Source organism: Notamacropus eugenii, chromosome 1 (assembly GCF_028372415.1).
Source record: "Notamacropus eugenii isolate mMacEug1 chromosome 1, mMacEug1.pri_v2, whole genome shotgun sequence".
Lineage (NCBI taxonomy): Eukaryota > Metazoa > Chordata > Mammalia > Diprotodontia > Macropodidae > Notamacropus > Notamacropus eugenii.
Genome location: NC_092872.1, coordinates 427,893,219 through 428,181,576, shown reverse-complemented (window position 1 = coordinate 428,181,576; position 288,358 = coordinate 427,893,219). Strand labels below are relative to the sequence as shown.

The following is a 288,358-nucleotide window of genomic DNA, read 5'->3' as shown; positions in this document are numbered from 1 at the left end:
AAGCCAGCATAGGGGCACATTAGGTTGAGTGTGTCAGGAAGGTGATAGAGACCTCTGGATACAAAATAGAGAATCACCCCAGTCTAATTCCTTAGGAATCTGCCAGAGCTACTGTCTAAAAACCCAGGAGCTCTGGAAAGTTCCTGAGGTTCTGAGGAGAAAGAAGAAGAGACATCTGGGCTTTGGAGAGGTATGAGACTGGGAAATATTCTGAACAGAGATCCAGGTGCTACGTGAGTAGAGCCAGCCAATCTCATTCTGGTTATACCAGAAACTTTGCCAAAACTCTCCTCACACTGGAGCAAGAGTTTTTCAGGGGAAATCAATAATTTTCATTGATTCCCCAGCAGATAGGCCAAGATGAATAGAGCAAGCTTTAAGCTCAAGACTTTGAACTGTTTCCTCAGTTTGCCTGGTGAAAAGGAGAAAAGGAATGTGAGGATTTGGGGAATGAGTATTAAAAATGTCTAGTTAATTTTCATTTCTTTTCCATACCAATTAAATTTTTGTACTTATTTTATGTTCTTACCTAGTTTAAGTAGCTAAGTGGCTCAGTGGATAGAGGCAGGAAGATTGAGTTCAAATACTGACTGTGTGGTCCTGGACCAATCACTTAACCTTTCTCAGCCTCAGTTTCCTTATCTGTAAAATAAGGATAATAATAGCACCTGCCTCACAAGGGAGTTGTGAGGATCAGATGAGATAATATTTGCAAAGCACTTTGCAAACCTTAAAGTGCTATGTAAATGCTATGCTATTAGTAGTAGTTTTCTGTTAGCATAATAACTGAATATTCAAATCCATGCTGAATTTAAAAGTTCCCTGTTTTGTAGAGAGCTCAAACCATGTAAGGTTTAATTACCATAAGATACTCTACACCCCCTCCTTCTATCCTTCTCCTCCAAATCTATGAAGGACTAGTGCTAAAAAGGGCAGAAAAACAAAATTCATTTCTTCACATTCTCCTTTTTCCATTTCCTATAGCACTTACAGACCTAGCAGGATCATAAATGTTGAGCTGAACAGGATACTAGAACCTGTATCATTAAACATGAAAGGGGTCCTTAAAGACTTAGAAGAACTGATACAAAGTGAAGTGGGCAGAACCAAGAAAACAGTATACAGTAAATAGCAACATTGTAACCATCATCAACTTTGAAAGCCGTAGCTATTCTCATCAATACAACGATCTAAGACAATTCCAAAGAACTCACAACAAAAAATGCTCACCTCCAGAGAAAGAACTGATGAACTCTGAGTGTAGATTGAAATATATTTTTTTCATTTTGCTTGTCTTTTTTTTTTGCAACATGGCTAACAAGGAAATATATCTTGTATGACTTCACATTACTTGCCTCTTAATGAGTGGGGGAGAGGCTAGAGGAATAAAGAGAATTTAGAACTCAAAATTTTAAAACATGAATGTTAAAGTACATGCATACATATATACATACATATACATACAAATGCATATGTATGAAAAAAGAAAAGGTCCTTAGAATATCCACAGGATATCAGAACTTGGAGGGACTTCTGAACATAGAATGTCACCGCTAGATGGCACTTTACAAAGAGGGTATGTGAACGTGGGCGTTAAGTGGGAGTAAAGTGACTTGGTCTAGGTTACAAAAGTTCATTGGATCATAGGTTTAAAGCTTTATAGGACTTTAGAGATCATCTGGTCCATGCTCTTTATTTTACATATGAGAAATCTAAGGCTGAGATAGACTAAGTAACTTACCTAAGGTCACACAGGTAGGAAGCTGATGAGCCAGGATTCAACCCAAGTCCTCTGACTACAAAGCTGGTGTTCTTTTCGCTACACTGCTGCCTCCCACACCATTTAGCTCATTATCATATGTTGTCTTGTTTAGCTTCCTAATTACTTTGTATCGTTAGTGAGATTGTAAGCAGGGACCATGTCTTTTCCTCTCTTGTATCTTCCACAGGGCCTAGGGCAGGGCTTGGCACATAATTGCTGAACTCAATTAAAATCCCTTTGTCTATGCATCAGCCCCTCTGAATTCCCAGGAGTATTTCTGTAGCACCAAGACAACTTTAGTGCGTACACTTGCTGCTTTTTGAACAGCTGTACCCAATACGGACAAGATCTGCTGTGATTCTTTCCTTTTCTTAGGGAATATCCTCAGGAAATGGTACTTGATTGCTTTATGAGCCCACTTGACATCCCAGGTTATTTAGTTGGTTCTAGTGTGGGATATGTGTAAAATATGCTGTAAAAGACATTTCTAACAATAAATATGACAAGAAAAAAGGAAGGCCATTCCTGTAGCCAGAATAAAAAACAATATAAATATAGTCTGAAGACTTACACTGGAACTTTTAAAGGAATAAGAAGAAGGTCTCCTGAATAAATCCCTATGGAGAACTTATGAGGAAATGGAAATGAGAAATATACAGAATAAAATAATAAGGAAAGACTGTGATCTCATAGAAAGACTACTGAAGCACGAGTCAGAAAAGCTAGACTCAGGTGTCAGACTTTATACCTACTAGCTACGTGACTCTGGGTAAGACACTTGATTTTCATAGATCTCTGTTTCCCATTTGTAAAATGGGACAATAATATTTGCACTACCTACTTCACAGGGTTAGTGTGAGGGAAGTGCTTACCAAAGCATCAGTGAAATCTTGATTCTTTGGTATCTGGAGAGAAGAAAGACAAACATGGAATGGCAAGGTGTGAAACAACAGAAAACTTTGTCAACCTCAGAAGTGGGTGCTGGACCAGTCCCACTCCCTAAATCTACTCCTCAAGAACCATGGAAGCTTTAGATGGTGCTGTATTTGAATACCATGAGGATCAAAGAAGCATACCCTCTGGAACTAGAAGAGACATTAAAAGGCATCTAATATCATCCTTGCCTTTTGCAAGTTCGAAAGCTGAGTGCCAGAGGAGATAAGTAACTTTGGCAAGATTGCAGAGGTAATATTAATAATTCACATTTAATATTTTAAGGTAATCAACATGCATTCAAATAATTTTATTTTTAATTTTTACTTTCAGTCCCACATTCTCTCCTCTCTATTCCCTCTCCAACTCACTGAGAAGGCAAGAAATACAATATTCATTTTATATATATATATATATATATATATATGAAGTCATGCAAAAAATATTTCCACATTAGCCATGTTGAAAAGAAGAAGGAGGTAGAGGAGGAAGAAGAGGAGAGAAAATTATGCTTCAATCTGCACTTGGAGTCTATTAGTTCTCTCTCTGGAGGTGGATAGAATTTTTTATCCTGAGTGCTTTGGATTATAGAAGATCATTGTATTGAACAAAGTTGTTAAGATTTTCATAGCTGGTTATTCTTAGAATATTAATATTACTGTATACAATGATCTCCTTTTTCTTCTCACTTCACTTTGTATCAGTTCATAAAAAGTCTTCCTGGGTTTTTTCTGAAACCATCCCCTTCATCATTTCTTATGGCACAATAGTATTGTATAATATTCATATACAGTAACTTTTCCAGCCATTCCCCCAACGGATGAACATCAGCTCAGTTTGCAGTTCTTTGCCCTCCCAAAAAAAGAGCTGCTATAAATATATTTGTACATGTAAGTCCTTTTCCTTTTTCTTTGATCTCTTTGGGGTATAGACCTAGTAACAGTATTGCTGGGTCAAAAGATATATACACCTTTGTAACCCATCAATAAGCATTTATAAAGAGCTTATTATGTGCCAAGTACTGGGTTAGCATTAGGGATACAAATACAAAGAATGAAATAGTCCTTACTTGCAAGGAACTTATTTTCTAATGGGGCAGACAACAAGGATTTATATAAATTTATATAGAATATGTATAAAGAGAATGAATACAAAGTAGTTTGAAAGAGAACACTAGTAGTTGAAAACATATTTTTGCGATGATGTTGTTATTGTATAATCCAAAGGACTCATGAGAAAAAATGCTATCCACCTCCCGAGAGAGAGAACCATTAGACTCTAAGTGCAAACTGAAGCATAATTTTCTCTCTTTCTTCTTCTCCTTCTCCTCCTCCTTCTTCCAAGGTCAATGCCCTTTCCACTATATCATAGTTCCCCCAAACCTCATATTTAAAAACAAATGATTAAAAAGATATGTTTAAAATGTTCAGTAGGAAAAAGCTTTGATCTCCCTTAATTCTGAACTTAAATATCAAATTAAAAAGATCATTTTCATACCATATAGACTACAAGACACAAAAAGAATTCTATATGAAACTGTGAATCTCCATTTCATACTGCTTAATAAATGCCACTTTTCTTTCAAAATTTTCTGCTTTTCTGCACTTCCTTCTAAACTTCTGTTTTCTTCTGAGAATTTTTGGAAATGTTTCAATGGCCCTCTTTTTTTAAATCTCTATTTCTAACCTCGTTCTCCCCACCAAAGTTCCACCCTTAACAATTAAAAAAATTCTTGTGACATATAAACACAATCAAACAAAGTGAATTCCCAGAGTGTCCATGTCCAAAAATGTATGTTTCCTTCTGCGCCTCGAGTCCATCACCTGTCTGACAGAAAGTGAGTAGATTGTTCTTCATGGAAACATGGTTGGTGATTGCATTGACTAGAGTTCTTAAGTCTTTCCAAGTTGGTTGTCTTTGCAACGATGTTGTTATTGTATAAATTGTTCTCTTGGTTCTGCTCTCTTCACTATCTAAAATAATTTCATGTTATTTCTTACCATGCAATAATATTCTGTTATATTCATATACTATAATTTGTTCAGTCATTTCCCAATTGACAGGTATTCCCTTAGATTCTACTTCTTTTCTTTGGTTTCCCCTTTTAATCTCCCCTTTAAGATCATGAAATTTGTTTTTCTTCTGTTTTCTCCCTAGAATTATCCTTGCTCTTAACCCCACCCCACACCCTAACTGCTTGTTTTCCTACTGAGTTAGATATACTTCTGCAGCAAATTGTATGCGTGCATGTTTATCCCTTCTTTGTCTCTTTCAAAGTTAGATTCCTATGATGCACCTTTCTCCACTTTTTTTTCTCATCCACTCCAATTATCAGAAATAATAACTTGTATCCCTTTTTCTCCTTTCCAAATTGGTGTATTTGGCTAGAGTCGAGATGGAAGAGTAAAGGCAGGGAGTCATCTGGGCTTTCCCAAATTCCCTTCCAAACAACTTTAAAATCATGCCTTAAATTGATTTCTGGAGTGGCAGAACTAACAAAACATCTGAGTGAAAATTTTTCCAACCTAGTACAACATAAGAGGTCAGCAAGAAAGGTCTGTCTCAGTAGGTTGGTGGTTGGACCTGGAGCTCAGTGCACACTGAGAAGTGAAGGCCTTGGAGGCAGCTTCAGCAGCAGCAGCTTCAGGAACTCTCAACCCATAGACAGCAAAGTGATTGAACCGGTCAAAAGTAGATTACAAAGGATACTTTGCTGGCATTGGGGCAGGACCCTGTTGCATTGCCTGTACGCAGTTCCAGATCACAGTCCAAGTGTGAAGAGGAGCATTAGTTCACTAGCGCATGACCACAGGGGTGCAGGGGCCCTGGTCACAGTTCCAGGATGGAGAAGAGTGTGGTTGCTTGCAGACTAGAGGACAGATCAGGAGAATAGTGATCATACTCCTCCCTAGATCATACCACCTTGGAAGAACCAAAAACCTATAAACTCTCAGAACTAGCAGCATGGAAAACCTGAAGCTTGCAACAGTAGCCCCTCAACCCCACAAACAGAGTCCAACTCTAACATAAAGCTAAAAGTCAAGAAATAGGCTAGAAAAATAAGCAAAACAACAAAAAAAGAGCCCAACTATGAAAAGCTACTATGCTGACAGGGAATATCAAAATACAAACTCAGAAGAAAACTACAAAGTCAAAACAACAAAATGCAGAACCTTAAAGAAAAATGTGAATTGGTCACCGACTCAAAAAGAATTTCTAGAAGAGCTCAAAAAGGATTTAAAAATCAGATGGGAGAGATAAAGGAAAAATTAGGAAAAGAAATGAGTGACCTAAAAATAATTATTAGAAGAGAGTCAACAGTTTGGTAAAGGAGACACATTCTCTCTCTCTCTCTCTCTCTCTCTCTCTCTCTCTCTCTCTCTCTCTCTCTCTCCCTCCTTCCCTCCCTCCCTCCCTCCCTCCCATAAAAAGACACAAAAATGCACTGAAAAGAAGAACTCCTTAAAAAGTAGAAATGGCCAAATGGAAAAGGAAGTACAAAAGCTCACTGAAGAAGATAATTTCTAAAAAACTAAACTAGTGCATTCCTTCTACCCTAGCTTCTGTTTCCATACTTAAAACCCTCAGAACAGAATAAATATGTCCCCAAATCTTTTGTTTTTTCCTGTTTAAATCCCTCAATACCCTTTAAAAACAAGGTTCTGAAGGGATATTTGTTTCTTCTTCCACTATTAAAATTTTAGCCCTACATCATCACACTGTTCCTTAGAATTGCTCAAATAAATATCTCTCTAGCTTTCTTTTGACTCTTCTGTTTGTATTTCAAAGTTCTTACTCTTGTTCTTTTATCAAAAATGCTTGCAAGTTCTCTATTCCAAGGCTTCTTAAATTTTTTTCCACTTGCTATCCCTTCAGTACTTCTTAAACTGTGGGTCATGATCCCATGGGGGTCTCAATCCACAGTTTAAGAAGTGCTGCTCTATTCCAATAAAAGTACATTTTGTTTTCTTTATGAGACTATACATAGCTTGTATTTTTGGTTCTAACCCTATGTTTTTTGCCTTTTTGAATATTGTATTCAAAAATCTCCTTGATTATAGTGAAAACTTCCAGGTTTTATGGAATCCTGACTATGGTTCATTAGTACTTGAACTTATTTCTGGATACTTGCAGTATTTTTTCTTTGACATATGAGCTCTGGATTTTGGCTTCATCTTTATACTACTTTTTTCCTTTTGGAGTGTCTTTTAGCAGTAATAGGTAGATTGTTCTATCTTCACTTGACTCTCTGGTTCTAAGCAGTTTTCACTTGTGATTTCTTCAAATATAGTGTGTAGGAATTCTTTATCTTTTTTTTATTTTAGAGAATCCAATGATTCTTAAATTCTGTTTCCTTGACTTGTTTTCCAGATCAGCTGTTTGTGATATTACAGCTTCCATTTTCTTCCATTTTTTCAGTCTTTTGATTTTGTTAAAACATTTCTTATGATGGAGCCACTGATTTCTGTTTGATTAACTCTAGTTTCTAACCAGTCCATTATTTGCATAAAGTCTACCTTATTTTCTAAACTATTCTCCTTCCAATTCTTTCCTCTAGATCTTTTAGCTTTGTAATCTATTTCACTTTTTCTAGGCATTTGTGTAGTTCGTATTTATATGGAAAAATCCATTTTTCCTTTGAGTCTTTACTCACAGTTATTATAGAATTACACTCTTCTTTGGGGGGGGGGGATCTCTGGATCTATAAATATTTTTAATACTGCCTGGTATTTTTCTACTTTGTTTTATTCATCTCTCCATCCATATTTTCTGAATTGGAGTACTATACCTTCTACTTCACTTTTGCCTGGGGTGGTCAACCTTGCTTGGTCTTGCCCTGGCTTACCTGCGTTTCTGTCCTGATTTCATCCTCTCAAGATTAGGCCTTCTTCAGAGAGATCCAAAAAGAGAAATTCCTAGGAACATTGTAGCCAAATTCCAGAGTTACCAAGTCAAGGACAAAATATTGCAAGCAGCTAGAAAGAAACAATTTGAGTATTGTGGAAGTACAATCAGGATAACACAAGATCTAGCAGCTTCTACATTAAGCGATCAAAGGGCGTGGAATATGATTTTCCAGAAGTCAAAAGAACTAGGACTAAAACCAAGAATCACCTACCCAGCAACACTGGGTATAATACTTCAGGGGGGAAAATGATCTTTCAATGAAATAGAGGACTTTCAAGCATACTTGATGAAAAGACCAGAGCTGAAAAGAAAATTTGACTTTCAAACACAAGAATCAACAGAAGCATGAAAAGGTAAACAGGAAAGAGAAATCATAAGGGACTTACTAAAGTTGAATTGTTTACATTCCTACATGGAAAGACAATATTTGTAACTCTTGAAACTTTTTTCAGTATCTAGGTAGTTGGTGGGATTATACACACACACACACACACACACACACACACACACAGAAAGAGACAGAGAGCACAGGGTGAGTTGAATAGGAAGGGATCATATCTAAAAAAATGAAATTAAGGGGTGAGAGAGGAATATATTGGGAGGAAAAAGGGAGAAATGGAATGGGGCAAATTATCTCTCATAAAAGAGGCAAGAAAAAGACTTTTCAATGGAGGGGAAAAGGGGAGAGATGAGAGGAAAAACATGAAGCTTACTCTCATCACATTTGACTCAAGGAAGGAATAAAATGCACACTCATTTTGGTATGAAAACCTATCTTACAAAATAGGAAAGTTGGGGAGAAGGGGATAAGCGGGGTGGGGGGGATGATGGAAGGGAGGGCAGTGGGAGGAAGAAGCAATTAGAAGTCAACACTCTTGGGGAGAGACAAGGTCAAAGGAGAGAATAGAAAAAATGAGGGGTAGGATAGGATGGAGGGAAATATAGTTAGTCTTACACAACTTGACTATTATGGAAGTCCTTTGCAAAGCTACACATATATAACCTATATTGAATTGCTTGCCTTCCCAGTGGGGATGGGTGGGGAGGGAGGAAGGAGGAGAAGTTGGAACTCAAAGTTTACTGTTGAGTATTGTTCTTGCATACAACTGGGAAACAAGAAATACAGCTAATGGAGTATAGAAATTTGTCTTACCCTACAGGACAAAAGAGAAGATGGGGATAAGGGAAGGGAGGAATGTTAGAAGGGAGGTCAGATTGGTGGTAGGAGTAATTAGAATGCTTGGCATTTTGGGGTAGGGGGAGGGGAGAGATGGGGAGAAAATTTGGAACTCAAAATTTTGTGGAAATGAATGTTGAAAACTTAAAACAAATAAATTTTTAAAAAAATTAGGCCTTCTTCAATCTTTGAGGTTCAGGGCATTAGATTTTTCAAAACCCTCTTTGGCATCTCAGGGCAGAATTTTAGGTACCTATGAGGCCCTAAGCCTGGGCTAAACTGAGCAACATTAGTCACTGGGATTTTCTACCACTTTCAAGGTCCCTACCCTTGGACTTTCTGAACACCCTAGGACTGTCGTAATGAAACCTTCTGCCTTTTGAGACAGTATTTTGCAGTTTCCACACATCTCTGGCCCTTTTCTGGTAATGCTGGGAAGCTGCAGGTTTGTTTGCCTGTCTACACTAACTTTGCTGATGGCCCCCTTTTATATTGCCTGTAGGGTTCTGTGTGTGTGTGTGTGTGTGTGTGTGTGTGTGTGTGTGTGCACTCACAGTTTTGAAATTAAGGAAGTCACTCATTATAGCTTATCACTGGATTTATTGATAACTATTATGTCTGGTGTAATTTCCAGGTGCTTTTTAGAGTAGGTAAATGAGATCTGACTACTCTTCCTCTATCCAGGCAGCCATCTTGGCCAGGAGTCCCAAGGATTTCCTTTGAAACAGCTTCATGCAGAGGTTAAAAGAAGCAAAGATGTGTTTTAAAATCCTTTCTATGTTAATGAGTCATTAATCAGGAGGGGCAGTTATAAATGAGAATATTAAGACTTATTGAACTTATACTACCTGAAAGGTACCACTATTCTCCTGGTGGTGGATATTTGAATTGTACGGAGAGTACCTAGGAGGAACTAGCCCACTTCTAGGGTGCATGCCTTACAGAACCAACCCCATTCCAAGTGAGCATGTCACAGGTACCATGGGACCCTGGCTCATTCTCTATTGTCTTTGAGCCCAGGTGCAAGAGGGTTCCAGAGACTCCAGTCCAAAGAGTAACTTCAGACCTGGCTATACCCACCAAAGCCATCTCCATGTCTCCTGCCTCTTCTCATTCCAGGGTTTGATTTTTAATTCCGTTTCGCTTGTCTGGCTTTGCCTTCATTATCCCCTGGTTGTAGTGGAGGGGTTAGTTAAAGTGTCTGGAGCGATATCATTTACAGCCTATGGTTGCTAAGCAACAGGCCCAGGTGAGCTCTTGAACTTTATCGTCAATGCTGAAATTTACCAAGGAAGAAGGATCAGGGCCGGAACCAAAATATTCAGGTACTCAGGGCAAAAAGCCAAAACAGCACTCCCTACTATTTAGCAGGGACCCTAATAATTTGTTTCAGCTAAATATTTGGGTAATCTTGGAGCCAAATTGTGAAGCAGGTAATCCTCCCCTCTGCTATACCCTCCAATGCCCACATGTAAGCACCAATGCCCAAGGCTTTCTCCTTTCTTCTTATCAAAACTTTGTTCTCAGGAAAGGATGTGATAAATTTATTCAGACTGGGGACTAGCCATCAATGACTGATAACAGTTTAAAGTCCTATCCCTCCCAGGGGAATCTGCATTTTGGCAGTGGACAAGATCTTAAGCCAAAGTAATATAAGATAAAATTTCAGCTAACTGGGGGAGGCATATTTTGGGGCAGAGGACCTTGCCTGTGCCTACAAATCAGCTTGCCTCAGGCATTGCTCGCAACCAACCTATATATTTGTTCCCCTAATTCTCAAAATCCCCTGGAAAGGGATGTTACATGGAGTCAACAGTGTGACATCATGGCCAGAAGAATTAACAAGATCAAAGCCTATGTTGAAGAGGAATAATGTCCAGAAAGGAGGAGATGATATACCCATTGTATGCTACCCTCTTCAGAGCCCATTTGGAGAACAGTGCTCAATTCTGGATTTAATTGAATAGTGAGAAGGTTGCAAACTATGTCATGAGACAATCAGTTAAAGAAATTAATGCTGATTAGCCTGGACAAGAGAAGACTTCCTGGAAGACAGGCTAGCTGTCTTCAAATATTTGAAGGACTGTCATGTGGCAGAGGAACAAAACTGCTTCTCTGAAGCCCCAGAAGGAAGAATAAGGAGCAATGTTTGAAAGATAATAAGGCAGAGTTTAGCTCTCTGAAAGGGAAAGAATATCTGACCAGTTGAACTAACTGAAGGTGCATTACCTAGGGTGCTCATAGAACTTTCTCTGATCCTGGAAGTTTTCAAGTAGGGACTAGCTTCCCCTTATCAGAAATGTGGGAGATAGGATTTCTATTCAGGCATGGGTTGCATTAGATGACCTCAGATATCTCTTCTAACCTTCAGATTCTGTGGTTCTGCCATACCCTCCTCAATGGCATAACATTGTATAGCTCAACAAGCAGCTTTCTAAGCTCTCCCAACCAGAGAAATCTATCATCTCAATTTCTCCTCACACAAAACTTGGGGGAACCTAGTTCCTTCAGGACAGGAACTTTGGGAAACCTAGGAGATCACTGTCAAATCTCTGAGCTTGAAAGGACATTCAGGAGTCATTCATTCCAGTCCCCTAGTCCAATACTAGAATCAAAATAGACAGTTAGCCATCTTTTTCTGAAAATTTCCTAGACAAAGATGCTTTCAGTTTTCCTTCTATGTCCAAAGACAAAAAGAAGAAGAGGAAATATATTTAAATTAAACTAGGAAATTTTTGTTGGGCATGAAGAAGAAGCACCAGAGTTCAGGATCCAGGCTTCTGAGACTATGAAGAATTTTGACATCTATAAAGATAATTGTTATCAGCCCCACTTCATAGATGGGGAAACCAAGTCAGAGCAATCCAGTAACTTGCTCAAGGCAACCCAATTAAGACCAAGGAATGAGTAGCAATGTGATATAATAATATCTAATTTATTTACGGGACTTGGTTTACAAAGCACTTTCCTTACAACCCCACCAGTTATCACAGAATCAATCAGTCAATAAGCATTTATTAAGCACCTACTATGTACCAGGTACTAGGCTATATGATAGGCAAAAGACAGTTATAAAATATCCATTTTGGATGGAACTTCAGAGATTCCATATAGCCCAAGCTATGCCTGAATAGGCATCTCCTCTAAAATACCCCCAGCAAGCCATCATAAGGTCTCTGCTTGAAGATCTCCAATGATGAGGAAGTCACTACTTCTTTTGGAGAGCTCAGATGATTAGGAAGTTTTTCATGACAAAGAGCTGAAATCTGCCCCTCTGCAGTTTCCACTCAATACTCCCACTTCTGCCCTTTGGTCCTAGGCTTATAATTATTATCCCTACTTTTCAGGTGAAGAAACTGAGGTTCAGGATAATTATGTGTCTTGCCTATAGTCACACAGATAGTAAGCAGTTGGTCTGTGACTCAAAACCAGGGCTCCTGACTCTAGGATTCCATTCCACTATACCATGTTACCTTAACAAATGGAAGAGGAAGACTCAGGGAAATGATTCCAGAACATAGTACAATATGAGTTCAATGAGATGACTTCTCTCCTTCAGAGGGAAATGAGAGCAGGTACCTTATCCAGATTTGTAGCCTCCTTAGTGCTAAGTATAGGCCTCAACACAAAGCAGATTTAATAAATGTTGAATGAATGGATGAATATCTGGCAGAGTCAACTCAATGATGAGACAGAGGCCATGGGTTGAATGAATACATATGAGAGACAATTAATTTCATTCTAGGAAACCACAGCCCACACCCTGGACCCTAGCCTGCTGGGTCACAAATACACATACAGGAGAGTAGGGATGGCTTACTGCTGTATATCCCTACTGCTAGAAACAGCTCAGAGTTCATGCTGGGTGTCAGTAATATCCTCCTCTTGAACAAAGAATGGCCTATTGCTAATGACAAAAGATCTGTCAAGACGCAAAACCGAGTCTGAGTTATTAGCGGGTGGAGTTTTCATTTGAACTGATCTCTTTTCAAGGGACTAATTATAGATTTATTAATATTTATGGGCCTCATGTTACTGCTGATAGCTCCTGTTTTGAGGGCATTAAAGAGGGCATTAAACCTTATCTCCCATAGTCCAGGATTTGGGTATTTGAAGGCAACTCTAATTGGGTGACATAATCAAGATAGAACTGAAAAATGACAATGGCCTGGGTGTTGCCATACATTTAAATACTATTCGATGACTTAATGAGCATCTTTAGAATTAATAATCTTGCTAGACCAGATTTCCTGCCTTAATAGAAGGAAATCGTATTAACTACTTTAGAAAGAGCAATTGGCTTTCTGATAAGGCGAATGGGTTTTTCTGGGCTGAGTTGTTTTCTTCTGCAGAAGGTTTCTCACAAAAGTTTCCAGCATCAACACCATTGTCATCTTGGTAGAGTGTGGAACACCTGAGCTAGATAACACCCAGAGAAACTGACATAGACTCCTAGAACCTATGGCTGTTGTGGTAAATGGACTTGAGTTCAAGTCTCAATTTTACCACTTACTGTCTTTATGGCCATAGACAAGTCATTTTAATCAATCAATAAACATTTATTAAAGGCTTACTATAGACCAGACACTGTGCTAAGCTCTGAGGATACAAAAAGAGGTACAAGGTAGTACCTGCACTTGAGGAGGGGCAGTTAGGGGGCTCAGTGGATAGAGCAACATAGCTTAGAGTCAGAAGGACTTATCTTCCTGAGTCCAAATCTGGCCTTAGACATTTACTAACTGTGTGACCCTGGGCAAGTCACTTAACCCTATTTGCCTCAGTGTCCTCATCTGTAAAATGAGTTGGAGAAGAAAATGGCAAACCACTCCAGTATCTCTGTTAAGAAAATCCCAAAAGAGTTTACAAAAAGTTGGACACAACTAAAACAACTGAACAGCAAGTCACTTAATATCCACATATACATACACTAACTAATATTTAAAGTTCTTGAGTGCAAGGATAATTTGGGGGTAATTGATATCTCTTGTGCCTAGCACAGTGTCCTGTACACAGTAGGTGTTTAATTTTTTGTGACAGGACTTGAGATTTCCAATGTAGGTAGCTATTGGTAAGAGATTTCCTTGACCAACCATAGATTCCCTCCTCTGCAATTTCTAGTCTTAAGGCAGCAAGAAATTAAGTGAGTTGTCTAACAAGCTCAAAGACAGGATTTGAACCTGGGTCACCCTGCCTCCAAGGCGAATCCCAGTACTTCCTTCAAATCCCAGTAAAAATTCCATCTTCTACAGCAAGGCTTTCTCAATCTTTTTAAATTCTATTTTCCTCCTTCTGCTGACTATTTCCTATTTATCCTGTACATAACTTATTTGTATGTAATTTTTTACATGTTGTCATCCCCCATCAAACTGTGGGCACCTCAAGAATAGGGCATGTCTTTCACCTTTCTTTGTATCCCCAGAACTTAGCAATACCTGGCACATAGCAAGCACTTTATAAATGCTTATTGACTTATTGGCCTCATTAATTAATGTCCTTTGAGTTTATTTTCAAAGGCTCTAATAGATATACAATAAAGTGCTCGTTCAAGTGTACAATGCTACAACTATTTTGAAATGGTGGTGCTAACACTAAAATTCAACAACTTGATTCTATGAAATCTGGTCTCTGTCCCCTAGCAGCTTATACTCTAAAAACTATACCATCCATTTGTTCAGAGCTTTTAACTTTCCCAAAGTGCTTTTACAGGTTGTCTCATCTTATCCTCCCAACACCCTGCTGTTTACCTGAAAGGAAAACTGGCTACAGTCTGCTGGTGCACAGAGGATGATTTGGAGGGGAGGCGGTGGCTTCAGGGAGATTTTCAGAAGGGCACAATGACATCTCAATGTCTCCCAGAGAGAAAGTGTAAGAAATGATGAGAAGAGGGAATGTGATGTATGAGCCCTGGACTAGGCATTTAAAGATTGGAATTCTTTTAAAAATGTTTCTATCTCATGTTTGTATGTCTCTTTCATTTTCAAATATGTCCCTTATCCTTCCCCTCCCCATCAAGTCATCCCTTGTAATACATAATTAAAAAGTTAAAAGGGAGGAAAAGAGCAGTCTAGTGAAACCAACAAGCACATCAACCATGACTGACAAGACATGATATTCCATACCCTTACTAAGATTGAGTGCCAGCCCTGTTCTTGCCATTAACTCACTAAGTGACAGGAAAGGGGGTAGCCTAGTGATCCGATGACTTGTCCCTACCACTCTACAAAAAAGGATGTCTCCAAAGTTAGTGCCCTTATTGCTAGATTCAGTTTTTTCCCACCTTCATTTTCTTTGACTTTGTCAACTACTTCCCTCATCTTGATAATTTGTTTCCTTGGCTTCCACTCTCTCTTGACTCTCCTCTGTCTCCCCTACTATTCCTTCTTGATGTTCAGTCATTTTTCAGTTGTGTCTGACTCTTCATGATCCCATCTTGGCAAAAATACTGGAGTGTTTTTCCATTTGCTTCTCTAGCTTATTTTACAGATGAGGAAACTGAGACAAACAGGGTTAAGTGACTTGCCTAGAATCACACAGTTAGTAAGTGTCTGAGGCTGTATCTGAGCTCATGTCTTCCTGACTCCAGACCAGATGTACTATTTCCTGTGCCACCTACCTGCCCTATTCCTTCTCTGCCTCTTGCTAGTTCCTCATTCTATTCCCACAACTTAAACCTGGGAACTCTCCATGGTTTCTCCTTAGCCTTCTTCTCTTTTTTTCACTATACTTTTTCCCTTGGTGATCTCATCCACTTGCATGGCTTCAACTGTCACTTCTATGAAGATGACTCCAAAATCTATATTTTACTCCTAACTCTCCTCAGCGCTGCAGACCAGTATTTGATTTCCTCTTTTTAAATAACTCTTAACTGGGTTTCCAAATAGGATGTCTAACTCAACGTGTTCAAAACCAAATTCCTCATTTCCACCTTTCTGCTAGTCTGTCGTTTTTCAAATGTTTCGACTTCTACCAATGGTACCTGCTTCCTCCAGAGCACCCAGATTCATTGTCTTAGAGATATCTTTGTGTTTTCTCTCTCATCCTTCATTTGTGATCATTTCCAAATCCTGTCATTCCTCTATCAGAATTCTCTCTCATATCTGCCCCTTCTTTTTCATTCCCACTACCAATTCCCTAGTTCAGACCCTCTCTGCCTTCTTTCCTGCACTGCTCTGTTAGTCTCCCAACTGGTTTTGTTTCCTTGAGTCTATGTTCTCCTTAAACTTCTTCAATACAGTTATTCGATATACTAATTTATGCTAATGATGCTCCAGTACTAAAAATTTTCAGTAGCTCCCAAAATCAAGTATAGATTCCTCGTCTTAGTATTCCTTCCACATTCTGGCTCCAACCAATCTCTTCAGCCATATCTCATATTATTCCCTTTTACATATTCTATAATCCTACAAAATGCACAGATCCATCCTCTAACCACTCACTTACTGGATTACAAAACTGAGACCCAGAGAAGAGGAATGACTTAGCCAAAGTCATCCAGCTAGTTAGTGACAGAGCTGGGACTCTAAATGGGTTTTCTAACTCCTAGACCAGGTTGCTCCTTCAATGAGCTGCATATAGTAGGTATTTAATGAATGTTTGTTGATTCAAATTGAATGTTTCTTCTCTTTCTAACTTCTATGACCTGGAAACATCTCCATGGAAACCTCATCATAAAGAGCTGCTGTCTGTCTGATTGAGGCTGGGGAGAACTTGGGTCCTTCGTGAGCCCAGCAAATAGTGGCATCAGTCTATTGAGCTGGACCTCCCCACTGGTAGGCCATCAGTTGGACAGTTGATTACATTCTGTAGACAGGCGAAGCAGCGTCTCTCGCTATCTCCGATGAGAGCATTTGGCAGCCAGCGCTCTGGCTGTCTCCCCGTCAGGCTGTACACACCATCTGAAATTAGACTGATGATGTTGTCTGCAGACAGGCAGGTGGGCAGTAGAGACAGGCAGGCTATTAAAATGAACACCTAGTGCCCATGGGCACACCAGATATGAGACGCTGAGTCACACTGGTACCACTAACGGGCATCCTGAGTTTTCTTGAGACACATGTATGCATCAGTACATTTACACATATATAAATGTATATGCACATTTTCAGAAACACACACCTGATGTATATATTTCAAGAAGCAACCTGGTGCAGTGAAAGGAATATATGATGGAGGGGAAGGACATGGGTTCTTATCCCACAATGGAAGGGGAAGGGAAAGAACATTTATTAAGCATCTACTGTGTGCCAAGCAATGTACTAAACTGAACTTTTTATGTCATTTGATCCTTACAACAACCCTAGCAGGCAGACACTACTATTATTCCCATTTTAAAGTTGAAGAAACCGAAGCAGACAGTAATTAAATGACTTGCCCAGGATCACACAGTCAGTGGGTGTCTAAGTCTGGATTTGAATTAAGGTCTTTCTGACTGCAGGTACCTTCTATTGATTGTACCACTCAGCTGCCATAGGGACCCGAACTACATGAGTCACCAAATATTTATTAAATGCCTACTATGTGAAAAGTCTGCTGCTGGATTCTAGAAAGACAAAGATAGAAAGGTATGATACAGACCCTGGCCTCATGGTATTTTCAGTCTAGTGGAAAGAAAGATAGAAACACAAATAACTGTGCTAGGAGGAAGAGGGAGATAAGTAACAGTACAAGAGAAAGGTATAGACAAGATGCTGTAAGAAATTTTAGGCAGGATACATAAATCTGACCCTGAGGAGACAAACAAGACTTAATTCATGATCTCTAAGGTCCTCTCAGCTCTGAGATCATAGATGGCATGAGAATGCCGTGACCTCACTGTGTGACCTTGAGTCATACTGTCTCCTCACCTGTAAATTTGAGGGTTAGAAGAGATGAGGTTCCCATCATCATTAACATTATATGAGCCAATGAATCTAAAATTTCATGAAAATCATTATGTGTACTTTCTGCCTCTCTCTCCCCCTGCTGTCCTGAGACACTCACCTCTTTGTCTCCCGGAGCTCCATGCTTCACCCTCCCCGGACCAATTCAGATATGTGGCAAAATGGAGGAAGGACCAAGCTTGGACATCCCAGCTGTTTCCCTGCAGCAAAGCCTAGGTAAAGGGTAACTGCTTGTCCTTTCCAATGAAATGAGTCTCTCCCCAACCCTGCCCCACTACCTCTACCAGAGGTAGCATCGTCTGCTAGTGGAAAGAGTGCTGAACCTGGTATCAGAAGACCTGGGTCCAAATCCCAGTCCTACCATTTATTATCTGTGCCATGGGCAAGCCACTGTACCACTCTGAACCTCAGTCTCCTCATCTGAAAATTAGAGATAATGATATCTGTATTATGTGCCTCACAAGATTGTGGTAAGGAAAGTATTTTATAAACCTTAAATGCTAGAGAAATAGGAATTGTTGTGGGAAAGGTAAGGCTTTTTTTTCTTATGAGAATAGTAGTACTTATGATGGCTATGCTGTTATTATCTAGTCTTGCTCTCATTGAATGCTGACAAGACATCACCATCGAGCCTCAGCCAGATAATATAGGAATGGAATAGAATAGGATTTTATATAGAAGGGACCTTTAAAAGAAATGATGAATGCAGCGATACAGAGAAGCAAGCTTGACATGAACTAGTTCATGATGAAGCAAATAGATCCAAGAAAACAATATACACAGTGACCATAACAATATAAATGGAAAGAACCATAAAAAAATAAAAAATCTACGTTTCAAAATTGTATTTAAAAAATATAGCTCAAAGGATAAGATATGAGAAGATATCCCAACCTCAACCCTTCGCAAAAGTGAGAAGTCCACAAAAGTATACTGCAAATATTTTGAGACTTTTTCAATGTATTGATCAATTATGCTGGGTTTTCCTCTTTTTCTTTTCTATTTTTTTTGTCTTAAAAATCCTCTTTGTTTTATATAGGATGGCCCTCTGGGAGAGGTAGGTAGAGAAGGAATACTTGGGGAAATTATAGCGATAAAAAAAGACATCAATAAAAATTATTAAATTTTTAAAAAACATTTTAAATTAAAATGAGTGCTGAGCTTAGAATCAGTAGACCTGGCTCTACTATTTATACTATCTGTGTGGTTTGGGACAAGTCACTTAATCTCTTTGGTCTCTGTTTCCCCAGCTGTCAAATGAAGGCATTGAACTAGATGGCCTTTAAAGTCCCTTCCAACACTAGATCTCTGTCTCAAATGAGGTAAGATCAGACTAGATGATCCCGCAATCACTTTCTAAGGTGAATCTCTCTCCCCATACAACACTCTTCCTTCAGTGGATATTTAATAAACATTTGACAAATGAATGGCCTTTAATGCTAAAAAATCCTGTTGAGTTGGGCAATGGGAAACACTGAGGGGGTTTTGAGCATGAGTGAAAATTGTGCTGTAACTCTGCTAGTGTAGGAGTCACATCTGATAGTTTTCCTCACCACATATGGTTTAACAGCAATAGACTTCATAGCAGGTGCTCAGAAAACTTATTATTATATTAGTTCACATTTACATACCCTGTTATAGAGCACTCTCTTTAGTACAACTCTGTGAGGTAGGTAGTCCAAGTGTGATCATCCCCATTTTATAGAAGAAGCCAGAGCTCAGAAAGGAAGTAACTTGTTCCATGTCATATAACTAATTATGGCAGAACCAGAACTCAGGTCCAGGTCTCCTGATCTCCCCAGAGTAGGGCTCTTTCTATTGCACTATCCTCTTACTAATGAGGATGTATCTGCTATAGAGAGAACCTGGCCAGGGAGGTAGGAGACCTTTAAGAAGGCTAGTTTCTGCCACTGACTTGCTGTATGATTGAGACGAGGGACTTCTTCTTCTAGGGCTTTAAATTCCTCCCCTATAAGTGAGGGTTTGATGATCAGTCTCTCAGATCCATTCCTGCCCTAATAGTCTAGGAATGTATGATTTGCTTATTGAGTGTGCCCAAATGTGAAATCCCCTGTGTAAAATTCCTTATTTACCCACAGACGAGCGTTCAGAGTATTAATGATATCTCCTTGATGAGGTAAGGATTACTTACATTATGCCAGATGCCCCACTGGCATCACATTGAGGAGAGTTGATCCCTACCAGGTCCTGCATGTGGGCTACAGTTTTGGTTTTGTTCTTTTAAAAGAGAAATGGAAAAGTAGACAAGGTTTAATAGCTGGAAGGTCAGACAGAGAGAATCTGATTGGACCCATATATGCTCAGTTCCCTCAGTTTCCTGGGACAGTAAGATGCCAAGAAACCATGGCAGTGGTAATCCAAGGGATGGCAGTAGATAGAGACAGTGACTGAGAGATAGAAGAGTTCTTGGAACAAACTTCCTGAACTTATCATAGGAGTTGCTGGACTGAGTGGAAGAGCTGCTGGACAAATCAAGAACTGGAAGTAAAGAGCAATAAGAGACAGAAACACAGCAGGAAGAGTAAACTAAGACCTTGCCTTTCAGCATTATGGTGAGCCTAAGGTGTGAATTGTGTGGATTCAGAGAAGTCAGTCTGAGGATCCTGAATGTTGTTCTGTTGAGGAGCCCACTTTGAATAGTTCTATAAATCTAGGCAAACACAGGTACTTGGGAGGTAGAGCTCACTGTAGGGGGTAGGTAACTTGATTCTTTAGTAACACAGAATTCTGTTCCCCTTAAATTCAATCCAACAGAAATTTATTAAGCTTTCATTATATGTGGGGCTCTATGGAAGAAAATACAAAATGAAATCGTCTCTACCTTCAAGAAGTTTACATTGTACTGGAATGCAAGGAAAGGGACTCCAACACCAGGATATTACTCTAAGTTTTGAGCACTGTAGAGATCCCCGGGCTAGGTGGAATTCCCTAGGGAAGAGAGTTACTTGACCTTCTAAAAATGATGAGTGACAGTCCCTTTTGGAGCCTCCATTCCAGGATAACACTATTAAATTTAGAGGGTCATAGGAATGCCTAGAGAAGTGAGGTTCAACAGAGGAAAGAGAATTATACTCATAAGATTGATGATAAGCTTTTTAATATTTAGGTCAGATTAAATAGGACCTTACCTATATGTGATATCTTATTAGCTTTGAAAGGAGCTGCAACCATTTTCTGATGTTCTGAGGGGGAAACCATGGTTGGGGGCATGAACCAGAAAATACGATTACTGAGGAGCCTCCATAGACCCACGTGGGCTGTATAAACTCAAAGTTCTGGTTCTGTGCCATAGAGCATACTTGCAGTAGGGTAAGAATACTGATGTGCAGAGATTCACTAACTTCAGTTTGCCACTCCCTCTGAATGGCCAGATACTCCTAACACCCTTGAGAGGGGAGAAACATCTTCAGATTTTTTCTCAGCTGCTCCTCCCACCTCCACAAGGCTTTTTACCTCCTTTTCTGTAGAGGAGGAAAGGACTGATATTAACCCTGGTGAATGAGTCCCATTTTCCTCCTGTTGGTGGAGAATCTGCCCTGGATGGGGAAAATAGGGGGGAAAAGGAGAGGAGAAGAAGAAGAGATGGAGAGAGGAGGAGGCAGAAGGAGGAGGAGGGACTCATGGCAAGATTCAAGGAAGGAGAGAAAGGAGAAAGAGAGGGAGGAGAGAAGAAGGGGGAAAGGGAAGCAGAAAGAGATGGGTGGGAAAGAGATTGAGAAAAGAATTTTTTTAAAGGAGAGAAGAAAAAAAGAGATATAAGAGATAGAGAGAAGAGAAGGAAAGAAGGGGAAAGAAAAAAGAGAGGGAAGACAAGAGAAAGGGGATAAAGAGAAAGCAGAGGAGGTAGAGAGGAGACAAAAGGAGAAAGAAGAGAAAGGAAGGGAAGGCAGAAGAAAAAAGAAAAGAAAGGGAGAGAAGAGATAAGATGAGAGAGGGTGGAAGGGGGGAGGAGGGAGGGGGTGGGCAGAGCGAAGAGGGGAGAGAGAGAAGTACAATCCCTCCTCAGCTCCCCAGTCTGCTCTTGCAGAGACTTTCATCTCTGATACAAAAGAGTAACTTCAGCTCCCACTTGAGGGGAGGTGGGAGGCGGGAGAGTGACGGGAGTGCGGTGCAGTGTGGGGAGTTTAGAAGCTCAACTGAATAATGCATTTCACTTTGCAAGCAGGTGTTTCATCTTTCTCTTTTTAAGTCAGGGCTTGAGGCCCTCATGGAGTCAGAGGTAGGGGCAGCAGCAACTAATGCTGTGAGAAGAGAGTAGGCACCTCCTGCTGGCTACACCTCGGGGAGAGGGCAAGAAGATGAATTCTCCTTCCCTTTCCCCAACCCCCCAAGCAGCCTCCCTCTGTCCCTAGCCTGGGCACTTAGGGAAATGGCCATCAGGGCAGACTGGCGATATTATGAAGTGGGTACCCTGTCACTTTCCCTGCAGTGACCCATTCCCTCCTGAATGCCCACCCTGTGTTTGCTTTTTGGCTCTTGATTGACTGTTAACGAATTCCCTCCATTCCGGAGGCAGAAGATTTGGGCTCAAATCCTGTGTCTGCCCATTTGCCTCCTTGATCATTACTTCCTGATCATTTACTAACCTTGGTCATCACAACTTCCCTGGGCCTCAATTTCTTTCTCTTTAATATAAAGAGTCTGGACTAGATGACTTTTGGGGTCCCTTCCAACCTTATCTAGGATCCTGTTCTCTGAATTCCAGTTAAAATGCAGTAGCTTCCCAGGATGTATTAGCAGATGACTGTGATATTAATAGGCATGTAAGATATTAGCAAGTGACAAAGTACTGATAACATTCATTCAATATACATTAATATTCAAAAGCCTGTGCAGGCCCTGGGTATAAAATGACACAATCTCTGCCCACAAGGAGCCAAAGAGCTCGAAATCTAGTATGGTTGAGAGGCATAGTCACATTTACTTAAAATGAGAAAGATGCCTGAGTCAAGTTGGGGTGGGGAGAGAGATGAGGGACTTTGGTATGGTTACCCTCTCTCTGGAAGCCTTCAGGGATTCTCACCCACCCTCCTCCTACACTCTGCTAAAAGTAATCTTTTCCTCCTCAAATTTCTCTAAAACATTCTGTCAGAACCTTTCCTTTGCTCCTATCATATTCTCCCTTGAATCATATTTATGCAGGGTTAGGAAAACAACAGATACCATCTCTTTCTACAGCTCCACCCCCACCCTCCAGCTGGTACTGATAGAAAACCCAACCATCTATCCCATCTCAATGGACTGATAGGTTCCTCCCACTCTGTACCATTCCAGAGCCAATGCAAATGGTTCAGGTTCGATGGCTATCAGTTGTTGTTGCTTTATAGCAGCCAGTTAAGCAGTATAAACACAAACCACAGAATCAAAACTCCCAATACTGGCCAGAGCACCCAGCTGGGGCACTCTACTGTGCATCTCTCTGCGTCCTGTGGGCTCCGGAATGCTCTATTCTGACCCTCCATGAGCTTTGCATGATGATTTTACTGGTGACTTCTTCATTGTCTCTCTACCTCCTATATCAGTTTCTTCTTTACTGAAATCTGCTCAAGTTTAAAGTCAAAGCCACGGACCCTTGGGGGGATTCTGGGCAAAGTCTGCCTGGCTACAATCACTTTCTACTTCCTAAGTTTCCAAAACAATGGCTATTGGCATGGTAAAGGTGAGTTACTTTTATTTAAGTATGTCATATTCATGATGCCTTTTAGGGAAATGTGCATTTTTTTCGTGGAAGATATAAACAGTTTGCAAAGGAAACTGTTTATAGATCCAAGGGAATGAATTTATAATGGTGAGATGAGAGGTTGTAGGGAAGTATTTTGAGTCCCCTAAGTCATGTGTACTAGGCAGATGACCAGTAAAACATGTTCCCTCAGGATAATGTGCTTTTCAAGTATAACAATGTCTACCCTGGCCCCCATTACCTGAAGGTCAAGTATGTTTACTTTTACCCCTTCCCCAGGGTTCTCTGCTACATGGGTTGAGGTGTCCATGCTCTCTGCCATTGGCTCCAGCCCCTACCAAAAACGTTTCTCCAATTGTAGGAGACAATCCCCCATATCCTGATTTCATTTATCCACTAACAGTTGGATTAGCTTTTACAAACAAATATTTACTCCAAAAAGTATAATCACAAATGTACAAACTTACTCCTCCCACATGGGACTTAATTTGCCTCTCCCCTTGCACCTTCTTGGTCTCTGGGGAGGAAAAGGGGATTAGCTTTACAGCTTAGTTTAGTTCCTATAGTACACAGTCCTAAATTTCAAATCACAAACTCTCCTTGGGCTTGAGTCACAGGCTCTCTGGTACCTCAGGCCTTCCCTTCCCAGCTGACTGCCTGCAATATCTTGCTGCAATCCTAACTCCAAGGCTGCCATGGTCCAGTAGGGATCACCACTGGCAACTAACACTGAGAAAAGCAAACGACACAGAACCTTAAAAAAAAAACAAACCCACCCAGGCCCATTTCTCAAAGCTAGGGTAAAATATTCCCCTCTCTCAGTTCAGTCTAAGGTAGTCCCGTGGCAGGTGGTCTCTACCCTCTGGAAGCAGCAAAAAACCAACCAAACAAACAAACAAAAAATGCCCACTGTCCTAATCTGGCAGTTTTTCTAGGATATACAGTCAATCAAAAAAAGCTGTATTCAGCCATGTGATAAAAGATGCAGAGTGCCTCCATGTTAGGCAACCTAGGCATGTTCCAAAGCCCACAAGAAATGGAGTAAATATGTAGTCTAGGACCCAGAACCCAGCCCTCTCATCAGGAGCAAAACATGCACATTCATGGCATTAGGAAGGGAATCATAGCATTTCATCACTGGAAGAGCCTTTGGAGGTCATCTAGGGAAGACATCCCTGCATGAGAATCTCCTTAATTAATGGCACTAACCTTCTAGGGCTGTTGTGAGGATAAAATGAGATTATGTTTGTAAACCACTTAGAATGGTGCCTGGCACATAGTAGGTGCTTCATTATGCTAATTCCCTTCTCTTGCCTTCCATGTAACTGACAAATGGTCCTCCAGCTTTCTTTTGAAAAGTAAAGTAAGTTGCCCAAGGTCATTGCACAGCTGAGACTAGAATGTAGGTCTCCTGCCCTACCATCCAGGGCTCTTTCCAGCGTACCACATTTCCTCAAATAAACTGATAGGATTTCAGGCACTACCTGACACTGTCCTATGAAGCAGGACAAGGGCCTGGGCCCCCAGAGGGGTCTTGCCCAGCTACCTAGCTTCCTCTGGGCTATGTTCCAACCTGCTCATTGGGGCTGGAAGTTCTTAATAATTCATCTTAGCATCAGTGTTTTGCAGTTGCCCCCTCCCAATCCCTCTCCCCATTGCTTCCCTCTGGCACCTAATTTGTCTGGAAAGCAGCTCCGTGTGGTCAGAGGCTGGGAGCTCAATGGCAGCCTTGGATATCAGGCTGCAAATCGTTGAGATGGCTCATACGTACCCCTTGCCTTCCACCAACCTTCTAGAGCCTCTTTGTACATCAAACCCACACAGGGGCAAATATCAAACGCATGCACCTACAATGGTACATACAATACCCAAGCATATCCACTGCAGAACAATGCAGTCATTTTAGGACTGACTTTTCTAGAAATCCTTCCCTCTTGCATTCCCTCCACAAAAGCACACTTTCTCCATATCAATAATACTTATCATTTATATGTGACATTATGGTTTACAAATTAGTTTGCATAAGTTATCTCATTTGATCCTTACAACACCCTGGTGAGGGAGGCAGGGAAGGGGTTATAATGCCCATTTTACAGAGGAGGAAACTGAAGCTCAGACAGGTTGGTGATTTACCCAGGCTTACACACCTAAGCAATGTCAGAGTCAGGATTTGAGCCCAGCTCCTCTGATGCCAAATCCAGTGCTTTGTGCACGATGGCAGCCTAGTTCTTTCTTATCTTCTCTCCTTTTCCCCTATCCCAGGGGCAGTCTCCTCTCACCCCCCCATATATGTTCACAACCTGTGATGTCCTTGGTCCTCTTTGAAAATGAAGGACAAACAACTGCCTCCTTACTCTCCAATTTCCTTCATGCCCACTTGCAGTCAGAAAAATGGAACCAGGGAGTCATGATTGCTAATGCTGCCTCCCCCAGGCTCAGCCACTGCAGACCCTCAGCCTTCCAACCTGTAAAAAGGAAGTGGGCGCCAGCATCTTGTGACTTGGCTTGTCTTCTCGTAGGAACACCTTCCCAAGCTTCCCAGGATAGGGAGGCTGTCTAAGAAATAGCTCCATTGTGTTGCTGTCCTCCTTTGAATCTTCTAGGTCATTCTCTGTTGACTTCAGCAAAGAGAATTCAAAATTAATCCAACAAGAGGGAGGAAGAGACAGTGAGGGGCCAGAGTCAGTTTCTATTATCCCTTTTGTTAAATGCCATCACACAGGCTCTCTTTCTCCTCTCTCTAATAAGCCCTTGTTTGCCCAGGGGATAGATGCTGATCAACTGAATTCTTGTTTTATTTTTGCAAACTTCACCATTAGAAATAATGGGTTTTGAGTCAAATATTGCCAATCATACCAGGCTTTTAATAATGTAAATCATGGAACACAAGATATGGAAAAGAACCTAGAACATAAAAGTTCACATTTACGTAGCACATTGAGGTTTGTAAAGTGCTTTCCCCCCCAGTAACATTTCTGAGGTACAAAGCACTAGTGCAATTTTATACCCATTTTACAGATAAGAAAACTAAAGCTTAGAAGGGTTGTGACTTGCTAAGATCACACAACTAAGTTCAATGTTAGAGCCGAAGTATGAGCTCACATTTTTTGGACTTTGGGGAATTCAAATCCAATTATTCTGACACTAAGTCCAAAACATAAAACATGGAATATCAGAACCGAAGGAGATTTAGAGGTCATCTAATTCAATATTTCCTAGCCCCCCAAAATGGGAAAATATCCTAGATTATATATACTATAACCACCCCACCAGCTTAGACTCAGGAAATAGGATCCAAGAGGCAGAGGGAAGGAGGTGGCTGAGGATAGGAAAATAAGAAAGTTTATAATTTTTATATTATTAAATTATAATAATAATTAAGTTTATAATTTTTAAGATATAAGGACCTTAGGTGGCAAAAGTTTTAAGGACTTTGGAAGTTTTTTCCAGGAACTAGTAGGGAAACATGGATCTAATTTGACAGATAAAGAAACTGAGGCTCAGAGAGAAGAATTTTTTTAAAAAGGTATTTTTTTCCAAGATCCTATGAAGCCCCATGGTACATCTCCATAGGGACACCAAGTTTAACAAGCCAAATCCCTGCCATAAGGGTGCTTATATATAATGTAGTGGGGGAATAAGACACAATCACTTCTAGCTAGAAGACATAATGTTATAAGAGTAATAGGGTGATAACTGTGACATGAGGGATGAGGAGAAAAATCACCATCAAGGAGAGGGCAATGAATGCCACTGAAAGAAGTGGCCTCTGAGTTGGGCTGCAGTCCATTGGACACATGGGAGGGAGACTGTTCCAGGTAGACAGAAGAGTCTCCGCAAATGAATGGAGGTATGAGAGCAAAGACTCTCCTTGAAGGGACAGAAGGTAAGTTGTCCAGTTTTGCTGCAGTATAAAGTGCATAGGGTTTGTGGAGGCTTATAAGATGGGCTAAATCTGTATGGTAGAACCAGGTTGTAAAGGGCCTGTCCAAGGCTGCATAATTAGTTTAGGGCCAGGACAAGAAGCCAGGACAAGATGGGGCTTCTGCCCCATCATACTCCCTCCTCTTTCTGCCACACCAAGTTGCCTCTCCCTGGAAAGACTAATAATAAATACATCAAGACCCTTTGCATTGCTGTGGAAATTCATTCCTTGGTTCCCTTTGGGACAGAGGAAAGCAGAGGCTCCCTTTGGGACAGCACTGAGTAACTGGTGAGAAAGGGGACATCAAAAATTAAGGAAAGGAAGGGGAAATATGTCCATCAAAGACAAATAAATACATCACAATTTTCCCAAGCACTAGTTCTGGATGGGAGGTGGGGGTCAGATTCCCCTTTTCCCTTCACTACTAACAACATGAAAACTGTCCCTGATTTGATCTCTTCCCCACCACCTCAAATCATAGGATTTAAAACTAGAAAGGATTATAAGGATGGCCTAATTTCTGTGGTTCAGTGAAAGAACCACAATTTGGAGTTATGGAATCTGGGCTTGAATGATGGTTTTGCTGCTTAGTATCTGTGTGACCTTCAAAGAGTCACTTAACCTCTCTGGGACTCAGCTTCCTAATCTGTAAAATGAGGAGGGATGGTTTCTAAAGTCCTTTGCAGCTCTAGATCTATGATAAATGGTTTATGATACCCATTTCATGGTGGAGGAAGCTAAATCCCAGACAAATTAAATGACTTGTTCAAGATTAAACAGGTAGACCAATGAGAACTCAAATTTGGTCTTCCAACACCAAATCCAATGATCTTTTACCATATGTCATGATAATGATAGGGAGCATGTATTGACTTAAGATCTGCAAAGTACTGTGTCGGCATAATCTTAGATAAGCCTCACACCAGTTCTATTAAATAGTAAATACCAGAGGTACTATTTATTATCCCTTGCTGTTGTGTTGGTCCTTGGTTTTCAAAGAAGACCATGACATTAGAGAAATGATGACACAACTCACACTTGACTTTGTTTTGAGTGAGGGAGGGCTGTGCAGATCACCAGTCTCACTTCTCTTCCAGAGCCATCTGGATCCAGTGAACCGATATTCATCAGAATGACTGGAGACAGCCCAGGATGCCATAGGAGACCTTGGCCTTCTTAGGCTAACACCTTTTCAGGTACTCACTTGGAGGGAGGTAACACCCACTCAGTAAATAGGCCTCCTTAAGAGGTAGGCAGGGAATGACCCCTTTAATGAGCCAAAGTAAAAATAATTAAATCAAGCTGGGAGGGAAGGAGAAACTGTTACTATTGATAATCACTCTAAGCCAGTTATTAAGTGGAGCTTGGGCAGGGACCTATTGTTGTCCAATCTATGGGCTTCAGAGTGCATTAGGTTTAAGGTTTTGGGAACAAGAAAGACAGAAAAAACAGAAAGAGAGAAGGAAAGAAAGGATGAAAGAAAGAAGGAAAGGATCTAGCCAGTAAACCAAAAGTTAATTGGGCAGCCTCTGGCTATCCAAATTTTATCTTCCTTTGGAGAGGAGAATGAAGAGGAGAGGAGACAGAAGGGAGAGGATGAGCTGAGTTACCCAGTTAGCTGGGTCTCCCCACTCCAGCAGCTTGGTCTACTCTCAGTGTGTGTTCGTCCTTCGTTTTTGAAGAAGACCATGACATCAGAGAAATGATGATATGACTTGCACTTGACTTTGTTTTGAGTGAGGGAGGGCTGCACAAGGTTACCAGCCTCACTTTCTCCTCCTGAGCCCATTATTATCCCTATTTTATAGGTGAAGAAACTGAGTTTCAAAGAGGTCAACTGGTTTGCACAGGTTCCCAAAGTTAGTAAGTGTCAGAGACTGGTCTTGAACCCAGGTTTTTCTTGAACTCAAATCCAGTAATCTTTCCATTATTAGTCTTAAGAAAGCAATCTCTATATTATTTTAAAGTGACTCCCTTTTCCCAGAGACCAAGGGGGAGGTGAAGCTGTTGATTTCCTATCTTGTAGTGTTTCATAAATTAGAAACCTTTCCAACCAGGCCTAAGCTGTCATGTAAATATTAGTGTACTCCACCCCTCCCTTTCCTGCCCCTTGTTGAGTAATCGATTGCCCAAGGCTAGAGCTGCCCTATCAGCACCTCTAATTCTCATTTCAATGACTGGGATGTCAGCTATGGGCTGTGGAGACTGTAAGGACATCAAAGGACACAGGATCTCTAAATGTGGGACACTGTGCAGGGGGAAGCAGCTTGTCGCTATTTCCCAAATAGCTGAGATGAAAGACAGAACAGGCCATTAAGTCCCAGATCAAATGTTCCCTTCTCTGGGAAGACTTCCCTGACAAGACCAGCCCACAGTGACCTTCATCTCCTCAATCTCTTACAGTCCTTTTCTGTCTGTGCCTAAACCTTGACACAACATCCATAGGGGTCATGGATTTAGAGCTGAAGAAGACTTCAGAGGTCATCTGTTCCAGCTATCTCATTTTATAAAGGGGGATATTGAGTCCCAGAGTGGTAAATTTACTTGCTTAAGATCTTATAGGTAGCAAGTGGCAGAGCCAGTGTTTGAACCCAAGTCTTCTGACTAAAAATCCAGTACTCTCCATTGTGCTCCATTGCTTCCTTATTCTGTTATTTTCCCAGGAAGTTCTCCCACAAAAATATTATGGGGAAAACCAAATTTTTATTATTATAGTTCAAAATTTCAAGGATCTATGATTTTATGGATGAGGAACCTCTCTCCCTAATGCAAATAATGATAGCCCCTCTATACTTTAGTAAGTAGTCAAGAGTTATTGTGGTCAGAGAATTGATCATACTGAAGACACCCTGATCATGAGTGTTTCCAAGTGTAGGTAAGTTGTTCCTCATTCAGTTTTGTCTCCCAACTATTTCCACCTTGATACGACATACTAGAATTTGTACTATATGGACAGAGTCTCTCCGAGTCAGCTCATACCACGGAGAAGCATCAGAATAGGACCTTAACAGAGAGTTGTCATCATCGTCGTCATCCATTACAAATCCTCTTTTCAGATGGCATGTGGTTGATTGTATCAAGCCAAGGGACACTGCAAAGTCTTATTGATGAGATCCATAGTCAGTCTAAAGAGTTTTGGTCCAAATTTTCGCTACACATGTACAAAGTACATGCATTACCTTATTTTATCCTCACAACCCTGTGACGCAGGTAAAGTAGAGCCCTCATTTAAGAAGTGAAGCAACAGGTGCCCAAACAACACAATTCCCTCTCCTCCTCCTCCTTCTCCCTTCACTTCACAAAAGAAGGAAAGCCATAATGATACTTGTGAAAGATTGTCAACTCTCAAGCTACCCTTGGGTCTACCCTTAATGGTCTACCCTTAATCCTTTTGGCAGAGCAATCAGGGAGGGGGAAGAAGTTTGAAAGTGAAATATCTGACCAAAGTCACACAACTAGTAAGTGACAGAGTCAAAATTAGAAATTCTCAACTATAGTGTGAAATCCTGGAGGAAGGAGATCCCATCTTCAGGATGGTGAAGTGGAAAGAACCACAGACTTGGATGTAGGGACACGAGTTGGAGTTCAGGCCGACACATTCTAGCTGTGCCATCTTGGGTCATTTCTGTTCTCTAAGCCTTCACCTTCCTTATCTGTAAAACAGACATACTGATGCTTGCACCCTTTCCTGGGGTTGTTAGGAAATGATTTTACAAACTGAGAGAAATGGAGTAAATGGCCGCTAAGGTTCCTTATAGTTCTAAATCTCATCCTCTCAATTTTGTTTTCTGTATGTATGTCTGTTTTGGGAATGTGTTTCTTGTGAGCAATAGATCACAGGGTTTTGTTTTCTTATCTGATCTGTCATTCTTTTTTGTTTCTTTGTTTTATTCAATTGCTTAATCCATTTACATCTAAAGTTATGAAAGTTTGTTTTATATTTTCTTCCATTTGTCTCTAATATTTTTCCAAGTTATTATTTTTCCCTCTTCTGCTGGAAACACGGTATTACATTCCGTCAGTTACTTTAGTTTAATCTTTTTAAGGTGGCCCTATTCCCACTGACTTTCTTCCTCTCACCCTGATTCTCTCCTCCATTTGTTGTTACTGTTCAGTTGTTTCGTTTTTGTTCAACTTTTCACAATCCCATTTGGGGTCTTCTTAAAGATACTGGAGTGGTTTGCATTTCCTTCTCTATCTCATTTTATAGATAAGGAAACAGGCAAACTGGGTGAAATGACTTGCCCAGCGTTGCACAGTCAGTTAAGGGTCTCAGGTCTTCCTGACTCTACTTTTAATGCTCTATCCACTGTGCCACCCTTCTATTTGTTACCCTTTTCCCTTTGGGGTTTTACTTATTAGTTCCTTTTTCCTTCCTGTTTTTAATCTGGTTATTTTTTTCTTACTCAAGTAGATTGCCCCTTCTTTTCCTCCCCTTCAACTAATGCTGTTGTTTAGTTTTTTGGGGTTTTTTACATCCCCTCCCAGAGAGGGTTTTTGTCACTCTCCTCATTATCCATCCTCTCTTTGTTCTCTAGACCCTCATTCTCTGGTTGACTCTTATGACTCCTAGTCATTTCACTTTGAAATACAATTACCTAGTCTTCTCTATTCTCTGTATTCCTCATGCAATCAAAACTTCTATTCTGGGTATCTATTCTGGGTTCTCTCCTCTAGAGAGTTTCTGCCACTACCTAATCTGCCCTAAGGATTCCCTTTTCTCATTATGACACTCCCAGAACAATGCTAATTCCTTCAGGTGACAGAAGAAAACACTGCCTCATGGCAAGGTCTGCCCCCTACTAATGTCCCTGATTATGCAACCCATCACTGATCTATGTGGCATCTCCTCCTTCAGTTCATGCCCTCACACTCTCCCAGATGCCAGTTGCCCCTAGGAATTCCAGCGCTCCCCTTCACAGAAGAATGGTCTTTTCAAGCACCAAATTCCCCAGACCATACCCAGCACAAGGTCCTCGTCTCCTTTCACAGAATGTCTCTCTTCCCCCGTAATAGGAGCACCAACAAAGTAAGGGCTCCCCTCCTTTCCCCCTCCTTTTCAATCCTTCCTCCTCCTCTTCACCCTTGTGGTCTCTTCTCTTCCTGAGACAATAGGGGCCACCTTCTCCTCCTCATCAGCCCTTGATTTGACTCAGATGCTTCACACTCCGCTCTCTACCTCCCTGCTCTCCCCCTTCTCTGTATCCTTCTATCTTGTAATATAGTCCTACAAAAAACATTGATTCACCTGTAAGCAGGGTGTCACCAGATTCTGTCCATGGTGCTCACCTCTTTATTGTTATCTCCACCTGACTTTCACCTTCACCCCTATCTTTTTGTGAACTTTCTGAGCAGAAAGAAATCTCTTACAGATCTCTCTGCCATCACTCTGTTGCTGTCCTTGGCAGTTGCATTTATTCACCCTTTCTGCATTTCTGTTTTCTAGGGTGTTTAAGAAGCAAATAATCTTTTCAAGTCTAGTTTTCTTTCTGAGAATGTTTCAAATGCCTCTCTATTGTTGAATGTCCATATGTTTTCATTAATGGTTAATCTCAGATTTGAGGCCTAGATCACCATAGGCTGAAACCTGACATCCATTTCACTTTGAAATACAATATTCTATTCTCTCCTGCACTTACTAGTGGGTACAGAATAGTTTTGTATTATTCCCATTTCTTTCTCTTTGTACTGAAGGTCTTTCCCTTGATAACTTCCAGAACTTGTTTCTGAATTGAATTGTTGAAGTCAACCACTATATGTCTCGGAGTGTGCTGCTTTGAGCTTTTTCTGGAAATTATCTAGGAATTCTTTCAATTGAAATTTCATTTTCTGTTTAGAAGTTCTAGGTAGTTCTCTTGTATTATTTCTTACATTATGGTATTCAGGTGTTTGTGTGTGTGTGTGTGTGTGTGTGTGTGTGTGTGTGTGTGTGTGTGTGTGTGTGTGTGTGTTCTTCTGGGAGACCTAGGATCCTCAGATAGCCTCTATGCATCTTTTCTTCATGATCAATATTTTGCTTTCATCGTGAGCATTTTCTTATAATATTATTTTTGCCTCTTTTCTTCTAGGACATCCTTCACTTCTGCGTACTTGTGCTACCAATCTATTGTTCTCTCTTTTGCTTCTTTGGTGAGACTTGCCATCACAGATTAGAGTTTCTTTATAACCTGTACAGGTTATAAATTCTGCTCTCATCATTCTCATTTTTCTTTTTAAAACATTAAGGAACTGGGTGTTCGATGTTCTCAAATTCCACAGGATCCTCTGTTTCATGAGTGTTGCTTTGTTTTCCTTTGTTTTGCGGTATTTATTCATAGGTGCTTGAGTTGACTTACTAGATCTGGAGGACATATTTCCTTCTGCTCTTAATGTTTTCCTTGTTGATTTATTTGTATACGTTCAAGGTCTTTGAGTTGTCTTCTTCTGGAGATTTTGGTAATTTCAGTTTTTTTCTCCTTATTTTCCCATTGCTTACTTTCTGGCTCCCTCTCCTCTGATGGTAGTCTCTTGGGAACTAGATCTCAAAGTATCTTAGCCTCTTCCCACACTGGGCAAATCTTGGTTCACCAGCCTAGGTCTGCCCCATGTGACTTTTGAGGGACAGAACAGGTCTGTGCTGGATGCTGAGCCCTTACTCTCAGGCTTACAGGAGTGCCACATAGCACCCTCGCCCCATTCTCCTCTCACACACACATAGTGTACTATCTTGGCATTTTGTCCCATTCCCTCTTTTTCTCATTTCTCTGGCCTGGCACCAACAGTTTAGAAAGTTTTTATGCTGGTATTATGGGGCTGATTTCTATAGTTTGGATCTCCTAGGCTCTGGGTGGGAATAGAGATTGGAGTGCAGGGTTGAGCTCTATTTCAAACCCAGACTTTTCCCTTTCCCCTTTCCTTCTGTTCCTCCATCTCTTCTGCAACACAGAATCCTCCCTGCTGCAGTTCTGGCCTGCAAGCCTCTGAAGCATGGAATGCTGTGACAGCACTGGCTCTCTGTCCAAGTCCTGGAGTCTGCTAGTGCAGCCCTGCTGCCAGGAGCATGGTGGGCAGTGCAGGAAAGTGCCGAATTAGCTCAAGATACACACCAATTCATGCGATTTAAAAAAAAACACCTTCTTTTGGATCCTGGGTGTCCTATCATACAGATAGCTGAAGCTGCTTGAGAGGTTGTAAGGATGAGAGAAAATGGCTAATCCTCCATCTTGTTTGGTCACATGACCCAGAAATAGCTAGATATTATTAAATATCTTAGAAAAGTCCAGAACACCCTATAAGTATAGGCTACTATTAGTTCGCTTTCTCAGGGCTGGGCCCACAGTGGCTTGTCCACTGATAATGGCAGATATAAATATCCCCTTGACTGGTTAATTGAGGTAGGTGCAGAAAAGGGGGCCCTGGAGGCTGAGTAAAGGTAGGAAGTGTATATTTCATTTTGACAAGTCTTTATTGCATATCTCTTCAGTCTTCAGTGCTGTGGGGGACATGGAAATGGAGAAAGCTCAGTTCCTGTCCTTAAGGAGCCCACAGTCTGTTTGGAGAGACAGGATTTTTATATCTAGTAATAACTGACATAGCTTTAGCTCTTAAAGTCATACAAGAGCTTTCTGTGCATTGTCTCGTTTGAATCTCACAACAGTCCTGTAACGATTATTATTTCCCATTTTACAGATGAGGAAACTAAGGCTAAGAGATGATGTGACAAGCTCATGGGCCCAAAGCTAGTTAGTAAGCATTAGAGGCTGGATTTGAAACCCAGCTTTTCCTAACTCAAAATCTTCCACGCCATCCACTACTTCATGATACCTCTCCATGACTTTTACTGTCAGTGGAACCAGCTGAACAGAATCAGGTGTAAATGTATGGCCCAGAACTATTTAATACAGCAGACAGCAGTGTAGGATGGAGTAATGAGGGGTAGCTTCCTAGAAGAGGCAGGCCATGAGTTAGGCTTTGAAGGATGGGTAGAATTTAGAGAGGAAAGAAGGACCTTTTTGTGGCAGTCAAAGCTAGTCTTAGAGTTCAAAGTTCAAGTCTCAGCCTTTTCTCTGCTACTATTTGTGTGATGTTAGGTGAGACAAAACATTTCTGAGACCTAGCTTTTTTATCTACAGATTGGGAATAAAGTCCTCTGTGCTAATAAGGTTCTGCTTCATGAGGTTGTTATAAAGACAGTGGCTTGTCAATGGAAAAACGGTAAAGAAATGAGTCAGTATGAGATAGTATTTGTGTGATCCTAGGCAGGTCACTTAACCTGTATTATTTCCAGCTACTGCTCTGGAACATCTGAGTCCATAGGGGTCCAAGGGAAGGTAGGAGAGGCTGTGTGGGTTGATTATCTGGAAGGAGGGTGTACCTGAGGCTGGCAGTGGGCATTATCTCCCCAAACATAGTCCAGGAACATTCCTACTATTCCAAGAGCAGTCTTAATAATAAGTGGATTAGATACATTTATTTAATATTGTGCATTTTAGATGTCTGCTCAGATCGTCTCCCTCAGATTGTCTCCCTCCAGGAATGCAAGAATTGTGTTTCCTTTAAATTTGTATTTCTCCCAGTGCTAAGCTGTGTGTGCTTTACACACAGCAAGTGCTTAATAAATGTTTGATGGCTGAATGATTAAATCAGGGAAGGAAGAAATACCTCAGGCCTTCCCAATTCAGCCTAGATCAATTCATTTCAATGATCGTTATATACTTACTATTAAGTGCAAGGATTGTGTATACAAATATGAAAAATGCTAGTCCTTAACAATGATGGTGAAACAGACCTGTCCCCTCTGCCAGAAAGGCGATGGGCTGTAGGTCAGAATGAGCACAGCATTGTCAGATATGGCCAAAATCTTGGCCTGTTTTGTTTAGCTATACTTCTTTGTTTCAAGGGTGGGTTCTTTTTTGGGGAGGAGGGGTGGAACATTTCAAAGTGATAGCAATGCAAAAAATTAAAAGCATGGATGATTTTTTTAAAAAAAGTATATAGTCCGTTTTCTCAAGGGTCATATAATCTTTGAGAGGATAAATACGACTTGTATACAGATGAGTATGATACACAATAGAATGTAACTAGAGCAAAGGAGAGATTGTAGACAGAGAGAGAGCACTTTCAACTGGGGAGATTAAGGAAAGCTTCATGTAAAAAGGGCCATCTGAACTGAACCTTGAAGAGAGAGGATTTCAACCAGCAAAGATGAGAGCTCTCGAACACATGTGCTCACACACACACACACACACACACACACATGCACACACACACACACCTCACCCTGTGCCTTCTTCCAATTTCGTGCCTCCTCCTAAAACACACATATTTAGTCTCTCCCTAAAAGGCTATATAATGGGGATTAGCAACCTATGGCATGCCAGCTAGACATGAAGTGCAGGCTGATTTTTAGAGGAATACAGGCTGTTGCTGCCCACCTCAAGGCTGGAGAGTCTGTGTGTTGGGTCCCAACCCCCTCTTCTGCAGAACTAGTCACCTCTCTCACCTCTACGAAAAATCAGCACATGCTCCACACCCCCATTTTCGACCCTTCTTCCCTAACCCCCTCCCTTGTGGATCTCAGCCCCTCAGATTCAGGGATATCAGTGAAAGGATGCTTGGAACACTGCAGGCAGACTGCTGGTCCCCATGAGGGCAGATAGGGGAGGGGGAAGAGAGTCGGCTTGATTAGGTGATGAGTGGGTTTAATATATAAACACAGATTGCCGTAGGGCCACAGGAGGCAAAAGAAGCCACCTCCTTTTTCCTCCCTTTCTTTCTCTCTCTCTCTCTCTTTTTTAAATCTTTAATGTCTCCAACCAGCCAGTAGTGGGGGAGGCGTTGTGAGTGTGCCATATTTCAAAGGGCTGTCACAGCGGGAAGGATTTTCAGAGCATTTCCCAGCCAATCTATTGTGTATAAATATATAGATGTATATATAGGTTTCCTTATCCCCTTCAGGGCTCCTAGAGAATATATTCTTTTAATATGTATAATATATTTGAGCTGTTATATGCCTGGAGGTGGGAGGGTGATGTAGATGGGAGTTGGGGGGGGGGGTTGCCAGTTCACAGTTGATATTTCAAAGTAAGTTCCAGGGGGCAAGGTAATACTTGGATTTGTGGAGGGGGTCAAGGAGGAGGGAGAGGTTGAATTGACTTGGCAGCACTGCTCAGACCCAGCTGGAGGGCTATGTCCAGTTGTGGGTACGAACTTTGAGGACAGAGGTCCCCAGAAGAATAACTAGGACAGAGAGTGAACAGGAAACCTTGGCATGTGAGGATCCAGTTGAAGGAATGAAGAATGTTTAGCCTGAAGAAGAGATTAAAGACAGACACAATAGCTCCCTTCAAGTATTTGAAGGGTTGTCATGCACAAGAAGGATTATGTTTGTTTTGCTCGGTCCCACAGGGCAGAAAGAGGAACCATAGGTGGAAGTTGCTGAGGCTGATTTCATCCTAACAATTAGAATTGTCCCCAGAAATAGAATGGGCAGGCTGAGAAGGTAGAGGGCTCCCCTTCACTGCAGGCATCCAAGGGGAGGCTAGACGTAGGGGGGGTTACCTTTTCTCTTTATTGAAACAGATAGTCTTTGAGGTCTCTTCTAGCTTAGAGGTTTTGTGATTCGTGATCTAGCCTTTTGGGGTCTCCAATTCTAGGGCTAAGATGGCTTGATTCTTAATAGTTTATTATCAGGGCCATGTCCCGTTGGCATAGTAGCTGAAACGTTTTGTTTAGGAAACCAAGACCATGGATTTGATTGCCATGGGAATCAGGCACCCAGATAACCCTTATAATTCCATATAGCTATTTGGAAAATGGAGTCTGAAGAGGGGTGAGAAAGTATGGATGGCTTAGTGCAAACCATTGCCCCTTTCTCCACCAAAGGTCTCAGTCATCAGAAGATTATTGGCATCTTAGAATGTCAGAGATTTCAAGGTTATCTAGTCCAGTCCCCTAACTTAACAAAGCATGAAACTGAGTTATAGAGAAGGGAAATGACTTATCTAAGATTAAGTTTTGGATATGAGGTAGAGCCAGGACTCACACTTAGGTTTTCCTCCTCAAAGTCCAGCTCCCTTCCTCTGATACCACACTGCCATCTTTCTGTCATAGGAGCAGTTCTGTATACTATTTCAGGACTGGTATAAAGAGTGCAGGAACAGTAGTCAGCCAAGACGTAAGAAAGATGGTAGGAATGAGGAGAGGTTAAGTGAGCCACTGTGACTGGGAAAGAGAATTGGTATGAAATTGATGGTGGGCAAGGGAAGCAATGGGGAGAGAAAATAAAATCCCAGTCTGACAAGGGCTCCCTAGCTTCCTTTCTCCCAGTATGGTTTGAAAACATCTGGGGTCGCATCACCCTTTGCTTGCCTTTGCCAATCTGTGATGCCCTAAATACTGTGGTAAGAGAGCTGGACAAAAGTACCATTTGTCATAGCGGAAGCAGAAAGGTACCCTACGAGAGAGAGAGAGAGAGAAAGCAGCATGTGCTGCTGCCACCACCTGGACTACCCTTTCTCAGATCCTGATGGAGGCAGCCCAGGACCTTGAACCACAGCCACTGAAGACCCAGAAAGGAACTGGTTTAACATCAGAAACTGATAGGATTTTATCAGTGTAAGTAAAATGAAAGAAATAGCGTTACTACCGGCTTTGCTGCTGCACCTTAAGGTCCATAGAACTTTTCCATCTGACTGGGAGCTAAAATTTTCATTTGTGTTGCTTCCTTTATTAGAATGTGAACTTCTTGAGAGTAGAATGTGTCTTACTTTTCTATTTCCCAGCTCTTCACACAGTGCTTTGTACACAGTAAACATATAACAAATGCATTTTCCATTCTTCCATGTTGTAAAGGGGATCCTTTTTTAGGTGTAGGTTGGATTTTATGACCTCCGTGGTTCATTCCACCTCTGAATTTCTGTCAGCGTGACCTCAATCACATCACTTTTCATGCCTGGGACTCAGTTTCCTCCTCTTAAAATAAAGATAGGAGAAGAATAGACCAGATTAGGGGTGGGGAACCTGAGGTCACATAGGCCCTTTGGACCTTGGGTACCACCTTTTGATTGAGTACAAGGTTTAGAGAACAAATCCTATGAAAGGGATTTGTTTTGTGAAGTTTGGATTCAGTCGAAGGGCCTCACTAAGAGCCCTATCCCACACTTGGCCATTGTCTTGTACTACCTTGTCAATTATCCTTGTATTGTCTTATATTGTAATTTCCCCCTGGGAGACAGTGTGATGTGGTAGATATGGTTCTGGATCAGATGGCAAGGGACCTGGGTTCAACTATCACCTCAACTGGGAGCAAATGTGATTAAGGGTAAATCACTTTAATCTCAGTTGAGTGTCCTAGATCCCTGTTCTATAAAGTGGAAATAATTGTATTTACTCTACCTACCTCACAGTTTTGTTGCAAGGAAAGTACTTTGCAAAATTTAAAGCTTAATAGCTTAAACCAGCTTAAATTTTTGGAACACCCTGTATAAGCATGAGTTATAGAATTGTTATTTAAGTTGGGTAATTTAAAGAACAAGTAAATGGATTTACATGTATACGTCTGTAAATAGAGAGGGCATTCTGGCTGAGTGAACAGCATTCTGGGCTTAGAGTTAGGAACATCTAGGCTCCTAGTCTAGCTCTGAGACTTACTAGTTCTGTGACCCTAGTAAGTCATTTAACCTTTTTGTGTCTCAAGCAACTCTTCATAACTTAATCTAGAAAAGGGAATTCCTATACATGGATCTCTCACATTTTGGCTTATATATATGTATATATATAGTTTTTGTCTTTATATTCCCAGTACCAAGCAATTATTATTATTAAATAAAATTAATAAATGTTAATAATAAACAAATGATTGTAATATACAATTAAATTTATTAATAATAAATAGTATTTAAAATGTTTATTAAACATTATCATATTATTATTTTATAATAAAACCACTACTACTGTTAATACAACTCCTACTATTAGATAGATAGAAAGATAGATAGATAGCATTTATATCGTGCCTTTACATTTACAAAATGCTTCACAAGTATTATCTCATTTGATCCTCACAATCCTGGGAGGCAGCTGCTGTTATATGTCCATTTTACAGATGAGGAAATTGAGGCAGGCAATGGTTAAGTGATTTGCCAAGCATCACACAGTTATTCCCCAGGTGATAAATAGTCAAAGGATATGAACAGGCAGTTTTCAGAGAAAGAAATTAAAGCTGTCTATAGTCATGTGAAAAAATGCTCTAAATCACTATTGATTAGAAAGATGCAAATCAAAATGACTCTGAGGTATCACATCACACCTATCAGACTGGCTAACATGATAAAACAGGATGATGATAAATATTGGAGAAGATGTGGGAGAGTTGGAACACTAATTCATTGTTGGTGGAGCTGTGAGCTGATCCAACCATTCTGGAGAGCAATTTGGAACTATGCCCAAAGGGCTACAAAAATGTGCCTACTCTTTGACCCAGCAATGTCATTTCTAGGACTGTATCTCAAAGAAATCATAAAAATGGGAAAGGGACCCACATGTACAAAAATATTTATAGTAACTCTCTTTGTGGTGGTCAAGAACTAGAAATCAAGGGGATGTCCGTCAATTGGGGAATGGCTGAACAAGTTGTGGTATATGAATATAATGGAATACTATCGTGCTATATGAATTGATGAACAGGAAGACTTCAGAGAGTCCTGGAAGGACTTATATGAACTGATGCTGAGTGAAAGGAGCAGAATCAGGAGAACACTGTACACAGTAACAACCACAGTGTGAGAGGAATTTTTCTGATAGACTTAGTCCTTGACAGCAATGCAAGGACCTAAAAATTTCCCAATGGACTCTTGAGGCAAAATGCCTTCCACATCCAGAGTTGGATCACAGAATGAAGCAGACCATTTTCTCTTGTGTTTTGTTTTGTTTTATGGTTTCTCCCATTCATTTTAATTCTTCTATGCAACATGACAAAGGTGAAAATGTATTTAATAGGAATGTATGTGATGCCATCTTGGAGAAGGAGTGGGGTGGAGAAGGATGAGGAGGAAGGGCAAAAAATCTAAGATATATGGAAGTGATTGTAGAAAACTGAAAACAAATAAAATAATTTTTAAAAAGCATCACACAGCTAATAAGTATCTCAGACTAGATGTGTTTGATAAATGCATGTTGATTGATGTGCACGTAGAAGGCAATGTAGTTCAGTGGAAAGAGTATTGGCTCTCAGGTAAGAAACTGGGTTTGAATTCCACCTCTAATGCTTTTTATCCATGTGACCTTGGGCAAGGCATTTAACCTCCCTGGGCCTTGGTTTCCTCACTTGTAAAATGAAAGTAGTTGAATTAGGTGATCTCTAAAGTCCCTTCCTGCTCATCATTCTATGTCTTTCCTCGATCATATGCTTCATGACAGAAATAGCTGTGAATGTGTCTCTCTTTGCATCCCCAAAATGTCAGACACAGAGAGGATTTGGCCAGAGTACTTACTCTGATATTTTAGTAGATACTAAAGAATCTGAGCTCCTTACAAAAAGAGATTATTTCATCAGTTGTCTTTGTATCCTCAGCAACTGGTGCTATGCCTGGCACACAGCAGGCACTTAATAAATAGTCATTGATTGATTGATATATAATCTGTACCCAGCAGGCATCTCCTCCCCCACCCTCCCCTCATAAATCACAACCTATCCACACCTTCTTATTTTACACAAGTCTCATCCACATCTCCCACAAATCCTCCCAAAGATTATCCCTCCAACATGTTGGAAGCCTTCCTCTGGTTATTTAAATATTTTATGGATATCAGAGCAGCTTTTCTGCTGTCCATTCCTCAGTCTTGCCTAGAGATTCTCATAGAATGCAGAGAAATAGGAATAGCCTAGAGCTGTGATTTCGCTGGATAGGAAATGCCTTCCTCCCCACAACTCCCCCACTTCTGCCCGCTTTATATTATCTATATTATATGTCCCCTTATATTCTTACTTGAGATAGTCACTGGTACCTAGCAGCTAGGTAATACCTGGCAACTAGGTGAGGACATTCCCTCTATCAATATAGGCTGGCATATTCTCTACAATTTATAATCTTAGCTGCATAAGCACTGAGATATTCAATGGCTTTCCCAAGGTTCTATAGCCAATATATGTCCAAGGTAGAATTTGAATTCAGGTCTTCTCTGCTCCAACTCTTGCTCTCCAGGCACAAAGCCATGCTGCCACTCTACAAGACCTACAGTAGGAATGACAGGAATATCTGGAATCCACACAGTGCTTTAAGGTTTGCAAAATGCTTTGCATGGAATATCTCACTTGAACCTCACAAAAACCATGTGAGGTAAGCGCTCAAGGTATTATTATCTCTATTGCGCAGATGAGGCTCAGAGAAGTGAACATGACTTGCCTATGGTCACACAGCTAGTAAGTGTCTGGGCTTGGTCACTGGGGTTTCAGACTCCACATGAAGGGGGAAGGAGTTAGGATGGGGAAAAGGAGAGAGGAGGCACTGGCTGTACTCTTTATTAGGTAAAAGGAGGCCTTAAATCTAGGCTCTCCTTACTCTGCCCCTTCCCTAGTCCCCAGGAGGCAGTGGTATCTGGTGATGGAGAGGCACTTCTCCAGAGCTTCCAGCCTGTCCCATTGGCAAAGGCTGCCCTACCCCATCTGTGGTGTAATGGTGACCTCTGCTGGAAGAAGGCAGCAATTCTAACTGCCACTTGTCTTCAACTCTAGGCCCTGCAAAGGGATAGTTTGCACACTTGAGAGGTTGTATGAAGTCAACTGTAATTCAAAAGAGGCTGGTTTGATGAGCTTTAGGTGTAGCAGCCTCTTGTTAAGTGAGGAACAGTTACTGGACCTATGATTTTATTGGCATAGGGAACTGCCTGATGGGGAAACTCTCTCTACCAGTGCAGGTCAACATCTTCATTGCAATTTATAGTCTTAGAAAGTTGCCCAGGTGGCAGAGAGGTGAAGAGATTTGTCCAGGGTCACACAGACTGTATATGTCAGAACTGGACTCAGGTTATCTTCCTGATACCAAGACCAGCTCTCTAGCCGCTAAGCCATGCTGCCTCCACGTGAGAGATAATCTTTGAAAAGTTCCCTGACCTCCCCTGTGCAGAGACATACATAATCAGAGAAACGCAGAGGTTGTCTAATCCAGCTAATGCCTGATCCAGAATTCCCTTTATAAGAGAAATGTCAAACACACCACCCACAGAGCAAAGGGCCCCCTGAACCATATTTAAATGTAATTAGGAAATTTTTAACAAAATAAATAAAATGAAATAGAATATAAATGGTGTTTTATGTGGTCTTCTAAGTCAATATGGCCCTTGAAGGGATACTTATATATAGTTTAGTCACTTCCTTTCTACTGGAATTTGGCCCCATTGTTTTACAATATCCCCGACCCATCATGACCAACCTCTACCTAAATATTTCCAGTGACAGGGAACTTACTGCTTCACAAGACAATCCATTCCACTCTGGGAATAGTCAGTCATTTTTTCCTTGTATTAATCTGAAATTTGCTTCTCTACAATTTGTACCCTTTAGATGCCATGAGGCCCACCAGGACTGGTTTTATCTCTCTTCTAGTGAAAGTCCCATAAACACTTGAGAATAGCATTCCTCACTACCCTGTCTTCTCTTCTGTGCTCTAAATATCCTCAGCATTTTTGTCTGATTCTCACATGATATGATTCTGCAGTACTCTCTCCAGCCTAATTAATTTCCTCTGGATGTGCTGATCAATGTTCTTCCTAAAATTTAGTGCCCATAATTAAGTGCAGTTCTGCAGATATGTCCTGACTCAGGCAGACTACATTGGGACTGTGTATTCTCTAAACTGCAGGAGATGTTTATTCATCCATTTATTCAACAGACATTTTCCAAAAGCCTAATATGCACCAAATTCTATGTTCATGGGGGACAGTCATGGAGAAAGTCCCTGCTTTCAAGCAGCTAGTATCATGGGAATATAAAAGGACCTTAGTGGTTACCTGACCCAATACCCTCATTTTACAAATACAGACCCTGAAACCAGGCAAGTGTATGTGAATTATCCAAAGGCATAGCTTGAGTTAATAGCAGGATTGGGTTAAGAACCAAGTACAACTTTTGGTTTTGTCTTCTTTCCACTGAACTACACTCCCATATCTATCAGGGCTTGTCAACAGGGCTTTTTCCACTAACACACACACACACACACACACACACACACACACACACACACACACCACCCCAGGCTAGTTCTATATTATTGATAACAGATGATAACCGAAACCATGAGAATCAATGAACTCTTAGAACTTTTAGAATATAGAGCCAGATTATCCAATAGATTTTGTAAGCCTATAGACCTTTGTGTAGTATCATAGATTTAGAGCTGAAAAACTTCAGAGATTGTGTGGTCCAAGAACATAGTTTTGTAGACAAGGAAACTGTCTAGTTAGGTATTTCCAACAGGGCATCTCATGAGCATCTTAACTTCAAGTTGTCTAAAATAGAACTCATTATATTCCCTTTCCCAATTTCATACCTCTCCCAAATGTTCTATTTCTATTGAGCATAAGATCATCCTTTCACAGTCATGGACTCAATCTCAACTTTTTACCCTCACTCAGCTTACGTATCTAATCAATTAGATATTCAGTCTATCTTTTATCTTATGATACAATATTTCCCTTCATCCATCCTTTGGGTCACAAAATTGTCTGTCTACTGTTCCTCATTCATGACATCCTACCTTCTTTCTCCTTGCCACGAGTTACTTCCCTCCTCACCTCTGCCTTTTAGAATTCCTAGCTCCCTTCTTAATCCCTAACTCCCTGGGGCAGAGCCAAGATGATGGAATGAGAGCAATTACTCACCTAAGCTCTTAGACAAAACTCCTTCAGATACCTCTAAAAAGAGACTCTGACCAAATTTTGGAGGGGTAGAATCCAATAGGAGACAGACTGTGGCAAATTCACAGCCCATGACAGACTGGAAGGTTGGCAGGAAGGTTCTATTCCACAGGGTGGAGAAGCACACAGCACACAGTGCAGTGTGTCCCTGCCATGGCAGGGCCAAGCAGGAAGCCCTGGGCAGTCTGAGACAGTGGCTATACTTTGGAATCTTGGGCATATGAGCCCAGGACAAGAGTCCAATGGAACCAAGTGAGTGAGAGTGGCAGAACCCTAGGTATTTGCAGCAGCCGCTCCTGAGACTATCAGCTAGCAGATTAAAAGTCTGTAAGTCACCTACTTGAACTTCTAGGAGCCAAAATGGTGGCGTGATCAGTAAATGCTCTCTCCGCCTTCCCTTGTTGACCTTGAAAGAACCATAAAATATATTACCAGAAAAATCCTGGATCAGTGGGATCAGCAGAAGGGGCAAACAGTATCATAGCATGTGAGGCTAGGAAAATCACTAAGGAGGATCCCTCTTGCTGTGGTGGAGGACTAGAGCTGTCTCAGACAGCCCCACCTCAACAAACCAGGAGGGGATCTGGAGCCCCAGGGGTTGGAGCCTCACAACCACCAACTCCAGCACCCCAGGCATGCCTCAGTGCCCCAGGGGAAACAAGAAGACACTAGGGCAGCTGGGATCACCAACCACCGAGCTTGCCTTTGCACTAGCTCAGCTGAGGAGACCTCAGATCACCTCTCCCCGACATGTAACAAGCTAGCTCCAGGGCAAATCTGGGGAAACACAAAAAGACTTCACCTGGTCTCTGCTTTCTCACACCAGCCAGCTGAGCACCAGGTTCTTTAGCTTCTAGCTGAAAGAACCAGAGGCTACAACACACAAAGCCTCATGATCATGATTAAGAAGCAAAGCAGGAAAGAAAAGACCACAGAATCTTTCTCATGGGGACAAGGACCAAAACACGAATACCAAAGAGGTCAGCATTGAGACTGTACTCCCATCTGAAACTTCAGAAAGAGTTGTGAATTGGTCCCAAGCACAAAGAGCACTGTGGGAAGAGCTGAAGAAGGATTTTAAAAGTCAAATTAGAGAAATAGAAGAAAAACTGGCCAATGACTTTAAAAGTATGAAAAAAGAATTTGCTGAGGAGAACAGCTCTGTAAAAAGGAAAATTGAACAAATGGAAAAAGAAGTACAAAACCTAAAACTGGGAAAATTGAACAAATGGAAAAAGAAGTACAAAACCTAAAACTGGGAAAATTGAACAAATGGAAAAAGAAGTACAAAAACTAACTGGAGGAAAAAACTCAACAAGTTCCACATGAGACCTTTCCTGATTCCTGAGCTACTGGTGCCTTCTACAAAAATGACTTCGATTTATTGTATACTTTGTACTTATTTGTGTATTATTTCCTTTGATGGAATGTAACCTCCTTGAGGATAAGAACTGTTTCATTTTGAATTTTGCATCCTCTAGGGTCTATCACAGTGCCTGGCAGAAGGTGCTTAATAAATTTTTGTTGATTGAGTTTGCAGTCCATTTAAATTCCTAATATTTTCTACAATTGAATTGATTCTAGAATTCATGCTAATATACTAGGTGAGAGATAATGCCTATACTTTCTCAGAAGACAGTGAGGATATTGTTGTTCCATCATGTCTGACTCTCCATGACCCCATTTGGGGTTTTTTTTTTTAAATTAAATTTATTTATTTAACTTAACATTCATTTTCACAAAATTTTGGGTTACAAATTTTCTCCCCTTTCATCCCCTCCCCCCCACAAACACCAAGCATTCCAATTGCCCCTATGACCAATCTGCTCTCTCTTCTATCATCCCTCTCTCCCCTTGTCTCTGTCTTCTCTTTTGTCCTGTAGGGCCAGATAGCTTTCTATACCCCTTTACCTGTATTTCTTATTTCCTAGTGGCAAGAACATTACTCAACAGTTGATCCTAACACTTTGAGTTCCAACTTCTTTACCTCCCTCCCTCTCCACCCCTTCCCTTTGGAAGGCAAGCAATTCAATATAGGCCAAATCTGTGTAGTTTTGCAAATGACTTCCATAATAGTTGTGTTGTATAAGACTAACTATATTTCCCTCCATCCTATCCTGTCCCCCATTACTTCTATTCTCTTTTGATCCTATCCCTCCCCATGAGTGTCGACCTCAAATTGCACTCTCCTCCCCATGCCCTCCCTTCTATCATCCCCCCCACCCTGCTTATCCCCTTATCCCCCACTTTCCTGTATTGTAAGATAGGTTTTCATACCAAAATGAGTGTGCATTTTATTCTTTCCTTTAGTGGAATGTGATGAGAGTAGACTTCATGTTTTTCTCTCACCTCCCCTCATTATCCCTCCACTAATGAGTCTTTTGCTTGCCTCTTTTATGAGAGATAATCTGCCCCATTCAATTTCTCCCTTTCTCCTCCCAATATCTTTCTCTTTCACTGCTTGATTTCATTTTTTTTTAAGATATGATCCCATCCTCTTCAATTCACTGTGTGCACTCTGTCTCTATGTATGTGTGTGTGTGTGTGCATGTGTGTGTGTGTAATCCCACCCAGTACCCAGATACTGAAATGTTTCAAGAGTTACAAATATTGTCTTTCCATGTAGGAATGTAAACAGTTCAACTTTAGTAAGTCCCTTATGACTTCTCTTTGCTGTTCACCTTTTCATGGTTCTCTTCATTCTTGTGTTTGAAAGTTAAATTTTCTTTTCACCTCTGGTCTTTTCATCAAGAATGCTTGAAAATCCTCTATTTCATTGAAAGATCAATTTTTCCCCTGAAGTATTATACTCAGTTTTGCTGGGTAGGTGATTCTTGGTTTTCCTTTGACTTCTGGAATATCCTATTCCATGCCCTTCGATCCCTTAATGTAGAGGCTGCTAGATCTTGTGTTATCCTGATTGTATTTCCACAGTACTTGAATTGTTTCTTTCTAGCTGCTTGCAATATTTTCTCCTTGACCTGGGAACTCTGGAATTTGGCCACAATGTTCCTAGGAGTTTCTCTTTTTGGATCTCTTTCATGCGGTGTTCTGTGGATTCCTTGAATATTTATTTTGCCCTCTGGTTCTAGAATCTCAGGGCAGTTTTCCTTGATAATTTCATGAAAGATGATGTCTAGGCTCTTCTTTTGATCATAGCTTTCAGGTAGTCCCATAATTTTTAAATTGTCTCTCCTGGATCTATTTTCCAGGTCTGTTGTTTTTCCAATGAGATATTTCACATTATCTTCCATTTTTCCATTCTTCTCACTTTGTTCTGTGATTTCTTGCTTTCTCATAAAGTCCTTAGCCTCCATCTGTGCCATTCTAATTTTGAAAGAACTATTTTCTTCAGTGAGCTTTTGAATCTCCTTTTCCATTTGGCTAATTCTGCTTTTGAAAGCATTCTTCTCCTCATTGGCTTTTTGAACCTCTTTTGCCAATTGAGTTAGGCTAGTTTTCAAGGTGTTAATTTCTTCAACATTTTTTTGGGTCTCCTTTAGCAGGGAGCTGATCTGCTGTTCATGCTCTGACTTCATGTCTCTCATTTCTCTTCCCAGCTTTTCCTCCACCTCTCTAACTTGATTTTCAAAATTCTTTTTGAGCTCTTCCATGGCCTGAGCCCATTGGGTGGGCTGGGACACAGAAGCCTTGACTTCTGTGTCTTTGCCTGATGGTAAGCATTGTTCTTCCTCATCAGAAAGGAAGGGAGGAAATGCCTGTTCACCAAGAAAGTAGCCTTCTATAGTCTTATTTCTTTTCCCTTTTCTGGGCATTTTCCCAGCCAGTGACTTGACCTCTGAATATTCTCCTCACACCCACCTCGCCTCCTGATCCTCCCAGCCAAAGTTTGGGGTCTGAGATTCAAATGCTGCTTCCAGCCTCAAGGCTTTGGGTGGGGGCAGGGCTGCTATTCAGTGTGAGATTAAGTTCAGGTGCTCAGGTTGGGGCAGGGCCGCCTCTCAGGCTCAGTTCCCTCAGGGAGTTTATGCACAGACCTTCAACAATGGATCCAGGCTCCTGCCTGCTTGGGGAGCCCCGGTCTGCCGCCGCCCCTCAGCTTCTGCCTCCCGAGGGGGCCCGAGCCATGGGGGCACCCCACTTCCCCCTCAACCCGCCAAAGAGACTCTCTCACCGACCCCTATCACCTGTGGGTGGAGGGACTTGTGCGGCCGCTGGAGATCCCGTCCCTGAAGCCCGCTTGGATCTTTTCCTCTCGGTGCCGCAGCCCCGCGGCAGGGCTGTACTCAGCTCCTAGTCCCGGCGCCCAGTCCGCGGCGCAAAGGACCTTTTGTGAGAGGTTTGCAGGTCTCTCCGGAACAGAAATCTCCCTCGCGCCAATGTTCTGTGGCCTCTGGGTGCAGAATTCTCCGTGAGTTACTTCTTTGTAGATGTTCTATGGGTTGTGGGTTCGGAGCTATGTGTATATGTGTCTTTCTACTCTGCCATCTTGGCTCCGCCCATTTGGGGTTTTCTTGACAGATAGTGGAGTGGTTTCTCATTTCTTTCTCCAGCTCAATTTACAGATGAAGAAACTGAGGCAAACAGGGTTAAGTGACTTGCTCAGGTTCACTCAGCTAGTAAATGAATGAGGCCAGATTTGAACTCGAGAAGATGAGTCTTCCTGACTCTAGGCAGTCTACCCACTGTGCCACAAGTGGGGATATTTGAGGTTAAACTAAATGGTATACTAAATTCCAACCTCCACTTATTTACCTATGTGACATTTGATCAGAGTCTGTTTCCTTATTTTCATTTTGAGGATAACTACTTTCACTACTTGCCTCATATGTTCCATACACCTCAAAATATTCCTCTTTATTCCTTATGAGGCATTTATGATCCTCTTCTATTTAAAAAAAGAAAAAGAAAAGAATTCACTCTGATAGCACATGGCTTATAAAGCACTTTTCTTACTTACAACAGTCCATTAAGATAGCTACCAATATTATTCCCATTTTATAGATGAGGAAACTGAGGCTTTGGGAGAGAAACTGGTTTTCCTAAAGTCAGTGTCTGCTTGTGTCAGAGCTAGTATCCAAATTGAATTCTCCTGATTTGAAAATTTGTGCTATTTCTACAATGCTGCATTGCCTTTCTAGGAACCAGGGAAGTTACTTCACCTTATAGATCCTGGTAGTAAATTTTAAGCAAGCTGATGTGAGGAAGTTTGGAGGGAAGCCACCCAGGTTTTGTTACCTAGAGGCTTCAGAGAGTTGTAACTTGCCAATGAAAGTCAGAAGCACAGAGTAACAAATTGGTTGAGAAACTGAGTCTTGGGAAATGCCAATATTTAAGGGATAGGACTAAGTAGAGCCAAAGAAGGAAGCAGAAAAGAACATCAAGAGAGCAATGCAGAAGGGAAGGAAGGAGAGGGTTTCAGACTGAAAGAGGGTAACTGGGAAGCTTGGAGAAAGCAGTTTCAGTCAAATGGTGGGTCCAGAAGCCATGTCTCTTCCTGGTTTTGTCACCATTCAGGTGTTTTGGTCATGTCCAATTCTTCATGACCCCAAGTTGGGGTTTTTTTGGCAAAGATACTGGAGTGGTTTGCTCTTTCCTTTCCATTTTATAGATGAGAAACTGAAGCAAACAGCGTTAAATGACTTGCCCATGGTCACACAGCTAGGAAGTGTTTGAGGCTGGATTTGAACTCAGGAAGCTGAGTCTTCCTAACTTAAGGCACTCTGTCTACTATGCCACCTAGCTGCCCCATTTGTCCTACTCAAGAGTCAATGATAACATCTCCCTAACTAGATTGCAATTTTTAAAAAGGCCTTCAGGGCACATAGCTTATTCTCCCTTTTGTGTTCTGTGTCAGGGTTTGGAAAGGACATGGGTTTAATAAGGATGCTCTTTGCTCATAACTTGGTTTAATAAAGACTCTTCTCCATAATTAGTTTGGAAAACCAATTTTGATAGCATGTGATTGGTGTATCTCTTTCATCTTACCACCAGGCGTCTCCATAACACTGGCTAAAAGAAGTCTTACTCTCAGTGATTTCCAAACTTTGTGTAGCAAGTCTTTCTTATTAAAAAAAAATTTCTGCCCCTACTTACACTTCTCAAAAAAAAATATACATTAATAATTTACTTAGCCTATATTTTATTCAAATGAAGTTAAGAATTTATCATATTTTAACAAATTGTAAACGTACAGTAAAATGAAGCAATAGATACTTGATAAAAATACTTTATAATTTTCATATTTGTAACATTAAAATAATAATCATAATATTAGTAATGCAGTAGGTGGGCTTTTTCTTGAGGCAAAGTTTCTCAAAACAGTATCTCTGATGTAACTGGTGCTTGAAATTCTTTTTCACTATTGAAATGAATTTGCTTTTGTAACAGCTACAAGAGAAACCCTGATTCACACACACACAAAAAGATGTTATGAAGGTAGTAAAATTTAGATTACTTTGTTTGCTAAATGAGAGGATTCTTTATTTTCCTAGAGTCAATGCCATAAGATTTTTGGGTTCTAACACTTGTTTCAATGTGCTATAAATTATTTTTCTGAAAATGTAAATAATATTTTATTTTTTCCAATTACACAAGAAGACAATTTTCAACATTCAATTTTTTATAAGATTTTGAGTTCAGAATTTTTCTCTCTCCCTCCTCACAAAGGAGAACAATCTGATGTAGGTTATACACCCATCACAAGTTCTTCAATGGTGTAAGATTGTGCAATGGGCATGTGCCCATTACATCACATTCGATGCTGATGGTCATTTATTTATGTCATATTCAGTGCCTGAGCTTCCAGAAGTAATTGTGGGGGTCTGTGCTACAGGAGTTCCACCTTGTCTTTGGAGTTGGAGGGTGGGGGCATGGACTTGAGGGTTAGATGAGAGCCAAGTGGTTGGCATCATGTTTGAGGAGGTAGAGAAATATTCTGTGCACATGCTTGCCTTCAGATCATTGAAGAGGACCCACCACATGTTTGTGGCTGGTAATGCAAAGCCAGTACAGTTGGATGAAGACAGTCACAAAGTGAATATGTCTGACAAACTTCATACTGACTATGGTCCTGGGTTGCAAATGCTTACTTGGAAGGAAAATCTTATAGAAAAAGCACCTCAGAGTACAGTGAGTACATTTGGGCATAAACAGTACCCAGGCAATCAAGGACAAGAACTTAAATATTTAGTGACTGGTACACATTCATATCCACCAGAACCTGGTGGCTTTGAATGCAGATAATAAAATACAAAGCATGCTGAATGAATTCACTGCACAATCTTTAGCTGTGGGCCTACCTGCTTCACAATCCAGGACATATACAAGTACTTCAGCTAATGCAGGTGGTGTTTACGGACATGCTGGGCTTCCTGAACATTCATAGCCATTGGGTTAGCTTTGGCTATGATGGAAACTAGTAGCACCAAAAATGCTACAATGATGCCCCAAAAGGCACCTATAATAACCTAAGCTACAGTGTGATGAGTCATCAATGGACATATAGGCTGACTCTGATGTCTTGCAGTAGAACCTGGAAATCAGTGGTTTGTTACTGGTTCTGCTGATAGGACTATAAAAATGGGGACCTGGCTAAGGGCAAATTGAAACTATCACTGACTGGACATATCAGTACTGTAGAAAGAGTGATAATGAGTGCAAGGAGTCCATACCTGTTCTGTGGAGAAGATAAACAGGTGAAGTGCTAGGATCTGGAATACAATAAGGTTGTCAGACATTATCCCAGACATCTAAGTGCAGTTTATGGTTAGGGTTTGTGCCTCACAATTGATGTGCTTGTGACTTGTAGTAGAGATTCAACTGCACTGATATGGGATGTAAGGACAAAAATGAGTGTACACACATCAGCAGGACGTACATATGCAGTGACTACAGTAAAGTGTCAAGTGTCAAAGTGTCAAGCTACAGAACCACAGCTCCTAATAGAAAGCCACAACAGGACCACTTGATTATGGGGAAATGTGTCATGTTAAGGGATCACAAAAAAAAAAAAATCAGAGCAGTGGTTTTGCATCCAAGACATTACACACTTGCCTCTGGTTTTTCAGGTAATATTAAACAGTGCAAATTCCCTGATGGAAACTTCATTCAAAACCTTTCTTGTCACAGTGCTATAATTAATACACTAACTGTGAATTCAGAAGGAGTGCTGGTATCTAGAGGGGATAATAGCACTATTCATCTTTGAGACTGGAGAACTGGCTACAGTTTCCAAAGAGTACATGCAGCTGGACAGCTTGGACAGTGAATCAGGAATATTTGCATGTACTTTCAACCAGTCTGGAAGTCATTACTTACTGCAGAAGCTGATAAGACCATTAAAGAATACACAGAAGGTGGTTCAGCAATGGAAGAAATTCATCCAGTTGTCAAGAGAAAGAGATTTTTTAAGTGATAATGTGTGCATAATGGTATGATTGTTTTATTTCAATTTTTAATAAATACATTCAGTCATATTTGTGATCGACATAGGACTGTAAAGCAGAAACTCCACAGAAGTCATTACTGTTTCATCATGTTACAATAAATCCCCCTAAAAAGAAAGATGGAGTAAGATCCAATTTATCATTTGCCTATACAAATGGGTTCTGCTTTCCTTCATATTTAGGAATATCTAGGTATTGAAATAAAATGATAATTCTCTCTAATGGTCAAGTTTTATATGCAGCACTTCACTTTTTACTATTTCACTTACAGAGCATGTGTTTCTTAAAATTGAGAAAAAAATAAAAATATTTTTAAAATTTATTATCTATAAGCTCTCAATTCCTCACAAATGCAATAATTTTATCTTTCTGGATCAGAGTATGAATTTAAACTCTTAATAAAGACTTTGCATGTATTTAGAGTACTAGACTTTTTGAGATTCTCCACCAAATACGTACTTTTCAGGAGGAAAATTTTGTTGTAAAATGAATGTTTCATATGTATCATCACTCTTAAAAAAAAAAAGCTACCTCTACTTTTAGGTCAAATACGCTTCCAAGTATTTTCTCATAAGAAGGCCAATGGGTTTCAAAATAATATAGGTGATCTATGCTTTTCCTCCATATCGTAACTCAGTTTTGCAAATTTTCTTTTAATGAGCTACTGCTTTTTTTTCTAATTATGCATAATTACTGTATAACTTGAAACAAGGGTATCTAGCTCCAACTTTGCTCCCTGGACAGGGAGGGAGGGCGCTTTATAAATGACTTCTGAGGGCGGGAGCCCTGGAGTCCTTCTCAATTCTTCCTAAGCTCCAAGATTCTGTGAGTGAGAGATCCTTCAGTCCTCCATCACAGCAGGGAGCCTCGTATGGAAGGCAGGAAGGTAAGCGGTCCAGCTTAGCTGAAGCTGCTACGCAGTGCTGGAAGGTAACAAACATTTGATTCTCACAACCCTGGGAGGCAGATACTTATTATCCCCTTTGACAGATGAGGACACTGAGGCAGGCAGTGGTGAAGGGACTTGTCCAGGATCACACAGCTAGTACGCGTCTGAGTCTGAATTTGAACTCAGGTCTTCCTCCTTCTCGTACCCGGCTCCATCCACTGTACCCTGGCCCAGTAGCTGCAAGCCTTCCTGTAGATACCGTTCCTCCGCTTTCTCGCCCGTCTAGGATGACGTTATTTTCTCTGAGTCCCTAGGACTTCATCATTACTGATAAGGAAGTTCGCCGCGCACCTTGTCATCCCCCGCAGGTCGCGGATTACCCGCCGGTTCGCCTCCGCTACCTTCCGACAGCCGCAGATAATGGAGAGCCGGCGGTCGAGGCTCTCAATCTCTCCCGTACGCATGCGGGGCACGTTGCCTCTGCCCTCGGGCTGCCCGACGCAGTGCCTGACGAAAAAGAACCAGGTTTCGCGGAGGTTGTAGAGCGTTTACATCTCGTTTTCTCCAGGGCTGGCTTGGGGCAACTCAGGACCCCGAGACAGGGTTGGGGGCGGATGAGGAAAGGGGTAGAGGGGCCCTAAAGGAGAGGCGCAGGGAGGGGGGCCTTCGGGTTCAGGATGCGCGGAACTCAGGCGAACGGCGATGGCAGGCCCGGCTCGGGAGCGGGTCCTCGGCCTGTAACGCTGAACAGGAGAGGGGAGGGGAGGGAAAGGGAAGGCGTTGGGGCTTCCGGTGTTGGTGGCGGCGGCGGCGGCGGCGGAGGCGACGCGGCCATGGCGACGTTTGCAGGTAGTTCGGCCCCGGCCTGAGCGCGGCGGCAAGGGGTGGGCGCCCCGTGGGCAGCCCTTACGCGCCGCGTTGTCTCTCCCCGACTCCCTCTCAAGGGCTGCGGGTCACCTGGAGGGAGGAGGAGGGGGTTGGGGGCGAGGGGAAAGCCCTCTTCCGACGCAAGCGCGTACCTCCTCGCTCCCGCTAGCCTCCCCTTGAGCGCAGGCGCAGAAGGTTCCCAGCCCTCCCCCGCTTCTCGGGGCAGTGGGCTGGGAAATGTCAGTCCCCGTCCCGAGCGGGCAGCCGGGAGGGAGGACTCCGAGCCACGGGAGAGAGCCTTCTTCCACGCCTTGGTCTTCCTCGCTGTCAGTCGAGCCCCAGGGAGGTAGGGGGCACGTGTAGTGCGCGGGGACGGCGGCTGCAGCCTGTTGTGCGGAGGATGGATGGACACACTGCCCCTCCCCAAGCCTGTGTGTCTCCATCTGTGAAATGGGAGCAGCGACACTTGCCTTGAAGTGTTTCTGTGCCCGTCAGATGAAAGAATGCGCTTGAAAGCTTCCTGAAGCCCTACAGCTGTCCTCAGCCCCTGATCTGGGTGTTGGGGGGAGGGGGGAAGAGCCTGCCCGGTTCCTTTAGTGTAGAATCCCGGAGGAGTCGGTGCTCCCTCTCCCCGGGCCCGGGTTTACTTGTGTGGCCTGCTGACTGGCCTGGAAGGATGGACAGTCCCGTAGAGAAGCAGGAAAGAGGTGAGGCTAGGGAGGGGAATTTTTATGGGGAGGTGCTTTGAACACCCTGTGGGCAAACAGGAATACTGATTATAAGCCCATAAGTTTCCTCGTCCAGATCCACTTATTTTACGAACGAAGAAACCAAGAGGGAGGTGGGGTGTCTTGTCCAAGGTCAGAGGTAGCTCTGCAACATAGTGCTTTTAGGTTTGCAGAGTGCTTTTCCTCATTACTGTCTTGGGAGATAGATAGTTAAGTTTTGTTGTCTCCATCTTACAGATGAAGAAACTGAGTCACAGCTGCTCATTACTTGGGAAAGTTTCAGTGCCTTCTCCATATATCCTAGTATCATGACATCCTCATATTGGAACTTGGGAGCAGGAAGGGAACTTCATTTTGCGGATAGGGTACCTACCTGGTCAAGAGGGAGGAAATGTCCCAGGCTCATATAGTAAATCTGTGGTGTGGTTGGAGCTAGAACCAAAGTTTCCTGACCCTTAGTCTAGTTTTGTTCTTCCTACACTGTATTGATGCTCTTATCCTGAGTCAGGTTGTTAGTCTGCCTGTCCAACACGGCAGCAATTTTATTCACACCAATTAGCTGTATACATCGGAGTCATTTTGTAAGCGAGTAAGTCGTTTTAAGGTAGAGTGGCGTGATATGATGGCTTTGTTTTGTAGTGATGGGCTGAAAGCTGTTGGGAAACAATACAGTTTAGGGTCACTAGAGAAATGATAAGTACCTTTGAGTTATAATGTTAAAGGGAGAAATGAGCCCCCTCTAATGGTGCATTAAGCAAGAAAATTTTAAATACCTTCATCTCATGGCTTCGTAATAAATTACCTGGTGCATAATAGGCACTTAATAAGTACTTGTTCATCAATTAATTATTGGTCTATTGATTGCTACTTAGAACACAACCATACTCCATGAATATGTCTGAAAGAACTTTGGTATTCTAAGCCAGAGGTGTCAGTTATGTGGCTATGCAACATTCCCAAATATGGCCCAAACCAAATTAAAATGTATTTGGGAAATATTTAACAAAATAAATAAGAATTCAGTAGCATATAGGTCATGCTAATATGTGATTTTCTAAGTCAGTTTGCAGCTGCAGGAATCCTTATGTATGGTTTAGTGGCTCCCTTTCTATTTGAATTTGACACCACTATTTAACTTATTTCAAGTTTACCTATTACCCCTTCTTGCTGAGTACCACCTTAATACCAGCTGGATCACAAAGTTTATTTCATTTTGTTTCATGGCTTGTCTGTTTCCTGGGTATGAGGGCAACTAGGAAGTTGAATGGTATAGCCAACTCATACAACTCTTCAAAATAAGTTAATTTATTTTTAAAGGAGACAGCTGCAGAGTCTGGAGTATTAGCTGAATTTGCAGATAGAGATGTGAAGGCGTGGGCATGGAGAGAGAGAGACATAAAGGGAACAGGTTTGTTTTGGGGGTTTTTTAGGACTTTTTCTGTTTTTTTTACTAGATCTTTTTTATTTTCCCTAAAGGTAAAATCTGGGACATGGTTCAGTCTCAGTCCCAAGAAATAGATCTACTTTCTGTTTCTGTTAAGAAAATTCTTGTTTTATCTGTTGCAGAGGTCTGTAAAATGTTTGAGAGAACTTCTGTGTATACTCACTTGGTGTTGCTCAATCCTGTCTACCACAATATGAAAGACTGTGTCTGAAAAGCTCTTAAACATATGGCCAGGACACAGAAAATAGTAGGTCTTTCATCACAGCTAATGGTCAGTTAAACATTGGTCCATTCTTTGGAAAACTTAGTTGTGGTTCTGGCTACCAAGGAAAATAAATAGCAAGAATCAACTTTGATAGCTTTTTTAGTAAACCACAGAAGGGAAGTTTTACTAGCATCCGTAAAATATCTTTTAAAGAGACTTTTTCTTGCATTCTTCCAATCAGACTTTGGAATATTCACATTCCACTTAAGATCTTTCACTTTGGAGATATCAGGCATCATATGCTATTAGACTGACTTCATAGATTAGGAATTCTCTGAAATTCAGAGTGTGCTTGAAAAACAAGAGAAGCCCAGTAGAGAGGATAGTGATAGCATTACTCTGGATCATATGTAGGGGAGCCATAGGGAACACCCGTTAAAACACAACATTGTTAAATTTCTGTGAATGCATGACTTACTGGTGAAAGCCTCTTTTCCCTCCTATAAAGTTGCCATCATTGGTTGGGATTGTGGCTTCCAGCAGAAATGATTAATTAGAAAATAAATGCTCAACAAGTGACTTGTTTGAAAACAACCTAGTCCTCTCACTATCCCGTTTCAGAAAGTTATTGCTGTCACCTGCTCCCTCAAGTAACCTCTTCTCCCAATCCTTCCATATGCAACTATCTAAGACAAGAAAAAAGTTGAGAGGCTATGTTAATGGTGAGAGAATCGGCGAGAGAAGATACACCCCCTTAAATACACATTGTCTTGCTTGTATTAGGTGCCCAGTAAATATTCAGCAGGAAAAAAAGGAATATGGGTGATCACTGAAATAACCATAGGATACTATATTTAAGAATATTTTCAAATACTAAAGATGTAACTATTTTGTGAGATTCAGCTTAGACGACTCAAAAGTTCCCCTGGAATCTATGCTTGTCCCTGAGGCTGTTTAAAATTTTTATCAGTGACTTGAATAAAAGTTTCTGTGGTATGCTTAGCCTGTTTGCAGATAACACCAAGCTGGGAGTGACACTAACGCAGTGGATGACAGTCAGGATCCAAAAGGGTCCTGACAAACAAGAGCATTGGGCTGAATCTAATAAGATGTAATTCAGTAGAGATAAACATAAAGTCTTACACTTGGGCATGAAAAATCAGTTACAGAAGTACAAGATGAGGGAGGCGCACTCTGAAAAAATCATCTGGAAATTTTAGTAGACTACAGGCTCCATGAATCAGCATTGAAGTGTGATAGCAACAAACAACCTAATGCAGTCATGGACTGCATTGAGAAACATAACTTCCAGGGATAGGTAGGTGATAATCTCAGTTTATTCTGCCTTTATCAGGTCTCATCTGAACCAGTGTGTTCAGTTCTGGGCATAATGATAAGGATAAATTAAGAACCTGGAAAATATCCAAAGGAAAGCCCTTAGGATGATGAAGCTTTCATTAAGTAATCATACAAGTTTTGCTATGCTCACAATTCTTTTTTGAACATTGATCTCTAAATCTTCAAGGTTGACAGGTTTCAGAAAGAGCTTTGTTTTTCTTGCATGTGCAGTCTTTAAGATGTGATAGCAATCTGATTCATTTAGTCTAAGAAAGACTTTTCAGTGTTTTAAGAGCTCCACGTTTGCCTGCTTACTTACTTACTCCAGCCTCTCTTGTAAGGATCTGTAAGTGTAACTTGGGAATTAGCCTGTCATAGAATGTTAGAAGCAAAGGATTGGAAACCATATTTTCCAGTTTACTTAATTTATACTTGAGGAAACTAAGAGACCAGAAGGGTTAAATTATCTATTCAAGGTCACAAAGCTGGTAGCAGAGCTAGAACTCATATACTTCTTTTGTCTTTTCCTTCTAGGAACAAGTAGGTTCAGCAGAATTCTTTAGGGTTAGTCTGTCAGTAAAGGAGGAGGATAATATGATAAATAATAGGCTACTTTTAGAGACTTTTGCAATGAGAGATTTACTAGCATTACCTGCCTGGTAGTCGCCCTGTTAGATCCTTAAAGTGATGGGTGGGGATCTTTAGAATAGTAACTTCCGTTATGACTAAGGGATATGAATTTGTAAAAGAAAGTGGCACTTCTTCTGACTCCCCACGTATGTCTTTGGCAGGTGAACAAATGCCTACTAAGGTATGTAAGCCTAGAGACAAATCATAAGTGTAGGAGAGTACTGAGTGTTGTGCTTTATTGATTACCCAACTAAATGGAAAGATGGAGTTCAGGAATAGGAATTACTGAAAGAAGTATAATATGATTGCTTTTGGTGAGATTTTCTTGGATCTAGAGAAGTCCAGTTTCAGAGAATAGCCAGCAGTGTGATCCTCTTGAAGTTATAAAGTCAGGTAACTCATCCAGGAAAGTTGATGCTTAAGATAAACCATATTCAGTGCAATCAGCTCATTTGGTTCCCCAAAAGGAGGGTGAATAGGATCATAAGATCTTACGTTTAGAGCTGAAAGGGACCAGAGATTATCCTACCCAACTCCCACATTTTATAGACTAGGCTGGGAGTGTTCAAAAGTTTCATAGTTTTAGTAAGATCCTAAACTGAATTTTAACCTAGGTCTCATGTTTCCATGTCCAGCATTCTTTCCAGTATACCATGAGGGCATTTCCTGTTCAAGTTTAGTAGGACCTAATAGCCCTTGAGGAGTCTTCCAATTCTGAGATTCTTTGACTTGTTTGTATATGACTCAAAGGTAGGGAGGGGACCTTCTTAGCTTGTAGAATGAGAAAAATTCTGGTAAAATGATGGGGGAGAGGCTTAAAGCTTGATTATAGTGATAATAGGAAAGGAGGAAGAATAAGGCCCAGCATGGGGGCAGAAATGAAAATCATGTATGCTGGAGTCCTTGAGCAAACCTGCTGGACTGGAGTGGAGTTTGTGTACTTGCCTTCTTTACTCTAAAATCATAAGTAAACTGGCTTTGTTGATATTGAAATAGTTATTTAGCTGGCAGCTGGAAGAATAGGACATTTGGGGACTGGAACAAAGGTAGGAATGTGCCCCAGCTCTGAAGCCAAGACCTTCCTGTACTTTATTGACTATTACTATGGGTTGTGATAGAAATTTTTTTTCAAGTATTCAGTTCTTTAACCCTTTGGTTGCACTCTCCATTTAAACTGTATTTTTTCATCACTCTGGCATATAACTCAAAATGTAGCTTTGCCCAGATCATATGGCATTCTTTACTCCACCCTGTTGCCTGGTTGTTGGGTTTTCAGAAAGCATTGGTTTACTTTTCTCTTCACTGTGCCAGTTCCATGCTGACCTTGGCATGAACATGCCTCTTGGCAAAGAAGTGTTTTCTTCACTCCTGCACTACACAGATTCCCATGGTGGCTGTCACCAGCTCATGGAAGAGCACAGCATGAGATTCTATAGTGTTGACATCCAGTGGCAGGGCTCAGATATCATTTGGGTAGCCTACAGTGCTTCTTCCATGGAAATTATCACCCAGATAGAGAAATGGCTTATGCCAACAACCAGAGAAACATATTTTATTGTCTGCAATTTTGAAGCCATTTAGTTTTTCTGCAGTGTCCGTAGTCCTGGAAGATAACTCTTGATTATCACTCTTCTATTGCTCTCTTTTCTTTGTCTTTGACGCAGAGCAACTGGAGATTTTCCAGAGGTGCTGATAAGTACATATGGCAAACCACTGGTCAATCCCAAAAGGCAGTTGCACCTCATTTCGTATAGTCACAGAATTCCTAGGGAATTTTGTAAATAACACCATGTTATAAAAGCATTAAAGGCAACATGTGTTAGGCTTTCCCACACTTGCCAGTACTCAAAAGAACAGGCAAGATTGAACCCAAGATCAGTGTCTGATGGTAGTAAGCCTCAATTCTACTCTTTGATTACCTCCCAACAACTTTGTTCAAGTCTTAGTGCTCTTGCTTGTAAAATGAACGGGATAAAGCCCAGAGATGTAGTTGCCCAACTCAGACCCACATGTCATGACTTCTCAAAATCCTTTTCTTGAGATTGACATGCAAGACTTCTCAGGAGGAGTCAGTACTCTTCAGCCTTCCACAGACACATGTGGGTGGAGAGCTTTTTTTTGTGGGGAGGAGAGACTGCCTCAAAGTGCAGCCAGGAGCAGAATCAACCAGGAATAAGGTTTTGAAGATTACCTGTGCAAGCAGCAACTATTGATAACATAGAATTCTGAGTCTATTTGGTTTGGAGATGAAAGGGGACCTTGTCCAACACCCTCCTCCCATTACAGGCAAGAAACCTAAGGCTCAAGTCACATATGCAGAAGGTTGAAGAGCCAAGATTTGAATTCAGGTCACCCGTCTCCAAATCCACCCCACCATAGGGTGTCCTCCTCAATTCCCATTCTTACTCGAGCGCTGGGGGAATCAGGAAGCTGAGACAGATAACACTGTGTACAAGTCACAGGGATGTTTTCTATTACAATTCAGTGGGTCCCATCCCTCTCGTTGCAAGAAATAATTAACATTCTATATCACTTTAAGGTTTACAAAGTACTTCTTTCATAACAACCCTCCGGAAAATGAGACTCAGTGGAGAAACAGCTTGCCTGTGGTCAAGTAACTAGGCCTGGGATTTTGACTCAGGTACCATATAATACCAAGTTTAGTATTCTCAACCCACAATAGAAGTGGTGTCAAACCCAAAAAGAAACAGGGGCCACTATACCATATGTAAGTAACCCTGCGGGCCACATATTGACTTAGAAAACCACATATCAATATTATCTACACTTTATTGTATTTTATTAATTTTGTTAAATATTTCCCAATCACATTTTAATCTGGTTTGGGCCATGCTCATGATCTGGTTTGGGCCATGCTCAGGAGTGTTGCAGGCCCATATGTGTGATGCCTCAAACTATACCATGTTGGGGTAGCTAGATAGCATAGTGGATAGAGTGCTGGACTTGAAGTCAGGAAGACTCATCTTCCTAAGTATCTGTTACTAGCTCTGTGACCCTGGACAAATCACTTAACCAGGTTTGCCTCAGTTTCTTCATCTATAAATTGAGCTGGAGGAGGAAATGGCAAATCACTCCAATATCTATGGGCTCACAAAGAGTCAAACACAACTGAACAACAACAAATTTATATTGGGAATAGCATCCTGGATGAGGGTTTGTCTTCTAAACAAGTATCTGGTTTAGTTCCCTTTTAAAACTTAGGGATAGTAAAGCTTCATTAGTGTCCTGTGAAATGTTTAGGAGTCACTGTTCCAAAGGGCAGAGACTGGATCCTTTTTTCCTCAAGTGTTGCTGGGCAACCAATAATAAACTTTGAGTCAGCTACCAGGTGCTTCCCCATTGGCCCATATGAATGAAAACACCACTTTATAGTGAATCAGGTTGCCTTGGCTTGTTAAAGATTAGTTACAGTGTCTTCTGGGTGACCACACCTAGCCCTTTGTGCCAGTTGGAATTGGTGGCAAAGGTTGCTCAGGTGGTGGGGCAAGTCACAGGTCCTTCTGGCTTACACATTACTAGGTGAAATGTAGTTTCTGCCTCTGAAAACAAAATTATTAAGGTGTTTATTATTTATTTATAATTTATTATTACTGTCAGTGCCTTCACTCAGTTTTTTCCTCTTAGTTTTCAGCCCATGTTGGGCCCCTTCTAAAAAGCTGACTTTTAAGAGGCTTCTAGATTATAAACTCCATGCCAACTTATGTCTCATTTAATCTTTTTTTCATTTAATCTTTATATATCTCCTCACGCACATTATGGGGATATTTATGTGGTAGACAATAAGTCTTTGAGAATAAATGAAAAGATCATTTATATTATCTTGGACAGGCATTGTGTCAAGAAGGAATACATAAATCCTTGATATAGCCTTACAAGAGCATAGGAATCTTGGGTCAGGGTCTTTTTGCCTTTTTATACTTGATCAGTAGAGAGCTAAAGGAATTAACCAGCTATTTAGAACATCAGAGGCACCATGGAGTAGGGTAGAAGTGTCACGTACAGAACCCAAACCAGATGAAAATGTAATTAACAAAATAATTTAAAACATAACATAGAAATAATCCACAAATAATCTGTCCCTAACAAACAGGACAGGGGTGAGATGCCAGTTTAAAGGACTACTGCTGATTATTTTCTGTTATGTTTAAGATTATACAGCCTGACTGATTTTGTTTGATCCTCTTGAAGTTATAAAAGCAGAGAAGTTGCTACTTAAGATAAGCCATCTTTCACTGGTGGGGGAGTTTTCTTGTTACCTCCTTGATTACCTTGTAGCTGATGAGGACTGAACTGACTAAAGCAAAATCTGTTTTGACTTTCCTGCTCAGCACTCTCTGTCTGTCTACTTCTAGTTTTTCCATGATAACCTTCAGAAGAATTAGCCAGTGACAAATGTGGAATGTGACTGAAAGGCTTCTGCATACACCATTAACTCAAATAGCCATCTTGAAATCATGTCAACTTAGAAAAAATATCTACAAGAAAATCTTTTCTGTAATTTGTGATGAATTTCAATAGGATTTGGTCCCTGAGTAAAGTTAGTATGATTGTGTGGGTTGAGGTCTCTACTCCGTAGAACTACAAGTCAATACTTTTGTTGTTAATGTTGAACTAATTGCCCTCCCCTCTCTAAGTGTTTTGTGTTTTTCTTTTTAAGTTATATCTTCAGATTACGGGACAATGTGGTGCTCCTTGACACATTGGAGAAGCCGTTGAAAATTGACTGGAAACGAAATCAAAGAAGCAAATAGAGTTCACTTGCTGTTGTGGGCCTTGTGCCTCTCCTCCCCTGCCTCACAGAGATCATGTACTGCCTTCAGTGGTTATTGCCTGTCCTGCTCATCCCAAAGCCCCTCAACCCAGCTCTCTGGTTCAGTCACTCGATGTTTATGGGCTTTTACCTTCTGAGCTTCCTTCTGGAGCGGAAGCCGTGCACGATCTGTGCCTTGGTCTTCCTGGCAGCCCTGTTCCTCATCTGTTACAGCTGTTGGGGGAACTGTTTCTTATATCACTGCACTGGCTCCCACCTCCCTGAATCAGCTCATGATCCCAGGATAGTGGGGACTTAGGATCCTAACATGCTGCTAATTGATTGGCTTTAAAGATGAGAACCCAAGGGTAAAGGATGTTCACAATATGATTGATCACAGACTTCCTGCACATCTGTGTAGACTAGATGAGTACATTCCTGATTGGGCATCCTTCACCTATGATGTGTCACTTCCAGTTTTTTATGATGTGAACAATAGCACCACCTGGTGCTTTGTGTTTGAAGCCCAGCAGTGGTCAGTGGTTGTGGCTGTTTTTCTTTCCTACTTTCATTCCTGCACCTCACCGACTGGATGATCACCCTTTCATCTCAGATCCTGCCAGGGGACCAGACCCAAAATGGCCAGCCTAATTCTGCTGATCCAGGGATCTCCACTATGTGGCAGCAGAATTCACGTCTTGTTTTTACCTAGATGAACCTTGTCTGGAGTGCAATTAAGTTCCTTCTCTCCAACCTCTCAGCCTTATATTGCCCATTGGGCCAGTTGAGTCGTCAACACAGGTCTCTTAATTGCAGCAACCCAGCTCTCCACTGAAGCCACCGGCACCTGGGATCTCCAGCTTCCTGCTCAGTAGACTAGAATGAAATGTGTTTTGGCATTTCAGTGCTGTCCACATTTAACTCTCCTATTTCTTTTTCTGAAAGAAACTGTCACTGTTGCAATAGTTCCTGGGTATCAGAACATGTCTTCCCTCACAGTGCCACATCCCTCCCCAATTTCTAGAGTTGGCAGGGTCCTCATTTCTTAGGGGCAGTACTACGAGCTGTTTGGGGTTTTTTATCTTTCTCCTGGTTCCTTTAAATCTGCTGATTCCCACATAACTGGGTTGGAGAGCAGGTCTCTGTTTTCAGAACGGTGATGAGCAATCAGTGGTTTTGCTTGGGGGATTATCTTGTTTTTATTAGCTGGGAAGAATGTATGTTGAGTATCTGAATTAGGAATTTATCATTAGCACAGTTGATATCTGTACTATGGTGGAGATTGTTGAAAAGGACCCAAGCCCTGGAACACATCAGCCTCAATGAAACAATTCAGGAGAGGTGATAAGAAGTGGCCATTTCTGCTCCATGCTGGGACCCCTAGGCTTTGTTTCTTCAAAGATTCCATAGTACAAAGAAATACCCAGAAAGAAGACTTTGTTTTTCTTAGTATGCTTCCAGTCTGATCCATTCACTCATCTTCCCTTGGATTGACTGAAGAGTGGGAGGTGACCTGGACAGAGGACTGAACTTGGTGCTTGTCACCTGGGGAATTGGACCTAACAGCAACATTTTTGAAATTTAAGGGCTGCTGGTTAAAACATTGTTTTATTTTTGGTTGGCTCAATTGCACAGCTGTTTAAGATGTTTAATAAAAGCTTTATAAACTTTGGTCTGTAAACTCTCAAGTGATTTTTATGACTTTAAATAGGGGTAACAGAGAGGAATCATGTGTGGTACCAGAATGCAACCCCTGTCAGGAAATTGTGTGAAGAGAAGGGAGGTAGAAGGGCAGTGGCAGGGCTCTTACTGACCACATAGTACACAGGAGAAGTTGAGACCCAGAGAGAAGTGATATGTCTAAGGTCACATTACCAGTTAGTAACAGTGCTTAGGGTAGAATCTAGGTCTCTACTCCCATTTGTGACTCCTTGCCTGGGCTTCCTTTGTCTGGGCTGGACTTCCCTGACTTTCAAACTTCTGAACTCTAGACTTTGTAGGGTGTCTCTATGAATCCTCCCCTGGGCTCTTTGCCTTTCAGACAAAGCTTACACACTTTTCTCAGAGTGTTGTAGAGATGTGGCTGGCAGGAGAAATTACTTGTCTGTTGAATTCCATAAGCCCCCATCGGGGGCACCACAGAGGAGGGGAGGAGAACCAGTTACTTTGGGCATGTCCATAGAGCCTCCAAAATGGAGGTAAGAGCTCAGTGCCAATCGTAACAGAATCATAGCTCCAGAAGGGATCTTAAGAGATCCCCGTCATTGTAGCAAGGGACTAATCCAAATTGGTCATTTTATAGGTGGGGAAACTATAGAGGTTAAATGACCTTTCTGTGGCTCTTGTGAGGGGTATTTTACCCCAGCTCCTTTGACTCTGGTGCCATTGCTTGTTACTCTACCAAGCTACCTCCCCAACGTGAGATACTGAGGCCAGTATTAAATATCCACATTTTATGGAAACTTAAAGGAATGAAACAATTTTCTCAAGATCACCCCTGTTAAATGCTATCCTCTTTTTAGTAATGAGGACAAGGGGCCCCAAACCCAGGCTTTGGTCACATGATGTGGCTGGTGAGAATCAGTGTCTTAGTATGAGTGTTCCACTGTGTACTCTTCATGTTTTATTTTCACAGCAACAGCCTCCATATGTGGTAAGTACTTACTAAAATCCTCTCCATGAACTGGTTGAACCCTGGCTGAGTCCCAGTCTTGTCTGAGCATCCATCATGGGCTCCCCTGTTCTCTGCTTGTCTGGGAAGAGAAATGGGAAATCGGGAGCCATGGAGAAGCAAGATCAGGAGGAACAAGAAGATAAGAAAACTCAGAAGGAATGGGGAGAGGGAAAAAGAAAAGAGGAAAGGAGGTGCCTAGGAAGGCCTGGAGAGGGAGCTGTGGAGTGACAAATCCCCTTAAAAGGATTTGTTCTGTCAAACTTGGAGTCAATCAAAAGGCCATACCCGAGGACCTAGAGGGCCACATGTGGCCTTAAGGCTGCAGTTTCCCACCCTTGGCTGATCCCCTGCCAGGGCCTACATTCTGGACATTGTCTAAGGCTGTTAGAGTTAAATGCCTCACTGAAATCCTCAGGGATCCCTTACACCTTCCCCTCCCCACTCCCTCTATTATAAACCTGCTGGCAGCCAGAGCTGAAAAGTCTGGGGAGCAAGGGAGAGAAGAAAACACCAGAGACTGGGCATTCTTCAGCCTAAGAACTCCACCCTATCAAGAAGACGTGACCTGGCAGCTTTACCTCCTTATAGTGGAGGTTGCCCCAGGACAAGCCAGAAGACAACTCACAACTTTCCCCTGAAAAACTTGGGAGGTTGAAATGATCTCCAAAAACCTTTCAAGTTGTGACATTCTGAGTTTAAAATGAGATGCCAGTGAACACACAGGTAGCGTGTGGGCACAAAGGTACCATGTCCACGTGAGCTTGATGCACACAGCAAACTTAGATATATCTGCGATTTCATCAGCCTATCATTCTCTTACCCTGATACAGATCCCAGGGTACAGGGATATCTTCATGAAATGCTGTAGCCATCGTGGAGGTGCCTTTGAACTTCATCAGGCCAATCCTCAGATAACAACCAGACCCTTATTTAAAGACTTTTGAGTGTGGTGGGGCCTGCAGAAAGCCTTTGGCTGAACTGGTCTAGCTGCTGATAACCCAGGGTCATCCCAGTGAGGTATCAGAGAGGATGATCAGTGGTGGAGGCAACACATACACAGATGTGCACAAACATGCCTGCATAAGTACAAACACCCCCTCCCCCATAAATACACTATCTTGCACCAGTGAGGTCTGTTTGTGTTTAATCAGACAAAATGCAAAGTATTTACAAACCACCTTTTTGCAATTCTCAAAACATCCCGCCCTCCCCACCCCCTACCAAGGTTGACAGCCATACCTGGCCTAACCGAGATGAGGGCGAGAGGCCCTGAGGCCTCTGCATAGTCATCTGGAATTTACAAAACACTGCTTTAAAAAATGACAGCTTCAGAACCTCTTGTAGCAAGGGACTGGGTTCTTCAGAACAGATGCTACAGCATCCAGACAGTGACAGCAATCATTATGGTACAGTTTCATTAGGTAACAAATCGCCAATAAAGAGTGGGGGGAGGGGAGATTGAGGAATGGAAGTGGTGAAACCCTCAGAACTGGCCAGGACATCTAGGGAGGCCATCACTAAAGCCCTTCCTTGTGGGCAAGGCCTGGTTGGTGCAAGGAATCCCAGCCACCTCCTCCTGGGGCTCCCTGGGCCTGAGCCTGCATTCTCAGCAGATTGGTGCAGAGATCAGAGAGTTTAGCCCCAGGTGTGCAGTCCCAGGCACTGGGCTTACCCAGAACTGGGCAAGTGAAGCCCGGGGTGCCTGTGGTCATTATTGCTATACTACTGAGAGGTGGGAGGGATGACTGACTGTGCCTATCACTGGCAGGGTGTGGAACAGGAAGAAGGTAATGTACAATGTTCCCCAAAGGAACTTTACATGTTAAATATGGACACACAGCTACACACATGCACCCACATACACGCACACATACCAACCTTGGTGCTTCCCAACCTTTTGAGGATCTCTGATCTCTTTTGCAAAGTTAAATTTCTGAGGAAATGCTGGTCCCTCCCACCCTGTAGCTATCAGCATTAACAACATTTTCTGGATCTATGCCTAGAAAGACAACCTTGATGGGAAGATGGGAGGTTAGGGATGGGGGGGTGAAAGAGGGATATGAGTGAGGAAGACCTAGCCAAAAATGGCAGTGAGCCTTCAGGGTCTGTAAGAAATGCAAGGCCCTTGTCTGGCGGTGTTCTGACCCAGGGAAGACTCAGGCTAAGTTCCCATATCTTTGACAGTTGTTTCTGTCACCAGATTTTAGATTCCTTCAGCCAGGCCCCACCACTTTCCTCCTGCCTAATGAGCTGGAGGAGCGAGTCCAAGCTCTGTTGGCACATCTAAATTATTTCAAAGGTAGCAAGTTTCCTGTCATTGGTTTCCAAGCAGAGGCTGGATAATCCCATTAGGGATAACTGACAGGGGGTTGGACTGTGAAATTTCTAAGGTCACTTCCAACTTGGAGACTATGAAAAAAACCACCACCCCCCACCCTACCAAAATAAAAGAGACACCAAACCCTCTCCTCCTCCCCTGGTTTCTCTGTGGCCATATTGGGTTTTCCCTGTCAACCACCAAACATCTGGTTATGTGGTACTAAGAATGGTCCGGAGTGAGGGTGAGGGTGTACCTGGTCATCTGTCATTGCTTCTGTTCCCATCTCCCAGAGATAAAGACCATCACATTCTCAGCTTTGGAAACAGCCTTTACGCTGTCCGCCTGTTGTGATGTTTCAGGTTTAAGTCCCACCCCTGTCACTAATTCACTGCATGACTTGGGAAAAGTTCTTTTCTCTCTTCTGGGCCTCAGTTTCATCCCCTGTGAAATGGGGTCATTAGACTAGTTGATCTGGCTTGTATTATGTTTAGGGCCTAAAGTCACCTGGTCAGAATTGGAAAAAAAAAAAAAAGAATCTTTAAAGACAATAGGTACTGAGTTCAGAACAGGGAGAGAACTCTGATGGACTTAGACCACTAAGTGCTTCTGACCAGTCCCCAGCTCTGTCCTGCCCTGCTCATAAAAACCAGACTTTTCTGGCTCTTCCCAATTTTACCTCCTTCCTCCCCAACTTAGAAGCCTCGCCCTGGAGGAAGAACATTCTTAAGGTGGGGGAAGGAGTAGAAAGCATGGGAGGGAACAAGTGAAGATTCTATACCAGCCTTTAATGATGGAGCCCAGTGCTCAGCAGGCATCCCATTTAGAGCCCTGGAGACAGTGCACTGGTGTGGAAGGAGGGAAGGAAAATTGGAAACTGCCATTTTAAAGCCTGCAGCCCCAAAGAATCAAGACCTGCTGATGATCTGTGATGAGGTGAAGAGTGAAACTATGATGGGTTGAGTCCTCCAAAACGTCCTTAGTCCTTCATGGGGAAAAAAAGGCCAACTCTAACGCAAAGAAGACTCCTGAAGGGGTTTCAGACATAATGGCCAGAGGCAGCAAGACTTCTTACCCCCATAGATGGGCAGGGTATATGAGTGAAGGGTAAGAGAGGAATAAGCCCTGCGGCCCTGAAGGACCCCTGGATTAGAGGCGGCTCTTCAACTTGGAAAAGGGATCTTCAGCAGCTCACAGACAAAGAGCTGGGAATAAATACATTGGGATCAGGAGCTGGGAAAAGGGCTTCATAGGTACTAGGCCTAAACACTGAGTAGAAGTTTGATGACCACAGCCAAACATTAAATGGGAGGGATTTCAGAGAAAGCATCCATTAAAAATGTTTGACCAGTTTCAGGGGGAAGAGGAGAGTCCTCAACATGAGGGCCCAAAAAATGTCAACAAGATATCTTCATGATTTTCTAATGGACAAGTCCTACGATGTTAACTGTTGAAGGAAAGAGACTAGACTGGACAGGGACTGGAAGACTGATTATCGGCAGCCTGATTTGCACTGGGCCAGATATGGGCCTTTCCCTCATCTGAGCAGGCTCCAGGCCCTTAGAGCTGAGCTAGATGTGGCCCAGAAGGGCTGAGTATATTCCCAGGTTTGAGCTGTGAGTAGAAAGGCTCTGACCATCTCTATTCCACCCCAGAAATGCCCCAAGCACTTTTTTCCATAAGAACCTGTTGTTGTACTGGCTGGTAACACCAGAGAAGGCAGTAAGCCCAGGAAAGGAAACATGGTTTTTCTGGGGAAGAAGGAAGTGAGTGACAAAGGATACACTAGGGAAGGGAAAGGGGGGATCTTCAGTGCCCGCGTTGACCTTCAGTGCTGAGCCATCAGCCTAAGATCTGCTGCTCCAAGAATCTGGTCCCTCCATCCTCCCAACGAGCAGAGAGAGAAGCTAGGAGCTGGAACACCCATTGCAGAGTAGGCCTAAGGCTCAAACTTTCAGCCCTTCAGCTCCATCACTGGCAGCTCTGGGGCCACCACCTCACTGCTGCTCACCTCAAGGGCTAAATCATCATCACTGTTGGCAAGGAGGGGGTGACCAAGTCCCTTTGGCCAGGCAAGGGGAGAAGAAGTGGCCCATTGCCCAAGCTCTGGGAAGAGCCCACCACAGCTACAGCACCATGGTCTCAGCTGGATAGGCCTCTGGCCCAGCAAGCCCTCAGGGCAATCCTGAAGGTCAAGAGGGAGTCTTTGGCACCAGGGCCCCAGCCCAACTCTATAGGTTCTCCCCAGGTTGATACTGGGGCTCTGTGGATGTGAAGTAGTCCTCCAGGAATGCCTGTAGGTATTCAAAGGTGGGCCGTTCCTCAGGGTCCTTTCGCCAGCATTGGCACATGAGGTCATGCAGGGATTCAGGGCACTCCGGTGGGCAGGGCATCCGATATCCTCGCTCAACCTGGTCCAGCACTTCCCGGTTCACCATTCCTGTGGGCGAGAATGAGAGAAGGAAGACTGAAGGGGGCAGGAGGACAGGCTCCTTCCTCTCTTCTAGACGTTGAGTCCATTAGAATCACAGAGAGGAAATCACAGAAGCCTTTAGAGCAAATGTTCTTCCTGAAAGGATTCTACTCTGTAGCCTTGCTAATGTGTGGTTATCCAGTCTAGTCCTACCTTCTGGGGCCAAGCAAAACTAGTCTAATCCCCTTTCTACAGGACAACCCTTCAAGTACTTGAAGATAAAGATAACCACAAAGTCTTTCCTTCTCCAAGCTAAATACCCCTAGGATCTTTATTTGATTCTCTTATGACATGATCTCCAGTTTCCTCACTGTCCTTACCATCTTCCCCTGAACATTCTTCAAATCTGCTAATGTCCTTCCTAAAATCTTGTATCTAAACCTGAACACAAAATTCCCAACGTGCTCTGATCCATCAGCTCCCTCATTTGGGACATCAGGCCTGTATGATAGCATCTCTCTGGATGGCACATCATCTTGATTACCTCAGCTCCTTCCTCAGATTCCTCCCAGGGCACAGGTCCTGTTTATAGGCACCCCCAGAACTAAGCCATCGTTCCTAAGCCTTTTAGGCTGCTGTAGCCTGATAAGGAGCAGGAGCCCACAGCTGGTGATATGGCTGGTCTCAGGCATTCACTCTACTGTTCTGAATATAGGCCACATTTTCTTCCTCAAACAGGGAATGTAGAAAACTTGAGAATGGTTAATAATCTTACTCCAAATTGGTTTTCATCCACCTGTCACTAACCTGGTGACAATTAGATGTTAAATTAACAGTCAGGTTTTATTCCCTTTTTAGTGATTTTTTTTCCCCTTCAGAACATATTGCAGGTCTGAAAACTTGACAGAGACAACTCAAGACCAAGTATGCACAGCTCCCAATTTTTCTCAGCCATCTACCTCTGCAACTTACACAATAATAATTACTTTTTCAGTGTTGACCACTAGGGGATACTTTTTTCTGTCCATAGCCACCCATGAAGACTGTCTACAAAGCTATGTCAATGGAGAGAACGCTCACTTCATTGAAATCATGGATTCCCTGAAGTAGATTTGTAGTTTTTCTTCTTAAAATGACCTTTTTTTGGGGGGGAGGGGGGAGAAGAGGTGCTACCATCCATACCTAGGTGGAAACCATATTCAGGACAATTTGGTATATAAAGATCACTGGGCAGTTCCTTCCTGACCCCACCCCTGTTCTTGCCAGTGTCTAGAATTCTGCCATTTGGTTTTCACTTGTTCTTTTAGGTTCCCTTGGGTTAAGGCACTGCCCCTTATAAAAATGAAGTCCCCCCATGAAAGATCATGCTCTAGCTTGTTCTTAGTCATAAAAGTTAGCAAAAGTGCCAGAAGCAGTTTCTGAGTGGGAGAAAGATAAGGGGGATTATGTGACCAGAGAAGCCAGATCAACCAAGAGCACCTGTTGCATTCTAGGCTGCATGCTGGTCCTGGGGGTGCCTGGAGCAGCCTCTTTTGCTGACAGCACTTCCCCTGACCCAGAACCCTGCACTCTGTATTTACCTGGGTATGGCACTCGACCTTTGGTTGTCAGCTCAGTCAGCAGGATTCCAAAGGACCACACATCAGATTTGATGGTAAATCGGCCATAAAGGGCAGCTTCTGGGGCTGTCCATTTGATGGGAAACTTGGCACCTAAAAGAGAAAGGTGTGTAAAGGAGGAGAGAGAAGCTGCTCTGTCCCTAGGGGGACCTAGGTTGGGGACTTCCTGGTTACACAGAGGTTACAGAATTACACTTCACAGTTCAAATGGCATCTCCCCATGTAGCCCCTCCACAGCTTTCCTTGACTGTTCCCTTCTACTCTCCCCAGGTATCTGCACAGTGCTAAGTCTTGTCATTTCTCTTTCCACAACATCTCTTGCAAATGTCTCCTTCTCTACACCCAACCAGCAACCACTGTAGTTCAATGCTTCATCATATATCACCCTGGACTATAGCAATAGTCTCTTAACTGGTCTCAGCCTCCCGTCTCTCCCTTCTCCAAAGCATCCTCCACCCAGCTGCTGAAGAGATTCTCCTGAAGCACAGGTTTAACCACGTCACCCCCTCCCCTATTCAATAAACTCCACTGGTTCCTCATCATCTCCAGAATCAAGTACAAAATCCTTTGTCTGGCATTCGAAGTTCTGTACAATGTGGCTTCTTCCTACCTCTCTAGTCTTCTTACAAATTATTCTCCTTGAAAAGGCCCCCCATGTACAAAAATATTTATAGCAGCTGTCTTTGTGGTGGCCAAGAACTGTAAATCGAGGGGATGCCCATCAATTGGGGAATGACTGAGCAAGTTGTGGTATTACAAATGTAATGGAATACTATTGTGCTATAAAAAATGACGAACAGGTAGACTTCAGAAAAATCTGGAAAGATTTATATGAACTGATGCTGAGTGAGGGAAATACAACCAGGAGAACATTGTACACAGTAACAGTCACAATGTTCAAGGACTGATTTTGATAGACTTAGCCCTTCTTAGCAATGCAAGGACCTAAAACAATTCCAAAGACTCATGATAGAAAATGCCATCCACATCCAGAGAACTATGGAGTCAGAATGCAGAGCAAAGCAGACTATTTTCTTTTTGATGTTGTTTTGTTTTGTCTTTTCTTTCTCATAAATCCTCCCATTTGTTTTAATTCTTCTATACAATATGACTAATGTGAAAATATGTTTAATAGGAATGTATGTGTAAAACCTATATCAGATTGCAAGCCATCTTCGGGAGGGATGGGGGAGGAAGGGGGGGAAATTTAAAACTTATGGAAGTGAATGTTGAAAACTAAAAATAAATATATTAGCTTTAAAAAAATTATTCCCTTTCCCACACTCCAGGGCTTGGCTATCCTGGCCCATCAGATAGCTTCTCCTGTCTCTGTGCCCTTGTTGGGGCTGCTCCCCATGCTGGGATGCTTTCCCTCATCCCCTTTCTCTCTTGGAATAGCTGGTTTCCTTCAAGATTCAGCTCAAGCACTACCTTTTGCAGGAGGCCTTTCCTGTCCCAGCCCCTGGCCTAGCTTTTAGCACCTTCCTTTCTAAGGTTACCTTGAACTCTTACTGTGTATCTTATCTACACCTATATGAGTCCATCTCTCTCCATTAGGGCTGGGACTGTTTCGCCTTTGTGGCTGCATCCCCTCTGTATTAGGATGGCAGAGATGGTTCCCAAGTGCAGCTCTTCCCCCTAGCTCATGACTAGCCTCAAAGGATGCACACATGTCACCTTGGAACAGAGCTTGTGTTTTTCAAAGCATTTTCAGATCCAGTACCTCATTCAGTCTTCACAAGAACCCTTAGCCTGGTCAGTAGATGAGGGCAAGTGTTTCTGTACTCATTTCACAGATGAGATGATGTGACTGGCATGACATCACATGGTAAGTTATGGAGTTTATTAGTGAGGCAGGGAATTAAAGTTGGGAAGGGCCTTAAAGATCATCTAGCCCAACTCTCCCATTTTCTGAAGAAGGAAACAGGCCCAAATACGTGAGCTAAATTATTCACAGCCACAACAAATCTACTAGGCTACATTACATGGCTTGCTTCCCAATTGGTACATTTGTTGCACCTGCCATAACCTTTCCCCTCCCCTCCCACCACTTCTACTAATCCATATCTCTGCTTCTCCTTCAAAGTCAGCCCAAATCTCATCTCTTCCAGGACACCATCACTGACCACTACCTCAGTTGAGATCAGTAACCTCTTGGTAAACTGGATAGGTATTATTATTCCTATTTTATAAAAGAGTAGACCAAATGGGCAAGTGACTTGCCTAAGATCATACATTGAATTGGTGGTAGAGTTGAAGTAGCCCCTAGGTCTGCTGCCCCCAGCACTTTCTACCCCACAGCCTGTTGATTTCTTCCCTGTGGAGCCTGCATACCTTGTCTGGCAGTGTACTCGTTGTCCTCAATAAGCCGGGCCAGCCCAAAGTCTGCCACCTTGCATACCAGATTCTCTCCCACCAGGATATTGGCAGCCCGGAGGTCTCGGTGGACGTAGTTCATTCTTTCCACATAGGCCATACCAGATGCAATCTGTAGGTAAAACCCATGTTTCTGGGAGAGCCCTGATGAGGGGGATGCAGGCCCCTCTCCGTTTGTGAGTCAAACCACTGAGCTCATTCATATATCCAGATAGAGGCAGGTTTTGATAAAACAAACAACTGAGTCTCCATTGGCCAACCCAGCAAAGGGAAAGAGCTAGGAGTGGCCAGAGGCAAGCCAACCCAGGAGGGGTCGGGTGTCATATACGTTCCATTTCCTACGTACAGGATTTTGAGGTGGATGAGCCCTAGTCCAACCCCCATATTTCACAGAAAAGGAAAGTAAGGCCCAGGGAGATAAAGTAAGGCCCTCTGACATCCTTAAGTCTAAGCCTCATTTTAAAGATGGAAGAACCTGAGCCCCAGAGAGAAGCAGTTGACAGCAAGTCAGCAGCAGCATTGGGGCTCCAGCTCAAGGCCCACCCAGCTGTCCCTCTTCATCAAAGTGTGCCCTACTGCTAGGACACCAGGGCTGATATATCTAATCCCCTTGTTCTTTGATTTCCATTCAGTCAGTAAGTACTTAATACATACTTAATGATGGATTGCTTGAATCAGCAGAATTATGATAACCCACATTTCTAAAGCACTTTTAACCTTATCTAACACTTAATAGCCCCCTTAGATAGGTAGGGCAAATATTATTATGGTCATTTGAGAGATGTGGATACACAGATTGAGAGGAGGTCACCCAACTAGAAAATAGCAGGTCTTCTGAATCAAAGACCATCTTTTTTGCAATCCCTCACTGCCTCTCAACCAATCAACATGCTCATTGATTTCTTCTTTCATAAGCCAACCCAGCAGTCACAGTCAAGTTCAGAATTTTAAAGGACACAATTCAAATGAATGGTCCAAACAATAAATCCTACAAGTGTACAAAGTAGGAGAAAAAATGCTAGGCTAGAATGGCCTGGGCTAAACCTTAAATATGACAGTGTTTGGAAGGACATGTAAGCCAGAAGTGGGTGCTCTGGACTCTGGACTACTCTTTGAGCTCACCTGAGCAGCCATGTCCACCAGCTGGGGCAGTCGAAGGTACTTGCCCATGTCACCTTTAAGGAAGTCCAGCAAGCTCCCTGTGAGAGGAAGAAGCATGGTTCTAATTAGGGGGTGGCCCTGAGCCTCCCCATCCCAGTATTCACCAAATCTAGTATCACCAAAGCCAAGAAAGGTGCCCAAGCCTTGGCCATAGGGACAGAGAAGCCAGTCAGGGCACAGGACAAGGGGTTCTATTAGAGGATGAATTTAGATGTGTCAGTCTCACAGCTCCTAAGTAAGAGATAGGAGGAACTAGCTTTTCATATCACAGGTTTCATAGGATTTATAAATGAAAGCACCTCAGAGATCATATAACTCTCTCACGTCATTGGGAAAACTAAGGCCCCAGATGGAAAATTATTTTTCCACAAGCCCACAGAGCTAGCTAGTAAGCAGTAGTGCTGTAGTAGAAAAGGGCACTTTCCTACAGTCAGAAGGTGGAAGATCTGGATTTGATTCCCTGCTTGGCTACTAAATATCTGCATGACCTTGGGTAAGTCACTTCTCTCAAAACCTCAGCTTTCTCCTCTATAAAATGAGGCCATTGGATCTCAAAGATCCCTTTGGACTCTGTGTCCTGGACTCTACAAAACAGGGAACATGAAGATCAAGTGAATGCCTGGAGGGTACTCATTATTTTCAAGAGATTTTGGGGGAACTTGGGACACGGGTGAGATTTGACTGCCTTAGGTTCTCAATTTGGAAAATGCCAGGACATTCTGACGTGGTCCCAGGGTTGGCACACATGGCAGCTCTGGGCCAGGTCCAATCAGGTTCCCAAGATGTTCTGTTTTGTTCATTTGGCAGTCCAACAAAACATTTCCATTTTGGGCAGTGAATGAAAACAGTTTGTTCCAGCTCTTGGTTCACTGTTCATTTCAAATCTATGAGGGGTGAATCCTTTTTACAAAATGATCTGTTCTGTGAATGTCAACTATTAAGTTGTCCAAACCCAGAATTTTACTTGTATTCCCTCCTAAAATCATAGGATTTAGAACCAAGAGGAAGTTCAATCACCAGTTTACAAATGATCAAACTGAAGGCAGAAATGGACCGTGAAATCATAGGTTTAGAGCTAGAAGAGATCTCTGAGACCACCTAGTAAAATCTTTTAATTTTACAGGTGAGGAAACTGAGGAAAGTACTTGTCTGACATCACATAACTGAATGAAGGGTGAGAGCCAGGATCTAAACCCAGACCTACTGCCTCTCCAACTGCCCCATCTACTCCCCTTTCCACCTGCCCATTGCCTCCCAGTTCATCCAGAATGTTATCAGGACCAACCTAACTGACCCATGGCGGGCCCTCTGCCTATGGCTCTCTCTTGCCCTGCAGCTCACCCTTGTTCATATATTCTGTGACGATGTAGATGGGCTCTTCAGACACCACAGCATACAGCTGTACCAGCTTCTCATGCCGAAGCTTCTTCATGACCTGTGCTTCTTGCAGGAAGGCTTCTGGGGACATAGTGCCAGGCTTCAGGGTCTTTATCGCCACCCTGGTGGTGCCATTCCAGGTCCCTGAGGGTATAGAAGCAGTGGGCTCAGGGAAAGGTACCCACCAGAAGGTGCCCACCCTGATCTGCTCAGCAAAGGAGAGCTGAGAGACATTGAAAAGGCAGACTCAAGAAGATCCAACAAGTGAACAGGTATAGTGAAATGGATGGAGGAATGGGAAAGAATGGTCAGGATTGACCCTGAGGTTTCAAACCTGGAGGAGACTGTCAACAGAAATAGAGAAGTGAGAAGATGTGGGCTTAAGGAGACAGAGAGGGGTCTGGGTTTGGACATGTTAAATTTGAGGTGACGTGGTACCTCCAGGTAGAGATGTCAAGCAGATAGAGATGCAGGACTAGGCCCCAGGAAAGAGATGAGGACTAGACAGAAGCTCCCAAAGGAGACAGAATCCATCCCATGTGACAGCCATCAGTTTCCTAGCATCATCACTCCTTCCCTCTGGTCACAGAAGGGGAGGTAACCCTCTAAGCATGGGCACTTGGTCCTGTTCCCTCCCTTCAGTCTCCTGTGGCCACCATCCTTCTCTTTCAGGCATTTTTTTGTCTCTCCTCTCCTTGCTCCTTCCTAGCTGTCTACAAACATGCTCATGTTTTCCAATTCCTTTTTAAATGACATTGACCTTTCTATTCCATCCAACTACTATTCAGTTTCTCTCCTCCCCATCACTGCTGAAAGTACAAGAAAAATTATCTATACCCAATAAATCCAATTCCTCAACTCCTTGCAACCAGGCTTCCACCTTCACTTATCTGCTGAAACTCCTCTCTGTAGTCACCACTGACCTCCACATACAGTGGCATCTTTCAGTTCTTATCCTCTCTGCCCTTTCTGCAGTTCATGATTCTGCTGAGCACCCCTCTTATTGGCTACTTTCTCTTGTCCCTGGAGTTCAGAGCTACTATGTTCTTGTTTCTCTTATTTCTCTAATGGCTTCTCTGTCTCCTTTGCTCCTTCCCCATCTTTTTCCTCACTCCTTAATGCCAATTTTCCTCAAGAGTCTTTCCTCTCTTCTCTCCTTACATCCTTTCCCTTCACCATCACATTCACTGCCATCAACATCTTGAGGAAGATTCTCCAGTTCTTCAGCCCTGACCTTTCTTCTACATCCCAGACATGCACCTCCAACTGACTATGACTTCTCTATCTGGATATCTGGATGCCTCACAGGCATACCAAACTCAACACATACAAACTGAGCAAATTAGCTGGTTTAGACCTTTGTGACCTCCCACCTGAATGACTGCAACAGCGTTCTCCTGCTCAAACACCATTAGTAACTCCCTTAAAGCCTCTTAGGAGAGGTCAGACTCTTCTGCCTGCCATCAAGGACCTTCACAAATCTCACACCAGTTTATCTTCACATCCTTCATATTCATCCCCTCTGAAAGTCAGCCTAATTGGACTCCTTTCTACCCCTGTAATAATGCCCTCTACACTGTCCTCTGCTTCATTGTGCTTATACTGTTCCTTATGCCTGGAATACCATTCTCTTCCTACTCCCCTTTTTTTCCACTTTTTTTCATTTTTTAAAGCACAGAGACTTTTTAATTCTTTTTTAGACTGTGAATGCCACAAGGATGGAGGCCATGTCTTAGTTTAGCTTTGTATCTCCCCTCTCCCCAAGTGCCAAGCACAGTGTTCTGCACATTGTATGCGCCAAATAAGTGTTCAGTGAACAGATGGTTGGAGCCATATTGTGAAAGGCACTGAATGCCAGGCTAAGAAGTTTAGACCTTGGTGGGCAGTGCTGGGACAGGAGAAAGAACAGTTCATCTGGAGCAGTAGCAGAAGTGATGTACTCAGAGCTACGATCTAGGGAGACCTTGGGTCTGTATAAAGGGGGTCACTTTGAGTAAAGGGGAGAGGGCCAGGAGAGATCTTGATATGACTGACAGGACTCTAGGCCCCTGTACTTGTGAGCATGTCTCAACTCCCCAGGCAGCTCTTGATTTAATTCCCTTCATTTCAGGGACCAGCTGACTTCTCTGACCTCAACACAAGATGTCCCCTTATAGGTCCTGCAAACAGCAGGGGCTTAATACAGCTTTGCTGACTTAACCTGCACTGACTTAATTAGAAGATGAAACAATATGCCTGAGTAGCAGAGAAGAAATGACATATACATATATACATATATTCCCAGGTTAAGGCGGAGGGTTCAGGTAGTTTTCCTGTGGCTTGGTAGGGGAGAATGGCCAGGTCACAAGGGAGGGTCTGCTAACATCAGGGACAAAAAGAGAAGAAGAAGAAAAAGGACAGAAGACAGGAAGGGAGAGAAGCAAGGAAGAAGAGAGCTCTCACCCATCCACACTTCTCCAAAGCAGCCCTGACCCAGTTTCACTTCCAGCCGAAGGGACTCCCGGGGGATCTCCCACGCATCTTTAGCCAGGCCCTGGGTCTGGGGCTTGGACGTTGGGCAGACATTGGTGAGTCTGTGGCACAAGCCATCAGCATGTTCTGGAAGAGAAAAGGAGAGAAAGGAGAAGTAGGGCAGGTCAGACAATTGATCAGATAAACTCCCAGATATCCCATGTCTGTTCCTTAGCTTTTCAAGGTTTAGATTGAAGTGATGCAAGTTTATTTGCCCTGGGACTCTTCTTTCATCCACCTCTTGCTACGCACAGACGTACACACACACACACACACACACACACACACACACATACACACACACACACACACACACACACACACACACACACACACACACTTAGCATATATCCCACGCACAAAAATACATGCAGGCATGCTTCAAAAATAGACAGATATGAAAACATGCAGATTTACAAGCATGCAAAAACACAGAGGTATCTGCATATACAAACACATGTAGACAGACACTAATATGGCAATATACATAAACAAGATCTGCCTGAAGACATACAGACCCTTGAACAGATGACAAACCCTCTAGGATCCATAAGCTGTTATTCAGAACAACATACATGTACGCATGCAGATACAAGCCAACACAATCATGCACCCCCAGCAATGTACAAAGATGCCCAGGGATACAAACACAAATCTACCAAAAAAGTACATACAGGTACACAGCACACAGGCCCAGACACACCCATGCAGCTGCACACAAATACCTGTGGGCACAAAGAGACAGATACACAAACACAACATACACACATATGCAGATATGCAAGAAACCACCCAGCCACACAGCGAGGTCCATGGCTCCTCCCCTAAGCTGCAGTAGCCTTACTAAGAACAAGTCTAGCTAGGTGACCCCTGGGGATACCAGTGTGTCTGCAATGCAGGAAGGTTCTTCGGACTTCTTTGCCCACCCCTGGCTCACACATAGCTCAGTCCCCACCAAGGACCCCCACTTCTCCTTCTTGCCAAGGTAAAACCCCCACCCTCATCACACACACACACACACACACACACACACACACACACACACACACACACACACACACACACACACACACACACACACACCCATCATTGCCAGGTCCAAGGGAACAGAGCAGGGGCAACCTCCCCTCCCATCCCTCAATCCCTACCCCTTCCACAGCTGAACACCTCACAACAAAAACATACTGGAGTAATAGGCCACGAGCTGCTGCAGGCTGTTAAACTGTGTGCGGGAGGTGATGTAGAAGCCTCCACTGTCCAGCTTTCGGATCTTATAATGTTTCACGTTGAGGCCCTTAGCATTGTCGAAGTCAGAAACAGAAAGGCAATAGGCACCTACAAAAAGAGCCCAGGGAGAAAACGGGTTAGAGAAGCAGGGCCTTCGCCAAGGAGCCCATACCCCTTCTCATCTCAGGACAACAAAAGCACCCTCCTCACTCAGCTCTAGGTCTGGAGATGTCAGCCCCAGGCAGGAATCCTGAAAGGGGGCCCTCCTTCCCAGAAACAGGGGCAAGGGTATCCATGCACACAAAGGACAGGGCACTGGCCCACGGGCCAAGACCAGGGTCACTGAGTAAGGATACTCTAACAATTTACCTGCCACACTGCTCCAGACTGCTGGAGGACCTGCTGGTCCAAGCCCAGAGTCACAGCTTGGAACCAGGGGAACCCCAGGGAGTGAAGGGGTGAAGGAAGCAGGGAAAATCCTCATCCTTGGCCCTCATTCCAGTCCAGGCTTAACAACTTATCAGATGGATAGGGTTTTGTCCCCTTGATAAACAGATCTTTTGAGTGGCATGATCACAGAGCTAAGGGGTCCCAAGAACTGGGTTCTAATCCCAGTTGTCTCCCTAACTCACTGTGTCACTTCTCCTTCCTGGGTCTCAGCTGCCTCATGTGCTAAATGGAGATAATCACAGCTTTACCGCACTGAAAGTCTAATTTAAAATACTAAGTCATTTTAAAAAGAGAGGCCTGTACCTCCCCAAACCATACGTGTGAAATACTGCATTATCAGGTCAGACATTTTTTGATATATTTGGTCAGTTTGGGGATTTTTTTTCCTTTCTCATTTCTTATTCTTTATCATTAGTGAGTCTCCGGTAAGGTATAGGGGAAGGGACAGAATGGGAAATGTTGGTGATATTAAAGCAAAAGCCATCAATAAAATTTATTTTTAAAAAAGAAGTGACCATTATCCCCTGCCATCAACAATGCAAGGTCCAGAAGGCAATGAAGTGGTGCTGAAATGGAGCTGGACTTTACAGCTGGAGACCCAGCTTCTAGTACCAGCTGCACCAGGAAATGACTGACTCTATGACCAAGAGCAAGTGAGCAGCTCTCCAAGCCTAGTTTGCTCTTCAGTAAAATGAGGGCAGTGATACTTATGCTACAACCAGGGGACAAAGGGGTCGTGAACAAAGTGCTTTAGCACAATGAGAACCATTAGTATTCCCATGAAGAATTAGTGAGTGTCCTGCTCACCCCAGCTCCCCCCGGTTTTGCTAAGAAAGTCCCAGGTCCGCCTAAGAAAAAAATGAACCTGCCCCCTTCCAGGCTCAGGGCCACATACCACCAGCTTAATGGCCCCTACACTTCTAACTGGGGAAGCAACTGTAATCTAACCTGACCCAACTCCACCCCTGCCCCTCTCCCCAGGTGCTGGGAGTGGCTAGTCATGGCCCTCCTTCCCCAGAGAAGGCAGCAGCCTTTCCAGGTCAGGGGCTCAAGTGACCAGAATGCACCATCTCCATCAAACCCTCAGGGTGGGGCTGGGGTAAGGGCAGGTGTAGCCATGTTGATTCAGTCACATTCCATTCCAAAGATTAATTTCTCTGTCCACATAACAAGAGTGAAGCTAAGGGGTCTGGCTGGAAGGAGTGGGGGAGAAATACTCAAAAGTTGTAGGAGACAGGTTTCTAGGTCACTGGAGGAGGGGCTCTTGAGAACACTGTCTCCTCCAGTGAGCCCAGGGCCTGGCTTGGCCACCTGCTTAAGACAGAATGCAAGAACTAGGAGAGACTTTACAATAAGCTTCACTGTATGTGAAGCTAGGAGGGTCCATGGAACATAGAACTTCACAATGGGAAAGGGCCCAGAAGTCATCTAATCCAACCAGAAACTGTGAGAAAGGAACAGCACTTGGGCAGAGTCACAGAGCAAGTTAGCAGGGCCCCAGGCCCCGAGCTGTTTGAGCATCCATACATGCTGCTCTCTGTCTCTCTAGCTCACCACGTGTCAGAGGCTCTGCAAAAGAGGGAGGCCTGAGTCCTCGTTGTCATGAGTTACCTAGCTATTCCCAGCTTCCTGACCCATTTTCCACAAGGCTCTTGGGGAAAAGGCTAGAGAGTCAGGGCCAGGGCCAGGACTGGCTTCCCATGTGAAGCCTGGCGTTCTGCTGATTGGCTGAGGGAGACAATGAAGGGGCCAGGCATCCTCCAAAAAACACAGCAATGTGGCCACAACAGTGTAATAGAGGAGGAGGGAGAGGGGGGAAAGAGAAGGGGTGGAAGTGATTCGCTTCAGCAGCCCAGGAGGTGAGGAGATGGAACTGCTGCCTCTTCCCGTGATAACCACAAAAAAGGGGAATAGTGAGGATGACAGTCATTAATCACCACAGCCCTTCCCCCCATAAAAGAGCACTAGAGGAACCATGGGGAACTTGGGCCAGCTGGGGCTCAGAGAAGCAGATTTAGTGAATGTGCTCCAGCTCTCTCAGGCCTGGAATGGACCTCCTCCTCATCTCTGCCCCTCTGAATCCCCATATTATATCCAAGTGCCACCTCCTCTTTAAAGCCTTGCCTGATCATCCTTGTGGTCTGTGCCCTCTTCTGCCTCAAATGACCTTGCATTTACTTATCTGTATGCAAACTGTAGTCTTCTGGTAAGAGATAAAAAGCTTCTAGAGGCACAGACTGCTTCATTTTTGTCTTTGTATCCCCAATGCCTAGTACTATGTTTTGAATAATTCAAAAAACATTTATTAAGCACCTACTGTGTGCCATATATTGTGCTAAATTAGAGGGGGAAAGGATTCAAAAAGAGACAAAGGACAGTCCCTGCCCTTAAGCAGATTCTGATCTAATGAGGGAAACAACACCAAAACAATATATTCAAAGGAAGCTCTATACAGGATAAATGGAAAACAATTAACAGAGGGAAGGCACTGGAATTAAAAGGGGTAAGGAAAGGCTTACCATGGAAGGTGAGATTTTACTTGGGACTTAAAAGAAACGAGGGAGGTCAGAGGCCAGAGCAGAGGAGGGAGTGCCTTCCTGGCACAGGGGGACGGCCAGAAAGAATACCTGGAGCCAAGACATGTCTTGTTTGTGAAACAGCCAGGAGGCCAGTGTTGCTACATGGATGAGTACATATTGGGAAGAAAGGTGTAAGACTGGGAAAGTAGGAGGACTAGATAATAAAGAATTCTGAACATCTGCTCCTAGAGGCAATAGGAAGCCATAGGAGTTTACTGAGGAGGATAGAGACATCAGTCTGTCAAGGAATACAATAGGTACTTAATATAGCTTTGCTGAATTGAAATGAATTGATGAATAATGACTTTAGAGTCCTAAGATTCAGAGTTAGAAGGAACTTTATGGGTCACCTTGTTGATGAATGTGATTGCTGAGCCACCAGCAGTGATATTATGTGTATTTTTAAATTTTATTGATGTGATTTTTTTTCACATTACATTTACAGATTACCACCACTCAGTAACAAAATTGATTGATACAGTGATCTTATCTGAAAGTGTATGTAACTTGCCATATCTGTAGCACCCTCCACCTCTCTCTTTTTAAATTTTTTTTCCTCCTCTCTCCTCCCTTTTCCTCTCTCTTCCTCACTGGAAAAAAATAAAAATAAAACCAAATATCACATAAGAAATATGCATAATCATGCAAAACAAATTCCCCCAATGGCTGTGTACAAATATATGCATTACAGTTATCTCTTTCACATTGCGACTTTCCCCATCGACATTTTGATACACTGCATGAGAAATTAAATGGGAATTTTTTAGGAGTTTTGTGGAAGCTGCAGATGATACGCAAACACTAGCATATGACATAGAGCCTACGATCAAATATGTAATCCAAATCTTACAATAAGGTACTGTAAACACTCCGTAAGAGAAAATTCAGATTTCTTCTCTGGTATGAAAAGAGGACCACAAAGTTTTATGCATGGGGGCTGCACCCCCACCCTCTGCAATGTGGAAGGGATAACTATAGGGTGTGTGTGTGTGTGTGTCTTGTGGTGTGTGTGTGTGTGTGTGTGTGTGTGTGTGTGTGTGTGTGTGTGTGTGTGTGTGTGTGTGTGTGTGTGTGTACACTCTATTTAACTGTGGTGGAGATTGGGAGAGGTACTGCAGAACTAGAGAAGGGCTCGTGTACTGACTAAAAAACAAACAAACAAGAGAATAAGGGTTGAAAAGCATTGACTTTCAACTTGACTTCAATTCCTAGCAAAGTTCTGTAACAAATTATTAAAGAGATGGGTAGGGAACATCTGGAAAAGGAAACAGTAATTGCAGAGAAGCATTTGTTAAGAACAAATCATGTGAATGTGATAAATTCAGAGAAGCATGGAAAGATCTATGTGAGCTGATACAGAGTAATGTAAACAGAGCTAAGGAATATACACGATGGCAACAACAACATAAATGGAAACGAACACACACACACACACACACAAATCAACAGTAAATCTAGGAAAATGGACAAAGAACAGGCATGACTCAAAAGAACAGATGTAAGAAAATACTCCTACTTCATCCTTTGCAGAGGTGGGAGGTCCTCAAATGTGGCACATGCAACTTGCAATATATTGGTTAATTATGCTGATTTTTTAATCTTTTTTTTTGTCTTTAAAAAATACTATTTACTATATGAGATAGAGCTCAAGGAGGAAAAATGAGAGAAACTATGGTGATACAAAAAAACAAAAGACATCAATAAAACTTTTTTTAAAGGAAGAATAATAATGCCAGATTAAACTTCTTTCTTTTTTTTTTTTTTAACAAGGTTAGTGGAGGCAAGTAGAACAAGAGAGTTATGTAGGTATGGTGTACCTAGATTTTTGCAAATCATATGATAAAATATTTCATATTTAGTCTGGCGGAAAAGGAGAGGTGCAGGTTAGCTCAGAGGTGTCAAACCAGACTGAAAAAGAATTGGGAAATGTTGAACAAAATAAATAAAAATACAACACAATGTAGATAATGTTTGATTCATGGTTTTCTAAGTCAACATGCCCTGTAGGGATTCGCTTCTGTTTGTGTTTGAAACCACTGGCCTAGATGATAATACAATTAGATGGATTCAGAACTGGGTGAAGAGCTTGGAAGGAAGTTTCCAGTAGAGTACCACAGGAATCTGTTTGACCCTGTGTTGAACCATTTTTGTTGATGACTTAGAAAGAGAGAAGGAATGCTCATCCTACACACATGTCACAGAGCTGGACTGACAGCTAACACACTGGACAAGAAAGTCAGGATCTAAGCAGATTCTAACAGTGTAAGAGCGGAGGTTGGCCAGCTACCACCTGACCTAAGAACTAAATCTAGCCTGCTGCTTATCTTTATATGGTCCCTAAGCTAAGAATTCTGACATTTTAAAAGAAAGCTTGACTATATATATATATTTTTTTTAATTAGCTCATGGGCCCTATAAAAACAGAAAGAGGACCACAGACTGTGGTTAGACCACTTGGTCTAGAGCATTGAGCTGAATCTACTAAGATGAAATTTAAAAGGGACAAATGTAAAGTTTTCTGCTTTTAAAATTGACTTCACAAGAACAACATGGAGGAAAGCAGAGCTGAGAAAGAGCAAAAGGCTGGGGAGGTCTGCAAGCTGCACATGAGGAGATAGGGCATGTGGAATTAAGAAAAGCTGATGCCCTGCTGGGCCTCCTGATAGATACTTAAGGAATAAGGAGGGGAGGGGCCTGCTCTGCTCTGCCTTGGACAGTTCACAACTGAAGGGGCTGTGTCCAGTTCTGGGTGGCATTTGCAGGGAGGATGTGAATGAGCTGTAAAGCATCCAGGGAGAGGCAACCATGGGGATAGTGAAGTGTCTTGGGTCCATGCTCTATGAGAAGCCGGAGATTTTTAGCCTGAACAAGACTTGAGGAAACACTCAGCTGGAAGTGTTTCAGTATCTGGAAAGCTGTTGTTCTATGCAAGAGGGTGAGGCTTCTATCTGGTCCCAGAAAGTCAAACCAGAAGAAGCATGGGTAGGAATTGTAAAGAAACTGAAGTAGGCTGGATATCAGGAGAAACTTCCTAACTAGAAACCAGACATTCTGCTATCTAAAAGAGGAACAGAGGCTCCTCCTCCCAGAAGTCTTTAGGCAGAGGCCGGATGACCACTTATCTGGTATGTTTCTTTGACAAAGAGGCTGGACTAGATGGCCATTAAGGTCCCTTCCAACTCTACATTTCTGTCCTTTATTTTATGACCCTGGGAGGTAAGTAGGGCAAGTATTACTTCCATTTAACAGACAAAAAACCATGAAGCCCTGTGAGGTCCAGTGACTTGCTCCAAATCACAGAGTAAAGTGGAGATGGAGCTGGGACTAGAACCCAAACCCAAGGACCCTGGGAGTTGACGGGATCTCTAGATTAACATGGGTAGTGCTTAGTTAGTTATAAGCTATCTCTAAAGACTCCATTCCAAGCTGGGGCCCTCCCTACAGCACCCTTTTAGTCCAAAGATCCCGGGGCAGGAGGTCAAGGGGAGGGAATGGATACCTTTGGTGGTCTCACTTTCCCGGACCAGAAATGTGCCTCGGGGATTCTCCGAATTAAGCAGCAGCCGCTCAGACTCCCGACGGGTGATCTTGCCAAAGTACCACCTTCATTTGGGATGAGGAGGAGGGGAGGGAGGAAGGGAGAGAGAGACTGCTGATTTTTGCTGATGAAAAAAAAATCAATTTTAACTTAAAAAAATAGAGGAGCCAAGTTTGCATCAGCCCTCTCCAGCATCAATCAAAGGATGTCAGGATGTAGGGCCATGGCAGGTCTTCAGAGGTGAAGATCTCTTGTACAACCCCACCCACCCACTTCCATTTTAAACATGGTCTGACCCAGGTCCTTTGGTCAGGGATTCAAACCCATGTCCTCTGACTCCATATCTAGCACTGCCCTCTGGGAAAGGCAATCTGGCCTGGATTTCATGCCAGGTGGTTCCCTTTCCTGAGGATCTGGTAAAGAGGAGCAGTGAATTAGTTACAAATAGGTCTCATTTCTATAGGGCTTTATGCTTTACCCAAAGCTTCAATTGCCACAGCCCAGTGAGGTAGATATTATCATCTTCCTTTTCACAGATGACCAAACTAAAACTGAGGGAAATGACCTTCCCAAGACCACACAGCTTGTAAAAGTGGTAGGAATGAGACTTGAAATCAGCTCTTTGATTCTTAGGCCACTGCTCTTTCCTCTAATACCAAAATGCCCTCTTGAGTTAGAAAGGCCCACGTGAGCCAAGCACGGACAGGAGGGAATGCAGGGAGCAGGGCTGCCATTGGGAAATGGAGTGGGGAGGGAGGGGTGGCAGGGCTGTTACTTACTCCTCAGCCTGGATAGAATCAGATGGAGCTACATAGTTGCTGGGGATGTAGCCAGTCTGCCCAGTGGTGAGTGAGTGGGCCAGCCACCAGTCTCCCTCTCTGAAGTAAGGGAAGGAAAGGAGAAGAGGAGCTGTCAGTAAGGAGATTCAGGGAACTTTCAGAGTGATGCTGAAATCTCTCTGGGCCCCCCAATGCTGCCATCTGGCCCACAGGAGCATAGAATGGCAGAACCGCAAGGGAACTCTGAGATCATCAAAGTCAAGCCCTCTACTCCCCATTTTACAGAGGAGAAAATGGCAGCTGAGAGAGAAAAGACACTTGCCTAAGGTCACATAGCTATCAGAAAACACAAAAAGCAGCTGATTTAGGCTCTGGGTCCAGCCAAGATCTACTAGATAAGGTTATCCTGAAAGCCAGGGAAGTGGCCAAGGGAACAGGCAAAGTCTGGCCCGGGCTGTCTGCCCTAAACATCAGGAGAAGCTAGGCCTATCTTGCTTTGCCTTATCCATCTGAAAGAGGAAAGCCCTAGAGGCCAGTCCTCATTCCTAAAGGGGTGCAGAGTGGTCGCCTGGGTCCAGAAAGGAGAAAGCAGGATGTGACTATTACGGCGGAAGGTACAGCAACCCCCCAGCTGGGGGAAGTTGGATGTTTCAATAAAGGGCCACCAGCAGGGTATGGAGCTAATACCCACTCGGAGGCCATCATAGTTGGCAGGGACCCTCAAATTAACACCCTCATTCTATAGAGGAAGAAATTGAAACCAAAAAAGGAGAAACAGCTTGCTAGGGGTCACAATGCAAGTCCATGATGGAGTTGGGATTCAGATCCCTGGGTCCTGACTCCTAATCTTGGCTCTTTCCATGGCAGTTTTGTTGGTCTCTTAAACAGATCCTAAATATCCTGAGTTTTCCTCCCTGCTTGTCCAGGACAGGCTGGCGCAGGCCTAAGTCAGACCACTTGAGGGATTCTCTAGGTTATGAGCTGTCCCACCACCCCCACGCAGATGTATCAACCTCTGGGGACAGGACCCAGACTCAGGTATAAATGGTCTTCTCCTGAGAGAGAGGCTTCATGCTGGATCTCTGGCAGAGAATTTGAGAAATTCCACCTGAAGGGGCATTTGCACACACATCACCAGCAAACACACACACCTTTTGAAGGGATGGGAGAGGAAAAGAGTCTTGGAGTACAGACATCAGGAGAATGGGAAGATGGGAAGTGGAGGTTTGAGAACCTCAACCCTGCACCCCCAGGATTACCCAACACTACTACTAATAATAGCTTGTATTTATGTCGTATTTTAAGGCTTGCAAAATGCTTTACATACATGAATTCAGTTGTGTCTCACAGAGACTCGTCTATTATAATTCTGACTTTACAGATGAGGAGACTGAGGCTCACTGAGGTCAAGTAACTTGACCATGGTCACACTGCTAGTAAGTATCTGAAGCAGGATTTGAACCCAGGCCTTCCTGACTCCCTGCCCAGCACTTTGTCTACTATACCACAACGTCCTGGGAAGGAAAGAAACGATAAAAACAAGAGGATGCCTGCGATCCTGGCTTTCCAAACCCAGACACCACCCCCACCTTGTCCTGTACCTTGACTCAGGCTGTGATTTATCACTATAGGCCTGCCCCCCTCTTCCCCAGGGGCTGTCAAGAATACTTGGGCAGAGCGCTCTGCCTCATTAAATGAATGGTCATCCATTGTTTACATGAGTTAACTGTTCAGTTACTAGTTTACCCAGCAAATCCAGCTGCCGCTCTTGGCCTGGTGCTGTGCCATAGCCCCAGCCCCAGCCCCAGCCCAGGTCCCGGGCCTAGCCCCAGCCCCAGCCCCAGCCCCAGCCAGGCGCCGTTGGAAGGCAGTTCCCCGGGGTGGGGATGGGAGGGGAAGGAGAGAAATACCTTTGGAGCCATCTGAATGTGAACCAGGTCTGGCTGGAGCACAGGGAATCCCGATAGACAACAGGGGAGCAGGAAGAAGGAAAAAAAGGAAGAACAGAAAAAGAAAAGAAGCAGAATGATGATGATAGGATAGCAAAAGGGAGGAAACAGAAAGAGAAACAGCCCAAAGCTTCATCATCTGCCAAATGCTAGCACACAGCAAAAGCAAGCAAAAGAAACATGGGTGGGGCATAAGGAAGGAAAGGAGAGAATGGTAGAAAGGATCTGGAGGTGCAGATGCTCAGCTCACTCTACAGGGAGGTGGCAAACCTGCCCTGGAGGGAGGGCTGGGATCAGGACATAGATGAAGAAATAACTGAAGTGACCTTGGGCAAATCACTTACTTCCCCCTAGTTCTCAATTTTGTCCTCTGGGATCTGGGGGTCAGACTAGATAGTTTCTGAGGCCTTTCCTACCTCTGAAACTCTACAGACCTCCCAGCTCTGAAATTCTAAAATTTTTATGAAATTATGAGTACCTTGCTTTAACGTGTAAAAGGCACTTTCACATCTCTTTGATTCCCAAAACTCACTTCTGAGGTGGGGAAGTCAAAAAAGGAAACTGAGGCCCAGGAATGAGAAATGACTTGTCCAAGATCATACAGACTAGTAATATTAGAATTAAAATTCAGATCTGTCAGGTCCTAGTCAGTACTTCTATATCACAAGTGCTGTGAACATCTAGTGTCCCAAGCATATCTGAAGTAAGATTTTGCTCCAGTATTACATATCTATATACAGATGAATATATAGATTATATATACACATACATGTACATGCATATACATACATGTGCATGTATATACATATGTGTACGTATACCCATAAATACGTATATACATTCATATATACACATATATATGAATGAGTTATAATTGTCACTAAATCCCCATGAAATTGGTTGGGGGCAATGTTAACATTCCCTTTTTTACATGAAAAACATGAGGCCAAGAAATGAGAGGAGGAAAGAGGTTCAATTCAATTCAACAAGCATTTTTAAAGCATCTTTTACATACCCGGGCATGGTGCTAGTTGCTGAGAACACAGACCAAAAAAACCCAAAAACATTGCCTGACCTGAAGGTGCTTACACTCTGCTAGAAAGGAACACACGTGTGCAAATGGTAGAGCATATAACATGAAGGATGCATGCTTTCACCAGCTGACTGGTCTCAAATCAAGGCAAACCAAGGCAAGGAAAGAGCATAAATGCTAGGAAACAGATCTGTCCGGCTCAACCCCTCCCAAACGGAATGATAGGCGAGACTAGTCTGAGCCAGTCTGTGGCACTGGGCCTCTCAGCTTGGAATTTAAGGCCTCCCTTTAGTTGGCCACCAATGAGTCAGTCCCCAAGCACGTTTAGAATACCAAGGATGGGGGATGAGGGTAGAGGGGGGAAAGGCCCAGATCAGTCTAATGCGGGAGGGGGTGGAGGTCACAAAAGGGAGCATACCTGTATTCAGATTCACCAATCCAGTATGATTTAGCCTTGCCAGGCCTGAGCAAGGAAATATATCCAGGTGTGAGGTTTCTGTGCTTGCTGAGCCCAGGCCTGGGAAATTCTAATACAGGAAGTTGGCTCTGCCCAAGGCCAGGCTGTCAAGTGTCTGAGGTAATACTATAGAGTACTGAGACATTTTTCAACATTTCCCCCCCCGCCACCCAGAGTTTGTACAACCAAGGAAGTGCTGTCCCCTCAGGAGGCTGAACATTTATTTCAATGCGGAATGGTGTTTGGAACCATGTGGTGGCCTGAAGAGTGCCAAACTTGGACTAAGATGTTTTGAACTTGGGTTCAAATCCCACTTACTAGCTGTGAAAGCTTTGGCAAATCCTCTAATCTCACTGAGTCTCTGTTTTTTCATCTGTACAACAAAGGAGTTGGACTGCATGACAAGGAGGATTTCTTCTAGTATGATGGTCTTACAATAAGACATAAAAAACCAGTCTCTATTTTATAATCATACTTTATTTTATGTAATAAATGTCATTATCTGTTGAGAGAGGCTGCCTTATTCATTAGATTCAGCTGTTTAAATATATGAACTCTACCTTCAGAGGGTAAAGATCCACCATCTTTGAAGTAGTGTGGTGTGGTAGAAAGGTTGCTAGGCTAGGAGTCAAAAGATCAGAATTCTCAGTCCTGGTTCTACTACTAATTCATAGGGTGAATCAATTCCCCTCTGGAGGCCTAACTTAAAATGAGATAGCTAGAGACTCAATAATCCACCAGCTCACAAATTCTGTTCTAATTCCAAAGAATTTACTAAAAGCATTTCCCAAACAGAAGCTCAGACAAGTTCTAATCCAGAAGTTTTTATCTTTTCATGTATCATGGGCCCTGTTATCAGACTTGTGAACCACTTCTCAGAATAATGTTTATTAAATAAAGAAATGCTAAATTTCACTTAGAGGTTCGTGGAAATAAAGGTAGAATTTTTTATTGCCTCCAAGGACCCCAGGTGAAGAAGTAATTATCTAATCAATAGCTGTTTTGCTAGAATAATAGAGCTATGTAGAGCTTCTACTTTGTAGGACATTTATTTGACTCTGAGCTCCCTGGGCTATAAGGCCAGGAGCCCTAGGTTGGTGGATGATTTCCAGTCAAAGGAACACTAACTATTCCTCTCTAGGTTTCACTTGCCCCATGTTTATTGGGACAAGTGGGGGCATTCTAGAAGACTGTTCCTGTAAAATTCTCTGAGCAGGCTAAAGTAAAGAACTAAAGATACAAGGAGTATTCTTCAATCCACCCAGAGCTGATCTTAAAGCCTTAGATGTAGGGTCCTACAGGCTGTGTCCACAGCAGGGGGGGAAATCAGGCAGATTTTACATGGTCAAGCCATGTCAGCCAGTGCCACTTTATAGTATAATGTTACTGATGCTGAAGTCACAGGACCCTTCCAGGCCAATTAGCACTGGTCTGACCCAGGCTGCACCCTGAGCCCCAACCAGTAATTCCATCCATGGTCAAAAAGTAATAGCAGGCAAAAGAGTATGGTTGGCTCTCTATTGATTTCCTTTTTCTTCATTCTCAGGCCAAACCAGGAGTAGACCCTCCTTATGGTGGGTCAGAAGCACTATCTCCAGTTACATAAAGGCCAGGCCATTAATAGGTGAATCATTTTAGCCTGAAAAGCCAATAATCAAATGGTGTGACTCATGCTTGCCAACAAATAATTGGAGTTGGATGTAGGGGTTGATGAATCTAACAAGTAACTTTTGGGGTGGCCTAGTTCTGATTCATTTGCCTGGTACAAACCCAACCCAAACAGCTGTCAGGCCAGCAGTGAATGTGTGCCAAGCCTGAGTCTTAGAGGCCTTCCATAAGGGGCTTACAAGAAAGGGAAGCCCCAAAGAGTTTATTTCTGGCCTTGTGATTTGAAGACTAGAAACTGAAAGAAACTGTGTCTGTTGGTGAAATAGGGGGAAGGAGGAAACTATGCAAAGAGTGTCTGGCTCCAGCTGTCAGATACAGAGGCTATGGGAGCAAGGAGCAGAAGGGAGTCTTGTCAGTGAAGGGGACTGAGATCTATAGGCAGAAGGACTGCAGGTGTCATAGGACCCTGAAACATTGAGACACAAATGCTCACAGCAAAGCAAGGCCCAATCAGATAGCACAAGGCCACACAGACATGCTTTTAGGTCTCCTCAAGCACAATGGAGAGCCCCATCTCCTGGGGACCTAGCCTGGACTCAGTCAGACACAGAGTAGATAACCTCAAAGGGAATCAGGGAGAAACCCCAGAGACCTAACATTCTGAAGGAGCCCCCACCTTTACCCCCAACCTCTAGCCATATCCCAGGTCTCTGCTTTTTTGAAGGACTGGTTGGTGCAAAATGATTAAGTTAGCAATTTATCTTCAAAGTCTCTTGGCCAGAGCTATAACTAAAGTGGGAAGACTGGAATTGTGCCCCAGGCACCAAAATTAAGGAGGAGCAAAAACGTAATAGATGAATTCTTTTATCAGGGTAAAAGTAACCGGAGTAACTAATTTCTCCTGCTATCCAACTGCATGTGTCTTCATTACCTTCAACTATCTTTTACATATCTATTTTAATATCATGAACTGCAACTTTTATGTGAGGGTGTGTCTTCTGCTATTTCCCTTAAATACTCAAATAGTAATAGCTCTTAGTAATACTAGTAATAGCTGTTAATAGAGTAAGAGCTCTGATGTTTACCTAGAGTAGGGTTCAGGGCCTGAATGTGCTGCCCTTCCTAGAGGAATATAAATTTTTGAGAAAGAATTCTACAGGGGATAATACTTAGCCTAAAGTAATTAATGCAAATTCCATTAGTGTAAGATTTTTAGGCACTGGGACCTCTGGGTGGGGGAAATCTTTGGGGACAGGAGAAGCTTTCTAGTACCACACAGGTAACTGCCTAGTCTATGTTTGTATTGAGCAGGTAACCTGTAACGTTAATGTCCTTCAGTCTCTTTACGATTCCCTTTACCTTTCATTTCTCCAACAGCTCCATTTTCATTGCCATAAGAAAGGAGGATTTGGATTTTACAATATAGGCCCCAGTGTCCTACCTGCATTACCAGCTTTATTATCTGCTAAGCCAGGGCCTGAGCGTATCCTAGGGACTTGAGCTTTGTAAAATCCAAAGCCCAGTTCAACAACTGGGTCATGGCACATCTCCATTTGGAGATTCAGGGCCTTTCATCCAATGGGATGCCGTAGGCAAAGCTGGTTCCATTGGACTCCATTGTATTTTCCTTGTACTCAAGCACTTTCTTGTATTTTCCAGTAGCAACCTGGGCCTGCAAAACTTTGACAGCAGCAGCAAGGAAGGCTGAGGAGGGGTAGAGGTGGGATGGAGAAACAGAGGTGGAGGCAGAGAAATAGAGGAAAGAACAGAAGCAGCTTTGAAACTCTGGCTAAAAGTGGCTGTAGCCAAAACTGGGAATCACATAAAGCAAGGGTGGCAAAAGTGGCAAGCTCCCCACTGTTTGGTGAATTCCAAGAAGTCTGTCTTTTGTGATTAACTAGAGTTTCTGTGGGGCTTAAACTGGCCCTGGATTTGAAGCCACATAGGAGTCAAAAGCAGACAAATGTTAGGGTGGGAGTAGATATGAGCTGCATAGAAGTGCCCTTGGGAAAAACCATGGAGATCACTACTGAGGGAGGATATGGCCAGGAAGTGCCATTACAATCACAGAACCTTGGAGGTGGAAGCAACCTCAGAAGGTTTCCTAAGCAGAAATCTTCTCTAGAACATTCCCAACAAGCAGTCATCTAGTTTCTGCCCAAAGACCTCCAAGAATGGGGAAGTCACCACTTCTCAAAGCATTTCACTCTACTTCTGGAGGTTTATGATGATTGAGAATTTTTTCCTTCTAATCAAGTGAAGATCTACCTCCTTATATCTTCCAGTTCCTACTTCTGGCCCCTGGGCCCAAGCAGAAAAAGTTGAATCCCTCTTCCATATGATGGTCTTTCAAATACTTGAAAACAGCTATCATGTCCTCTTCTCAGTCTTCTCTTCTCTAGAATAAGTATCCCTGGTTCCTTTCACTGACCCTCACAATACATGATCTCCACTCTCCTGACTACCTCACTTTCCAGCCTTGGTAAACATTCTGGCTGGTCAACATCATTCCTAGAGGGAGGTGCTTAAAAGCCATCACAAAACTCTGGTGTGCCCCTGGGGCCTATCCTGCTTAGACCCTCTCACCTCCTGAGAAAGAGAGAGACAGAGAGACAGAGATCTATTTGCAGATAGATATATCTAGAATGACAACAGAGATATGTAAACCTATGTATCTCTATATCCATTAATGCAGCCTCAGTATCTTGACTACCATGCCGCTAGCTCATACTGGGCCTGCAGGCAAAAATTTTTCACATAAATCACTATCTAGCCATGCTTACCCCATCCGGCATTTGTACAGTTAACATGCAGAGCTTGACATTTATTCTTATTAAACTTTATCACATTAGATTTAATGTATTGTTCTAGCATTCCTTCTCTTCTTCCTCACTCCCTTTTTTCTTCCTTTCTCTCTTTCTTTTTTCTTTCTCCCTCCCTTCCTTTCTTTTCTTTTTCCCTCCCTTCTCTTCTTCCTTCCTCCCTCCCTTCCATTCTTAGTCCTTTCTTTTTTCCCTCCTTTCCCCTCCTTTTTTCCTTCCTTCCTTCATCCCTTCCTTTCTTCTTCCCTTCTCCTTCCTTCCTTCCTGTTTCTAGAGTTCCAGGGAGGACAAGGAGGTCTAATTGTTGCCAGTTACTCTGTCTCTGCCCTCCTGCATTACAGGACCTTCCTTCCATCTTAATTTCATAGTTAAGACTAGAGTCATGACTCATCTGCACACTCTATCCTCAAGTCTACATGTGGGAAAGAGAAAAGGCTTGGGAGTCAATGAACCTGGATCCAAATCCTGGCTCTGCCACTTACTACTTTACTACCTGTGTGACCTTGGGAAAGCCACACATTTTTCTAGGCCACAACTTCATCCTCTTTAATATGAAATTAGATTAGATGAACTCTTAAGATTCCTTGTAGCTTGAAGTATTATGAAAACTCTATATGCTGTCAGTCATCTTCTTTAACTTTGATTGTGTCCCTCCCCTGCTCCAAAATCTTTTATGGCTCCCTATTGTCTATAAGATAAAATCTAAACCATTATCAAACTTTACCTCTAAAGGTCCTCCAAAACCTAGCCCACAGATCACCTCCCCAGCCTCACCCCCTACTACTTCCCTACAAAAACCTTCTATCCAGTTGGTTCTTCCTCTTTGAACATTTCTTACCTTTATGTCCTCAGTCCTACTGTTTTCCTCAGCTTAGAATAACTCCCCCATCTTCTCAAAACCTTGGGATTCTGACTACCTTTTAAAGTCCAAATGAAATCCTCCCTCTTCACTTGACACGCTTGCTTCTAAATTGGCTTTGCCATTCATTCAGCAATTAGCACAGCCTGCTTGTTGTCATTGGCTAATTATTCTAGTGTGTGTGTGTGTGTGTGTGTGTGTGTGTGTGTGTGTGTGTGTGTGTGTGTGCACACCCCCTCTCCTCAGGTAGAATGTAAGGCCCTTGGGGGAAAGAACTATACCTTATGCATCTTAGTATCTACAGAACCTTTCATATAGTAGGTGCTAAGTAAAGGTTTGATAAGGGATAGATGGATGCATGGATGCACGGATGCGCGGATGGATGTCACTAGGCTTCCATTTCAGCAAGGCCCTGGGTAGCACCTGGGGCCAAAGTGGAATGAAGTTCACAGATCAGGCCACTTGCAAGACCTAGAATGCACAGACTAAAGAACTAGAATAGGTTTTATACAAGGAAATTTGGCAGACACTGTCCCCCTGGTACTCCCCTACCCAGGGCTGGCTGACACTTATACTGAGAATTCATGCAAGCAGCTTGAGTCACAGAGGATGGGAGAGGAGAAAAAGGAGAAAAAGGAAGAAGAAAAAGGATGAGAAGATAAAAAGACAGCTGGGCAAGCCCAGGCAAAAAAATAGGAGGGAGTTAGTTGTTCTGGATAAAGGAAAGCCAGACCTGGACGAAGCAAGGTAAGCACATGCAAACACAAGAGCAGGTGGGCTCCAGCAGGGACCACCCCAAAGCATTCAACGCCAGTAGCAGAAGCACCAATTGCCACCCCCAACCGAGATGAGAAAAGAGCAAGGTACACACCTGACATCCACTTTTCTCCTAAGTGCAAGCATGTAGCAAAGGAGAGGAGAGAGAGACAGAAAGGGCTTGAGATCAGCACTGTGGAGGGTTAGAAGCTGTTGGGAAGCAAAGTGGGTCACTTAGAGCAGAGGATGGCTTCGAGAAGCAAGATCCCTTCAAGTCTGTCTGGCTACGGACTCAAAGTTCAGTTCCCTTCCTCATCCCACCCCAGGTCCCTTTCTTCGGGCTCAGGGACTGGACTTTCTAGTGGCCCTTTGGCGCCAACCCCACCTTACTCTGGGCTGAGACATCTGGCCCCCCCCATTCCAGGTGAGTGTTGACAGAGCACAAGGCAGGGCTCTGCATTGCCAATGGACACTGCTCAGTTTCAAAGACTCATGCTATTGAATACCAGAGGCTTCTTGTTAGGAAGGAGTAAATCTAGCCAGAGCAAGCATAGCTTCAAAACTCCTTTTCCAGGTAGGGAGGAGATGGGGAAGTAAAGAGGAATCATGTGAAAGATGGTTAGAAAGGAACCTTTCCCTGAGCCTGGACCCCTTTACCTCTCTCCTCTGCCCTCTGTGGGTCCTATATCTATGCCCTAGCTCAGCCTGCGATCCCAATTAGGCCTGAACTTTTTGGCAGAGGTTGTCCCTTTCACCAAGGCTGAGACAATGTTAGATCACTGGTACCTATGCTAACCCTCAATTCTCCAGGATCCTTTATCAGCTATACCTCCTAGTTAGGGCACATGGGAGCCAAGTCCAGAATGCCCCAGGGAGAACCTGAGCATCTGGGGTTTTCCTGGCAGAGATACTGGGATGGTTTGCAATTTCCTTCTCCAGTGCTTTTGACAAATGAGGCAACCCATGAACAAGCCACAAAAGTTTCTGATGCCTGAAATCCTAACCTGGATAAAAAAAATCATTCCCCCCACACAACAATCAGACAAGGGATCCCAGAGGAAAGGGTTACAAGGCTAAGTTTGGATGAACTTGGGGTTATTTACTGACTTGAGGGATGCCAGGTGAACCTTGAACCACCAACCCCCCATTCAGGGGTCTCAGAGCAGCTGGAGGGGAGCAAGAGGAGACACTCACGTGTTGTTGACTATCTGCAGGCGTTCCCCTTTCTTGAAGGATAGATCTGTCTCAGTGCGGGATTCATAGTCATATAGGGCCACAAAAGTGGTCACCCCACCTGCAGCAGAGACAGTAGAAAGGCTGTCAAGGGTTGCAGGTTAAATGGAGGCAGTCACTCCCATGTCAAGTTGGGGTCAGGGGCTGTCCTTTCAGGCAGCACCAGCTAAGAACCTTTTCCTGGTACCAGGGCCCCAAACCAAGGTAAGTCCAGTCTCAATATGGCACCCAAAGAGGCTGTTCCAAAGAGATTGAAACAACCTTTCAAAGTATAAACAAGGGGGACAAGGACAGAGGCTCTGCCAAGAGGGTTTTCCATTTCTATGCCATCTTAAAGTGTGCCAAGTACTTTCCTCAAAAAGACCCTGGGAGGCAGGTAGTGAAAATGATATTTTACATTTCAGAGAAAAGGAAACTGAGGCTTCTGTAAAAATGATAAAAATGAAGAATACAAAGTGATTGAAAAGCAAAGAAAGTAGAGTCAAAACAATGTATACGTGAACTGTATGAAAAAGATGACAGTAACTAATCTGAAAAAAACTAATGGAATCAAAAGGGGACACAAAGAAATAGGGTTTTATGACTTATTATCTCACTAAATGTATTTTTTTTTTTTGGTTCAAGCCTCTGATTTCATTGAAATAGGGAGTGTTCCATGAGTAAACTCCTTTTACCAATATAGATCAATACTGGTTCTCAAATGAGAGTTGTAAGAGTCCCATGAGGGATTTCTTGCTCTTGTTCAGTCATTTTTCAGTCATGTCTGACTCCTCATGACCCTGGCAGAGATACTGGAGTGGTTTGCCATTTCCTTGTCCAGCTCATTTTACAGATCAGGAAACTGAGGCACACAGGGTGAAGTGAGGTGCCTACGGCCACACAGCCAGTAGGTTTCAGAGGCAGCATTTGAACCCCGATCTTCCTAACTTTGAGGCCAGTTTTCTACATACTTCCCCAGACTTCTTTTCTATTTTTTTTTAAAAGGACAACAAAAACAAATAAACTGAAACTCAGAGAAATAAACTGACATGCCCAGGTTCTCATGGCTCTAACAGTATGTGTTAGAGCTGGAACTCAAAAAAAATCTCTGGCCTCCATATCCATCTTATCACTATCTACCTGGATCCTTCAGTGATTCTAAAAGCAGCATGGAGTACTGCAAAGTGTTCTGCGCTTAGAGACAGGATGCCTGGGTTTAAATTCCAACTCTGATACGTATACACTACATCAGGCATGATTTTGCCTAAACCCAGCCTCAGGATCTAGTACTGGCAGACAGGCCATGATCTGGGAGGTGTCGACCCTTCCTCCTTCAGATGGGACAGGGTACCTAAAAAGGCCTAAGGAAGGAACCTTCTCAGAGGGTCCAAAAGGTAGGAAGAGTCACAGATCCCTAACTTACAGCTTCTGTCCCATGATCCTTGATTTTAGGTAAAATCATGACTGAGGCATCAAAGGGACCCCAACAGGAAGCTCTCTTGCCTTGCTGCCTTCTATCCTTCCCTCCCCATTCCCCCAGGAACATATTCCATGTCCCACTCCCTAATGTTTCCTCTCAACTGCTCCCCCTCTCAAAGACAGCTGCATTTTAAGAGGGGAGTCAATGAGGAAACACTTTCTAAATCCAAAGAAATTTTTAATGGTAGAATTTTAGGCACTATTATAGTTGTAGAGACAGTTGAGGGCAAAGGATTCTTTCCAGCTCCTCTCCTGCAGTTGTAGGATTTGGAAGGCAGAGTGGGAAGGGTAGGTGGTGAAGTCAAGTACAGGAATTGGAGTCAGGAAGACCTGAGTTCAATTCTGGCCTCAGACACTGACTAGCTGTGTGACCTTGGTGAAGTCACTTAACCCTGTTTGCCTCAGTTTCCTGATCTGTAAAATGATCTGGAGAAGGAAATGTCAAATCACTCCAGTATCTCTGCAAAAAAAAAAAAAAAATCAAAACCCAAATGGGGTCACAGAGTCGGACACAACTGCAATGAACGAACAACAAGAAAAAAGATGATGCAGTAGATAGAGTGCTTGTGACCCTAGGCAAGTCACCTAACCCCTTTCTGTCTTAGTTTCCTCACCTGAAAAATGGAGATATTTGCACTTACCTTTCAGGGCTACGAGAATAAAATTAGAAAATACTGATGAAGCACTGGTTATTATTATTATTACCATCAGTCCCAGAAAGGACCCCAGGAACCATCAAGGCCAACCCCTCGCCTGACCAAAGAGGACACTGCTGTCTGGAGAACGTATATGGTTTTATCAAAGTTACACAGATGCAGGGCCAAGGCTCCATCCCAGGTCCTCTGGCTTAAAACCTCTCAAGTCATTGTGCTTCCATATAAAGCCAGTTCTCACTCACTCTTTTCTCTTAGTTTCTGGGGCTGACCAGGTAAGAGAAACTCCCAGGGGAGACAGAGAATCCATGACCAAGTTTTGGGTGACTCAACTCCAGAGTCCTAAATCCTAAGGGAATCCAGGACCAAAGTCACCAACCCTGAGCTTCTCACCTGCCAAAGGCCCTGAGCGCTGGGGGGAGGTGACTGTGTCTGACGTGTTGAAGCCCCCAAAGAGCTTTGGCTCAGGTGCTGTGGTCCCAAAAGATGGGTTGGGAGTGCGGTGCGAATCGGGCACAGACACCTTGCTGGGGGTCTGAGAGGCAGGGAAGCCACTGTGAAGGACACTCTCGGAGGGTTCCAGGCTTCGGCGTCGCTGACTGGGGTCTTTGGGTTTGCTTTTGCTACTCCCCATGATCCAAACTGTAGAAGAAGGGAAGAAGCCAAAAAAATAAAATAAATATACATGTATATATATATCGTATTTATGTATCATATGTTCTCTTACCATTAAGAGTTAAATACAGAATATAAGCACTTAGGAGGAAAACTGGAACCCAGAAAAAAGAATCTCAGAGCTGAGATTTTAGAACATAGTATATAATGTCAAGAGATGGAAAAAACCTTGGAAGACGAAATATCAGAGCTGGAAGGGTCATTAGAACATAGAGAGTCAAAGCTGGGAGGGATCATTTAGATCATATGGTCCAACTCTTTTGCTTTAAAGAAAACAGGTTCAAAGCGGACAAAGGTCTCATCCATTGCCAAACAGGTAGTAGGTTAAAGTTACAATTTAAACCCAGGCCCCCGGACTCCAAGTCCAGTGTTCTTTCCAGTACATTTAACTCCAGCTTATAGCCAGGAATTTCCACTTGCCTCTACATTCTCAAACCTGCTCCCTCTCTTAGGAGGAAGCCTACTATCTGACGCCTTAAATCCTACGTTCTACGAGTCAAGGATCTCTATGTGCAAATGCCATCATCGTCAGATGGCCATGACTTCCAACATGTCACCTCGATCTCTTACCACAGCTAAGACACTTTGCAGTTACATGAGGATCTTTATTTACAACTTATCAAAGGAAAAGTAGAGTCTCAGAAATTATATCTTGGGAGAAGAAGGGGAAAGCTTATCAGAAGAGAGATAAGGAAGGTATACTCAACTAGGAAAAAACCAAACAAACTTGTAAATAAAATGGGCACCCATCAAGTGGGGGAAATGGAAACAAATGATAGTACGTGAATGTAACAGAGTATTACCGCACATTAAGAAACCATGAAAATGAAAAATTTAGAGAACCATGGGTAGAACTGTATGAAATGATGCAGTGAGGAAAGTAGAACCAAAAGAACAGTTGATATAATACCCACAATAATTTAATTTATAATACTAAAAAGCAAATTCTGATGAACAATTATAATGAACAGTTATGGTCCTAGAGCTGACAAAGAAGCCCACCCTCCTCTTCCCTGTAAAAAGGTAGGTGCTACTGTTGTGGAATGTGGTTGCTGTGTTGGCTGGTTCAGATCACATTTTTCTGTTTTGGTTTTAAAAGAAGGGTTCAGTGGGGAAGGAAGGAAGGTAAAGGGGGGATGACTATGGTCTAAAAAACAAAAAGAACAATGAAACTTTTTTTTTTTTCAAGAATTCCCCCGCCTCTAACTGGGTAACTTCCTTTCAAGCTTACCAAGGCTAAAAAGCCCTGAACCAGGTTTTTAGACCTGCAGAATTCTTCAGGCTCACATGGCAGCTCACATGGTCTTGTCCTCAAACATAATCCTTCACTCCACACCCTGGCCTTGACCCAAAAACTGCCTGATCTCCCTCACCCAGGATACTGGGCCTAGTCACAGCTAGGTGCTCTGGATGGAGATCATTTATTTGCTCGATAGCCAACTCTCTACCAATCAAGAAGGCTCCAGGCTCCTGTCCTTCCATCACATGATGCCATTCCTTTATTTTTTTTTTTTTTGGCAGCTGTTGTCACCACCAGTGTGGCGAGAACTATGTTAAATGTTCAGAGAGACACAAGCAGCTTGTATTCTATTAAGAGGATAAAACACAAGCACAAAAAACTGGGATACAGAACACTACTGGACACAGGCATTAAAGAATTACAAAGCAACAAAGGGCAATGTGAGGTATGAGGGAGAAGGATGCTATAGACCAGAGGGTATAGGGGAAAAGCCTCATGGAAGAAATGGCATTTGAGATGGGCTTTTAAGGCTAAGGAATAATTCAGCAGGTGGAGAAGGCAGGCCCTGCCAGGCAGAGGAAAAGGGTGGGTAGTGGCTGGGAAGGACCCGTTTGGCTACACCCTGAGGTACCTGAGGGGATGCATAGAAAATAAAGCAGGAAAATATGTTGGTACCAGACTGCAGAGGGCTTTGACTCCCAGGTAAAGAAATCTGAACGTTAGGAAACCATTGAAGATTTCTCCATCATATTCACAGGATATCAGGAAAAAAAATGCTGGACCTGGGAGTCAGAAAGACCATTGCAAATCCCACCTGTGACACCAACTATATTGACCTTGGGAAATTCACTGTACCTCTCACAGCCCCCAAACAACTCTCTAGGCCTATAAATTTCAGGTGAGTTGCTGACCTGCAGTGATGGAGGGAGTTTTCACACCAGAACTACACTGATAAAATCATAAGGCCAAAAATAAATGTTAAAAAGCTAAAAATGTCAATTGCTGTTCTTATTCCCTAATCAGCCCTGGCACCCCTCTCTCAACTAAAAGAAAGAAGATAGAACACTTTTAACAACTCAGTAATGCAAGTTTTCCATCCCTTCAAAGCTGTGGGGAACCTGCTGCTCCCTTGTGGCTTTGTTCTCCCCCATCCAGCACTACTGATAGCCTTGCTTTCTAACTGTGTCTCTCTGAACCCTTCTCTTTGCTTCCAGCTATTTTCGTCTCTCTAGGTTCTGACCAGCAGCTTACCCTGCTTTGAGAGCCAGTGTCCAGCTGACTCTAATTCAGAGGTGGCAAGGCACAGCAGAAAGGCTAGCTTTGGATGGAGTCAGAGTACCTGGGCTATTCACAGTCTATGTAACCTTGAGCAAATCATTTTCTTTCTCTGGGTCTCAGTCTCCCAACTACTGAGAAAATTATGTTTGATCCTGAGATTCTCTTTCAGTTCTTTTTTGTTCCCATAATATTTTTTCCAATTAACAAGCATTTATTATTTTTCTCCCTCTTCCCTCCACCTCCTCCCACATAGAAGAAAAAAAAGAAAATCAAAATCCTTGTAACAAATAAGCGTAGTCAAGCAAAACAAATTCCCCCATTGGCCATCCCAGAAACGTGTGTTTTGCTTTGCATCTTGAGGCCATCACATCACCTCTCCATCAGAGGTGGGGAGCTGGTTTCATCATTCGACATCTGGAGTCATGATTGGTTACTGCACGAGCATCAAAAGCAAAGAGACAGGGACCATTACACCAAACAGAAGGATCCCTGTGGACCACATTTTGACTTGAACACTACATGCTAATAATTATGTGTTTTACTGTTTTCATTGATTTTGTCGTGTATTTCTCAATGACATTTTAATCTGGTTCGGGAGGGCCTGTTAGACTTGGGAATGTTATGTGACACTTTCTTCATGATTGACTCCTCTGAGTTACTGTACTGTACTGTACTGTACTGTACTGTATCAGGGTTCAAAGTTGTTTGTCTTTTCAATGTTGTTATTACTATATAAATGATTCTCCTGGTTCAGCTTACTTCACTCTGTATCAGGTGCCTCCTAGTTCTAAATTCTATGAACTTGGCTTAGTTACATGGATCTGCTGGGGTTCATACCCTAGTATGACACCTACTGACAACATGCCCAGATAGATGGGAGCACAGGGAAATGTCTATGTGTTCTCAGCCCTGTTGGGGAATTATAAGAATAATAATTTATAATAGTTAACATGTATTTGATGCTCTAAGACTTATAAAATACATTCTATCTGGCAACTCTATATGGGGAGGTGGGGAAAAAGGGCATTGTAAATACGACTAGTTCCATTTTACAGATGAAGAAACTGAGGCCTAGAGAGGAAAAGTGAGTTGTCCAAAGTCACACCTTGCCAAAACTACTTGCCATGAGGTAGAAGGGATCATCAACACCATCCTTTCTTTCCCTGGGGCTCATGCCCATATTAGCCTATGATGGCTAAACAAGTTTTAACCCCTTGGGATGTCCCAGTTTCCTCATCTCTGAGACAGAGAAAAGACTCCTTCCCCACACGCAGATTGAGGCAATGTCTGCTAAAGATTCTGAATTCCCTGACAGGAAGGACTCAGTATGTGGTCGACTGCTTTCTCTACATATTCCTGTAAAGGAGGGTGTTAGATGGATCTGTTAACTGAAGGGGACCAATAGCTGAGCTCTCTGCCTAGAGGCCTCAACCCTGGAGCCTCGAGGGGAAAAATGAGACAGCAGAATCACAGAATCTCAGAAGCACCTAGGCAGAATCCTTACCTAAGCTGAAATCTTGCCAACAATATCCCTGGGGAGTGGTCATCCAGCTTCTGGCTAAGGACCTTCAGTGTCAGGGAACTCACTCCCCTTTCTGAAATCTCTAATTACACATAAGATATCCCCTACATAGAGTTAAAAGTTCCCCACCCCTGGAAGCTACTTCTCTGAACCTTGTACCCACTACTCCTGGTTCTGCTTTCTGGGGCTAAGTAGAATAAAGCTGACTATGCTTCCCCATGACAGTCCTACAAATACTTTAAGACAGCTACCAGGTCCCACTGAGATATCTCCTCTGGGCTAAATATCACCAGCTCCTTCAATTGATCACAGCTGAGTACAGTGTAAAAGAAAATATACTCAAATTGACCTACCTCAATTATGGTCCTGGCTTGGCCTCTCAATTGCTGTGTGGCCCCTGGGCCTGTGGGATCATTTAGTCTGAGTCTTGGTTTCTTCACCTGTAAAAGGGGGATGATCCCAGGCTGCCTTCTTGACTCAAAGGCCTGTTAGGAGGCTCAACTGAGAGAGTTGATGGAAAAGAGCTCTGTGAACTATAATGTACTATACAGATGTGAAAGGTTCTTCCTATTACCTCACCACTCAATGCTGCTGAGTCTAGATAGGACAATTCTGAAGATTTGTGTCAATCATTTGCAACCACTTTTGATGGGTTTTGGGTTTTTTTTAGATTATTAGTGGGGACTGTCAACACATAGGAGACTGAAGGTGGGGGACAGGATCATTTTGTTCAAATATCTGAAAGGCTGTCATGGGGAAGAGGAATTTTTGATTCATTCTGTCTGACCCTGGAGGGCAGAGCTAGGACCAAAGCCAAAGAGAAGAGAGGAAGGGAGACAAATCTTGGTTTGATGTGGCAGGGGAAAAACTTTCTAACAATGAGTATTGACCAAAAAGCAGCATGCGCTGACTCATGAGGTGATGAGCTTCCTGTTCCCAGAAGTGTTTAAGAAGAAGCTGAGTAACCACCTGTCAGAGACGCTATAATACAGATTCCTGCGTTAGGTAGGAATTGAACTGGTGTCTTGTCCAGAGCCCATTCTATAATTCCAGGGCAGACACAGGTTATGACTCAGAACCATGACACAGCTAACACTGGAATGGCCCTGAAATCATTCCCCAAACAGAAGGAGACCTAGACAACACACACCTGAGGGTTAGAGTAGAAGAAAGCTATAGCAGCAAAGACTTCAAACACTGTTGAAGAGGAGAAACTATGGAAAATCATTTTCCAGGTTCTTATCTCAAACTGTGGGAGAGCAACAAAATTATTCTGCAGGTTCTCACTTGTTTTCTGAAATCGTCCCAACATAAAGTGCCCGGTTAGCTCTTGGCAGCCCAGGTCTCAGCAGGGCCAGAGACAGATGAGATATCTGGATCCCATGGGTGCAGTGACCTATATCCAATGTGTGGGCTCCAAATGGTGTGTCTGATCCCCATCACATTTTCTTATCTCATTACTTCAGCTTTGCAAAAAGAACCATCTCTCAATTATCTGTTGTCACTGGGGACAGACCTTACAGGATAATAGGACCATAAATTTAGAATTGAAAGGCACTTTAGATGTCACCTAGTCCAATCCTCACATTTTACAGATGAGAAAACTGAGGCCCAGAGAGACAAGTCACAAGGTAGTTAAGTAGCATGGGTAGGATTTGAACACGGTCCCTCTAGATTCAGTGCACAGGCTTTCTAAACCATAAAGGCTTAACAATATGGGAAGCACAAAGAAACATGGTAAGTCAAGTCACCAAGCATTTATTAAGCATCTGCTCTGTGCCAGGCACTATTCGCAACGGGGGGGGATATAAAGAAAGGCAAGGGCCAGTCCCAGCTCCCAGGAAGCCCAGAGTCTAACAGGGGAAACAACAGGCAAACACAACTACGTAAAAACAAGATATAGACAAGGTAAATTGAAGATAATCACAGATGGAAGGCAACTCCTTCCCCATTAAAGGGGAGTATAAAAGGCTTCTTGAAAAAGGTGATATTTTGGCTGAGACTTGAAAGAAGCCAGAAGGTGAAAATGATGAGAAAGGAGCATTCCAGGCATAAGGGATTGCTAGTGAGAATGCCTAGAATCAGGAGGTGGAATGTCCATTAGATGTGGCAGACAAAAGAGGGTAACAACCAGCCTAAGGATCAGAGACCTTATTCTCTTACTCATTCCTGTCAGGCCAGGGGAACAACCCTTCCTGCCTGGAATTATCAAGAGCCAAGATAATATAGGATGACAGCTGTCAGGGCTGGCAGGGACCTTAAAACTGAGAATGTAAGAGCTGGAAATGACCTTAGAGATTATACAGTTCAACCTCCTCATCTTACAGGTGTCCATTCAATTCCAGAGGGAGGCTGTGACTTACGTAGATCGACTCAGTGAATTTGGGGCAGAGCTGGGATGATTATTAACAGTAATAATAATTCCTTACATGTATCTAGCACACTTGGCAAAGTCGGCGCCTGGTAAATGCCAGTTAACTGACTGTATATATTACTTCATGGTTTACATAGCATTTTTATGTCCATTAGCTCATTTGATTCCCACTACACCACTGTGAGATCCTGAGTGCCAAAATAAATAAATGGCAAATCCAAGAGGAAGTGATGTGCCCAGGTCACGTGCCTAGTAATTGGTGGAACTGCCAACCACATTAGCCTTCTGCCTTACAGAAAATGTCAATGACCTGGTCCTCGAAACATACCCTAAACTTTGTTCCCTTTTCCTAACTCTGTTTCCTCTTTTCTTGGATGAGGAACAACAACCCTGTGAGGAAGCACAAGATTGGCAATGCCCATTTTACAGATTAAGAGACTGTCAGAGAAGGGAAGTAACTTACCCATAATAAATTGTAGTTGTCAGAGCCAACACTCAAACCCAGGGCTCCTCGATCCTAGTTCAGTCCTCTTTCTACTACACTATCCTGACTTCAACATGAGAAAATACACAAAACTGTGAAAAGGTGGGGATAGTAGATTATGTGGAATATTGTGAGATAAGGTCAAGATCAGATTGTGGAAAGCCTTGAATGCCAGACTAAGAGTTTGGGCTTTGTTCTTTAAGCAATGGGGAGACACTGACAACTTTTGAGCAAGGAGATATAAGGATCAGAGTTAAGCCTCAGAAAGATTAATCTGTAAGGTGGGGGTGAGGGGTAACGAAGGGGAAGGGAAGGTGGAGAGAAACCACAGGCAGCCACAGTAGAGCAGCATTGAATTGGGTGTGGGGTGTTTTGGTCCTGACTCTGACACTAAGCTGTATCACCATGGTGTCATCTCCCTTCTCTGGCTCTGTTTCCCCATTTGTAAAATGAGAAGGTTGGACCATAAGATTCTCTAAGATTCCTTTCAATTTTAAAAGATGTGACTTTCTAACTCTCTTACTGCCCCATACACACACACACACACACACACACACACACACACACACACACACACACACACACACACACACACACACACACTAGGGTGGGTAGAGGGTAACGAGGGCCTGAATAAGGGTGGTGATTGAGAGGCTGGAGTAGTGGATGGTTGCAGAAGACATTAGAAGTAAAGCTGCCAGGACTTAGTCAGTATTCATGTCCTGGAAACAATGGTCTCAATGGGAAATGCAACGAACACATGGAATTTTAAACAACATAAAATAAGAGGACGTCACAAGATGGTATAAGCTCAGTTGTCCCAAGAAGTCGGGGCTTTGAGTTCCACAGGAAGGGTTCCTTAGATCGCAGCGTGTAAAGCTGGAAAACACCCTAGAGAATCACTTCATTCAATCCTTTCACATGATTCAAACCCAATTCTTATGACTCCAGATTCCTACAGGCCCACTTATTTTTTTGTACCCTCTAGTTCCTTTCATTGTTTAAAAATGAATGCAGAACTTCTGTAGAAACTAAACATCTAAGTGTACACATAATTTTTAATGTTTCACATTCATTTAACAGCAGAGTTTAGTAACTTGATGCAGTTATTTCTTTTTTTTCCAGTTTTTAAATATTTTTATTTAAAGTCCTGAGTTCCAAATTCTGTCCTTCCTTCCCTGCCTGAGACAGTAAGCAATCAGATACAGGTCACAAGCGTCCAATTACGTAAAACATTTCTGTCTTCGTCACTTTGTACAAGAAGACTCAAATACAAGAAAACATGAAAGAAAGTGAAAAACAGCACGCTTCAGTCGACATTCAACCAATATTAATATCTGGAGGCAGATGGTATCCTTTGGGATTGTCTTGGATCATTGACCTGCTGAGAAGAGCTAAGTCATTCATAGTTCTTCCCTGAACAATATTGCTATTACTGTGCACAACATTCTCCTGGTTCTGTTCACTTTACTATGCATCAATTCATGTAAGTCTTTGCAGGTTTTTCTGAAATCATCCTGCTGGTCATTTCTCAAAGCACAATAATATTCCATTACAATCATATACTATAGCTTATTTAGTCACTTTCCAAATGATAAGCATCCCTTTAATTTCTGATTCTTAGCCACCACAAAAAGAGCTGCTAAAATATTTTTGTACAAATAGGTCCTTTTCCCTTTTTTTGGATGTCTCTGGGATATAAAGCTAGCAGTGGTATTACTGGATCAAAAGGTATACATGCCCAGTTTTATAGCCATTTGGGCAGAGTTCTAAATTGAGGCCCACTTATTGAGGAAGATTTCCTACTGCTCCCTGAAGGATTTAAATAGGTGATGAGCAAAGACATTTCCATCGAGGGTAAAACAGAAAGAGGAAGCAACAGGCTGGGTGTGTGATGGGCTCAGAGACCACACTGACAAGCCGAAGTAGGAGAGGTGTTTAAGGGAGCAGTGAAAGCTAAGGCTGAGGCCAAAGGTTAGAGATTCTGGAGAGCTTCGGATGACAGGTTAAGTCTGGACTGCTTCCTGTAGACAATGGAGAACCATAGATAGTTTCAGAGCAGGGGAAGGATATGATGAAAATGACATTTTCCTTGAACTACGTTCTCCCTTTCTACCTTGTCCTACCCAGGAGAGGGCTTCCTCCTTCTGGCTCTGTTGGGACTGGAAGCTCAATTCCGTGTGGACAGTCTCGGGCAGGTAAAAGTGGGACTTCTAAATCTTAGAGTCTTACGAGGCCCTCCATGAACAGCGGGGGTTCGAGAAGGTCAGACCGAGCTAGCTCGGCTAGCTCGGGTATTTCCGCCTCTCCCCCGGAGATACCTGATGGGTGGAGTCTCCCTGCCCTCGAGGTCATCCCGGATTGGAGCACACCTAGTTACCTAACAGCACGGTATTGAGATGCAAACTGTGTGGCTGAAGATTAAGTAGGATTGAGGAAGCCTAAAAGCTCTCTTAGCACGTGTGGAGCCAAAGAGGACAGTAGGGCTCCGCTTCTTTTCTTTTCTCTCTCCCCTCCCCCTCTCTCCCCGCTTGTACTTCTACTTCCAATCCCTTAAGCTTAGCCTCCTTAGGAAATCTCCCCCTCTTCCTCCTAGGAAGATCCCCCTGCACTTGTAACCGAAACCCTGTAATAAAGCTCAACCCCTGTTTGACTCTGGAACGTCCTTTCTCTCATACGTGCATCCGGCGTGGCCAGCCGAAGACCTCGGGAGGTGAGGTAGGAAAGACTCGGGTAGCCCAATACAGGCCTCTAGGCTTGGCATGGCTCTTACTAGTTAAGGATGTCCATCCAAGAGCCATCTTTCCATTTATCTGTTCATTTAGCCTTCTGCATCTCTACTGTCCCATCTGGAAAACCAGGCTGCTCCCCCTCTCTTGAAAACTTGTGGCCACCCACAGACATCCCCTCTCAACCTCTATTCAGTACATGGTAAGCACTGTGACACAGCTCCTCTAGCCAACTAGGTGCCCAATGTTTTTAAGAGGCAATCAAACTAGATGGCACTTTCCCTGGGCTTTACAAAGGGCAATGTAGGCAGCAAATGCTCCATACTTAACATCAAAAGACCTGGGTTCAAATCTAAGTTCAGACACTAGCTATATGATCCAGGGCAAGTCTCTTCATGTTAGGCTCATCCTATAATCTTTGCACTACCTTGTAACAAGGGTGCTATGAAGAAAGCATTCTAAATCACAAAGGATTATATAAAAATAAAGTGTGAAATAATATTTCTATTTCAAGGATCCACATTTTGTTGCATGAGTGCTCTTTCTACCAACACAGATTCCAACTCTTTCAACTTAGTGGGTGGTCTCTGAGAGCTGTTGTGACCAAAAGTCATCCCCCTGTGGTCATCCTAGTAATGAGCTTCTCCAAATTTAAGTTAGAGTAATCCTCAGGCATCAAAAATACAGACCCCTCCCTGGCCCCTTGCCAAGATCTAGAATCACCTCTGAAAGCTCAGTCACCTTGGAATTAGGATATTACAATAAGACTAGTAAAAATAATTACTGTTAGGAATGCTGATTTTTGGTTGTTGTTGTTCAGACCTCTGATTTTATTGGTGTATGGAACTTCCCAGTGAGGAAACACTATCAATGTAGATAGACCAGAAACTTGTAGTCATAGAAAATTGCCTGGGGTCACTTTCAAAAGGTCACAAAGTGAATGTTACCTGTCAAAGCAAAGACTAAAAGCTAGGGTTCCTCACTTCAATTCTACTATGTTTTCCATGACACTATCCTGTCTTGGAAGGGCAGAGAGGTGCAGGGGTGCTAGATGGTGCAGTAAATACCGCACCAGGCCTGGAGTCAGGAAAACCCAAGTTCAAATATGACCTCAGATACTTACTAGCTGTGCAACCCTGGGCAAGTCACTTATTTGCCTCAGTTTTCTCATCTGTAAAGAGTTGGAGGAGGAAATGGCAAATTACTCCTGTATCTCTGTCAAGAAAACCCCAAATGAGGTCGCATAGAATTGGACACAACTAAAAACAACTGAGTAACCGCAACAAACCCCACTTTTAATACAGGCAAATACACCAAAGTAGGCAAGGATGAGAGAGCAGAGGTGTCACACACAAACACACACTGCACAGCCTGCAGGCCAAATGTGGGCCACAACGCTTCTGAGTGCAGACCGAACCAGATCAAAATGTAATTGGGAAATATGTAATAAGTAAAAATACAAGAAAATATGATGTTAAAATGTGGTTTTCTAAGTTGACAGGTAGCCACAGAGATCCTGATGTATGGTTTAGTGCCTTTTCCCGCCCCGTCCTCTTTCACCCTGTTTCCATTTGAGTTTCACAACATTGGCATAGGGGAAGTCAGAAGTAGGATTAGAACACAGGCCTTCCCTATCCATGATCCCAAGCCACCATGATAATGATAAATAATATTGCTGAGGGACAGGAGTCCTAGGTTCTTCTCCAGGCTCTTGCAGTAATTTAAGTGACCTTGGACAATTCATCTTCCTTTCTGGTACTCAGTTTTCCCATTTTGACTCCAGAAATAAGAAGGCCTTCAATTCCAGGATAAGAGGCTTCCTTCCACACTCTCATGAAGGCAATGGGAAGCACTGGGGGCTCTGGCGCAAGGGTGGGAACAGAAGTAATGATGTTTTTTAGAGAGATAACTGACAACATTTAGGGATTAGTGAGTCGAAGACCAGAGTGGGTGGAGATGACTTTTGGTGGGGTCATCTCTGAGGTCCCTTCAAGTTCTGAAGCTCTTTGACTCCGCTAGAAGAGCACCCATGAGAGGGAGCCCCCTTGGCTCCCCTCCTCACCAGTCCTTGTCTTTGCCACTTTTAGACAACTCCAGCTCTTAGGAAGCCTAACAGTGCCTCTTGGCAATTCCTACCCCTTGCTCCTGGCTCTGTCCTCTGAGACCAGACGGAACAAGTCTAATCCTTCTTCCTCATGAGAGCCAGCCTGTCACTCTCTTCCCTCTCCTGTCCCCACCCCCTTAGCTTTTGCTTTTCCAGACTAAACATCATTCCTTCAGTTTCTTCAATGGATTCTAACATGGCATGAACTCAAGGTCCTTCACCATCTTGCACCCCCTCCTCTGGTCACTCTCTAGTTTATCAATGTCATTCCTAAACTGTGTGTCCTAAAACAGAATATCCAGGTAAACTATATCTAACAGTTTATTTACCCTGTTAGAAAAGGAAATAAGGTTAATCTCTCCATGATTCATTCTTGATGAAAGCCATGCTGGTTCTTTATAATCACTGCTTCCTTTTCTGGATGCTCACTAACTCTCCCTTTAATGATCCATTCTAGAATTGTCCCAAAAATAGAAGTTAAGTTGGGTGATCTATTGTTTGTAGACAATCTTTTCCCTTTTTTAAAACTCCTGGAAAAGTAGATAATTACTGGGGAGCCAGAGACCTAAGGAGAAAAGTTCAGTTCTGCAGTCAAAGGTCAGTAAGAAACAGAAAGGTGCTAATTCATTGTGCCAAGGTCTTCTTGGCCCATCTATTCCCACATGTTGTCCTTCAAGATTCTTGGGCTATTTGTAGCAGACAAATGACTGCTACCAGAAAGTTTGGGGGAGGAGAGAGGAAGCAACTAACCAAATAGCCAGACCTTAATCCTCCTACTTTTCCTCCTCCTTCTCATAACTCCCCTGTATCCCTTTATTAAGAATCTGAAGAGATATCAAAGAATGATGAATAATGCAATCCCTTATAGTTTCTGGAACATGTTTCCAGCCATTGTCAAATATGATACTCAATAATAACCCTGTGAGGAAATCAGTATAGGAATTAATATTCCCATTTGGAAAAGAGGGAAACTGAAGTCCAGAGAGGTGACATCAACTTACTGAACCTATGTCATGTACCTCGTAGGTGCCAGAGTCAGGTCTTGAACCACAGGCTGCTTATTTCTATGACTCTGCCCCTCAGGGCCAAAGTGAAGCCTCTCCTCTCTACAATTCCTGCCCCTTCCAAAGATCAAAACCGAGCCCAGTTTCACTTGGTGCTGAATCATGATGAGCTACTTGTTCCTTCCCACCCTGTTCAGGAAAGTCTTCATTTCACATGACTTCCCCTGATTCCCAAGGGGCCCCTGGTAGGAGGGGAAATTTTAGGGGCTCCACATGAAAATGTGTCACAGCATAGACAGGCTGACAAGGGGGCTAATGAGGGAGTTGTGGTGAGGGGGGTGGGGGAGGAGACAAGATGAGAAGGCAGGCAGCTTCCCTAAAGCCACATGGCACTCTAATCATTTCCTATGGTCAAACTCTGTGGCTTTCTCTCTCTCTTTCTCCCCTTCCTGGATTGGCTCATCTCTAGTCACATCACCCTCTCATTTCTGTATGAATTTAGTATTCACTAGGTCCTCTATAGGAGGCAGCTGGGTAGGTAGGGTGCTGAGTCTAGAGTCAACAAGACCTGAATTCAAATCTAGCCTCAGACATTTACTAGCTGTGTGACCCCGACAAATCATTTAAACTCTGTTTGCCTTAATCCACTGGAGAAGGAAATGACAAACCACTTCAGTATATTTGCCAAGAAAACCCCATGCACAGCATGGTCCATGGGGTCACGAAGAGTTGCACACCACTGAACTTTCCTACCCCTGGGCCTTTGCTAAGGCTCTCCTCCAGGCTGGAATGCCGTCCCCTCCCCATTTCTGACTATTTTAATCCCTCCCAGCTACACAAAGGCTTTCTTGTTCCCCATAGTTAGGAACAATCATTTCTCCCTAAGATTTCACACAGCACTTGGTTTGCTCCTCTCTAATACGTGAACTACCTACAATTTTGCATTATACTTATTTGAGGGTGCCTTGTATATCCCTCTTCTAGATAGCAAGCCCATGAGAGTGAGATTATGGTTCTGCTCTCAGACTAGTCCTAACAAGGAACACATGGATTGTCTGTCACCAAGGCCTTAGGAACACTTTCTGTCTTGGTAAGCCTTGCCAGAGGTTAGACTTCATTGGCATAGCTTGCAAGAGTCCTGAGTCAAGAGAAGCAGAATGAGCCTTTAACAGGAAATGACAGCAGACTTCGTTCAAACCTTCCCTCGATACTCACTAGTTGAGAGTCCCTGGGCAAGTCGTTTAGCTTTTCTGAGCCTCAGTTTCTTCATTTGCAAAATGAGAATAACAATGGAACCCATCACATAGGTTGTGATCTTCCGTGAAGATCAAGTGAAATGATACATGCAAAACAGAGTAAGGTGCTGAGGGAAGATGACAGGAGAGTAGGAGACAGGAATAGGAAAACAAGCCCACATGGGATACCTCAATTAACAAGGGCTTTGGGATATTTCTAGTAGCTGAGAAGGTGATAATGGGAAAATTGTAAGGAAAAGAGGTGTAAGGTGTAAGGAAAAGAGAGATGATCCAAGACAAAGATAAGAGTGCTGGACTTGGAGCCAGGAAGATCTGCATTCAAATCCCACCCCAAGCACTCATTAGCTATGTAACCCCAGGCAGGTCATTTCACCTTTCTAGTCATCGGGTTTCCTTCCAGCTCAGATGTTCTACAACCTAACTCATATGTGCTTAGGTCCCATCCAGTTGTGACATTCTATGTTCTGTGTTCTGAGATTCCTTCCATTTATGACACATTATATTGTTTACTGGTCAATGGTTCCTAAATCCAAACCCATTTGGGCTTTCTTGATGCCCAAAATTTTCACCCACATTAGGTAGCAGAAGACAAGACTGATTTTGATTTGTGTTAATGGTTTGGGGAGGCTTTGTTTAATGGACTAACTGATCAATTTAATAAAACAAGTTCACCAGACATTTTTAGTGTATAAGATATCTTTCTATAGGAAGCACTTTATTTCTTTTGAAGTGGTTGTCTGATGTGATCCTTATAATAACCTGAGCTTGGCTGGGTGAGAGTTATTACTCCTATGTCAAGGTGGAAGACCATGAGGTCCTGACAAATGTCTGGATCTGTTCTGGCGAAACAGCAAATAGTACTAGAGTGGGAAACAGAATCCAGGTCTCCTGTATCTCAACTCAATGTCCCTATCAAGGTACCATGATGTCTACATCTGTTCACTTGAAGCCACCTCATCATACCAAGTTAGGAATGATCAACCTGGCCCTTCCCAGGAGTAGCCTGCATTACACCAAATAAAATAAAGAATCCAGAATGCTATGACCTTCAAGTCCAAATCTCTCATCAAAGGTGGAAAAACTGGCCCAGAGAAGTGATTTGCTCCAAGCTGCCCAGTGAATAATGAATGGCAATGTCTATCTTCCTTATTTTACAATTAATTTATAGCCACAACCCTAAAACCAGAGATATATACCCCCTTAGGTGACCCATCTTGAGGAGCTGTGCACCATCCCAGACTAAGATTAACTCAGTTTCCCTCTCTTCAAAAGGCAATATATGAATAGCTGATTGGCTGGAGAGGGAAGGAAAGGGTTAACACTGCAACATCTGCATGCAAGCCAGGGGGAAGCTATGACAGCAGAAAGAAATGGGATCACCCCCCTCCCCACCACCTTCCAACCCTCCAAGCAGCCTCCTTCCAATAAAGCACAAAGAGGTCACTGGCTATTCACCCACACAGCAAAGGAATTCACATTGATAAAAGGGGCACAGCAGAGGCCCCTAGGAGAAAGGCCTATTAATGAGCCAAGAATGCACATCCACTGAAAGGAGAGAAGTGGCAAGGACTGACTAAGCTTGAATTCTGTCTTGTCTCCTAATCCCAGCTAAAGACTGACCTCTTCCCTGAGGCACCATCCCCCTCCTTCCCATCTCAACATGCCTAAAACAATAAAGATCACCTGAGAAGAATGATGTCGTGGTCATTTTTTGGCTTGTCCTATATTTTCAAGATACTTTCACAGATTGGTTCCTCCCCACCCCTTTACTATTTTTTTTTTTTGTTGTAAGGACTGATTCTCTGGGAGAGGGGAATTCACTGAGAAATGTTGGGGCTATAAAAACAAAAGCTAGGGATAATTTTTAAACAATTCTTTTCCCAGGGCAGCCTGCAGGAGGGGGCTGTCCTAGGGGCCAAGAGACATGGCTCTTACTAGACAGCAAGGTCCCAAAGGGCAGGAACTTAGTTAGACTTGGTCTCTCTTCCAGAACAGCAGGTGCTTAATAATGCTTGTTGAATTTAATAATGGATATAAAGGACTATGAAGCTGCCTATAAAGGTTAAGCTATGATTATTACCTTCTGATCCAGACTTTCTTTAAGTGGTCTTGTAGGCAGGAGACCTGTAGGGAATAAACAGATTTACAATTGTTAAGGACCTTAGAATTGATCTGGCCCAACCCCTTCAATTATAAGTTAGGAAACTGAAGTCCAGAGAAGGTCAAATCAAAGTCACAGAAGTAGTAAGTGGTAAAATTGAGATGTGCAGCCAGACCTTTTGGCCCAGACCCAGTGTTCTTTCTCCCCTAGCACCCACATCAGGCAGCAGCCTTTGCATATCTTGGTCTTGACACTTCTTGGCCAGTTCTGAGCAAGTCATTTCACTCACTGGGGATCAATGTGGTAAAAAACACAGGATAGGAAATTCAGAGGCTCTGGGCTTGAAGCTCTGCCCTGCCACTAACTAGCTGTGTGACATTTGGCAAGTCACTTAATCTCTGTGGACCTGTTTCCGGCTCTGGGGAATGATCTCTAAAGTCTCATCTTGCTCAGAATCCCATGATCTTGTGATTCTGTTCCCCAGTTTTCCCTAGAGATAGATTCCTGTAAAGAAGGGACTTTGAAACATAAGCATGAGATTTCTGTTGTCCTGGGAGGGTAGTAGGGGAGTGTGAATGTACATGAGAGAGGAACTTGAGTTCTTATTCCCCACTCTCTCTCTCACACCCTCGTGTCCATTCTTTGCTGAGGCCGGGGAGGGAGGAGCTTGCTGGGTACTTAGACAGGAATGTGGGAGCTGGGCCCAACTTTCCAAGGCCTGGCCAGTAAAGGGATAACCTCAACTAATGAGCATGGGAGTCATTCTTTCCGACTGGACTCCTTCAGTACAGGTCCTGGGGGAAGAGTGCACTCATTTTTAAATGAGAGGAGCTGAGTTTGAATCTTAGCTCTCTAGTTCCCTAGCTGTGTGATCTTGGCAAGGTCAAGTCTCAGCTTTCTCATTGGTAAAATAAGGGGTTGGAATCAGATGACCTAAAGTCCCTTCTAGTCCCAGATGCATGAATGTAATTTTAAAAAATCAGTGTATTGTTGTAACCCTTTAAGATTTACGCAGAACTTTTCTCACTATTATCCTTTGAGGCAGATATTATATCATCCCCATTTTGTAAGACACAGGAAACCGTGTCTCAGAGAGGGTAAATGGCTGACCTTCCGTCACATAGCTACTAAATATCAGAGCTGGCACTAAAATCCAAGTGTTCTGACTTCAAGTCTAGTGAGTGCCCTTTACCCTATGCTACTCTCTAGGGGAAACCTCTGAATAGGAAAAACATTGAATGAAAAAACTGGGGTGGAGGGTGGGGTGCAGGTAGGGAAAGACCTGGGATTCAGCTGTTTTTGTATCTGAGTTGGGTAATCCTCTAGTTCAACCCCCTTACTTTACAAATGGGGAAACAATCAATCAATCTACAAGCATTTAATAACTGTATACTATATTCCAGGAACTGGACCTGGCTCAAAAACAACTCCTGCCCTCAAAGGGCTTACCTTGGAATAAGGAAACAACCCGTTCATAGACACATACTGATAAAGCAGATGCAGAGCAGATGGACAGTGCTCTTAAAAGGGAAGGCCCTAGGGGCTGAAGACAGCACCAGAAAAGGTCTCTTGCTGAAGGTGGTATTTTAGCTGAGTCTTGAAGGAAGCCAGGGATTCTAAAAACAGAAGTGAGGAGGAAGAGAATTCCAGAGGAAGGCCCACACAGGGAATTAGTAAGTGGCATGGCTGAGCCTGGCATAGAATCCTGGGTCTACAATTCTATAGTTGAGGGCAAGGAAATCCAGAGGAGGGAAGGGCCTGCCCAAGTGGACTCAGTTCATTACTGACAGAGTAGAGACTAGGACTCCTGTGTCCTGACTCCTCTTATAAAGCCAAGTTGGCTGCATCTCAGAGTACACATCATGAACCTTCCTGCCCATTAGCTTACAATCCACTTGGAGAAACTAGATTAAGAAGCTTAAAACAAAAGACTGACTATTATTTGGTATGTACCACCTTGGTATTGACTGGAAAAGCTGCTAAAGCCTTGAAAGAAACTGTGACTTTATTGATCAAGTTCAATAATCCAAGCATTGCTTTGGGTCCCAAGACTATACTAAGCTGACAACATATCAGCCACAGACCATCAGTGGCCTTAGCCAGTCACCCACCTCTGATGACCTCATGTCCTCTGGGGCATATGTGAGAAAAAGGATTCCCATGTACCCCAAAGGGTACTTTCTGATAAATATGAGCACCATCTGCAGTCCTAGAAACAGCTGTCTCCCTGAGGTTAGAACACCTGTCTGAGAGTTCTCAGAGCCAAGGAGGCTTGATTAGCATCAAAAGGATGCTGGTTCCAGCCTATACACTGGGTAAAGACTAGCACCCAAGGGGACCCTCTTTAGTAACTGCATGATATACTAGAAGAGCTAGAGTCAAGCAGTTTGACAGAAGCCCCTCATTTGATAAAGCCTCAGATCACAAAGATTAAATCACACAGTCGGCTCATCCATGGAGAACCGCAATGGACCTCTAAGGCCGTCTATGCCAATCCCTTTGTTAAGACAGATGAGAAAACTGAGGCCAAAGGAGGCTAAGTGACCCAATCACAGTCACCTAAGTGTTGGGTAAGATGTGAACTTAGGTCCTCTCACTCCCAGGCCATGATTCTTTCCAGAAGCGCAGGCTGCCTCTTACTGAGCCAAAGCCATTCTTGGAGGCCCTCCTTCTGTTCCCATCCTCTCCTCTGCTTTGGAGCCGTGGCTCCTGAAGTGCTCTCTCTTGCAATCCCTACACGCTGGGATCCCAGGCTCCCTCTACAGCTCTTCTCAGGTACCACCTTCTTCATGAGGACTTCCCTGATCCTCACACTTCCCCCAGCACCAGATGGTGACTTTGAACACTATGGACTTTCTCTTTGTACATTTGGTTACTGCCTCTCCCACAAACTTACCTTTGAATTTACTTTTATGTAGTTTGTAAATGTTCATATGTGTACATGTTCTTTCCCCAATAGAACATTGGCTGCTTGAGGGTAGGGGCTATTATTTTCTTCATCTTTGTAGCTATTACAAAGTTTTGTCAGTACCCCAGTACTGAGCAGGGTCTGGCTTGTAACAGGCATTTTGCAGATACTTGTTGATTGACCGATTAATTGATTGATTCTGCCATTTGCTCTGGCTCCTCTGGTGCTACAGAGAGATCCATCTCTTTTCTTCACATTCCCAAGGCTGACTCCTTCCACCCAATAATGGAAGACTCCCCAACCAGTAGTCTGTCCCCAGGTAGAAAAGAACTAGAGAGGACTTAGGCAGAGAAGGAATCCAAAACTCAATCATTTTAGCATAAGGGGAAGCATGTACTAGAGAAGACAGGTGGTCTCCAGCTAAATTGGTTCCCTCTTTCATGTCAGTAAGGATGGTATGAGGCAGACATCACCAAACACAGCCTTGGTGAGATCAGACTGGAGGATTCATGCCCCAGACAAACAACATCTTATGCCTTTTTCCAAAACATTTACTCATCTGCTCAAGAAGTCTCACAAATAGTACTATGAGGAAGGCAAAACACAGGCTATCCCTATGTGAGAGTTCCAGAGAGAAGTGACTGGCTCAGGGTCACTCAGTGAGTTGATAGTCATCCTGGGATTAGAACATGAATTTCCTTACTTCTCTGGACCATAGTTCTTCCTCCTAAAAGGGCCTTTTTACTCTGCATTCCTTAGTTAGGTAGCAACTCTTGTCCCTGTTCTTTTGTCCTTTTCATTTGTGGGTGGCTCATCTGCCCCAGGAATGTTATGAGGTCCCCAATGGCAGTTATCCTCAGACATGCAGCACTGTGGCATAATGTGCAGACAGCCAGGCCTTGGAGTCAGGATGACCTGAGTTTTAAGTGCTGCCTCTGAAGCGTACTTGGCTATGGGATTCTGGATAAGCTATATAACTTTTCAGTGCCCTAGGCAACTCTCTGCAACTATAAATTGTAGGACAGTGGTTGAGCTATGTTGGTTAAAGAGAGATTGCTCATCAGGGAGCTCCCCACGCTGACCAAATCACAGATCTGGACAAAGAAGAAATCCTCACCTCACCCCTCTCGATCCAAGTGATGAGCGAGCTCTGCACACAGCCACGGGCTGGCTGACACACTAGACAAGGATCTCATCTCTCCATTGTCCTGTCTGAAATGACTTTATATGGTTGAAAAATCCTCTTACCTGGCTCAGTCCCTGACCCAGAGGGCTGGGGGTAAGGGGAGGACCAGATGTTCTCAGCTGAAAATCAGAGAGGGATGAAGAGAAGGTTAGCCAAGAGCTGTTCTCTGTGGCCACAGGGGAGAGGCCCAGAGAATCTGCAGACACAACCAGTGATGAAAATATCTCCCACATGAACCAAACTTTACAATTTCCCATTTCAAAAGCATGTGCATATTCATTAACTCACAGGATCATCCCCAAAGCCCTGAGAGGCAAAGAGGGCAGAGAGCATTATCTCCACTCTGAAAGTAAAGGGGACCAAGCCTCAGGAAAGCTTTCATGATAGCATTTTAGCATTGGAAGGAACCTCGGAGACCACCTAGGCCAATACCCCTATTTTATTTTTTATAATATTTTTTACTGATACCTTTGTGTTTTACATCACCTTCACCTTCTTTTGTAAATATATCCCTCCCCTTCTCCTATCCAGGGAGCCACCCCTTGTGACAAAGAATTTAAAAGAAGCTCCGTAAAACCAACCAACAGATCCACTTCAGTGCCATATTTTATAGATGACAAAATTGAGGGCTAGAGAGTTGACCTTCATTTCCAAATATATCCCTCCCCAACTCTACCACTCAGAGAGCCAGATGGAGGGAACTTTAAAGGGAGTTGGTTGCTGCATGATCATGGCAGAGGGAAGGTCGGAAGATGGCAGTGGGGATCACAGCATGCCAACTCCCTCTGCCCAGCCTTAGAGAGCATGGTAACAGATATGCTGTCTCCAGAAGAAAGTACTTCAGCAAATACCACAAGATGGGAGGAATGAATGTGGACAGGGATTTTAAAACAGTCTTACAAATCTGATAGAAGAGGACTGGAGGGCACAGGGGAAAGGACAGGGCCTGGGGAGGGTGAGGACTAAGTTTACTGAATGGGGGAGAGCCAGCATTCCTAACGTTGCTACCTTTGATGTCAAACCCGTCCCTTCACACACAGGACCTTGGGCCTACAGGGAAACTGGAGTCACACAGGGTCAGGGAGATACAGCAAATCACCAAGTGTAACATCTTCATTTTGTACATGGGGAAGCAGTCCCAGAGAGAGGAAGTGATCTCTCATCTAGAATCAGCAGGGACCCAAACCATCTAGTTCAATGCCCTCATTTTAGACATGAAAAAAATCAAGGCTCAGGGAGAGCCAAGTGATTTATCCAAGGTCACACAGGTAGTAAGCAGCAGGCAGAGGTGGAATTTCAACCCAAGGGCTATGGTTCAGTTATTCTCCCCTGGATAACCCCACCTGTTACAAACAGAACTTTGCAAGTTGTCTGAGAAGTCACTTCTAATTCTGGGCACTGTACCTCAGACACTTAGTAGCTGTGTGAGTCACTTAACCCTGTTTGCCTCAGTTTCCTCATATGTGAAATGAGCTGGAGAAGGAAATGGCAAACTACTCCAGTATCTTTGCCAAGAAAACCTCAAATGGGGTCATGAAGAGTCAGACACAACTGAACAACAACTGACATGTTTACTGAGGACAAGTCAGCTCAGAGAGATCCTATACTAAAGTGGAGGTGTTATAAACTTCTGTCAGGAACTGACTGAGAAACAGAGGATAACAGGATGTAGAACTGGAGAGGCCCTTCATTTGACAGAAGAACAAACTGGGATCTAGAAAAGTGGAACATTGCAATGCTTTACAAACCCAATTGTGACACACAAATTCAAGCTGTTATAGACTTGCTGCCCAGAGTCACACAGGTAGTGAGTGAGGAGTAAAGCCCCAGGTCCAAGGTCTAACTTTTTATCCACTGATTCCATGCCTAGTGCTTCTCCCATCACACCAGGAATACCTGTATAATATTTCCTGCCATTCCTGGAGAATAAAAGAGTGAAGAGAAAAGAAGTTAAGGTCAGAAGGGGAAGCCAGTTTGGAAGGGGACAGGTTGAAAAGAGAGACTGCAGGAGGGTGCATATGAAGAGGCCAGGAGAATATGGTCTCAGAGGGTTTAGGGAACTCCAAAGAGGACAATCTAGCATGAATTTGAAAGTGAAACCCAAAAAATATAGGCGCAAAAAAGGAGCTGATTTCTTCAGTGAGAGCCTGGAGGAGCTGGGTTTTATTAGACTAAGGGAATAGAAAGCAAAGGGAAACTCAGGAAGAGAAACCAGGTCTCGGAAAGAGAGTTAGGCAAGAGAAAGATCTAGATGCAAAGGGCTGAGCTCAGAGGGATAGCTTTAACGGAGGAAATATCCCTAAGCAACATTTCTGTCTTAAATTTGACTCTTTAACTATGCCATATACCTGTAATTTTCTGAACTGTGCATGTACCCTGTAGTTTCTCACATTGTAGCAAAATTGGTTAGTCCAAAGTCAGGTTGTAGTGACCCAAAATGAGATGCCCTTTCACACCTGAGATCGTAGCAGACCTGAGGAAGAAATGGCTGATGAATTACAGATTTAGAGTTGGAAAGGACATCTGAGAGTCTAACCCTTTCCTTTACAAAGGAAGTAAGTATCCAAAGGGTTAAATGATTGGGGTCAGAATCACACAGATAGAACTGGGAGTTTCCTAGGTCCCTTTGGTGTCTTATTATACAGACCAAATGCATGACTACAGTTTCCCCTCATTTTCTTAAACGTTCCATAATACTTGCCCCCTCCTCCTACCCTCACATGTCTGCTTTTAGCTTAAAAATGATTCCCAGCATGTTCCTCTTTCATAGTGAAGGACAAGGCTGTGTTTTTTTTCTTCATCATTCTAACTCTACGTTTGCTCAAACATGACCCCCTCAGACATTCGTTCCTTCAAACCTTGGCCACCTGGAGATACAATTACAAATCCCTCTCTTTCCCAACTGGGCCTCACCCTCAACCAGTCATCTGATTCACTCTGTTCCCATGGTAACACTCAGGCAGGTGGGGAAGGGGCCAGTCTCTCCTGTGCTCCATGGATGGAATTTCCCTTTGGGAAATTTCTATGAATATGACAAAAAAAAAAAAACAAAACCCACAACAACCTCAGTATGAAAACATATTCAATAGGATTAATAATTTTAAAAAATCAACTTTAATAAGCAGGTCTCTCTTTGAGATGAAGAGCTAGGGAACTGGAGAGGGAAGGGCTGGGATTCCTGTTGGAGAACCTATAGGGCCAGAGATCAGGCATCTTAGGCTGCCCACTCTGGGTCAGGGGCCTTATATATACATATATATATATGTATATATATGTATACATACACATACACACATACACACACACACACACACACACACACATATATATATATACATATACATATATACATACATACATATCTGGTACAAGTTATTTCCCCTAAGTAGAATGTGATCCCCTTGAAGACAGGGACTGTTTATGTTTTTGTCTTTGTAACTCCAGCACCTAGTATGGGACCTGGTATGTAGCAGGTACTCAATAAATGCTTGTCTAGTGACAAGGGAGGAAGCATGGTGCAGTGCAAAGAACATTAGCTAGGGAATTAGAGGAGCTGGGTTCAAATCTTGCCTCTGATGTTTATTATCTGTATGACATTAAACAAGCCATTTCACTTTTCCTTTCTAAAGGGCTCAACTATAAAATGGGGAGGTGGGGGAGGAGGGGAATCCTGACTTGATGGCTTCTGAGATCCTGAATGAGCACACATAGCCTCACATTAACTGTAGCTTCCTCTTGCAGGAGGGGCTTCCAACAAGCATTTATTAAGCACTTCCCATGTATCTATCAGGCACTGGAGATAAAATATTATAAACACTAATTTAAGTGCCTACAGTAGACAAGTTTCTGTGTTCGACTCCAGACATACAAAGACAGATGGGGCAAAGTCCAGCCCTTCTCTCAAGGAGCTTCTATTTTGATGGGAAAAAGAACAAACATCCAAATATCTATGATTAAGGATGAGAAAAGTTAAGTGCAAAAGAGGAGGAAGATACACAGTCCTTGCCCTCAAAGAGTTTCCCGTCCAGCTAAGAAGATAAGACTCACCCACAGAAACAGAGGAATAACCACAGATGACTGTTTTTCTTATTCACTGCCTACCTCCTCCCACTTCCAAAACCACTACCCCACCAGAGGCCTTTGCCTTCTCTTGTCTGGACTACTGCAATAGCCTCCTTGCAAGCAGGGAGTGGGAGAGATGCTGGTCTGTCCAGCCCTTCTGGAAGGAGGGATCCCCTTCCTGGCTCAAAAGCCTCCAGTGGCTCACTACTATCTACTGCATCTTGTCTCAACAACTCCTTCAGGAAAAATGCATTAAGCTATTACACAAATTCTTCCACTGAATCAATGTTTATTAAGCATTACTTTTGGAAACTATTGGAAATAAATAAGGCTGTTATGCAAAAATAAAAAGGAACACCTTCAAAATAAAAGGAAAAGAAACAGATCAGGGGAAACCTTGACGATAAATATATAATATACAACTTAACATCCAGAATCTAAATGTATGACAGTTATGTCCATTCCCTCACTGGATAAATCACCAGGGAATATCAAGAGACCACTCTTTAAGGTGGAAAAATGGATAGTAATCACTTGAAAAAAGTTTTTTCAAGCTCTCCAATAAACTGAGAAAACAACTCTGAAGTAATAATAACACTAGCTTACAGTTCTCTAGCACTTCCTACATGCCCTATGTGCTAAGAGAATACTTTACAAGTATTCTCTTATTTGTGATCCTCACAACAACCCTGGGAGGTTGGTGCTATTATTATTCCTATTTTACAGATAAAGAAACTGAGGCAGGCAGAGTAAACAAAGGTCGCACAACTAGTAAGTCTCTGTGGCCAGATATGAACTCTGATCTTCTTGACCCCAGACCCAGCACTCTATCCATTGCAACACCTAGTTACCCCTAGGTACTACCCTGCACCCATCTCATTGGCAAAGAAAAATAAAACAATAAAATGTAATGAAGGCAGAGCTATGGGGGACTGTTCACATTATTAAGCTGTTGGCAGAACTGTGAATTTGTATACAGTAGTATTTTTAGAGAACAACCTGGAATTATACAATAAGAATTACAAAACAGATCATATCCTCTGACCCAGAAATCACACAACTAGGACTGCCTATGACCCAACAAAATACTGAAAAGGACAAAAGAAAAAAAGAGTTAGTGGTAGAAAAATATTCACAGCAGTATTTAGTTGCAACAGAAAAAAAAAAACCCCAATCCCAACCTGGAAATATCCTACAAGTTAAACAACTCCTGCACACCTTATCTGAATTACTTCTCTGTTTGCATTTGGGGAGAGTCAATCCTGGCATAGTGGATAGAGAGTTAGCTTTGGAGCTAGGAAGAACTAGGTTTGAATTGCACATCTGACATGCTGACTGTATGACCCTGGGGAAGTCACTTAACTTCTAAGGGTTCTAGGTAAGAAGGTGCTGACCTGCCTTGGTAGAGGAAATTGCCTCATCCACAAGTTACTCATATCAATGAAACCACAGGCCATCATCTTATCCTCGTATCTTGGAATACCTCTCCCTTTCTTCTTCACCTTCCCCACTTAAAACATAAGCTCTTTGTAGGCAGACTTTCATTTTTTGTCTTAATATATCCAACACCTAGGACAGTGCCCTGCACGTCTTCACAGGCTCACAGGATCGTAGATTTTGAGCTAGAAGGGACTTTATCTATCATCTACTTCAATCCCCTCATTTTACAGATGAGGAAACAGATGCCCAAATAGGTTAAGTGAATTAGATGGTAAGCCACAGAACCAGGATTCAAACCTAGGTTCTGTGATTCCAAATCCAGTATGTTTTCCATTATGCCACACTAATTAGGCAGCTAGGTGGCACATTGAATAGAGTTCTGGGCCTAGAGTCAAGAAGACCCGAGTTCAAGTCTGGCCTCAGACATGTACTCCCTAAGTGATCTGGGCAAATCACTTAACTCCTGTTTGCCTCAGTTTCCCCATCTCTAAAATAGGGATAATAATGGCCCCTACCTCCCGTAGTTGTTATGAGGGTCAAATGAGATAATAACACTTAGCACAGTGTTTGGTACATAGCAAGTGCTCCATAAATGTTAGCTATCATCATCAACAGTGTAAGTTTTAACTACTGAATTAAAAATTAAGCACATCAATGTGACTATTCCATTGCAAAAAAAAAATAGGGCAAAGACACAATGCAAAGAAATCTGAGGAAAGCAATAGGATGCAATGCTGAGGGAGGAAAGCAGAATTAGAATGACCCAACACACTAACAGAATCCACAGGAAAAAGAAACAAAATTTTTGAAGTCCACAGAGAAATGAGAAATTGGAAGATGACCCCCAGAGCAAAAAAGTTAGGATTTTTTATCATTTTTGCCAAAAAATTAGATTTTCTTTTATGAAAATGTAACTACTTCAGTTTTTATGGTTTTACTTGGGATTGTATTCTTTATTCTGTTTGTCTTTCTTAAGATTGTCGCATTCATCAACTGCATCTTGAAAATAAATAATGACTTTCTTCAAAGCCCTCCATCATCCTGTCCTACCCCATTTTTCCAACCAAATGTCTTTCTACTCTCTAGCCTAGACTTTAGTCTCTTGACTGACCCACAAAGGTGGAATGGCCATTCAGAACCTCTTTACAACATCTAAAGATGGTCATTCACCCCTCCTTTCATCTACATATGGTCATTCACTCTCAAATCACAGCATCCACAAACTGGCACTACCCACCCCAGACAATGTATTTCACCCTACTCCCCACCATCTTGTTACTTACTAGCTGTGTAACCAAGCTTGAACAAAGGCCCATGTCCTAGACTCTCTGCATCCTTACAGCACAGAGCACAGGACTGGGCCCAGAGGAGGCACTCAGCACAGATAGGTTGGCTGAGTGTATACATACATTTATGGCTTCTCTCATTCCATTCAAGTTTTATTTCCCACTATTTCCTGTTCTTCCTATTAAAAAAGACAATAGTCCTATTTTTAGCAGGGTTTGATTGGGATAATAAGCAACCTTTGACTGACAGTATCTTACGCTTCCTAAATTTCTAATTCCTTCCCAGGAAGCCTTTGCTGGAAGCGATTATCCAGCAGGAAGCCCCCTCCCCCCAACCCCTACTATTCCAAAGTAGCAGCCAAAGTTGATTCTACAAGACTCTCCTTTTTCTCCACTAAGGAAACACACCAAAATTCAAGACATAACATAGGGTGACAATGGGGAGTAAAGGAAAGCCTTGGCTAGAGAATCAGCAGACCTGGGTTCTAGTCCTGGCTTTGTCACTAATTCACTATGTGACTACAGGTAAGTCACTCACCCCTCTGCACCCCTTCAGCCCCACCTCTGCCTTGTTTTCTACATGTACCATAGGATGATTAGAACTGGGAAGGGACTTTTGAGAGCATCCTGTCCAAATCCCTCAATTCATACTCAAATATTCCAAATGGGAACCCCAAATATTTTTAAATGAATGTTAAAATAAAGTTTAGATAGATGGATGGATGGATAGATGAATAAATGAGTAAATATTTCAAATGGACCTTTGATCTCATCTACTTTAATATTCCCTGCAATAATGGAACTCATAGCCCATTCCTGCCTATTAGACAGTCAATTAGTCAGTCAGCTAGCAGTGTGCTACGTCCCCACTGCCCCTCATGAAAATGTGAGTTCCTTAAGAGCAGGGATTGTCTTACTTTTCTATTTTTATCCCCAGCACTTAATACAGAGCTTTGTAGACAGTAAATGACTAATAAATGCTTTATTTATTCATTTATTAAGGCCTACAACTAGACTTCAAGCTTGAGGAAAAAGACCATGTCCGAGACTTCTCCATATCCCTATAGCACAGGGCACAAGGCTGGGCCCAGAGGAGGCACTCAGTACAGATGAGCTGGTTAACTATATACACACATTTATAGATTCTCTCATCCCACTCAAGTTATATTCCCCACTATTATACAGCCAGGCACTGTGCCAAGTGTTGGGGATACAAAAGAGGCAAAAATAAGTCCTGCTTTCAAGTCTAATGTCTGTTTATCCTATGCGACTTTTTGTCCTGGTCTTCCCATAAATTCACTACAGAATGTTCAACCGACATACTGAGGGAAAACTGAAGTCTAGAGAGGTTAAATGATTTGAGTAGCAGAGGCATACACAATGTATTATTGATTCCAAATCCTCCACTCTTCCCACTTGGCCATCAAGTTGAGCATAACAATGCCTGCCTCATTCAAACTTCATTTCACTCATGCTCTTGTTTCTGGCACAATTGGGGAACAGTCTTGTTCTCTGGGATCCCAAGGACTAAACTTCAGCTAATGAGTTGGAGGCAGATTTTGGTCCAATATAAATGTCCTAATAGCTGAAATTCTCCAACAATAGAATGGTCTGCCTCATATGAAAGTGAGTTTCCCATTGTTGTAGCAGTTTCCCCAGGGCCTAGAAGATGACCTTGCAAAGGATGTAGCTGAAAATACGCTTGTACTGAGTGGGAGGTTAATGATATAACCTCTGAGGTCTCTTCTAGCTAAGAGACTGTGATTCATCTATTGTCCTGGCCAGGATTCAGAGCTGGAAGAAACCTTAGAAATCACTGGGGCTCTGCTATTTACTACCTGTATGACCTTAGGCAACCCTGTGCACCTCAGTTTCCTGATCCACAAAATGAGGGGGGTTGGACTAGATGACTTCTAAGGTCTCTTCCAGTTCTAAATCTATGATGCTATCATCTGATCTGGCTCTTTCATTTTATAAATGAAGAAAATAAGGTCTTGAGAAATTTAGCAATTTCCCCCCCACCCAAGATAACACTAGTAATAAGTAACTAAACCAAAATTTAGGACCACTTACTACAAATGTCATACCTATCTTATATCACCCTGGAGATGGGGTAACAGGGTGAGAGTAGAGAAGCTGCTTCAGAGTAGCATACACATTCTTAGAAGGGGGAAGAACCAAAGTCAATAAAAGGAAAAACTTCCCCATTGCCTCTTACCTGCCCAATCCAGATGAGAAATGGATGAGTCAGTGATCCCAGACCCAAGTAGAAGAGCACAGGTCAGCCTATCATGACCACCCCAACACAGGAAAACCCTTCGTTTTCCTTGCCACATAAGCAACCCAGCTTCTCTTCCTACATTCCTCCTTCCTTTCCCAAGGATATGGAGAAGGTAATGAAATGGACAATTTCACCTCCTTCCATCACAAAAATGCCTCCTTCCACCACACAAACTCTAGTGCCTCTCCCCAAACCTCAACCTTCAAAAGAAGGGCACCAAGGAACCAAGGCTCTCTTCTTCTATCCACTCCAGAAGAAACCAAAGGAGTAGGGAAGAGATAACAGACAAGTTTAGTTAGAATAGACAGCCTTAAGTATAGCAAAAATCTCCCAGAAGCAAACACTGTTTGTACTTCCTCCTCTTTGACAAAAGGCTCCAGAAGGCAGCCTGGCATAGAGGCAAGAGCATTAGACCTGAAATTGTAAGAAAGGAGTTCAACCCTCATCTCCAACTTAAACTCACTGTGTTTCCTTGAACAAGTCCCTTCTCATCTCTGGGCCTCAGTTTCCTTATCTGTAAAATGAGAGGACTGGAATTGCACATATTCTGATTACTTGCCTTCTCAATGGGGAGGGGAAGGACAGAAGAGATGGAGGGAATTGGAAACAAAAAAATTTTTTAAATAAATGTTAAAAATAAATGAATAAAAGATTTTTGAAAAAGGAATGGCATATAATCCACATATATATAATTTATATGTGGTCTCCCCATCAAGAGAGCAGCTAGACAGTGCAGTGGGGAGAGCTCTCAGGTCACAAAGAGTTGGTCACAACTGAAATCAAATGAATAACGACTCCCCATTACAATGTAAGCTCCTGGAGGGAAGAGACTGTTTCATTCTCTGAATGTACTCATTCAATTCTCTGTATTCCTAGGGCTGACAGACAGATGCCTAATGAATAAATACTTATTGATTGATCTATGCATTGATGATCACTGAGATCTCTTCCATTGTAATATTATGACACTGTGATTTATAACTGGACCTCTCAAGTCATTTAGCAACAGAAAAATCTAAGGGGAAGAGAGATGGGTAGCCCGCCATTCTTCTCCCCACCTCCCACCCTGGCCACTTTGGAGTAATCTTTGACTTGTCCTTTTCTTTCCATCTTTGTATCTAAACTATCAGCAAATCAGGGTCACAGAATGTAACTGGCAGAGCCCTGAAAAATCTAGTTCAACCCCCTCATGTCTAACAGAGCCATGAAACCAAGGATAAATTCTCTCCCTAAACACCACACTGGTAGGGATGGTCTTGTATAGTTCTTTAGATAATTGCCATTCTAGCCTTTTCAGTTGCTCTCTCATCCTTTTACTTCTGGCCATTCCCCAGACACACCCTCTAGGCCCTCATCACCTCACTACCTAGGTGATGTGGGGCAAATCTCTTACCTTCTCTTGGCTTCTGTTTCCTCATACAGAGGACGAGGGGATTGGACTAGGTGGCCTCTGCTCTAAAGCTAGGATTCTAGGACCCTAGGACCCTAGTCATAGTGTGCAGCAGGTCAGCAGAACAGTATAGTTCCGGTCCTGGATTTACCACTAGCTCTCTGGCCTTATACAAGTGAGTTCCCTTCTCTGTTTCCCAGTTTACTCATTTGCAAAATGAAGGAAATGGAGTAGCTCTCAAAAAACCTTTCCAGCTCTAAATATGTTTCTTTCATTACTGCCACAGTCAACTGGTTTTTCTGCCTCCTGTTTTTCCTCACCCTGATCCATCTTGCAAACCATGTCAGAGTAATCTTCCTAATGTAATCCTATGATCATATCACTCTACTAAAAAAATCCACTAAATGGTCCCCTATTGTTTTTAGGATAAAGTTCAAATTCCTTAGCCTGGTATTCAAAGCTCCCAGGCTCTGCCCTCAAAATACCTTTCCTATCTCGTCTCCAACTTTCCAGTTTTCATATACTATACATTCCAGCTAAATGAGAATGCATACTCAATGTTCCCTAAATCTACATTGTGCTTTCCTATCTACACACAAATCCTCAAGCTGTTATCTGGAATGTATTCCCAACTAATTAACACCTTCTGAAATCCTATCCATCCTTCAAGGGCTAATTCAAAAGTCAGCTCTTACTTACGTGAAGCCTTCCATAACTAATCCAAAAAGATATGAGCTTTCCCAATTCTGAGATGAACAACAGTTTGTCAGTACTTTTCTATGTACTTATGCTTATTTTTTTTTCATTTTAAAGATTTAATTTCAAATGAGGAAGTGCATGATAAGTTAATTCTGGAGAAAAGGTATAACATTTGAAAATCTATCAGAGTTTCTAAAATTCTTAATATGAAAAATTAAAAATTAATTTGTGAATCAAATTCAAATTATAGAAGTACATCCTAATAAATTTATATTAATGAATTTAATATATTAAAATATAAAAATATAATATAAAATAAACATAATATAAAATATGTAAATTTATGTTATTCATATTAAAATGAAATTCATAATATAAAATTCATAAAATGAGCGAGAACAATGTGATTATTGTGAGATTATTTTTTCTAGCAAGACTTTTCAATTACATCACCAATATTAAAATTAAACAATTTTGCTTAAAGTAATCAACATTCTGATATTATTTTATATTCTACATTTTCAATTATAAAGAAAAGATATTAACAAACCTTTTGAAACTTAAGTGAACACTATAATATTCTCATACTAAATGTTTAGTAACTTTCAAGATAGCTCCAATTAACCAAACCTTTTTGACTTAACATGAACCAATAGCATAATATTCTAGTATTAAATATATTAAACAGTCTGAAGACAAAACTTTCAAAAGACATACAAAATTGTTTCTAAAAGGAATTAAAGTGCCAAATAGAATTTGTATATCATCTTATACCCTTGTTTTATTAAGATCCTTTTATTTTCAACACTATAACCTATAGACTATCCCTGGTATTATAATTATCTGTGACATGTGTCTTATTCCACTACTGGACTGACTACAAGCTGCTTGAGGAAAGGGACCCAAGCATAAAAGGTCACACATAATAAATGCTTTTCAAAAAATTGAATGAATAAATGAATGAATGAGACAGCTAATGTAGCAGAAAGCATCCTGGACTTAGAGTAAATAGATCCAGATCCAAATCCCACCTTAACAACTAATTACCTATGGACAAATCATTTAGCCTTTACGGTCATGGAAGAAATGGGGCCATAAATAAACAAATAAATGAATGAATGAATGAATGTACACAGACATATACATATATACACACATAGAAACAAAAAGAGAAGAAAGAGAAGGGAGAAGAGAAAAAATGATTTGTGGTATGAAGCATGTATATGGTACAAAAATAAATATGCAGCATACAACAGCAAAAATAAATAGAATAAGGTTATAGGAGTTATAGCTGGAAGGGGCATTAAAGATCATCCAGTCTAGTTCTTGACCTAAGATCTATAGACAGGTTTAAGGGGGTCTGTACACTTGGATGGGGGAGGGGGGGAAGTACAACTGGATTTCAATATCATTGGTTTTCTATTTAAGAAAGGCTTCCAAAACAGTCCTGTCTCATTGCTCTCCATGCTGCAGAGGACTTCCCTGGGTTTTGTTTTCCCACACATACACTTTTCAGCTTCCTTTAATGTACTGTTCTCTTCCATGAAACTTAGAATATAAACTTATAATAAGAAGTATCTCTCCCTGCCCCCTTTCCCCGAATAAGCGCAGAATAAAAGCTTCTTGTAGGCAGGGACTGACTTTCTTTCTACTTGAATTTATATTAACAGAGCTTAGCCCAGTGCCTGGAACATTAGAAGCACTCAAAAAATGCTTGGGGTTTTGTTTTTCCTTCTGCAATTCTATTGTTTTATTTTATGCATTTAAAAACATGATTCTGAGAAGGGGTCAATATATGTTTAACCAGATTGTCAGAGGGGTTCATGACACACAAAAAAAGTTTAAGAACCTTTGACCTAATCCAATGTCCAGGCTTATTCCCAACCACCACCACATTTTACATATGAAACTCAACCCCAAAAGATTAAGGGATTTGCCCATAGTTAGCCAATATGCAGAGGATATCAAAGAAAGAGGAAAAGGACCCATACTTACAAAAATATTTATAGCACCTCTCTTTGTGGTGGCAAAGAATTGAAAACAAAGAGGATGCCGCCTATCAACTGGGGAATGGAGATGACGAACACTATTGTACTATAAAAAATGACAAGGGAGGTGACTTCAGAAAAATCTGGGAAGATTTATATGAACTAATGCAAAGTGAAGTGCATAGGAACAGGAGAACAATGCATACAACTCTGATAAATACAATGATCCACCACAACTCCAAAGGACTCAAGACAAAATATCCTCCTCTCCTTCAGACAGAGAACTGATAGATTCAGAGTGCAGACTGAAGCATATTTTTTGCTCTTTTTCTTACTTTTGCCCACAGAATATGGCCAATGCTGAGTTTTGTTTTGCATGACTACAAATATTTGTAATTTGCTCTTTTGAGTTGCCTTCTTACTGAAGGGAACAGGTAGAAGAAAGGAAAGAATTTGGACCAAGAAAAAATTTTTAAATTTCTGTACTTTAAAAAAATATATAAATGGAATGAACTGGGGAGAGGGAAAAAAGTAAGTAGAAGAACCAGAGTTCAAACCCAGTTCCATTTACTACAAAGCATGAACAACGTACAGAGTATTAAGAAATGAAGGGAATATTTGAGGAAGGGGGAAGAGGAAGAGGGGAAGGGATACACACAGACAATATGACTTTAATCAAGTCACTTTTCCTTTCCAGGCTTCAGTTTCCTCTTCAGTAAATTGGAAGAATTAGATTAGCTGACCCATAAGGTCCCTTCCAACTCCAATATGGTATCGTCTTAAGTCCTTCCACGTGGAGCACACAGAGGTCTACGTTCTAACTACATCTTCTCTTCTAGCTCCAATAATTTCCATGTGTCCATGGATAAGAAAGCAGGTTGAGAAAGGAGCAGAAGGAACCAATGGAGAATTCTCTGTCCTTTCATTCCCAAGTGACATCTCACTTTGGCTAAGAAAGATGGGTTTCTACTTCATGAACTGATCTTCCCCTTTGTCTGACAGTCCCTTCCCCTACCACCCTGAGTCATGACTGGTGCTGTCTGACTGCTAGTTACCCTAGATTTGGTATCAGGATACCTGGGTTCAAATCCCATCTCTGCCATTAAGTGGCTGGCCACATGACCTTGGACAAACTACTTCTCTTGGAGCTCAGTTTCTTTATCTGCAAAATAAGGTGGGCTGGATGTGGCTCAGAGATTCTGTAATCTTATCACTTTCCCAAGGACTGGCCTAATTTATCTAAAGGCTTACTGGGAGAGGGCTACCTCAATTCAGTTCAATTCAATTCAACAAATATTTATTAAGTACTTATTGTGTACAGGGCACTGCACTGGGGGCTAAGAGTAAAAGGATGATAACTGAACAGTAGAGCCTGCCTTCAAAAATATGATACAAGATAGAGTAGTATGAAAGCAAAAGAGAGATACAAAGTGTAGAGAGGCAATGTGGTATAATGGAAAGAATCCTGGTTCAAGAATCAGTTAATCAGTCTACATTTATTAAGCACCTACCATGTGCCACACAGTGTGCTAAGTACTGGAGATACAAAGAAAGGAAAAAAAAAATCCAGTCCTTAGACTCAAGGAGCTCACAGGGGAGACAAGGTGCAAATAACTGTACAAATAAGCTACATGCAAGATAAATTGGAGAGAGGGTCTTCACAAAGGGAAGACACTAAAATTCAGGGGAAAAGGAAAGGCTTTGTGCAGAAGGTAGTTTAGCTGAGCCTTGAAGGAAGCCAGGAAGTGGGGATGAGGGGGGATAGATAATGAATACATAAGGAGTCAGAATATAAGAGTGTTGTGTGCAGAGAAGAGCAAGGAGACCAGCTCCAGATCTACAAGCCTGTGATACTATGAAAATTTGTGAAGATCATGCCAAATCAGGAGCAATCAAGAAAGGCTGTCCAAAGGAGGTGTTACCCAAGAGGGGTATAAATGGAAGATTTCAACAGGAGATGAGCAGTGAGTACAGTCCACCTCTCAGTTCAGTTCCATTCTCCACACCCCCTTTCTGCTCCCCCAACAGAGGATCTCCAAAGGGAACTGAGTCTGAAAGACAGACTCTGTCAGGGCCTCAAGGAAACAAAGGCTCACTTCAAAGTTTCCTCAGAGGCTCCCCCAAGTGAACTCAACCTGATGGATCTTAGGGCCTTAAGGAGACAAAGGCTCCCTTGAAAGTTCCTTCATCCTTCTCTCCCCTCCCAAAGAATGTGTTGCTCTCAGAGCTCTCAAGGCTAAACCCTGCTATCTATGGGGCTCAGCGGAGTGATAGAGGGGAGGGAAAGCTTTATAGCTTGGGGGTGGGGGAGATAGGGCAATGACTGTAACAGACTAAATGAGGCAGATAGGACAGGAAAGCCTGGGACATTGTGTCCTCCACCAACACTCAGAGTAAGAAGACATTCCCCAGAGGGGCACGTATGATAATAAGCCTTGTTTTCATATGACCTTTTGCTTTCACACACATTGTCTTATGGAGAGAACATCTTCCCTCACTATCCCCCTCACCATATCCAGCAGGTTAGTAGCATTGTGGCTTAATAGCAAGAGTCCTAGATTTGGAGTCACAGAAAATGAGTTCCAACCTCAGCTCTACAACCAAGTGACCACAGACAAGTCCTTCAGCCTCTTGGGGCTTTAGTTTTCTGTCCATGAAATAAGGGAGTTAGACAAGATGATCAATAAAGTTAATTCTATCTCTCACTTTTAAAAGCATTGAATTTGGAATCAGAAGACCTAAAATAGGGTCCTTGTTGGCCACCTACTCACTAGCAAACCACTGGCTCTGTGTGACCATAGGCCATTCACTGTCCCTCTCCAAGCTCCTCAATTTCCTCCCAACCAAAATGAGGATAATAATGGGGGAGAGGGGGAGAGAGAGAGAGAGAATTTCTAGAACTCTTGCTCTATAAATAGTGATAGACACAGGGATCATTAGATGTTTATTACCATCTCCTCCCAAGAATAGGCTTTCTTATGGGGAGGAAAGAGTAAGAACTGGACAGTAAGGATAGTCTGGAATAGAGCTGGGGGGGGCGGGGATAAGGTATAAGTGAGGGGAGGTAGCAGGCATTGAAGATAAACTTAGCAATTTTGTCATATTTTGTTGAAGGGAGGGTAAAGTCTGTCCAATCCTCCCCCTGCCCAGGGTAGTGGAAGAGACCTTCTAAACAGGTAGTTTAATTAGAGTTACCCTGAGGCTGGGGCAAGACAGGATTACTTAGTCTTAAATTTCGACCACAAGGTCCCAGAAGAAAGGAAAGAAAAGAGGAGGGGAGGAAACAGAATTTTAAGAGTTCTATGGAGAATAGAGCAGAATATAGAGGATGGGCCCCAAAGTCCTAAAAATTTCCCACACTTAAGATGGCCTGCAGAGGAAAGGGGGAGAGGATCCCCAATTGTGTGTATCAGGGAAAGGGAATAGCAAGTGGTCCAACCTGTGTCCTCTTCCAGAGAAAGGCACAGAAGTGGGTGTTGAGGGGTGGGAAGTCATTAATTTTCTGTTCCCAGAATAAAATGGCATAGGGAGTTCTCTCCAGGGAACAGTACAGTACCCAGCGTGCAGAAGACAGGCTGGTGACCAAGTGTTCTCACAGCACTGCCATCTCCCCTTGCAGAGACAGCACCCAGAATTAGGCACTGCAAGCGCCATGTCGGAGCTGGCATTGAGAATACTTCAGGCTCTTCTCAGCTCACTCAGCATCAGGCACAGTGGCAAGGAAGGGAAGAGGAATGTGAACCCATAAGGTCAAATCTTTTCTTCCCTTCCTTCAATTTTGAGTAAGTCACTTAACCTCCGAGTCGCCCTGCCTATGTGATGAAAGAGTCAAACTAGAGCAGGATGATCTCTAAGGACCCTTCCAATTCCAAATCCTAGTATCATCTGGGCCTCCAAGATCCTCTAACTAATGATGACGGTAACTTCCTGCCCCCCTCCTTAGGGTGTATATAAGAAGACTAGAATTGGAGTCAGAAGACCTTGGCTCAATTCAATTAAATAAATAGTTATTAAGTACTGTTACCAGTATAGTATCAGTCACTGTGCTAAGCACATGACCCATGAAGGGAAAACATTTTTTACAAGTCCCTGCCTTTTCATTTCTAAAATATATAGAGAACTGAGTCAAATGTACAAGAATACAAGTCATTCCCCAATTGATAAATGGTCAAAGGATATGAACAGGCAGTTTTCAGAGGAAGAAATTAAAACTATCTATAGTCCTATGAAAAAATACTCTAAATCACTATTGATTAGAGAGATGCAAATCAAAACAACTCCAAGATACCACATCACACCAATAGATTGGCTAACATGACAAAACAGGACGATGATAAATGTTGGAAAAGATGTGGGAAGAGTTGGAACACTAATTCATTGTTGGTGGAGCTGTGAGCTGATCCAACCATTCTGGAGAGCAATTTGGAGCTATGCCCAAAGGGCTACAAAAATGTTCATACCCTTTGACCCAGCAATATCGCTTCTGGGACTGTATCCCAAAGAGATCATACAAATGGGAAAGGGTCCCACATGTACAAAAATATTTATAGCAGCTCTCTTTGTGGTGGCCAAAAACTGGAAATCAAGGGGATGCCCATCAATTGGGGAATGGCTGAAAAAATTATGGTATATGAATGGAATGGAATACTACTGCACTATAAGAAATGATTTACAGGAAGACTTCGGAGAGGCCTGGAAAGACTTATATGAACTGATGCTGAGTGAAAGGAGCAGAACCAGAACTTTGTACACAGCAACAACCACAGTGTGGGAGGAATTTTTCTGGCAGACATAGTATTTCATTGTTAACGCAAGGACTTAAATAATTCCCAATGGTCTCTTAAGGCAAAATGCCTTCCACATCCAAATTAAGAACTATGGAATTTGATCACAGAATGAAGCAGATCATTTTCTTTTGTATTATATTTTGGTTTGTTTTATAATTTCTCCCATTCATTTTATTTCTTCTATGCAACATGACTAAGGTGAAAATGTATGTAATAGGAATGTATGTGTAGAACCTATATAAAACTGTATGCCATCTCACAGAGAGATTGGGGAGGTTAGGAGGGAAGGTGAAAGGGAGGGGGAAAAAATCTAAGATATATGGAAGTGATTGTAGAAAACTGAAAACAAATAAAATAATAATAAAAAAAGAAGAAAAAAGTCCCTGCCTTCAAGGTGCTTACATTCTATTCAAAGAAAGGAACATAAGCACAAATAAGTCAGTACAAAATTTATGCAGGGAAGCACTAACAACTGGGGAAGAAATCAGGAAAGGACTCTTGCAGGACATGACATCTGAGCAGGGCTATCCAGCCAGCTAATGATCCACAACCAGGAAATGGGGAGGGAAAGCACTGAAGTGAGAAATGCATTGCTGTGCAGGGCTAACAGCAAGGAGGTGGTTTGACTTGAATTCAGGAATTGGGAATGTGGAGAGTTCAGAAAGACAGGTAGGGCTCAGACTAAAAAAGGCTTTAGATATCAGAGGAATCTGCATTTTAGTATAGGGAGCCACAATAACTTGTGGAGCAGGGGAGTGACCTGTGCTTAAGAAAATCGTTCTGGCATCAGAGTACAAGATAAATTAAGAAGGAAAGATGCTGAAGGCAGGAAGACAGATTAAGAAATTACTGAAGTTGTCAAAAAAAAGAAAAAAAAAAGAAAAGAAACTATTGAAGTAGCACAGGCAATAACAGATAGGGATCTGAACTGAGGGGGCAGCCCTGACAGGAAAGAAAAGGGGATGAAAGTGAGATGTTATGAAGATATAATGGACAGCTTCTTGGCTATGGGAAAAGAAGAGTCATGGATGACTCCAAGGTTGCACTTTGGTGGATTGGCTGAGGTCTAGCCCTGACCCTGACTAGCTGTATGACTAAGCAAGTTATTTTTTCCCTCATCATTGTTTCCTCCTCTAAATAATGGGATAATAATACTTGCACTACTTACTTCACAATGTTATTGTGAGAAAAGTGCTATTTTAAATACTGAAGAAACAAATGTGCATTATTGTTACTGATGGTAAAATGTCATTCGTCTGTGAACAGGTGGGGGAAGCAATGAAGTGGGTGGGGTGGGAGGCGAAACCTTTCCCAAGATGACCCAGCACAAAGTGGTGACATCTGCCTGCTCATGTAGCCAGACATGAGAAGAGAACGTATCATGGAATTTAGAGTTGGAAGAAACCCCAGAGATCATCCAGTCCAAATCCCTCATTTTACCGACAAGGAAACTGAGTCCTGGGAAGGTGAAGTGACTTGTGGTCACACAGCTAGTAAGTAGATAAACCATACTCCAAAAGAAAAAAGAAACGTTTGTGTCTGAAGCCCAAGCTAAAGCAATCTTTAGCAGACAGTTCAAGAAAGCAGAAGTCTGCTTGCACCCTCAGGAAACAAAAAGGAATTTGGCTTTGTGCATGTATAGTGACTGTATTGCCTCAAAGCAGCTTAGCAAATGTAATTCTGCCCCCAACCAAATGGCCTGCTAGGACAGGCCCTACTCTTCTAAAGCTGATACTTTGACTTCCAAAAAAAGACTGAGAACTATCTCCCCAGAAGCCAGCGTCCCAGGCTGAGGCAGGGAGAAAACTGTCCTTTCCACAGGTACTTACATGAAGTCTTCCAGGACAAATCTGGAAGGGTTTGGGAAGCTGAGATGGGAAAGAGGACTAGTGCAGACAGAAAGCCTGCCTAGTTGGAACTAGTGCTGGGATTGGGATGGGGTCATAGGTAGATAGCGTTATCATTGCTTCAGATGTTCACAAGATTTTTTTATGGTATAGCAGAAAAAAGTGTCAGACTGAGAATTAGGAGATCCAGGTTCTAGTCCAGGTTTTCCCACTAATGTGCTGTTTTCTTAGGCAAGCCACTTCCCTGATCTAGGGATCAGTTTACCTATATGTCAAGGAATCTCTCAGCTCTGTGTTCCAAGGTTCCTTCCACTCCAATCAGTTTGTATTCTACTGTAAAGTATCTCCCAACTCTGTATAAGTCCACTAAAAAACAAATAAAAACTGAGCTCTGCAAAACCACATCTACTTATATTGTAGTGCGAAGGCAGACTGTTTGGGGGGCTAGGGGTTCCAACTTTTTTTCCCCCATAAAATGAGGTCCTGGACCAAGATCTCTTGTAGCTTTTGAGATTCTTCACCATTTTTAGGAACAAAGGCAGAAATGCAACATGGGCAGAGGGTTCACTTACCTGAAGCTGTAGGGTATCATACAAAGAATTAAAGAGAAAATGGCCCCCCAAGGCATACATGCCACATCTGGCAATTCCATAGCAGGTAACCTTGTCATGTGGGTGCATGGACATCTCCCAGACAATGGGCAGAAGCCTCATTTTGAGCATATATATGATGCATCACCCTCCTATCAGGCTCTTGCCTAGACTTGCTATTCACATCCCCACTCTCCCAAACTTCTCTGCTGTACCTCAGAGGCTAGCACATGCTGTGGGTTTGACTAAGAGCAATTCCAGTGCTGGAGTCGGGGAGAGAGTGGAGTTGCTGCACCCCACGCCTTAAATGCTTCTCCACCTGACCTGTCCACGACACTCCCTGGGTTTCCAGTCTCCCTCCCAAACTGAAATGACTCAGCCTGATAAGTTGGCCAAGTATGCAGGGTGTGTCTGGGTACTGCTTAGGGACTCCAGGTGGAAAAGAATGAACCTGAAGCCCTGGAGAAGGAGGGGAATACCTTGTGATGGGCACCCTTTCCTTTGTGCTAGATGCTCAGATACTCCTGAAATCTCAGAGCTGGGGAGGGGGGGGAGAGAGAAGAGAGAACTTTCAAGGGAAATCCAGGACAACTCTGACCTAAAGTGTATATCTATTTTATAAGAGCCCTCCAAAATGACCAGCCAGGCTTTGTTCGAACACTTTTGGCTATAGGGAACTCACTCTCTTATGAGGCAGGCCACTTTACTTTCAGATAACTCTAAATAAAAAAACTCTTCTTCCTTTTAAACTCAAATCCACCTCCCTATAACATTTCCTCTACTCATTCTAATTCCACCCTCAGCAACCAAACCAAACAAATGTGGCCTCTCTATTATATGACAAAGAAAGCACTGCATAGTGGATAGAAGGTTGGCTTTTAAGCCAGGAACAGCCAAGTTCAACTCTCATCTGATACATCCTGACAATGTACGGCTGGATAAATCACTTGACCCCCTAGTGTGGTAGGTAGGCAATTTTTGAAGAATATAAGTTTCAGGGAAGGAGCTGACCTGTATTTATTTGTAGAGAAAGTTTCTATATCAGGGAGTTTCCTGTGTCAATGAAAACATAGGTCCGATCCCTATACCTAGCTTCACAAATTAACCTTGCAGACATCTGAAGATCTACCTAAGTTTCTTTTTCTTCAGGCTCAATATTTAATTTAGTGGAACAAGCATGTATCTTAAGCACCTATTATGTGAAAGGCCCTGTGCTGGCTCTGGGAATTCAAAGACTGGACACTGACTACAATTTCATAGAGTTTACAATTAAATAAATAGCCCTAATTCCTTCAACTATGCCTCATATAGTTTGGCTTCAAATCCCTTAGAAACTCCAGTACTGAACACGATTCACTGGGGGAAGTGGGGTGGAGAGAGGGAGGAGGAGGTTAACCAAGGCAGAGAACTGTGCGACTCTCCCCTTTCTTCTGGACATTAAATTTCTATTATTGAAATCTAAGACCTCAGGGTAGGTTTTGTTTGTGTTTTGTTTTTTGCTTTTGTTTTTTAGCTCCTATGCTTATTGAGATGGAGCTAGAGCTAGGTGGTGAAGTGGATAGAGTGCTAAATCTGGAGTCAGGAAGTCCTGAGTTCACATCCAGCCTCAAACACTTACTAGCTGTGTGATTGTGAGCAAGTCACTTAACCTATATCTGCCTCAATTTCCTCAACTGTAAAATGAGGAAAATAATAGTACCTACTTGTCATCTGATTTTACAAAAGCATGACATTAAGAAAAACAAAGTTACTAGGGACAGTTCCACAGGAAAAGTGCTAAAAAGAGCAATTATCTATTGGAGGGGATTTCAAGACTCTCTGGTGAGGTTGTTAAATTGAAATAACCATGTAGTAATAACAATGATGATGAAAATTGCAATTTCTCTAGTGCTTTAAGGTTTCCAAAGCACTTTCCTTACAATACCCTGTGAAACAGAAAGAGCAATAGTCTCAGACTGGGGAAGTGACTTAGCAAGGTTACCCACCAATGGAATTGGGATCCCAACCAGATCTTTACTAACGCTGAGACAAATGCTCTTCCCACCCTGCCAGACTCTCTCAGAACAAGCTCATCCAGGGTTTCTCTGTGCTCTCTAGTTTTAGGATCTGTTTGATGTTAGTCTTTTCTCTCCAGAGAGACTGCAGACTCCTAAAAAACTGGTCAGCTCTCTGTCTCCAAAGATACTATACATTCTCCTGCCTCTTCACCTTCTTTATGCTGCCCCTTGTATCTAGGCTATCCTCTCCCCAAACTTCTGCGCTGATGAGAAATTCTTTTTATCCTTAATGCCAAAATAAAAGGCCACCTCCTTCATGAAGCCCTCCTTAATCCTCCTGGTCAGTCAATCAAAAAAACATTTATTAAGCACCTACAATGTGCTAAGGCTCAGTAATGACCTTTTTATCTAAATATATTTATCATGTATTATTATGTATTACAGTTATCTCTGTTTGCATTTCATTCCCCTACCTGACCATAAACTTCAAAAGGGCATAGCTCCCCTGCCTCTCACCAAACATTGGGATGATCACGTAGGAAGTGCTTGGGACCTAGAACCTGAATTTAACTAAATAAGGTTCCCTTTTGAGAGCTGGCCATAGAAGCTCACCTGTTCAATCCCAGGCCACATCCACCCTGAACTCTGCATCACTCACATTAGAACAGGATTCAAGGAGGTGGTGATATGGGAATGACATCATCGCGCATCAGGCAGTGCAGAGGAGGCATTGAAGTAGTCGCAGGAACACAGCGCAAGGAGCCAGTGAAGAGAAGATGAAGGAAGAGGACAGGGAGGCTGACTCTCTAGCACTACTGCTTGCACCTACATCCTAGGCTAGCCCCACCTCCCTCTGGAAGCCTTCCTGGACCACCCCCGCCCACAAAGATCTGTCCTTTCTGACTCTGTCTCCCTTCTCACAGGTACCACCAGAAGAGCTCTCTACCATTGGGTGGATCCTCTATGAAGAACGGATGGCACAGGAACCAATTGTGACTTCAGAGGGGAGGGTGAGGTACATCTCCATTTTCTTGTCAGACAGAGGTAACAGCCCACAAGTGCAGCATGTAGAGTTCTTCACACCTTGGCCCCTTCCTAGCTTTCCCATCTTCTTCCACTTGGTTCTTTCTCGTTCACCCTACGCTCCAGCTATACTGGCCTTTATGCTGTCTCACAGAGAATGCTTCAAGTACAGTCTTGGTGCCTTTGCCCTGGCTGTCCCCCATGGTTGGAACGTTCTCTTTCTTCACCTCTGCCTTTCAGAATCCCTGGCTTTCTTCAATATTCAGCTCAATCATCATCATGTTCAGGAGGCCTTTTCTGGTCCCCTCAGCTATCAGAGGATGCTGGGGGGTGCAGTGGATAGAGAGCTGAGTGTGGAGTCCAGATGACTTGAATTCATCTAAATTCAGACACTTACTAGCTGTGTGACCCTGGACAAGTCAATGATGTTCTGTCTGCCTCAATTTCCTCATCTGTAAAATGGGAATAATAGCACCTCCCTCACAGACTGTTGTGAGGATCACAAGAGATAACATTTGTAAAGCGCTTAGCACAGTCCTGAGACGTAGTAGGTGCTTAATAAATGCTTGTTCCTCCTTTCCATTAAAGGTTACTTCCCACCTACCCTGTGCACATCTTGTATAGACTTGTTGTGTCTTCTAGAAGAAGGCAGGGGTTGTTTGGGGGTTTTCTTTGTATTCTCAAGGTTTAGCACAGTGTCTCACTGTGCTAATAAATAAGCACTTCATAAATGCTTGTTGATTGTCTAAGTGAGTGAGTCAATGGAATTATGGATACATTTTCAGTATGATCTAGAAAATGAGAGATCTATATCAGATGTCTTCAAAGGCCCTCTCTAGCTCCAGAGTTATGACATTATGATCGAATGATTGGCTTTGCTTGACTGTACCTATTTGTTATAAAGAAGGGTGAAGGTCATTGAGACTTCCTGTGGCTGACTGACTACTGAAAAGAAAAAAGCAATAACACAACATTTAAAGAAGGAAACAAGATACGGATTTGTGGAAGGACATGAGCAAGAATAGCACAGGATGGAAAGGCATGAATAGGTTATAATCTGCACTAGTGGAGGGAAAACCTACACTCATGAAACAAAGGAATTATCCAAGCACAGAAGTATAACCTACCGCTTTGTAAAAGCTTATGTATCATCTTTGGCCAACAGCCCTTTGGATATTACGCTAGGAGAAGAGGAGGGGGCCTACCCTGATTTGGGCTCTGCCCAACCACCACATCAACCACATGTGGTTTTCCAACGCTACCAGGAACTTTCCTTGAATACCCCAATCCCATGGGGGCTCAGCGGCATAACAGGTAGCATGGTGTACGGGAATAACCCTAAATATGAAGTCAAATGACTTAGATTTGAATCTCAGCTCTGCCCTTTGCTAACTGTGTTACTTTGGCTAAGTATTTTAACTACAATTTCTTCCTTTGTAAAAAATAAATAAATAAATAAGGGGTTGAGCTAGATAATGGCTAAGGGCCCTCCCAGCTCTAAATCTTGCAATTTTATAACCAAAAACTTGCTGGGAAGACTCAATGAGATAATGTCTATAAAGCACTTCATAAATCATTGGGCCAACACAAATGAGCTATTATTATAATAACAAAGGGCTCTTGAATAAGGTGGGCTTGGGCATCCTAAACCTGAAGACCACAGCAGGCAAGGCTGAATCTGGAAAATAGCCTAGAATCCACTGGGCCTCCTGGGGATTACGTTGGGGTACTGATTAGACCCAGTTAAATTCAGGGGTAGAAAGGCAATGGGTACTAGTAGCAGCATGTCATAGGAGATACTGTTGGACTTGGGAGTCAGAAAAACCTGTGTTTGAATCCTACCTCAGACTGTTAAAAATCATAGAATCCCAGAACTAGAGCTAGAATGGGCCTGAGTAGACACACTAGTCCAAAGCTCTCATTCTCTGAAGCCCAGGGAATTTAATCAACTTGCCCACAAGGGTAGCAAATCTCAGAGTCAAGATTTGAACCCAGGTCCTCTTAAACCAGAGCCCATGCTCTGTCTACTGCATCATGATGCTTTACTAGCTGTGTAACTGTGGACAAATCATTTGTCCTCTTTGAGCCTCAGTTTCATCTGTAAAATGGGAATATTGGTAGCACTATTTCATAGGACATTGTGCACTGAACATTTGTAAAGTACTTTTCAAAACCTAAAACATAATATAAATGTGAACTACTATTATTCTTCTTGATAGCAGCAGTGAGGAGAGTCAATTATGCTGATCTGCTTGACCCAAGGCACGCCCCCCCTCCACCCCTTGCTGCACTTCACCCTTCTCTCCTCTTTGTCCTGAAACCATCCTTCCCAAAACAGAGGAAGTGCCAGCACAGCAGAAAGCCAGCTGAGGTCAGAATCAGTAGGTTCACTTCTCCCTTTAAGGCCTCTGACAATTAAGTTTCATTTCACTAGCTAAGTGTTAGACAGACACACCTGCACAAACGGATGGACTTAAAAGTATGACTTCAGGGCCTGGAAAGCCCAAGCCCCTCATCTATTCCCTGAATGGCTTTTCACAAAGAACCAAATCTTTAATTCCACAGTTGAAGAGGCAAAGTATAGTTCCCTGGATTGGAGAATATTAGAACTGAAAGGGACCTCAGATACCATCATCCATTCTGACTCCATTTTACATATAATGAATCTGAAACTCTGCTAGGGAAAGGAAGTGGCTTACCCTGAGTCCCAGAGCTCATAAGGAGAAGATCTAATAAGCAAATGCAAGTCTTCTGACCACAAGTCTAGTTTTTCTCTCTTACTACACCATAGTAGTCCCAACCATGAGACCTAATCCAAGCCTCACCTCCCAGTGATCAGAGTCACTAACTCCCTGTGGGATTTGAACCAAGGCACAACCCACCCCTCTCTGCACTTAAGATTCTTTGCATGTAAAATGGAAGGGTTGAAGGACAAGGTTTCTGAGGTCTCTTCCAGCTCTAATATTCTATGACCAATTATTCAGGCTGGGATATGTTCACATCCAGCCCATGGGGGGTGGGGGTGGGGTCAAAGGGAGGAGGAGGAGGAGGAGGAGGAGGAGCTGGTATTAACGAGCAGCTGGGCTGGGGAATTCAGAGTCTGTCAGCCTACGGCATTCCCCACACTCAGCCTCACCTCCTGCCTACATACAAGCTGGCTGGTCATCCTTGGGCAAGACAACCAGTCACCAAAGGCTAGAAGGGACTGAATACATCAATTAACCAGGACACAGAATCCTGTCACTGATATGAGTGTACTCTGTCTCCTAGGCTCAAGCCCACTCAAAACTCTGGACTTGTCCTTGACTCCTTTCTCCCCCTCAACTCCCACATCCAATCTGTCCCCAAGTCCTTCAAATTCTCCCTTCCAAATAGCACTAGCATCTCCCCTTATGGCCACCCTCCTGGCCTTTGTTATCGTATGCCTTAACTACTGAAATAGTCTCCCCACACACATTCTCTCTTGTTCTCTCTCTTCAGTCTTCCTAAAGCTGAGCTCTGACTACTTTACTCTCTTGCTCATCGAGCTTCATAACTCCCTATTGTAGCCTACAGGATAAAAGTTCACACTTCTTGGCCCTCCCCAGTCCGGAAACAACAGACCTGTTCAACCCTGTCTCCTATGCTAAAAGGCCACTGGGATGAGGACTTGAGTGTCAGTGCTATCACTTACTAGCTGGGGAACCTTCCAAAGCCATTTCTAGGAGCACGGGATTTAGATTTACAAAGACCCTTGGAAACCATCTAGTCCAAGGTTCCATGAGTCTGGGGCCCGTGAACCACTGACTTCAGAGGATAAATGAGCTTGTTATGGATGAAAAGTTACATCATTATTTTCACAAACTTCTCAGTAAAATTTAGCCTTTGCTTCAATGATGAATGGAAATAATAAACTGTCACTCTGAAAAGGAGCCTCTAGGCTTCACCAGACTGACAAGGGGCCCATGAAACAAACCAAGTTAAGAACTCCATGATCTAGTCTAATTCCCTCATTTTCTACCTGGGGAAAATGAAACCCTGAAAAGTCCAGCATATTGATCAAAATAACTCAGGTAGTGAATGACAAGGTTCACTTCTCCAAGCCTCAATTTCCTCATCTGGGAGTTTAAACTTGCATGACCTAACCCACAAAGCTATTGTAGAGAACAAAGAAGGTTATGCATAGAAAGCACTTTTTAACTATAAGGTACCACATAAACATAAGCTGCTCCCCAGAAAAACTGGTCTACTCACACTGTTCCTCTGATACACCTGGGACTTTCCTGACTCCTTGCTTTGCTCGAGATTGTTAAAATTTGTTTCGCTTTTTAAAAAGCCTGCATATTAGCAAAAGAAATAATATGATCCCAAAGGTACATATGCTGTACTCCCTAGGAACATTTTAGACACTTTGGCATGCCACATTCACATTTTCAGGCCAACAGGTTACAATTTGGTATATCAGTGAAAGAATACAGTTATTTCTTTAAAAGTAGCACTATTACTACTCCCAGGGATTGACTTTCTAGGAGAATCTAGCTAGCACATCATAGCTTCTGAGAAAAATCGTTTATCAGGAGAAGCTAGGTGGTGCAGTGAGCAGAGCACCAACCCTGGAGTCAGGAGGATCTAAGCTCATATCTGGTCTCAGATACTTGACACATTTACTAACTGTGTGACCTTGGACAAGTCACTTAACGCCAGTTGCCTTGCCTTCCCTCCTCCAAAACAAAAACCATAAAAACAATTTTCAAAAGAAAGAAAAATGGCCCATCATTAGCGAGAGTGCACCCCTCCCCCACCGATTGCTTTGTATTTACTTTATATGTGCTTTGTGCTTATTTTATCTGTGTACATGTTATTTCTCCCTAGTAAAACTTGGATTCCGTGAGGGAAGGAACCATCTTCATTGTTCTGTCTCGGAATCTGTGGTATCTGGCACATAATGGGCATTTAAATGCTTACTGAATTGAAGACAACCTCTCCAAACTTTGTGCCTCAAACACCTGTACGTATTCATCACTAAACCCAGCTTCTGCACAGCCTTTTCTGTCCACCCCAAGGATCATCTATACCATTCATCTAGCACTTGGCATTGACTGGTTCGTGCTGTTCGATGTTTTCTCAGCTCTGTGTCCCATCTCTGCAACTATATTCTAAGTTGCTCTCAAGCAAGGACTGTACTTGATTCATCACTGTATCTCACATAGACAGTAGGTGCTTGGGAAATACTGGAAGGGTGACTGGCAGATTGATATCCACACGTCAGACCAGAACCCATTAAGCCTCTGACTTCCTTTCCCAGAACTGCAGATGCCAGAAACTTGACTCCAGCCCCATTCAGAAACAAACCAGAAACAATGAGCCAAAAGTGGAGATCCATGCCTATCCCAGATGGGGAGCTTGAACTAACTCTCAGAACTAACTCAGAGTTGGAAAGACATTTAGAGACCATAGAGCCAACTCCCTTATATCAAAAAAGGGGAACTTGAGGCCCAGGGTGGGGAGGGTCAGGCCAAAGTTACAAAGAGTTGGTTCTGCTACTTACTAGCTGTGTGACAGTCGGCAATTCATTTCGTATCTCTGAAGTTCCACATCTGTAAAATAAGGATAACAAGACTTACACCATTTGCCTCACATGGAAGTGAAGAATTCACTTTGTAAATTTATACACACACACACACACACACACACACACACACACACACACACACGCTGACTTTGGAGGACCTGGGTATAAATCCTGCTTGTGTCACTTTTTGACAGCCTAGAAAGTCAATGGACATCTCTGGGCTTAGTTTTCTCATTTGCAAAAAGGAAGGATTGGAGGAGGTGACCTCCAAGGTCCCTCTGAGCTCTAGGTCTATGATCCTGGATATAGATATGTATGTACACTATGTATACCTACACACACAGGAGCTGGGCTCCAAGCCCACCACTGACCTACTTGTGGGACTCTGGGGAGTCATCTTCCTTAGCCTCAGTCACTTCATCTGTAAAACTGAGGAAGGAGGAATCAGACTAGATGGACTCCAAAGTTCATTCAAATTCGAAATTCAAGATCCTGCAATACCATGATTTTTTGTGTTTATATAGCTTATTTAATTTTAAATATTAATTAAATTTGAATCTATGAATATGTGAGTTATTATTAAGAGAGGAAACATGGAGTAGTAGAAAAAGCATTTTCTAAAAAAGATTTTGAACTTGGACACCAAGAGCCAAATCTCTCACTTACTACCTATAGGGTCAAAGCAAGTCACTGCTTTCAGCCTCAGTTTTCTCAACCTAAAATGGAGTTAATTATTAACATATACTTCCTATTCTTGATACATATACTATATATACGTATCTTGTCCCAGATAGTGGTTAAGGGTGGGAGAAGATGGTTTATATAGCTTAAATTGCTATAGAAATGTGAGCTATGAGTAATTATAAATTAATAATACACATAATAACCACAAAAATAAGTACAACTAGAACCCAAGTATCCTAACTCCTAGGCCTACAATATTTCCCTTATACTGAATCGCCTCCCACTTCCCTCACCCCTAGTTCTGAGAAAATTGCTTCCTCAGAGGAAGGGGTAGCCAAGGGGTCTGCGGTCTCAGGGCCCAATTTCGAAGGCTCAGGGTGGGAACTTGGCTAAGAGCTTTTTTCTCTAGTACAATGGGGCTTTCTTTCCTTCCCCTTGTTTATAGCCCAGAGATGAAAAGCTGCAGGGGCCAAGGGGGCCTAGCTCCCCAGCCTGTTTAGATCTGAGCCGGAACACTGGAATTCAAAGCAGGGGCCAGTCACCTGCACCCCTCGTATAAGAACACTCTTCTTCAGGCCATGAGACCTGCAGTTTCTCGATTCCCTGAAGAATCAACCTATCTCATCTTTCCCCTGGGAACACAATGAGACTGAACAAGCCTCCCGGAGCATGGTGGATATGTCTCTCTCCTGTCTTGACCTGCTCTCTCTTCCCCGCTTCCCACCCCTACCTCCATAATGGAGACTGCCTTCTCAGATTCCAAAGTCTTCTGAAGGGGCCTAAAGCAATCATTTCTGGCAGCTAGGCTTCAGCCAAAAGAAAAACTACAAGAAGGGGTCAAGAGATCAGAGTTCTACTATTAAGAAGCTATGTAACCTTAGGCAAGTTACTTCTATTTTATGGGCCTCAGTTTCCTCATTTGTAAAATGATGGTTTCAAGGGTCCTTCCAGTACAATTCCTGGCTTGTTGTAAGTACTAAAAAATTAACGTTTGTTGATTAATTGATCTATGTTCTAAGGTTCCTCCTCCCCCTGAGAACCTATATTTTATATTCTAAGGCGTTTCCTTTCCATCCCTGACAGACTATTTTTCAAAGTGTCTTGTAGCCATAGCACATTCTATGTTCTCAAACCCCTTTTAAGGCCATCACTTGTTCTGAAGTTCTTCCTTGTTCTAAGAGTCTGTGTTGTATTTTCAAAGGTCTGCCCCTTCTAGCTCTGTTCCGACATCTCTTCCAGCTCTGTCATTCTAGGATCTATTTTTGAAGGTGCTTTCTAGATCTGACAGTCTGTATTTTAAGGCTTCATCCAGCTCTATCATTCTAGGTTCTATGTTCTAAATTTTCTTCTAGCTCTTACATTCTACATTCTAAGTCCTAAGGTCCCATCTAGCTTGTACTTGCAAGGGCCTCCTCTATTCTGACACTCTATGATCTATATACTAACCATAGACATTAAGCAAACCACAAATCAAATGCCAGAATGGACCACATTAGCTTGCAGAACCCTAAAATGAACCCAAGTAACAATATTTTTACTGCACCACAATCCCAACCAACAATATTGTTTGTTTTGGGTTTTTTAAATACCCAAGGAGACAGTTCCAACTGGTAACCAAACCTACATATTTTCTAAAATGAGTGTAAGAGAATACAACAGGAGCCTCAGAACATTCCCCAAATAGAACCAGCATTTCATGTTGTTGTGCTCAAAGATGCACCTGTCATTGACTGGGGGGGGAGGAAGGGTGCCCACTTCCTATGAGCCTAAGGAATGAGACTCAGCATCTCCATGGCTCAGAATCCAGGACCTTGAAGAGCAAAGAGACATGTGCTAGGGTAAAGATTAAAGTCACCTGCCCTATTTTAACCAGACCTAGTATCAGTCTTTTCCTCCACCCCCAGACATCAGGAGGGCCATAATACAGTATGATACAACACACCTTTATTAACAACATGGTCAATGTCCTCAAAGAGCTCAAAGTTTAGGAGGAAGAAAATCATACAGATAAATATAATATTCAAAATTATATGATAAACGTACTTTAAAAGCCAGGCATGGTGGCACATGACTGTCCTTCTTGCTACTGGAGACACCAAGGTTGATAGATCTCGAGTTTGGGAATTCTGAGCCACAGTGCAGCTAGAGTCAACTGGGTATCCTCACTCAGTTTGGAAACAACATGGGAGGAGAAGGCTGCAGGAGTGAACCAGCCCAGGGCAGAAAAAAAAAAATAGAGCAGCTTAAAGCTTCCAGGCTGATCAGTATTGGGATCAGGCCCCAAGTGGCTGCCGCACTTCCAGTTTGGACAAAGCAGGCAAACCAGAGTCTCAAAAGAACAAAAGCAAGTTCTATGTGAGGTTTTAGTGAAGAAGTTTGTTACTGGCTGAGAATGGATGTGGGGGAGCTGGGAAAAAAACAGGTAAGAGTTCCCCAAGGTGATTCCAATTCTAATCCCCAAGGTTTTGGGATACTATCTCTGGTAACAGGATCTAAGCCATGTCTATCATGGCTCTGTATCTACCAAGGGCTCTGCATATAGTGAATACTTACAAATATTTGTTTTATAAATGTTTGTTGAGTTGAATGAATTTGGAGGAGAGGAAATGAGATACCCTGGTTGGGGTAGGCAGGCCAGGAACAGCACTCACTGTAGGGCAGCCAGGCACATCTGGTGACAACTGGCAAGCCTAATCTACTTCTGAGGGAGTCCTCCTGCCCTTCTGTCCCAGGGTACTCCCTTATCTCGGCAATCCTTCTCCTGGCAATCAAGGGCAAAGTCTAATTAAGCTGAGCTCTGAAAGTGGAAGGAGGTAGTATACAAGTGGTATTAGCTCTGGACCACTTTGGGAAAAGAGCCTACTGTGGGTCCCTATTCCCTAGAGTTTCCCTCTCAACTCCCCCATCAAAGTCTGAGTAAGGCTTTTCCTCCTGGTTCACCTCCTCCCCAGCCGAGGACATCAGCATTCTCCCCCTACTCCATCACTTCTGGCTGGCACACTCGGCCTCCCTCCTCTCTTATGACACCTGTCTTCCCCAGCAAAGCCAGGGTAGGGAGCCCAGAACGGGCAGTGTGAGCAACACAACCTCAGAGGAGCTTAGAGTTAGAAAGATCCTTATGGATCATCTAGTCCAAGAGTTCTGAAACTGTTTTTTTGTCATGGACCCCTCTGGTAGCCTAGGGAAGTCTAAGGATCCCTTCTCAGAATAACGTTCTAAATGTTTAAAATAAAATACATAGGATTACAATAGAAATAAATGACACTGAGATAGTTATCAATATGTTTAATCAACAAACTCACAGACTGCATATTAAGAATCCCAGAATTCTAATCTAACACCCTTATTTTAACAGAAAAGTGAGACCTAGAGAGGAGAAATAACTTATCCAAAGTAACAAAGGTGACAGAGCCAGGATTCAAAGCTAGGTTTTTGGGCTCCAAATCCAGGGCTCTTTCCCCATACCAGTCCATTTGATGTTGCCCCAATGTGCTGCCCTGCCCCTCCACCTTGGGCTGGAGATTTTTCAAATGATTAGAAGAACAGGTGACATGTAGAGGGAGAAAACTCCAAGCAAAGAGCAGTTTTCTGTGCCCATCCAGAAAGAAAACCATACAATTCCCTAAGAAATCTCCTGCATCTAGCAAATCAAAACAATTCTGAGGTATCACATCACACCTATAAGATTGGCAAACATGACAGAACAAGAAAATGATAAATGCTGGAGAGGATGTGGGAGAGTTGGAACACTAATTCATTGTTGGTGGAGCTGCGAACGCATCCAACCATTCTGGAGAGCAATTTGGAACTATGCCCAAAGGGCTACAAAAATGTGCATACCCTTTGACCCAGCAATATCGCTACTAGGACTGTATCCCCAAGAGATCATAAAAATGGGAAAGGGTCCCACATGTACAAAAATATTTATAGCAGCACTCTTTGTAGTTGCCAAAAACTGGAAGTCAAGGGGATGTCCATCAATTGGGGAATGGCTGAATAAATTATGGTATATTAATGTAATGGAGTACTATTGTGCCATAAGAAATGATGAACAAGAAGACTTCAGAGAGGCCTGGAAGGACTTATATGACCTGATGCTGAGTGAAAGGAGCAGAACCAGGAGAACTTTGTGCACAGCAACAACCACAGTGTGCGAGAGTTTTTTCTGGTAGACTTGGAATTTCGTAATAACGCAAGAACTTCTTAAAAAAAAAAAATCCCAATGGTGGTTCTCTAAGGCAAAATGCCTTCCACACTCAGAGAAAGAAATATGGAAGTCATTCGCAGAATGTAGGAGATCATGTTTGTGTATGTGTATGTTTTTGTGTATCATGTTTTGATTTGTTATATGGTTTCTTCCATTTGTTTTAGTCTGACTACATAGCATGACTATGGTGAAAATGTACTCAATAGGAAAGTATATGTAGAACCTATACAGAATTGTATGCAGTCATGGGGAGGGAGGGGGGTGGTGGGGGGTAGGTGTGAGAGGGATAAAATCTCAATTGTATGGCAGTGATTGTTAAACATTAAAAAATAATAAAAAAAAACAAGGAAAAAAAAAAAAGAAACCTCCTGCATCTAGTCCCATCATTGTACAGAAGAGAAAGCTGCAGAAAGTGACTTACTCATGGTAACATGGTAAGGCAGTGGCCTGAGCCAGAACGAACATCTCCTGACTCCCAGGCCACGATTCTCTCCACTGTACCATTCTACCATCCTGGCATCCTAGAGAAGAAGGGCTTCACAAGCTTTTAGAGAACTTAGAGACCACCCAGTCACTTACAACCCCAAGTCTAAAAGTCATTCCACCAGACTAGCCCCTGATTAGTTTTGGGCGCATCACTTGCTCTCTCTTCCAGTTTCACTTTCACTGACTGTTAAAATAAGAGTAACACCTGAACAGCTTACACGATTTACCAAACAAGTCACTGAATGGCTCTGGGCCTCAGTGTCACCACCTGTAAAATGAAAGGATTAGGCTGGATGACTCCTGAGATCCCTCCTAATTCTCAATCAATGAGCCTATTACACAGATCTCACAGGTGTCAGCCTGATCATCTTTTCTCTATGCAGCATTTACTCAGAGGGTCCTAGATCTCGAGCCAGAAGGACCTCTAAAGACCATCAAGTCAGTCTAACCCCCTCATTTTACAGGTGAGGAGGTAGAAGCCCAGAGAGGTTAACTTGTCCAAGGTAACTTGTTCAAGGTCAAGCACGGAGGATTTAAACCCAAGTTCTCTGATTTCAGAGCCTGGCCCATCTGCACTAGACTTGGAGTTTGAGGAAGGACGGGTAAAATTCCAGTTCTGCCATTGCCTAGATATGTGACCCTGAATAAATAACTTCCCTAAGCCTATCTCAGTTTCCTTCTCTACATAATGAGAGAATACAGATGCTCCCCAAGGTCCCTTAGCATCTTCTGATTCTTTGATCTTCCTGTATTCCACTCTGAAACCTCCTCACCAATTTGTTTCAAGCTCAAGGGATAAGTCTAATGGGAAGAGTGAAAAGGAAAGAAGTAGAGAGGCTAGTCTGCAACTGATAATGAGACCTCCCCCAGCAGGGCTGGGCTGAGCTGTATACAGCCCTTCTTGGAGGTCTGTTGGGGCTCATCTCAATGAGACAAGGCAGGGTCCCTAAAATTCAAAGATGTGGTGTAGACCAGCTGTCCAACTGCAGACACTCCAGCCCTAAGAGACAGAAGAACCCAGGTCCTCATGCCCACAGTGAGGGCACCCTCAGGGTGCATGGTCCCTTTAGAGCACTGCCAGGAAGAGAGAAAGGGAAGTGGGATGGTCTGTATGTCATCAGAATGGAAGGAACAATCATCATCCCCATATCTCCCCCGTGGGAAGCACTTTACAACTAACAAAGCACCTTTTATGGACACTGTTGTATATGTCTATCATTTCTGTGGAAGAAATCAGGGATAAAATGGATTGCCTGAGTTGTTTCGGTGAGAAGGTTTAGGTCAAAGATGGGGATGGTTTATCCATTCATAGCCCTTTGAAGCAAGTTCACAGAAAGGCAGAGGGATTTTTTTCAGTCCCTCCAGAAAAGAAGGCAAAAAGGGAAGAATCATGGGGTAGTAAGAAAGAGTCACTGGAACTCAGGAGACCTGGGTTCTTCTATTCCAGACTCTGTCATTAAGTCAGTGAGTGACACTCTACAAGTCACTACCCTTCTGTGGGCATCACATGTAAAACAAGAAGGTTGGATTCATTTATATCTAAGATCCCTTCTGGCTCTAAGGTTCTATGGTTTCAAGCCCTTCCCAGCTCCGACATTCTGTGTTCTAAGATCACCTCCAAGGTCCCATGATCCTGTATTCAGTGGCCACTTAGCTCTTGCCCCACTTTTGACACTGTTCCACTGGGACTCCAAGTATCCACAGTTCCTATAGTTTTCAGGGCCTTAACATACTGGCTCCATCACCCCACAGTAAGACCCAAAACTTGGGTCCTTAAACATAACAATTTAATAAGTCAAATGGGAATATGTAGAAACTTCAGAAATTCTGAACCAAGACAGAAGAAGCTCACCTGCCAACACTCGGGTAGGCAGTATAGCACTATGGGAAGATCACAGGCTCTGGAACTACAGGGCCAGTATTCAAATCCTGCCTCTGATACTACCTGTGGGACCCAGGGCAAATCATTTCACCTTCCTCATCCCCAATTTCCTCATTTATAAAATAAGGGCTAGACATCAATTCTAAACTTATGATCTTCATAAACCTGATCAGTACTGCCCAGCTTAATTATTGCCTGCTAATTTACTGCCACAGGCAAAGGAGTAAGGTAAGCCCTGGTGATAAAGCCTGGAACATGATTCCCAGTTTCAAAATCCCCGACTACAGGCAAAGAGATTATGAAATGAACCTTTTTCCCTTTGAATTAAATCTTGGCATGACTTGGGCAAGGCACAACCTGTCTCTCAGTTTCCCTAAAGACCCTCTCAGTTTTAAATCCCTTGCTTCCTGCTAATTCTCCTCCCAGAGAATTAGGGATTGAAGGGGGAAGGGAAGGAAGAGGAAGAGGGAAAGGGAGAGGAGGAGGAAGAGAGAGGAAGGCAGGGAGGGAGGAAAGGAAGGAGGGGGAGTGAGAGGGAGAGAGAGAAAGGGGGGGAAGAGAGAGAGAGAGAGAGAGAGAGAGAGCGCACATGAGCATAGAATCAGAAAGAGCTGCTGATCAGCTACCTGGTTCATCTTTAGTGTAGGAATAAACAAAAAACACATGTTCTGATCCTGGCCCTTTTACATATGACTGGAGGCTGGAGAACAGGTGTTTTCCTCTCCTGAAGAATCTTCTGCAGCTTTTCCAAGGTTAGCAACTGATAAGCTAACTAATGTCTTTCATGAAAATAATTTTACCAAGTGGATTTTCATCTCTGGCAGCAGAAAGACAGGATGGTGTAGGGTCATGGAGTGAGATGATATGGGTTTGGGTTCCTTCGTTGACAATAACTAGGCACTATGATTTCAGGGAAATCACTTTTCTTCCCTGAATCTCACTTTCCTCACCTGTAAAAAGATGAAAGGTTCTTAACTTTTTTTGCATTCTGGACCCCCTTGGTAGTCTAATGAAACCTATGGACTCTACCTCAGGGTAATGCTCTTAAATGTATAAAATAAAATACATAGGATTACAAAGGAAACCAATTATACTAAAATATATAGTTATCAATATTAAAAAACAGTAACAGTAAAAAAACCAAGTTAACAGACTGAGGTTAAGAACCTTTGAACTAGACCTCTGTGGTCTCTTATAAGTGTGACATTTTGAAGTTCTATGATCACAACTTAATAAAAGCAGAACTGTATGGGCATGAGATACAGAGAAGATATGGAGAGGACCTAGTACACTTATGGGTCCAGAGGGAGGCTACTAGAAGGAGAAAGTGGGGTCTTCAAAGGCAACCTGACAAAAGGAAAGGGGCACTGGACTTCAAATCAAAAGGTTCTAAGGGTCCTAGTAGTAGAATCCTTAAGAATTAATACTGACACTAATTAGCTGTGTGACTCTGGGAGAGTCATTTTTCTTCTTAGTCTCAGTTTTCTCATCAGTAAAACAGGAATAATAACAACCTGCATTAGAAAATCGTGGAACTTTAGAGTTGGAAAGGACTTTGGCAGCCGTCTAGTCCAACATATATATAAAAGGCACCTTCATTATAACATAACTAGCAGATAATCATCCAACCTCTGATTAAAGATCTTCAAGGAGAGGGACCCTCCCACCATTCCACTTCTGGACAGCTCTAATGATAATAACGATTCTCTTGATGATGTTTTAAGGTTTGTAAAGCATGGTACATGTCAGTTATTTCATTTGATCCTCATAACAATCCTATGAGGGAGGTATTATTAGCCTCATTTTATAGATGAGGAAGGTGAGGCTGAGAAGCTAAATGACTTAAACTTAGGGTCACCCACTAAGTGTCTGAAATGGGATTTGAATTCAGGTCTTCCTCAGTTGGAGAGTCCAACATTCTCTCTACTGTGCCAACTTTTCCTGACATCCACTCTACATGTGTTTGGGGCCAAAAAGAACAAGCCTAATACCTCTTCTAGATACCTCATAGGGCTAATGTAAGACTCAAATGAGATAAAATATAGAATCTACAGAAATGGGATTGTTATTATTATGACCATAAAACACTGTATTTGTCATTATTTTACCATGCTGACTATGTGGGGCCAAAATAAGCTAGCTTCTGAACAAGTAAGTCTTGAGTCTCACTCAGCATCCAGAAAATGGAGCTAAGAAGAAAAACTGGGTTTGATTATAGAGCCTCAGGGCCCAGCAGAAAGGATGTCAAAGTTGGTTTCAGAGGATCTGGGTTTGAACATGAACTCTACCACTTACTATTACATGAACTTGAGCACATCACTTCCTGGGCCTTCATTTTCTCATCTAGATAGTTCTTTCTAACTCTAAATTTGTCATCCTGATTCCAATGTCTATAGCCTGCTGGGGTTCAAAAAGTATTTCCCTCCCAATCACCTATCTAACAAGAAGAACCCTAAGGCTCAGGGAAATTAAGGGGCTGGCCTAGATATTTAGCTAATTAAGGATCAGAAGTGAACCTTGAGACTGGGATCCCTTCCACTAAATCCAATGTTCTGTCCACTCTACATATATACATACCAACATGCAAAAGCAGGTGGCCCAAATCTATGAGATGATCATTAGCACAGCTCAGCTCAGCTCTCTGCTAGGTAGAGCTGGACAAGATTGGTCCATGAAGTATAGGGCCCAATTAAACTCTGGGGAAGGTAAACAGCGACACAGAATAAAACAATAGCTTCACAGAGCTAATGAGGGGATGCTGCTATTTCCAAGAACAAACTTAGATACTAATCCATCAGGCTACTATGGGACCAGGCCACTTCATGCCAACCTGACAGATTCATCTGTTACCAGGAATCTAAGAAGAAAATGAATATTGCATGAGGGGAGATCCATGAGGTTACTTCTCCTTGCTAGTAACACCAAGTCAAAACCCCTGACCTCTGGCCTTACTGGAACACCCATCCTGGAAGGCCCACCTCAAATCTCATGTCCTCCAAGATGCCTTCTCCTGATGTGCCAGCTCACTGTAACTTCTCTCCCTCCTCTGAGCTCTTCCAGATCCATCTGCCTGCATCACACAATCAAGGCTTTGATGATAAACTGTCTTGTGCTATTTTCAGGTTGTTTGAAGTACATCAATCCCATCTCCCCAATGACATGGTAAGATTTTTAAGAGCAGGCACCATGTCCTCTGCTTCTCTTATAAACTACACAATACAAGGCCAGGTATACAACAAGCTGTTAAGAAAGGCTTTTGTTGGAGGAGAGCATCCTAGCCCCTAGGACTTGAAATGAATCTAATGTGGTACCTGGCAACTGATGATCACTACCTAAATCCACATCAGAATTCACCACGGTAGAGAGGAAAGAACCGGGGACAGGTGTAGAGTCAGAATGACTGGATCCTGTGGACAGGGGGCCACTAATTTTCCATGTGATCTTGGTCTGGGCCTCATGTTCCTCTTCCGTAAAATGAAGGGGATGGCTAGCTCAACTAAAGATAGAGGTGTGCTTCAGCTCTGACATCTAGTGACTGATTTGGCAAGATTTGAAAAGGACTGTGTCAAATCAGCAGGGACCACACCCCCCACAACCCCCCACACCCATCCCACCAAGTCAATTATAAGAAGATAACTGTGGGTATCAACTCTTGCAAACAGCAGAGGCCAGGGGGTGGGAGTGGATGATGACAACATCAGGCCAACACCCCCAGAAAACCCTCCTGCCTGCCATCTTTGGTCCCCAAGCCATCAGCTGCCAACCCCTGGGTGTGCTTCACCATACACAGTGTGGGAATGCCCTGCCCCAGCCAAGAAATGAAAATTGAAGCCAAAGCATCTAGCTCCACTTCTGGCTGGCCCTGATCCATCTGATAGCAGGGAGGCAGCAATAAGTCAAAGGAAAGAAATCAGCCATCAGAAGCTTCAAAACTTCTACAACAGAGCAGGTATTAAAAACCTCCGATCACTAAAGAACCTGGGCAATTCTTTTCCCTAATAATAGAGAATTCAAGTGGAGCTGGCCAGTGAAATTCTGGAGAATAAAAAAGAGATTCATTTGAGCTATAAAAATAAACAACTGGGGATACATTCCATTTAGGCACCAATTCAGAAGGCAATACTTCTGGATGCTTGTCATGTCACCAGGGGATTTCCATTCCAACAACAGATTTTTATAATGCACTAAGCTAATACAGCCCATGCTGTGATAATGAATTAAAGACCAAATTATAGAACCAGCCACAGAATGTCAAAAGCTAGAAGAGAACACAGAATCTCAGAGCTGGAAGCAAACTTGGAACAGAGAATATCAGAGATGCAAGTGTACTTGAAACACGGTAAGTTGGAATTAGAAAAGATCTCAGAAATTTCAAGCTGTAAGGGAGTTTAGAACATAGGATTTGGGAGCAAAAGGGGGACCTTGGAACACAAAGTATTAGGACTGGAAGTGTCCTTGGAGCTCATCAAGTCCAAATCTCTCACTTTACACAAAAGAAAACTGAGGTCCAGAGAAAGAAAATAACTGACCCAAGGTCACACAGTCATTAGCAGAGCAGGAACAATGATCCAGGTCTCACCTTGTCTGATTGCTGGGGAAGGCTTCCTGAGAGAGGGAGACTTTGAGCTGGGTTCTCAAGGTTAGGGCAATGGCAGAGCTACAGCTAATAAGAATTGACATTTGTATAGCATTTTAAGACTGGCAAAGTACTTTATGAAGGTGATTTCACTCGAGGCTCACAACAATCCTATGAAGAACATAATATCAGTACTATTATCCTTATTTTACAGAAGATGAAACTGAGGATCCAAGAGATTATTACCTGCCCATCTTCTCACAGTTAGTAAATCACAGTCAGAGGGAAGATTTGAACCCAGATTGTTCAAGAACGTACAGTGTTTTTTCCAATACACAAAGCTGCTGTGGCAACGACACAAAGACCGGCTTTCTGAACTATGAAGATATAACAACAACTTACAGTGACATAGCACGTTTATTTCAGAGTGCTGTCAGAGCAGAGTGAACAAAGCAGGACCAAAAGAGCAATATATACAACTACTGCAATTATGTAAATGAAGCTAGTTCTAAATAGCAACAATGCCACAGTGTTTCCAAGCTCAAAAGGAGCTTAGAAACATTGTGGTATAAAGGAAAGAAAGCAGGCTATCAATTCAGAGGACCTAGCTTTGAATCTAGACTCAGCTACATACTACCTACGTGACCTTGGGTAAGTCATTTAATTCTGATGAACCTGTTTCCTCACCTACAAAATGATGGAGTAGACATCTAAGGTCCCTTTCCTGCTCAAAAATCTATGAAATGAAATGACATAAGAGAACTTCAATTCAAATCCTAAGTCTGCCATTTGACACCTTCATGATGTAATTCACTTAACATTTATGGATCATTTTTTCCTTATCTGAATAATGAAAGGGTTTGACTAGATTAGGGAAAAATCTGGGGTTGATGAACTTTTAAAAAAAACTGATAACTATATTTCAATACAATTTTGATTTCTCTTGTGATTTGATGTACTTCATTTAACGTATTTAAAAACATTGTGAGAAGGTGTCCACAGCATCAGTAGAATGGCAAAGGGGATGAGGAAACCAAAAAGGTTAAGAAGCCTTGACCTAGGATATCAGGGGTCTTTTCAGCTCTCAATCTACAATGCTATGATGACGCTGGTAAAAATCTGTAAATCATAGACTATTCTTTCTTTTAACAAAGAGAATACTAAAGCATGTATGTATTATCAATTGTAATCACACTTTTATATTAGTTTTTTATATTGTACATTGTAGAAAATTCACTTGGGAGTTTTTATGATATCTTGAAACAGAATTTATCAATAAAATTTTTAGATTTAAGTGCTGTCACACTGAGTGTTATATTTTATCTCTACAGCATCTCCTAGTAGATGGCTAGGGACAAAAATCACTAAATCTCTACTTTAAAGATGAGGAAACTGATGAGTTGAGAGAAGTGATTTGCCCAAGTGATTTGCCACTTATGAGTCAGTGGTAGAGACAGGGCTAGTAGATAAGATTCCTTCCATTGGCTGTTTGTGGCCAGTAACAAATTCTTTCCATTTAAGCAGGTCCTCTAACTCTAATAATTAGAGTTAATAAATATGCCTGAACCAATAAAATTGCATTTTCTTTAAAAAGTTTTAGTGAAATTGTATGTATCATACACACACATATGTATGTATGTATTTTTAGTGTTATGGTTGTTATTGTTCAGTTATGTCCACTTCTGTGACCTCATTTGGGATTTTCTTGGCAAGGATACTGGAGTAGTTTGCCAATTCCTTCTCCAATTCATTTTACAGATGAGGAAACTGAGGCAAACAGGATTAAGTGACTTGCCCAGGTCACACAGCTATAGTAAATATCTGAAGCCAGATTTGAACTCATGTCTTTCTGGCTACGGACCAGGAGATCCAGCCACTGTGCCACTTAGCTACCCAACAACAACATTAAAGACCTTTAACTAAATCAGAAGGAACCTCCTCTAACCGTGTTACAGAGGTCTAAGTATATTGTGAGAAATCTGGAGAATAAGCAATTCACCAAGGTGAATTTCTTCCTGAGAGGCCTTTCCTTCATTTGGTACTATGGATTGAACAGTATATTGCTGCATTCAGTTAAAGAGAAATCTGGAATCCATTTGTGTGGGGCCCAAATATACTAAGATTGACTGGATGAGTTGCTTAGTGACAGAGTTCACATAACAGTGCTTTTCCCCACCTCCCCCCAAGCACTGCTGGTTGTTAAGAATAAAGGAAGATAGGTTCTCAGAGGACAGTTAGGTGGCATAGTAGAGAGTGCTAGGCCTGGAGTCAGGAAGCCTCATCCTCCTGAGTTTAAATCTGGTCTGAGATACTTACTAGCTGTGTGACCCTGGGTAAGTCACCTAACCCTGTCTGCCTCTGTTTCCTCATCTGTACAATGAGCTGGAGAAGGAGATGGCAAACCACTCCTGCATCTTTGCCAAGAAAATCCCAAATAGGGTAACGAACTGAAATGACTGAACAACAACAAGGATCTCAGAGCTGACAAAGAACATAAAAATCAACTGCTCCAACCACTTTGAATGACAAAGAAGAAAACTGAGTCTAAAGAAGGGAAACAATGTAAAAACTCCCAGGCCAGCACTTTTCTGCTATCCTGTGCTGCTGGGGGTGGGTGCAACTCCAAGTTGGAGATTCTTTTTTCTTATGATTATTACACTCACCCCATATGGCCCCAAAGGCTAGAATTCAGAATTCAATGAGAGGATATGAGCACAAGTCTCTCTGCACTCCCTCCCACCCCTATTGCATTGAATTCTGCCCCCAGAGTCACCAATCTTACTAAACAAGTCATTTCTCTTGAGATCTCAGTTTGCTCCTCTGTAAAATGGAAGTCTGTACTAGGGCATATTTCAAGGTCCCTTCCATATTCTAAGGTTCCTTGTAGCTCTGACATTCTGTAGCAATAAAATCAATTCAACAAACACTTATTAAATATCTGTTATATATAAGGAACAATTCTTGGCACTGAGGACAGCTACAAAATTGAAAAGACACAGTCCCTGCCTCAAGTAGTTTGCTATCTACTAGAACTAACAGATCCACCAGAACTAGTTAGGATGTCCTAACAGTCTATGTTCTCAAGTTCCTCATGGCTCTAACATTCTTTATTCTATGTTCTAAATTCCCTTCCTGTTCCCTCCATTATTTGTTCCATGTTCTCTAAGGTTCCTTCCAGCTCCCACATTATATGTTCAAAGTTTCCTTCCAGATCTGATATTCTGGGCTCCTATCCTCTTAAATGGGTTAGGTTAATCATTATACTTATAATCTAGTTTATCAATTGCTTAGTAAACACTTTTTTTTTTTAAGATAAAGCAAAGAAAAGCTATTGTCCCACCTCTGTCTTCTCCTCAATTGTTAGAGTCTAAATTGATGAGATTTTGCTGTCCTGAGAGCACTAAGTCTGTGTGGTTAGACAGGCCCTGTACTCAGGAAGTCAAAGAAGATGAGGCCCATAGGAGTTTTCGACCTAGGACAGACAACAAGCAATATGTAGAAGGAAATGCTGCCCAGGCCTGGAAAGGAATCAGACAGTTCTCTGTCCTGGGGCCCAGGACACACCATCCTGGCTAGAAACAGCAATAAACTTTCCAATAGAGATGGGGACAGGGAGGGGGAAGAGAGGGAAAAAAAGTAAAAAAAAAAAAGTCAGATGTAATGTGGGGAAGTGATGTCATGTGGGAAATTGTACTCAAAGATAAAGGAACAAGTGATTTTACAGACAGTGCAGGAAACAATGTAGCTTTAGTTAGCCGGCAAATTTCCCCCAAATGGTGCCAAAAAGCAGCAATTTTTAGAAGTGGCCTTTTTAAAAGAGCTCTATAGAGCTGCACAGGAAGAGAGGGACTCAATTTAGTACTTCTCTCCAATGGGCCTTTGGAAAGCTGTCCGGCCCTTCCATGGTTTATTGCTGCTTGGACTCACCACCCAAGCAAGAGACAAAAACAGAACTGCCCTTTTGGAACAGGACAGCCTAGAATCCTAGAATGGCAGAAATGGAAGGATTCTAAGGACAAAGAACACAGATTATCAAGATGGGAAAACACCTTAGAGAATACAGAATGTTAAAGCTAGAAAGAACTTTAGAACATAGAATGTTAACATTGAAAGAGATCTTAGAACACAGAATGTCAGAACTGGAAGAGAATTTAGAACACAAATTGCTAAAGCAGGAAAAGATCATAGAAAATGGGATATCAGTGCTGAGGAGGAACCTTGGAATATAGACTGTGCTCAGGGCTGAAAGGGATCTTGGAATACAGATGTACAAAACTGAAACAATCTTAGAAACCAGGATTCTAGGGTTAGGAGGGTAACGTGGGAGCAGAGCTACTAGAATCCAGGACTCTCAAAACCCACCATTGCCCTTTCCATCTCCCATATCTATAGCCCATATCAAACCCTCCTTAAAAGGAAGTATTGGATGCAGTGTGGAGTAGTCAGAGAGGGGAAGGGGATGACGGTGGGGGAGGAGTTGGAGATAGACCCAGTGTAAGACAAAAAGCATGTGAGCCAGGAAGAAACTGAGCAATCTGTTACAGCAAGGAGATGTGGAAATTTAATGGAACTTGGGGGAAAGAAAAAGAAAAGCTAAAGATCACAAATAAAAGCATTCAAAAAAAGTGAATTTTAGGTCAAACCATACAAGAAGCACAAATCATTTTCTTTCCCTCCCCACACTTGATGGGTATGATTTCTAACCCGCCCTGTCAAATGCCTCACTTGTCAGGCCCAAGCAAACCCAGGCACTGAAGCTGGGAAAACCCTGCATGCAGCTGTGAGCCCACTCATCCTTCCCCATGAAATAACATTTTAAAAGGCAAGGCAGCAAGACATTTAGTGTCACTGCCAAAGAGAAACTAAGGCACAGGAAACAGAAAACTCAAAATAGGAAGCAATGTGGTATGATGGGAAAATCACTGGGCTCAAAAACCTCATTCAGCTTGATTTAATTCAGCTGAGCAAGCATTTTTTTAAGTGTTTATACTATTCTGTGCCTTAAAAGTACAAAGATGGAATAAGGTGCTGTCTGCCAGAGCCAAGAGAGGTACTTCAGCTAGTTAGAATGTCCAAATAGGCAGTGCACAGAGTGCTCACCTCAGAATCAGAAAAACCTGAGTTCAAGTCCCATCTTTGATATGTATCTGCTGTGATAAGTCATTTAATCTCTCTGTGAATCTAGGTACCTCTCCAAGATTATAAAGTGCCAAGTGGCTGATTAGCACCGGGTCCATCCCCTTCCCCAGAGACCCCTATACATAGCTCTGAAACTTCCCTTCCTCATAAACCACTTTGGTCCTGTGTGTGAGCTGGGATTCTGAACACTTATGGATTAGACAAGTCCCCCCTCCTCTCTAAACCTGTTTCCTCATCTATAAAATGGGGATGACACAATTTGCAAGACCTCCTTAGGGCTGTCATGAAGAAAGCAATCCGTAAAACCCTAAAGGGTCAGAGACATAGGAGCCTCTCTTATCATCACATCATCATTCTTATAATTGTTATCACCAAAGAAATCATAGAGCAGCCACAGACTACTAGGTGACATGGAAGAGAAAAGGGATAGAGGCTGGTCCTGTGACCTTATTGGTATGAGGAAATCCCAGGTGAAGAAACTCTCTACCAGGACAGGTTGGTGGTTTCTCTGCAGCTTAGAGTCTTAAAGAATTACATGACACATATTTCAGTTCAATCCAACAAACATGTAATAAGTATCTACCACAGGTGAAACAACTATGGAACAGATGCTTTCCAGGCACCTGCTCAGCACAGGGCACTGCAAGGGCCCAGTGGGATGAACTTCAAGGAGCTTCAGGTCTACTTGAGGGAAATTCAAGAACACTGAACAGTTAGATAAAAAGGCAACGCCATCTATAGTAAGTCATTAAAGGAAGGGGTCAGTGCTGGAGGCATGCATAGAAGAGCAGGGAGATTCTGTGTGAAGTAGGGTGGGTCAGGAAGGCCTTTCAGAGGATGTGAGATCTGAGATGAGCCTTGGAGGCTTTTTATACTTTGGAGAGTCAGAGAAAAAGGGGAAGGGCACTGGAGAGGGGCAAAGTGCATGAGTCAGACACACAGCGCTCTGCACGTAGTAGGCACCTGAGTAACATTCCCTGGCCTCTGTCTGAATCATCATTGTGAGGAAAACATTTTTTAAACCTAACAACTTAATCTAGATTAATCATCATATTGATTCCTTATCAGTATCTTTTTTTCTCATCCTACCCTTTCCACTCTCCCTGTCTTTGAAGACAGCTCCCTCTGCCCACCAACAACTCCCTCTCACCACATCCCACTCCAGCTGTTTTCAAAGCCCAGGTCAGGTGGCATCCTATCCTATGAAGCCTTCCTTTACAGCCCCACCCACAACTCCTAATGGAAATGATCTCTCCTCCCCAAACTCCTGTTTTTACTTAAAACCTTATAAAATATCAAAACTGGATAAAAGCTTATCTAGGCCTCAAATGGGGTCATGAAGAGGTGGACGTGACTGAAACCATTTAACAACAATAACAAATAAGGAAATTAAAACCCAGAAACAGGTTTTTGCCCACCATCACACATGGATAGCAGAGACAGGACCTGAACCCAGGTCCTCTGACTCCAACACCAGTGGCCTTTTCACTACACTACGCTGACTCTCCTCACCACCCCATTCCACCCTCCATCCAAGTATCAGTTCCTTGGGAGTAAGGCAGCTTATGATACCTTTGAATCCTAACACCAAGCACAGCTCACACTCTCATGCAGTGGGAAAGAAAGGTTGCTAATCCCAGAGTCACTGGATATGTGCACAAACTGGGGCCTGACCTTTATCAGCTGAGCTAATTACCTGCCCTCTCTGAGCTTCAGTTTCTTCATCATCATCATCTTCATATCTATATAAAATTTTAAACTTCGCAGGTCACCTAGTTGGCACAGTAGATAGAGTTCCAGGCATGGCATCAGGAAGACTCACCTTCCTGAGTTCCAATTTGGCTTCAGACATGTGTGTGTGAACCTGTCACTTAACCCTGTTTGCCTCAGTTTCCTCATCAGTAAAATGAGCTGGAGAAGGAAACGGTAAACCTAAACCACTCCAATATCTTTGCCAAGAAAACCCCAGATGGATACGTATGTATATATATATGACGTATATATACATATGTATACTCATATACATTTAGATATACATGTATATAATTTGATCTATAAAAATCTTATATGTAAAATAAGAATAATAATTTTAGTGCTACCTACCTCATAGGTCTATTGTGAGGCAAGTGCTACAGAAATGAGTCATTATTATCAAATAATAATCGCTTAATAATAGCTGAGATATATAGAACATCAAGGTTTGCTAAATGTTTGACATTGGTTTCTTATTTAAAGCTTACAACCACCTTGTGAGGAAGGTACTAAATGAATTACTACTCCCATACTACAGATTTGGAAGCAACAGTTCAGAGGTTAAGTGACTTCACTCTAAGTGTCACAGGAAGGATCTGAACCCAGGTCTTCCTCACTTCAAGTTCAAGCAGTCTCTGCAGTATGACTTCTCGAGATAATATTGAAGGTATTAGGCCTCTCTAAGACAATGGCATCTTATAGGATTATTGAATATTAGTGCTAAAAAAGAACTTTAAAATCATTTAGTCCAAATCAGGAGTAGGGAAGCTGTGGCCTTGAAGCCACATGTGGCTTTCTAGGTTACTGAGTGTAGCCCTTTGAGTGAATCCAAACGTCATACAGCAAATCCCCTTAATAAAAGAATTTATTCTGTAAAACTTAGACTCAGTCAAAGTGCTGAACTTGAGGACCTAGAGGGCCACACATGGCCTTGAGGCTACAGATTCCTCACCCCACCCCTAAGGACTTAGACTCTAAGTCATTCATTTTATAGGGAAATAAACTGAGGCCCCAGGAGTGTAAATAATTGGCCCTAGTAGCAAATGGCAGAGCTGAGATTCAAACCCAGGTCTTAGTGCAAATCCATTTTTTTTTTTTTCAGTATGTCATGATGCCAGCTATGGGAGGTAGACAGAGTGTTAGGTATGGGAGGAAAGGAAAGGAGTCAAAAGAGATGCAGATACAAATCTCATCAGGTGTGTGGCCATGAGCATAGACCTTCAGCCTTTCAAGCCTCTGTTTCCTCACCTGCAAAATGAGGTTAATAACAGAACTTCCCTCATAGGATTGTTGGGATAATCAAAAGAGATATTTATGAAGTTCTAAATAAATATCTACCTAAAAAGGGAGGCATTATAGGGTAGAGAGCTTGCCTTAGAATCAAGAAGACTTGGGTTCAAATCCAAACTTTGCTAGAGACAAGCTATATGACCATGGTGAAATCATTAATCTTCTCAGAGCCACAAGAAACTCTCTACAACTGCACATTACTCAGGAGTTGCTGATAGGCACCTATTACCTTCTCCCTCATAAGAGATGGGTAGATAGGTAGATAGATAGATAGACAGATAGCTAGATATATAGATAATTAGATAGATTAAACAGATCTGTAGATAAATAAGTAGATAGGTATATACATACATATATAATATATGTTTAATAGCTTCAAATGCACTAAGACTTTGGAGACATCCTATGTGAATATACACATATGTGTATATGTGAGGGTGCATGCATGTGCGTACATGGGTACATACGTTTTTTTTTAGTGTCGTCGGTGCTCAGAAGGAGGCCCAAGGGCCTAGAGATGTGGTATAGCACAGTGATAAGGGCACTAGATTAGGGAAAATAAACCCTGGATTCTAGTCCCAGGTTTATCAGTAGCTGAACAAGTCAGTTTCATTCTCTGGGTTTCATCTGTAAAATGGGGATAATAGCCCTTGTCAGGGTTAGTGTGAGGATCACATGAGAGACGACAAATGTGAACTTTTTTAAAAAAAGTATAAAGTGCTGTGCAAACGTATGGGTCAAGTTACGCCTTCTTCAAAGGAAAAAATAACTAAGAAAGCAAAGGGGGACTGATAATGGGCAAGAGCCCCAGTGGGTCTGGCAGGAGCTGCTGGCATCCAAAATATATTCAGTTCCCAAAAAGGGCTATTTGAGGAGTTGCCAGTGCCCTCTATCCACTGTCTGGCTCACTTCTCTCAGGCAACTTGACCTTTGGTTGAGAACACAGACCACAGGATTCACAAAACCAGCCAACAGACATTACATGAAGTTAAGAGTCAGAAAAGGCATTCTAAATTCTAAATTCAATCACTTTTGTCTTTACAGATTGACCAGCCTAGGGCCCAGAGTGGTGGAACCATTGATTCATAAGTAATAAATGACAGAAACAGGATTCAAACACAGTCTCTAAGGATTCCAAATCTAGCACCTTTGCCATGACACCACCCTCCAACCCATTTTTTCTAAAAACTATTAGTAGATAAAGCCTCTTAATGGAACTTCAGGGGCAAGCCAGAGCTTCCAGGCTCCCAAACTCAGCTGAAAGGGGCTTGTCTCCCAGTTACCTTCTCATCCAATCCCACAATCAGGGCTGGTTGGAATGCCTCTAATATATCCCCTATTCTTTTCTTCCCTCCCTTTAATAAATCTATCCTACAGAGAATCAGTGTTGTATAGGGGATAGAGAACTGGTTTCTAAGCAAGGGAGACCTGGATTAGAGTCCTGTCTCTGATACACAATGCCTGTGTGACCCCAAGTAAGTCACTTTACTTCTCATTATTTTAGGAAACTCTGTTACAGAGAAAGTGCTTACCTGCATTGGTACAATGAATTTCCTATACCACTGAAATTACATTGTTATAACCTAGGCTAGCCTATTTATAAGTAACTATTTCAGGAATGAAGTCAAGGAAAATCTATCCCACCACCCCAAAGTCAAGAGATATGATCCCATATTCAAATGGAATTTTTATTGTCCCTAAAACAAATAAGGGTTTTTAACCTTAATCCTAACATTGAAAGCTAGAAGGGCTCCTTGAGGGGAAGGAAGGAGGAAGAGAATAAGTATATGGTACCTACTATGTGCCAGTAAGCACTTTTACAAACGTTATTGATCCTCATAACAACCCTGTGAGGTACTATAATTAACCCCATTTTACAGTTGAGGAAACTGAGGCAGACAGTGGTTAGTTAAGAGATTAGTCCAGTCTAAGTGATCTGTCTGAGGCTGAATTTGAATATATCTGATTCCAGGATCTTAGAGATCATTTAATTATTATAATGAGGGGACTGAGGTCCATAGTTTCATCCACTTGCCCAAGGTCAAAGGAATAATAGAAAACAGAGTTGGGATTCAGATTCAGATCTTCTGAAACCAGAGTGTGTTTTTTTTTAACTCCACCTAGGGCTTTATGGGTGATAAAAAGCTTTCTTCATCAAAGCCTCAGAGGTCCCTGGTCAGACTGTTTCTAATTTCCATTTTACAAATGAGGAAACTGAGGTTTAAAGAGGTTAAGGGAGTTGCAAGGGGTGGAGCTGGAACTCACACCCAGGTTTTTTGGTTGTTGTAAGTTTAGTGCTCACTTCACTATACCATCCACCCCTGATTGTTCCCAACCAGAATATACATGTGCTCTTAACATGCCCCACATACAACAGGCTGTCTCACCTCCACCAACCCCATCTAACAGATCATTTACTTCATCTCCCCACAATAAACGCTTCTCATCTGACAGCCCAGAACAGCAGATCTCCCCAATACAAACCAATGGACCCAAAACTTTTACCAACTTGGATGGCCAGCCTCGAACTCTGAGATCTAGGATGAGGCTAGTTTCCCCTAACAGTGTTTATAAACATTTAAAATGGACGAAGCTCAAAGGAGAGAACTTTGGCTGGGGAATGCTCAATCCTGAGTACTGTGTAGATCGAAGATTCCCACGGATTCCCCTTAACAGATCAAGTTCAAGACCCAGACAAAAAAAAAAAAACGGGGGAGGGTAACAAAGAGGGTGGCCTGATCAAGGTCCTAAGAAAGACCAATCCCATGAGCCTGAGAAAGAAGGCTCACAAACGGAGCCCAACTGTGGCGAGCCATAGCGTTTAAAAAACAAAGACCCTCTGAAACGAAGATTTAAAGGGGGTGGGGGAGGGGGGGAACAGATCAGAAGACTCTAGTGCATCAGGGATATTAATATTTCATATTTTGCCCTAGATATGACTGAGGGCTTTTTCTCCCTGCCTGGTTTTCCCAAGTGATTTGAATAAATGAACTAAAGAAAGTCTTCAATTATCCAGCTCATCCCTGACATTCTTTAGTCAATCCCCCAAATCCACATCCCAACAAAAGGGTTCCTCCATAGAAGCCGGTCAGTCACTTCTCTCCGATGCTTGGAGCTCCCTTTCTCCGTTGAGAAGGCAAACGCCGCCGGATTCCTCTAAAATCATAAAAACCTCAACGACCTGACAATTCCTGAGCCAAGCCTGGCCAGAGCTTGAGCCACAAGGGCCCTCGAGAGGGCGTCGGGAAGGGCCCCGAAGCCCTTCCCTAAGGCCAGAGAGCCCTAGGACCCGATTTACCCGTCAGCTCCCGAGGCTTGTAATGATCCGGGCGAGAGAGGCGCGGTGGGAAATGTCAGGCGGTTCTCCGAGGCGGGTGGGAAACAAAGCCCGGGTCTGCTTCCCCGAGGCCACATCGAAGGCGAGGTTAGGGCAACGCCCCCCCCCATCACACACACACACACACACACACACACACACACACACACACACACACACACACACACACACACACACACACACACACACACACGACAACGCCCCCCCCAACACACACTCCGGGACAACGCCCCCCCATACACACGCGCGCGCACACACACACACACACACAGACACAGACACACACACACACACACACACACACACACACTAACCTCAACATTCTCCCTCCCCCTCCCCCTTCATACCCCAGACAGCGCGCCTAGGTTGAGCGAGACAAGGAGGAGGCGGGGAGGGGGAATCTCTTACCTTCTCTCCCCAAGAAAGACAGTGGACCTCTTCCTCTTCCTCCCGCGACACCCAGACTGGCTGGCTCCGGTGGGGAGAATGAATTATCGGTCGGAGAGAGGAGGAGGAAAGGCGGCCGAGGGAGAGAGGGGAGGGAGAAAGGGAGGAGAAAGAAGGAGGGGAAGGAGAGGGAGGGAGGGAAGGAGGAGAAAGAGGAGAAAGAAGAATGGAGAGGAAGGGAGAGAAGGAAAGAGGAGGGAGAGGAAGAAGGAAATTCTAGGGGCTCCTAGTAGAGAAGGTGGGCTGAGAAGGGGTAGTTGGGATTAGAGATAGGGAACTGGGCTATGGGAGTGTGGAATAGGGATAAGGGTGCCAGGAACGAAAGGGTAGGAATAGGAGCTCTGAGGGTGAGGGGCGGGGATCAGGGCTCCGAAGGGAGCAGCGAAGAACCGAGGATGGAGGGGCGCGAGTGGGGAGGAGAGCTCGTAAAAGCGTGCTAGAAATGGGGGGTTAAGGGACGAGGATAGAGAATTAAGGGGGGGGATGAGGGCTCGAAGGACCCGCCCACCCCTTAGCTGTGGCTGCTGGCGAAGGGTTACGAGTCCTCAGCGCAGGGCAAGCTTGGCCGTGTGGGCAGCTCCGCTCTCCTCCCGGCAGATTCCGATCGAGGGTTGGAAGGCCCTGCCCAGCAGCGAAGAGAAGGGGAGAGAAAGCCGGCCGGCCCCGATCCCCACTACCTACGAGAAGGGAACAGGATGAGGAGAAATCGAAATGGAGCCCAAAGGAGGTCCAGCCAGTGTCTGCCTCGAGACTAGAAGCCCAGTCTACCCAGTTCTAGTTTGAAGAGTATCTCACTGCCCCCCTTCGCCGTCGCCTTCTCCACCTCCTCCTTCCCTTCCCCTCCCCTTTCTCCCCTCTCTCGGGAGGGGAGGAAAAAAAAAACTCTAGCGGAATATGGCAGCAAAACCGGAAACAGCTTGAGGAAGAAATCCCCCTCCCTTCTTCTCATCCTCCCTCCTCCCATTCCCCAACCCTTACAGCTCCCCCATTCTCCATCCCCCACCCTGGCACGGCCTAAAATGAGCTCTGAGCTGGGCGCTGAAGAGGTGTACCCCCTTCTCCCTGCGGATGGGGCTGCCGGCTGCATCTGGGGAAAACAGCTGAGCGTCTTATATGCTCCTGGTTCCCACAAATCAGAGGCTATGGCTCCTTCGAGTTCTCACCTTATCGCACAGCCATTCCTATCCCCTTCCTGGCCTTTACATTCCCGGCTCTTTTAACCGTGAATCACCCCAAACCTGGCTGGGAAGTGGGGGTGGGGATCCACATACTGTTCTGTTGGTTGTGGGATCTAGCTTCTCCAAGAAAGGAAAATAACCTTTAGATCATTGCTGCTTTCATACCTCCCAACTACACACACTTTTTCAGTTTATGTCATAGATGAGAGATCCCTAAACTGATTATATACACCGATTTTTATGTAAAAAAAATTACTTGTATCAATTATTCTAAATATAAATACTCCTTTATGCTTATTTATAGTGTTTTTACATCCGTTTTAAACATTTGATCCTGTGAAATAGAACATACTATCCTCATTTTACAGGGGAGGGAAAAGACTCTTAGAGAAGGAAAATGCCTTCCGTAAGGCAGGTTTTTTAATCTTTTTCGTTGTCCTGGACCCCTTGGGCAGTCTGGTAAAGTCTATGGATCCCTTCTCAAAAACTATATATTTTAATGCATGAGATAAATAATACCTAGCAAAGTGCTTTACAAATATTATCTCATGCGATTCTCACAGCCCTTTGAGAAAGGTGCTATTATATCCTCATTTTTTAGTTGAGGAAATTAAGTCAAAGAGAAATTAAGTGACTTACCCAAGGTTGCCGGGCTAGGAAGTATCTAAGACCCCACTAGAACTCAAGTCTTCCTGAGTCCAAGCCCAGCATTCTATCCATTGTGTCACAACTCCATTACAAAAGAAATCAACTATCAAAATATTTTTTAAAATAAGGTCATGGAATCCAGGTTAAGATCCCCCTACCTAAGGTTTCACAGTAAATGACATTAAGACTGGAATGTGTCTCTATCAGGCTCCTAGTCCTGGTTTTTCCCACTCAGCCATCACAGGGAACTCAGGAAAGGAAAGAGAATGATTTGAATCTTTTTCTAGTGTGAAGGACACTTCCCTCTCCAAGCAAAAAAAATCACAATAATTAACTGCTTTGCATTTTCATTGAAAGTAGCAAGAGGCAAGCATAATGGATAGAGCTAGAGTGCCTACCTGCAAACCCCGCACTCTCTGGAGGAGAAGAGGGGAGATAGGCTGCTTTCTTTTCATTAATTCATTGAACAAGCATTTCTTATACTCTTACTATGTGCAAAACATTGCTATACTGGCTGTGGAAAGTACAAAGCTTAGGTAAGGCTGGTTTTGTACTGACCTCTGAATCCATTCATTGATCTGTCCCATCCAGTGCGTCTTACTCTATTCCCATCCCTTCCTCCTTACTGAGTCATGGAAATCTGTTTGGTCCCCAAGCACAAAGATCCATAGGCAGTTTCATTCGTGGGAAAGGTGAGGCAGAGACTACAGTGGGGGAGGAGAGAGAAGCTCAGGATGGAAACTTGGAGTTTATAAAAAAGGGGGGCAGAGAAGAATTGTTAACAATTAGAATTTCAAATGAAAATTTAGCCACAGAATTAAGTTCCAGCTCCTCATTCTGGAATTGAGAGTCTTATAAAATCTGTACCTCTGTAAACTATCTGAGGGCAAGGACAAGGTAAAATCCCATATTGTTCTTGAGATTTTGTGATCCAAAGTAATGTAATGATAAGAGCTCTGGACTTGGGAGTCTGGAGAGACAAGGATTTAAGGGCAATTAAGTCCCTGGGAAAGTCATTTTACCTCTGTCTATTCATCAGTTTTCTCATCTTCTTTGTATAACTGGATAAAATGCTTGTAGAGTCAGGAAGACCTGAGTTCAAACTCTGCCTGAGACACTTACAAGCTGTGTGAACCTGGACAAGTCACTTAACTTCTGTCTTAGTTTCCTCATCGGTAAAATGGGGATAGTTAAAGCACCTACCTCCCAAAATAGTTGTGAGGATCAACTGAAATCTTGTTTGTAAAGCACTTTGCAAGTCTTAGAATATACAGATGCTAGCTTTTATTATTATTATTATTTGTAAAACACAGTAAACTAATCTTTGCACTACATTTCTCTGGGGGTTATTGTGGGGAAAAACCACTTCACAAAAATTATGTAAGTGTGAGTTGCTATATTATATTATCTCTATATCTCCATAACCTCTAACACAGGGGCTTATACAGTCAGTGCTTGATAAGTGTTTATTGAATGAAGGAGCACATAATTTTTGTATATTGATTTCCATTAACACATTTATTTATCAGTGAACAGTATGTCTGTATATATGTCTGTAGATATGTATACATATAATCTAAAAAACAGATTGTTTCATTCTCTCATGCCTCCACATGGGTGAAGGTGACCCTTGGTTCTCAAAGACAGATTCTGACAGGTCTATGGTTTGAGTCTGGGCCCCAAAACAAACTAATGTGACAGCTGTCTGAGATCCAGGTTAACAAAGCATCTTTCAAAGTATCAAAGATTCTTTAATATAATAGAAACACTTGTGTGCAAGATGATAGGTAAAAACTACAACCTGTGACCATTTGTGAACAATGAATGTCCTATAAATAACAAATATTTATATAAATTAGTCAGGCTCCAATCTACCTAACAAAAATCCCAGGTATGATCATGTCATTCCCCTGCTCAAGAAGTGGCTCCCCACTGCCTCCAAGATAAAATACAAATTCCTCTGTTTGGCCTTTGGAGCCCTCCACAATTTGGCTCAAAACTATCTTTTCAGGCTTGTTACACACTACTTCCCTTCATGGACTCTCTATTCTCCCCACAATTCCTCTCCAGTCTCCAAACCTTTGCACTGGTTATGACTACCCCTGCCTCCTCACCTCTGCCTTTTAGAAACCCCAGCTCCTTTCAAAGTTTGACTCAGGTAAAGCCACCCATCTAAGCGTCTTCTTCACTTCCCTGACTACTGGTTCCTTCTCCCTCCACCCCCACCTCCCGATGGCTTTGTATATATTCTGTACTAACTTGTCTGTGTATATTATTCTCTTCAGTAAAATGTATGCTCCTTAAGGGTAAATATTGTTTCATTTTTGTCCTCATCCCAATCACCTAGTATAGTACCTAGTACATATTGTTCAATTGCTTCAGTCGTGTCTGACTCTTCATGACCACATTGGGGATTTTCTTGGCAAAGATACTGCATATTTTTCCATTTCCTTCCCCAGCTCATTTTACAGATGAGGAAACTGAGGCAAAACAGGGTTAAGTGACTTGCTCAGGGTCGCACAACCAGAGTCTAAGGCCAGATCTGAACTCAGGTCTTCCTAACTCCAGGCCTGGTGTTCTATCCCCCGAGCCACCTAGCTGCCTACATAGGAGGAACTTAATAAATGCTTATTGATAAACTAATTATCTCACTCTCTTCTTCTTCACTTTGCATTCCAGTCGAATCTGTCTAGTTGATGTTTTCTTCATGCTATCTCATCATTTTCCCATGGAAAGCTTTGTTCACACTGTTCCCTCTACCTGGATTGCCTTCCTTATTCATGTCTGTCCATTTAATTCTGCTCATTCAAGTGTAGAGGGATGCATTAGATGAGCCCAGGAGATGCCCCTGGGTCCTAGGGTTGAAACAAAACAGTTTTCTGGTCCTAGCAAACATTTACAAACTGTTGTTGAATGACAGGATCATTGATTTGGTTCTGGCCTTAAAAGTCATCTAACTCAAACCCTTCACTTACCAGATAAAAAAACGGAGTCCCAGAGAGTTTCAATGTCTTGCCTAAGGTAACATAAGTAGTAAATGTCAGTGGGAGTTGATCCCAGATCTTCTGCCTCCAAACCCAGTGCTCTTTCCAAGGTACCTTCTTGCCTCTCTATGTTCAAATTTATATTTCAAAGTAAATCTGACTAAACAAAAATATTTAAAGTATACTAATATTGCACTAATTTGCTGTTCAAACCCCAGACCAACTAAGTAGCACAGTGAGTAGATAGAGTGGATAGAGTGCCAATCAGGAAGACTTATGTTTCTGAGTCAAATCTGGCCTCAGACACTTACTGGCAATATGACCTTGGACAAGTCACTTAACCCTATCTGGCTCAGTTTTTCATCTGTAAAATGAGTTGGAGAAGGAAATGGCAAACCACTCTAGTATCCCTGCCAAGAAAACCCCAAATGGGATCACAAAGAATCAGACACAACTGAAATGACTAAACAATGATAACAACAAAATATTTCACTGATGCACTGAACCCTGGACCAACTACTATTATTATAAGGCCCTCCCCAACCCTCATCCTTCCACCTTCCCCACTCCAGTCCCTCTTCTCCCAAATAAAGTTTGAGTTGTTGGTGTTTTCAACCCAAATCATTTTTACAACCTCCTAAGTTAAGTAATGCTTGCATTGTTATCCCCTTTTATAAGATCATAGATTTAGAGCTGCAAGGGATCTGAGAGTTCACTTCCCTCATTTTGAAGATGAGGAAATCAAAGCCCAGAAAAGTTAGGTAATTTATTCAAGGTCACCTTGGTAATACACAACAAAGGCAGGATTTGATCTCAAGTCACTCTGCATACAAATGCAGCATTCTTTCCACTGCACCCACAATAATGATGAAGATGACAGTGAGAGTAAGTATGGTGCTTTAATGTTTACAAGTCTTTACAAATATATCATTTGATCCTCACGGAGACTCTGTGAGATAAGTGTGATTACCATCTCCACTTTGCAGATGAGGAAAGTGAGACCCAGAGAAATCATACAACTAATATGTGCCAGAGAAAGAATTTCAACCTAGTTTTCCAGCCCCAAGACTAGATGCCTTGCCCTATAACACACTGCTATACTAGGCGCCTACTGTGAAACAACTTGAACTGAAACAAGAATCAGGGATATCTATACTTTTGAGTTATAATTTGACCAAAAAAAAAAACCCAAACCTACTAGCATGGACCAAATGGAGTCACAATGACTAAATTGGAAGAGCAGATATTCCTCAATCTGAACATGATCCAAACTGATGTTTCCTTGAGTCTGAATCCTGGTGATATGTGTGAGTCTACCATGTACCCAACCCAGGACCTGGGGCTTGGAATATATGTCTCTGCCTTCAAGAAGCTAATAATGCAACTGGGGAGATAAGATATATGCCCAAGAGACAACTAAAGATTCACCCCAAAGAGAAAAATCCCTCATTAAAGTGATCTCAGAGGACCTCTCCAGGATTAGACCTAGTATCCTATGAGGTTTTCAAAGTGCCAAGACTAACCTTAAACTAGAAAGAGTGTTGGAAGCTCCCTAAAGGGAAAATTCTAAGTGAGCAGGTTCAAGAAGGTGTCCTAGAAGGGGTAAGTCTTGAGCAGAACCTTAAGAAGAAGTAGAATTTGGAATGGAAGAGAAGTAGAAAAGTGAAAGGGTCAGTAGAAGAGGAGGGACAGCAGCAAAGGCACTGACCTGGCTCTATTCACAGGTATCTGTGTATGTTAGGGAGTCACAGAATCAGAAGTCAGACATCATCTGGCACACTGCCCTTCATCTTACAGAAGAGAAAACTAAAGTGAAGAAGTTAAATAGCTTGTCCAAAGTTAAACAGGGAGATAGTGACAGACTCAGGATTTGAACCCAGGTCTTTTGACTCTAAATATACGTCCTTACTACTCTATCATCCTCTGTTACCCAGGTTTAGGAGATAGGTGCAATAACAAATAACAATAATTCATATTTATGTAGTATTTTGAGACTCAGAGAATATTTTCCTTGAGGTAGGAGCAGAGTATGGGGGCTTTAAATTTAAGGCAGACAGTAGAATTGATGCAGTAGGGAAAAAGATAACGTCTGTGTCACTGGGCTGCCCAGTCCTGACTCCTGCAGCTGCTGTTGCCTACTGTGTACCCCCTTCTCACCCATCCAAGGTCCACACCGTCAGGACTCATATCTAAGGCACTGAGACCAGAAGAATGTGACAGAGAGGAAAGACTATGAGATGAGAGTAGTTATGTGGGACTGAACATTCCACTCACCTTCACTGGTTTCCAAAGTGTAAATGTTAACAATGAAAATTTAACAATCTGCTATAGCAAGCCAGAACAAGCTGACTCTGGCACAAACCTATAGACTGTCTTCATCAGTAGAGTTCTTCCTATCCATACTTTGTCTGCAGTGATTTCCCAACATAACAAACCGTCATCCCCTTTTACTTTCCCTATTCCTAAAGTACTGAATCCCAAACTACCAAAGACCAAGTCCCTCTCCAATCCCTGCTTCCCAATCTCTCATCTACCCTGAAGTTCCATTCCACATTTGCCTGCCCTTTCAGTTACTGCTGGTCCTGCTCTAAAATGCACAAACTTCCCTCCATATTAGACCTCTTCTTCTCACACTCTTTTCTCCTTCTGGCTCCCTTGTTCCAATGAATCGAACTGAATTTTAAGCCTTCCTGTCTAGTATCAATTGTGCTTTCTGTTCCTCTCTCCTAGCTGGTCCTGAAGTAGGAGGAAGACTACTCCTAGCTCCCCAGTGCTACTTTCAGACTCTTCCTCTACCACTATCACTCAGCAACTTCTTTGAGGTTCATCTTATACAAATTTGTCAGCCAATTCAGAACCTAGGTGCTGTTATCTACTAACTCTCAGGTTTAGACCTATGTTCCCATGAGGTTTTCAAAGTAACATTTTTCCTCCTTTTTCTTTAAGTTAAAACTATTTTCGATTAATAAGCACCTATCACCTCTCCACTCTACTTCCTTCCAGAAAAAGAAGAAAAAACAAAGTCCTTGCAACAAATATGCATAGTGAAGAAAAACAAATTCCTGCATTAGCCATCTGCTAAAATGTAAATCTCATTATAGATATCTAGTTCAGCATCTCTTTAGTAGGTGATAGTCAACCTTCTAAATCTTCAATCCTGAGGAATCATGATTGATCATTGTGTTAACTAGACTTCTTAAGTCTTTCAAAATTGTTCATTATTACAATGGTGTTATCATAGCACAAACTGTACCCTTAGATCTGCTTACTTCACTTTACATCAGTCCAAGGTGAAGTTCAAAGAAAGAAGAACCCATATGTACAAAAATACTCATAGCAGCCTTTTTTGTGGTAGCAAAGAATGGTGAATGAAGGAGTTCTGATCATTTGGAAAATGGCTGAACAAATCACGGGATATGAAGGTGCTAGAATGCTACTGGGCTGTATTATGGAGGAGGCAGTTTTGGAGAAATTTGAGAAGACTTGTATGAACTGATGCAAAGTGAAATGAGCAGAAATCAAGCTCTTTTTTGGTTGGCTTGTAGTATTTTTTCTTTGACCCAGAAGCTCTGGACTTGGGCTATAAAATGCCTGACACTTTTACCTTTGAGGTTTCTTTCAGGAAATAACCAATGGATTCTTTCTATTTTCTCCTTGTCTTTTTGTTCTTAGAGATTTGGACAATTTTCTTTCAAGATTTCTTGAAATATGGTATCTAGGCTTTTAAGTCGTTCAAGGATTCTTAAATTATCTTTTCTTGATTATATTTTCCAGGTCCATTATTTTTCTTTATATATCTGACATTTTTCTATTTTTTAATCTTTTGACTTTATTTAAATATTTCATATTGTCTCATGGGATTGGATATGGGGAGGTGAGAGACAATGAAGAATATAGGATGACTTCTAGATAACTGTGTTCTATTTGGCTCATTTTAATTTCAGGAATTCTGTTATTTGGGTAAGGTTCTGTACCTCTTGTTTGTACTAAGCTTTTAATTCTCCTTCTAAGGTTTATCTCCATAGCTCTCATTTTTTTTCCAATTATTTTCTCTATCATTCTCACTTCACTTATAGTATCAATTTTAACTAATTTTCAATAAATATTTATTAAGTACCTGCTATGCGCCAGGCCCTGTGCTAAGCACTGGAGATACCAAAAGATACACTCCCTGCCCTTAAGCAGCTCACAATCTAATGGGGGAGACAATATGCAAACAAATACACATGAAGCAAGCTATATACAGGCTAATAAAGAAATAATTAAAAGAAGGAAAACACTAGAATGAAGAGGAGTTAAGGAAGGCTTCCTGTAGAAGGTGGGATTTTAATTGAAACTTAAAGGAAGCAAGACAGGTCAGTAGTTGGAGCAGAAGAAGGAGAGCATTCCAGGCCTGGGGAACAGCCAAAGAAAATGTCCAGAGCCAAGAGATGGAGTATCTTGTTCATGGAACAGCCAAGAGGCCAGTGTTATTGGATTGAAAAGTATGTATCGGGGAGTATGGTATAAGAAGACTGGAAAGATAGAAGGGGGCTAGGTTATGAGGGGTTTTGAATGTCAAATACAGCATTTTGTATTTACTCCTAGAGGCAAGAAGAAGACACTAGAGTTTATTGAGTGGGAGACATTATCTGCATGTTAGCCATGAGGATGGATTGGAATAGGGAGAGATTAGAAGCAGGCAGACTCAGTAGCACACTATTGCAATAATCAAGGTATAAGGTGATAAGGGCATGTAATAAAGTGGTAGCAGTATCAGAGGACAGAAGGGGGTGTATTTGAGAGATGCCACAAAGGTGAAATCAGCATGCCTTGGCAACAGATGAGATATAGGGAGGTGAGACAAAGGAATCCAAGATGACTCCAAAATTGGGAGACTGAAAGGATGTTGTTGCCCTCTACAGTAATAGGGAAGGTGGTAGGGAGGTAGGAGTAGGGAAGGGGTTTAGAAGGAAAGTTAATGAGTACTGTTTTGAGTTTACAATGCTTAATGGACATCTAATTCAAGAAGTCTGAAAGGTAGTTGGAGATGCAAGATTGGAGTCACAAGAGAGATTGGGGCAGGAAAGGTAGATTTGAGAATCATCAGCATAGAAATAGTAATTAAATCCATGGGAACTGATGAGATCACCAATAATGTACAATAAAGGGAGAAGAGAAGAGGGCTCAGGATCAAACCCTGAGGGATACCCAAAGTTAGGGTGTATGATCTGGAGGAAAGTTCAGCAAGAAGACAGAGAAGATCAGTGTCCTGAAAACTCAAGAGAGAAGACAGTATCAACGAAGATAGAGTGATTAACAGTGTCAAAGGCTGCAGAGGTCAAAAAGAATAAGAAGGAAGAAAAGATAATTGGATTTGGCAACTAAGAGATCATTTACAACTTTGGAAAGAGCAGTTTCAGTGGAATGATAAGGTCAGAAGACAGATTCTACAGAGATAAGAAGAGAATAAGCAGAGAGAAAGTGGAGGTACCAATTGTAGATGGCCCTTCCAAAAAGGACTTCAAAGGATAGAAGAGATACAGGATGACAGTAGGAATAGAAGGATCAAGTGAGGGCTTTTTTCAGGGGAAACATGGGCATATTTGAAGGCAGTAGAAGTGAGTAGAGAGGGAGAGGAAGAGATTGAAAATAAGTGAAAGAGTGGGAATAATAGAAGGAGCAATGTGTTGGAGGAGATGAGAGGGAGTGGGACCACTTGAATAAGCAGCCACATTTTGTAACTCTTGTATCAATTCTTCTAGGAATTCTAATTTATTTTGAGATCAAGCTGTGATTTTCTTTGAGGATTTGTTTATAGGTACTTAGGAGTTACTTTCTTCTTCTGGGTTTATATCTTTATCCCATGCCTCATGTCTCTAACCTTTTTTTAGTCATTCCTCCAGTGACTTGCTCTAGGCAACCTGGTATTGTCTTGGCTTAGCTGAGGATTCTAGAGGTGAGTCTTTGATCCTGGGCCCTCTAGCACAATCCTACCCCAGGCCCAAAAGCCCATGATTTGCTCTGGGTGACCCCTGACTGAAGTTTCTGAGCACTGAGTTCCCATTCTCAACCCTTCTGGACAACAATTTCTGTTGATCTGGGCAGACAAGGAACAGGACTGTGTCCCAGATCAGTTTTTTACTTCCCTGAGCTGCTGGCCTAGTTCCATATTCTGAGTCTGTGTTCTTGGCCCCTCAAGTTGCTGAGCTGCTGGCATTGGATAGAGCTGAGGTGAGGATCAGTTTTGTGCATCCCTTCACTACTGATCTAGCTCTGAGCTCTAGGATCCTGGCCCACCCATTTCACAGTTCTGGTCCTGAGTTTCTACCTGTAGGATGAATTTGTGATCCTGGGCTGGAAAGATGACCCACTGCAGTTTCTCTGTTGAATTCTCTATCACGACTCACTTCTTAGATTATTGTTCAAGTAGCTATACAGACAGCTGAACTATATTGTCTCCTCCTACTCCAACATCTTTGTTGGTCTCTCTACCTTACTTTCAGAAAGATATGCCCTCTTCTTTGTCTTCAACATGCTCCTCTGTACAACTCAGGGTCGGACCAGATGATTTCTAAGGGCCCTTCCAGATCTATCAGCCTATAATTACTTAGTGTATAGAGAAATCTTACATTCTAGAGTGGAATTCTTACTATATAAAGAGAATGACACTTCTGAAATTTAAACAGAACCCAGGGAATAAAGATAATAATCAGAATTTGTTACTTTCTCAACAATGGTAGAGGCCACTTGGTCTTTGTATGGGGAGATGAATGCAGGATAAAGTGTTAAAGACTTTAATTCATGCCTCAAATTAAGCTAATATAGGGGGAAAGTGCTTCATTAGATCCTCAGCTTGGCTGGTCTCCCTCCCTCTTTTTCTTTCTTTCTTTTGTTGTTTTTTTTGGGGGGGTTGGCAATCAGGGTTAAGTCACTTGCCCAGGATCACAGAGCTGGTAAGTGTCTGAGGCCAGATTTGAAACTCAAGTCCTCTTGACTTCTGGGCCAGTGCTCTATCCACTACGCCACCTAGCTGACCCCTAGGGGGAGCTTTTTTCAATGAGTACCTGGCACACAGTATCTCATCTCTACTTTAATTTCTGCCCTCATAATAAGAGCCTTCAACTTATATGTTGATGTTCCCTCAAATACTTTTAACCTCCCACTTCTTCAATCTCCCCAACTCCCATGATCTTTTCTTCATACAGGTGATTCTACTCAGGATCCTGCCATCACCCACAAGTGCTCCAATCTCATAATCAAGAACTCTCAAGCTCCTTCATCTAACTGATAACAATCTCCAATCATTCTATCACTCCCTCTGTCTTACTCTTCCTAAATCTATTGTCTGTCCTTGCTGTGACCTGTAAACTCTCCATCCCTTAGTTCTGGGCTAGGCCATCTCCCCAGGTATGAAAACACTTTCTGCCTTCCTAATCTCAATGTTTTAGTGAACTAGTATAACTCCATACTAACCTCTACTCTCAAATTCCTCACTCCCCTGTCATAATGTACTCATGCCTTGCCAAACATCAACACTGAATTGTGCCCACCATCTGCATCTTCCACTCCTACTCATAGACGTCTAAATGGAGTTAGAGGAAGTCATGCAACTGTGTTGCCTAGGTATGCTAGCTAGGACTGGATTATTTAATCTCAGTTAGGGCTTCTGAGCAGCAAGGTAATACTTTTATACTTCCATTGCCAGGAACTAGCAGATAAGGACAAAATCTCTGGGAGTGGCAGCACCCTCCAGATCTACTTCCAGCCCATCCCGCAAGGGGATCATCTGGGAAAGCAACTGAAGTGGAGAGGGAATTAGCAATCCCATTTAGATGGCCAACCATCCACCATACTTGGGTCAAGCCAGTTGGCCTAGCTGAAGCAACAAAGTACACTGGGAGACAAGAGACAACATCTGCCAGGTTAAGTCAAAACACTACCACCACTCTGACCACCACTTACCCTCAGACCTCAATGAAGACAGCCCAGGTGGGGTCCTTTCAGCCCAGTGTCCTCAGCTATCAATCTGGAAAGCAACCCCTAGGAAGATACAATCTGGCAAAACTCCTGTAGATACCATAGCTCCAGCTACTAAAGACCCAGGAAAGAAAGTTGTTGCCACCAAAGTCTTTGGCATCTGAAATGGTTCAACATCGTAAATTAATATGATTTCATCAATGGAAAAGACATTAAGAAAGAGTCATTGTTATTTGCTTTGCTGCCGCACCTAAAGGACCATCAAACCTTTCCCGCTGACTAGCATCTGAAACCTTCCATATTGGCTGTCTCCACCAACAGAAAGTGAGCTCCTTGAGGGCAGGGGCCACCTTACATTTCTATTTGTATATAGTCTATATATTCCTAGGGCTTAAACAAAGTGTTTTGCATATATCAAGCACTTAAAGATTGTCTCCTTCCTTTTTCAATTCTCTATCCCTCTCTAAAAGAAGTTGATTTGGGGGTGGAGCCAAGATGGCAGAGTAGAAAGTTGCACATACTCTAGCTCTTCCCCCACAGCCCATAAAATACCTGTAAAGAATGACTCTCAACAAATTCTAGAGTAGTAGAAACCACAGAATGACAGAGTGAAGGAGATTTCCAGCCCAGGGTAACCTGGAAGGCCAACAGGAAAGGTCTGTCACACCAGACATGGAGCAGAGCGCAGCCCAGTCTTGGCCACGTGGCAACAGGAGGAGCAGGACTGAGAAGGCCTCAGGGGCAGAATCCCCAGTAGCAGCAAAAGTTCTCAGATCCCTCAACCCACAGGTGGCAAAGGCAGTTACAAAGGTCAGTGAGAGGGCTTTTTCAGCTAGGTGAGAAGGGAGTAGGGTTCCCCCCAAGCTCCAGCCCCAGGCAGCGGTGGCAGAGGCGGGCAGCAGCCAGCATCCATTGTTGGAGCCCTCAGCTTAAAGCCCCTGGGAGAATTGAGCAGTTGATCTGAATCTCACACTGAGTGGTGGTCTGGCCCTGGGAACCCTCCCCCTAAAGCCCCTGGGGGAATTGAGCAGCTGATTTGACTCTCAGACCAGAGTGCTGACGAGGGGGAACTGGAGGTGGTTGTGGAGAGGAAATTCTACTACTCTCAGATTCTGGGCAGAAAAGTTTCTTGTTGTTCCCAGACCAGTGTGCAGGGTTAATCGTGCCACCTTGGAGGAACTGAGATCTTACAGGTCCCCAGAGTATACCCTATTCTTGACAAAGGACCCAAAAATCAAGTAACCGGTTGGGAAAATGCCCAAAGAAGGGAAAAAAATAAGACTATAGAAGATTACTTTCTTGGTGAACAGGTATTTTCTCTCAGCCTTTCTGATGAAGAAGAATAATGCTTACCATCAGGGGAAGACCTAAAAGTCAAGGCTTCTGCATCCAAAACCTCCAAAATAAATATGCAATGATCTCAGGCCATGGAAGAATTCAAAAAGGATTTTGAAAGTCAAGTAAGAGAGGTGGAGGAAAAATTGGGAAGAGAAATGACAGCAATGCAAGAAAATCACGAAAAGTGAGTCAACAGTTTGCCAAAGGAGACTCAAAAAAAATGCTGAAGAAAATAACACCTTTAAAAATAGGCTAACTCAACTGGCAAAAGAGGTCCAAAAAGCTAATGAGGAGAAGAATGCTTTAAAAAGCAGAATTAGCCAAATGGAAAAGAAGGTTCAAAAGTTCATCAAAGAAAATTGTTCTTTAAAAATTAGAATGGAGCAGATGGAAGCTAATGCCTTTATGAGAAACCAAGAAATTACAAAACAAAATCAGAAGAATGAAAAAATGGAAGATAGCATAAAATATCTCATTGGAAAAACAACTGACCTAGAAAATAGATCCAGGAGAGACAATTTAAAAATTATGGGACTGCCTGAAAGCCATAATAAAAAAAAAGAGCCTAGACATCATCTTTCATGAATTTATCAAGGAAAACTGCCCTGATAGTCTAGAACCAGAGGGCAAAATAAATATTGAAAGAATACACTCATAACCTCCTGAAAGAGATCCAAAAAGAGAAACACCTAGGAATATTGTAGCCAAATTCCAGAGTTTCCAGGTCAAGGAGAAAATATTGCAAACAGCTAGAAAGAAACAATTTGAGTATTGTGGAAATACAATCAGGATAACACAAGATCTAGCAGCTTCTACATTAAGGGATCAAAGGGCTAGGAATATGATATTCCAGAAGTCAAAGGAACTAGGATTAAAACCAAGAATCACCTACCCAGCAAAACTGAGTATAATACTTCAGGGGAAAAAATGGTTATTTAATGAAACAGAGGACTTTCAAGCATTCTTGATCAAAAGAACAGAGCTAAAAAGAAAATTTGACTTTCAAACACAAGAATCAAGAGGAGCATGGAAAGGTAAATAGGAAAGAGAAATCATAAGGGACTTACTAAAGCTGAACTGTTTACATTCCTGCATGGAAAGATAATATTTGTAACTCTTGAAACTTTTCTCAGTATCTGGGTAGTTGGTGGGATTACACACACACATACACACACACACACACACACACACACACACACATACATAGAAAGAGAGAACACAGGGTGAGTTGAATAGGAAGGGATGATATTTTAAAAAATAAAATTAAGTGGGGGCGGAGACAAGATGGCGGAGTAGAAAGACGCACATACACATAGCTCCGAACCCACAACTCACAGAACGGCTAGAGGGAACCAACTCACCATGAATTCTGCACCCAGAGGCCACGGAATATTGGAGCGAGGGAGATTTCTGTTCCGGAGAGACCTGCAAACCTCTCACGGGGGGTCCTTTGCGCTGCGGACTGGGCGCTGGGACTGGGAGCTGAGTGCAGCCCTGCAGCAGCCGCGACACCGTGGGGAAGAGATCCGAGCGGGCTGCGGAGACGGGATCTCCAGCGGCCACGCGGGTCCCTCCACCCACAGAGGGACCTGCAAACCTCTCGCAAAAGGTCCGTCGCGCTGCAGACGCGGAGCCCAGTCCAGACCTGCAGCGGCCGGGGCTCCGAGAGGTACAGATCCGAGCAGGCTTCAGAGACGGGATCTCCAGCGGCAGCACAAGCCCCCCCACCCACAGGTGACGAGGGTCGGTCAGAGAGTCTCTTTGGCGGGTCGAGAGGGGAGTGGGGTGCCCCCATGGCTTGGGCCCCCCCGGGAGATAGAAGCTGAGAGGTGGCTGCAGACAGGGGCTCCCCAAGCGGGCGGGAGCCTGGATCCATTGTGGAAGGTCTGTGCATAAACCCCCTGAGGGAACAGAGCCTGAGAGGCGGCCCTGCCCCGACCTGACCATCTGAACTTAATTCTCACACTGAATAGCAGCCCTGCCCCCGCCAAAAGCCCTAAGGCGGGAAGCAGCATTTGAATCTCAGTCCCCAAACGCTGGCTGGGAGGACCAGGAGGTGAGGTGGGTGTGAGAAGAATATTCAGAGGTCAAGTCACTGGCTGGGGAGAATGCCCAGAAAAGGGAAAAGAAATAAAACTATTGAAGGCTACTTTCTTGGAGAACAGACATTTCCTCCCTTCCTTTCTGATGAGGAAGAACAATGCTTACCATCAGGCAAAGACACAGAAGTCAAGGCTTCTGTGTCCCAGCCCACCCAATGGGCTCAGGCCATGGAAGAGCTCAAAAAGAATTTTGAAAATCAAGTTAGAGAGGTGGAGGAAAAGCTGGGAAGAGAAATGAGAGACATGAAGTCAAAGCATGAACAGCAGATCAGCTCCCTGCTAAAGGAGACCCAAAAAAATGTTGAAGAAATTAACACCTTGAAAACTAGCCTAACTCAATTGGCAAAAGAGGTTCAAAAAGCCTATGAGGAGAAGAATGCTTTCAAAAGCAGAATTAGCCAAATGGAAAAGGAGATTCAAAAGCTCACTGAAGAAAATAGTTCTTTCAAAACTAGAATGGCACAGATGGTCGCTAAGGACTTTGTGAGAAAGACAGATATCACAGAACATAGCGAGAAGATTCGAAAAATGGAAGATAATGTGAAATACCTTATTGGAAAAACAACTGACCTGGAAAATAGAATCAGGAGAGACAATGTAAAAATTCTGGGACTACCTGAAAACCATGATCAAAAGAAGAGACTAGACATCATCTTCCATGAAATTATCAAGGAAAACTGCCCTGAGATTCTAGAACCAGAGGGCAAAATAAATATTCAAGGAATCCACAGAACACCGCATGAAAGAGATCCAAAAAGAGAAACTCCTAGGAGCATTGTGGCCAAATTCCAGAATTCCCAGGTGAAAGAGAAAATATTGCAAGCAGCTAGAAAGAAACAATTCAAGTATTGTGGAAATACAATCAGGATAACACAAGATCTAGCACCCTCTACATTAAGGGATCGAAGGGAATGGAATAGGATATTCCAGAAGTCAAAGGAACTAGGACTAAAACCAAGAATCACCTACCCAGCAAAACTGAGTATAATACTTCAGGAGAAAAAATGGTCTTTCAATGAAATAGAGGATTTTCAAATTTTCTTGATGAAAAGACCAGAGCTGAAAAGAAAATTTGACTTTCTAACACAAGAATGAAGAGAACCAGGAAAAGGTGAACAGCAAAGAGAAGTCATAAGGGACTTACTAAAGTTGAACTGTTTACATTCCTACATGGAAAGACAATATTTGTAACTCTTGAAACATTTCAGTATCTGGGTACTGGGTGGGAGTACACACACACACACATGCACACACGCACACATACATAGAGACAGAGTGCACAGAGTGAATTGAAGAGGATGGGATCATATCTCAAAAAAAAAAATGAAATCAAGCAGTGAGAGAGAAATATTGGGAGGAGAAAGGGAGAAGTTGAATGGGGCAAATTAACTCTCATAAAAGAGACAAGCAAAAGACTTATTAGTGGAGGGATAAAGAGGGGAGGCAAGAGAAAAACATGAGGTCTACTCTCATCACATTCCACCAAAGGAAAGAATAAAATGCACACTCATTTTGATAGGAAAACCTATCTCATAATACAGGAGAGTGGGGGATAGGGGCACAAGCAAGGTGGGGGGAGGATTGAGGGGAGGGCATGGGGAGGAGAATGCAATCCGAGGTCGACACTCATGGGGAGGGAAAGGATCATAAGAGAATAGAAGTAATGGGGGACAGGATAGGATGGAGGGAAATATAGTTAGTCCTATACAATACAACTAGTATGGAAATCATTTGCAAAACTACACAGATTTGGCCCATATTGAATTGCTTGTCTTCCAAGGGGAAGGGGTGGAGAGGGAGGGAGCTAAAGATGTTGGAACTCAAAGTGTTAGGATCAAATGTAATGTTCTTACCACTGGGAAATAAGAAATACAGGTTAAGGGGTCAAGAAAGCTATCTGGCCCTACAGGACAAAAGAGAAGACGGAGACAAGGGCAGGGAGGGAGGATAGAGGGGAAAGCAGATTGGCACAGGGGCAATTAGAATGCGTGGGTTTGGGGGGGGGGAGGGGATAAAAGGGGAGAAAATTTGTAACCCAAAATTTTGTGAAAATAAATGTTAAAAGTTAAATAAAAAGAAATAAAAATAAAAATAAAAAAATAAATAAAAATAAATAAATAAAATTAAGTGGTGAGAGAGGAATATATTGGGAGGAGAAAGGGAGAAATGGAATGGGGCAAATTATTTCTCATAAAAGAGGCAAGAAAAAGCTCTTTCAATGGAGGGGAAAAGGGGGTAGGGTGAGAGGGAAAAAGTAAAGCTTAATCTCATCACATTTGACCGAAGGAAGGAATAACATGCACACTCAATTTGGTATGAAAATCTATCTTATACTACAGGAAAGTATGGGAGAAGGGGATAAGCAGGGTGAGGGGGATGATGGAAGGGAGGGCAAATGGGAGGAGGGAGCAATTAGAAATAAACACTCTTGGGGATGGACAAAGTCAAAAGAGAAAATAGAAGAAATGGGGGGCAGGATAGGATGGAGGGAAATATAGCTAGTCTCACACAACATGACTATTATGGAAGTCATTTGCAAAACTACTCATATATAGCCTATATTGAATTGCTCCTCAGTGGGGATAGGTGGGGAAGGAGGAAGGAAGAGAAGTTGGAACTCAAAGTTTTAGGAACATATGTTGAGAATTGTTTTTGCATACAACTGGGAAATAAAAAATACAGGTAATGGGTTATAGAAATGTATCTTGCTTTACAGGATGAAAGAGAAGATGGGGATAAGGGAAGGGGAGGGGTGTTAGAAGGGAGGGCACATTGGTGGAAGGGGTAATCAAAATGCATGGTGTTTTGGGGTGGAGGGAGGGGAGAGATGGGGAGAAAATTTGGAACTCAAAATTTTGTGGAAATGAATGTTGAAAACTTAAAATAAATAAATAATTAGTTAAAAAATAAATTTAAAAAAATTAAAAAATAAAAGAAGCTGATCCTAATTTTCTCTTCTAGAATCTCCCACCATATTCCCTCCCCTTATTATTTCATCTGAAGCCGTCCTCCCATACTTTATCCCCACCCCAACTCACCCCACCTTGAAAATCTAGGTCATTCACCAAGAGCTTTCTTTCCTCTCCTCCTCAGTTCCCAACCCCTTAAAATCACCTTCCATCTTACCTGCCTTTGGTGAACTCTGTGATAAAGAGATGAAACTTTTTCTTAACAAGGAAACCCCTCTACATTTACCCTTTTTTCCTTCCCCTCCCATCTTCTTCAACAGATGTCCCCCACTATATCCACCTCTAATATTCAAAATCTTACTATCAAATGGTTACTTTCCTACTGCCTTCAAACATGCTCAAGTCTCCTCATTCTTAAAATTCCCTGACTATATCTCATTACCCCTGCTAACTCTAATCCTATTAACTTTTCTCCTTTTTTTCTATCAAACACCCTGAAAAGGTCACCTGTACTTGGGTCCTGTGCTTCCTTTCTCCTCCTACCTATTCAACCACTTGTTCTCAGTCTCTTTTGTTGATTCATAATCCATGTCATGACCCTTAACTATGGGTGGACATAAAGACTGTTCAGAGAACTCTTCTTTTTTCTCTGCACATTTTCTTACTTCATGCTCCCCTCAGCTCTCAAGGGTGCAATTATACTTCTATGCTGATGCCTTCCAGATTTATAGCCCCAGTCTCTCTCAAGTCCCAGACCCACTTTTATCAACTGCTTGTTGGACATTTTGTACTGGATGTCTCCATCTCAAATTACATGTCTAAAACAGAACTCATTATCTTTGCCAAGAAAGAAATGCTCTACTCTACCAAATTTCCTATTTCTATTGAGGGAGTCACCTAGTAGCTAGGTAGCACTGTACCTAGAATGCTGGCCTTGGGGTCAGAAAGACTGGAACTTAAATCCTAAATCAAACATTTACTAGCTGTGTGATCCTGGGAATGTCACTTACTTTCCCTCAAGCTCAGCTTCTTCACTTGTAAAATGGAGATAACAGTAACATATACATCAGAGGACTGTTGTAAGGATCAAATGAGATAACATACATAAAAGTGCTTTGCAAACCTTGAAGTGCTAATTATTATTATTGTATCCTTGGTTTCTAACCTCAGTGTTATCCTTGACTTCTCATTTTCATTCCCTCTACATATCCAATCAGTTGCCAAATTTGAATTGTTTCTATCTCTACACCATCTATTATTTATGTTCCTTTCTCCATGCTCACATGGCCACCATCATGTTCACGCCCTCACTGCCTCAAACCCAGGCTATTAGAATAGCTTCCTATTTGGCCTCCTTAGCTCAAATCTTGCCCTATTCCAACCTAACCTGTGAATAGCCACCAAAATAATTTTTTAAAAAGCCCAGGTCTGACCATGCCAGCCCCTTACTCAATAAACTCCAGTGGTTCTCTATCACTTCTAGGACAGAATATAAACTGTTTATTTGATATTTAAATCTCTTCACAACCTGGCCTCTTCTTACCTTTTCAGTCTTATAAGGAAGACCTGATCAATATCAGACCACTGGACCCAGAAGACTCTGGAGGAGAAAGTGAGACTGGTGACCTTGCACAGCCCTTCCTCACTCAAATCAAAGTCTTCTGCAAGTCATGTCATTATCTTGATGTCATGGTCCTCTTCAAGAACGAAGAACAAACTCAACAACCTGTAAGGAAGAAGGGAGGGATTATGTTCCAGGCCCAGTGCTAAGTACTTTTTACAAATATTATTTCATTTGATCCTCACAACAATTCTGTGAGATAGGTGCCACTATTATATCCATTTTATAGCTGAGGAAACCTGAGGCAAACAGAGATTAAGCGACTTGCCCAGCTAGTAAGCATCTGAGGCTGGATTTCAACTCAGGTTTTTCTGAATCCAGTCCCAGTGCTTCATACACTGAACCACCAGCTGCCTCTGATTATGACAATATCCTCTTCTCCACACACTCTTGAATGTAGCCAAATTGATCTACACATTGTTCTTCAAATAGGACACACCATCTCCTGCCTCCATGTGTTTGCACTAGCCATACCTTAAAAGTGACTAAAGTACACTCCCTCCACTTCTCTGCCTCTTAGAAGGTTTAGTATCTTTCAAGACTCAGCTCAACAATTTGCAACTATGTCCAAAGTTATAAAACCATGAGTAACCTTTGACCCAGCAATACCACTATCACATCTGTATCTCAAAGAGATCAAAGAAAAAGGAAAATTACCTAAATGTACAAAAATATGTATTGCAGTTCTTTTTGTAGTGGCAAAGAACTGGAAATTGAAAGGATGAAAATTGAAAGGATGGGGAATGGCTGAATAAGTTGTGGTATATTATTGTGAAGGAATATTATTGTGCTATAAGAAACGATGAGCAAAATAATACTTTCAGAAAAATTTGGACTTACATGAACTGATGCAAAAAGAAATTAACAGAACCAGGGGAACGTTGTATATGGTAATAGCCATGCTGTATGATGATCAACTGTGAATGATTTAGCTACTGTCAGCAACAAAATGATCTAAGACAATTCCAACGGACTTCTGTTGAAAAATGCTATCCACCTCCAGAGAAAGAACTGATGGAGTCTGAATGCAGACTGAAGCATACTTTTTTATTTTATTATTCTTGGTTTTTTTTGGTCTGCCTTTTCTTTTGCAACGTGGCTAACATTAAAATGTTTTGTACGACTGCACATGTATAATTTATATCAAATTGCTTGCCTTCTCAAGGAAATAGGAAAAGAGGGAAAGAAATATTTACGTCATTGAGAAAAAAATAAAATAAAAATTAATCGTGAAAAAACCCTAAGACTTAGCTCAAGAGCTACCTTCAACATAAAGCCTTTCCTGATTCCTCTGTCCATTAGCACTCCCCTTCCCAAAATCATTCTATATTTATTTTGTATAATGTGTACACACATGTGCACATATATGCATGCACTTTGTCTCCATATTCTAATATTTAAGCTCCTTGAGGACAGGGACTATCTTTATATCACTAAGGCTTAAGGTATTGCCCAGTACATAGTAAACACTTAATAAACTGACTGATTGAGGCTTAGGGAAGTCACATTTATTTAGATATTCAACAAACATTTATTGGGTATTGACCATGTGCAAGGCCCCACACCTGGGTACAGCAGAGGGAAATCACGGTCCAGGGTGAAAGGTAAGACACAGAGACAAACTGCAGTTATGTGAGTTCATGTCGTGTCTCATGAACTTCCTCTTTGGCTTGAACTTGATATAGGTTCATAGTCTGAATAGCACAAACTAGAGGCCCAGTGGTAGAAGATCCATAACAGAATAAACCCCAAATTCTGGGAATGAAAATTAACTACTCCCACATAACAAATGGCTGCAAATGTTTAAACTTCCTCCTTCTGTCCCTATTTGAAGAGTTACCTCCATGTGGGTGGAACTCTATGAAGCATCTACCAAAGCACCATTTGTTATTGAGACAGATCTATTGGACCATAGTTAGGATTGATCATGAATGTTTGCCTCCTTAGTCTTTCCAAGCAAAACACAGACCACAGGATCATAGATCTAGAGCTGGAAGAGACCCTAAAATATCTAAATCAACATCATAATTTTCGAGATGAGAAACTAAAGCCAAGAGACATTATATGACTTTCCCAGGGTCACATATCTAATAATTTCCTGAAGAAGGATTTGAATTTAGGTCTTCTTGACACCAAGTCCAGCATTCTATCCACTATATAACGCTGCTTGACCAGTAACAGACAGTGTAATATTCTCTGCTTGATTCTTTTGCCTAAATATTTTCAGTAATATGATTTTTCCTCAAATAAAAAGAGGTCAAGGATTAGCTAGAGATATACACAACTTTAAATTAGGAAAGACAGCCTCTTTGTGAATGTTGGAAGTTTTTCTAATTGGGGGCTCTGAGCTATTATGATTATACTAATAACTTTTCATCTGATATAAAATCCATAACCAAGGGGTCCTGGGAGTCACTTTATTGCATTAGGCTAAAAAGGAATCTAGCTATTTTAAGGGGTATGGCTAATTAACTCTCCAGCCTCTGGTGTGAGAAAAGAAAGAGGGCAGGTAAGATAGCCAAGGTCTAAGTAAGATTCAGTTCTGCACCTTTCAGAAGAGAGGAGGGAGAAGAATGGCTCAAGAACTTTCTGGAGTGCCACCCATTAGTGTGACTATACCTCTATATTGCAATAAAATATGGTCATGGAAGCACACACTTCAGACCTTCTACTAGAACTGCTATTGCTACAAGATCTCCAGTAGCTTATTCACCAACTCTAAGCCTTAATTTTTTCATCTCTGCCACAGAAACTATAATGGTTGGCAAAGAGGTGATATGATATAATAGAAAGAACCCTGTACTTTGAATCAGAAGATCTAGGTTCTGATCTTGTGATCAGAAGACCTGAGTCCAAGTTTCAGGTCTGATACTAATTATATAAACCTGGACAAGTCACTTCATCTCTCTATAAGCTTCAGTTTCCTCATCTGTAAATTGGGAGAAATTGTAATAGTAGTATTATCTATTATAAAGCTGTTCTAATGGTCAAATGAGACAGTGGGTAGAAATTACTTTGTAAAACTCAAAGCACTATATAATGGTAGCCATTATTATTATCACTATTATTACTTACCAATATATATCTTCTACTCTAGTGATCTATCTGTATGAAAAATATTGCAGAAGTACTATCTGTAATAACAAGAAACAATGTGCTCAATCACATGAAAGACTGCTCCAAATCATTACTAATGAGACAAATGTCAATCAAAACAACACTGAGGTTTCACCTGATGCCTAGCAAACTGGCAAAAGTGACAAAAGATGAGAAGAGTCAATGTTGTTAAGACTGTGGAACAGCAAGTACACTGTTGGCAGATCTGACCATTCTAGAAAACAATTTGGAATAATGTTTAAAAAGTGACAAATATTCCTATCCTTTAGTCCACTATTAGGCATATGTGCCTCAAAAAGGTAAGGAAAAAATATTCATACTAACATTTCAGAAGAAAACTGGGGGAGAAAAGTAGAAATCTATCAACTGGAGAATGAAAGAACTTATTTCATTATTAGAATATAATGGAATATTCCTGTGATATAAGAAATTATGATTATGGATAAATCATAAGATCATAGGAAGATTTATATTGACTGATGTAGGGTAAACATAGTAGAAAAAATGTGCACAATGATTTTATAAATGTAAATGGGGTAGGGGTGGAAGAGTCAATACTATATAATGTATAATCATATTAACCAAGCTTGGCAAAAAAGAAGTGAAAAAATGCACTTCCCTCTCTTCTTTGCAGAGGGGGAAGTCTACGGATGTCAAAATACTACATATACTATCAGATATATTGGGTTAGTTTTTCTGAACCACTTTCTTTTACATTTCTTTTTGTTCTTATTTATTTTGTTCTTTCTTCTTTGTTGTATAAGATACTCTGTGTCTGTCTCAGTACCTTGACATTGCTAGTCCCCAATGCTGGAATGTATTTTCTTCTCATCACTATCTCTCAGAATCCCTAGTTTTCTTTAAGCCCTTCCTCATTCCTGCAGTTGCTACTGTATTCTCTCAAACCACAAATCAGTATAATGTGCAAGTATGTGTCTGTGTGTATTTGTGCATATATGTGTATAAATATATGTGTGTATACATATGTAATATATACAGATATACATCTGTGTGTATATATGTATACATATATATATATATATATATATATATGTATAATTATTCATACATTTTGTCTCCTTCCCCAACTGGATTGTAAGGTCTTTGAGGGTAGGGACTGTTTTCACTTTTGTCTTTGTGTCACCAGTAGCTATCATAGAGCTTGGAAGCATTTAACATGTTGGTATATTGACTGACTGATTACAAGGGACGGCGTGCCAGGGAAAGTAGGGAAGGAGGATATTTTTGGAAATGAAGACATAGGAATGAAGTACTATCAGGCTCTCTAATAAGTGTTAAACGATCATTTCATATGCAACAACTGGACAATGACTGAACAAAGTAGTACATAAATGTGAGGGAATATAACTGCGCTTCCCGGGATGATAATATTTGCACTCCCTATCTCATAGCGAAGTTGTAAGCAAAGAGCTCTGTAAGCCTTAAAGTAAGGTAGAAATGAAACCTATCATTATGATTTTTAGTATCTCAATCTTAAATAAGAGTTAGTGAACCAAGACCTGGCTATGTCATTCCACTCAAAACTCCTGCCTTGTGTCTCTCTAAGGCACTCAACTTTGATTTCCAATACTTCTTCAATGGATCTGTGATCATATCTATATGGTTGCTCTCTCCAAAGATAAAGACTCAACCCATTCATGCCATCTCCTGGAGGTCCACATAATATGCTAGGGACTTTCTCCTGACACGACATGGGATCATGTGTCTGAGTAAATCTTTAATGCCATTTTTTAAATTTAATTTTTTTAACAAACAATAATGATAATAATAATACTTTCCAATTCCCTCCACACACATTGGTGCAGGGATACAAAACCCTTGGCACAGATGTGAATAGTCAAGCAAATCGAATTCTTGTACTGGTCACATCCAAAAATATATACTTTGTTCTGCACTTTGAGTCTATCACCTCTTAGTCAAGAGGTGGGTAGCATATTTCATCATCAGTCCTCTGGAATTGTGGTTGGTCACTGCATTGGTCAGAGTTCTTATGTCTGTGGTGTTTCTTTTACACAACTCTTAACTGATAGTATGATGAAGCCTCCTCAAGCTCATCATGTGCTTCTTAATTGCTCTTTGGGTGACCCTCAATGGAATCTGATTTACAATATCACTGGAAGAATGTTGGTGGGTTGACCTTTGTTTCCAGAAAATGTGTGGGAGACATTAAAAGCACTGCACAATTTCCCAAAGATGATTCATCCACTCTCTTCCATAATTATCAGTTTGGGCCCAGCTCACAGTTCACTGTTGAAAGAAAAGTGCTTTGTAAACCTCAGACAAGTCTGCCCTGCAGTTTTTGTCCAAGATACTTGATAAGGCCAAACTCTTTTGAGTGACAAGGAATCTCATTTAGGAGGCTCTGAAATGTTCTAGATTTTGATATAATCATCACAATAAGATCTGCAAGTAGGAACATCTGGATTACCTTACCACCTATAAGTAATCCTTCTTTGATTTTGACTCTGTACTAAACATTCTCTTCGATGGTGGCAAGTAGCTTCAAAGTACAGTTCAAGTGCCACCTTTTCCAAGAAGGCTTTCCTTATTCTCCCAGTTGTTGGTACCTTCCTCCAACAATTGTATTTATTTTGTATATATTCTGTACATACTAAGCTGTGTGCTTGTTAATAAGCTTCTTGATGATGGGAGTTATCTTGCCTTTTCTCTTTGTATCCTCAGTACTTAGTTCAATGACACATAGTAGGTGTTTAATAAATGCTCTTCATTCATTCATTCACACCTAGATGCAGCACTTAGTAAGGCAATGTTGACTGCTGGGTACTCTTCCATGCTCTGTTTTTGCAAATTGAGGACATGGGACCCCCTGGAGTTGCCTAAACTGCACCAAAGGAAGAAAAGTTCAAGGCACCAGAGGGAGGCCTTACATATTAAAATAAAATAAGATAGAACAAAACAAAAGAAAAAAGGGGCAGTTTTATGAACACTGAAGGTCCCTAAGCAGAGGCTTTGATGTCTAGAATAGATTCCTCTTCATGCAGCTGTTAGTCAGCAATTTAATTGTCTTGGTCACTCTAGGCAGGGAGCCAAAAGACCATTTCCTGTCCTGGAGACACTCCTACCCTATCTTCCAGGTCCCAGGCCTCAGGTGCCCCCTTCCTTTCTATGAGGTGTGGCTGAACACAAGAACTGGAGAAAGGCAGAAAGGAAGTAGGGAATAAAGAAGCTCTCTTAATGCAATGTGGACGCTACTTATGAAACTCAGTCTACAACCTTGAGTGGATCTAATATATCAGTATCTTTTCTTTAAACCTGAAATAATACAATGAATGACCTTGAGTGGAGGGTGTAATAAGCTGATCTGTGTCTGCATACAGCATGAGAAATCTGGAAATGAAAGGTGTAGTGAAAAGAATCCAGGACACCTGGGTTCTACTTGCGATTGTGCCACAAACTGTCTAGGTGACCTCAGGCAAATCTCTGACCTTTCTAGATTGTAGTTTCCTCTGGAAGGAGAGATTTATACTAGATGACTACTCACATTTCTCTAGAGCTTTGAGGTTTTAGAGCACTTTCACGTCCACTCATTCCACTTTAAAGAGCTTACAATAGGCAAGGGACTGTACTGAACATTTGGGACAGGAACAAAAATGAAATAATCCTTGCCCTCATTCTACTAGGAGATTGGGAGAAGAGCATAACATGCACATGGATAGAGAAATATAAAATATATACAAAGTAAATGTGAAATAATTTTGCAGGAGGTTGGGAGTGAGCACCAACAATTAGGGGCATCAGAAAAGGATGCATGTAGGTGCTGGCACTTCAACTGGGCTGTGAAAGGAGATGGGGATTCTAAGGTATAGAAGCAAGAAGGGAAAGCATTCCAAGTGTAGGGGAGAGCCTGCTGAAAATCAAGGACACAGAAGATGGAGTGTTACATACAGAAAACAGTAAGGTCAATTTGGCTGTGTGAATGGGGAATAATGTGAAATTGGTGTGGAAAGAAACATCAGAGACAGAATGGTTTTAAATGTCAAACAGAAGAATTTCTACTTTATCCTGGAGGCAACAAGGAGCCACTAAAACTTCTTGATCAGGAGAGTGACATGGTCAGACTTATGTTTTAGGAAATTCAATTTCGCAGCTCTGAGGAAAATAAATTGTAGGGGAGTGCAGACTGGTAGTAGGGAGACCTATTGGATGGCTACTGCAATAGTCTAGGCTTGAAGTGATAAGGATTCAAACTACAATGGTGGACTTGTGACTGTTGAAAAAGGGGATGGCTATAAGAAATGTTAGAGAAAAATCATTTATATTAGAAAAATATAACAAAATTCATCTGGAAGGACAAATGGTCAGGGATATCAAGAGAATTAATGAAAAAAATGCAAAGAAAGGTACCAGATCTAAAACTGCATTATAAAGCAGCAATCATCAAAACTATTTGGTACTAGCTAAGAAATAGAGTGGTGGAGCAGTGGAGTAAGTTAAGTACACAAGATATAATAGTAAATGACTACAGTAATCTACTGTGTGATAAACCCAACGACTACAGCTGGTAGGATAAGAACTCACTATCTGACAAAAACTGCTGTAAAAATTGGAATAAAGTATAGCAGAATCTGGGCATATACCAATATAAGATCAAAATGGGTACACGATTTAGACATAAAGGATAATACCATAAGCAAATTAGGGGAGCAGGAAAGAATTTACTTGTCAGCTCTATGGAGAAGGAAAGAATTTATGACCAAACAAGAGAGAGACATTATGAAATGTAAAATGGATCATTTTGATTACAATAAATTAAAAAGTTTTTTGCAAAAACAAAACCAATGCAGGGGGCAGAGCCAAGATGGCAGAGTAGAAAGATGGATCTGTAGAAGCTCCCTCCCACAGTCCATAAAATACCTGTAAAAAATGACTCTAAACAAATTCTAAAGCAGCAGAAGCCAGAAAATGACAGAGTGAAAGAGATTTCCAGCCCAATACAACCTGGGAGGTCAACAGGAAAGGTCTATTGCACTGGGACTTGGAGCCCAGCGTGGGTCATGCTGCATGGCAGAGACAGGACTGGAACAGGCTTCAGGGCACCACCAATAGCAGCAGCAATTCCCAGATTGCTCAATCCACAAATGCCAAAGATAGCTTCAAAGATCAGTAAGAAAGCTCTTTCACCTGGGTGAAAGGGAACACAGTCTGGCCCCAGCCCCAGGATAGCAGCAGTTGCTGAGCCAGCAGTGTACATTTTTGGAACCCTCTGCTTAAAGATCCTGGGGGAACTGGGTGGCTGATCTGAGTCTCAGCCCTGAGTGGTGGTCCTGGGGTGAGGAGGAGCCCTGGCCTGGTGGAACTGGTGGAGATTCTGGAGAAGGAATTCTACTCACAGATTCTGGGCAGAAGAGTGCTTGTGGTTGCTCCCAGACCAGAGTGAAGACCAGGAGAGGAGTAAACTCCTCTCCCTTGATTGTGCCACCGTGGAGGAACTAAGAACTGACAGGTCTCCACAGCATACATTCCTCTTGACAAAGGACTCAAAAATCAAGGAACTGCCTGGGAAAATGCCCAAAAAGGGGGAAAAAATAAGACTATAGAAGGTTACTTTCTTGGTGAACAGGTATTTTCTACCTGAAAGCCATGATCAAAAAAGAGCCTAGACATCATTTTCATGAAATTATCAGGGAAAACTGCCCTGATCTTCTAGAACCACAGGGCAAAATAAATATTGAAAGAATCCACCCATAACCTCCTGAAAGAGATCCCAAAATGAAATTCCTAGGAATATTGTAGCCAAATTCCAGAGTTTCCAGGTTAAGGAGAAAATATTGCAAGCAGCTAGAAAGAAACAACTCAAGTATTTGTGGAAATATAATCAAGATTACACAAGATCTAGCAGCTTCTACATCAAGGGAGTGAAGGGTTTTGAATATAATATTCTAGAAGTCAAAGCAACTAATAGTAAAACCAAGAATTACCTACCCAGCAAAACTGAGTATAATACTTCAGGGGAAAAAATGGTCATTCAATGAAATACAGGACTTTCAAGCATTCTTGATGAAAAGATCAGAGGTGCATAGAAAATGTGACTTTCAAACAAGAATCAAGAGAAGCATGAAAAGGTAAACAGGAAAGAGAAATCATAAAGACTTACTAAAGTTGAACTGTTTACATTCTTATACAGAAATATAATATTTGTAACTCTTGAAACTTTTCTCAGTATTTGGGTAGCTGGAGGGATTATACACATACATACATACATAGAGAGAGAGAGAGAGAGAGAGAGAGAGAGAGAGAGAGAGAGAGAGCAAGCACAGAGTGAGTTGAATAGGAAGGGATGATATCTAAAAAAATAAAATTAAGGGGTGAGAAAGAAATATATTGGGAGGAGAAAGGGAGAAATGGAATGGGGCAAATTATCTCTCATAAAAGAGACAAGAAAAAACTTTTTCAATGGAGGGGCAAAGGGGGAGGTGAGAGGGAAAAAGTGAAGCTTACTCTCATCACATTTGGCTTAAGGAAGGAATAACATGCACACTCAATTTGGTATGAAAATCTATCTTACACTACAGGAAAGCAGGGGAGAAGGGGATAAGTGGGGTGGGGGGGAAGATAGAAGGGAGGGCAAATGGGAGAAGGGAGCAATTAAAAGTAAACATGGGGGAAGGACAAGGTTAAAAAAGAGAAAATAATATAAGTGGGGGGCCTCAAAACTCCATCTATATATTTCATCTTCACTATAAGCTCTATTCCCCTCAATTTTTTCCCAGGTTATCATCCCTACACTTGCTCCACTTTCCTTCCTTCCATACCTTGATACTTTAATGAGTTAAACTCTACACTATCTTTGAATCTTGAATCCCTTGCCTTGCCAAACCCCAACCCTAAATTACTCCCACCATCTGCTTTCTTTGCTCCTATTTAAGTGATACTGAATGACAAAAGAAAAAGCATAAAAATTATGATGATTGTGCCCATCATAAATTTATATCACCTAATCTCAACTGGGCCCTCACTGCACCAAGAGAATTATAGCTAGGTCCCTATCAGAATAATTATTAGAATAATAATAATAAATCCCCTTCAGTGGTCACATTAGTCAAATTTGCATTGCATATTTCCTGTGGACTGGAACCAATTAACATATTTTACATAATTATAACACTGAATATTGCAAATTCAAAAATATTCAACCACTTCAAGGGATTCATTATTCCCATTAATTGGAATCTAGTTATATTACAGTGCTTCTTAAACACTTTGCTATCAACTCTACAGCTATTCCAAATCTTGTTTCTCCTGAAGCACTGAACAGTACTCCCTCCCTTCCCCTTCTCTGCTGATGACCTTACCTCATACTTCACTGAAAAAATTGAGGCCATTCACTGAGAGCTTCCTCTTCTCCCCGCCTCATCTCACATCATTGAGACATATTTCTTCACTATCTTTTCTCCTTCACTCCTTTTTTAGATAAGGAGGTGGCCTTTCTCCTGGTCAAAGGCAACCAATCTACAGTTTCTCTTGACCCATCTCTTCCTGTTTTCTCCAGCAGACTGTCTTCAATATCTTTCCCATTCTCTTTCTAATCTTCAGTCTCTTTCCTTCTATTGATTTCTCTTCTGCCAACAAACACACCAATGTCTCTCCATTCTTAAAAAAAAAAAATTTTATTTGACCTAATTATTCCCAAAGCTATAGTTTTATATCTCACTTTCCCATCTTGTATAAATTCCTTAAGAAAGCCATTTAATCTAGGTCTCTGCATTTCTTCCTTTCTTCCTTGACTTTCATTTTAATTATCATTCAATTGAAACTGACCTATTTAAAATTACCACTGATCTCTTAATTACTGAGTCTAATAGCTTTTTCTCAAACCTCATCCATTTTTTACCTCTCTTCAACTATTGGTGCTGTTAATCATCTTTTCCTTCTGGATATTTTCTTCACTGATGGTTCTGATAACACTATTCTCTCCTGACCATTCCTCATTGTCTTTTGCTGGATCTTCATTCAGGTCATGCCAACTGCTCAATGGTGTCCCTCAATGCTCTATGCTGGGCCCCTTCTCTTTTCCCTTTAAAACAGGGATTTTTAATTTGAGGTTACATGAACTCTTTGTGGCCAATGGACAAATTTCAAGAAGTCTGTGAACCTGGATGGGAAAAAAAAATCACATCTTTACTTTCATTAATCTCAAACTAAAACTTAATATTTTCTTCAGTTCTGCATGTGACTGGAACCAAAAGAAATCAAGTGAAGGCAGGGTGGGAGTATGAAGCCAAGCTGGAAGTCAGCAATTTTGTTGGGCTCTCCCAATCCACACCTTGAAACAACTTTAAAAAGTATGCTAAACCAAATTCTGAGCAGGATAACCAACAAAGTAACAGTGAGTCATTTTTCTAGCCCAGAGAAGTTTAGCAAGACAGAAAGAGAGGTAAATGGAGACTGGAATGGTAGCTGGCCCAGATACAGCATGGCAGCAGCAGCACTGATTATGGGCCTTGGAGGCAGGGGCAATGGCAACAGTACCAGCAGCAGCTCTGAGAATACCCAATGCCCAGGGTTGATAAAAAGAATGAATAACTGATCAGAAAGAGATTCCAGCTGGACCTCTGTGTAAGCACAAGGTCCAGGATCAGGTGACATTTGACAGCTCTACTGTCTAGTACACAGTTCCATGTCACAGTTCCAAAGTTTTTAGAGTTGTGAGAAAGAAAAGGACCTGCGTGGGTATAGATTGCAGTTTCAGGGTGGAGAGGAACACTTTATGGTCATGAGGGAGAAAGGGCTATAATTTGAAAAGAACCAGAGTGCAAAACAGGAGGGCAGTGACTAGACCAAACCCCAGACCATACCACTTTGGAAGTGTTATTTACCTATAGGTCCCTGGATCTAGCTATGAAAACAGCATAACTAAAAGCCTGAAACTCAGGACAAGAGGAAAGCAGAGCCCAACTCTAACAAAAAGTTAAGTAAAAAAATAGACTGGAAAAATTAACAAACAAAAAAGAACTTGATTATAAAAAGCTACAATGGTAATAGAGAAGCTCAAAAAACAAATTTATAAAAAGATGTTTAGTTGAAAACATCTACAAACAAAGCCTCAAAGAAAAAAGCAAATTGGACACAAGCCCAACAAAAATTCATAGAAGAGGTAAGGAAAGACATTTTTTTTTGTAAAAGAGAAAAAAAAACATTATTTCAAAAGTCAAATAAAAAACAGTAGAGGAAAAATTGGGGAAATGGATGAGAGTAATGCAAGAAAATTATGAAAAGTGAACTAGCAGCTTGGTAAAAGTACAAAAAAATACCAAAGAAATAATTTCTTAAAAATCAGATTTGACCACATGGTTAAAAAAAAAGATACAAAATCTCACTGAAGAAAATAATTCCCTAAAAATTATAACTGATCAAGTGGAAACTAATGACTTCATGAGACACCAAGAAACCAAAAAAAAAGGTCAAAACACTGAAAAAAAACAGAAGAAAATATGAAATATATCTTAGGAAAAACAAATGATGGAGAGAAAACTTAAGAATTATTGGACTACCTGAAAGCCATGATCAAAAGAAGTTTCTAGGGGGTGGAGCCAAGATGGTGGAGTAGAAGCTGGGACGTGCTAGAGCTCTACCCCAAAACCCCTCAAAAAACCTGTAAAAAATAACTCTAAACAAATTCTAGAGCAGGAGAAGTCACAAAATGACAGAGTGAAGCAAATATCCAGCTCAAGACAATCTGGAAAGTCAAAAGGAAGGGTTTATTGCACTGGACTGGGAATGGAGTGTGGCTCAACTTAAGTGGCACCCACACAGATAGAGCTAAAGCAGGCCTTAAGGGACTGAATCACTGGCAGCTGCTGTGGTTTCCAGACTTCTCAACTCGCAAATGCCAAAGACAGCTTTGAATGTCAATGGGAAGAGTCTCTCACCTGTCTGAGAGGGGAGTGTAGTCCAACTCCAGTTGCAGCCTCAGTCCCAGCCCCAAGGTGGCTGCAGCCACTGTGGAAGTGGAGGCTACTTCTGAAGACCTCCACTTAACAAAGAGCTCAAAAATCAAGTAAATGGCTATGAAAATGAACAAACAGGGGAAAAAGAAACAGAATATAGATTCTTACTTTCTCAGTGAAGAAGTATTTTCTTATATCATTGGTGATGAGGAAGATCAAAACATACAATCAGAAGAAGGCAATAAAGCCAAAGACAACTACATCCAAAGCCTCCAAGAAAAGTATGAATTGGTATCAGGTCTTGGAAGAGCTCAAAAGGATTTTGAAAATCAAGTAGGAGAAGCAGAGGAAAAACTGGGATGAAAAATGACAGTGATGCAAGAAAATCATGAAAAACAAGTCAACAACTTGCTAAAGGAAATCCAAAAACATACTGAAGAAAATAATGGCTTTAATATTAGACTAACCGAAATGGCAAAGGAAGTCCAAAAAGCCACTGAGGAGAAGAATGCTTTAAAAAGCAGAATGAGCCAAAAAGAGGTCCAAAAGTTCACTGAAGAAAATAATTCCTAAAAAAATAGAAATGGAGCAAATGGAACCTAATGACTTTATGAAAAATCAAGAAATTACAAATCAAAACCAAAAGAATGAAAAAATAGAAGACAATGTGAAGTATATCACTGGAAAAACAACTGACCTGGAAAATGGATCCAGGAGAGATAATTTAAAAATTATTGGACTACCTGAAAGCCATGATCAAAAAAAGAACCTAGACATTATCTTTCAAGAAATTATCAAGGAAAATTGTCCTTATATTCTAAAACCAGAGGGCAAAACTGATATTAAAAGAACCCACCCATCACCTCCTGAAAGAGATCCCAAAAGGAAAACTCCTAGGAATATTGTAGCCAAATTCCAGAGCTCCCAGGTCAAGGAGAAAATATTGCAAGCAGCCAGAGAGAAACAATTTGAGTATTGTGGAAATACAATGAGGATAACACAAGATCTAGCAGCTTCTACATTAAGGATTGCAGGACTTGGAATATGATATTCCAGAAGTCAAAGGAACTAGGATTAAAACCACAAATCACCTACTCAGCAAAAATGAGTATAATACTTCAGGGGAAAAAAATGGTCATTCAATGAAATAGAGGACTTTCAAGCATTTTTGATGAAAAGATCAGAGCTGAATAGAAATTCTGACTTTCAAACACAAGAATCCAGAGAAGCATAAAAAGGTAAACAAGAAAGAGAAACCATGGAAAGATGATATTTGTAACTCATGGGACTTTTCTCGGTATCAGAAGAGAGAGAGAGTGCACAGAGTGAGCTGAATATGAAGGGATAATATCTAAAAAAGAAAATTAAGTGTTGAGAGGAATGTACTAATAGAGTAAGGGAGAAGTAGAATGTAGTAAATCATCTCACAAAAAAGAGACAAGAAAGAGCTTTTAAAATGGAGGGGAAGAAGGAGAAGATGAGAGGGAATAAGTAAGTCTTCCTTTCATCACATTTGGCTTCAGGAGGGAATAACATACACACCCAATTGGGTATGGAAGTTTATCTTACAGCAGGGAAAGGGATAAGAGAGGGGGATAATAGAAGGAATTGCAAATCGGGAAAAGGGGTAATTGGAAGCAAACACTTTGGTAGAGTGACAGGTGATGGGGAGGAAAGAGATGGGGATAAAATTTGAAAATCAAAAGTGAATGTTGAAAGCTGAAAATAAATAAATATAAAATAAAAAAATTAATAAAAGTTTCTAGCATATTTCAAGAAATTACAAAGGAAAACTGCCCACAGTTTTAGAGCAAAAGGGCAAAGTAGACATTGAAAGAATTCTCAAGGAGTGGGGAGGGAGGAGGAGAGGAAGGGAGAGAGAGAATTTGGAACTCAAAATTTTAAAAAACAAATGTTAAAAAATGTTTTTACATTCAATTGGGAAAATATATATTTTAAAATAAAAAGAAAATCAACTGAAAGAGTTAATAACTCTGATCAATACAATGATCCACCACATCATCAAATGACCCATGATATAAAATGCTATCCCCACCTCCAGATGGAGCACTGATCAATTAAGCATTTTTTCCATTTTTTTTTTGCCTTTACTTTTTTTTTGAACATGGCTAATGTAGAACTATGTTTTGTATGACTATATATGCATAATGGGTACTATATGTCTTGTTTTCTCAGTAGGTGGGGGATGGGAGGGAGAAAGGGAAAGAATATGGAACTGAAAATAAAAAATTTAAATTAAAAAAAATTTTGTAAATCACAGATATCTTCATATCACATTATAGTTAAAAATGGACTGGATATCCAACGTGACATGCATATTTCCATATCAAAGGCCACAAAGTTTAATATCTTATTCAAGGTAAGCAACAACAGCCTTCACATTACTATATCTTTAAAAACACAATTTAACTTTAATTATATTTTAACACTGACTATATTTTAAGTGTATGATTTGGTGATTTAATGAGTTAATTAAGAAGCACATATTCCTATATCATAATGTTCATTTTTTATATTTTTATAACTATATTTCAATATAACTTCTTCTTTTGAAATCTTATGTATTTAATGTTACACATGAAAAAATATCGTTCTGAGAATAGGTCCATAGGCTAAGCTGCCAAAGGAGTCCATGACACAAAAAAGTTTAAGAACCTCTGTTCTATATTATCTCACTTAGTGATATCCTCAGCTCCCCTGGGTTTAGTTATCATCTCCATGCAGATGATTTCCAGACCTATGTATCTAGCCATTGTCTTTCTCCTGAGCCTCCAACTGGCTTTTAGACATTCTGAAATGGATATATTATAGGCATCTCAAATTCAACATGTCCCAAACAGAGTTCATTGTCTTCCCTCTTGCACCAAACCATCTCCTTTATAATACTGTTGAGAGCCCCACCATCCTCCCAGTGATTCAGGCCTTTAGCCACAGAGTTTTCCTTTAGTCTTTACTTTTATTCAAGCCCCCACATCCAATGTGCCATCAAATCCTTTCACTTCCAACATCTCTTGTCTCCACTTGCAGAGTTGCCCCCACTGTCCCTATGTGTATGGACTATTACAACATGCATCTGATCTGTTTCCTGGTCTCAAGTCTCTTCTGGTTCCAATTTATCTTGCACTTAGAGTTGCCAAAGGAATTTTCCTAAAGAACAAGTCTGATCATGTCACATACCTCCACCACCTCCACTCAATAAGTCCCAGTGACTCCTTACTTCCTCCAGGTTTTAATAGACTGTCCTCTGGCTTATAAAGCTCTGTACAACTTGACCCCTTCCTACCTTCTGGATTTTTTATGCTCTACTCCCTTCCACATACTGTATGACTCAGTTACATTGGCCTATTTGCTGTTCCTCCAACACAACATTTTAGGTCCTGGCTCTATGCCTTTGCTCTGGCTTATCTCCATACCTGGAATGCTTTTCATTCTCACCCTGATCTTTTAGTTTCCCCCAGCTTCTTCAATATTCAATTCAAAGCAGCCTTAGATCATTCCCACCATCTGCTACTTTCTTCCTACATATGCCCTCCTGAGTCATGCTAGAGAAAATCACAAAACTGTGCTGAGTCCATTACAAATTTATGTTGTATAACCTCAACTGGGACCTCACTTCTGCAAGGCAATCCTTGTATACCTCCCTAATTAATTCACCAACTCACTCCCCACAAAAGTTCTTCCAAACCTTTTCATCCCTCCTCAAACCTCTCTCTCCTCTCTCAACTGAGAACCTTGCCTTATATATTACTTTTAAAACGGAGGCCTTTCTCAGAGAGCTCCCTTTTCTCTTCTCTTCATCTCCCATCATTCAGACATCTTCTGCCACAATCTCCTCCTTCATCACTGTCTCATATAATGAGGTGGCTCCTCTCCTTGCCAAGACCAATTCCTCTATGCACAAATGATTTCATTCCATCTTATCATCTCCAGGATATTGCTCCCTCTACCTTTCCCACTTTCACTTATCTTCAATCCTGCCTGTTGACTGCTTCTCTTCTGCTTGAAAACATGCCCATATCTCCCCCCATTCTCAAAGCAACGAATTGTATAAAACAGCAAGAAATAAAAGAACAAAAATTTTAAAAGGTTGAAAAATAGAAGAAAATGTGATATAATATTATATCAAAAACAACTGACCTGGAAAGGGGTCAAAGAGAGATGATTTAAGAATTACTGGACTAGGGGGGTGGAGCCAAGATGGCAGAGTAGAAAGACACACAAAGGCAGGCTCTCCCCACTCAGCCCATAAAATACCTGTAGAGAGGGACTCTCAACAAATTTTGGAGCAGCAGAAGTGGAGAACAACAGAGTGGAGGAGATTTCCAACCCAGGGTGACCTGAAAGGCGCACGGGAAATGTCTGTTGCACAGGACGTGGAGCGGAGCCCAGCCTAGCCTTGGCCAGGGCGCGACTCATGAATGGCCCTCAGGGGTGGAATCTCCAGTTGCGGAATCCCCAGTCCCAGTAGCAGCAGTTCCCAGACCCCTCAACCCACAGGCTCCAAAGGTCAGTGATGGGGTTTTTTCAGCTGGCCGGGAAGGGAGAAGGGCCTTCCCATAGCTCTAGTCTCAGGCAGCGGCCAGCCACAGAGGCAGCCCTGTCCTCACAGCTTGACTGAATCCCAGCCCCACAGTGCTGGCTTGGTGGAACTAGAGGCCAGGTGTTTGTGGAGAGGTAACTGCTAAGATTCTGGGCACAAAAATCTCTTTCTGCTCCCAAACCAGTGTACATGCTTGATTGTGCCACCTTGGAAGAACTGAGATTTTACAGATCCCCAGAGTATACCCTACTCTTGACAAAGGATCCAAAAGTCAAGTAACTGGTTAAGAGAAAAAAAATAAGACCAAAGAAGGTTACTTTATTGGTGAACAGATATCTCCTTCCATCCTATTGGATGAGGAAGAAGAATTACTGGACTCCCTGAAAACCATTATTTTTTAAAAAACATTTTTTTGGATCCTATGATTCAAGAAATCATACATAAAAACTGTCCAGGTCTATTAGAACCAGGAGGCAAAGTTAAGATAGAAAGAATTCACTAGTAATCTCCTAAAAGGAAGAAACAAATAAATAAAAAAAACCTGGGAATATCACAGCCAAAAAAAATAAAACTTTCATTAAAAAATAGTAATACTGGAAGTATTCAGAAAGAACTAGTTCAAGCACAGGATCACATAAGAACTGGGAACTACTACCAAAAACAAGAGATTTTGGAATACAATATTCCAAAAGGCAATGAAGTAGGCTTACCAATAAAAATTACTTATTCTGTAATGCTGATTATTATTCTACAAAGGAAATAATGGATTTGTAATGGAATAGAGACCCTTTAAGCATTTCTAACGTAAAGACAAGTATTATGTAGGAACTTAGAAATGCAAACACACAAGCCCAGAAAAACCAAGAAATGTACATTTATTTGAACAATTATAAGGAACTATATGATGATGCAAGGCTAAATTCTAATGGAGAGAATATATGTGTCCCTTTAGAACTGAATCACAGCAAAGAATATTGAAGAAAAATGGCTCATTGGTTCTGAGGTCTTTAAGAGGTGAAATAGAAAGAAGGATAAGAGTAATACACTAGTATAGAAATGAGGGAGAAGGGGGAGTGAAACTTTTTTCATAATTGGGATGTATGAGAGTAACCTTATTTGAAAGGAAGGAAGGAAAGGGGCAAAGGAATGGTTATCAGAAGAACCTTACTCAAACGAGTTAAATATAAACACACACACACACACACACACACACACACACACACACATACTGCCACACCCCCTCACACACAGTTTATTGCAGAAATACATCAAATTAAATTGAAAAACAAGTGAGGATAACGAGTCAGTGAATGAAGAGAGGGAGTAATAACAGGGTAGGAGTAATCACAAACCAAAGAACTTCCTGATCCTGAAGAAAGAAATGAAAGGAAGAAAAATGAAAAATACTAGACTCTGAGAGGGAAGAGTGTGCCTTAGATTATCTCTTAGACAACTAGGGGATAGCTGAACAAACTGTGGCATATTATATAATGGAATATAATTGCAACATAAAATAAGAAAAAAGAGATAATTGTGGAGAATCCTGGATAGTATGAACTGATGCACAGTGAAATGAGCAGAACCAAGAGAACAATTTACACAAGGATAGCAGCATTATAAAGAAAAACAACTCTGAAAGACCTAAGAATTCTGATCAATTCAATGACTTCTTTAGAGGACCTATGATAAACCATGCTAGCCATATCCTGAAAGAAAGGTGATAGAAGCAAGAAACAGAAAGAGAAATACATTGTTATTACATGGACTTCATATGGATTCATTTGACTTTACTATGCATATTTATAACATGGGTTTTTCCCCCTTCTTTCTTGAGGTTTCTAATGGGGAGGAGCATTGAAGATGAAGCAATAGTGATTTTCAAAACAGACAGCTGCAACAATGTTTTAAATGCACGGAAGATTATGGAAGGAAGTTCAGGAAGCAATATAGATAATCAGGACAGTTTTGACATAATGTGAGAATTAATTACATATGTATTTTAAAAGAACATGGTATGAAATGGTGATTTGTGATACAGAATCAACTTTTTTGCTGTTTGAGTTAAGAATAAAAACAAAATGTTTTTAAAATTTTAAAGAATTTAAATTTAAGAAGTAAAAAGAAAACATCTCTCCAAAAGAAAAAAAAAATCCTTTGATTCCAAAGAATTACCAGTGATTGGCAGCAAGGGCAATTACTGTTAGCCCTAACAGCTATCTGTTCAATGTCTTTATTTATTTTATTTTATTATTTTTTAACTGAATTATTTTATTTGTTTTCAGTGTTTGACAATCACTTCCATATATCTTAGATTTTCTTCCACTTCTTCCGCTTCATTCCCCCCTTCCTCCCCACACCCTCCCTGAGATGGTATACAATCTTATACAGGTTCTACACGTACATTCCTATTAAATGCATGTTGCATAGAAGAATTAAAATGAATGGGAGAAACCATAAAACAAAACAAAACACAATACAAAAGAAAACGATCTGTTTCTATCTGAGATCCAATTCCATAGTTCTTTCTCTGGATGTGGAAGGCATTTTGCTTCAAGACACCACTGCAAATTTTTTAAGTCTGTGCATTTTAATGAAATACTACGTCTACCAAAAAAATTCCTCACACACTGTGGTTATTGCTGTGCTCTTTTCACTCAGCATCAGTTCATATAAGTCCTTCCAGGCCTCTCTGAAGTCTTCCTGTTCATCATTTCTCACAGCACAATAGTATTCCATTACATTCATATACTACAGCTTGTTCAGCCATTCCCCAATTGATGGGCATCCCCTTGATTTCCAGTTTTTGGCCACCACAAAGAGTGCTGCTATAAATATTTTTGTACATGTGGGACCCTTTCCCATTTATATGATCTCTTTGGGATACAGTCCCAGAAGCGATATTGCTGGGTCAAAGGGTATAAACATTTTTGTAGCCCTTTGGGCATAGTTCCAAATTGCTCTCCAGAATGGTTGGATCAGCTCACAGCTCCACCAACAATGAATTAGTGTTCCAACTCTCCCACATCTTCTCCAACATTTATCATCTTCCTGTTTTGTCGTGTTAGCCAATCTGATAGGTATGATGTGGCAACTCAGAGTCGTTTTGATTTACTTCTCTCTAATCAACAGTGATTTAGAGCATTTTTTTATATAATTATAGATACCTTTAATTTCTTCCTCTGAAAATTCCCTGTTCATATCCTTTGACCATTCATCAACTGGGGAATGCAATGTCTAATTATTATGGGATTCTTTAGGGATAAATGGATATACTGTAATCTTTCATGTGTTCTGACTGTTCTCTTCCCTCAAAACTTCTCTAATTTTTCTATAAGCAGAGGTGGCAGCTACCAGTGTATTAAAATCTAACTTAAAAATATATCCAAAAAAAAGTCCAAAAGAGGGAACCACTCTCCCATCCAAGTGTACAGGAGCAGTCAGGGACTGACCCTGACAAAATTTCTTGATTCAGGAATTTAAACCAGAAACATGAATAAAGAGAAGAAGGCTCTAAACAATAAAGAAATCTTAGGATACAATGATGTCCAGGACATAATCAAATAAAGTATGATTTGGTTACAAAGTCTCTAAACATGCCCATCAACAAAAGAAAGAAAAAAACAGAACAATGAATTTGGTATGCAATTTAAAAAACTAGAAAAGCATTACAAAAAAAAGAACTAAACACAGAAACAGAAATTTGGAAAGTCAAAGGAGATTAACAAAATTGAAGGCAAAAAAAAAATAACTGATAATTAAAAGTAGTAGCTTATTTTAAAAAATATCATAGTTTAAGTTAATTAATATGAGTTTTTAAAAAAGGAGTGTACAATCAAATTGTCAGTATGTATCAAAATCTAAAAAGCAAAATTCATAATATAGGTAAAATAAAGGAAATTATGAAAATGATTATGCCAATTATATGCCAACAGAATGGATAACTTAGATGCTATGAAAGAATACTTATAAAAGTATTATATATCTAGATTGATGCAACAAAAATAGATAATTTTAATAACATAATTTCAGTTAAAAAAAAACTTTTTAGTGCTATAAATAAAAAGAAAGAATATCCAGGACCAAATTGCTTTTAAATTGAATTTTGTCAAATATTCAAAAAACAATTAATTTCAATATTATGTAAACTATTCACAAAAGTGGAAAAAGATATCTTACCAAAAATATTCTATGATATAAACGTAGTCTTGGTACCTAAACGAGGGAGAAAAAAAGCAGAGAAAGTAAATTATAGACCAGCATGACTTATGAATATTGATGAAAAATCATTAAATAAAATATCAGCACAGAGGCTACAACAAAACATTTTTGGAGCTGTGAAATGGCACAACCATGTTAAAAAGCAATTTGGAATTCTGCAAATAAAGTGACTTAAAAGTCCATATGCTCTGAATCAGAGACACCATTATTAGGCTTATACCCTAAGGAAGTTATAGTGTAAGGGGACCAGAGGGTCCCAGGGGGTGCAAGTCAGAGGCAAAGCCTGTTCCCGTGGGAACGGTGCTGACGCACACCCTGGCAGAAGCTCTGTGTGACCCTGGAACCTGATGTTCCTGCAGACACTGATGTCCTGTACAGTAAAGTTACAAGTGAGCCTGGGAACCCAGGAACTAGCTGCAGGAACAAGATAAGCTTCCTTACTTACTGGGGATGTAAGGATGTGGAATAGTCATGAGAAGGTGAAGTAATGGGATGAGCTCAGCATGTATGTGATTGGTGGATCAGCCTTTATAAACCCTAACCCTCAGCTGAATAAAGGGTTGTTGCTTGGATCATCTTGTCTCCAGTCTTCTTCCTTCAGGGCCCACAGATTAGAGGCCCGTGGGTCAGGGGGATCCAGGGGGCTTGGGCCCTGACCCCGAGCATTATAGCAGTACTTTTTGTGATGGCAAAGAACTGGAAACAAAGTAGATATCCATCAACTGAGGAATGGCTAACAAGTTATGGTACATGAATGTAATGAAATATTTATTACAGTAAATGAATGTGCTATAAGAAATTATGTATTTCTGATAAATACAGAAAAGCATGGAAAAGATTTATATGAAGTGATACAGAAATAAATCCACATAAATTATCAGGTTTTCTATATAGTACCAATAAAACCTAGTGAAGACAGAGAAATTCCATTCAAAATAACTAAAGAACATATAAAATACTGGGAATCCAGGTAACAAGATACTCACAAGAATTCTATGAATGCAACTACAAAGTACCCCATACAGAAATAATTGAAGAAATATTCATTTCTCATGGTTAAGTTGTGCCAATGTAAAAATGACAATCTTTCATAAATTTGTTTAATGCTATGCCAAACTAGTAAAGGATTACTTTTTAAGAGTTAAAATATAAAAAAAAAAAACAACCAAAAAACAAAAGGTTAAGAATCTCAAAGGAAAATGAAAAAGAGGTGAGAAGGAAAGGGTCCTAGTAGTACCAGATCACAAACTATATTACAAAAAAGTAAATATTAAATCTAATTGGTATTGGTTTTAAAATAGAGAAAAATCAATGGGAAGAGCAGGTTAACTACACAACATGTAGAAGAAAATGAACATAGTTGTTTAATGTTCAATAATACCAATTATTAGGGTAAGGGCTCACTATTCAACAAAAATGGAAAAGCAGTCTGACAAATTAAGATTAGAACAGCATCTCATACCACACACCAAGATAAGTTCCAAACAGATACATAATTTAGACATAAAAGGTCACATCATAAACAAAAACAGAGGACCAGGAAAGGAAATACTTCTGGACAAGTTAATGTTCCCTCTTTTAGCCTCAGTTTCCCTATCAGTAAAACAAGGAAAATTGGACTTAAGGTGATCCCTATCTCTCACTCCACTTCTCCACTCACTTCTAAACTCTCTGCAATCTGGATTCTTACCTAATAACTCAACTAAAACCTTTCCAAAAGTACCTATGATTTAATTGCCAAATCTAAAGGCCTCTCTTCAATTCTTCTTGACCTCTCTTCATCATTTTCTACTGTTCATCACTTTCTCTTCCATGATATTCTTTCTTCTGTAGGTTTTTGTGACCCTCATCTTTTGTGGTTCCTTTCCTGTCTGACTGACTATTCCTTTGTCAATTTTCCCTCTAGCTCACACAAGCGCTGATTTAGAATTGGGAGAGACCTTTGAGACCCTTGAATTTTATAAATTTTACAGATGAAGAAATTGGGGTCCAGAGAGAATAAGTAATTTGCCCAAGTTCACACAACAACAAGTAGTCTATTTGCCCTGCACTGCCCTGGGCCCTCTTTTCTTTTCCCTCTATACTGTCTTACTTGGTAATCTCATCAACTTCCCAGGGTTCAGTGATCATTTGTATGCAGATGATTCCAGTCTCTCTCCTGAACTCATCTCTCCCTGCATCACCAACTGGGTTTAAGACATTTTGAAATCAATTTTCTTTTAGGCACCTCAAACTCATTATATTCAAAAGAGAACTCGTTATCTCTTCCCTCAAACTGTCCTCTCTTCTGAACTTCACTATTTCTATTAAGGGCACAACCATCCTCCTGGGTACCCAGGACTGCAGCCTTGTTATCTCTGCCTCCTCACCTTCACTCACTCCACATATCCAATTTGTTGTTAAATCTTATCATTCAACCGTCAAAACATCTTATATATGTCCCCTTCTCTCCACTCACATACTCATCCCCATGGTTCAGGTCCTTACTACCTCTCACACACACTAACTGTTCTCCCTACCTCAAATCTCTCCTCACTCCAATCCATCCTCAACTCACTTTCCAAAATGATTTTCTTAAAGCTCAAGGTCTGACCATGGAAGGCCCTCCCCTCACTTCCATCCCCATATATAAAGTCCTCTCTTTGGCATTTAAAGCTTTTCACAAGCAGCTCTGCTGGCCTTTCCAAGCTTCTTATACTTTGCCCTCCACTCTAGGATACAGCTGCCTACTTGCTATTGTGTGATCCTGGGCAAGTCATTTATTCTCTTTGGGTCCCACTTTCCTCATCTGTTAAATTTATAAAACTCAATGGCCTGAAAGGTCCCTTCCAATTGTAAATTAATTCTTTTATAATCCAGACATAGAATATACCATCTCCTATCTTTCTGCTTTTCCTTTGGCTTTCCTCCATGTCTAGCATGCTCTCCCTCCCCACCTCTGTGCTTTGGTTTTCCTTGGCTTCCTTCAAGACTCAGCTCAAATGTCACCTAAAAGAGGCCTTTCAGTTGGAACCAAGACAGTGGAGTGAGAGCAACTACTCACCTAAGCTCTAAGATAAATTCCTTCAGATACCTCTAAAAAGAGAATCTGAACAAATTTTAGAGTGGCAGAATCCAATAGGAGACAGAGTATGGCAGATTTCTGTAATAGTAATTTAAATGGAAAGATCTTTCTCGTTAATTAATAGGCCCATGTGATCTACTTAAATTGCCTGGAAGCCTGGGCCACATGTGGTGGGAGGAGCTTGCTGAAGAGGTGGAACAGGAAGGGTGGAGCAGAACCAGGAGGAAGTGAGTGAGTAGGGTCAGGTAAGAGGGGAAAGAACACAAGCCAACGGATACAAGCCAACTGACACAGGCCCAACTGACATATTGTGACAGTTGATAGTGAGAAGGCCCTGGCTGAGGCAGAGGAAGTTTAAGAATGGCTTTGCCCTAGGCTATGATCATGTTAATTAATTTCTTGGTCACCATGATGGATTTTCCTTTCTGGTTATGGAATTTGGCTTTCTGGTTTTTCTTCTGCCTTCTATATGGAGAATCTTTTACGTTTTGTGATTGAGAACTATGCTGACATATTCACAGTCACCACCAGTGCTTTGAATATTGCCTTGGCAATACAATTTCTAACCCAAGACAGACTGGAAGGTCAATGGGAAGGATATATTGCACGAGGCTGGAGGGGCACACAGTGCACAGGCTGTACCAGCATGGACACTGCCATAGCAAAGCTGAGGAGGAAGCCCCGGGCAGTCTGAAGCAGCAGCAGGAGCACTGTGGTATCTCAAACCTATCAGCCCAAGGTGGGGAGTCCAGTAGCACTAAGTGAGAGAGAACTGCAGAACTCCAGGTAACTGCACTAGCTGCTTCTGAGACTATCTGACCGTAGATTAAATGTCTGTAAGTCACTTACTTGAACTTCTGAGAGCCAAGATGGCAGAGTGATCGATAAATGCTCTACCCCTGCCCTTGCTGACCTTGAAAAACCCAGAGAATATTTCCCCAGCAAAAATCCTGGAACAGTGAGATCAGCCAAACAGTCTCTTAGCCTGTGAGGCTAGGAAAATCGCAAAGGGGGGTCCTTCTTGCTGTGCCTGAAAGAAATCAGTGCAAGATTGAAGCTGTCCTAGGCAGCAGCACCCCAGTGAACTGGGAGGAGATCCTGAGCTCCAGTGGGTTGGAGCCTGTAATCACCAACACTAGGACCCCAGGTGTGCCTCAGCACAGCTAGAGGAATTGGAAAGACACTAGTGCAAATGGGGTCCACCAACTACTGAGCCTGCCTGTGCTCAGGAGAGAAGACTTCCTGTGACCAGAACACCCCTTCCCCACACTTAACGCAGCTAGCTCCAGAGTTAACTCCAGGGAAACTCAGAAAGACTTCACCTGGCCTCTGCTTTGACACACCAGCCAGCTCAGCACCAGGTAAGCTACAGCATTCTAGTTTCTAACTGAAAGAACCAGAGGCCACAATACACAAAGTCTCAAATTCTAAGCACAAGAACCATGAGACAGAGCCCCCTGTACCCCAGAAACAGAGATACATTTTAAAAGCCAGGAAAAGGGTGATCATTGTGAGCAAAAAGGAAACCAGAAAAGATAATACCATAGAATCTTTCTATGAGGACAAGGACCAAAACACAAATACCAAAGAGGTCAGCATTGAGACTGTACTCCCATGTGAAACTTCAGAAGGGAATATGAACTGGTCTCTAGCCCAAAGAGCATTCTTAGAAAAGCTCAAGAAGGATTTTAAATGTCAAATTAGGGATGTAGAAGAAAAACTTGCCAATGATTTTTAAAATATGATATGAGAAATCCCTGAAGAATTTAAAAGGAAAATGGGAGTAATAAAAAAGGAAGCACAAACCTAACTGGGAAAACTGGACAAATGGAAAAGGAAGTACAAAACCAAAGTGCAAAAAATAACTCCTTCAAAGGAACAACTGAACAGATGGAAAAGGAGATGCAAAAGTTAACTGAAGAAAACAATTTGATAAATATTACAGTTGGGTAAGTAGAAGCTAATGACTCTATGAGACATCAAGAATCAGTCAAATAGAATCTAAAGAATGAAAAGATAGAAGAAAATGTAAAATATATCATTGGAAAAACAACTGACATGGAAAACAGATCCAGGAGAGAAAATCTAAGAATTTCTGGTCTAAGAAAGCCATGATGAATAAAAGAGCCTGGACAGTATCTTCCAAGGAATCAACAGAGGTCCTAGATTCAGAGGGCAAAACAGTCATTGAAAGAATTCACTATTCACCTCCTTAAAGGGATCCCAAACTGAAAACACCAAGGAATATCATTGCCAAATTCCAGAAGTATAAAATGAAGGAGAAAATACTGTGGGTAGTCAGAAAGAAACAATTCAAATATTGGGGAACTATAGTCAGGATCACACAGGACCTTGCAGCTTTCACGTTAAAAGATCGGAGGGATTGTAATATGATATTCTGTAAGGCAAAGGAGCTGGGACTACAACCAAGGATCAATTACCCAGCAAAACCGAGCATAATATTTCAGGCAAGGAGATAGACATTCAATGAAGTAAGGGATTTCCAGACCTTACTAATGAAAAGACCAGAGCTCAATAGAAAGTTAGATCTTCAAATGCAAGTCTCAAGAGAGGCATCAAAAGGTGAACAGGGGAAAAAAATTTGCTATTCAATAGGGACAAACTGTTTACATCCCTATAAGGGAAGATGATACTTGTTAATCTTGAGAATTGTATATTATATAAAAGGGATATAGAGGGAGTGGGTATAAATTAAATGATGTGATGATAAAAATGTGATTTAAGGGTGTGAAGGGATTGTAACAGGAGATGTGAAAAAAAGGAGCCAGAAAAAGGTAAATTACATCACAGGAAGAGGCACAAAAACATATTACAGCACAGGGAAAGAGGAGAGGGAGATGAGTATTGTTTGAGATTTATCCTCATCTGATTTGGTTCAAGGAGGAAACAACAAACTCAGTTAAATATAGAAATCTAACTAACTTTACAGGCAGAAGGGGAAAAGGGGAAAGAAAAGGAAGGGAGGCTAAAAGGGAGAGAAGAAGGAATATAAGGGAAAAGGGGAATAAAAGGGAGGGGGACTGAAAGAAAGGCAAGAAGACTGGGGAGGCAGTGGTGAAAAATTACAACTCTATTATGGAGGGGAAGAGAGAAGGGAGAACTAAAAGCACAAACGGGGAAAGAGGATGGAAGGAAAGACAGATACTAATCATAACTGTTAATGTGAATGGAATGGACTCTTCCATAAGACAGAGACAGATAGCAGAATGGATTAAAAACCATAATCCAACAATATGCTTTTACAAGAAATACATTTGAAAAAGGGGGATACACACAGGGTAAAGGTAAAAGGTTGGAGTAGAATATATTGTGCTTCAGCTGATGAAAAAAAAGAGCAGGGATAGCAATCCTAATCTCAGACAAAGCAAAAGCAGAAATAGATCTAATCAAAAGAGATAAGGAAGGAAACTATATCCTGCACCATAGACAACGAAGCAATATCATTACTAAACATATATGCTTCAAGTGGTATAGCATCCAAATTCTTAGAGGAGAAGTTAAGGGAGTTATAGGAAGAAATAGACAGCAAAACTATACTAGTGGGGGACCTCAAATTCCCCCTCTCTGAACTTGACAAATCTAACCTCAAAATAACCAAGAAAGAATTTAAGGAGGTGAACAGAACTCTGGATAAAGCAGATATGCTAGATCTCTGGAGAAAATTGAATGGGGATAGAAAGGAATATACCCTTTTCTCAGCAGTACATGGCAAATATACAAAAATTGACCATCTGCTAGGCTATAAAAACCTCACAATACAGTGCAGAAAGGCAGAGATAGTCAATGCATGCTTCTCAGATCATAATGCAATAAAAATTATATGTATTCAAAGGCCATGGAAAGATAAACCAAAAATTAATTGGAAACTAAATCATCTAATCCTAAAGAATGAGTGGGTTAAACAACAAATCACAGAAATAACCAACAAGAGAATGACAATAATGAGACAACCTACAAAACTTATGGGATACTGCAAAAGTAGTTCTTAAGGGAAGTTTAAATCATGTTATATCATGAATAAAATAGAGAAAAAGGAGATCAATGACATGTGCATGCAGCTGAATAAGCTAGACAAACAACAAACTGAAAATCCCCAAGTAAATATCAAATTAGAAATACTGAAAACCAAAGGAGAGATTAATAAAATTGAAATTAAGAAAACTATTGAACCAATAAATAAAACTAAGAGTTGATTTTATGAAAATACCAGTAAAATTTATTTAGTTTATTTATTGGTCAATTTGATTTAAAAATGAAAGAAGAAAACCAAATTACCAATATCAAAAATGAAAAGGGTGAACTAACCTCCAATGAGGAGGAAATTAAAACAATAATTAGAAATTACTTTGCTCAACTGTATGCCCATAAATTTGACAATCCAAATGAGATGGATAAATATTTTTAAAAATATAAATTGCCCAGATTAACAGAAGAGAAAGTTGAATATTTAAATAGTCCCATCTCAGAAAAAGAAACTGAACAAGTCATCAATGAACTCCCTAGGAAAAAATCTCCAGGGCCACATGGCTTTACAAGTGAATTCTATCAAACATTTAAAGAACAGTTAATTCCAATATTATATAGACTACTTGAGAAAATTGGTGCAATCCTACCAAATTCTTTTTATGACGCAAATATGGTTCTGATACCTAAACCAGGAAGAGTCAAAACAGAAAAAGAAAATTATAGACCAATTTCTCTAATGAATATAGATGCAAAATTTTTAAATAAGATTAGCAAAAAGAATACAGAAATTTATCATGAGAATAATACATTATGATCAAGTAGGATATATACCAGGAATGCAGGGCTGGTTCAATATTAGGAAAATTATCAGCATTATTGATCATATCAACAACAAAACTAACAGAAACCATATGTTTCTACCATCAATAGATGCAAAAAAAGCCTCTGACAAAATACAACACCCATTCCTATTGAAAACACTGGAGAGCATAGGAATAAATGGAGCATACCATAAAATAAGTGGTATCTACCTAAAACCATCATCAAGCATTATATGTAATGGGGATAAGCTGGATGAATTTCCAATACGATCAGGGGTGAAAGAAGGATGTCCATTATCACCACTGTTATTCAATATGATACTAGAAATGTTAGCTTTAGCAATAAGAGAAGAAAAAGAAATTGAAGGAATTAGAATAGGCAAAGAAGAAACTAAGTTATCACTCTTTTCAAATAATAAGATGATAGACTTAGAGAATTCCAGAGAATCAAGTAAAAGAATACTTGAAATAATAAACAACTTTGGCAAAGTTGCAGGTTACAAAATAAACAAACATAAATCATTTACATTTCTATATATTACTAACAAAGCCCAACAGCAAGATATATAAAGAGAAATTCCATTTAAAGCTACAGTAGACACTATAAAATATCTGGGAGTCTACCTGCCAAAACAAACCCAGGAACTATATGAACACAATTACAAAACACTTTTCACACAAATAAAATCAGATATAAGTAAGTGAAAAACATCAGTTGCTCGTGGGTAGGCCGAGCTAATATAATAAAAATGACAATCCTATCTAAATTAATTTACCTATTCAGTACTACACCAATCAAACTACTAGATATTTTCTAGAGCTTGAAAAAATGATGCCAAAATTCATCTGGAAGAACAAAAGATCAAGAATAGCAAGGGAACTAATGAAAAGAAATGCTAAGGAAGGAGGTGGCCTAGCCCCACCAGATCTCAAATCATCAAAACCACTTGGTACTGGTTAAGAAACAGAGGGGTAGACCAGTGGAATAGATTAGGTACTCAAGACACAGCAGTTAATGAATATAGCAATTTACTGTTTGATAAACCCAAGGACCCCAGCTTCTGGGATAAGAACTCACTATTTGACAAAAATTGCTGGGAAAACTGGATAACAGTGTGGCAGAAAATGGGCACAGACCACTACTTGACACCGTACACAAGAATAAAGTCCAAATGGATACATGATCTAGGTATAAAGACTGACACTATAAACAAATTAGGGGAGCAAGGAATTGTGTATTTGTCAGATTTATGGAGAATGGAGAAATTTTTGACCAAACATGAGATAGAGAACATTATGAAGTACAAAATGGATAGTTTTGATTACATTAAATTGAAAAGTTTTTGCACAAACAAACACAATGCAAGCAAGATTAGGAGGGAAGCAAACAACTGGGAAAGAATTTTTGCAACTAGTGTCTGTGACAAAGGTCTCATTTCTAAAATGTATAGAGAACTGTGTCAAATGTACAATTATACAAGCCATTCCCCAATTGATAAATGGTCAAAGGATATGAACAGGCAGTTTTCAGAGGAAGAAATTAAAGCTATCTATAGTCATATGAAAAAATGCTCTAAATCACTATTGATTAGAGAGATGCAAATTAAAACACCTCTGAGGTACCACATCACATCTATCATGATAAAACAAGAAGATGATAAATATTGGAGAAGACGTGGGAGAGTTGTGGAGATGTGAGCTGATCCAACCATTCTGGAGAGCAATTTAGAGCTATGCCCAAAGGGCTACAAAAATGTGCATACCCTTTGACCCAGCAATACTGCTTCTAGAACTGTATTGCCAAAGAGATTATGTAAATGGGAAAGGGTCCCACATGTACAAAAATATTTATAGCAGCTCTCTTTGTGGTGGCTGAGAACTGGAAATCAAGGGGATGCCCATCAATTGGGGAATAGCTGAACAAGATGTGATATATGAATGTAATGGAATACTATTGTGCTATAACAAATGATGAACAGGAAGACTTCAGAGAGGCCTGGAAGGACCTATATGAACTGATGCTGAGTGAAAGGAGCAGAACCAAGAGAATTATGTTTCATGTTGTCTCTCCCATCAGAATATGAGTTCTTTGAGCTGCGTTTTTGCTTTTCTTTGTATCTAGCATTAGCACAGTTCTTGGAATACAGCAAACGACTGATAAATGCTTATTAACTGATTGATAAAAAGTGTGCAGCATATACTTTCCAGCCATAAACTCTCCATCTCTCTCAGTAAATCTCTCAGATTAACTAGTATACTTCTGAACAGGTGGGAGGTTGTCTCTGTTGCTTGTGCAGTTGCAGGTATGTAAATGATATCATATGTAGGACCCTCTGAACAACTGAGCCAGCTTAAAGTGGTCCAAGCACTGCACAGGTTCTCAAACATCCCTGACCATAGCCCTTAGCAGCAGCTTTTCTAATTTTGGCACGAAAGGTTTACCTACCTCATATTTGGAGGTATGTAGGAACGTCATACATATGTCCTTGATGTTGTTATTATTATCCAACTGGCTATCCAGCTTTCATAAACACTTGATTAAGATGGCCTCAGGCTGCGGTACCTTCAATGTGCACAGAATGTCAAGAGCAGGTCCCTTGAGTATCCCTAATGATTGCTGTGTTCCTCTGCATCATTTCCTGTCACTCTTGGCATCACATCTGTGGCATATTCTAACCAGGTATCAAAGGCTTCCTCTCCAGATAGTCAGTTATGTCCCCTTGAGAATACCTTACTTATCTGTTTCAGTTTCTCCCAGGTTGCACTGCTTGACTCATAGACAATCTTAGAGTCTATGCCAAGGCCAGTATTGCCATCAGATTACAACTGCTGAGTGACACACTGGGTCACTGGCTGCTGGAGAGCCTGTGGTCAATATTAAGGCTTTGCTCTCTTTCAACAACTCCCTGGACAGCAGGATTAAAGGGAGAGTTAATAGCTAATTAGCCAATTCTCCCTTTGTCAGTTATCTCTTTGTGGATCAGGGAAGGCCTCTCCTCTACCCCATCCCCATTCATTCCACCAAGCTTGAACAATAGAACAGAGAATCTTCCTTGCTCTATCCTTTGCCCAGTACCTCCCTTAAAGAATACACGCTATTAAAACCTTTGGTTATGCTCTTTTTCCTCTTTACAACAATAACTAATATTTATGTAGTGCTTTAAGATTTGCAAAACACTCTATGTATTCTCATTTGATTCTCATACTAACACTGTGATTCCAAATCTTCTATGTAAGGAAGAAGTCAGGGTAGCCATCTCATTTCCTATCTCGCTGTTCTCTTGGCAATTCATCTTCTTGAAAGATCACACCAGCTTGGAAATTTAAGCTCATGAGTACCCAGGGCCCTCCCTCTAGTTAGAGAGGTTGCAGGGTGGAAATCAGAGAGTTCCTCCCAGATCCCCAATTTAAGGTATAGGCTCAAGGCAGCCATCTCCTAATTTCCCACCTGGCTATAAGAGTTCATCTTCTCCCTCGTCCCCATCCCACACCCCTCCCTTTCAGATTCTTTTTTAGGTGTTATCTTCTCTCACAGATTGTGGGCTCCTTGAGGGCAGGGTCTATCTTTTGTATCTCTTTTTATCCCTAGCACTTTCAGTACAGTCATTTTTCAGTCATGTCCAATTCTTTGTGACCCCATTTGGGATTTTCTTAGCAAAGATAGTGGAGTGGTTTGTCATTTCCTTCTCCAACTCATTTTACAGATGAGGAAATGGAGGCAAACAGGGTTAAGAGACTTGCCCAAGGTCACACAACTTGTAAAGTGTGTGAGGCCAGATTTGAAGTTGGTTCTTCTTGAGTCCAGGTTTGATGCTTTATCCACTGTCCCACTTAGCTAACCTCAGGACTTAGCAAGTGCTTAATAAATGTTTATACACTGACTGGTTGTGAAATAGGTATTATTATTCCCACTTTACAAATGGTGAAGCCAAGGTGGAGAGAACCTAAATGACTTGTCCAGAGTCATACAATTAGTAAGCGTTGGAGGTAGGATCTGAACTCAGTCTTCCTAACTCCAAAACCAGTACTCTATTACTTAAGTCATATGAGTACTCCTGAATCATTTAATCAATCAACAAACACTTTTTCAATCAATAAGATACAAAGGCAAAAGTGAAACTGTCCTACCCCTCAAGGAGTTTATATTTTTCATTCAATAGTTCTTTCTAGTCCATGGAGTCCATATCCAATAACCAAGTAACCAGTGTCTATTCACTGCAGGTGAAAAAGCATAGGTAGCAATCATGGTAGTTCACTATCCCTGAGTCAGGTGGCTATATCTCACTCTCAGCATAGGAGGGCTGCTGGGTATCCCTTCTTCAGTGTCATTGATTTGAGCCCCTATTCTGGGTGTATTTCCACCACTATTATCCATGAATGCCTAGCTCCTCATTTCCATTTAGCTTTTACAAAGGGATATTTACTTTGAGGATATAGCAAGAACAAAAGCACAACCATTTCCCCTGAACAACTCAGAGGCACACTCTCCGCAACACTTGCTTGGTTGTTGGGAAAAGTAGGCTCAGACTTAAAGCACAGTTTCTAAATACTATTGGTCCCAGAGAGTTCACATCTAAATGTGGCATCACTACTGCTCAAATCTTCATCTCCATTACTACTGAGCTGGGTCTCAGATGGTTGCTCCTCAGTCTTTTTTTTTTTCCTCTCCCTTTATTTATTAATTTATTTGTTTTCAGTTTTCTACAATCACTTCCATAAGTCTTAAATTTTCTCTCCCTCCCTCCCCAAAACAGCGTTGCTTCTCACTCTTAAGGGCATTGATGCTGGACTGGATGAAAAATCCAACATGAACTTTACTCCTTAGATTACTGAATGCCTAAACAGCTCCCTTCCTGAATTTCAAAATTCACATAGATCAATTTCCTTCACCTAAACTAAAAAAGAACAAAGCACTGGCAGACAAAGAACCAAGGCCCATATTCATAGGGTAATAACATGTCAGGTGGGGAGGGAGAAGGCCCAGTGTTCCTCCCCTTATAGCATTGTCTTTCATCAAATTTGAAGGAGCTCTCAATGAACGGGTTAAATCAAGAGCAGCAGTCCAACTAAGGGAGGGAAGTTGGTGCCAACTAAAGCCTTTGGAAGATACCTCCAGCTCCAGGTCCATGACAACCAATTCAAGAAGCTGTTATTTACCACATGATTAGTAGACTAAAACCAATTATTTATGCATGCTCCAAAGTCTCCTAAAGACTTCTGTTACATGTCATCATGGTTCTCCTGGAAGCAGGCTCTGCAGAGTTACTTCATATTGGGGACTGTATCAGCAGGATTCTGTGCATATATAAATCCCCCATTACATATACTATTTTCTCTTGTGTTATGTTTTGTTTTGTTTTATGGTTTCTCTCATTCATTTTAATTCTTCTATGCAACATAACTAAGGTGAAAATGTATTTAACAGGAATGTATGTGTAGAACCTATGCAAGACTGCATGCTTTCATGGGGAGGGAGGGGGAAAGGAAGGGGAGTGAAGGGGAAGAAAACCTAAGATATATGGAAGTAATTGTAGAAAACTGACAACAAATAAAATAATTTAAAATTTAAAAAAAATGTATGAGATGCAGCCAAAGTGTACTTAGGAGAAAATTTCTTTCTCTACTTGCTTACATTAATAAAACAGAGAAACAGCAGATCAATGAATTGGGCATGCAACTAAAAAAACTAGAAAAAGAAAAATTAAACACCACCTCAATTAAATATCAAATTAGAAATCCTGAAAATCAATGGAGAAATTAATAAAACTCAAAGTAAGAAAACCATTGAACTAATGAATAAAATGAAAAACTGGTGTTATGAAAAACCAATGAAATAGATAAAACACTGGTTAATTTGATTTAAAAAAGGAAAGAAGAAAACTAAATTATTAGAATCAAAAATGAAAGGAGTGGATTCACTACCAACGAAGAGGAAATTTAAGACAATTATTAGGAGCTATTTTGTCCAATTATCTGCTAATAAATTTGACAAATGAAATGAAATAGATATTTACAAAAATATAAATTACCCAGATTTACAGAAAAAGAAACTGAACAAGCCATCAATAAAATACCTAAGAAAAAATCCCCAAGGCCAGATGGATTCACAAGCAAATTCTACCAAATATTTAATGAACAATTAATCCCAATGCTATATAAACTATATTGGCAAAGGAGTCTTACCAAATTACTTTTATGACACAAATACAGTGCTGATACCTAAACCAGGGAGAGCCAAAACAGATAAAGAAAATTACCGAAAAATTTCTGTAAGGAATATTGATACAAAAATTTTAAATAAAACACTAGCAAAGAGATTACAGGAATATATCAAAGGATCATACTCTATGACCAGGTGGGAATGCAGGGCTGGTTCCATATTAGGAAAAATATCAGCATAATTGATCATATCAATAACAAAACAGAAACCATATAATTATCTCAATAGATGCACAAAAAGCCTTTGATGTAATATAACACCCATTCCTATTAAAAACAGTAGAGGGCATAGCAATAAATGGAACTTACCTTAAAATGATGAGTAATATTTATCTAAAACCATCAACAAACATTATTTGTAATGGGGATAAGCTAGAAACCTTCCCAATACAATTAAGGGTGAAGCAAGGATACCCATTATCTCTTCTTTTATTCTATATTGTTCTAGTAATGTTTGCTATAGTAATAAGAGAAGCAAAAGAAATAGAAGGAATTAGAGTAGGTAATGAGGATACAAAACTATCACTTCTTGCAGGCAACAGGATGTTATACTTAGCAAACCCTAGAGAATCAACTAAAAAACTACTTCAAATTATTAACCATTTCAGCAGGATATAAGTTGCAGGATATAAGATAAATCTACATAATCATCAGTATTTCTTTATATGACCAACAGAATCCAGCATCAAGAATCAGAAAGAGAAATTCCATTTAAAATAACTGTAAGCAATACAAAATACAAGCTGTCACTCTTTGCATATGATATAATGTTATACTTAGAGAATCCTAGAGAATCAAGTAAAAAATTACTTGAAATAATAAACAAATTTAGCAATTAAACCTGCATTAATTATTGGCATTTCTATATATTACTAACAAAGCCCAACAGCAAGAGATAGAAAGAGAAATTCCATGTAAAGTTACTGTAGACATAATAAAATATTTGGGAGTCTACCTGCCAAAACAAACCCAAGAACTTTATGAACGCAACCATAAAGCACTTTTCACACAAATAAAAGTCAGATCTAAATAACTAAAAATATTCATTGCTCATGGGTAGGCTTAGCCAATATAATAAAAAGGACAATTCTACTTAAATTAATCTATTCAGTGCCATACCAATCAAACTATCAAAAAATTATTTTATAGAGCTAGAAAAATAATAAAATTCATCTGGAAGAACAAAAAAATCAAGAATATTAAAGAAATCAATGAAAAAAATGTGAATGAAGGTGGTCTAGCCATACCAGATCTCAAACTGTATTATAAAATAGTAATCACCAAAACAATCTGGTACTGGCTAGGAAATGGTTAATCAGTGGAATTGAGTAGGTACAAATTACATTACAGTAAATGACCATAATAATCTGTTATATGATAAACTCAAAGATCCAAACTTTTGGAACAAAAATTCATTATTTGACAAAAACTCCTGAGAAAACTGGAAAAAGTATGGCAGAAACTAGGTGGAGACCAACATCTCACCCGGTATACCAAGACATAGTCAAAATGGGCACATGATTTAGACATAAAGGGTGAGACCATAAGCAAATTAAGAGAGCATGGAATAGTTTAGAAGTCAGACCTATGGAGAATGGAAGAATTTATGATCACACAAGATACAAAGAACATTACAAAACATAAAATGGATAATTTTGATTACATAAAATTTAAAAGTTTTTTGCACAAACAAAACCAATGCAACCAAAATTATAAGAGAAAGGAGAAAATTGGCAAAATACTTTTGCAACAAGTATCTCTGATAAAGGCCTCATTTCTCAAATATATAGAGAATTGAGTCTAATTTATAAAAATACAAGTAATTCTTCAACTGATAAATGGTCAAAGGACCAAAACAGGCAATTTTCAGACAAAAGCTATCTATAGTCATATAAAAATGCTCTAAATCACTATTGATTAAAGAAATGCAAATTAAAACAACTCTGAGGTACCACCTCACACATATCAGATTGGCTAATATGACAAAAAATGGAAAATGATAAATGTTGGAGGGAATGTGGGAAAACTGGGACACTAATACACTGTTCACGGAGTTGTGAATTAATCCAACCATTCTGGAAAGCAATTTGGAACTATGCCCCATGGGCTATAAAATTGTACATACCCTTTGATCCAGCAATACCACTATTAGGTCTACATCTCAAAGACATCAAAAAGGTTGTGGCAGGGGAAGCACCTATTTGTACAAAAATATTTATAGCAACTCTTTTTTGTGGTGGCTAAGAGAAGTCAAAGGAACACCCATCAATTGGGAAATGGCTAGCCAAGCTGTGATATATAATAGTAATACAAAATTATTGTACTATAAGAAATGACAAGCAGGATGATTTCAGAAAGGCTTACATAAACTGATGAAAAGTGAAATAAACAGAACCAGGAGAACATTGTACACAGTAACAGCAACATTGTTTGATGAAGAACAGCGAATGACTTAGCTTTTCTCAGCAACACAATGATCCAAGAAAATCCCAAAGGACTCATGTTGAAGCATACAATCTGCCTCCAGGGAAATAACTGATATTGTTTGAAAGACTAAAGCATTGCTATTTTTTCACTTTCTTTCATTCAAGTCTTCTTGTACAAAATTACTAATATGAAAATGTTTTACATGACTATACATGTATAGCCTATATCTGATTGCTTACCATCTTGGGGAGGAGAGAGGGGAAGGAAGGATGGAATTTGGAACTCAAAAACTTTTTTTAAAACTTAAAAAAAATTTAACATGTAATTGGGGGTAAATTAAATATATTTAGAAAAAAATTATATAAGAAATAAAATAAAATAATAAAATAAGCTCCCCTCAAAGAAAGTAAATGTAACAAAATTTTAAAGATCAAGTGGGACCTGAAGGAAGAAAAATGAGAAGGCATTCCCAGTCTACCCCATCATGCAGATGAGAGGATCACAAGTATTACACACTGCACATGTTTTAGGACTTTTTCAATGTATTGATCAGTTGTGTTGATTTTTTTTTTCTTTTTAATCTCCAAAAAATACTATTTATCATATGTGATGATTCTCTGGGAGGCGAAAAGGGACAGACACATGGGATACTATGATGAGGTGTGTGAAACAGAAAATATCAATAAAAACATTTTTTAAGAAAAAAACTGTGCTAGTAGAGATTAATAATAAAATACTAAATGCTCAAGCTCAAGGATAGGCCCAGAGATGTTGGATTTGGAGACTTTCTAGTTGCTGAGGAAAGGATCATTTGAGGAAAAAACACACTGAGAAAGTCTAGAAGGTCTCAGTGTAAGACTGGGATGTGCAATGGACATAAGGAGAAAGTGAACAATATACCTCAGTGACTTTTGACCTTTTCTAAAGCAGTGTCAGAAAATTGTTCTCTCTGAAATGGAAGGTCTCAGAAATGAAGAAATGAAAAAAATTAAAATGTCCTACCATATATTAATCCCAAGAATCATTTGAAGAATTTACTAGTCAATGGCATCATCAAGGGATGATGGTCCACATGCCTCAGTGGGGTTATGGAAGGAAGCTGGGAAGAAAAGGATGTGTGTAGACTATCAGAATTTGAAAAAGAGAATTAATATGGCTTAGTTCATGACTCTGCAAATTGAAGAAGCACTGGGTCTGAATGGTGGATACTATCAGATCCTCATGACAGAAAAAAGGAAGAAAATATGGCCTCCATTTGTCCAGTCGAATTCTATGACTTTGGGCACATGCTCCAAGGGATTTCTGAATCCCCTCTCATTTTTCAATAGTATATTTTTTAAAAAGTGAGTGACGTTAGTTCCTTGGAGATATTGGTATATCTAGAATCCAGATTATGGTATTATACTTGGGAAAACATTGGAAGATAATAATGGAAGAATACTGAAGGTATCAGACTAAAAGTCCCTGGTATGGAGTTGTCCATCAATAGGTGCCAATTCTGCCAAGGATCTGTCAAGTATGAGTATCACTTCTCATTAGAGAGTGAATACTAACCTCAAGAAGATGGAAGTACTCATCATCTAGAGACATCTAAAGACTCATCATCCTATTCACAAACTGAGAATCCTTAGGTTTGAAGTGAACTGTCACTAAGTTCTGAAGTTATATGTACAGTACTTGAGTCTGGACTGACTACATCAATCTACCAACATGTTCTGGCAAGTGCTGAACTAGATGTCATCAGTCAAAAATACTGCTGGCCAACCATGAGTTCATCGTAAATTACTGGCCAGAGAGAGGTGTGATGGATCACTGCGGGCTGAAAAAAAAAAAAAGCCTTTTTCTATATGCTGCTGCCCAGACAGGATTCATTCTAATCAAGGTCAAGACATTGAGAGTAAGCTACTCAAAGAGATATAAACTTTGGCAAGAATCAAGAAATCTGGAACTATGACACATTATCACTAAGTTGACCTTACTTTATATCTAGGATCCTGAAATACGTGTAGTCTAGCAAAACAAATTCCCACACTGGCAATATCCGGAAATGTTGGCCCCATTCTGAACCTCTAGTCTATTGCCTCTCTGCCAATGTATTAGGGATGTATTAGTCTTCTGGAGCTGTGACTATTCATTGCAAAACGTTCAAAAGTTTTCAAAGTTTAAGGCTTTCAAAGTTTAAGTAAGCACTCTCATATGTATTAGGCACCCTGAGGTCCAAACAAAAGGCTCAGTGCAGTAATGGAACTGAAGGAGAAGCTTTTTGCTATTTCTTTAGTTTTCTTTAACATTCATCATTCTGGTGCCTTTTTAGAGCTTCCCTGGACTGTTTGTGGGAAAGCAGAGCTCCTCTAAGATCTTTTATATTGTCATCCCAACCAGAAGTCCTCCAGTGCCAGTATCTTAGGCAAAAGAGGATTGTGCATGTGGCTTCCCAAAGCTGGAGAAGTATTAAGGGACAAAAGTCATGAAATGAGGTAGCAAAAAAAAAAAAAAAATGGACTTTTCAATCCTGTTATTTAATGGGAAATGAACAAATCTTTCTAAAAAGTATTTATCATGCATTTATGATGTGCCAAATACTGTAATAGATTCTGAGAATAAAAACACAAAAGAGAAGATAGTCTCTGATGTCAAGGACCTTACAGAATATTCTAATGGGAGAGACAACACATATGAGGGAGTAGTAGTGAGGGAGGGGTATTGGTTTAGAAAACTATAGATATGTCAAGTGGAGCTACAGGGAAGGAGACTACCACACTCCTCCTAGTAGCAATGGTAATATTAATTTGATTATGTTTCCAGAATTAGAAACTGTTGGCAAAAGTGGGGAGGAGTGCTATGAGCTGGGGAGTAAAGTGAATTATGGTTGAAACAGACCTATATAGTGGATATGAGGCACTCACCAATCCAAACAGTGGTATCCCAGGGCAAAGTCCTGGGGCTAAAAGGGTTAAGGACTCCAAAGCATGGTATTTGGTCTAAAGAGGCAAGGTGGATGGTGAATAGTTAGGGAAGGGGTATTACCTCTCTAAGAATCCCAAGCTCATTTCCCTTCTAGGGGAATAATACTATAAAGCTAGAAATCATTATGAATTCCTGATGTGATCAAGAAAATCACAAGAAGATTGGATGTGGAGAAGAGATTATCATCTTGGCATTCTTAAGTTCATCATTCCTTTGTGATGAGAATACCAACCATGTGTGGAGAGCTTGGGGTGGGGGCTGGTTTATTAATCTTAGGGACATTATATCTCCTCTGACACTGCCACCACTCTATTGTAGCCCCTCATCACCTCAAGCCTGGACTATTGCAATAGTCTGTTGGAAGATTCTCCTACCTTAAGTCTCTCCTCACTCCAATCCATCCTCCAGCCACCAAAATGGTTTTCCTAAAATTCAGATCCAACTATGTCACCCCACTATTCAGTAAATGCCTGTGGTTCCCTATCAGCTCCAGGATCAAATACAAAATGCTCTGGCATCCAAGTCCTTCATAATCTAGCTCCTCCTATCTTTACAGTCTTACATCTCAGTCTTCAACAGGTACTTGTCAATCCAATAACACTGGCTCCTGGCTGTTCTGGTGCCTGGAACACTCTCCCTCCTCATTTCCACCTCCTAGCTTCCTTCAAGTCCCAAGTGAAGTCCTATTTTCTACAAGAAGCTTTTCCCAGTCCTTCTCAGTTCTAGTGTCTTCCCTCTGTTAATTACTTCCTATTTCTCCTGTCTGCAGATAGCTTGTTTGTTTGTATGTATTTATTTACTTATTGTCTTCCTCATTAAGGTTGTGAGCTCTTTGTATCCCCAACACTTAGAACACTGTCTAGCACATAGCAGGCACTTTATAAATATTAACTGAAAGACTGACTATATGAGCCCTGGATAAGGCAGCACTTACTAGGGAAAGAAGGGAAATCATATCAACTGTTTATGGACAATTCCAAGTTCTTTATATTGTTTTTTGCACTTTTCTTTCCGGTGGAATAATCACTATTCAGTACCTGGCATGCACTATTATCTTAAGACTTTGTATGGAGCCCTTCTCCCCATATCTGTAGATAGACGTAGGCATGAGCTATATGCAATTTATGTTTCTATCTTTTACTAGAGAGGACTCTAAGCAGAAGAAAAATGAGCCAAAGAGAATGCTTTTGGGGGTGGGGAGATTCCCCAAGACTGACCTTGATCTATATAAGGCCAGAGCCTATTGTGCTGGGCTTCACACATATAACATGACCAGGAATGGTGTCACAGGTTTTTACTCTGTACCTGTTGGAGTTGCCAGGGTTGCCTATTGATCTGTTCTTTGGAGTCTCAGAAGATAGAGAATACGTGGAGGCCCACAATCAGTACATTCTGACTGAGACGTTAATTAAAAAACTCTTCTATGTGACATTTAAAGCCCTTCATGACCTGGCCCTATTCTACTTTTCTGGACTAATTATACAGCATGAAACAAACAGGTTGTGTCTTGGAAGACTGGAACACTTGGAAGTTGCAGATAAAGGTAAATTTTAGTCAGTAATGAAAAATATAACCACAGGCATTCATTTCTTCAAGGTATTGGTTCTCATTGCCTTGAAGTTTTCTTCAGAGTTAACCCATTCCCTTCCTGGCACCCCTCTGTGCTTCTACCCTATAACCATTGAAACCTTGCTTTCTCTTAGCTGGGCCTGGAAAAGGATCTGGTAAACTCATTCACATTAAGATAAAATGGATGGGTTGCCTTTCTAGAAACAATTACTTGATATCAGTAAGACCAAAATATTCATCTACAATGGTGAAATTATTTCCTGGTCATGGGAGAAATTTGGGAGGGACAGAGAACCCTCCTACTCCCAATCATTAAATATAACCTTGTTCTTGGTGACAAAGTTCACCCCAGACAAGAGCAGGCAGTTGGCAGTCACCATGGGGTGAAATGAAGAGCACAGAGAAAGCATACTTCCTCCCATTCTTCCCCCTTCTTCATCAGTGATGGGGGCTAGACTTGTGATTTAATTGGTATGGGGAACTTCCTCTACCAAAGTCAGTCAGCACCTTCTCTGCTATTTATCATCTTGGAAAGTTGGCGAGAACAAATGAGAAGTTAAACGACTTAGCCAGGGTTACATAGCCACTATGTATCAGAGGAAGTACTTGGACCATGGTTTTCCTGCCTCTCTATGCTCAGCTCACCTTTCCCTGCAACATACTGTGTCTTACTTCCTCCCCTGAAGCCCCAAATTTCACCACTGCAGATCAATGCTATGAGTAAAGTATTGCTCCCTTTTAGTTGATACTTTTTTTAAAAAATGACAACACTCCCAAGTTTGAACCCATTGGGTCCCTAACATTTTAATATCAGTAACTTCAATAGATGTTTTTTCTCCTTGACAAATGGGATGGCAATTATTATTAGGATGGAGTAATCTAGGAGAAGTTGTAGGGAAATAGGGTTATTGAAGGCAAACTTCAACTTATTCACAATTTTATCCAGAATTTTTCCCTATATTGGCAGTTCAGCAGAAAGGGAGTATGCTTATTCTTATTATTTTAAGTTTCAAATTCACTCCCTCAACCCCCTCCCCCAACCATTGAGAAGTCAAGAAATATGATACTACGAAGTCATGCAAAACAAATTTCCACATTAGCCATATTATGAAGGGAAAAAAAAGCAAGAAAAATTAAGTGAAAAAATTACGCTTCAATCTCCATCAGTTCTTTCCCTCTCTGGAAATGAATAGCATTTTTCATCATGAGTCCTTTGGAAAAGTCAGAGATCACTGCACTGATCAGAGTAGCAATGTCTTTCACAATTGGTCATCCTTACAATATTATTGTTACTATACAATGTTCTCTTAGTTCTGCTCATTTCACTTTGTGCTGGGGATGGAAGCTCAATTCCATGTGGACAGTCTCGGGCGGGTAAAGGTGGGAACTTCTAAATCTTAAGAGTTCTCATGAGGCCCCCCATAATACACCAGGGAATCGAGGAGTGAGACCGAGCAATCTCATGTATTTCCGCCTCTTCCCGTGAGAAACGTGATGGGAGGAGCATCCCCCTCGAGACTGTCCCGGGTCTGGGCACACCTATTGTTATCTAACAGGCACGGTATTCAGATGCAAACTACGCGGCCGGAGAGCTTAATTGGGATCAGGAAAGCCTGAAAGCGCTGCGCGGGAGGGGCGCAGACAGGACAGAAGGCTCCGTTTTTCCTCTCTTCGCTCTCCCCTCCCCCTCTCTCCCCACTTACACTTCTGCTTCCAATCTCTTATTATAAGATCTTTGCCTCCTTGGGAGATTCCTTGCTCCCTCCTAAGGAAGAATTCCCCCTGCACTTGTAACCAGGACCCTGAATAAAAGCTTAACCCTTGTTCGACTCCAGAAAGTCTCTTCTCTCATACGTTTATCCGGTTTGGCCAGCCGAAGACCTGCGATACAGGTAAGGTAAGACTCGGGTAGCCCCCAGGCCTCTAGGCCTGGCAACTTTGTATCAGCTTATATAAGTCTTCCCAGGTTCTTCTGAAACCACTCTCTTTGTCTTTTGTTTTTTTCCCCCACTTAATAGTATTTTATTTTTTCCAATTACATGTAAAGATAGTTTTCAACATTCACTTTTATAAGATTTTGAGGTCCAAGTTGGTTTTTTTTTCTCCCTCCAATCTTCCCCTAACCCCTCTCCAGGACAGCAAGCAATCTGATATGGGCTATACATGCACAAACATATTAAACATATTTCCACATTAGTCATGCTGAGAAAGAAGAATCAGAACAAAACGGAAAAAAATACAAGAAAGAAAAAACAAAAAGGAAAAATAGTATGCTTCAATATACATTCAGATTCCATAGTTCATTCTCTGGATATGAATAACATTTTCTATCACGAGTCTTTTGGAATTGTCTTAGACAATGTATTGCTGAGAAGAGTTAAGTCTATCAAACTGTCATCACACAATGTTTCCATTACTGTATGCAATGTTCTCCTGGTTCTGCTCACTTCACTCAGCATCAGTTCATGTTCTGAAATCCATGGGCTCATCTTTTCTTATAGCACAACAGTATTCCATTACATTCATATATCACAACTTGTGCAGCCATTCCCCAATTGATGGGCATCCCCTCAGCTTTCGATTCTTTGCCACCACAAAAAGAACTACTATAAATATTTTTGTACATAGGTACATGCGTAGCCAAGAAAACTAAAACATCTCCATTTTGTCTGCAGTTCCTCTATCTTGCCCTCACCTTATTTGTATTGAAGCTCCCTTCTGCAACCTTCTCTACTGAAATAGAAAGTCTGAAATAATTCTGTCTATTAGAGCAGAGTTACAAGACAGAGCTCAATCAAGGAATATCACATCCCCTATTTCTACCCTACATGCTCCCAGCAATAGTCCTGTCCAATCCACAAGTACCACAAACCCAATTAGCCTCCTGCCTAAAATGAAACCTATATAAACTTTGTCCTTTTATTGTTTCCAGGAGTCTCCACCTGTACAGGTGAGTTTCCATTATAAACCCTCACTGGTTCCTAAATTTCTGGTTCTGGTTCTGTTTCTGGTTTGTTGTGGCATCAACAATTATATCCATAGTCCTTTTCCTTTTTCTTTGATGTCTTTGGGGTATAGACCCACAGGGTATTGCTGGGTCAGAGGTTTTCATAGTTTTGCCCTTTGGGCAAAGTTCCAAATTGTTCTCCAACATGAGTAACCTCATTCACAACAAAACCAACAATGCATTAAGGTCTCATTTTCTCAAATCCCTTCTACTATTGGTCATTTTCCTTTCTGTCATTTTAGCCAATCTAAGAAGTATGAGAATGGTACTTCAGAGTTGTTTCAATTTGTATTTCTCTAATCATTAGTGATTTAGAGCATTTTTATATGACTATTAATAACTTTGATTTCTTCTTCTGAAAACTGCCTGTTTGTATCCTTTGTATCAATTGGGGAATGGCTCTTATTTTTAAAAGACTATTGTTCTTTAGTAGCATTTGCCCCTTATGTAACAACTTAATATTAAACTACTGGTGTCAACAACAATAAACAGCTAATCCAAAAAGCTACACATGTTAGAGCCCTGACCCTGCAATCAGGAGGACCTGAATTCAAATCCAATCTCAGACACTTGACAGTTTAGTAGCTCTGTGACCCTGGGCAAGTCACTATCTCACCAAAAAAAAAAAAAAAAAAAGCACAGATGCTAGGATCAAAATTATATGAAAAGAACACATAATCATGAGCCATTAGACCTGGGATCTAGTCTCATTTTCACTAGTTACCATGTGACTTTGGGTAGGTCACAACCTTTCTGAACTTACTCATTGACAACAGAATAAGAGGCAGCACAGAACAATGGACAGAAGCCTAGCCTGAAGAGTCAGAATGACAAGTTTTTGTTCCCACTGATGTTACATACCAGTTGTCAGGGAGCAAATATTTACTAAGCACCTAGACTGAGCCAGGCACTGTGCTAAGTAAGCAGTGAGGACACAAAAATGGGTAAAAGACGGTCCCTGCCCTCAAATAGCTCAGAGTCTAATGGAGAAACAACATGCATTTATGTACTAACAGGTTATATGTAGGACAAAAGGAAAATAATCAATAGAGGGAATGCACTAGAATTGAGAGATTGCGAAAGGTTTCCTGTAGAAGGTGCTATTTTAACTGAGATATTTTAAGGAAGCCAGGGAAGTCAGGAAATGGAAATGAGGATAGCTAATGAAAATGCACAGAGTTGGGAGATGGAGTGTCTTGTGAGGAATGATTAAGGAAGCCAGTGTTACTAGATAGCAGAGTAAGTGTGGAGAGGCATGGAAGGTGTAAAAGGGTGGGGGCAAGTTATGAAGGATATTAGGTCCCAGAGAGAAGATTTTATATTTGATCCTGGAGGTGACAGGGAGCCACTGAGGTTTATAAGGCAAAAGAATCTGTTAGCTCAATGGACGTCCCTTTGTGTTTAAGTGGGAAAAAAAAATAGAGGTCAAGGCAATTCTATTAATGCTCATCTCTTTCCCTGAATTCTCATAGTGTTACTGTCTATACTGCTCATCTGGTAGTTCAAATGGCCCTCTCCCACATCAATTCTTCCAAGGTCTCATGTGTTAAAGTTTCCTTCCTGGCCTGTAAGCTCATGAGGGTAAAGATCATGTCTTAACTAAATTTTACATATTTCCCAGTGTCCTGATTAAAAGTAGGTATGTAAAGTGTTTGTTAAATGAATGTATTGCTTTGTATTTTTTACTTTTCATGTATATGTTCAATTTTGGCATTTCAAGCCCATCACCATACAGCTTTATCAAGGCTGGTTTTCACAAACTTCAAAGCCCCTCACCAACTACACAACTTGACCTACCAGACTCAAACCAACTTCGTCTCCTTGTTGTTCTCCGAACAAGACATTATGTTTCGTACCTCTACACCTTTGCATAAGTTGTTCCCCAGGCCTGAAAAGCTCTTTCCTCTCCTCCAACTCTTAGAATCTCAAGGCAGCTGGTGGCTTACTGGAGAGTGGTGGGCCTAGAGTCAAGAAGACCCAAGTTTCAAATTCTGCCAAGTCACTTAACTTTCATCTGCCTGTTTCTTCAACTGTAAAAAGGATATAATAACAGTACCTAAATCACAGGGATGTTGTGAGGATCAAATAAGATATCTCTAAAGTCCTAAGCACAGAGCTGGGCATACAGCAGGAGTTTAATAAATGCTTATTCCCTTCCCCTTTTGAACCTTCACTTCCATTTAAGGTTTAGTTCTGGGGTCACATTCAATATGAGACCTTTCCTGATTCTCTTTAATTACTTTGTATTTTTTTTTTCTGCATTTCTTATGTATGTTTTTCCTCTTTGGAAGAGGTAAACTCAAGATCAAGGACTTTTCATTTTGCCTTGTATCACCAGTGTAAAGCAAAGTGCACAACACCTAGTAGGAACTTAAATGCTTGTTAAATGGAAGTCAACAAGCATTAGTATTCTAATTAGTGGTCTAAGCAAGAGAAGAGCTTAAAGAGGAATCAAGACTTGGCAGGCTTAAGTATTTTCCTTCAAATGAAAGTTCTGGGACGAACCAGACAATCAGAGGAAGAGGCTGCCTTCCTCTGTACTTCCAGTGTGAGAAGTCCAAGGACAGTCAGGGATGAGTTAAAGTCAGATCAAAATGGCTAGCTCTTGAAAAAAGATTGTTAAATTTTCACTGTAAGCATTTACACCTTGGAAATCAGCACATGCTACAAATTTCTTTTGTTGGTCTAGACTTAAGAAGTGATGGAGAAAATGTTAACAATGAAGACTAAACATAAGAGAGTGTTATATGTGTTTTCTCCTCAGAGAGCCAATTGTTAAAATATTTACCAACACATCAGTGGGTTAAGTGAATTTCAATGTTCAAGAGTCTTCTTTAAGCATAGTTAAGTTCCGAGTCAAGAATGGAGCCTAGAGAAGAATGAAGACATAGCAGGCCTGGACATTCTCCATAAAAGAGGTTCTTCCTAACTAGATTGTAAGCAGTTTTGAGATTACAGATCATATACTCTCCCACAGTGGCAAGGAAAAAGCCTCTCATACAGGCTATTTGACTTTTACTCGATCTGTGTCCATAGAGTCATCCTGTAGCAGTAGATAAGAGAACTGGCTTGGGAATAAAAAATACCTGGATCCACATCCCACATACTTAGGCTCAGGGAAGCCTAAGATTCTTTGTTGCTGAAGAGTTGCCAATCTGTACTGGCAAAAAGAAATTTCTTACAGTGAGATCACAGGTCCAGAATAAAAAGCAAAAACAAAACGCTCCCCAAAAGTCCTAGTCCAGCAGCTTCATTATGGCATGGGGATGACCATGGCCTCTCACAGGATCTCAGCATGGCATAAGCTTAGAAGGCCCACTGACAGTGTGAGAACCATTCTAAATCTGTTCAGAAGCCAATTACTAGCTTAGCCATCAAATATTTTTTTGGCTATGAAACCACCTACAGTAAGGTGCTGAACAGCCATATTGCTGAAATGAGATGTACACTGTCCTATGTAACTATGTTGTATAAGTCAGATAATCAAATTTATCCAGTCAGTGGTTTTAAACTTTTACTATTTTATCAAAGCCAGTTTTAGAACTCGAGTCCTCAGATTTTCTCATGCCAGAGAAACCTATGCAAAGGCAATAAATCGACTGGAAAATCTAATACAAATATGGTTCTGTAAGCGTCCTTTTTTCCAGTGACTAAGAACCATTCCAATGATACGTAAACCCTTCTGCCTTCTGAAGCTGGAACTTCTCTCTGCCATACCAGCTTCCTTCTCCCATCGGTGAGTTCTTTTCATTCTGCTGTTGCACCCAGGCCTCTCTTCTGTGCTTTTCTCTGCAAGTTCTCCTCCTTGCTTTCCATCTTCTATATTCTGGCTTCCCCCATTGGAATACAAGCTCCTTGAGGGCAGTCTTTTTTCTTTGTCTGTAAAACTGGCACATTTAGTAAATGCTTGTTGCTTGCCTACTGTCCTTGAGACTATCCCCAGTATCTTTCTAATTGCCTGACATATCAAAACAGCTAGATCTGCCTCTACTGAGACACTGGGTTTGACCTACTGCCCTGCAGTGTCATCAATCTTACCATAATAGTCTTTCTATAACATACCATCATTCCTTTTACTTACAGAATGAGGACTCAAGCTTTACTGGACTTAGAATTGTAAGAAACCTGAGCCCAGAGGTTGTGACTTGCCCAAAGTCACAGGTAGCGTGACCAGAGTCAGGTTTCAACCTCTGGTCCTTTGGCTTCCAATTCAGTACTCTTTCCTCTACACCATGGTAGCCACCCTGCTCCTTCCCCCCATTTCCAACAATTCCCACTATCACACACCAGCAGACAACATAAGAGGTTCATCATGCACTGTGGTTTATTAATCTTCTCTCATGCTCACCCCAAACTTTTCTCCTTAAGCTGGGGCTAAAAGCTTTGTTTGGGGTGGGAAAGGGTCAAGACTCAATAAAAATAGGTCAGGGAGGCAGCAGTAGGGAAAAAAAATGCACACCCTAAACCATATTATAGAGGTTGAGACTATGGCCAGTATCTACATGGCAAACATTTATTTATTTAGAAAAATCCTTTCCAAAATCTATCTTGTGAGGGAAAATCAGAGGAAATACTGGAAAATGCTTCATTAAGAAAAGGAGAAAGATGATTAATACTTAAGAAAAGTCTGCCCTTCCTTTAGGCAACCTCTCAGATTCAATTGCCTTAGTCTCACTAATTACTAAGACTGTACTTGACATCATTCTGACAAAGAGAGACCTTAACACTTTTTTAAAGTGAAGACAAAAGTTGATTAGGAATCAGGAAGACTTGTCCGGATTAGGATGCAGATCCTGACTGGTAGTGTACATATATGTTATATCAAAAATTACTTAAGATAATTAAACACTAAAAATCAGCTCCGTTATTTTAACATGACCTTTAAATTAAGTGTTCCAATATATATGGCCATTATACATGTACAATGTGCTCATGATTCTGCTGTCATTTTTCCTATGTCACTGTAGTGGTATAACCCACATTTTCTGAAGGGGCTGTGCTTCAGGAGCCATGACTGAACAAGTTTGAACAGTGGGCTTTTGGGGAGGTGGTTTGGCCACCTAAGGCCAGTGAAATTCTCATGCTTATATGGTCCTCTGGGTTTAAAAGGCACCCATGCTCCACTAGCGCCACCTCAACTCCCTAGTCTCGGAAGGACTAGGTAGAAGTTTCAGAGATGGATTTTAGCTCAAAGTAAGGAAAAATTTCCTAACACTTAGTAAGCTATCCAAAAGTGGAATGGATTGCCTCAGGAGGTAGTAGCTCCCTATCAGTGGAGGTCATCAAGCAGAGGCAGCATGATCACTCATCAGGGAGGTTGTAGAAAGGATTCCTATTCAGATAGAGATCAGATTAGATGACCCCTGAGGTATCTTCCAACACAGATTCTGTAAGGAGGATGATGCCAGACAAATGTTTTTATGAAGACTGATTTTCCTGTAATGGTCCCTCTTCAAGAGTACTTGATTCTGAAGAAAGTAGAGCAGGCCATACATGTGCCACGTCTGGCAGCTTCTACTCTATCTCTTCTTCTTGGTTTCCTTCTTGGACTTTTTGCTTTGAGAAGGAGCAGCCCCCTTTGGCTTCTTGGTCACCTCAAACTTTCTTGGCTCAAAATGTCCCCCTTCCTTCAATGGAGAGAAGAGAAAGAAATAGGATTTTACTGATCAATTAAGTTTGGAATTTGTGTAGTTAAGCCAACCTAGAAAGAGCTAACTTGAAGCAGGAGGTATGCAAAACTCAAGCTGATTAGGAAGGGGAAAGACTTGTCCAAATTCAAACAGAATGGTTTCCAGAAACTGTGCAGTAAATCTGCACATAGTCAGAAGCTGTCTGTTACTACAGCAAGCGATTTTGCTTAATTGCTTTTGTTCAATCCAGAAAAGGAAAAGGAGAATTTTTCTGAGACATAATTATGATACAAAGACAAATGACATAAGCAAAAATTATTTCTTTTAAAAATATAAAAATTTAACAATGTTGGAAGTTCTCAATGTGCAAATTTGAAATTTTTGCAGCTTTTACTTATGTGGCTGTTGTCCCAATAGCCTCCTATTCCTTCCTCCTGAACCTTCTTTCTCTCATCCCTCAACATATAGCAATCTCCATACGGCTAAAGATCCCTCTGTGGAATGTATAATTGGTATCATTTTGCTTGTCTTCTCAATGAGAAGGGGAGGGGTTGGAAGGAGGGAGAGAATTTGGTACTCAAAATATAAAAAAAAAAAGAATGTTAAAAATAAATAGATAATTAAAAAAAAAAAAAAGATTTCTTCGTGGTTAAATCCTAGACCTGGAAAAGACCTGAGAAGTCACCAAATCCAACTCTGTAAGTGTCAGAATAAGAAAGCTAAAATCTTTCCAGAGGAAGTGATTTACCTAAGGTAGCAAGACCAAGACTAGAATTCAGGTCTCCTGATACCTACTTTACTGTTCTTCCCACTTCTTCATTCTGTCCCACAAGCCATGTCCAAGCACTGTCTAAGCAGGTTCTTTGCACCATAGCTACGGAATTCTCTGTTCCTTTACTGCCACAGGGTGATTGATCCCAAGAGAGGCAGAGAAGAGAAGCAGACTATGCATTTGTTACTCTATAGAAATGGTTCCTAAAACTCTGCAAAAAAGGTTCCACAACAAAGGATCTTCAGACCAAAAAGTGTTTATGAAGCCAATCCATCAAATACGTACAGACTACCCTGCTTTCCAGAAAAACCCATAAAAAAGATATTTATAATGTACGCTAGTTGAAAATATAGTTGGTTTCTAAATAGACAAGTTGGGTTCAAGTGTTTCTAAAGCTTGAAACTATGCCTTTGTGGCCTGCTGAAAATGATTCATAGGTGCACGACCTCTTAAAAATAAGATCTGATTTATTCTCTAAATGTTGTAATTTATGCAAGAAGAACCTGCAGAAATGTGCCAGCATTCTCTTGGGAATGAAGCAACCTGCTTTGTTATTCATGGGGAAGAACTTGATACCTTAGGTAAAACACTGCTGCCTTCTAATGTTCAAAACGAGATAACAAAACAGCTAAGAGCTTCTTCATGCTGGAGCCAGAGTGGTCTGGAATTCCATTCAGATTAAGAGGCAGGTGCTACCATTTTCATAACCACAAGACAGTAATTCTTGTTTATCATCTTGTAAATCAATTATCTTATTCCTAGCTTCTCTAACAGTGCAGAGAATACTTGTGCAAAATATAAGCAGGGCACAAAAATGTGCCTGTGTGCACATAAACATGTCCACACATTAGGAAAAAAAGGAGCGTTAAGTGTCTTAATTCCAATTCTGAGAGCTGACTTAATTAACTACATAATCTACTTCCAAATTCCACTTATTCTCAGTTTATGCTTGAATCTCTAAAAGTCATTAGTCATAAGGAACAATTCTAGATCCCCCACACAATTTTCCAAATGTCTCTGGCCTCAGAAACATTCTCATAACCTCTGTGATGCTCCACCATTTTGTGGGTCCTTAACCCTGAAGAACTTGCTTGAGTAGTAGATATTTTTATACAAATATTTCATCTAAAAGAGTCATTCTTCCCATGAATTCTAGTGAATTTTTATGGCAATGGAAGAGAATACAGTAACAACAAACTCTTAGCCTATTATGTCAGTTCAGAAGTTCCTAACCCGGGGTTCATGAATCCAAAAGGGAACTGTGCAAAGACTTCACAAGTTCATAAGTCCATGAACTTGGATGGAAAAAACAAATTATATCTTTATTTTCACTAATCTCAAACTGAAATTTAGCATTTCTTTCAATTATTTTAAAATATGATCCTGAGGAGGGGGTCTACAGAATTCCTCAGTCTGCCAAAGGGTTAAAGACCAAAAAAGATTAAGAACTTCTGTGCTAGTTGCAATGAGGGGTACAAAAACATACAAGATAAAGTGCTTCTTGGCCTCAAGAAGCTTAACAGTCAAAATGGGGAGATAACTCATAAAAAATTAAATAATTATTTGAGATCACAGTAGAAGAGTTACATCAGAGATAGAGCACATATGACTATACCGACCATTATTGCTATAGGATTGAGAGAGAAAAGAGATCGCTTCATTCCAGGCTGAGGTGATCATGGAAGCTTAATTAAAGAGTTTGAATCATCCTGAAGGATAGATACCAGACCTATCTCCAACCTTCTCTACCATTTATTCCTTTTTAAAAAATATTTTATCTTCATTTCCAAATTCTCTCCCACCTACCTCCTCCTCCTTTTCCTATTAAGCAAGAAAAACACATATTATAAATGTGTGGTCAAGCAAATAAATTCCTACATTGGTCACATCCTGACAAGGGTGCATCTTTACTCTGCATCTAACAACTTCTCTATGTGTTTCATCATGGGTCCTCTGGAACTATGGTTGGTTCTATTACACTGATCTCAGTTCCTAAGTCTCTTAAAAGATGTTTTTCTTTACAATAATGTTATTATTTCTAGCATTTATTCTTCTTAACCCTTTCCTCCCCCACCTCTTGCCACCAAAATTCTGCCCTCTGCCCTCTCTACTCTACTAAGCTACTCTCTTGAATGGCCTTTTTCCTCAGTCTTCATTCATACTTCAGATTTGGTTGAACCTTTGAATCTTTAAACTGAAAGCTAAAATTGAAGATTTTGTATTTCTTAGTAGACTAGACAAATAAATACTGGGAATCAGTAACTGGGGAGAAAAAAACCTAAAATAAGCATACCACTTTTTAAAGCTTATGTGCTCTGAATAACTTAAATGTGATAGAGATCAAAACCAGAATAAAACATTTCTTTGTTTCATCTCATGCAAAATGAAATCTCTAAGCCTTTGGTTTAATGAAAAGGTAAAATTATTTTAGTAAATAAAATTGGCTTAAAATTTCATTTAACTTCATTTTTTGTGTTTTGTGGGAAAATATGTCTTGTTCTGATACAGTAATCAATTCTCAACAACTCTGCCCCCCATATGTACATAGTATCTTCCCATAAAAAATTAAACAATATCCAAATAGAGTGATTGTAGTAACAAATTTTATTTGGTTTTCAGTTGTATAAAACTAATTCATTCTTCCACCCTGAAAAAGGGAAAAAAGGACTAAGTAGAATCCTGTCTATACAGACAGGCCAGGCAAGAGGAAAACTTTTAGATGGTATACTGGGCCTCTAAATAGAAATCCCTTTGTAGAAGCATTTATGTTCTAAAATTCAAAGAAGTCCAGAATTTCAGCATTACAAGGGATCTCAGTGGCTATTTAGTCCAACTCACACCTGAAAAATAAAATTTATTCCACAACTAAAGGAGAAGTAGTCATTCAGCCTTCACTCAAAGACCTCCAATGAGAAGAAACCCACCATCTTCTGAGGCAGCTCATTTCACTTTTGGATAACCACAATTGTTAGGAAATTTGTATTAACCTAGAACTCAAATCTCTCTGTGTAATTTCCACCCAATACTCCTTGTTCTGCCTTCTGGGGCCAAGCAGAACAAGCCAAACCCATCTTTCAAATTAGGTTTTCTCTTCCCAGGCTATCCTTGGTTTCTTCAACTAATGTTCATATATAGCATGCCCACTGGCTGCCTCTCTTCCAGACAAGCCTCACTTTATCAACGTCCTTCTTAAAATATGGCCTCAAGAACCGAATATACTTGAGATATGGTCTGATGTTCTTTATTGGCTGCTTTTTCTTGGAAGTCATCCCCTCATTGTAGTCCAAGATCATACTAGCTTTTTTAGCTGCCCTATCACAATGTGGACTTATACTAACCTTGGAATCCACAAAAGCCCCCAGATCTTTTGCAGACAAAGTGCTGTCTAGTCAAACCTCCTTCAACTTATACTCACAAAGAAGATTTTTCGAACCCAAGTATAATACTTTTCACTTGCTCCTGTTAACTTTTATCTTATCTGGCCAAATGCCATGCTTGTAAAAATCTTTTTGGATCTTCACATCCAGGTGTAAGCTATCTCTCCTAGCCTGTTACTAATTAACCCTTTCTTGTACTCCTCAGTCTCCTGCCCTTAGAACAGTTATCCAGTTCACCAATAAGTTAAACATGGCTGACTCTATTTCTCTGCCTGTAAAACAAGAATATTAATCACTTTGCTCCCCTGAGGTTCTCATGAGAATTCAATCCATTACTAAGAACAATAAAATGATGGCATGGATTAGACACTTAGTAAATGCTCACTGAATGAATTATTTTTCGCATACAATAATACATAGTATCTGTGAGATGAGAACAAAGCAGAATGAAATCAGATGTCCTATGGATACCTACAATTTAATTTGGGGAAAGAGGGAGGCCCCCAAGCATGATCATCACAGAGATAACATGTATGTACAGGGAAATAAAAAATTATATTAACAATCTCTTCAGTTTCTATAATGCTTTCTACAAAGTGCTTTCCTAATAATAATCCTAAGGCAGGTACTACATAAATATCATTATCCTTCATTTTATAAATGTGAATAATGAGGCTCACAGTGATGAAGGGATCTGCCCAAGGTGTTGTTACATGGCTAGTAAGTAGTGGAACTGGGACTCAACCCAGGGCTCTTTCCACTACTATAACATGCTTTTTATAATAATGAACATAGTAACAAACTAGGAAATTCACAAACTATTCATTGTCAGTCAAATTATTCACATTCATTGTCAATATCCAAGACATTTCTATAGTAGGCAATGGAAAGATATGCTAAATATGTAAAATCTACCACCCCAACCCTTAAAGAGTTAATACCCTCCCCCCCCAAAAATTACTTACCCCCTCATGAGACTTCGAAATGGGGAAGATTATGGCCAATACGCAGATAAGCTGGAAGATAGCCCCCAAAAACAGTCCATAACGAAGAAGATTCTCTAGGAAAGTAGGCTCTGGGACCTCGGGGGGAGAGAAGTTGAGCTCAGCAGCCATGCCCAAAGCAGTTCCTGGTCTCGTTTTATATCGCTCAAGAAGTTAAATTCTAAATTAAAGCAAAACAAGTTTCAACAACGTCATTTTCTGCTAATGTGCTACCACATCCTAAAGCATTTAGATAATAAATCAACATATCTGTGAATATTCCACAACAGGAAAATCACTGTACTTTCTCCTTTGGCCTGAAAACTTAGCAGTATTTTGTATAACACATAGTGTGTGACTAGAAGGTGACAAGTGATTTTTTTTAAAACAGGCACACCATTCATTCACTCAGTAATTATTAAGTGTTTATTTTATGCAAAGTACTGAATAGGTTCTAGGGGAGAAACAATGATAGTCCTGCCCTTATGGAAGGCAAGAGGAATAATACATGTACACAAATATGAAATACTACTTGATGGAGTAACTACCCCAAAGACATCACAGATGCTTCAGGTATTTAAAGTAGGATTACATTATAATAGTAGAATTGACAGGAATTTCCCTCTTCATGTCCTATATACAATCAGTTATAAAGACAGCATCAACATTTCAAACCTACATAACTGTGTGAAAGTAACCATTGACAGGATAAGGAATTCAAAAGGAGGAATTAGTTCTGGGGAACAAGATAACTGGATTCAGTTTTACACACAATGAGTTTCAGGACCTACCAAGATATTTCAGCAGAGATGTCCATGAGAAAGTTAGAAATGAGTATCTGTAACCCTGGAGGGACTGGAGCTCAAAATAGAGGGTATTCAAAAAGTCTTATCATAGTTTTAAGCTATTTAAGCTATCAACACTCAAAACTTTAAGCTCTAAGACTTTTGGGACACCTTGTATAGATTTGGGAGCCATCTATAGAGGGGCTAATAATAATAACAATTTATTTATGGTCTTTATTCATCAACCTTGTGATGTACGCTGAAAATATCATTATCCTCATTTTTAGAAGAGGTAAATGAGATTCCAAGTAGTTCAGTGAATTGTTCAAGGTCACAAACCAGGAAGTAGCCAGAACTCAAATTCAAACACAGGTCTGTCCTGGTGCTAAGCCTAGCACTCTTTCCACTAACACCGTACCCTTACATGATAACTGAAGGTATGGATGTGGGAGAGTATGGCTTAATAGTGCCTCACTTTATGGGGCTGAGAAGAGAAATCAGTGAAGAGATCAAAAAATCCAAAGATTTCATAGCTGGAACGGGCTCAGAAACCATCTAGTTCAACTTTTAACCATGAAGAAAATTTCTTTTATGGTTATGATAAGTTAGGCATTTATGTAGCACTGTAAGGTTTGCGGAGCATTAATACATATGTTTAAACTCATTTGATTCTCAAAACAAACCTGGGAGGTAGGTGCTATTATTATCCCCATTTTACAAGTGAGGAAACTGAGGCAGACATAGATTAAGTGACTTGCCCAGAATCACACTGCTAGTGTTTGAGGGTGAATTTGAACTTGGGTCTTCCTATGGCCAAGTTCAGTGTTCTATCCACTGTACAAACTAGCTGCCTTGATAAATTATATTCACAATAAATGGCTATCCAATCTTCACTTGAAGAACTTTTGTTTCTATAGGTAACCCACTTTTGGATAGCTCTAATTATTATTAACTTCTTTGTTACTTTCCCGCATTGTTCCTAATTCTACTCAAGCTGGATGAATCTATCCCTCTGCTACATGACTCTTCAAACACATGAAAACAGTTATCATGCCTCTTGCAAGTCTTCTCTTCTTCAGAATAAATATTTAACAGCAGGATGCAGAAGGACTATCAACCACCCTTATTCTATAGATAACATAACACTCAATGCAGTTTAAGATATTAACTTTTTCACCTACCACGTAGCACTTGACTTGTTTTGAACTCCAGGGCATTAAAACCTTCCGATCTTTTTGAAAATATGCCTGACTCTGAGATAATAATCCTCTAAGGGACAATGCCCTTACTAAAGGGAACAAGCAATGAAGCTGAATGAACTGTCATATTCTTGATCCAGATCCCCATTTACTAAGCTCTATAATCTTGACCTGAGTCTGTTTATTCATGTATAAAATGGATCTAATAATACATTACCTACCCACCTCAGGGTTACTTGAAGGAAAAGTGATTTGAAAGTCCAAAAAGGAAGCACTTGTTAAATCCATCTTGCCTCCCAATTTTTTTTTATTAATTGATTTGTTTTCAGTTTTCTACAATCACTTCCAAAAATCACAATTTTTTTCTTTCCTTCTTGACAAGCTATCAATCTATCAGTATGGCTTATATAGATAGAGAAGTCAATTTGATGAAAAGTAAAAAAATGAAAAGACAGAAAGTTGTGTTTGGAGAACAGAATTTTGGAATTCATGATTTTGGAGATAATGTGCTTACATAATCAAATTAAGTGATGACTATAAAGCTAAACAATTAATCCAAGAAAATCACAAAATGTCTGCAACTCTTTTAGAATCTGTGGCACACTCTTGAATATCTTCAAGAGAATTTTAGAAGTTGGCTGCCAGAATGGACAGATTCAATGAAATCCATGGGCCTTAGGACACAGAAAGTTAGAACTGGAAGAGACTCTTAACAGACAGAATGTAAAGCCAAGCGTAGTATAGAGAGAAAAGCATAAGGAATCAGAAAACTGCAGTTCTAGACTTGGTTCTTCCACTCACTAGCCTCAGGACATGGCAGGCAGCTAGGCACGCCTGGGGATAGAACCCTGGACCTGGAGGCACAAAGACCTGAACCTAAGTCCAGTCACAGACAATTACGAACTGTGTGATGTGAACAAATCTCTTATCCCCTTTCTGCCTCAGTTTCCTCATCTGTCAGAAGGAATAACAACACCATCTTATGCCCCACGGCTGCTATAAGGACAAAATGAAATAACTGTAAAGTGTTTTGCAAAATGTAAAGCACCCTATAAACGCCACCGGCTCTTATTATCAACAAGCCCCTGACCCACCATCCCTGCCGCCTCTAACATCCGATGCGGCGTTCAGATCTGACGGCAGAAAGGACTTGGAGATCATGGGACTGGAGATCTGCAAGGAGCCTTCGGGAGCATCTAGCTCAGCGCCACCTCCTCCTACACGAGTGTAGACGGAGGCTTTAAATTAGTCACTAGGAAACAGATCCCGAGGGCAAAGACAACGCCCAGGGGCCCAAAAGGCATCCAGGGCAGAGCGGCCGGGTCCCCCTGGGGAGAAGGGAGGGGGCGTGTCACGTTTCGGCCCCGTCGCTTCGCGGCCGCCCAGGCCCGTCTTCCCCAACATTCCCCAATCCTAGGGGAGCCGACCCCGCCCCGCCCAGACCTCTCCGGCTCCGGCCTCACCCCGAGGGGATAGCGCTGGGCCTCAGCGCCCCCGCTTCCCCCCCGAAGGCCCGGGCTCCCTCATCCCGCAGACCGCGGCTCCAAGCCCCAAGGCGGGGCGATAACTCACCGACCCAGAGCCCAAGTCGCGCGGCCCCACTTCCCTCCGGAAGTGAGCAGCAGCTCCGCCCCCTTCACGGCGCACAGACAGGAAGTTACGCAACCCCTAGCAACCGGGCCTTCCGCGCCGGGAGGCGTTGCTAGGGAGAGCGAGGAGGGGGCAGTGGGGTGGTCCTTGGGGTTTGGGGGTTTTGCCCTTCAGAGGATCGTAGGAGGCTGCACTTAGATCTGGGGGTGCACCCAGGGTCCGTTTAGTCGGGCGGCCTCGTTTTACAGGTGAGGAACCTGAGGCCCAGCACGCTGCGGTGACATCCATAGTCACCGGAGTTGTTAATAGCAGAGCTAGGATTCCCCATGTTTATTTAATTTATTTTTATTTGTTTGTTTCTTGATGAAGATGATGAGAACTTATGAGGCGGGAGAACGTGGAGGGAAATCCCACTTCTTCACTGTAACCCCGGGCAGTTTAGGGAACCTCTCCGTACCTCAGTTTCTTCAGCTTGAATATCCACATTTTAAAGTTGGAGCATCTGGCTCCTTGAGGCCCCTTACTCCCGAGAACCCAGAATCACGGGCCTTAGAGCGAGAGGAACTGGCAGGTACAGGTGGAGAGGACGTCATCCTGCTGTGTCAGGCTGGGCAGTTTAGCATAGTTAACCACACTGCTCCTTAACAAGCATGATCACTGATGGACAAGACAAGTCTGGCTGGTCCGGGAGGCCTTATCCAAGGCCCTAAGTAGGAGTCGCTCCCTTGGCTAGGTTCATGGACTTAGAGCCCAAGAGGGCTTCTCGGGGAGCTAAGAGATTCTGGCCTTCTCAGTTTACAAGTGAGGAAAGTGAGGCTGGAAGAAATTAAATGGTTTCCCCAAGGCACCAAAGCTAGTAAATGGTAAAGCTTGGATTGCAAGCCAGGTCTTCTGATTTCAAGTCCAGTGCCCTTTTCACTACACCACACTGGCTAGAAGAGAGGAAGGGTAATTCTGGTTACAACCTCTAGGATTATATCATTTAATTTGAGCCTTGGGACAACTCTGGAGTTACTTCTGATGGGGTGCTTGGGTCCCAATTCTAAAATCACATTTCTCTTTAAAAATCACCTTTTTCAAAACACTCTCCCAGGCAGTTTCTCCCCAGCTCAAGGACAGCCTGCCTCTGCAACAACTGTTATTTCCCTTCCTGATAAGGTAGCCAGCTGCATGTATAGAATTTATTAGTTTGATCCAGCTGTGTACTGGCTGAACAGGCTGTGTGCTGGGTCATAACAGCATTTGCTACTCACTGACTAATCATATGTATCCTAGACATACGTATACTCCCTTACATTCATCTTGTCTAACAAGACATTGATGAGAACAGCCTGGTATTTATTAGTCAGTCCTGATTGTTGGTTGACTTAGCGATGGTTCAGGCCTAAAAACACACCTCCATGTAGCCCCCTCTTCCCCCCATTGGCCTATTTCCCTATGAACTCTGGGTAAAATACATGCTCAGAAGATACCAAAAGTGCATGTTCCTTTAAGAACTAACCACTCCCTAATCCCTCCCTGAATTATCTAGTTAGCATGTTTGGCACATGCTTTACTGTGGAATATCCTATATAAACTTTACCTGTACCCCTCTAAGGTTGCAGGTTCCCTAAGAACTCTTGCCCATTTTGACCTCAAGAATGCTTGAGTCCAAGAATTCATTCCAGGTGACCTGCTCCTGTACCCTAGTCTTTGTAGGGGTCTCACCCCTCCCTTTCTAGCCCTCATCATTTCCTGTCTGTATTTTACAGAGGAGGAAACAGGATCAGAGAGGGCCTTCCCCATGTTCATAGGGCTATTAAGTGTAAAAGCCAGGATTTAAACCCAAGTCTTTTTAAAAATTGATACTATTTATTTTCACATCATCTCCCTGTCCCAATATATCACTTTTCCTTCCCCCTCCCACAAAGCTATCTCTTATAACAAAGAAGAAAAAAACAACAGTTAATCAAAATTAACCAACTCATCAATCTAGCCTAACATTATATGGAATGTTCCTCCCTTGATGCCCTTATACCTCTGCAAAACATGGAGAAGCATTCCTATATCTCCTCTTTGGGGTCAGGTTTTGCCATTATAATTTCACAGTCATTCAGTTTTGATTGTTCTTTCCATTTACATTATTGCAATAATTTTGCAAAGTGTTTTCCTATTTCTGTTTATTTCACTTTGCATCAGTTCATATAAAACTCATGTTTCTATAGTCATCATACTAATATTCCATTACCTTCATATGTCACAGTTTGTTTAGCCATTCCCCAGTTCTTGGACATCTGCTTTCCTTTTATCCTTGACCTTCTTCAGGTATATGCCCGGCAGAGGAATCTAAGCAACCCTGGTCTTTCCAAGTTTAACACTCTTCCCAGAATACCATGCTGCCTCTATAAATATAGAAATATAGACTATCAGAGCTGGAAATGACCTGAGATATGTCCAACCCTTCAGAGGCACAGAGTGAACAGCCAGCAACTCCAGAGATCATCTAATTCAATTCAATAAGCACATATCAATAAACAAGTATTTTCTGCTGTGTGTCAGGCACTGGAGATACAGGTATAAAGAATGAAAGACTCTCTACTCACAATGAATTTATATTCTAATGGGGGGACAAGTACATATAAAAAGGGTAAATCTAAAGTTAACAAGTACATATGAGGCAAGAAGACATTCTTATGGAGAAAGAAGCAGCAGCATACAGAAGACAAGTTGATCCACCGCCACAGCCAAGGACAACGAACCCAAGAGACCTGAGAATAAGCAATGTCTCTCAAATTGTCAGAATGGGTTGCTTCCAATATAGGCCCTGCAGCCATCAATGAGGGAACAAATTGTGAAGAAGGAGCACGCCTTTGTCATCAGAAACAACTGCTCACCAGCTACCGCCAACAGGCAGATTGGCACAAGAGCCCAGGGAGGATAGCACTCCTCAGAACACTAGTACTACTTTTAGCCAAGCCTTTACAGTCATCACTCAAGGAAGTAATTCCTGTGGAGAAGGCACTAGCCATACTCACCAACTGTCACTCACAAGGCAGTCAAGCCAACCTAGCTGAAGTAGCAAACTACTGAAAAAAAAAACCAGGTGCAATGTGCCAAACAAGTCAAACCACCACCACTACCTTGGCTACCATCTCCCCTGAAACCTCAGTGGACACAGGCCAGGACCCTGAACCAAAAAGCTTTGGGAATAGTATGGCTTCCAGCCCAGGGCCCTTAGCCATCCTCTTGGAAAACAACCCTTGTGAAGAGGAAATCTGGCAACTGCTACAACCACGGCTACTGAAGATCCAGTGAAGAAATTTCTTGCCACCAAAGTCCTTGGCACAGTCAAATAGTTCAACATCAGAAACTGATTTGATATTAGTGGAAATGGGATATTACTATCTGCTCTGCTGCTGCATCTTTAAGGACCATGAGACTTTTCCATCTGACTTGCAGCCAAAATCTTTCATTTGTATCAATGTGAGCTCCTTGAGGGCAAGGACTATCTTACTTTTTTGTATTTATAATACCCAAGATTATGTATAATTTTTGCATATAATAAGTGCTTAATAAATGCTTTATTGATTCATTTATTTAATTATACACACACTTCTATTTACAAGATAGCTAAATGTAAGGCAATTTGAAAAAAAAAAGCATTAGTGTTTGGGAGGACCAGAAAAGGCTTCATGTAGAAGATGGTGACTGAGCTGCATCTTAATGGGAAAGAGACTCCATGAGGCAGAGGCAGGGAAAGAGTGCATTCCAGGCATGGGGCCCAGCTAGTACAGAGGCATAGAGACAGGAGAGAGAGTGTGTTCAATGAGGAACAGAAAGAAAGCCAATTTGGGTGGATTGCAGAGTTGCAGGAAATATGTCCAATGTATGTCCAATGAGATTGGAAAGATAAGTTGGGGTCAGCTTAGGTAAGGCTTTCAAAGTTACATGGGAGTTTCTTTTATATCCTAGAGGTAATAGAAAGCCATAGGAATGGTCAGATAGAGGATTAATATGGTCAGATCTACACTTAAGAAAAGTTACTTTTGGCAGCTATGGGTGGAATGGATAAGTGTTGAGAGGCTGAAGGCAGAAAGACCAATTAGGCTATTGCAATAATCTAATTAAATTAAGTCAAGTCAACAAGCATTTTCTTATACTACTTGCTAGGCACTGTACTAAATGCTAGGGATACAAAAGAAAGTACCAAACAGTTCTGCTTTCTAGGATTTCAAAGTCTAATGGAAAAGGCAACATGCAAATGACTATAGACTGGATATAGGTATAGACTGGATAAATGGGGGGCCAATGTCACTGGATCACACAGTATATGGTGGAGAGTAATTGTGTAAGAAGACTGAAAAAGTAGAAAGAGACCTGCTTATAAAGAGCTTTAAAAACGAAACAGAGGATTTTATATTTGATAATGGGAGTAATAGGGAGCCATTGGAGTTAATTGAAAGGAGGAGGGGAGAGAGAGAGAGTTTGTGTCATGGTCAGATTTGTGCTTTAGGAAAATCAGTTTGAAAGTTGAGGGGAGGATGGACTGGAGTGGGGAGATTCTTGAGGCAAGAAGACCAATCAGAGGGCTACTGCATGAGGGAACGAGAACATGAACTAAGATCATAGATATGTGACTAGAGAGAAGAGTTTGGATTTGTGAAGGTAGAAATAGAAGATTTGGCAAGTGATTGAGTAGATGGAGTGAGGAAGAGTGAGGAGTTCAGGATAATGTGAGATTGCAATCCTGAGATACTGGAAGGATGGTGATGGCTTTGACATAAACAGGGAAACTTGAGATGGGAGAGATTAAAAAAGAAAGATGATGAATTCCATTTGAGACATGTTGAATTTAAGATGTCTCCAGGACATCCATTTTGTGGTGTCCAATTAGTAATCTGGGCTGAATCTCAGGCGAGAAAGTGGAGCTGGTGTATTATATGTATCTCTAGGAGTGATATGCATAGAAATGACAGCATAACCCATGGGAGCAGATGAGGTTATAAAGAAAAAGAACAGAGAGAGAGATTAGAAAAGGGCCCATAACAGAACCTTGATTAGGAGGCAAAATGTAGAGGATGATGAGCCAGCAAAGGAGACTGAGAAGGATCTCTACTAAACCCTACCATCCCTCAGACTGTCATTCTAGGGATCAATCCAGTTGTTAAAGAATCAAGAGATAGGATGATGGAGGACGCAATCACAGAATGAGATGCCTGGGACCTCAGAGATCATCTAGTTCAATTCAATAAGCATATATTAAGTGCCGACTATGTTTTAGCTACTATGCTAGGTGGTGTGAATACAGTTAAAATATGAGACAGCCTCTCTGGAGGAGCTAACTTTCTACAGAGGGGAATGTATTTAGTCCCATCCAAGTCACATTAACCAAATCAGAAAGTATTTATTAAGCACCTATTGTGTTCCAGGAACTCTGATAAGTGTTGGGGATGCAGAGACAAAACTTTAAGTCTCTATCCTCAAGGAGCTCATGTTCTAGTTAGGGAAACAACGTATACATGTATGTATGTGTGTATATATGTATACATGTATGTATATAGGTATGTATGTATGTACAAGGTAAATTGGAGAGGAAGGCACTAGTATCTGGAGGATCAGGAAGAGCTCCATGTAAAAAGCAGTCCTTGAGCTGAGATTTGAAGGAAATTAGATATTCTAAGCAGTAGAAGTAAGGAGGGAATATATTCTAAAGATAGGGAATAGCCAGAATAAAGGTAAGAAAATGAAAAATGGAATGTCATGTGTGTGGATTAGCTGGACTATAGTAGAGTGATTGAAAGAGAGTAATATATAATAAGGTTGAAAAGATAGGTTAGAACCAAGTTGTAAAGGATTTTAAATGCCAAATAGAGAAACTCATATTTGCTCCTAAAGGCAGTAGGGAGCCAATGAAGTTTGCTGAGTTGGTGACACAGTTAGATTGATGCTTTAGGAAGACCATATTGGCAGCTATGTAGAGAATAGATTAGAGAGGTGAGAAACTTGAAGCAGGGAGACTACTCAGGGGGCTATTACACTGGTCCAAGCAAGAGGTGATGAGGTCCTGGACTAGCATGGTGGACATATAATTAGAGAAAATGGCATGGACGTCAGAGATATTGTGGAGGTAGAAATGACAAGATTTGGCAAATGTTCATATAGAGAGAGTAAGAAATGAGAAAGAGTTAAGATAACTCCCAGGTGAGTGGAAAGATGGTGGTACTCTTGACAGAGGTAAGAAAGATCAGAAGAGGGATGGGTTTGGGAGAAAGATAATAAGTTCCATTCTGAACATTCTGAGTTTGAGGTGCCTATGGAATGTGTAGTAGGCAATTAATGATGGGACTGAAACTTAGAGAGACTAGGGCTGGGAGTTATCAACATAAGAGAGATGATTATTAAACTCATTGGAGCTGATATAATCAGTGCATGTGTGTGTGTGTGTGTGTGTGTGTGTGTGTGTGTGTGTGTGTGTATAGAGAAACAGAGAGAGAGAGAGAGAGAGAGAGACAGAGAATGAATATGGCCTAGGGCAAAACCCTGAGGTATACCCAAAGTTAGAGAGCCAGATATGGATGATGATAGACAGAATTAGTCATCCAAAAGGCCTTCTCCAAAATTATTAATAATTTCTTAATATCCAAGTTTAATAACCTTTTTTCAATACTCATTCTTCTTCATCTTTCTGCAGCCTTTGACACTATCACTCACCTTTCTCTCCTTGATACTCTTTTATCTCTAGGTTTTCTTTGCATTGCTTTCTCCTGGTTCTCCTGCCTGCTCCTTCTCTCTCTAATCTGCTGAATCTTCATTCATATCACACCTGCTAATATTGGAGGTCTCCCCAAGGCTTAGGCCTTCTTCTTCTAGCCTATTTCACTTGGTAATCTCATCAGCTCCTCAAATAACTCTTAAATCTATTCATCCCAGCCCTAACTTTTCCCCTGATTTCCAATCTTGCATCTCCAGCTATCTTTTAGACACCTCAAAGTGAATATCTCATGGACATCTTAAACTCAACAGTACAAAACTGAAGTTATCTTTCCCAAAAAACCTTCTCCTCTTCCTAACTTCCCTATTATTGTTGAGGGTAACACTATCAGGTATGCAAGCTTGCAACCTAGGAGTCATTCTCATTTCCTCACTCTTTCTCATCCCCTATATCCAACTAGTGGTCAAGTCCTGTCATTTCTACCTTTGAAACATCTTTCTTTTACAGTTGCTCTCTCCTCTGACATTGCTACCTTCCTAGAAACAGGTCCTCACACCTGTACTAATATGATAGCCTTCTGGTTGTTCTCCCTGCCTTAGGAATCTCCTTACTCTAGTCCATCTTCCACTCAACTGTCAAATTGATTTTCCTAAAGTATAATTTGATCATACTCAAACACATGCCATTCATTGAATCCCAGTGGCTCCCTGTTACCTCCATGATCAAGTGTAAAATCCTCTGACCTTGGCTTTTAAAGCTCTTCACAGCCTGGGTCCTTCCTACTTCTCTGTTCTTCTTAGACACTACTTCCTGCCACACACTCTGTGATCCAGTGACACTGGCCTCCTTGCTGTTCCTCTCACAACATGCTCCATCTCCTAACTCTGAGCATTTTCAGATTTTTCCCCATGCCTGGAATGTTCTCCTCATCTCCACCTCCTAGTTCCCCTGGCTTCCTTCAAGTCTCAACTGAAGTCCTACCTTCTGCAAGAAGCCTTTCTTAGTCCTCATTACTCTTAGTGCTCTCTCTCCGAAATTAACCCCAGTTTACCCTGTATATATCTTATTTGTACACAGTTGTTTACATGCTATCTCTCCTATTTAACTGTGAGATCCTTGAGAGAGGGACTATTTTTTTTGCCTTTCTTTGAATCTCCAGCATTTAGCAGAGTACCTGGCACACAGGAGGTACTTAATACATTCTGTTTCACTGGCTGATTGGTAAGATGTTGGTATTAAAAAGATGGGTCATTGCTTTGTGGAAAAACTTGCAGTCTCAAGTGGAAATTTACAATTTCATGGAAGTAATCAGCTCACTCTCCTGTTCACTTCCTCACCTAACATGTCAGGCACCTAACATGTCAGATATATATTACCAGTGGACAAAATCTATAGGTTTTCTATCCAAATGCATATAATGATCAGAACACTAGGCATTCTTTATCCAATTGGACTTTTCCTGTGAATAATCAAGTCAAATTCTTTTAATTGGTCTTATATGTCCTCCAAGCAGTTCGATATTATTCCAGGGCTTGACGCAGTCAGCACAATGTCATCCCCAAACAGAAGTACTTGGGGAATCTCTCCTCCAAAGAGAAACCTTCATCTTGAACTTGGCTTGGGACTTCTCTGTCACACTAGCAAATACCTTCAGTGAACATACATTTTCCTCTTTTATGCTTTATCTCATGTTTATAACCAGAAGACTGTTAAACAGAATTATTTATGCTGCTATGCCTTTCAATGAATCTTGAATGATTTTGAAGTATGAATGGGAGACTCTATTGGAAAAAAAACTTGTCACTGGAACAAATGATTTTTCATAATCAATAAACAATAAGAACAATTGTAAGGGGCCCAGAGGGTCCCAGGGGGTGCAAGTTAGAGGCAAAGCCTGTGGGAAGGGTGCTGACGCACACTCTGGCAGAAGCTCTGTGTGACCCTGGAACCTGATGTTCCTGCAGATACCGATGTCCTGTACAGTAAAGTTACAAGTGAGCCTGGGAACCCAGGAACTAGCTGCAGGAAAAGATAAGCTTCCTTCCTTACTGCAGGTATAAGGATGTGGAATAGTCATGAGATGGTGAAGTAATGGGATGAGCTCAGCATGTATGTGATTGGTGGATCAGCCTTTATAAACCCTAACCCTCAGCTGAATAAAGAGTTGTTGCTTGGATCATCTTGTCTCCAGTCTCCTTCCTTCAGGGCCCACAGATTAGAGGCTCGTAGGTCAGGGGGATCCAGGGAGCTTGGGCCCTGACCCCGAGCAAACAATGTATTATATTCTCTCTATATATTATATATTATATTCTCTATATCCTTCAGCTAATTGCAAAACGGTAAAGCTGGGGTTAATTGTTGAATATCATTTGCAACAGTTTACTTGTTCCTTACTAATAACTTCATTGAGGCCTCCTTTGATTCAAGTATAAAGACTGGCATAAAAATTTCGTGTAGGTGTAATTCAGCACCTATGGAACAGTGGACAGATAGGTTGATAGTCATTAATGTTTTCTTATTCACATTTTTTTTTTTTTTGGTATTAATAAGGTCTGAGATTTTCCTCAAGCCTTTCATCTCTTTTCCTCTTTCAGATACCTTACGTAACAGTCCCTTAGCACTGTCATGTAATTACAGAAAAAAAAATGTACTCAGACATTCAGCATCTGTACAGTATTAATTACCATCAGCATTTATTAAGTGTGCCATTAAACCTGACACTGACTAAAAGCACTGTTTGTACTTTGGGCTAAATCTATAACAAATATTAAATTACATTTAACACAATCACTGTTATATCTGGAGATTACTTGCACTTTCCATGAATGCATTTCCCCATGAATTAAGCACTATAGCTGAATGGTAATTATGCTCTTTTTTATTTGTAACACGTCTTTCTTCCAAGAGACTTTAAATGATTAATATCCCCCCAACACAAATAGAAAATAGTTGTTACTGAGTATGGTATGTTAGTGATTGACATTTCTATAATGTTTAAGAGTTGAAAAGAATTTTATATATATTATCTCATTTTTGAAGTTATGAAGTTAGTCCTACAGGTATTATTCCCATTTTACAGATTAAGAAACTAAGACTGAAAGAGATGAAGTGATTTACCCAAGACCGTATAGCAAATGTGTCAGGTGCAGGATTTAAATGGAACTCTATCTTGAATCTAGACCCAGCTGTTTACTCTTCCTGGTTTTACCACTACACCGTGGTACTTTTCAACAAATACAACATTAATTAAGTGCCTACTGTGTGATGAGTACTACACTAGATACCAGGGAGGAACAAAGTCTAGATAAGATGTCGTCCCTTTCCTTAAGAAATTGGGAGTGAAGTGGAAGGGTAAGATGTAATCACACGATTCTGTCACAGTGACAAAAATAATTTTGGTCTCCAAATTCTAGTTCAAGGGTCAGCTAGCTGTCTTGTGTGCTAAGTGCCACCAGCAGGAATCAAGAGTGTTTGAGAGTGTCCCTAGTAGGTTTTCCCAATCATCAGAGGCTGGAGCTGTAGAAATCGCTCAGGGCACAGGTGTTCTAGACTTTGCTTCATGACCCACTTGCTTCATGACCCACTTGAACAAATCACTTAACCTCTTCTTTTGTCTTTTCTTATCTTTAAGAAACCATGTGGTATGGCAGAAAGGTAATTGCTGTTGTTTCTCCTTCATTCTCCACGAGGACCGTGACATCAGGGAGGGAATGCCGTGACATGCAAGTGAATTAGATTAAATGAGGGAGGACTGTGCAAAGTCACCAGCCTCACTTTCTCCTCTACTTAAATCCAATTCATTTGTATGTCATGGCATCCCCTCCCTGATGTCATGGTCCTCTTGGAGAACGAAGGACAAAAAACCTCTGTGATAGAAAAGGAGCTGCCCACTGGGGACCAAAATGAAACTGGCCAATTGGGCAATACAATTTCTTTCTTTTCCTTCTTTCCTTTCTTTCTTTCCTTCTTTCCTTCCTCCTTCTTTCCTTCTTTTCTTTCTTTTCTTCTTTCTTTCTTTCATCTCTGAGACCTTTTTTTTTAAACACCAACCTTAACCCCAAATCACTCTGGCTCTCATTGATTAGCCAACAGTAGGTCCCAGACCAAGCCCTGCTTGGTCATTGTTTGGGCCCTGATTGGCTCAAAATTAATGTAAATGGGCAGAAAGGATGACAAGTCTGGAGTCACACAACCTGGGTTCAAATTTTGATTGTTACTTACTACCAGTGTGACCATGCACAAATCATTTACCCCTTTAGGACCCCAATTTTCTCATCTTTAAAATGGTAATTACAGCTGAGGCCTTTCTTGATGCCCAAGTATTGTAGTCTGTTCCCTGCCACTGAAGTCACTCTATACATATTTTGTTATTTGCTTGTCTGTGTTCATAGTGTTTCCCTCCATAAGTATTTTTTAACTTCTTAAGGGCAGGGTCTGTTTTTGGTCTTGGCACTGCATTTTGCGCAAGTTAGTGCTTAATAAATGCCTGTTGAATTGAATAATAGATGTAAAAGCATCTTTTAAAATTGATCTGCTTCAACACTTCAAGAATCTGTGGTGTCGTAAGTATGAGGTGCTCCCTCCTCTAATGCAAATTAATAGGTTAAGAGATGGTATGAGTTGCTGTGATATATATGCACAATATAGTATGGATGTGGATTGCATATGCATTTGTGAGGTATATATTACATATATATGTGATATATGTAGTTTGTCTATGTGTAGTTTGATATATGTCTGTCTATAGATACATCTGTCTATAGATATCTATGTAGATATAGATAGATGCATATAGTTCTAACTATATCTATACATAGCTCTATCTAGATAGATCCATAGCTATAGATACATACAAACATATATCTATATCTATCTATAGATCCATCTATAGGCCTCAACTGTAATTACCATAGATGGATTTATAGATAGATATGTAGAGAGGCAGAAATATAGATATAGATTAAAAATTGGGGATCAAGCTCGTGCTGATCCTCTCTGAACATGTAACTATTTTGAATGAGCTAAAAGGCCCTTAGAGGCCATCTAGTCCAACTCTTTTATTTTACAGATGAGGAAACTGAGGCCAAGATAAATGATTTGTCCATTGTCACATATGGAAGTAAAGTGGCAGAGTCAATTTCAAACTCAGGTCCTGTGACACCAAAGCCAGCCTTCTCTGCCCCCCACCACTCCAATAAAGCACTGGTTTGACTCCTAGCTCTGACACTGGCAGTGCAATTCTGGGCAAGTCACTTCATGTCCTTGAGCCTTAGTTTCATCCTCCATAAAAGAGAGATAACACAAGTCGAGTCCTGGAACTCAGAGGCTTATTGCTGGGAAAGAGCCTTGGAAACTTTAAAGTGGCATTTAAATGGGAGTTCTATAAGACAAGAGAAATAGTCAGGATTCCCAACTTTCTGTACATTCCCGTTACATCATTTCAACTTCTGTGACCTTTCAACTAAACTAGCCTGATTCCTTTTCTTAAGAAAACACCCTAAGACAATAGCTCATTTTATCTGGGCTTCTGAGAGTATCAGTACAGTGCCTAGTTAGGATTTTGCCAGCTTCCCAACATTCCAGGACATGAGTGAAGCAGGGGTGGGGACAGAGTTTAACAATTAAAGGCATTTGAATCAGAATCCACCCTCCTAGCAGTATTTGCAACACATAATAACATACCACATTTCCATAGCATTTCCTAGTCCATAACCCTGCAAGGCAGGTCATTTAAGTATAATTTATTCCCATTTTGCTGCTGAGAAAAGTAGGGTGTACAGAATCACACAACTGAGATTTGCACATAGGGCTTTCCTGAATTCAAATCCAGCATTATTTCCACTATAATCAAGCAGTCAGTCAATAAATATGTATTGAACTCCTTTTTGTGGGGGGTGGAAAAGGGAAGAGGGGGAAGGCAATTGGGGGTAAAATGACTTGCCCAGGGTCACTCAGCTAGAAAAGGTTAAATAACGCTGAGCATACTCTATTTAGTTAAAGGACATTTATAAAATGTTTTAGAATTATTTTCACATAAAATGATTTAAATAAAAATTGGGGGGGCATAAAGGGATCAGATTGATGCTATGTCTTCCAGAGCTAATAATCACTGCTACTTGGATGTTTTAGGTCCTTAAAGACCTAAATTCAAATACTAACTGTATTTTCCTGGGCAAGTCACTGCCTCAGTTTCCTCTACTTCATCTATTTCATAGGGTTGTTATGAGGATAGAGATAATGTTTGTAAAATGTTTTACAAACCTCAAAGTGCTATATAAATGTGCTATTATTAATATTTGTCAAGTGTTCTACATGTATTGCATCATTTATTCTCATAGGCAAGGTTAGATATTAACTGTATACTATTGTACTCATTTTATAGACAAGGAAATGGAGACTTAGAGTAAATAATAGCCAGTTAAAAAAAAATCTGTATCAAATGCAAGCTTCAAGCCCAGGTCTCTCCTGCTTCAAGGTCCATCACACAGATATACTTCTCTTGGTAGGGAAAATATTGCTTCCCTCTGATTCCTTTCCCTTTTCTTTGCTTTTTCTACAATTTTCTCTTTCTTTCATTCTCCTATAGATGTCCATAACATACCATTCTGTTGTTTTCCTGCCATTAGAAAAAACAAAAACAAAAAACTTCTGTGAGCATCCCATTCTCTTCTCCTGGGTTGTTTTTCTCTCCCTGGGATTCAACTCAGAGAACCTAGTTTTCACCAAATTTGTATCCTTGCCAATCTCTTCTGACTCTTTGGCTCCAAGAGTAATGAAATTATTTCCCTCTGCCCCACCCTAGAAGCATGGAGTGACATGCTCAAGATCACATTGGCAGTGATATTGTGGAATTGATTCCCAGTTAACATCTCAAGAGCTCACTCGTTTAAAGTAGATTAGTCAGGGAACCCTACTAAAAAAATAAAGTAAAAAATTTCTGGCATCAACTCTTTGTTCCTTACATAGTACTGACCCGGGATGGGGACAAAGAACAGTATTCCTAAGAAAGGGTTTTTATTCTCACTTCAATAGGGTTTGGGATTGTTTATTGGTCTTCTTTTTTAACTTAATGTTTTTCATGTGTGACTCCCAGTGCCTTGGCTCTGATCCAACCTCAGTTTTTAAAGTTGTCCTCATCCACATTTTTCCACCTCTTCCCAGGCTCTAGAGTCGTAGAAATAAGTAGCAAACATGAATTGATGGCTCTATTCCATTTAGCACTATCTCAAGTTTGCTTCCCTGTTCTCCATCCATCAATTCCTTTATTTGCCATAAAAATATTTAGCTGTCATTTAAATTTATTTATACTATTTGCTTTCCTAGCCTCAGGCAACTATTTCCATATGTGGGTAACATGCTGCAATGTTCCCATCTGCTCCTTTGCTAACTATGGATTTCCCAATAGTTAGTGTTGATCTGGCATTTGAATCTTCAGTCAACTACAGCTACCATGGCTGATTTCAGTGAGAAGGCTGGCATAATAACCACATGGTATTCCCATAGCATCTTTCTTCTAAGCTTTCTGGTTATTTCCAAACCAAATCTAGATCCCATTTGTAAACGCTATGTCATACACACTATTGTATTCGGTGTCGTGCACAGTCTATTAACAACAGCAGTAACAAAAAAGAAACCCAACCTCTGAGGGACTCTCTATTCTGAAAAAAACTGGCAGCAAGACACACAAGGCCCCTGTTTTCTGCTCTAAAAAAAAAGAGGGCTAGATGGGCTATAAGTCTCTTCCAGCTCTTGCTTCTATGATTCTCTTGTCATTTAATAGCTTTTTCTTTTTCCTTTTTAACTTTTTGGTTTTAAGGTTGTTATTCCTTTTTCTCATTTATTATTAAAGCTACAAGAGTAAGGAAAAGAGAACTGGGAGAAGTCTAATCAAATTTTATTTTTTTAAAGTCTTAGACCTACATCAACTTCAAACTTTTGGATCTAGACTAACTTTTGTTTAATATGAATGATGGGGAAAACTGGAAGGCACTTTGACTGAAATTATGTTTAGGGCAGCACACCACGACATATAAAAGAATAAATTCAAAATGGATACACAACTTAAATACCATTTAAAAAATTGTAAGGGAATTAGATCAGGCACTTTTCACAACTATGACTAGGGGAAGAGTTCTTAAGTAAATAGAGGATGCAAGTAATTGCAAAAGAGAAAACAGAAATTTTTGGTTACATGAAGTTAAAGAGCTTTTGCTAGAATAAAATCAACACAATTAGAATAAGAGAAGCTGTTGAGTGAGAAAACTTTTTTTTGGTATCAAATGTCAAATATATAAGTATGCTCTCCAAGATGAATAAGAACGATGAATAGAGCTTTGGGGTAGTCAACTGTTATGTGTTTTCCAGAAGCAAAGGCAGTAGTGATTTGATTACTGTTCTCAAAGTGAGATGGAAAACTCAGGAGAGGAGGTGACATACAGGCAGGGTCCTGGGGAGACAAGAAATGTGGGACAGATGAATGTGAGGCATGGTCTAGGGCCAGGTGTTGACTTGAATTCATTCACTTACCCATTGGAACAGCTCTGGCTTCCAATAGGTCTGGGTTCCCAAGCTCAGTGGACTAATTGTCCAAGCAAAGTCTGGTCCTGAGGGTGCTAGTCCAAGTGAAGAACAAGGGGCAATGGAAGAGAACATGGCAAGATGTCCAGGGTAGATTGATATATGTGTGCAGTACAATCCAGTCAACCTGGACAACTCTCGGAAGGAGCACTGCATTTAAAGTTAGGGGACCTAGGTTAAAGTCTAACTGTTGCTTATGAGCTGTGTCACTTTAAGCAAGTATATGACTTCTCCAGGCCTCACTTTATTATCTGTAAAATGGGATGTACACGGTGGTTGTGAGAATCAAATGAAGTAAGGTTTAAAGTTCTATGTATTATTCAGCAGTCTCTCAGTTCCTTTTAAGGCCTTAATCTATTTTCCTATGATCTGTTCCCCTCAAATACCCGGTCCTCTCCTACCTCTGTGCTTTTCACTGTGTTGTTTCTTATGCCTGGAAAGTTGTCCCTCCCTTTCCTGTCCTTTTGCATTTCTCTTCATGTTTTAAAATCCAAATCAAATGTCATCTCCTCCAGAAAGCCATCCCAGCAAAATTTGTAATGACTTTGTCTCTTTCATCTCACTTTATCTTCCATCTCTCTAATGCATTTATCATGCAATATTATGTTTTAGTTGTCTATGTTTGTATCTTATCCCCCTGTTAAATGGTGAATTCCTCAGGGGCAGAGCTGATGTCTCCCCTAAACTTTGTCTCCCCTAGGCGTAACATAGTGCTAAACACTGAATAGGGCTATAATAAGTCATCTGCAGAAAGATGCTAATTGAATCCATGAGAGTTGATGAGATCACCAAATGAAATAGTTAAGAGGAAGAAAATATAAGGACCCAGGACAGAGCCTGGGGGGACACCCACGGTTAGGGATTATGACATGGATGAAGATCCAGCAAAAGAGGCTGAGGAAGGACAGTCAGACAGGGAGGCGGAGAGCTAGGCAAGCAAAAACTTAGGGAGGAGAGAATATCCCTACATGTTGTATGCTTCTCTGGATACGTGTGTTCTCTTCCAATAGATTATAAGCTCTTTGAGGTTAGGGACTGTTTTGCTTTTTATTCTGTATCCCCAAGACCTAGTTTAAGAACTAGTGCACAGTAGATACTGAATAAATGACTGTTGACTGGTTGATAACCAATTTTCATCACCAGTTGTTATTTTCCTGTTCTCTTTAGATTAATGAGACTTCCCTAAACAAGCCATTTTACAGATGGATCAGATGAGATGTGACTTGTAGTAGAAAGAACAAAAAAAAGGAAACTTCCTTGGGCATAGTGGAAGAGTATTAGAATGGGGATCTGACTATCAATGCTTGAATCTTAGCTACAGCACTTATTAGCTATGTGACTTTGGGAAAGCCTTTTACTTCTCTGCGTATGTTTTGCTTTTTTTTAACCAGTAAGATAACAGTGATGATAATAATAGCTGACGTTTATATAGCATTTTAAGGTACACAAAATTTTCACATGCATTCTCATTTGATTCTCAACAATCCTAAAAGATAAGCTCTATTAGCCCATGTTTATTATTAGGCATGAAAATGTATATATTTTACAGATGAGGAAAGTGAGACTCAGAGAAATGGCAGATAGGTGGCACAATGCATAGAGTGTTGGAGTTCGAGTCAGGAAGATGTGAGTTCATATTCTGCTTCAGACACTTATTCAGCTGTGTCACCTTGACAAGTCACTTACATACCAGCCTCACTTTTCTGATATATAAAATGGCAATAGTAATAGTCCCACCTTTGCAGGATTATTGAAAGAGCAAAATGAGTTAATATATATAAAGCTCTTTGAAAACCTTAAAACACTATGTAAATGTTAGCTGTGATTACAGTGACATGCTATGTGTCAAAAAATTAGTGAATGTCAGCAGCAGGAACCTGGGTTTTCCTGACTCCAGGGCAGGTATTGTATCCATCATCCCATGCTGCCTCCCCAAACCTTCCAGTCATCTAGCATTTTGTAGTTTACGCTACTCTGTTGACTTCCCGGAGTTTAGTTTCAAGTGAGATGACTTTATAAATCATGAGGAGATATATAAATGTTAGATATTATTATTATTGGAACAGAAAGAAATGAACCTAAGTTTTTTGTTTCCTTTTTTTCTTCTGAAACCAGGAGGACAAGGTTCCTTTCATCATAAGATGTATGATGAAACACTGTGATGACTATTTACAACACCATTTGAAAAGAATGTCAGGTTTCATCGTTGAGTACGGTATAATTATGTCTGATAGTGAAATCTTCACTGATTCAGTAAAAAAAAAAAAAAAGACTCCAGCTATATTGCTATATTACAAATTGGTTATTTTTCCCCCTGTTTATTACTCGATAAGAAAAAGCCCTGCACAGGTCTCCAAAAGTTGGGGCACAAGTTCACTGCTCTCTCATTTTCATATTAAAGCCTGAACGCAGTAGCCTTGCTGTGTCCTCTCTAGGTCACAAGGTCACCCAACTTATCTTTTCCTGTTGTGAATGAATGACCTTTCATATTTCACAGTCTAGGTCTGAGGCTATTAAAACTGTAGATATTACAATTTCTGTGACCATATGTAACAGCAAGGACCCTGGTATATACAGGAGGGCCTACTATACAGGTTCTTAGTTACTTTTCTAAAAAGAAAGCAACTTTTGAGGGGTCAACAATCTACTTTAATCAAGCACATATATCAGCCACTTAGTTCAGGGGAGAAGTCAGCACCCTGAACTTCAGAGAAAATACAAACAGAGAAATAAAGACCAGCAGACAGGGCTTCCAACTGTCTGACCATAGACAATACATATATCATTAACAGAGAGAGAAACACCAACCCCTGGGTTTTCAAAGGGGAGGAGAGCTTCTTAAAACAGCTGTCCAGAGTCTCATCTGGCATACAACATTCTTCTAAAAAATAAGATTCAAAGCAAAACCTCACCTCAAAGTATATATACTCTTTTCTGAGTTAGAGGGCACAACCCTTTTGACCTGTGCCTCATTAGAAATAAACAAAAGGTGTCTGAGGCCTATTGATGGGTGGGGAAGATCTTTAACTCTTTCCCGCCTCCCCCACCATTAACTTTACATTAACTTTACACCATATTGTATTCTTAGAGCTATCCTTGGTCAATCAAGTGAAGCATCTGCCATCATTAAACCTATTTCATACCCACCATTGTGAGTCCTTAGTCCAAAAGAGACTTCTGTTTTGTCTGCAGTACAAGGGCACTGTGACATATTGGCTATCAGGTTCACAGAATCATATCACACTCAGAAGCTGAAGAGTTGGAAGAGTCCTTAAAGTCACCTTAAAACAGAAATTCCTGGTGGATGATCATTCAGTTACTGAATAGTTTGAATCCTGACTCTGCCCCTTACTACCTGAGTAGACTTGGATGCATCAATTCTGTTCCTTTCCTCTCGCTATAACCCCACTCTCAGTTTCCTCTTCTGTAAAATTAAGGGGTTTGGGCTAAACCACTGTTAAGTTCCCTTCAGTAGCTAAATCTAAGCTCCTGTTAATACCTCTAAGAAATGGGAAGCTCACTATTTTTCTAGGTTGTTAGATACCTCTGAGTGTTAGAAAGGTCTTGAGTATTATTGAGTTGAGTTCTTCTAATTCAATTAAATTAAATAAGTATTTTAACACTTCCAATAGGACTGTGGAACATTCTCTTCAGAAAAGCAGCCAGTCAAGGCAAATAGAGTACCGATTCTAGTGTAAGGAAGACCACAGCCTCCCTTACTAGCTGTGTGACCTTAGTCTAGTCACTCAACCCATCTGGGCTTCTGTAGCCTCACCCAGAAAATAGTTAAGGGTAATAGTATTTATTTATAATGGGTAGCTATGCGGTACAGCGGATAGAGTGCTTGGCCTGAAATCAGGAAGACTCATCTCCCTGAGTTCAAATTTGCCCTTAGACACCTATTGGCTTGTAACCCTGGGCAAGTCACTTAACCCTCTTTCCCTCAGTTTCCTCATCTATAGAATGGGCTGGAGAAGAAACCAGCAGACTACTTTAGTGTCTTTGCCAGGAAAACCCCAAATGAAGTTGCAAAGAGTTGGACATGACTGAAACGATGGAACAAAAATAGTTTTTGTAATGCCAACCACACAGGGTTCAAATGGATAAGGTTATAGTGTTACATAAATTCCATTTTTACTTTTTAATTATTCTATAAAGATGGAAAATTAGGAATATGCTCAAATGAAATAATTCAGATAGGTAGGCAGCTCTAGGCTACATCTCACCACAGTTTGCTCATTGCCTACTCCTACAGTCATAGTGCGTGCTGTATGTGGGCTGTGAAGCAGCATGAGCTGGGTTTTCAGAATGATACAGATCCCTGTAAATGGCTCACTCACCACAATGATGACACCGGGGAAAAACTTAAGCCTTTTATGGGAGCTGCACCACACCGTACCTCCAGGCACTTGCTTGTCTCTCCCCTGCCCTCTTTCTCTTTTCATTGAAGGTGTACTTGATAACCCTGCATTACTGAATCCACTGTCTGACTGATTCCCGGAGCTACCTTAGCAGAGGTGCCAAAGGAGGCAACCAACAAGTATTTTGATTGTTTATGGTAGCATCAACAAGCAGGGCCCTCCCCAAGGGAACATTTCCCCTCTATCTTCTTCATGGCTCTGTGTTATGGTGCCTAATTCTTTCTAGAATACAAGCAACTAACTATATGTTGAGCATTGTATTAGAGGGTATGTAGGATAGGGGAGGAATCTCATGGTGCAATGGATAGAATTCTGGCCTGGGAGTAGAGAAGATATGGATTCAAATCTTACCTGGACACTTAGTACCTGGGTAACCTTGGACAAGTCACCTCACCACTCTGGGCCTTAGTTTCCTTATCTGTAAAATAAGGGGTTGAACTAGATCCCTTCTAGCCCTAGAACTATGAGTCCTGGATCTCTCTGAACCTGTTTCCTTCTGTATAGAGATAATAATACTCATAATATTTACCATGGTTATCGGGAACAAAAGAGATATTGTATGTAAAGCATTTTGCAAACCCTAAAGCACCATATAAGAGGCATCATGGTGTGCTGATTGAGGGCTGACCTTGTAGTCAAGAAGACCAAGTTTCACTTCTGTCACATACTGGATATATGGCCCTGGGCAAGTTACATACCCTCTCATTGTCCCACTTAGATAACTAATTCTGCAACTGCTAGAGGGACTCTCCTCATTAGAAATTTCCTATACCAATGAAATAACCAGTTTGGTCCAAAACCTCTCTAAAAGGACTACATAAAGTCAAATATTTTTATAATTAATTAGAAATGAGGTTCCTGACCTTACTGGACTGACAATGATAAGACTAATACCCAGAGTAAACATCTAAGGAACAAGGTCCTTGGGGTGTGGAGACACCTGTGGGCTCCACATAGGTTCAGGCAGCAGAATGCAAGCTCAATTAAGTCCTACCAAGTTGGAAAGGTTTCAAGTACTGAAACACTGTGGTTGCCAAGAACCAGCTACAAGCTAAATGTGATTCATCATCAAAAGGCAAGCCACTCCATGATTTTTTTACCCATGGCTACTCATGAAACAGATAAAGGTACCATAATAGTAGGCTGCCTCCTTACACCATCATACTTCACACAGTTCTTGGACCACCTACACACATTAATTTTAAATGTAAGCATTCTATGTGTAATCTTTGTCCAGCAAACAAGTAGACACACTAGAAGAACCAAACCACTTTGTGGTTAACAATCTTGCGGTTAACAAGTTCTTGATCATGTTACAAGGACAAACCATGTCCTGTGCTAGACTGTTGTATAATCATGGAGCTCCCTAGAGTTCCAAGTGAAGGCTTTATGGAGTAAGTTAGACACAAAGGATAAGGTGGATTTGGAAGAGGGATCCTACTTGTAGCAAACCCATGAGTAATCCTACTTGTAGCAAACCCATGAGTAACCCTACTTGTAGCAAACCCATGAGTAATCTCAGTAAATGTGCTTTCACAATGCATTTCCTTCCCTCCTTTTTAGAGCTAAGGGAATATGAGTATAGAAAGTTACATATATTGTCACTCTCATATGATATGTTGGTTGGTTTTTATCTTTCTCCCCCTTCTTTCTTTGAATCAGGAAAAAACTGCTTTCATCTGCCCAGCTGGATTTTGCCAGTTTGAGTATGTCACAAGGAATCTGGGAGGCACCAGCCACATTCCAACAGCTGATCGAGAAAGTAGTTGGGGACTTAACCATCTTACACAGATGTGGAATGCATATCATACACTTCATAACAAATTATGGTTTCATGGGGGAAGGATGTATTTAGAAATGGTGTTATACAGCAATAAAAACAGGATTTTAAAAACATTTATTTCAGATTCTAGCCTTTCCAAAATTCATACTCCTCCCTCCCCAGGAAGAACAAGCCACGTTTCTTTATGTTCTTCTTCAGTCCCACATGACACTTTTGATTTGTTTTTATTTATTTATTTTCCATTTTCCCTATTCCTCCCTCCTATTAATGACCCATTTTTATTTTTTAATTTCTTAGCCTTTTTACTAAAATGTTGCAGTTAGTGGAACTTTATGTCTATAAATGGCTTGCAAATGGAGAGATTGAAACATCTTATACATTTTGTGAATGTATGATAATAATATAAAGTAAAATCTCAGATAAGTCAGATTTTGAGGTTATTTTGAGAGGACATGCAGAAATTTACTTTTGCTTTTGGTTTCTTCATTCAAAAGGCAAGATTGCAAAGGAATGTCTAAAATACAAGAAAGAACAAACTTTTTACATACACATAAAGTACTTTAGAAGTAATATTTATGTGATCTGTGAACTCTTTTAAAAATATATTTTGATAGCTACTTCAACATAATCAATTTCCTTTGTAATCCTATGTAGTTATTTTATGCATTTGAAAACATTATCCTGAGAAAGGGTCCAAGGGCTTCACCAGACCATTCAAAACACAAAATAGGTTAAGAACTTTAGCTTTAGCTAGAAACAATTCATATGCTAATTGCAGATCATTAGGCAGCATTCTGTTCAATTAGATGGGGTTACAGCAAGTACTCAGAGATAATAAAATTGTGTTTAGTTAAGATATTGTATTAAATTCAGATTTTTCAATAATTCAAAAGGACCTTAAGTTAGGCCAAACTGGTAAATTGCCACCACAAGTAAGCTTTAGAGCTGAGACTGAGAGCCAGGAAACTTAATTTATTTTCCCTAGGCAAAAGTTGAAGATTGTGGCTTGTATATGGAATATGGTTTTATGTCTTCATTACAACTCAAGAGACTTGGTCTATTTAAAAATATTGAGAACATGATTTTAAAGACATAATAAAAGATCATGAAAAGGAAGTTTGACTCATTAATTAAAAAGCAAATAATGTTCCTAGAGAACATTACTCTACTATGGAAAGGTGGGAAACTGCAAGGGCAGAATGTTACATACATTGTAAGATTCAAATATATAAATTTCTTTTGCTTTACTGCTTTTCTTTGTTACAATTCCAGTGCAGGGGTGGTTATTCCTAGAAATTATAGTAGTTTACAAACAAATTAAAATATGGATATAAATAGAAATATTTTAATATTTTAATCATTTATTATTATTAAAGTAGCCTTCATAGTGACTTCTAGAATGTTGTGCCCTAAATGGTTGCCTACTTTACCACCCTTGATCCCAATTCTGCCTAGGCTTTGTGCAAATTTCAAATAAAAACGAAAAATAATTGATTAAAATGGATCAAATGACTCGTCCCTAGGAGGCAGATGTTAGACTGTGGTCGTGGCAGGTTACAGTAATAATCTTTCCCTACTGAATGTTTCCTTTCAATTTCTTTTAATCTTCAGAGGGTCAGTTTCATTGTTGATAGCAGTTAACCTTTTTTTATTGCTTTCTCCCCCCAAAGATTGTAAAGGCCTTGAAGGCAGACCTTTTTGGGTTGTCAATTTACCAAGTCTTTACCAAGCACCTAAACTCCAATTAGGAAAAGAGGAATGATGTATTTGGGAACACCTGGCAGCAGGACGTTGTGGAGAGCTTTGGAATTCGAGGCCGTGGGTTTAAATCCTATCTGAGATTTTGGTCAAATGTTTAACCACTCTGAGCCTCAATTTTCTCATCTACAAAATAAAGGGGCTTAACTAAATGACCACTAAGATACTTCAGAAATCTATCAGTTTATGTTCCCCTCAGCCTCTCCAGTCATGGTAACTGCAGTGACTTCAGGGAGAATATTCATTGCTAAAATGTTAGCTTTAAAGAGCAGGAAATTCTTCAGATAAATAGTGCAATATACATAACTATCTTTTTAATTTTGATGAAACTTCTCTTTTAAGTTCTACTAGGTATTTGAAGCCACATAGTCTGGCACACAGTATATCATACTAAACTGAAAATGAATTTAAATGTAAAATACAGGAAAGCATTTTCCCACAGCAAAGCACCCCAGAAAGCTCTTCTTAAATTGAATAATGGGTTGCTGTGCACCAGGCTTTCAGTGCTATTAGCAATATTCAAAAGAAGAAAGATATCAGCATATGTTTTCATCTGTTGAGAAGGAGCAAGAAACAGAAAAGCGAAGTGGTAGAGAAAGCATTCCTCCTCTTCTATCAAAAGGTGGGATTGGGGTAGGGAAAGAGGAGAGAGGTTCTGTCTCAATCTCTATGTATATATAGGCAGGAGAGTACTGAATGAGATGGAGAGAGAAGGAAGAGGCCGGGAGAAGGGATGAGTGAGTGCAGAAAAGGCCTTAGGTCTGAGACTGAGGCGGAGGGCAGTGTCCCAGGCCAGGTCGGTGCCCCAGAGGCCAGGTAGGCACAGGGAGGAGCCCCAGATACCAGCACCTGTGCAGGCAGGCGGCAGCAGCTTCAGTACGGGCCCTTCCCTTCCCAAGGAGAGGAGGCTCGGGAGTTAACGACGATCCAGGGGGTATGTGGAAGTAGCAGCCCTGGGACGTGGGAATCTAGAAACCTTTGATTGCATCTGTCCTTCTACAGTTAAAGCAGGGCAGACAGGCTCTGCTTCCAGGTCTCTCTGGTTGGCTTAAGGAGGTGCACCCAGCCCCAGCTATTGTGCTTTTTGTTTTATTTGGGTGGATCCCTCTTCCTGTTCCCTCTCCTTTCTCCACATGACACTTTTTAAAAATTATAAAGTGAGAGGAATAAGGCCATGCGGGGCCCTTTGTCCCTGTGCAGTTTTAATAACTGTGAAACAGTGACATCTTCTGGACATACCTGCTGACACTTTCCTTTAGCCTCCACGGGTACAAAAATCTTCAGGCTCTCTGGAAATGGGAGGCATGTTGTTCCTCCCCATCATCATCATCATGCTCCCATTGGCCACTTTCTACTTATGAACCTCTACCAAGAGAATTTGCAACAAGAGGAGGCAGCTTGGGTGAAGAGCAAAATCCTGACTCTGCTACTCGCTGGCTGCCCGCAAATGAGTTCCCACATCTGTAAAACCAAGGGGTTGGGCTTAGTGGTCTCTAAGATCCTTTCCAGCTCCAAATTTGTGATGACAGGGAGGGGTAGGAGATATCACATGCAGGAAAGGCAACAAGTTCTCAGTGACCTTTCCTCCTTTCTACAGGTATGCATGCCCATCTTTAAGAAGCCAAGCATTTGTCTCTTTTACTAGAAAACATGAAGTTGTTTGAGTATGATTCTGATTTCCATTGTTATAAAATAAATACTTATTTACTTAATTCTCTTCTGTTCTTTGGATTAAAAGGGTTGAGTGAGATCCTCTCCCTTCTCTCAGTCCTACAGGGCTGGCAAGATAGCTGTGACTAAATGAATATAACTGAAATGGATTGTATAATTAAGCAGACCGACTTGATTCTAGGTTTTACTTTAGCATGCTGTCTGGTGATAACAGGAACAATTCTATCTATCTGAACTTCAAAAAAAAGAATTCTACACTTTGCTACCAAATTAAACCTTCTACTGTCTTATTCATGAATTATCACGTTTACATCTTTGAAAATGACAGCTCCAGGGCTAATACCAGAGAATTAGTACATTTACCTAAATGTTATAATTAGACTTCATTATTATTTCCCCTCCCCCCTAATCCCTATTGCTGGCTGCTACCTTTCTTCTAGCCCAACATTCTAACCCAGGGGTGGGAACTTGCTGCCTCAAGGTCACACGTGGCCCTCCAGGTCCTCAAGTGCAGTCTTTTGACCAATCCAAACTTCACAGGACAAATAAAATGATTTGTTCTGTAAAACTTGGAATCAGTCAAAAGGCCACACCCAAGGACCTAGAAGGGTACATGTGGCCTTGAAGCCACAAGCTCCCCAACCCTGTTCTGATCTGTGCTCTGTTATGTCTCCCTCATCTACAAATAAGGAGATGATTTATGCCTGTCACCAAGTAGGGGGAAGGAAAGAGGAAGGGAATAAGCATTTAATAAGTGCCTACTATGTGCCAGCTAAGTGCTTTTATAAATATTTATATAATATTATAAATAATATTTATATTATATTATATATTATAAATTTATATTATATTATATATTATAAATATTATCTCATTTGATCCTCAGAACAAAGTGCTATTATTACCTCATTTTACAATTAAGGAAATTGAGGCTAGAATTGGAAACTAGATGACATGCCCAGGGTCACACAGCTAGTAAGGGTCAGAGGCTAGAGTTCAATTCAAATCTTCCTGATTCCAGGCCCACACTGTGCTACCATCCACCTTGTGCAAGTTATTCTAAAAACAAAACTTTTTTTTTTTTATTTAACTTTTAACATTTATTTTCACAAAATTTTGGGTTACAAATTTTCTCCCCTTTTCTCCCCTCCCCCCCCCCAAACTCAAGCATTCTTATTGCCCCTGTGACCAATCTGCTCTCTCCTCTATCCTCCCTCCCTGCCCTTGTCTCCGTCTTCTCTTTTGTCCTGTAGGGCCAGATAGCTTTCTTGACCCCTTAACCTGTATTTCTTATTTCCCAGTGGTAAGAACATTACATTTGATCCTAACACTTTGAGTTCCAACTTCTTTACCTCCCTCCCTCTCCACCCCTTCCCTTTGGAAGGCAAGCAATTCAATATAGGCCAAATCTGTGTAGTTTTGCAAATGATTTCCATACTAGTTGTGTTGTATAGGACTAACTATATTTCCCTCCATCCTATCCTGTCCCCCATTACTTCTATTCTCTTATGATCCTTTCCCTCCCCATGAGTGTCAACCTCGGATTGCATTCTCCTCCCCATGCCCTCCCCTCAATCCTCCCCCCCACCCTGCTTGTGCCCCTGTCCCCCACTCTCCTGTATTGTGAGATAGGTTTTCCTATCAAAATGAGTGTGCATTTTATTCTTTCCTTTAGTGGAATGTGATGAGATAGACCTCATGTTTTTCTCTTGCCTCCCCTCTTTATCTCTCCACTAATAAGTCTTTTGCTTGCCTCTTTTATGAGAGATAATTTGCCTCATTCAACTTCTCCCTTTCTCCTCCCAATATTTCTCTCTCACTGCTTGATTTCATTTTTTTTTTTAAGATATGATCCCATCCTCTTCAATTCACTCTGTGCACTCTGTCTCTATGTATGTGTGCGTGTGTGCATGTGTGTGTGTGTGTACTCCCACCCAGTACCCAGATACTGAAATGTTTCAAGAGTTACAAATATTGTCTTTCCATGTAGGAATGTAAACAGTTCAACTTTAGTAAGTCCCTTATGACTTCTCTTTGCTGTTCACCTTTTCATGGTTCTCTTCATTCTTGTGTTAGAAAGTCAAATTTTCTTTTCACCTCTGGTCTTTTCATCAAGAATGCTTGAAAATCCTCTATTTCATTGAAAGACCATTTTTTCTTCTGAAGTATTATACTCAGTTTTGCTGGGTAGGTGATTCTTGGTTTTAGTCCTAGTTCCTTTGACTTCTGGAATATCCTATTCCATTCCCTTCAATCCCTTAATGTAGAGGGTGCTAGATCTTGTGTTATCCTGATTGTATTTCCACAATACTTGAATTGTTTCTTTCTAGCTGCTTGCAATATTTTCTCTTTCACCTGGGAATTCTGGAATTTGGCCACAATGCTCCTAGGAGTTTCTCTTTTTGGATCTCTTTCATGCGGTGTTCTGTGGATTCCTTGAATATTTATTTTGCCCTCTGGTTCTAGAATCTCAGGGCAGTTTTCCTTGATAATTTCATGGAAGATGATGTCTAGGCTCTTCTTTTGACCATGGTTTTCAGGTAGTCCCAGAATTTTTACGTTGTCTCTCCTGATTCTATTTTCCAGGTCAGTTGTTTTTCCAATAAGATATTTCACATTATCTTCCATTTTTCGAATCTTCTCGCTATGTTCTGTGATATCTGTCTTTCTCATAAAGTCCTTAGCCTCCATCTGTGCCATTCCAGTTTTGAAAGATCTATTTTCTTCAGTGAGCTTTTGAATCTCCTTTTCCATTTGGATAATTCTGTTTTTGAAAGCATTCTTCTCCTCATTGGCCTTTTGAACCTCTTTTGCCAATTGAGTTAGGCTAGTTTTCAAGGTGTTAATTTCTTCAACATTTTTTTGGTTCTCCTTTAGCAGGGAGCTGATCTGCTTTTCATGCTTCTCTTTCATCCCTCTCATTTCTCTTCCCAGTTTTTCCTCCACCTCTCTAACTTGATTTTCAAAATTCTTTTTGAGCTCTTCCATGGCCTGAGCCCATTGGGTGGGCTGGGACACAGAATCCTTGATTTCTGCATCTTTGCCTGATGGTAAGCATTGTTCTTCCTCATCAGAAAGGAAGGGAGGAAGTGTCTTTTCTCCGAGAAAGTACCCTTCAATAGTTTTATTTCTTTTCCCTTTTCTGGGCATTCTCCCCAGCCAGTGGCTTGACCTCTGAATATTCTCGTCACACCCACCTCGCCTCCTGGTCCTCCCAGCCAGCGTTTGGGGACTGAGATTCAAATGCTGCTTCCCGCCTTAGGGCTTCTGGCGGGGGCAGGGCTGCTATTCAGTGTGAGAATTAAGTTCAGATGGTCAGGTTGGGGCAGGGCTGCCTCTCAGGCACAGTTCCCTCAGGGGGTTTATGCACAGACCTTCCACAATGGATCCAGGCTCCCGCCCGCTTGGGGAGCCCCTGTCTGCAGCTGCCTCTCAGCTTCTATCTCCCGGGGCGGGGGGGGCCTGAGCCATGGGGGCACTCCACTCCCCTCTCTACCCGCCAAAGAGACTCTCTCACCGACTCTCGTCACCTGTGGGTGGAGGGGCTTGTGCCGCCACTGGAGATCCCGTCTCTGAAGCCTGCTCGGATCTGTACCTCTTGGAGCCGCGGCCGCCGCAGGGCTGGGCTCCGCGTCTGTAGCGCGTCGGACCTTTTGCGAGAGGTTTGCAGGTCCCTCTGTGGGTGGAGGGACCCGCGTGGCCGCTGGAGATCCCGTCCCCGTAGCCCACTCGGATCTTTTCCTCATGGTGTTGCGGCCACTGCAGGGCTGCACTCAGCTCCCAGTCCCGGTGCCCAGTCCGCAGCGCGAAGGACCCCCCGCGAGAGGTTTGCAGGTCTCTCCGGAACAGAAATCTCCCTCGCTCCAATATTCCGTGGCCTCTGGGTGCAGAATTCACAGTGGGTTGGTCCCCTCTAGCCGTTCTGTGGGTTGTGGGTTCGGAGCTATGTGTATGTGCATCTTTCTACTCTGCCATCTTGGCTCCGCCCCCCAAAAACAAAACTTCTTAATACCTTAGTAGAAAGCTTCATAAATTGTTGTGGGAAATGAAACAAAATAAAATTTTGTCAGCAGGTGACCAACCTTGTGTTGATTAACATCTTTCAACTTGGCTAGGCTGGTGCTCAGAGAGCAGACACACAGGCCATCAGCCAGTCAGTTCTTGTGACCTTTCCAATTTGGTGAGACCTTCCAGAGTTTGCACTTACACATAGTGGGCATGACTTTTGGAGAATGCAGAATTACCAGTTTGTGTCTTCTTTGGTCAGCTGGTTGGAAGACTATTGGAAGACATTAAGGCACATATGAAGGGAAAAGGAACCAACCCTTCAGTTTACAACTATTGTCTTCAATCATCTCAAATCTTTCAGAAACATCTGACCCCTTTAGCTATTGCCACTTAATTATAATCATAATATTTAGCTATTGCCACTTAATTAATTATAATGCCTGTGGAGAGAACTGCCAGAATTTTTTCACTCCAGATACCCAGTTGGCCTGGGCTTGGAGAACTGAAATGGAAAGATACATACTGACCAGATCAAAGTATAGTTATCCCTTCCACATAGAGACCTTCCCCATCTTGGTTTCCATATATAGCAGATCAGCATAAGAAATGAAATGGGAACTTTGGAGGAGTTTTGTGGAGGCCGCAGATGACACAGAAAAACGCTTAGAAACTCAGATATGTATAAAATGTATGTATGGTATTATATCATTTCAACCCAAACTTTACAATAAGGTACTGTAAACAGCCCATAAAAGAAAAAAACAATTCAGACGTCTTCTCAGGTAGGAAGGGAGAGTCAAAAAATTTTACCCAGATTTTCCAGATTTCTGGAGTTAGGTGAGCCCCTAACCCTAAGATGTGGAAGGGATAACTATATTCGTACTGTGAATTCAGATTCTGTCTGTGGAGCTTAGACTTTATGGTAAATTAGAGCAAATGAGCAGAGAGGTTATTATGATCATCTACAAGCCAATACAGAGAATCTACAATAAACCAACCTACCAGGACAAAAACAAACCAAAAAACCAACAAAAACTGGCCTCCACTCATTAGAATTTGTGATAACAGAACTGGGCCAAAATGCAGTTTTGCTTAGGAAACCTTTCTTAGCGCAAATAGCTAAATCACTTTATAAAGTGAATGTTTAAAATGCGTAATAAGAAAACATTTCTGAGTGTTCCAGAAGCTCCTAATTGTTATGTCAATCACAAATTAGAGAAGTAAGTCTTCAGTACCTTCTGAGAAACTGGGCTCCTTTCTTTCCCTCACATCCAGTGCTTTCCTCACCTCTGCGTTCTTACTGACTCTCTTTCCTATGGCTGAAATGCCCTTCTCTATTTTTAAATCTGATCCTTCCCTTAAGACCCAGCTCAAATGTCGCTTCTCTGTGACACCTTTCCTGTGTTCCAAACTTGGAAATGATCTTTCTTTCCTCTGATTTTGCAGTGTTTTCATGGTATTTGATTATTTATTGTATAGGGATAGGAACTGAATCTGTATTGCTATAGGGAACTCTGGAATGAGAAAATGCTCTGTGCAATGCAGATTGGTACCTTCTCTCAGAGAGCTGCCTAGAACATGGGGAAATTAATTGACTTGCCCAGAGTCATACAGTTAGTGTGTATCAGGAGCAGGGCTTGAATCCAGATCTTTCTGGGTACAAGGCCAGTTTTTTATCCTTTAGGTCATGCTATCTCTCTATTACAAACAATATGTGTGTGTATATACACACATATACATGTATATGTTTGTATACATATAAATACTCACACATAGATGTGTCACGTTGTCTGTAAACTATTCATGAGGCAGGAGAATCCTCTTTGTCTCTCCCTCCAGTTTGATGCATAGTATATTGCTTAATAATTGGTTGTTCAATGAGTGGATGAAATAGTTGTTACTTATTCCTTTAAATAGCTCCAATAAGGAGTTGGTGGTCAATAGCTTGATTAAGAAGAAGCAAGACCAATGGGAAAAGTCCAAGATTTGAAATGAGAAGATTTGGGTTTTATTACTTACTACAGATGTGGCCTTGGGCAAGTCACTTTATTTCTCTGGACCTTAGATTCTTCATATATAAAATAAAGGAACTGAACTGAGTCCCCATGTCATTTAGATTTAGAGTGGGAAGCCTCCTTAGCAGTCATCTAATCCAGTGGTGGGGCAGCTAGGTGGAACAGTTCCGAGTTAACCGTGGCCTCTGACACTTACTAGCTGTGTGACCTTGGGCAAGTCACAACCCTATTTGCCTCAGTTTTTCATCTGTAAAATGAACTGGAGAAGGAAATGACAAATCACTGCAATACCACGAAAACCCCAAATGGGGGGTCAGAAGAGTTGTACAGGACTGAAAAACAATTGAACAGTTGTCCCGGCCTAATTGCCGTGGGCTGCCCAAGTCTTCTTACCTTAGTCCAGGTCTTTGGTGGCCAGACGGATAAACGTATCGAGAGAAGAGACTTTCCAGAGTCAAACAAGGGTTAGGCTTTATTCAGGATCTTGGTTACATGTCCATATGCAGGTGAGTTCTTCCCCAGGAGAAAGGAACCCCCTCTTCCTCAAAGAGCAAGGATCACACAG

The 288,358-nt window shown here is 41.4% G+C and overlaps 3 protein-coding genes and 1 pseudogene across 24 annotated transcripts; 2 read left to right on the top strand and 2 right to left on the bottom strand.

Moving 5' to 3' along the window:
- The first annotated feature begins 52,050 nt into the window (after positions 1–52,050).
- LOC140518103 (pleiotropic regulator 1 pseudogene) lies at positions 52,051–53,554 on the top strand (annotated as a pseudogene).
- A 1,683-nt stretch (positions 53,555–55,237) lies between these two features.
- Positions 55,238–66,138, top strand: BLCAP (BLCAP apoptosis inducing factor). Its single transcript, XM_072631540.1, has 2 exons — positions 55,238–55,323; positions 64,365–66,138. The coding sequence occupies exon 2, from the start codon at positions 64,513–64,515 to the stop codon at positions 64,774–64,776; it is 264 nt and encodes an 87-aa protein (XP_072487641.1). The 5' UTR covers positions 55,238–55,323; positions 64,365–64,512; the 3' UTR covers positions 64,777–66,138.
- A 2,120-nt stretch (positions 66,139–68,258) lies between these two features.
- SRC (SRC proto-oncogene, non-receptor tyrosine kinase) lies at positions 68,259–218,461 on the bottom strand. 20 transcript variants are annotated; one of them, XM_072631528.1, is made up of 18 exons: positions 218,431–218,461; positions 207,638–207,898; positions 196,570–196,752; positions 152,085–152,133; positions 125,516–125,640; positions 123,230–123,286; positions 119,053–119,096; positions 102,700–102,948; positions 100,157–100,256; positions 89,479–89,577; positions 88,661–88,764; positions 82,091–82,240; positions 80,837–80,992; positions 78,359–78,538; positions 76,979–77,055; positions 75,815–75,968; positions 73,442–73,573; positions 68,259–71,888 (listed from the first exon to the last, which is right to left on the bottom strand). In XM_072631528.1, exons 8-18 carry the CDS (start codon positions 102,938–102,940, stop codon positions 71,680–71,682), a joined length of 1,602 nt encoding a protein of 533 aa, XP_072487629.1. In that variant the 5' UTR covers positions 102,941–102,948; positions 119,053–119,096; positions 123,230–123,286; positions 125,516–125,640; positions 152,085–152,133; positions 196,570–196,752; positions 207,638–207,898; positions 218,431–218,461; the 3' UTR covers positions 68,259–71,679. The 20 variants fall into 20 exon arrangements, with proteins under 20 accessions (XP_072487629.1, XP_072487636.1, XP_072487624.1 ...); XM_072631535.1 differs by lacking the exons at positions 123,230–123,286; positions 125,516–125,640 and adding an exon at positions 176,417–176,585; XM_072631523.1 differs by lacking the exon at positions 125,516–125,640.
- Positions 218,462–246,839: 28,378 nt separating this feature from the next.
- MANBAL (mannosidase beta like) lies at positions 246,840–256,925 on the bottom strand. Of its 3 annotated transcripts, XM_072631542.1 has the most exons (4): positions 256,852–256,886; positions 256,374–256,496; positions 253,278–253,476; positions 246,840–248,160 (listed from the first exon to the last, which is right to left on the bottom strand). In XM_072631542.1, the coding sequence occupies exons 3-4, from the start codon at positions 253,425–253,427 to the stop codon at positions 248,053–248,055; spliced, it is 258 nt and encodes an 85-aa protein (XP_072487643.1). In that variant the 5' UTR covers positions 253,428–253,476; positions 256,374–256,496; positions 256,852–256,886; the 3' UTR covers positions 246,840–248,052. The 3 variants fall into 3 exon arrangements, with proteins under 3 accessions (XP_072487643.1, XP_072487642.1, XP_072487644.1); XM_072631541.1 differs by lacking the exon at positions 256,374–256,496 and having other exon boundaries at positions 256,852–256,925; XM_072631543.1 differs by lacking the exons at positions 256,374–256,496; positions 256,852–256,886 and adding an exon at positions 256,743–256,832.
- Positions 256,926–288,358: the final 31,433 nt, after the last annotated feature.

Bases quoted from the DNA above. Each gene is read 5' to 3' on its own strand.
- MANBAL (XM_072631541.1), bottom strand. From the start codon at position 253,427: ATGGCTGCTGAGCTCAACTTCTCTCCCCCCGAGGTCCCAGAGCCTACT. The intron at 248,161-253,277 runs GTAAGTAATTTT...TCTCCATTGAAG, and splicing joins TTTCGAAGTCTCATGAGGGG to GAAGGGGGACATTTTGAGCC.
- SRC (XM_072631535.1), bottom strand. From the start codon at position 102,940: ATGGGGAGTAGCAAAAGCAAACCCAAAGACCCCAGTCAGCGACGCCGA. The intron at 89,578-100,156 runs GTGAGTGTCTCC...CCCTTACTTCAG, and splicing joins CTGCAGATAGTCAACAACAC to AGAGGGAGACTGGTGGCTGG. The intron at 78,539-80,836 runs GTGAGAGCTCTC...CTATACCCTCAG, and splicing joins CTTTGGAGAAGTGTGGATGG to GGACCTGGAATGGCACCACC.
- BLCAP (XM_072631540.1), top strand. From the start codon at position 64,513: ATGTACTGCCTTCAGTGGTTATTGCCTGTCCTGCTCATCCCAAAGCCC.